Source organism: Scomber japonicus, chromosome 4 (assembly GCF_027409825.1).
Source record: "Scomber japonicus isolate fScoJap1 chromosome 4, fScoJap1.pri, whole genome shotgun sequence".
Taxonomy (NCBI): Eukaryota; Metazoa; Chordata; class Actinopteri; order Scombriformes; family Scombridae; genus Scomber; species Scomber japonicus.
The window spans coordinates 1,151,302-1,429,763 of NC_070581.1; the positions used below are offsets into that span (position 1 = coordinate 1,151,302).

Genomic DNA, 278,462 nt, shown 5'->3' on the forward strand with positions numbered 1-278,462 from the left:
TGCAGTTGTTCTGATAATCTTACATCTCTGTTTGTCCATGCAGCAACTCTGTACCGTGTCTTTTATTCTGAACACACAACATCTATAGCATATCTCTGTCCTCTGCTGCCCTTCCTGAGGTTATTTTAGGGAGTTTTTCCTTATTCCAATGACAGAAGAATCTGTATTGCAGAACATTGTAAAGCCCTCGAGGCAAATGTGTGTTTTGTGATATTGAGCTGTACAAATAAAACTGACTTGACTCAACACTTCACTGACAGATATATTAAGCTCCTCTAAATGTACTGACCGATTTCCTTTTGCTGTTTTCCCACAGAAGGACTCAAAGGATTTGTTTAATGTAACAAACGCACAAAGTATCTTCTAAAGCATGTTAGGGTTGTTGAAACTATGAATGATGAAGCAGCATTCAGCAAATTGAAAATAAGCAGTGAAAGTTAAGTTTGTGCAGTTAAAAGGATTTAGTTGAATAAACAAAACTCACAGGAAAGTAGTACGAGGTTTAAGAGAGGAAAATTAATATGTTTGTGTTTTGAGTCCATTAAGAATGCCATCTGTCAAGCTCTTGAGGGAAATAGAGAGTAATATTCTTTATTAAATGCTACCTAAAATCTGCTGTAGAGAAACTCACTCAGTCTCAGAAGATTATTCATTAAGATATTAATAAGAATAATATTTGTTGTTGATCACAAGCTTAGTTTTGTTTCTAATTTAGCCTCTTAAAAAAAAGCTGACTAAAACACAAGGCTCAGTCAGGTCAATCCTAACAGGTTTGACCTGCTATCTTCTTATACATTTACCAGACGAATAACTTCTGTTTTTGCTTCAACCATAAATGACTCTAAGATCCATCACTTACTGATGAGAATTATGAAATATGTCCTCAGGTGCAACTCTAAAACTGTAGCTGTAAATCCATTCATTTTAGGATGGATTAGAAGAAATAAACTGAAAGTATGATACTTGTCCTAGAAGGCCTTACCTGATCATTGTAGCCCATGAGGGCCCGTCGAGTGTTCTTGGGCCCCAGGAAGCGGTTGACCAGCATGGTCCAGCCAAGAGAGAAGTGAAAGCTGATGTCTTCCTGGAAGTCCATGCACAGCTTATCACAGGCCAGGTCATAACTGAGGCTGAAGCACTGACGAGGGACCAGCTTGTCTACCTGCTCTCTGACGGGGGTGGGCAGCAGAGGCTTCAGACCCTCTAAAAGGGGGACAAATGGTGAGAAAGAACTCAATGACACACACTGTCCCAACATACATGACATTACTTTAGATGCAAAATCCTAAATCAACAGTTACACACACACGCACACGCACGCGCACGCACGCGCACGCACACACACACACACACACACACACACACACACACACACACACACACACACACACACACACACACACACACACACACACACACACACACACACACACACACACACACACACACACACACACAAAACTGTAACATGCATGTATTCTGCTAGTAGCACAGTGACTATGGGAGCATGTGCAGTGACTATTGGTGATGAGCTGCCTCAGATGGAAATAAGAGGAGACTTACCGATCATGTCTGTCTGTGTGGCCTGCAGGGCGCTGGTGATGGTGGTGGAGCATCTCTCTGACATGTTCTTACCCAGACCTTCTTCTATGTGCCGATGGAGCTCCTGCAACAAAAAAAACACAACCATAAACAAACACTGTAAAGACACATCTGGTGCTATCTCATTTCACTGCTGACAACAGGTGTGACAGGAAATGAAAGAACAGGGTTGATGCAAACTTTTTAGAATGAAATACAATGTATTTTAAGAGCTTGACAGAAATAAATAAATACCTTTCTACAACAACATGAGTGCACATTCAGCTTATTAAATACTGACAGGCACGTTTTTGTAGCTCTATATAATGATGTATATTAAATCACATTAAGTAATCAAATTAATGGAAAGTGTGATTAACTGTGTCCCACTGTTCTGCTGTTAAAAAGGTATTCAATGAATTGTTTTATGTTTAATTACAATTTGATTGGTATTGTTAATTCTGACAACACTAAAATAAGTTGTCACACTCATTTTTCTCTCTGCAACCAGGCAACACCTCAACATTTAACATCTACCATCATTTAAAAAAAGACTTTTTAAGGATGTGCAGAAACCTTGAAAGAAGACAGAGCAGGAATGACTTGCAACAAAGAAGCCCAGCTGTGCTCCAACCAAGAATATTCTAGTCCTGGACTGTGTTCAAAATCACTTCCTGTTTACTATACAGTCCTCTTAATTTGCCCTACGCCTTTTTTATTTCAGTGTCTGAATGTATCGATGTATCCACTACATGGTGCCCTCAATAATTACACATGGGATGAAAAAGTGGCGTCCATGTGATGACACTAAATGACGATCAGTGAGTGTCTGAAATTATCTGCTTACTGCTGAGTAAAGTCTTTTCTTTTTTTTATTATTATTAGTGTCTGTTATATAGGGAGGAATACGTGCTGCTGAGTTCTCTCAACTGACTCCTTGATGAGTAAACATCTTATGGATGAACAAAGTTTGAAGACAAAGTAACCCCTTTCTCACCAACTTCTTCAATTCTCTCTGTGTAAAGATGAAGAGTAGTGTATAATCACAAGCTTGAATGTGTATTTAATGTATAAGTGGAGGCTTTAAAGGCTGCATTCACACTGCAAGCCAAAATCAGATTTTTAGCCAATCTAAATTGGAACCAGATGGCTCTTATGAAGTCTGAACAGTCATAAATCACATGAAATCTGATTTTTGCAAACCAGATTGAAACCACCTTTGGGAGTAAGTTTCAAATCTCATTTGGACAGATGTGTGTGAGTCTGAACAGCTCCAAACACTCATATCGGATTTGACTGTCCGTGACGTCTCTCTACGTCTCTACGCTATGTCACTCTATGCGACACCAGACCTGCGCTTATTCCAGTTGTTGTTGCTAGGTGATATCACTGGAGGCAACAGAGGACGTAAACATCAGTCCATGGACAGAGGACCATATTCTTAATCTTTGGGGAGATGCCTCGGTTCAAGCTAAGCTCGAGGGTTTGTTGTTGCTGTCGCAATTATATGACATCACACAATACACGCTAGATGACGTCTCCGCTTCAGATTGGTCATTAATGTGGCCCAGTCTGAACAGAGCCAAATCCCATTTGGACACTTGCTAAAAACAGTGTGGACAGTCAGGCCTAAAAATCAGATATGAGAAGGAATCAGATTTGAATCAGATTTGCCTGCAGTGTGAACACAGCCAAAGTGTAGCAGGGAATGCCAGTAATGTCCCTCAAGGTGGGGTACTGAGGTAAGTATGCTGATGGTAAGATGGTAAGTGCTCAGAAAGGTTAAGAGCTGCTGGATTAACATCTAACAAAAGGTTAGAGAATGACAACAATGACATGAAGCTCTGTGATGTAAAAGCTCAGAATACTGTGGTTCAGGTTGTTATGTAACACAGACACAGAGGCTGGGACTAGATTAGTGTGATCTGTCAGCACTTTCATTCCTACTAACAGCCACAAGAGGAAGGAGAAGTGAAGATGTCAGTGACAAACTAAGCAGACAGATGTGGAGCTTCAGTCAGCTGTTAGACTGTGTTGAAGTAACAAGAGAAATGTTTAGTCCAGCTCAGTCTAACCGCCGGTGGCTTAAAGCAGGACTGGCACTTTTGGCCTCTGTGCAAATCAAATGAGACCGGCAGATTTGAAGGAGAACATCACGACTCAATCTGACTGCTCTTACATAACACAGATTACACAAGCTTTATACTGGAGGAGAGAGAGCCAGCAGGGGGCCGGGGACGAGCCTTACACTGTGACTGTGATGTTACAGAGGGAAGCATGGATATTTGGAGTCATCATATTCACATTTAGGATTACAGTTTAATCCTGTTTTATCTCAAACAATCATATTTTACCCTGATATAAATGTGGCTTATTGGAGCAGCTCAGGAGGTGGTCAGAAGGACTGAGGATATTCTCAGAGCTAAACCTCAACAACTAGTGTCTGATCCACACACACAACAAAGAACTGACAGGAAGTGACAGGAGAGAAATGTAGAGTTAAAAGACAGAAAGTGAGAGCAGCAATGTGGTGAGAACAGCATGACTCTGTTATAGCACTGATGGAATTAACACTGTGGAAATGTATGCTGAATGTATCAAGACAACAGGTCAACATAGAGGGATTGATGATTTTGCATCAAAGAAAATAAAAGTGATTTTTGATGACTATTTGATGACTAAAGGGCTGTCTCTAATATAAGCCTGTTTTAAATCAAGGTCTGCTCCTCTGCTGTCACTGTTTCTGAACTGATGATGGCTATAATAAATGTTATACTTCTTAAAAGATGTGACACTCTTTTTTGACTCATTTTAATAAATACTGTACATTTTATTTTATTCACTGAAAGATGTTTAGATCTGGAGGAGTGGCCCCCACAATCACCCCCAGCCAATCAGAATAAAGCAGCATCTTTATATGTTGTAATGTGTATATAGACAGTATGTAGAGTGTGTGAAGCAGAGTGTGTGAAGCAGAGTGTGTGAAGCAGAGTGTGTGAAGCAGAGTGTATGAAGCAGAGTGTGTGAAGCAGAGTGTATGAAGCAGAGTGTGTGAAGCAGAGTGTATGATGCAGAGTGTGTGAAGCAGAGTGTGTGAAGCAGAGTGTGTGAAGCAGAGTGTGTGAAGCAGAGTGTGTGAAGCAGAGTGTGTGAAGCAGAGTGTGTGAAGCAGAGTGTGTGAAGCAGAGTGTGTGAAGCAGAGTGTGTGAAGCAGAGTGTATGATGCAGAGTGTGTGAAGCAGAGTGTATGATGCAGAGTGTGTGAAGCAGAGTGTGTGAAGCAGAGTGTATGAAGCAGAGTGTGTGAAGCAGAGTGTGTGAAGCAGAGTGTATGATGCAGAGTGTGTGAAGCAGAGTGTGTGAAGCAGAGTGTGTGAAGCAGAGTGTGTGAAGCAGAGTGTATGATGCAGAGTGTATGAAGCAGAGTGTGTGAAGCAGAGTGTGTGAAGCAGAGTGTGTGAAGCAGAGTGTGTGAAGCAGAGTGTGTGAAGCAGAGTGTGTGAAGCAGAGTGTGTGAAGCAGAGTGTGTGAAGCAGAGTGTGTGAAGCAGAGTGTGTGATGCAGAGTGTATGATGCAGAGTGTGTGAAGCAGAGTGTGTGAAGCAGAGTGTGTGAAGCAGAGTGTATGAAGCAGAGTGTATGAAGCAGAGTGTATGATGCAGAGTGTGTGAAGCAGAGTGTGTGAAGCAGAGTGTGTGAAGCAGAGTGTATGAAGCAGAGTGTGTGAAGCAGAGTGTGTGAAGCAGAGTGTATGAAGCAGAGTGTATGAAGCAGAGTGTATGATGCAGAGTGTGTGAAGCAGAGTGTGTGATGCAGAGTGTATGAAGCAGAGTGTGTGAAGCAGAGTGTGTGAAGCAGAGTGTGATCATGAATGAAGGAAAGAAGAAGCTGCTGTGTTACACAGTAGAGATTTCAACAGGATGTTTCAGAACACTGATGCTGAGTTTCATCACTAAGTAAAAGTTGTTAATTTAATGTAGTTGTAGTGTACAGATGAAGTTCCAGCAGTGGTTGACTCATGATGAAGCTTCCTGCATATCTGATTTGACTTTCTGGTGTGACATGGTAATGAGTTTTACTTCAACACTCCTCACTCAAACAAACTTAAAAAGACCAAGGAGAAAGAATTGAGTAATTTTACTGCACAGGAGGTCTCATCATCACTCTAATCCATCCCAAAGCTCATTATCAGGTTTTCCCACAATACCAGCACTTTAATAGCTTCATGACTTTTCAATATTTTAAAGACTTTAGGAGCTGCAGATTCTCAGGGAAGGACAGCATGCATGTGTGGACACTCACATTTTTGTAGACCTTTAGCACCACTGGTGATGGATGGAAGTCCATGTGGTAGTCATCCACCAGAACGTTGAGCTTCCTGATCTCCTCTGCCATGGCATTAGACACCTGTACATGAACAAAGAACACCAGTGAAAACTACTTCCTGTTGAAAGACTTCTCTTACACTCTATTACAACTTAACTGAACCAGGACAATCAGCATGTGCTAACTTGAAATGAAGGGCTTTTCTTTATGTGTTTGTTGATATTAATCCTGGAGCTCACCTGTTTCTCCACCTCATCTGTGATCTTCTTGATCTTGGCCTTACAGTCCATGGTCAACAGGTCCAACTGCTTGTCTATGAACTCCAGTCTGTCCTGACGGTCCTCTTTGGTCTCAAGGCAGTACACCCTACACACACACACACACACACACACACACACACACACACACACACACACACACACAAACACACAAACACACAAACACACAAACACAAACACACGTTTGTTTAGTTATCTTAGTGAGGACTTTCATTGACATAATGCATTCCCTAGCCCCAAACCATCACAACTAAATGCCTCCTTCCCCAGGTCGAAAACTCTAATTGGTTATCATAATCACACACACAGACACACATAATTGCAAGATGACATTTAACCCAGTATGGGTAGATGATTACGTTGGGGTTATCAGTCTCAGTCCACACACACGTACAATCAGCTGTTAACACCTGACTCACCTCTGCTCTTGTGCAGCAATATGGACTGAATCCATAATGAGGCGCAGGGCTTCAGAGATCTGCTTGGCCCTCACTGTGTGCTGCTCAAACTTGGTCTTCACTGCTGACTGTGAGATACACTCCTGCACACAACAAACATATCAGCACACAGGGGGCCAGGGGATGAACATGGAAACTAACTAACTAACTAACTAACTAACCAAGTACAGATGAAAGAAACTTTTGTTATCTAGATTATTTAATGACTTTACATAATGAATAGTATACATGAATGACTAAAGGTTACAACATTCAGGTCAACGTTTACACTAGTTAAACATTTACTGTCCAGTACAGAGAAAGGCCCAGAATGTGTATGTGAGTTGCTGGGTTGCTATTGGTAACAATCTTCCTACCCCAATCTGTGAGGTAATGTTTCTTAGAGATAATTACAGTTGTATGTGAGTGACGCAGCTCTAAACTATTGATGTCTTAGTGATAAATAAGATCATAGAAGTGAGCATCATTTATAAAATGACCTCACTCATAAATGTATATTGAAATCTGTAATCATGAACCTATTAAAGTCTCATTCCTTAGTTGTTGTACATGTGAGATTTTTACCTCAAATCTCCTCTCAAAATTCTGGAACTCAAACATTCTGGCTTGAAATCCTTCTGCTAGTGCTCCACCTGAAACAGGATAACAACATGTAAGACTGAAGAGACATGGGCTATGTCTTGTTTGAAACATCTGATACTTGACTGAGAAATAAACTGATTTTTCATTGAAAAAAAGTCAAAGTAGTCTAAGCACACAAAGCCTTAAAAACAATAGGTAAACAAGATAAAGTGCTGTCATCACTGTGCTTACTGCTGAAGTCTTATACAGTCTATTATTAACTATACTCCAGTGTGTCAGTGATCACAGAGGGAATATTAACCTGCTTCAGGCATTCCCTGAGCCTTCTGCACTCGAGCCTGCAGGACTTCCTTGGCAGAGACGAAGAAGATGCGGTCGCTGGCCTGGGCTCGGTCCACCACGCCCAATTCATCCACCAGGAAATTGGTGCAGCGGTCCATGTGCTGCCTGCGGACCTGAAACAGCAATGGCACGAAACCTGTAAGTTCAGCTGATCACTATCATTCAGCACCGAAGCTGAGAACAGCAGAGTGAGCTGAGAGGAAGGAGGAGTGTTGCCTCCACTTTCTACAGAAACTCATTCTTTTTTCTCCACATTTCAAATCATAAGTGACAGGTACCAAGTGATAGGTATGTGCTTCTGAGACAAGAGCAGAAACAATAGTAACCACTGAAACGCCAACCTGCCAGCATAAGTGTTATCTGTGGGAGAAATGTGGGGAAAAGGATACAATCATTGCATAAACTCCTGTAGTCTATACAGTATTGCTTTCAGCCTGTTCACTCCTGTCCAATCCCACTGGACTGGATGTGGCGTCACATTTCTCAGCAGCAGATATTTCCAAACCTCAGCAAATATTAGAAGCTAACTATATTATCAACTTGGTTAGATAATACTGAGTGGAACTGAGGAGCCTTTAAACTTCTATACAGGATATTTGAGGCTGATGAAACAGGAGGTCTTCCTCGGGTCATTTTCCAACTAGACCATATGGTAACCCTGATTCACACTAGTGCAACACAGCTTCATCCCTATTGGCTGGATCACCTTTATCATCGGGACTAAAACCAAAATGCTCCCAAACAGGGGCAGAGGCCTGTAATATTATCCTCACCACCACTGAGCTCAGCTGTCTGTTCCCCCAGCAGAGACCACTGACCTCTGGCAGGGCTTACTGTTTACTACAATATATCACATTAATATTAAATCTCTGTATGAGCCTAAAAGAAAGAGGAGTGAAAGAGGAGTGTCTGTAGGGTTGGGCAATATGGACAAAATCAAATATCACAATATTTTAGACCAAATACTTCGATATTGATATTACAACAATATTATAGAGATGACTGTCGATGCTTTCACGAATTTACACAATGAAATCTTTGGTAAATAACAGAACAGTCTGGTAAGTTCAGAAAATTACATATTTTACTGTAATGCAGCTTTAAAACCAGGAAAAGACAACACTGATCGCGATACTACGATATCCTAAATCTAAGACGATATTTAGTCTCATATCACAATATCGATATCATTTCAATATATTGCCCTACCCTAAGTGTCTGTATTTTTGATGCTGTTGAAAACGATTTGTAAATACCCTGCTACACCCTAAGCCAAGCCTACTGTGTATCTATTAACTCTTACAAATGATACTCACAGGAGTGCTTTACACATACATCATATGCATTTCAATTTTCCATTCTACCCAACATTGGTTTTTCAGGCATGTCATGCGTTTCCAGGTGATGATGAGTGAACTTGACTGACCTCCTCCATGTACTCAGGTTCAGAGGCGGAGGCGTCCCAGCGGTTGTTGAGGATGAAGATGTTTGGACTGGAGAGGCGCTCGTTAACCTTGTGAAAGAATGACTTCTCCTGCAGGGACATCATTGACAGTTGTTTTTTTAAAAAGGCACCAGTGGAACATCATTAAAACATCAGCACTATAATGATATTTGTTAAAGTGTTGCATCTTAAAAAGTATTTCATCTTTACACACAGCTGTGGTGTCTCACCGTCTGCATCAGAGTAGACTCAGAGTTTGCCACCAGCACAAACACATCAGCATCCAGGCAGAACTTGTCGATCCAGCTGTCCAGTTCTGTGGTCACGTCGATACCTGGGCTGGAGGAGAAAACAACAAGCAGAATAAACCAACAGGTGAGCATCACACATCTTAAGACTGGTGTAATTGGAATTCTTTTTATTCATCTTCTCTGTATCAAATGAGTAACTATGTCATATGATTATTGTGTGTGTGTCATAATCTGATGACCATGACACCATTTATGTTACATGAACTGTTTTATGTGTATGTCATAACCTGCTGATTGAGTGTACATCATGTATGTTATAATCTACTGATTAACCATTGTCCTGATTGTACAACACATTATGACGTGACTATTGTGTTTACATTGTTCTGATGATAGAACAAGTTCACCCTTTTGACAAGATAATGTATTGTATATAATGTGACAACTTCTCCTGCTCTGGGCTCACTCATGCCATCTCACACATGAGACAGCAAGGAGTCCGTCTGCACACGACCGAATAAACTCTCAGAAAGACAACCAATGACTTTGTGCTTCTTAATACAAAATACTGCCAGAATGCAGGAGAAAACTGGAATTGAGTATTTGTCTTTTACAAATGTACATGTATCTGTCACTTCTAAAAGCCTAAATACATGTACATCCTCTTTCCTAATGTATTACTGTACTTGTAAAGTGGTGAATAATGACTACAGAACAGCTGTGTTGAGCCAACTTAAAATACACTGGCTATTTCCTCTCATGTTAAGTGTGAAGACAAAAATGTCCATATCCCTGTGTTCATACTATTATATATTAATAATATCATATATTATTGTTGTCAGTAATAACTCCTGATGATAAGAGAAAACAATACCAGCTTCAGAGGAGGCAGACATTTCTTCGACAACATTTTGTCTTTTGTTATGAATTAAAAACTCATACATAAGACATACTGTACATTAGTGGATAAAACAGTGTTAACTTGTGTCTGACCTGTCCACTAACACCAGATCATCTCTGAGCAGAGCACACTTGGCTTTAGGCCACATGACACAGACCAGGCTGCCGGCATCCAGGTCCTCATCCTGGTGGAGAGCATGGGCCAGCTGGTTCACTGTCTGTAAAACACAAACATCATCATTAATCTTTACATACACAGCAAACACACTGGAGCTGTAGAGGTAGGGTTAGGTTTTGGAATGGAGACTATATGCATGTTAAAAGCACTCCTGCTGACCTTTATGCTCTTCCTCTCCTCAGAGCCTTCAGTGAGGAGGAAGGCCTCGTTGCCGTCTGTGCCCTCCACCCTCAGGAAGCAGTTGGTGGTGTGTCCAATTCCAGACGGCAGCACCTTGTCACACAGCATGGCGTTGATCACTGAGCTCTTCCCGTTACTGGTCCTATAGAACAAACAACAAACCTGTTAGCAATGCATTGAACCTACAGACTCTCCAGACTTTATGTTGATGTTAAATCCTCTAGTTTCAAGTCAAATTTAACATTTATACATCTGCAGATAGGGTAGGGTAAGAAATATATACACATACCTCCCAAAGAAGACCACCTTCATATGTCTGCGAGCAAGCACTTCTCCAATCCCTGCCACCTTGGTTAGGTAACCCCGAACCTCCTGGACTTGCTCTTCTGTGGTGACCGGGTCCAGCTCTTCATTTTTGTGAGTGTCTAACATACGCAGGCAAGCAGACAAAGGTCAGTCAGTCCTTTCATACTTTCACTTTCCATAGACAGCTGAGCAGAGCTGATTCTTTGAACTGACTCCAGAGCTGCATTTATTTTTCATTGTTTGACATTAGGTTTCATGTGCACCATTTAGTTTGTGACTGTGACACAGTGTATGCTTAAAAGCTAAGGAGTGGTGACAGTTTTGCTGCTATGGTAACAGCTGATCAGTGTAATAATGTAAAACCACCAGAGAGAATGTGGCATCAGCAAACTGGCATCGAGTGACAAGTTCAATTCTCTATAATTTGATTGAATGAGAAACTGAAGCACACAGAGCTGATAAATGGAACTGAACAGCAGACAGCAGACTGGTGCTGAGCCACAGTGTTGATCCTGTGTGGACAAAAACATTTTCCACTACAAAAAACTAAGCTTTTCTGTGTATTCAGCTCAAGTAAAACACTTTAAGTGATTCTGGAGAGCAGGTGAGGTGAGGATGTAGTGTGAAAGAGAGAGGAACTAGCAGGTGGGATGGTACCTTCCAGAAAGGAAGCGCTCTCCTTGATGTAAGCCCCCAACTGCTCAAAGATGCCATTGATCTTCTTCTTTGCCGTGACAAAATGTTTAAGCGGCGATGCGTTCACCTCAGCCATCAGTCTCTTATCCTTCTTGCTGTGGACTGCGTTGGTGTTGTGACGTGGGAAAACCAGAGACATGGCACTAGACCGAGGACAAACATTAAAAACACACTTATAAACATGTCTGGCAAAGGTAACGCTGAAATACATTAGTGGTTAAAGACAATGAGACAACACCATGTAGAGCATATGTGAAACCTTCACCATGTCACTGAGGACTGGACTAACTGTTTAAAGCTTCCAGAAAAGCAAGGCAGTGTAGATAATGAGAACCTTAAGCACACATAAAGCTGATAAATGGGACTGAACAGGACAGCAGACTAGTGCTGAGCCACAGCGATAAACTACATGGCAGGAAATCACCTGGAAATCTGGGACAGTCTGACCCACATCAGCAGACAGGACTTAGTTTTAGTTTCAGTTTAGAGCTGCAACCATTAGTTAACCAACAAAAAAGAATCTTTAACTGTATTGACATTCAAATTATCTATTTGAGTTATTTTTAAAAAAAAAATAACAATTAGAGATGATCAGTCTACAGCTTCTTGAGTAGTTTCAGCTATGATAATAAAGTGAGTATCTTTGAGTTGTGGACTGTTGGTTGGGATAGATCAGTTTAAAAAATACACTGCCAACGTTACTCATGTGTAATTCAATTGCATGTCTGATATAGTAGTATGGGTAGTTTCCATATTCACTTCCTCTAGGGGGAATCAGCATGATCTGATTGATCCACGTTCTTTAGTCTTATACATTTATGAACACAGTTTGACAATATAACGTTAGTTTAACGCATGTAACTTCAACACTGCAGCTGAAGCTTGTTGGCTGCTGTCTGATCGGCAGGTTTAACATTACCAGAGGCCTCGCTGACTCAGCCGCGACCTTTCACACACTTTGAAGGGTAACAATGCACGCATGGGAATAATGTCTTAGTCTACACAAACCAGCTGATTTACTCAATATAATACTAATATGAAGCCAAGATGAGAAGCCACACTGAAAAATCCATCTGAAATCTATTTATGATAGCTATAACATTGCCGCAAGCTAGCCTTTATTAAGTTAAATGTCATGAGGCTGTCTGTACCGTTGAGCCCCTACATAGATACTTTAACTACAGCCTGTGCTGTCAGTGAATGTCCATCACTCTAAAGGACTGTCCTTGTGTAGTTTGTCAGACATATCTGACATGACGACGTGCAGAGTAACTTAAGGGATAAAGCCCATGCTAAGCTAGCTAACTGTCATTCCTGTCAGTTGACTGAGGTTAACGTAATGTTAAGTAGCTAGCGTGTAGGTTGACACACTGTCTCAGTTAGGTGACTTACCGTGGATGGGGGTCGCTCTTCACATATAACCCTCTGTCATCCTGGCCCCTCGGCTTTTCAAATCTCTTTTCCAGCTAGCTAACGTTAGCTACTACTGCGCGACTGGGCGTTAGTAAGTGAATAGGCGTCAATGCTACCTGCGCTGTGTGGAGGGGTCGCTGGAGGAGTCAGGCGGGCTCACAAGCTGTTAGTTTCCGTTTCATTTGCTGCACTCACAGTCATTCAGGCAATGTGGGTTTGGTGGAAATCCCAGTAGATGTTAGTAAATTCATCCCAAACTGCTTGTTTTTCGTATTTTACCAGACAGTATGTAGTTCCAGTCCGCTCCGTCTTCTGCGTCTTCTTCTGTGAGCTTTAACTGCAGCTGGCAGCCACAGCGTTACAATACTGCCACCTACTGGAAGTAGGTAACTCCTACACCTGTCGGATTCTCACATTTCCCACGTTGTGATTTACCCTCTGCAGCTGATAAAAACAAGTTGCACAGTTTGTGGTACCTGACAATGAGCACATAAACGAGTTGAACGCTTCCCTATGCTGTGTCCCAGAGGCGAGTCTAGGATCAGACCTTTAGGGGGGCTCAGCTCCTAATGACAACGTGACATACAATGCCCTGCAAGTGTTCAAACCCCTGCTAAATTACTCATTTCACTGGATAACTTAAATTACAACAAGACATATTAATACATAGTAGAGTGGTCTACTATAATGTATAATAATAATGGTTCAGAATAAACAATCACAATGAACCCTGAGGGAAAGACAATATTAATGATAGAACTATCCAAAGTACATTAAAGCTGTCAATAAAACCTTTTGAATTTTTTCGGAAAAAAAATACAATGATCATTTATTTAATTTTAGGGGTGCTGAGATCAAATTAAGGGGTACTTGAGCACCCATAAAAAAGGGTCTAAAATCGCCCCTGCTGTGTCCTATCCTTAATTTAGCCATTATTACCTCCTCTGTTGGAGGTTCTTATGCTACCTACTATTTTGAATTGGATGTAAATGTCTTCCCCTTATGTCCTGATCCTAGTGCTGCTGCCACATAATGCCCTTTCCCTCTGATTTTGATATTATTATATTTAATATGGATGTCTGTTTCCTTTTCTAACTGCTCGTTTGGCTAGTTTGTCCACTCTTTTGTCAGTTCACTTTAAAGCCATAAAAAGGTGAACATGTCAACTGCATAAACAGTTAAGAAATCTTGAAATGCGTTTGCATGTTTCAGCCTTGTGACACACACATGAGGTATTGGCCATGTCCCAGTTGGACTAAATTTAATCAGTAGTTGAAGTTGGTTTGCAATCTGCCAATAATGATGAGGAAGAAGATGATGATTCTGTTAGGCCTGTTAGTTGAGTAACATCTTGTTATGTTAGCCTTAGTTTCAGTAGAGCTATGTTTTGTTAACCTCTTTTTAAAGGCCTTAGATATGAGTTAATTCCAATTACTTCATCCCATAATTTATTATACAATTTTAGACATTTATTCAACCCTTCTGCACTTTCTGCAATTTTTTTGAACATAATATAATATATTTCGTTTTTTCCGGGCACAGTCATTGTTCTCCTTCTTCCTTACAACCTCCATGTTGTCAGATTTCGTTTTCATGTCTGTTCTTCCCTCCTCAGACAAATTATTAAAACACATAACTGTCACCTCCCACACTCTTACTGGAGTTGTGCTGCCAATTGAGTCAGAAAACCTTCTCCAACATGTCCTTTTTCCCTGTCTTATGGTCTTTCTTAATACTGCTTGAGCTTTTTTGAACTGTCTGTATCATATGTTGGAAATTGTTGTTGGAATTGTTCTTTTCATTCATTTAAATGCCACCATGGTACCGCTTTCCTTTTTGTATTTCCATGACTTTTAGTAATAGATCTCAGAGCTATTTTATTATCAAAAGTTTCTATGGACATATTACCATTAATCTGCCTCTCCCAGTTAACTTCCACCTTGTGCAATTCAGTCACTGATGCATGAATTTTTATTTTACAAAAGGTTTGATAGTGGTCACAGCCTTTGGTTCCTTATTAATATGTGTCCCAGTCTCATATTGGAGTAATAGTAGAAATGTTATCATACATCCATGAATTGACCCACATATGTATTATACATTTGCGTCATTGTCACGCCACCTTTTGTGGTGTAACAGTCCATCTAGCAGGAAGTCTATGCCAATTTAATAGCAAAAATTACGAAAACCATATTTCTTTTTTGCTATTAGGAACCCAAATCCTAAAGACAGCCAGGCTAACAATATTGTTATGTCATTGCAGATCAACAAATGATGTCATTATATAGAGAAATTATAAGAAAAGTTTAAAAAAAAAAATAGTAAGGTTGATGAGTGTCAATGTTAACTGCTTAGCTAAAGTAACTAGTAGATCTGAATATCATGTAAATAACTGCAGGATTAGTGAGAAAGTGACTTAAAGAAGGACAGAGCTATAAGTGTTTGAGTAGACTTAGTGTAAGTTTAAATTTGCAGCAGGTAATTAGGTCTTTGTATCATTCGTTCATTTGATATTCATTTGAGAATCCAAAATAAAAAAATAAAAAAATGGCTAATATATGTATATACACATACACATATATTAATATACATATAAACATATACTACATATCTATACATGCATATACACAAATATGAGATAAAATAAAGAAAATCTATAATAAAACATACTGAGAGGCGTTACAGCAGCAATGACATGTAGCTCAGTGTGTATGCGGTGTTATAACAAGGCAGTGTGGTGCACAGTTCATCAGTCTAACATCATCTGGGAAGAAGCTGTTCTTCAGCCTTGTGGTTCTTGCCCGGATGCTACGCAGCCTCCTGCCTGAGGGAAGGGGGCAAACAGTTCATGTGCAGGGTGGGTGGAGTCTCTCATGATACAGGAGACCCTGTCCCTGCATCTGTCAGTAGATGTCTGCGATGGTGGGCAGGCTACAGCCGATGGTTCCCTGTGCCAACTTAACGGAGGTGTGCGGAAGTCCACAATCATCTCCTTTGTTTTGTTAACATTGACGATGAGGTTGTTAACTTCACACCACTTCTCCAGTTCATTCACTTCCTGCCTGTACACTGACTCATTGTTGTCAGTAATCCCACTACTGCTGTGTCCACTATGTGGTTGGTTAGATAGTGAGCAGTGTGTACAGCAGAGGGCTCAGGAGGCATCCTTGGGGGGAACCAGTGTTAAGGATGATGGAGGATGATGATATGTTGTGGACTCTGACAGTCTGGGGCCGTTTTGTTAAGAAGACCAGAACCCATTTGCATGGTGTTGATCTTACTCTAAATACTCACAGCTTGTTCATCATGATATATTTTCAAATCATACACTTATGAAGCAATATGAAGCAAAGAAGTCATCACCACAAGCATTACAGGTGAATTGTACAGCTTCTAATGGCCCCACAAGCCCTCCACCAATGTACTTTTACACCCAAAGATTTTTTAAATCAAGCAAAATCATAAAAAAAACTCTTCTTTAAACAACTTCTTCCACTTATCCCTCTAAATTATGGTTTATTCCATCTCAAATGCAAAAAGCTGAGAAAGGCTCCACTTCACAACAGTTCTTCGAGTCGGCAGGTGGTGGGCATCCCATCATTGCTGAAGCAGCCTACCCAAAAAGCAACAATTTACTCATACATAAATAACTACTTCTAATCTTATTGACATATAAATCTATGTAAACACCTGGTGATTGTCAAAACCCTTCACAATCCCTGTACTTCTTGAAAAATTGAATAAGAATAATGTTTGAGCATTACTTGAGTTGTGACTTTAAAGACAGTGTAAAATGAATTCAGACATTTTCTTCTTAACACATTAAATAGGTCATATATAAAAAAGGTGTAAAAAGCATTTCAACCATTTAGATTTGAATTGTGGAGCTAGGCTTCACAAACTGTGTTTCAACATTTCTGTGTTCAGGATTTAGTGGGCGGGTCTGAAAATCACTGCTGCGTTACATAACCCGGCAGTGATTAGCAGAGGTAGAGGTATAAATACATTCAGCGCACTACTGCTACTACAGTCTACAGTTAGCCAGTTAGCTGAGTTAGCCGCCAAGTTCACAGCAGAAAGCTCTTAAACCTAGCGTCCATGTTTTGGGTAGAGGTGGTGACTTTGATTGACAGATGACACTTGGCAGGGGGCGGGGTTTCCCAGTGGGCACTCCCACAGCGTTTGGTAGCAGAGAAAGAGGCAGAATTTTACACAACTTTGAAGCCTAAATTCATATATTTTTTTAATCATTCAAATTTGGCAGGGTGATTAACAACACACTTTTCTGTGGTGTGTCAAACTCAGAACACATATTTATTCTTACTTTACACGGACTTTAAAAATATGATGTTAGTGTGTTCTTGATAGCCTACATTATTAATTATCCTTATGGCTCTTCTGAAGTGTACATGGTGGTTGTAGGGAGCTTTTGTAGGTGTTACTCCACACCTCCATACTGTAGTTCAGATATGGTATAGTGAAGATATTTCAACCAGGAAGTGCTAATCACAAGTGCAAAGTTAAACAAGGCACACAACACAAAATACAAACTAAGCAAAATCAAACTGTAAGTGGAAGATGTAAACTTAAATATTTATCTTTTATTTTTATTACAGGGTAAGGATTATTTGAGAGGTTTTAATAACTTTTTGTTCATTGTTATCTGGGAAACACAGTGTTTTAGTTCAATACAGAATAGACTGATGTTAAGTGTGATCTGAAGCTTGTGATTCTGATTCTGATTCTGATTCTTCATTACAGTTCAGATAAAAGGCCATTTGTAAAAGAGGAGTAGGTTTGCTGAATCTCAAACATGTGACCTCAGGAGGGTTAACTGAATGAACCCTTAATCGCTGGTTCTACATATTATTGCACTTTCCACAAGTTGTCCGGTAATACGTCAAATAATCCAGCTAATGACACACACACACACACACACACACACACACACACACACACACACACACACACACACACACACACACACACACACACACACACACACACACACACACACACACACACTGACTGCCACTCATTTATTGCTGGTCATTTGGATGCTCCTTTGTAGATGTGGTTACTACATAAAAGGGAATCAATGTAAACATATGCAGCAATTAGGCATACAGTATGCAATAGCACTAAGCATAACAATGTGACATGAAATACACAATGTAAATAATATCATTCAATGATAAATAGTAAATGGGAAAAAATATAATACTCATGCTCTTTATTGCAAGGGTAGCATCTGTGTAATACTATAAGGTGAGTTTCTCTTATTTTGAATGAATTATTATTATTTTTAATTTCTCTATTGAGATTTCTGAAAAGTCCAATTGGGAAATAACTCAATGTTTTTCTTATATGATGATTAAACATAGGATGTGATAGGTCTGTCCCAACAACTAAGAGCTTGGACATTTCTCCATTTAAAGGGTCATATGACAATTCACCTGATGAAGAACAGCAACTTTGGTGATATACATTTTATAACATTGTTATATTCTTTCTTTTGGAGACATATTCATATATTTATTTTGAACAAATTCTTCATATGTGTACAGGTTGCCTCTATCAGTCAAAACGTCTTAAACAAAGATTACAGCCTTATCAATCCATTCTTTTATTTCATGGGCTCACCCAGCACATTTCCGGTCATGAGACTGTCTGTGTCGGTGCATGCTGGGAAGTGTAGTTCTGAGTTGCCAGTTTTCCATTGGCTCTCTCCAGCATCTAGCCGAGAAGACTCCACCTCCCAGCAACACCGCAGCTGTGTGCTATCATTAACTAGACACACCATTTTTCGTTTGTAGTGGGCAGCCCGGTTAACTTCAGTTTGAAGCTAATGTAACACACTCCTTCATAACAGCTACAGCTTACTAGCGGCGGGGACTCTTCAGCTGCACCGGTAAACACTATGGACTCTGTCAGCCAGTGAGGAGTGGCAGCCCTGCTAATCAACTAGTAGCTAGTTCCCAGCTAACAGAAGATGGAAGCTGCTTCCCTCGCCTGCCATCAGCTGTGGGTAACCCTATGATACATCCATGGGGTAACACACACTAAGGTGGGCTAACCTGAAGTCAATTCAACAGCCGCTAGCATCAGATGTCCTCCTATTATCCTGTTAGCTAATATCTCTGCAGAGAAATTTCAGCGATGGAGGAAGTGGACAAAATTTTGATTCACACCCTCAAACAAGTCGGCACGTAAGTATTAGCAGTGTGTGTGTGTGTGTGTGTGTGTGTGTGTGTGTGTGTGTGTGTGTGTGTGTTTATGCGTGCGTGTATTTTCTAGTTAACAGTCAACAGTAACTTGTTGAAATGACATGTTAGCTGGCGGTGGCTAACTTGAGGTTTGATGTTAGCAACATTAATTTAGCTTGAATCTAACCAGCTACACAGCGTCTTTATGACAGCAGTGAGCTCGTCATATGACCAGAGTTCATGTGGTTTGTGAGTGTAACAAGCTGTGTTGCAGTCCTGTTAATATGTGTGTGTTTGTGTGTCACTCGCAGAGAGGTGAGTGAGGAGGTTAACAGTGTCAAAGAGTTCACCAGTGAGCTGATAGTGGAGGCCGTGGTCAGATGTATCCGGGTAATCGATCCGGGCCTGGGCAGCGCGCTGCCAACCTCTCTCCCCCCCGGCATGTCAGCCCGCTTCAGAGTGGGCATGAGCCTGGCACAGGCCTGTCAGGTGAGACTCCAACTGCATCACTGTCATGTACCCACTGAGGTGCCGGTGCTCTGAACCAGCTGTGTCATGTGACTAGATGGTAAATGGTGAATGGACTGTAATTATAGCACTTTTATGGTATTTGTGACCACTCAAAGTGCTTTTACACAACATGTCACATTCACCCATTCACACACATTCATACACTGATGACAGGAGCTACCACGCAGCGTGCCAACCTGCTCATCAGGAGGAAACTAACCATTCATACACAGTCATACATTGTTGGAGCAGCCATCTAGAGCAATTTGGGATTAAGTATCTTGCCCAAGGACACTTCGACATGTGGACTGGAGGAGCCGGTAATGGACCGCTCTACCTCCTGAGCCACAGCCGACTAGATGACACAGAATAACATAATACCTCACATCTAGGACTGAAATCTGTAATACATTTTTTTCAACCACAAATCATGGTCTTTCTCATTGATCAGGATCAATTCAAGCACTTCTTAACATTTCTTAACATTCTTAACATTAACGTTCTTAACATGTCAAACTGTTGCTTTGCAGGACATTGGTTATAAAGGCGAGATAGGCTACCAGACCTTTCTGTACAGCAATGAGCCAGAGATCCGCTCCCTGCTCATGTTCCTGGTGGAGAGGCTGCCCAGAGAAAGTGCTGAGACCTCAGACCAGCCAACAGGTACAGAGAATAGTCTGTATGTCACTCAAACAGCTTGTCATGCCTCTCCTTGTGTGTATTTGTTACTTGTGTCATAACAGAAGTTGCTACAACCCTGGTTTGTGGCTATCACATAATCATCATTTTACATGTCAGACTTTAGCATCAGTCATATCACATTTGAGGGTTGGCAATATGATCCAAAAACATTATGTGAGTATTGCAAGGCATATTTGCAATAATGATATTTTTGATGATATATAGTTTTTGGGCCTGCAGTCATCAACTAGCAGCACATACAGGATATATAAATTTGATATAAAATAATCAAATGACATCAGGACAGAAAACTTCAGTACTTCCAGGTACAACAGTGTGCTTTTTTGCACACTTTTCAGAATGATTTCATACCTATTATGGTCTGTTAAGCACAATACTACTTGTCTAATTATATGGCAGTCACACATTTAATCAGTAATCAAAATTGATCCCAGACAGCTGTTACAGTTGTGAGTTTAGAGAAAGAAAACGCTGCACTTATATGACCACGACAGGAACAGACTCTAATGAGGAAACGCTATACTTTCTTCAGATAACGTTAGCATGACAAAGCATTCTGTTATAACGTCCATCATTTTTGATGAGTCATCCAAAGCTGTCCTCTCTTCCTGTAGGTAAATCGGTGGTCCTCCAGAGAGCCATCGCTGCTGCCATTAAAGCCCAGCTGTCTGTGCCCTGGCTGCCTCCAAACTGCAGACTGCCACTGCACGGTGAAACACAAGTAAACTCTTTAAAGTTGAACTTTGGTGTCTGGGAAAAAACATGAAAAAACTTTGGTAAATGTGGTTGTGTCAAGCTGATCAGCTGATGAGCGGCATGAAAGGACATGAATTGAGGTCTGAATGATTGTGAACTTCATCTCAGTCTTATAGATGCATGATGTTAGCATGTTTGTCATGATATGACTTCCTTAGAGCAAATCAACTGACACCAGCCCCTATTACCAAAGAACAACTTCTGCAAAAAGGATTGGAAGAAGTCACATGTAAAAATATTTTATGAAACTTGATTTCTGACATTGTCATCATTTCTGCCACCCCCACCACCTTTTTTTTTTTTTTTTTTTTTTTTGTTAAGAGTCCAGGAGGACTGCACAGCTTCCACGTCCAGCCCCTCAGTTTACCACACTGCACTAAAGGTCCTACGAAGAAAGAGCTCATCGGTAAGCCTTCTACTGCACACACACTACACATACACACATATTCACCACTGTCACTCTTCTGTTGCAATTTTCTTTGACCAACATTGCGATGCAAGTTGTGAGTAATGCTTCATAATTAATTGTCTGAAGTCACCTAAAAGCATTGTATGTAGTTAGAGCTAAAACAATTGATCTGCAACTATTTTGATTCTTTAGGCTAAAAGTGACTCAAATTTCCTGGTTGCGGCTTCTCAAATGTGTAGACTATCAGTCATGAAGATAAACTGAGTTTTGGATTTTGGACTGTTGGTTGGACAAAACAAAACATTTGAAGTTGTCACCATAAGCTTTTAGAAATGATATTAGTCAAAATAGAGAAAATAATCTGCTGATTAATTGATAATGAGAATGATTGTTGGTTCCAGCCACATTAGTTATATTAGTTTCACTTGGTGGGGAATAATCTTAAAGCTTTTAAAAGTCTAAATGCAGAATGTGCTCTTACATGTGAGCTGATAATCTGTGCAGATGGTTAGAGGAGAAGTGACAAGCTGCCTGTTTGTTTTGTTTTTGTGTTTTGTTTTTTTTTTTAAACTTTATTACCATTCATTAATATTAATAGGCAATTTAACTGTACAGAACAAAACAAAATCACCTTGAGATTGGGCTTTGTTCAACACATACGGTATGTAAGGTACATACAAATGAAAATAGTGCTGCATAGGGTCAGAATGACACCATAGGTCCATATATCTATCAATCAATCTTTATTTGTATAGCGCCAAATCACAACAAAGGTTGCAGGTTCTAAACTGAACTCTTCAGGTTTTCATTTTAAAGAGACCCAACATTCCCACATGAGCAACAGTGGCAAGAAAAAAACTCCCTTTTAACAGGAAGAAACCTTAGACAGTACCAGACTAAGTGGGCGGCCATCTGCCGCGACCGACATTGAGAATGAAAATCACAACCAAGGTATAGAATAATAGGTGTCCAACCCTCTTATAAATAGGTGCAGGTATAGGGTAACTTTAAAAAACTTTTTAAATTAAAATTAAATTAACAATAAAACCATCTGAAAGTACTATATACAAGAATAAAAATAAATCATTGTCCATGATAGCTTCCAGCTTTCCTCTCATCCTCCTCTCTGTCACTGTCTCCACACTGTCCACTTCCATCCTCATTACAGAGCTGGCCTTCCTCACCAGCTTATTTAGTTAATTTGCATCACAGCTCTTGATGCCCCCTCCCCAGCACACTGCGGCAAAGAAGATGAAACTGGCCACCACAGACTGGTAGAAAATATATAACAGCTTGGTGCACACATTAAAGGACCTGAGTCTCCTCAGAAAGAACAGCCTGCTCTGTCCTTTCCTGTAGAGGGCCTCAGTGTTGTCTGACCAGTCCAGCTTGTTGTTCAGTTTCAGCCAGAGGAACTTGTCAGTGTCCACTATCTCCATCCCCTCCCCATTTATGAAAACAGGTGTCAAGGGGGGACTTCCTGTGCTGGAAGTCCACCACCAGCTCCTTGGTTTCCTGAATGTTGAGCTGTAGGTGGTTCCTGTCGCACCATCCTACAAAGTCTAGGTCTCTGTACTCATCCTCAGCCAACAATGGAGGAGTCATCTGAGAACTTCTGCAGGTGGCACATCCTGGAGTTGAAGCAGAAGTCAGAGGTGTATATAGTGAACAAAAACTGTGACAATGCAGTACCTTGGGGTGTGCTAATGTTGCTTAAAACCACACCTGACAAGCAGCTTTGCAGCCTGACATACTGTGGACTGTCTGTGAGGTAGTCCATTATCCATACCATGAAGTCCTGGTCCACCTGCATCACTGAGAGCTTCTCAGCCAGCCTGACTGACTGGAGAAGTTGAAGAACATGATCCTCACAGTGCTTTGTGACCTCTCCAGGTGTGTTTATGCTCTGTGAAGCAGGTAGATGACGGCATCCTCCACACCAATGTCAGCCTGATACGCAAACAGCAGCTTCCCCTCAATCCTGTTTTTGTAACAGTCTTAACTGATCCATGGTTTGTTGTCAAGGAAGCAGCCAACCTTCTTGGTTGGGACAACACTCTCCTCACAGAACCTGATGTAGTCTGTGACGCACTGAGTGAGACCCTCACTGAACATATCACCATAGTTCTCCTGAAACATCTCCCAGTCTGTTATCCTGTAACAGTAGATGTGTACTATTTTTGTATCCATTGCACTTTTTCAGGTAGGGTTAGGCTTCATCCAATTAATAGTAATCATTTTTCTTGCTGTCTATCAATCATCTAATCATATATGTATTAGACAGCACTGATCAGTGGATCCAGGGGGATGTCAGTTCTTAACAATTTCTCCATTTCTTCCTTTTTAAATCTTTCCAAAATGTCTATTGTGTGGCAGTCCCAGAAAATATGAGTATGATTCCTGACCAAAGTTGCCTGTTTCTGAGGGATTTTTGAAGGTAGGGAGCAAAGTGCTGAAAATGACATGGTTACATCTCATACAGTGTATGTTACTCTGTTCAGGTGAAACCATTGTGTTCATTTCTTTACAGGAGACAGTAGAGACCAAAAGTCTGAGACCACTAGTCAAGACACTTGCGTTTGTTTATAATTTAATACTTTTTTAAAATTACAAATGAGAATCAGCTTAAACATTTGAGTGAAAAGTTGAATTTTAAATGTACGTGTATTTTAGAATACCTTTTTTTTTATTCTTTTAATTTCTTTTGATGTGGTACATTCTCCTTTTGCTTTAATGACAGCAGGCACTGGAGGTGGTATGGACAAGTTTGTGCAGAATCTGCTGACTCATGTCATCCCAGCATGATTCAAATGTTCCATAGAGACTCTTGTGATGTTTAGTTTACATTAGCTAACATCATGGTGTTAGTTCGTCTTCCTGAGGTTCAACATAGACATCACATGTTTTAAGATACAGCTATACAGATTATATACCGAACATTCAGACGTCACATTACTTAGAAATATCCATTATAAAATGAGACACTACAAATAAAAAATAAGCAAGATGAAAAGTCTACTGTTCATTCTTACAGTTAATTGTATTAAGTTGTCTTTTCTTGTTTTCGTAAAAGGTATTATTATAGTAGATTTGAGGAGATGTGTCCTATGTGTGGATGTTAAGATATATTATAAACTGCTCTGTCAGATCCGATAGTTATGTTTGCTTCTGATGAACTCTACTTGGATAGAAACTGCTGTGCTGTGGTTTCTTGTCATTTAGAACATTACTGAAGAGTGTCCAAAGCAAGTCATGAGAGATTTCTGTGCATTTGAAAAACATTTGTGTGCAGTAGATGTGAACAATAGAGAGCTAATGTGGTAGCTTTGTTTTGAGTGAGCTGGAGCTTTTTTTTTTTTTTTTTTTTTTTTTTTTTGTCTTTTAGCTCTTTCTTAGTTGTGGATGACCAAATGACTGGACAACTCAAGGTTTGACAAAACTAAAGCTTGGTTGTGGTGCTTTGTCACCTAACGTATCAAACTTTCTGATCATTTCCTGGCTTGTGTGAAAATATTAGAAGTTTTCAGTGTAGTCTCAGAGATTTGGACCTCACTGTATGCTGAAGGAATTGTAATCAAATGTGTGTGTGTGTGCTGTGATTTCAGACTACCAGCGGGACATTCTTCCCCCCGTGACCGCCCAGCCCTCCAATCATGCCTCTGTGGTGGCATCCATATTGGAGCAGCACACGGCCGAGCTGAGCGCCGCTCAGGAGTGGGACAGCGAGTGGAACAGTCAGGGACTCGTTTCTCGTCTCACGCCTCAGGTACACTAAAACACTCACTTCATACACATTGTGCTTTACGTTCTGAACATCTATCTTCTCTATATGACTGCCAGCCAATTATGTGGCTGCCTGGCAACAGCAAAACATCAAACATTGATTGTGTCAATTCTCAAATTAAAGCTAGTATTCAAGTAGAAGTACAGCTGCTCCTTTTAAGTCAATGAGTTGGCCTCTACTTATTGGTGATTTACTGACATTACAGACTGTAAACATGTATATAATAAAATATTCCATGCTGATTGATTGTGTCTGTGTTGAATAGGAGTACCGGTCCAGGAAACTGACCCGACTGCGTAAACGTGCCGAGGAGCAGCTGCGTTCTGCCTCACTGCCCTCTGCTGAAAGTGCCTTCGGTGGTCCTCGCTCCACCTCTGACCTGTCTGAGCTACTGCAGGCCTTCAGAGGCTCCGCCCCCGCCAACCAAGTCCTCACAAAGGGTTCTCACTTCACCCACACACAGAAGTTCACCTTCACACAGGTCGGCACCACTCCAGGAATAAATCACTGTGTCCACAGTTTACAGTTCAGTACAGTGTCCTCTAACGTGTCTGTGTGTCTGTGTGTGTGTCAGGAGGCAGCAGCAGTAACCAGCCCCATCCCCACCGGGCGTCAGTCAGAGGGTGATGTCCAGCTCCGTCAGGAGGAGGAGCTGGCTTCACTGCAGCAGCAGTTCCAACAACTCTGCACTGATGTTGACCAGCTAACAGCAGATATGAAGCACATGGGTGTCACTAATACACAGGTAACACACATACAGTACCAGTCAAAAGTTTGGACACACCTTCTCATTGACTTGAATGAGAGAGAGTGTCCAAACTTTTGACTGGTACTGTACATCTCAGCTGAATGAAGGAATGCTGTAGCATAGACATGGTTTGGGCTATGTTGTAAACTGCATGGAAGCTGGTGTGATGTAAGCCTTTGTTATGAACCAGAACACAGACATCACTGTAAGGATAGACTCACAAACAAGAGAATGTCTCTCTGGATCTTTAATACACTTGCAAGTGGATAATCAGTCTCATAGGGAGTCTATGGCTGAGAGCAAATTCTCTGTTTGGCTTTTTCTTATATAGTCTAGTATCACACATCAGTCACACGTCAAGACAATGAACAGATCAATCATTCAATTCAAAACACAGATTAAAACTTCCCAGACGCAGAGGATGTCACCAGTTTTCTTGTCTTAACACAATTGCAACAGAAAGGAGTCTTTATATAAGAATCACATAACAGTTATCCCTAGTTACAACACCAACCTTCTGCCTCAACAGTCACACACACATTGTAAAACTCAGCAGAATCTTTACAAAGATGTGATCAGTTAAGGATAAACATCAGTATATCCACTCTGAATCATTTGGCAGTATCAAAACATGTTTTTGACATTATTAAAGGCTCAGAATGTATCATCAACATGGTTCCTATATCCCTGAAACCCTGACAACATTCATATAATAAGAATAAGAATCTTTATATAATAATGATAATAATAATAATTTTATTTTTAAAGCACAAGATGCAGCTCAAATTAAAATGATGCGAAAGGAACAAAAAACAATGTTACAAAAAATATTAATGTAATAAAAGATGGAAAATAAAACTTGTAAATAGAAATATTAAAGTAGCTAAAACACTGATTTTAAATGGCATGCCTGGGTGACTCATACTAACTCTGCAGCTGGTAAATAAAGGAAATTAAAAATGAGGAAAAACACCCAGAGGTTCAAAGAGTTAAATGAAATGGAAAAAGCACTGTGGGTTATGTATTTGGAGTGATGTGGAGTAGATGTGGGAGCAACATGAACAGAAATGAACAGTCCTTCTACATATGTGATGTGTTTGTGTAGGTGTTGGATGAGTTGAAGCAGAGAGAGCTGGGAAACACTGAAGAGGAGGAGAGGATGCAGGTGAAGAAGAAAACTATCGACCTGCTGCCAGACGCTGACAACAACCTGGTGAAGTTTCAGGTAGGAGAGACGAGTGTGATCTGTCATTTAATCCATCCATCCACCCGGACGTGGTGCTAGACATCTGTGTTCCTCCCTGCAGGCTCAGGTGGAGGCCAGCGCCAAGCGGGTGCTGCACCTGGCATCTCAGTGGGAGAAACACCGCGCTCCACTCATTGAAGAGCACCGCACACTTAAAGAAATCTGCAGCAATCAGGATGTAAGTAGTACATCTGACACCACAGATCATCACTACATTTAATGAAATAAAACAATTTGATTCTCATAATGTTCTTTTCTCTGGCAGCTGGAATCATCCAGAAAGCTGTCTGAAATCAAGTCTCTGCATGATAAAATCCGTGTGTCAACAGAGGAGGCCAAGAAGAAGGAAGAAATATACAAACAGCTGGTACGACTTCATTCATATTTCTTTTGAGAGTGAAGACAGAACTCTAAACATGATCTTTAGTAGCACATGTACTCAGGCAAGGATTGTTTTAAACTTGACATCTTGCTGTAAAATGACTTTTCCGATGTATGCTGATGATACTGTCATATATGTGACCATGTAGAACTGTTTTGTCAGTTTCTACCCAGCTGCTTTAACACTATCACTGCAAGCAGCAATAAATTCAAGCAGAAAGTGCAATCTTTAATATGACCTTCCTAAGAATGTGAAAACATGCCACATGCATAATTGACCATATGTTTGGCCACCTGGGGATGTGAATGCTGGATCTTTGTGTCCAGAGAAGGTGACTTACTGACTGCACCACTTTCTTACAGTATGAGGCAATGACATCATATGTGTCACACTGGAGTATCTGTTGCTAAAGCCAGTACTGATTTATGAGTGTTTATGTAGAATTTATGTATTTTAAAGACCCATCTAGTGACACGCTTTGCTAACTAGCTTAGGCTATTAGTTCATGCTATATAATTACCTCTATCGAATTAAACATTTAAATAAATGTTTACCTGACAGTTAATATTGTGTCTGTTCTCCACCCACATAGGTAACAGAGTTAGAAAATCTTCCCCAGGATGCGTCTCGGTCAGCATACACACAGAGGATTCTAGAGATTGTCAGCAACATCAAGAAACAGAAGGAGGAAATTACAAAGGTAGGTTGAAAAGTTAGACTTAAAAAAACAAAAAAACTACATAACTTTTACATTCAAACACCAGAGCTTGAAACTACTTCATCTGAAATTTCCAAAAAAGTACATCTGAAGGACAGCCAGCTTGAATAGATCCAGCTCTGGAGTAGACACAGCAGGACTTGTGACAGATCTCATGATATGTTGTCAAAGCTTTCATTTCTATACACCCTATTCATTTCTTACACTGATAAAATCACACAGGTCTCTGCTAAGCAGTGTTAACAGGCTCCTCACAACAGCCTTTTAAAACATACTATCAGTGGATTAGAGCTTTAAATGGCAACTCCACTGATATTTCATATCAGTGTGTGTTTCTAGGTGTTACAGATGAAAAATGTACCTTTTGTGGCTCCAGAGAGGTCTGTGTGAAATCTGACAAATTGACTCAAGTGATGTTGGAGCTGAAGGAAAAAAGAAAGAAAGAAAGTGTGGAGTTAGAAAGAAGTGAAGTTATTAAACCTCTGCAGTTCCTCATCTCTGTTGGGGGCAGCAGCTCTAAACCACATTAGCCATTATTAGCTTTATTTTATTATAATGGGTTTTGTGTGAGTAACAAATACAAACTGTGCAATTCAAAAAGACTTAGTCTTGAAACTGACACTGAGTGCGTCCAGGAGTATGATGCTAAATCAGTAGAGCACTCCTTCATCCATCCCTCATCAACACTGTGCTGGCTTTCCTTACAGATTCTGTCTGACACTAAGGAGCTACAGAAAGAGATCAACAACCTGACGGGGAAACTGGACAGAACCTTTGCTGTGACTGATGAGCTGGTCTTTAAGGTCTTTAAAAGGAGTTTTTTTTAATTAGCTTTATTGGAATTTGATCAAAAAGTCGTAATCATTTTGGTATGCTAGATTAACTTTAATTCCAGGTGGTTTGCATAACCAACAACAAAGCACATGAATTCAATTATTCCTTCAGCTGTATAAACAAGTATCAGGTTAACTGTGTAGAAGAAAGGAAAAGTTTTTGAACAGAGATCAGTAGAAGCTGGATATTTATATCACACCTGATATACTGTTGTGTTTTTTTCATCATCATTTTCAGGATGCCAAAAAAGATGAGTCCGTCCGCAAGTCCTACAAGTACCTGGCCGCCCTGCATGAAGTACGTTCAAATGCAAACATCTTTGTGAATATCTGTTGTTTTCATCTGAATGTGTTATGTTGTAACTTGCCACCCTACATTTCTCTGTAGAACTGCAATCACCTGATCCAAACCATCGAGGACACTGGTACAATCCTGAGAGAAATTCGTGATCTGGAGGAACAGGTAAGATTGGTAGTTTCATTGATTCAGGGACATCACACATGTAGTAGAAACTCTCCAATGTATAGGAAATGCTCATGTACCCAAATTGATATGAGATGATCAGCGTCAGTTTAATTCCACTGTGTTTGGTACAGGGAATGTTGTCAGGATTGGAAGCAGGTTGATACTGCTAGCTGAACTCCCTTAAAAGTGCCTTGTTTACACTCAAACAATTGACCCAGTTAAGGTCAAGATATCAACACAACCCTGGGTTTATATTAACTAGTTCAAATGGGCTGTTTGGATTCAGTGTTAATGGATTTTAATAGATAACCCAAACGATAAAACGGGGTTATTTTGACCCAGTTGTACACACAAGCTCAGGTTTTACCTCAAAAAAACTCACATGTATTATCAGTTATCAAAACAAACAAAACACTAAGGTCAGCTAGCAGGCTAGTTAGCAAATTAGTACATTATACAACATGTAAACATACCTGGAAATGTCACTTTGTAGCCGTTACATACCTGTTAGCTTGATTTGTAGCAATAGCAGCTTGTTTACTTTGTCTCTGTTCTATACAGTGTAACACCAGTGAAACTATTAACAATACACTTAAAAAGGAGGAAAAATTATATCAGGCAGGTGCAATGTAACAAAACATAATTTACCCTGTTCAAGAAATGTCTCTTTTATTAAACTCAATACAAAGCATATAATGTTAAACATGGCACACTGGTGTATTTTTCATTATTCTGACCACCAGTGGAAGCATGAAATGAAATGCATTGCTTCTCAGCAGCACTCTAGTCATGGACTGAACAGAATTGAACTTGAAAATGTATTCATTTCTAAAATACAGCAGCTTGTTCAGAGGTTTACCACTGTATAGTTAAGAACATTGTAACTTTTTCCTTTTTCATTTAAATTGTCCACAGATTGAGACAGAACATGGTAACAAAACTGTGGCTAACCTGGAGAGGATTCTGGATGACTACAAGGCCATTCGACAGGAGAACTCTGCACTTGCTGCCAAAGTGCGAGAAGGCTGAAGGAGACAGCGGTGGACTCTGCGCTGCCTGCTCAGGCTGAAGCTGGAGTACAAGCCTCGAGCTGCCTGAACGGGACTCAAACAGCATTCCAGTTTTCAGACTGAAGCTAATGCTGTTGATTAACACCACCCTCTGTTGCCATTGGATACCTGCTTTTCTTCAGAAAGGCTAGCTGATTGTTGTACCATGGAAACTAACTTAGCATTTTAATGCAATATGGATGGAGATGGTATTTAGATTTTTTTTTTCTAATTTCAAAGTGATTTCTATGGCTGGACATGCTCGATGAGGGTCCATGCACTGCTGTGATCATTCTGCAGCCGAAACATAACACTGGACAGCAGCTGATGCTGTCAGAGCCTCTCTGTTCATGTGTACTCATTCATATCGATGTATGAAATGTTTTCATAAGATATCTGGATTAAAATCTAATCTGTGACTTGGAATTTTTAATACAGAAAATATTTCCAAAATTTTCAGACTTCACTTATTTCATTGTCATGGATCTATTCAAACTAAGTATGCTGAGTGAATGGCATTTGAATGTAGTCCATTAATAATGTTGTCCAGCCCCATCAGCAAAGTATTGTATATATGGTACCAGTTTAAATAAAGATGCCTTACAAACTTGAAGAGCTGCTCTTATTGTAACCAAAAGAGGCTGGTCATGAAGTGTGGACCCACTGTCCAAATCTAAGTCACTTAACACCCTGACATCTTTGCTCACTTACACCTTTTAATGTGCTGCAGAGTTCTTCAGTGTGCCTCCTACTCATGTAGTGCTCAGGTTCAGCAGGGTTGCTGTTTTGGGGCGAGACACCTGTATTCAGGCTTTGTCTCTTGAACCTCATACCAAGACACAAAGCTCCTCCTTGATGAAAACACAGGCTCCAAGCCTTACCCAATTAAGTTTGGTTTTAACTGCAGTTTTGAAATTTTATACATCCCCTCCATGATACAGAGAATGTGTCAGTGGTCAACTCATCAGTGGAGAAAGTGCACAGGAGCTAAGGATGTCTTGTGTTGAAAATGTTTATTGAAGCTTGGCCAAGGAAAAGTATTATCAAAACACAGAGTGACTCCCGCTTTCCCCAAAACACCACAGACAGCCGCCCAGCATCTCAAAGCGAGATTTAAGATTAAATGCTGTTTCTATGATGACCTCAAGGCCCATGCCTGACCCTGTGTATCCCAATATGTGGCATATAAAACAGAAAATTCTCCAACACTCGAGGCATATTTTAAGACATTTGAAAATCCTCTGCCTTGAATAGTGTGTGTCTAATATTGTTTTTTCACAAAAAATACCATATTTAAATTCTTGTCAGCATCTCTTCTCTAATTGAAAAATCCAAAATCTCTATGAATGTGCAATTATTTTTTCATTTCATTAAGATGCCTTCTATATACTAAAAAGAGGTTAATTAGTGGACCTAGTTCATGAGGGAATTCATGAAATAAAAATGTATTTGTCCATATCTGTCGTAAACCCATCCTGTCCTGTTTGTCTCTCATTTCTTGAGGACAGACTGAAAATGTGTAAGCTTCGTAAGAGTAGACTTTATGGTAGAGCTGTTGTATTAAATATATTAGTTTGCACAGGTGTGGATAAAGAAGTGCTGAGTGAGTGTATGTGTGATTTTTACCAGTGTGGTCCATGTGGTGCTTTCAGGTGTTGGTGACTATATTACTTTGTCTAACTACTTATAGTTTATAGTGTGGTGAGCATGTGATGACCAGTAGATGGCGATAACGCAGTTTTAAACCTTTGTCAAATCAAAGCCGAGGAAGACGAAAAAACAGAGGAACTCGGTAGTGCTGCTATCTATGATGTTATTGATCACCATGTCGGTGTAGAAGGACAACAAAAACCCAGAAGAACCCGTCCTGTTCTAAAACGGAGTGTTTACGATGGCGGGAGAGGAGGAAAGGGGGGTGGTTCGAGTCAAAGTAAAGGTAGGAGGATCTTATGAGTAACAAACAGTCTGCCAACGTCAGCTCGTTAGCTAGCTGTCCTGCTGTCCTGTTTCCTCTACTGTGTATTTAATGTTTCCAGCTGTCTGTCACACACACTCTGGATTGTTTAACGTAGACACAGAATACACGGAACTCTGTCGGTAACCTAGAGCCGTGTGTTTGAGAGAGCGACTTCTACCTGCGCAATATCCATTGTGTTTACACCACCATTGTTTGTTTTCGCTGCAGTGTTTGACAGCAGCAGGTGCTAACGCTAACTGACCGTTAGACCTGTCATGTTATTAACACTTAAGAAAACAGTCGGCTACACCTGACACCTTGCTATTATCCATTAAGAATCATCATTAACTTTAACCCTTCATGTAGCAGCATCATACTGAACAGCCCAACATCCTCACAGCTGACGTCACCTGCCTGTTCAGCAAGCGCGTGTGTGTGTGTGTGTGTGTGTGTGCGTGCGTGCACAAGACACCGATGTTGGCTGGACATTCACACATTCGACGAGTTTCATTGTCAGTAGCGGTTGAGTGACATCGTGTAGTGAAATGACATCATTATAGAAAAAAAAGCTGTGCTGATGCTGCAGGTGACATGTTGACGTCACGGTAAGCGGTGCTGAAGCATAGCCAGAAAACATGACGAGATGTTAGGGACCGTCTGTAAAGGGGCCGCGTCTAGCCTTTTGGGGGCCCTATGAAAAATGTTGTCTCTCTCTGGTTCTTTCTCTCTTTCTCATTCTCTGTCTCTTTCTTTCTACACTTAAATCGGCATTATATTCCATATACATATAGATGAGACCAAAAGCTACTTTTTAACACATAAAAACATAATTTAAGGAACTTTACATCATTGTTAAAATAAAAACACATGCAAATTATAAATGCTTTTTTTTTTTTTTTTTTACTTAAACACAGTGTTTTGAATGAGAAATGTGTGGATATTATAAAATGATACTAATGATATTAAGATGACTTTCAAAGATAACTGAAGTAATATTTGTTGGGCCTAATTAAACTTAAAGGCCCAATCTGTTATCTAAATGTAAACTAAGGGACAATCCAACAAACAAAACTCAAAGCACAATATGGAAACCTGTTATAAAATGACCTACAGACTTTTGAATACAGGTAATACACAACAACTCAACTAACATGATGCTTCCTTAAGCTGTTGAGAGCTTGTTGACCATAGTAACTGTTGTAAACACAGCACTAAAACTGACAAAATGCTGATTCAACTACAAGTCGAACTTTTGTCTTGATTTGGCTTTAGGTTTAAGCAAATGTACTCCAAACAAATACACATAACACATAATTATCACTATGAAGATTAAAGCAGATCAGTTATCAGCATCATTATCCAAGGTTAAGTGCTTTTGACAGTACATAAAATATCTGTCAAAATGTTGATCTAGTGATGTCACTGTCAGACTTGCCTCAGCTGACGGCCTCTACCATCAAGTCAGTACATCAATATGTGAAAATCTGGGGTTGAGCATAGCTCAGCGGGTAGCGCACCCGCCCCATGTGTTGAGGCTATAGTCCTCGTTGCAGGCGACCCCGGTTCGAATCCCGAGCCGAGCGGTCTTATCCTGCGTGTCATTCCCCCTCTCTCTGCCTCCTGTTTCCTGTCTCTCTCCACTGTCCTGAACATTAAAGGCAAAAAAGCCCAAAAAATATACTTAAAAAAAAAAATATATGTGAAAATCTGCAGATGACTTTAAAATTGGTTTGTGAGCATGCATGAAGTGGTAAATAAAAGCTTAGGTAAACCCTAGTTTACCTCAGCCACACTGTCTACATGCTCCTTAATATAGATATATGTCATTTGCTTAAACTTAAAGCCACATCAAGACAACAGTTTGACTTATAGTTGAATCAGCATTTTGTCAGTTTTAGTGTTGTGTTTACAACAGTTACTGAGGTCAACAACCTCTTAACAGCTTAAGGAAGCATCATGTTAGTAGAATTGTTGTGTAGTGTTAGTACTTGTATTCAAATGTCTGTAAGTCCTTTTATAACAGGTGTTCATATTGTGCTTTGAGTTTTGTTTGTCAGATTGTCCTTAAGTTTACATGTGGATAACAGATTGTGCTATTTGCCAGATGAGTTTTTCATCTACATACAAGTTCCTTACACTTTACACTTACACACTCCTGCTTTTAGTGTGTTCATGTCTGTAATGATACAATGAAAGTTTGGGAGGAAGCCAGTCGGAGCCACAGTGATAGAAAGTTCACATGGTGACATTCATGTGACATGATGATCATTATGCTCTCCTGATGCCCCCTCTGGCATTTTGGGCCCTGTGCACAGTGTGTGATCATAGATGTATTATAAAAGCTAGACACTGGACTGAAAATGCGCCTTATTCAGTCCTGTAAGAATTGCTCGTCTAGCGCATATGCCAAAAAAAGTTTCTAGCCTTTCGGGGGTTTGCTTCCATGTTATGTGGCCCACTGAATATGCTCTCACTGGTCCTGCCCGCGAGTTCCCACTCGACACACAGACTTTACATTGTGATGATGTCACAGATTTTTAAATTGCTTTTCTTGGCTTGAGGAAACTTTTACAAATATAAAGCCTCCACATCTTACATTGGTGGTCTTTAGGGAAAATTATTTTTGGGCTGCAGGGTCTTCTTAGCTGCAATACTACAAGTGACCACTGGGAAAAACTGGCTACAAGTCTAAGCAGCAGCACTGTATCCAGCGCAGACATTTGTCCTTTTGGTCTATACATATTTAAAACCAACTGTATGTTCATCTCAGTCTACCTTTTGTATGCAAACATATAGTAGTACTATACAACTTTGTGGAGTTATATCATAGTATGTAAGTGAGACTCTGTTGTTGTCACCACCTCTCCATCATTTTTCGACACTCTGCAATTATGATATTTCATGATGTCATGTGTTTCAGAAATGTGACGGGGTGCTTCCTGTGGAGTTCCGTTCCTTTGCTGTTGATCCTCAGATAACATCGTTGGAGGTCCTGCAGCACATCCTCATCAGAGCCTTCGATTTGAACGGGTAAGAGTGATCAGCTGCTCTATACATGCGACGCTGGTTCTGATGGGAGTTGAAATATGGTCGTCTCAATATTCTGTGTTCATTTGTTCTCTCAAACCAGGAGGCGGAATTTTGGGATCAGTTACCTGTCTCGAGATCGGAGTGGTGCTGAAATATATTTGGGTCTGTTATCTGACTGGGATTTAGATGTTGCATTTGTCAGTGCAGCCAAGCCGTATCTACAGCTGAAGATGGACATAAAGCCGTCAGAAGACAGTAAGAACACAGTTTCCATATCCTTATCATGTCCATTGTGTATCTAAGTATAATTTATGTTCTGAGGGATATTTACAAAGTATGACAACAAAACCTTCAGATATATTAACTACAGAGTATAAAAGACAGGTTGTTTATGGCTTCTGGTACATTTACAAGTCTATTACTGTTTGTTCAACTGCAGGTCCTGTAATGGAGGACTGGGACATCATCAGCCCCAAAGATGTGATTGGCTCTGAGCAGCTTCTGTCAGACAAGACGAGGTCTTTGGCCTCTGCAGCTCTTCCCTTGACCCAGTCTTTTCTGTCCCAGGTGTCACTGCCTTCTTTAACTTCCTCACACTTTTTATTTTATTTTTTTAAATCTTTTCCTCTCTACAAGTCAGGGTCTTTAATAATCCTTGTGTTGTTTGACTTGTGTTCAGGTGGGCCGCACCCTGTCCAAAGTTCAACAGGTCTTCAGCTGGTCTTACGGGGAGGAGATCAAGCCTTTCAAGCCCCCCCTGACTGATGCTGAGTTTCACAGTTATCTCAATGGACAGGGTCAGCTGACACGACCTGAGGAGCTGAGACTGAGGATCTACCATGGTGGTGTAGAGCCTTCCCTGCGCAAGGTGCAGCACATGTATTTTTATAGCATTGCATACTAATGTCACATTCTGCAGACAGTAAACAGTGTTGGGAGTATGCTACATTTATTTGATAATGATTTGAGTTCTAGTTTTGATAACTAGCACAGTGTTTGAGCAAGTCAGTAGTCATTTGTCGTGAACAGCGATATAATTTGTGATTATTCAGAGTTTTCCCCAAGAAAATTAAACCCCTCCATCCCCACAGAAGAAAAAATTCTCTCTGTGTGCCAAATAATACCACATTCAGTCCGGATCACAAGTATTTGAACTTTTACACATGTTTTGTTCTTCAGGCTCGGAGCTTCAGCACATTTATTTTGAAATGAAACAATGGATACTAAATTAAAGTACTAAGTTTCAGCTTTAATTTGAACTGTGTGGGAACGCTTTTAACACATGGTGGGTTCAGGGGTTCAAAGGTAATTGGACAGATATACATAAAGTCGAACAGAATCATCATATGTAACATTTAATCTAAAATCCATTGCAATCAATGAGTGGCTGAAGTCTTGGACTCATAAGGGCCGTTTCCACTGCAGGAATTTCGGGGTAATTTTTATGGAGTCGTGACTGTTGGTGTGTCTCCAAAATGAGTCCCTTTCTTGGGGTATGTACTCCATTCGGCCCCGAAACATTCCTGGGTGGGGCTTGAGGTTGACTCGGTGCTGATTGGGTGTATTCAAAGTGGGATGTGACGTCAACAGAAAGCACCAAAATAAAACGATTAGCAACAGTTGAGACTGTTGCAGAATGATGACATCACCTCCAGAGTCTGGTGGGTCCTATCCATAGACATATATACGTAGACGCCGAATTGACTGCTGCTGCCGATTGGAGCGACGTGCTTACACGGTGGCAGAGCTGGTGACTCGGGCTTGCGACTCGTACTCGAGTCGCACTTAAGTCGCACTACACATTGACTTCAGACTCGACTCGGACTCGGCCTCAAAAGACTTCAGACTTGACTCGGACTCGAGGCTGGAGACTAGCAAATTACCATTATTTTCATGTTATCATTTATATTCTCATTATTTATTATCTGTCATTCGTCTTCTCTGTTTGCATTTGGGAAGTGATCTCTGGCTGTTAGGGATGGGCGTATCGATCCTGTGGTATCGATATAACGATACTCACACACTACTCATTTGGCATAGATTTCCTTAAACAAATATCGATATTTACTAACAAATAAGAATTGGGGGTGCATGCATCACTTTCAACTGTTTTAGATAGCTTACTTCAATTACTATGTGTCGAGACACCCCCGTACCTGGCAGCATATTGCGCTGGCCCCAGTGGCCCGTGTCACGTGACAAGGAAATTTGAGACATGAGCCACTCAGCCGACAGTGCACAGTGCACAGCCAACACGGATGCAAGTTATTTTTCACCAGTTGATGAAGTTACAGCAAGGTGCCAGGTGTGCACACAGCAGCAACACAACCAATTTAACCAAACACCTGAAGACCACACATCCCGAGAGCCACAGTGAGCTTGAGAAAAAACAAGCTGCTGAAAGACAAGTTCAGTCTCCTGCACCACCCACTGTCCACCAAAAGACCTTGCTGGAGAGTTTTCAAAAAGGCCAAGTGTATCCAGGTCCAGACAGCACTGTTACCTTTGCCAGTGTAGTGATAAAGACAACGCTTGTGTTGTGTCTGTTCCTGAATCTTTATGATCACAATCTAATTTTAACACAACATAGTTCAGGTGAAGAGGATATTTATATCCAGTATAGTCGAGTTGTTGATGACTTAAAACAGGCATTGGTTTTAGTAATGTTTACTGATATTTTGCCGAAGTAATTATGCAAAACGTATATGTGTGAATATACATTTATTTTCAGAAGTCTGAACACTTGATTAAGCCAGGTATGAAATCCTTATTTTATTATGTGAATAAGTAAGAGGCAAAAGCTTCTACAAAGAGGAATTAAGTCATCTTGATTTCCACACCATAAAAATACATTTACTGAAGTTGAACATTTCTGGCTCAGAGAAAATATGAGAAATACAATTTTTGGGGATTTTTCATCTTTGCATGACAGTTTTATTTTTCCATTGGAAAAAAACACTAAAATTGTGATGTTGTGATATTGGTTTTAATCTGTAACATGATTTTCATATTTGATTAATTATAATACTGTTTAACACAAACACAAAAAAATAACTGCAGCTTCTTGTGATTCAGATTCAGCCATATTGCAATTTGGATTATTTGACAGTTATTTGACAATATTTTGACTGGAAAAAATTGCCAAAAAGAAATTATCAGTATCGGTATCGATATCGATGAAATTGCAAGAAATCCTAAAAGTGTGGTATCGCCCGTCCCTACTGGCTTTGACTGAGGCTGACAGTAAACACCAACATCACGCATGCGCCGTGTGTACGTGCACATTTCGAGCAGAGCCCTACTACTGTATACTGTATTAGAAACTCTCTGACTTCAAGACAATGGCGAGTGAAAGAAGCCCAACAGGAGTCCCTTGGATTGTTACATTTGGCTACAATGCCTTCACACAGTCAGCCAACAAACGGACAGCAGTGTGCATAGTGTGCAACAAGAAGATTCAAGATTTTGGTTCAACCACTTCAAACTTTATCCGGCATCTGAAAACGCACCCAGACCGGTCAGTCACTTGCTAATGTGAAAGACATTAAAATTAGCAATTAGCTCTCAAACGAATATTAACGTTACATTCTTGCTGCTGGCCATATGATGTGACAGGCTGAGTCACCCAGTGGAGCGCCTACACATTTAATGCTTTATAAGAGTCATACCCAAGCAGCCTATTCTAGATATCAAGAAGGATATTTGTCACATATCGAGAGAGGGAGAGAGAAGAGAGAGAGAGAGAGAGAGAGAGAGAGAGAGAGAGAGAGAGAGAGAGAGAGAGAGAGAGAGAGAGAGAGAGAGAGAGAGAGAGAGAGAGAGAGAGAGAGAGAGAGAGAGAGAGAGAGAGAGAGAGAGAGAGAGAGAGAGAGAGAGAGAGAGAGAGAGAGAGAGAGAGAGAGAGAGAGAGAGAGAGAGAGAGAGAGAGAGAGAGAGATCATACTGTAATGACCATAACGGTCACAAGTCTACACTACGTCAACTCTCATGAACCAACAAAAATGAGCTGAGAACAAACCCACCGGCCCTTAAATCAACCTGAACCAACCAAGAAGATGCAAAATCTTAGTTAGCCTGACAAAATTATCCCACAGTTCATAATTTAAATAGGCTAGTTCAGTCCAGCACTTAAAACAACAGAAAACAAAACAGCACATCAGCCTTCTCTGACAGGCTTTAAGATACAATTTTGTTAAAGAAAATATTTATATTTTATTCAGGAATGTGAAAGAGGTTTTAAAGAACCAGTTTTTCATTTTTAAGTTAGTAAGTCAAATGAGTACAACTCATAATTTACTTGCACCATTGTGGGTGTGTTTTTTCATTTGTTGTTAAAATGCAAAATGCGTTCCTGTTATCAAAATACATTGTTGGTGCGATATATTTCTTTTATTGTATTTTACAGCATTGTTAAAAAAAACTCTTGTTAAAGAAAAATACAGTTATGAAATAGAAACAATCCTTTGTATTTTTTCCACATCACATTGCTGTAGATTCTAGTGAAACAATCATCAATACTGTCTTATATAGAGGATTTTACAGCTTATAGAATTTGAATTTGATTTAGTGTTTGCGAGAGACTTGAAACTTGACTTGGACTCTTAACCAGAGACTTGAGACTTGACTTGGACTTGACCCTCAAAGACTTGAGACTTGACTCAGACTCTCGCTCAAAGACTTGAGACTTGACTTGGACTTGCAAAAAATGACTTGTGAACACCTCTGCACGGTGGCCATCTTGGTACAGGGCCACTCACTCCTGTAGCGCGTTATGTCTATAGAGGAATGACGTGTTTGCACTATTAAAAAGTGATCATACATCGCTCAATTATAATAAAAAATAAATAAATAAATAAATAGAATTGCTCAATTGTCAACATATATTCACACAGGTTGTTTGTTACAAATGTCAGACAGATAGACAGACAGACAGATAGATAGATAGACACGTTTTTAACAAATCAAACCGTTTGGAAATCGGTCGAGATTTCAGTGAATAATTCTACTTTGAGATTGTGGAGCACCTCTTACCTCCATAGATATACATGCACTACTGCCTCTGCTAGCCCTGTACCAACATGGCGGCGCTTTAGGCATGCCTCTCCACAGTCAATGCGTGGTCTACGTATATATGTCTATGATCCTATCAAGGTCCTACTCTGTAGTGGAGACACAACAGCTGAGAGGACTGAGTGAGATGATGTTCCTGTAAAGTTCCCGCCTCCTAAATTTTACTCAGAACTTTTAATGGAAACAGGACTATAGACAGCAGCTGACACTTGGTATCTTATTTGGTGATGTTCCCTTAGACATTTACTGTTCACTGACTTGTCATGTTCTCTCTCTGTCTTTAGTCTGGTCTACAGCAAGTGGAATAGATAGACTCAGTCTGATAGCGATCAGGTGTTTGAGCTGTTCCTTTTTCTCCACACTTTCCTCTTTCCATCATTTTGATAGGGTAGATTTTACTTTCATCATTGCATAGATCTTTTGTTCCAGGACTGTACCGCTTTCTTTGTCTATGTGTTTAATTTTTTCCTACCAACTACCTTTTGATATCTCTCTGATAGATTTTTTGCTTTTTTCAGCTTTATTATTGCGTGGACACCTCTTTACTCCTCATATTAACAGACATTTGAACCCCTAAACGTTAGGCACTGTGCTAAATCATGCATTAATATGTTGAATTCTATATCATATCATATCATCTGTAGTTTATGAATTAATTAAGCTTAAATAATAATGGATTAACTTTAACATTGTCTGCTGTTGTTTCAGGTTGTTTGGCGGTATCTCCTTAATGTCTACCCTGATGGACTGAGTGGACAGGAAAGAATGGACTACATGAAGCGGAAGACCAGGGAGTATGACCAGCTGAAGAGTGAGTGGACGGCCCGTGCCAGCCAGGAAGACCTTGAATTCATCCGAGGGAACGTTCTCAAAGATGTCCTGAGGACGGATCGGGCCCACCCATACTACGCCGGCTCAGAGGACAGTCCACATCTGACTGCCCTCACAGATCTGCTCACCACATTCGCCATCACACATCCACAGGTGGGTTAGAGCTGTGGGCTCGTTCCTGTGTTGAGGGCTAAAAGCGTTCAAATCCAAATTAATTTACCAAATCTGTTAAAGAATATAATTAGGTTTTAATAAAAAAAAATAGGTTAAAATAGGCTAAAATAATTAGGTAACATTTACAACTAAAAAATAAAGATTCAGTTAAGATCTCATGTTCTCCATGCAGTAAAGAGCATACTGCAGCATGTGCGAAAGCTTCATCCTGCTTTTCTTTTCACACTGTACACTGTGTAACGTTGTTTGTTGTTTTTCAGATATCATACTGTCAAGGCATGAGTGACATTGCCTCCCCTATACTTGCAGTCATGGACAATGAAGCGCATGCCTTCATTTGCTTTTGTGGCATCATGAAACGCTTGGAGGGAAACTTCCGGCCCGACGGGCAGCTCATGTCTATTAAGTTCCAGCATCTAAAGCTGCTTCTGCAGTACTCAGATCCTGAATTTTACTCCTATCTGGTCTCCCGAGGAGCTGACGACCTCTTTTTCTGTTACCGCTGGCTACTTCTGGAGCTCAAGCGAGAGTTTGCGTTCGATGACGCTCTGAGGATGCTAGAGGTGACTTGGAGCTCCTTGCCTCCAGATCCTCCTGAAACCGAAGTGGAACTTCTGGGACCACCGCTAGAGTCGGATGAAACAATGGCACAATGCACAGACAATGACAAGACAGCTGAGAACTGCCTAGCAGACGATCAGGAACAAAAAGAGAAGCGGAGGCGACACATGCTGAGACCTTCAAGAGAAGAACCAGATGCCAGCAGGATCACTGTCACAGAAGAGAAAGAGGGGCAGAACATCAGCACTGGAAAGGAAAGCGAAGGCGCTGATTGTGATATCCCTCAAGTGACGGAAAAAGCTGATTTGCAGGCTCCTCCTTTTGAGAGACAAACTAGTTTTGGAGAGTTTAAATACTATACCGCCCGAAATGAAGATAGCTTTGACATGGAGCAACAACAGGGTGTGGTGGCTTCCAAATCAGTATCAAGCATCCCGTCGCGCCAGTCAACAATGGACAGTGAGGACGACCCAGAAGAAAGAACACCTCTCATAAAAAACTGTGAAAATGGTTTCTCTCCAATGTCATCACCTTCCCTGTTACCCAACGGCCTCCCAACGTGGAAAACTGGCTCCTCTACATCTTCAGCTTCACCTTCCAGCTGGCCAGGTGCTTCTCCAGACTCTCCTCCAAAATCCACAACCAATGGAAGAGAGGCCTTACCGAGAACTGTCCAAGAAGTCCTGTCCTCCTCTGCCCAAGTGCTCAGCAGTACCGGGATCAACTCGCCCATGACCCCCACTGTAAAAACATCTGTTGCATCTCCCTCCCCCACTCAGAACCGATCCCTACTCTCCTCACCCATTTTGTCTTTCGGAAGAGGCCCCTCGCTGCCGGGCAGCAGGGCGTCCTCCAACAACCTCTCTTCACCTGGCAACAAATCCCCCATCACCACAGCTAACACACCCAGTTCCACAAAAGCCGAGACCACCAGCATCAAACCGTGCTCCCTGCCACCTCCTCAAGAGTTCGGCAAAGGCAACCCCTTTATGCTGTTCCTGTGCCTGTCCATCCTGCTGGAGCACCGAGACCACATCATCAAGAACAGCCTGGATTACAATGAGTTAGCCATGCACTTTGATCGCCTTGTGCGGCGCCACAACCTGAGCAGGGTGCTACAAAGAGCCAAGGCCTTATTTGCAGACTACTTGCAAAGTGAAGTATGGGACTCAGAGGAAGGGGACGAGGTTAGCTCGGACTCCCCAACGACAGCCTCGGCTGCCCTTCACTCCCCTTCTTCAACCATCTCTGCCCGACCCATTTACAGCCCTTTAGTGTTGCCTCAGGCATCATCTCCGAACTCAACCTATAACCTCGCAACCACCATCTCCTCCCCGACAGCTGAAGTTTCCCTTTCTCCTATGTCCTGATTCCATCATATATCACCGGCTTCCCATCCTCAGTGAACTTGTCAGTAGACAGTTTGTGGCCCTTTGGAGGCGTGGATGTTTTTATTGACGGCTCCTACATCAAATCAGCTGTTAATTACCTTTTCATTCTGTGTATGCTTGAATACAAAAAATCTTTATGCCTGTAGTCAACATAATATTTAATTTTTTTCTTCAACTCTTTGAAAGTTACGCCTTTTACATTGTCTGTAATCGAAGAGATGAAAGAGCCGCCTGCATGTAATGCTGAACCCTGTGACGCAGGTGTTTGACAGTTTTTGCCGGAACCAACAAAAGTTTTGCCGCTTAGTGCATTAAACCTGTGTTGCCCTCCTCATTACCTTTGTTTACAAGCTTCAGTTATGTCCAGAAGTGTCTTAACTAAAAGCACTACAGCTGCATTAGTTACAAGAATAAAGGGAAAAATCCAGACTGTAGATTTGTTTGAAGTCAAGGCTTAAATTGATCCTGCTCATGAAGTACGACTGAAAGGACTTTAACACAAACAAGACATCTTAACCAAGAAGCAAATTAGGACAAAACGGACAAAAACTGTACCTACCCAACCTGCCTGACCTTTAAACTTAAAGGATAAGGCTGTCAATTTTCTATATTTGTCTTATTGTCATCGAATCTCATGTTTGGATCCATACTAACAATACACTGATCTACTAATAAGTACTGTGTGTGTATCCCAACCCTGATATATCTTATTACTTTCTGTCATATTGCTCCATTGTTGCCCAAAAACTACTAAAACCACGTTAATAGTCCACATCACTGCATCTTACATGGAACTACTCTCAAGAGACTGAAAACATAATGCTGCTCTGATCACACACAGGAATAAGATATGTCTGAGTTTGAATACACACACAATACTTGTTAGTAGATTAGTTCATAGTTGGTATGGATCCAGCCTTAGAAAAATATATAAAGTAGTCAGATTCATCCTATAAAGGGATTTATGTAGGCTAAATGTTTTGACACAAGACAGAAATCCACTAGGGTTTATGTCTGAGCACACCCTGAGGAAATAACCCTGATGATGTCATAGTGATGTCATCAGAAAGCCTTCATTACAAGCTGGTGGTGCTGTGTTTGTGAAAGGCTTGGAGGGTCCAACAAAGAGATCCCATTGAGTTACTTGATAATAAGTGTAGTCCAGTATTCTGAGCTACACCCAACATGTGGCCCATACATTCCACCACATAGATTCCCATTCATACCATGTATGTTATATTTGTGGATGAACCGAAATTAATTCACGTGTCCTTTTTTTTTGCTATCTTTTCTTGTTGCCATGTTATTTTTTGCCATTCTGCTGTCTGTTGAAAGCAATTTACTGCACGTTTAATTTTGTTTTAGTGTCTTACTGCTTCTGTAAAAAGGCTGTTATGTGATTCCCGTTTTTTTCAGTCATAGTCTGCAGTTGATAACGTATGACAAAAAGCTCGTTCGAGATGAGCCAGGCCTGTGCAGAATCAATCACTGGCCAGTTAGATTTCTGCCTGACTTGATCCTGAACTCACTCTGATGTCATGCACGCAGGCAACAATAACCTCACGTAATCAAAGCGGCTGTAGTGTGTAGAGGCAGGAGCCGCAGCTGCTCTCCGCCGACTGCAAGACCTCAGGGCATGATGGGAAAGGTCCGGCGGACACCTGATCAAAAAGCTGATTGGCTCACATTTTTTTTGTTAAATTGTAAACATCGGGCATACACGGCACAGCTCGTCTCAACCGAGCCTGTTGACACGGTGATGCAGGCATGTGTGACAGGTGTTCTAAGCAATATTCAAATTTGCAACATCAGAGATTTAGGGTCAGTGCAATGAGTGTGTATCAGTCATATGTTCACAGGGAGATTTAACATTAGATATATAATTCCTGTACAGTCACAGATGTGTTGTTTTTTTAACTGTGACTCAGCCAATCACAATTGAGGACTTCTAATACCAGTTTTCTGAAGTCTGATACCTTGAGGAACAAAGGACTCTACTTTTGGTTTCAGTTATTCATGATATAAAGTCTCACATCAGATCACTGTTACATAACAACAGCCTCCATTATTGAAACAGCTTATCATCCTTTTTTTCTTTATTTATATGAAACAGTGACATCACGATGCAGAACGGGGATGCAGCACCACTCTGCTGAACACTGTCTGCATTCATACATTGAAACTCTAATAGTGGTAAAATAAGTACTGTACATTATTCATTATTATTCATGCGTTGGTGTGAGATGTATTATTTGAGCACTTGGTTGGTGCTGTTTCCCAAAGACTCTCTTCTGTTTTCTGTGTTATAATTTTCAAAGGAATCATAGAAATGTGTCTAAATGAGGCTTATCTAATGACAGCGTTGATATTTTCTTTGTTTGGCTGTTGATAAGAAGGTGGTAGTATCTCAGTCTCAGTTTTAACCGTTGATTCTCCAGCGTGACGCTGCATGATACAGCACATATATACAAATATATATATGCCTATGTGCAACCTTATGGCGGAAAAGTGCCTCACACGTTTGAATTAGTAGCTTTGATTTATATTTTCTTTTTGCTCCAAACATTCTTTTTACATTGTGTTGTTACTTTACAGACTCGGACATGTTCATGTGCAGAACATCCTGATGTGATAGTGAGAAGTGTTTGGTTGTTGTTCAGTTGATGGATTTTAATATTTGTGTACATGCATGCTGTTCACTGCAGTGAAAAAAGGTATATTGAACCATTTAAGATACATCACAGCATCTGACCACATTTATAAGGAACATTTCTACTTATTCTGATTCCTCATTGATTGTTTTTGGAAGCCCATTTTTGCCAGGAAAATCTAAAAAAAACAAAAAATCTATAAGACTTGAGAATGCAAAATCAACATTATGATATACCAAGTCTAAATGTAAAAATCACTTCTTAGTTGAAATTTTGAGTCAAAATGATAAAACATGAAGTCAAAATGATCATAACCTGAGTTCAACAATTAAGTCACAATTAACACTCAATTTAAATTATGACTTATCATAATTAGTATTTTTATACTTGTCATTTCTACCTTTTTTTAATGTATTTTTCCTGGAAGTAATGGGCTTGCATACTGAGTATCTCAATGTTTGCAATGTTAATCATAAATACAAACTGCTGGAAAGATGCAGATATGTTCTGAGGAGCTTGGAAATATCTGTCAAATATTACAGATAAATAAAGCAGAGCTGTAAAAACATGTTTTAAGTTAAATGACATGTAAGGAGATATTCACTGAGATTCAGTTCAACTTTCCACTGTAGTGGACATCATGCATTCAAAGGTTGAAAAATTGATCAAATTGAACTAAAACAATGATCTCATTTTCTGTTAGCATAATAGAAAGGACTGAAAAGCTTCCAGAAATTGTATTCAAATTCATAGCATTTCAACTTTGTAACAGAAGAAAGCCAGCAGACAGTGACAACCATGATGTTTGTTGGTTTTGTTTTGAAGATATGAAAATGTTGGTGTTGCACTTTGATATGGATGAAATATAAATGAAGTGCTCTGCATGACCTGCAGCATTGCAGACAGAATGGGAAATGGTTCAAACACTAAAGGATAATCTACATAGATCTACACACAAAACTAAACCTGAGCAAAGTCAAGTGTGTCTTAAATAGGCTTTAATGATAAATAACACAGTCATGCTCATCATTATTATTATTTTCTTTTAGCCTTTTTAAAAACTTTTTGAGTGGCCTATGTTTTGTTCATCTCAGAGCGTTCTGTGTGAATAGCTTCTCGTCTGTCTGTGATGCAGAAAACTGCACATGAAGTGCAGAGAGGCCCCTATTTGACAAGAGCTTCTGTTTTCAGCAGAAACTATGAGAACTCTCATGTCTTTAGAAAGACCCTTATGATCATTGTGGTACTCTTTACTTTTGATTCCGCCTCCTTTTTGTATATCAGTATTTAATAGCATATTTAAAAAGAACTGAAATAAGTGGATGGATTATGAGCTAGCAATATGTGCATTTGTATAAAACAAACAAACAAACAAAAAACAAGACCAAAAAAAGATTTGTTTATCTAATTAAATTATATATGTGCACAAAGGTTAAGCTTTTTAATCATACAACACAACACAATGTTACTGATTGTATATTGAACACAAATAAATATTCAGTGTAACTCAATGGGTGAAGGATGAATGTGTTTTTGAAATTGTATAAAAAGCAGTGCTGGACCAAATCTGAGCTTCCACAAAAAGGATGAAAAACTGAGGTTTCCCTTTTTTTAAATAGATGACATCATATCTTTGACATAACTCTTCATAAATCTGTAGTCGAAAACAATGTGAGCACAAGACTCATTTAAACCTCAGTACCGGTAAATCTGAATCTGACTGAGACATTTGTGTCAGTAACAGTAGTGAATGAAGCAGGGCTCTTTTTATTATATGTGGATGAGCCATCAATTACATTTACAGTCTCACAGTGTAAGAGAAGAAGCTAAAGCTACCCTTACCGTTGTTACATTTTAACACTGTTTTTGTTTAGGTTAAAATGCTATTAATAAGGTAATGGCACTCTAACATGTTAGAGATCCACCAGGCACAGAAACAAAACATTATTCCATTCTCATAATATTCACTGAAAACTCCGACCAATCATATCATTGGGTCCATTGATATGATTGGCTGAGCGACCTGCCTGTTTACCCCTTCCGCATTATGTAATCGTGCATGCACCCCTACCCGGAAGAGAGTCTGTTGTGGATCCATGGCATTATATCCATGATACAAGGAGATAGCCGTAAACAGACAGTAACAACTGACAAAAGCAGCCATGGCTTCCACCTCCAGCTGCTCCCACGGGGAAAAAGAAAAGTATATTAGAAAAAGCCACAAAGAAAGAGCTTGATGCAACAAGAGCTAAAACAAGAATCAACATCGGCTCTGCTTTCGAGCGATGGAGGAGTCTGATGAAGCTTCATCCAGATTTAAAAAGGGATGGAATGGTCGCAGAGTTTCTGTTTGAAAGGTATTTTTATTTTGCATAATCTAATAACATCTGTAGCAGCTCTTCTGCACTTTCTACTTTCTACTGGTTGAACAGGAGACTTTCTACTTTCTACTGGTTGAACAGGAGACTTTCTACTTTCTACTGGTTGAACAGGAGACTTTCTACTTTCTACTGGTTGAACAGGAGACTCCCATTAAAGAGCCAGGGACTGGAGCTTTTCATTTAGTCAACATTTAATTATAATTCTTCATCAGCAGATGTTACAGGTGATGGTATAGATGATTGGAGGTGGATGATGTGAGGATATGATGATATTTGGGTGTGTATGTGGTCTGGAAACAATATAACAAACGTTAATCACCATGGCAACAATGGTTTACAATGTAATTGGAGGCTACCGTGTAAATCATAAACATTCAATAAACATAAGAATTGGAGAGGAAGGGAGTGCGGGGGTGGGACATAGGAGGGAGGAGGGGTTGTTGCTGTTCAAGTTTTTTCAATGTGCTGTGTGAAATGCAAGAAAGGTAAGAGTAGCCTTAATGTGTATGAGTACATTACTGAGTGTTAATGTAAGCTACTGTAACTGTTTACTCTCTGCCATAGACATTAAACTGTTCTAGAAATCAACTTTATTCTGGAATGAATGAAAAGAAATGAAACATATTTAGAAACACATCAGGCTGTATTTTCACCACCTGCAATGAACAGTGATGAGGAAGAGGGCCCATGATTGAACAGAATTGCTGACAATATGATGTTGCTAATAAAAACTATAATAAGCCTTGTCTGATTAGCAGCAGAGAAATACTACAAAGGTTCAATGTTCATTACATCCCATAACATGCAGATGTCAGGGTTAAACAAGTAGTGAAGCTGACACTGTACACTGTCTTGTGGGTGATGCTGGAGGAAAGGTCAAAGGTCATTGAAAGTAGTTCAGTAAATTTCATGACAAATGCTGGCCTGAGGGTGGCACTAGATGATAGTCCAAGGATAAGAACATATCTGGATTTGTTGTCTGGGCACCATGAATATGCACAGAAATATTAGTTGAAATACAGCCATAAGTTTTGTTTTTTCAAGATAGAAATACAAACAATTATATTTTGCTAAGTGTCTTGTATTTGTATTTCTGCTCTGTAGCACTTTGAGATTGCTGAAATGTAAAGTGCAATACAAATAAAATGTATTATTATTATTATTATTATTATTATTATTATTATGTTAGAGTTGAAGCAGAGAAAACAGTTTATCAAGAAAAATACATTAAAGGACAGGTTTACTATTTTTCAAGTGTGTCTTAAAACAACAGTCACGAACCCAAATTAACATTATGTGTGTTTTTCTTGCTGTAATGATTCCTCCTGTTCATACTGACCATTAGTAGATCTCTTCATAATGCAGTAACAATGGAAGTGATGGAGGACTAAATCCACAGTCCTCCTTCTGTGTGTAGCGCCCTCTAGACGGCCTGTCTATGTTTATGAGGTACGCTTCCCAAGTTCTTAATGTTATAGAAATCTCTTTCTTAAAGATTAACTAATACCAAATTAGAAGTATACTGTAATATAATGTTGATGAACTAATATCTATTTATTCTGTGACGCAAACCACTTTTATTTACTATTTGAATGTTTTAAAACTAATTTTTAAGGGTTTTAATCAAAACTATAGAGAAATGAAATAATTAAATTTTCCTTACCATCTGTAGGTACCCTTTTAACACTTTGTAAACAACAGTACTATTTCTAAAACACAAATAACCAGAAGGAAGGTAAGTTTTAAAGATTTACTGATGTAAATATAAACACAAATGTTCTCTCAACAATGAAAATACACACAAAATAAACACTCAAATTCAAAACCTTTCTGTACCTTTAACTGATCAATTTCTAAATATTCAAATAACCCCTTATTTTGAGTGCACTCATTAATAAAAAACAAATAATAAACACCTAAAGCCGGAAGTTATAACTAACTGGAAAAAAAGATGTTAACGATGCAGGCCCGAAGCGATGCTCGGGTGCGTTGTAGCCAGAAACAAAATGGCTGCTTCACGCTAAAGCGCTGAAATAAAACAGTTAGAGACTCACTGCAGTGGTACCAGCGGGTTGCTGATACATGGGCGGATGGTGGCGATTCTTCCTGTCTGGACCAGCGTGTTGCTGCCAAGACGGCTGCAGATGACTCCCACGCTCCCGGTAGAACCTCACCGCTGATCGTCTCAACAGGTCCGGCACACAGCAGGCTTACTTCTTCTCCTCGTCGAGTAGCTGGGTTAGCTGCACTTGGATGAAGAAGAAGCTAAGCTAATGCGAGCTGCATTAGCTGTTAGCTGCGCTCCTCATTGAATACTCTCTGCCAAAGTATTCGTCCTTTCACTCGAGCACGGTGTTGTGCTGAATATCAGTCACATACGAGATTCACTGTCCGCTTATCTCCTGATATTTTTTACAAACAATGTCCGTGTTCTGTATATTTGCTTACTCTACCACATTAACCGCCAGCAGTTCTCTCTTCTCCTCGTCCGTATCGCGCTCTCCCTCTCACCACAGTCAAGGTTCTCTTTCACACACAAAAATACATACACTTCCTGTTTAGCCAGATCTTAACCAATTAATTACCAGAATTACAATTTTCACAATCGGTACTTCCTTTTTAACCCTGTGGCTTTTCAAAATAACACAAAATATCTTAAAGTGCACATTTGTATCTTTTAAACTTTTTAAACTTATTTATTAAACTATTTTTAAACACTTTTTGTCAAACTTCATGAAATATTATTCTTAATACTTTTAATCACAATTTATCAAACATGAACATATTTAAACTATTTATTGTCCTTTTTTTAACAGGGTTACACCCTCCCCCCTTTAAACGTCTGATGTCCTCATCAGATTACAAAACTTAAGTTTTTACTCAAAGTATTAAGGGTGAGTTTATGTAGACCCAGCTTAGTGCTTACCAATTTTTATAGTAACCCCTCTATGTACAATAGTAATGGGTTGATCTTTAGCCTTTCCTGGCTCATCATAAGTAAGTCTTACAACTGGTTTCAATGATCTTTTTGGCCTACTTGGCTTTGGTGTCACATGTACATTAGAACAGCTCGAGGGTAGTTGTTCATCTTCACTGGAGAGTGGTCCTGACTCAGAGTCGGTTTCTTGAGGGACATCTGAAACATGCTCTACAGGGGTGTGGTCTCTCTCTGAGTGACTCTCTTCTGAAGGACTGAGGACTTCCAACTGCTCTGATCTTTCAGCACTATATCTTTCTCTCCTTCGGATGAGATTTCCCATTAACTCCCTGTAAGGTTTGGTCGGCCATTCACACTCCAGATCAGAAGAATCACTCAAGGTATTGCTTTCTCTTTGTACAGTGTGATCTTTGGAGTTTCTTTTGTGTCGGATTGGGACACGACTTCGAGTCACAGGTCTCTTTGGAACGTTCTCCATTTCCTCCTGCACTGGTATCCTCACTCTATCTCCTATGGGAAGGAGATTATCTCTGTGCAATGTTTTGACCTTCCCTTTGACGTTTAGTGGCTTTACTCTGTAAACAGGCAAGTTTGGCAACTTATCCACTACAACATAAGGGACACTGTACCAGCGATTTTCCAGTTTGTGTTTTCCCTTCAATCCAAGGTTTTTCAGCAATACTCTGTCGCCAGGTTCTAGTTTGTGGAACCTAAGTCTCTTGTCGTATGCCTTTTTATTTTGCTGGTGTCTCTTGTTAGAGACCTCTGTGGCCAAGTTATAGGCTGTCTGCAAATCTTCTTTCAGTTTGGCAACATATGCAGAATGTGGTTGGTCAGCTTTGCCATCTGGGCATGTCCCAAAACATACATCCAGTGGGAGTCGGGCCTCTCGGCCGAACATCAGCATATATGGGGAGTATCCCGTGGCGTCACACTTGGTGCTATTGTATGCGTGCACCAGGTGCACTACATGCTGACTCCATTGCCGCTTCTTTTCTTGGTTGAGTGTGGCCAGCATGGACAACAGAGTTCTGTTGAAGCGTTCAGGTTGGGGATCACCCTGGGGGTGGTAAGGGGTGGTCCTTGACTTCTGTATGCCCAGTATCTTTAGCAACTCTTTAATGAGTCGAGACTCAAAGTCTCTGCCTTGATCAGAGTGAATACGAGATGGCAAGCCATAATGTACAAAGTACTTTTCCACTAAGACTTTCGCCACTGTGAGAGCTTTTTGATTGAGAGTGGGGAAAGCTTGGGCGTATCTCGTAAAATGGTCAGTTATGACAAGTACATTACTCACTCCTCTTGAATCAGGTTCCATAGACAGGAAGTCAATACAGACGAGGTCCATAGGTCCAGAGCTCACTATCTGATGTAACGGTGCAGCTCTTTGACACGGAGTCTTCCTGAGCACACACTCTCCGCAGTTTTTCACATATTGCTCTACATCAACTGACATCTTTGGCCAGAAGAATCGGCTCCTGATCATGTCAGTGACTCTGTCCACTCCTAAATGACCAAGGTCATCGTGCATGGTTTTGAGTACTACTGCTTTGAACTTGGCAGGTAGCACTAGCTGCTGTGTCTTTTTTCCTGTGTGGCATGTGCTCACTCGATGTAGTAACCCATCAGTCATGACTAGCTTACCCATCTCTCTTTTCATAGGGAGTAACTCTGGATTGTCTTTCCACTTGCCACACTTTAAAGCTTGTATGGTGGGTGCTATCAAGCTGTCTTGGGCTTGGGCTGCCATTAAGTCTTGCTTGGACATTTGTTCGAGTGAGTTAAGCTGAAGACGTGTGGGGTAAGCATACACGTCAGGAATGCAGTCAGGTGGAGCTCCAAGCTGTTCAGCATACTTGGGGGAGTCTGTCGATGGGCCCAGAACACCGACTCGCTGGCAGATTGACTTGACTCCAGCTTGCGAGATGCTCTGCCATTCTGTCTCCTCATCTCTTGCCTCTATGCGTGACAACAGATCGGCATCAATGTTATTTCTACCTGGCCTGTAGATAATGTCAAAATCATACACTGACAAGTCCGACAGCCACCGATGTCCTGTGGCGTTGAGCTTTGCTGTTGTCAGGACGTAAGTTAGAGGGTTGTTGTCTGTACGCACAGTAAAGTGGGCTCCGTAGAGATAGTCGTGAAATTTCTCCACAACTGCCCATTTCAGCGACAGAAACTCTAACTGATGGATGGCGTAGTTTTTCTCTGACGAGCTCAGTTTTCTGCTTGCGAACGCCACTGGTCGCAACCCTTCTGGATATGCCTGATAAAGCACAGCTCCCAGCCCCGTAAGGCTAGCATCGACATGCAGTGTGTAGGGCTTGTCAGGATCTGCAAAGGCGAGCACAGGGGCATTTGTCAAATACTGTTTGATTTTCTCAAAGGCTTCAGTGCATGACTCGTCCCACCTGTCTCCAAACGGTTCCTTCTCATCCAAATAAACATCTCTCTTCCCTTTTACTGGCTTTTTGCTACGCTGAGGGGGGCCATAACCTTTAGTGAGGTCAGTTAAAGGGCGGACGATGGAGGAGTAGTTGTGGATAAATCGTCTATAATAACCACAAAAACCCAAAAAGGATCGTAGGGTCTTGAGATTGTAAGGTTGAGGCCAAGTGGTCACAGCTTCGATTTTTGCAGGGTCAGCAGCAACACCCTCAGCAGTCACAATATGACCCACATACTTGACCTTTGTTTGGCAAAACTGACATTTGTCAAGTGAAATCTTGAGCCCTACTTCTCTGAGTCTGTCCAGCACCTTTAATAGTCTCTCTTCATGTTCTGCCAGAGTCTTTCCGAATATGATCAGATCATCCAGATAGACGATTACTTGGAGCATGTTCATGTCTCCAACTGCTCTCTCCATGAGGCGCTGGAAGGTTGCAGGAGCTCCAGTTATGCCTTGAGGCATCCTCTCGAACTGGTAGAACCCGAGAGGGCAGATAAAGGCAGTCTTTTCTTTGTCCTCTTCTTTCATGGCTATTTGATAGTAACCACTTCTTAAGTCGATCACTGAGAACCATTTACTACCCGACAGGCAGTCAAGAGCCTCATCGATGCGTGGGGTAGTGTATTGGTCTGGGACAGTGCGGCTGTTGAGTGTGCGGTAGTCAATGCACATCCTTACATCCCCATTCTTTTTCCTCACCACCACTATGGGTGATGCATATGGACTTCTGGACTCTTTGATGATGCCTGCTGCTAGTAGCTTTTGGATATGACGCCTCACGTCGTCGATATCCGCTGGGGCGATGCGTCTGGAGCGTTCACGAAAGGGTCGTGAATCAGATAAGCGGATCGTGTGTTCCACTTCTTTGGCGAGTCCCACATCCAGTTCATGGAGAGAGAAGACATCTGTTCTTTCAGCCAGTTTTTGTCTGAGACTTGCTTTCCATGTTTCAGGGACAGGTGACTCACCAAAGTCGATCATGCTGACATCAAAAGCATCCTCAGTCTCTTGCTTTTTTTTTGGCATTGTGGTAACCACATCAGCTACACACAGGTGACCCAGGACAGCACCGGCAGGAATGGTCACTTCTTTCTGCGACTCATTATGAACCACAACTGTCAGCCGGTTAATGTCCACAGCATTACTAGGTATTGCCATAGGTTGGAGCATGACGCCTGATGGGAGAGTAGCTGTACTGGAGGACTCTACTATCAAGATGTCATCTGCCAGGGACTTCCCAAGCACCACTTTGCAGACTACCTTACTGCTGCCACCTGCAGGTAGGACAAGTGAGCTTCGACCCTCCAACTTTACACAACCTATTTCATCATCCTCTTCGTTTAACAAGTCTATGGCTTTATCTTTCACTGTTTCTGGGGAAGTGTTCTGTATGCCAAAGGTGTGGGCTACAGTACCTTGAACTTCATCTTCACGCAGCTGGGCTAGCCGCTTGGATAGGTTAGCCTTGGTATTTGTCCCGAGAATTACAGGTGTCTGATCAGGACCAGGTGGATCAGGGCAAATGAGAGCCAGGGCTGACAGGGCTGTTGGGGTACCCGCTACCTTTTTGGGAAACTCTAGGTCCACTGCCACGTAGCCAAGGTAAGGGTAATCAGAGTCACTTAAACCCCAAATGTTAAGGTCACTTACTGGGCGAATAGGAGTATCAGCAAGATGTCTCCTGTACCAGGATTCAAAGATGATGCTAACTCTTGAGCCACTGTCGAGTAAAGCATCACACCAATGTCCATTAACTTTCAGAGGCTCCAAAGATGGTGGCCCTATTAGACCCTCTGGTATGCCTGTTGGGGCAAGCTGATCTACTACACTTCTCCTCACAGTACAGTCAGTTGTGGGTGAGGGGACATCAGTAGTAGGTTGAGGGCTATGGGTCTTTGCCTTTTTAAGAGCTTGAATGAGTCTTTGGATCACTTTGCTTTGGTTCTCATGGTTTCTACACTTCCCTGCCATGTGTCCATTTTCACCACAGCGATAGCAGAAACGCTCTTCTGTCTCAGCCCCTTGTCTGTTTTGAGTGTTTACAGTCATCACTGTGGGAGAAGGTGTAGATGGTTGAGGTAATCTGGAGTTCACCTTTTGTTGTAACTGTTTCAGTTGTTTCCTCAGAGCTATCACTTCTGGATCAGCATTAGTCTCTGGGGCATTTCTCACTTTAGTCTGAAAGTTCTCATTTTGTGTCTCTTTGTCTTGTGTAGAGAGCGCAGCAAACATTGATTTCACTTCTTTAATTTCAGCTCTCAAAGTCTGTATCTCTGAATGTTTGTTTTCTTCTTGAAGCTTGGCATGAACTGTATACACTGAATGGTTCAGCTTTGCTCGAGAAGATTCATATTCTTCTTCTGTACGAATTTCTTTCAGGAGCTCAAGGAAAGTTGGTGGATTAGCTCTTCTTTCCCTCAGTCGCAGTTGAATTAACATCAGATCGGCATTAACTGCACCCCTCAGAAGCTGCTCAAGCCGTGCACCATCCATGGCTAGGGGAGTGAGACCACCTCGTTGTACCACTTTGGACAGGCAACGTTCTAATCTCCTGAGGAAATCAGATAGCTTCTCACCTGGTTGCTGCTGCTGCATTCTGAATGTGAAATACAAATCGTCTCCAGACTCTGCTAATCCAAAGGCGTTTTCCAGAGCCTCCAAGCACTGGTCAGGGGCAATTTCAGGATTGGAGAGACGCACTGCTTTTATCACTTCCAGAGCTGGTCCCTTTAAACTCTCCATTATCTTCCTCCTCTTGTCTTTTGCAGAGCCCTCACTCTCTTCAACCATCAGGTAAGCTTGTTCTAACCAGTGGTCGAATTGTTCCTCTCCTGCTGGTGTAGGCACAATACCGGAAAAGATCCGCAGGCGGCGGTATCCTCCACTTTCTGCTGAGGGCTTGACAGTCTTATCAAACAGATCACCCACAGCACGAAGGATGGCTTCTGTAGAGGAAGGTATGTGCGGGGTCAACAAGGCTTGCACATCCTCTGTAGACTTTCCTTCTGCTTGTAGAAGAGCATACAGTTTATGGTTAAAGTCCAAATCAGGGTCTGAGCTCTGAGTCGCAGTGAATATTTTCCATGCAGTCTGTCCATCTGAGCTCAAAACTTCACTTGGGACGTCTGCATCAGTCAATTCCTCTTTGCACTCGCAAAGCACCAGCACTTCATTTGTAGTTTCGTTTAACATTCTTCCTCTCACTCGTACCCGTCCCAGGCACTTGACAGTTTGCAATGTCTCTACTATGTGTGCTGTTTCTGTTTCCTCAGGAACGCTGGTCAGAAAGGCATGGCTCTCCTCCAGGTTTTCACCTCGACACCAGTTCTTCAGCTTGTTCCTGTACATTGTGACACTTAAGCTGCTATTAGTTAGATATCACTATATATTGTTTTGTTTGTCTCTTAGTTTTTCTTTTCAGTTAAATAGTTCACACACTATGAAATTTACAGTCACTAATCACCAATTTCAGCATTAATTAACCCACAATCCCAGCGGTGCCTCCATTTTATGTAGCGCCCTCTAGACGGCCTGTCTATGTTTATGAGGTACGCTTCCCAAGTTCTTAATGTTATAGAAATCTCTTTCTTAAAGATTAACTAATACCAAATTAGAAGTATACTGTAATATAATGTTGATGAACTAATATCTATTTATTCTGTGACGCAAACCACTTTTATTTACTATTTGAATGTTTTAAAACTAATTTTTAAGGGTTTTAATCAAAACTATAGAGAAATGAAATAATTAAATTTTCCTTACCATCTGTAGGTACCCTTTTAACACTTTGTAAACAACAGTACTATTTCTAAAACACAAATAACCAGAAGGAAGGTAAGTTTTAAAGATTTACTGATGTAAATATAAACACAAATGTTCTCTCAACAATGAAAATACACACAAAATAAACACTCAAATTCAAAACCTTTCTGTACCTTTAACTGATCAATTTCTAAATATTCAAATAACCCCTTATTTTGAGTGCACTCATTAATAAAAAACAAATAATAAACACCTAAAGCCGGAAGTTATAACTAACTGGAAAAAAAGATGTTAACGATGCAGGCCCGAAGCGATGCTCGGGTGCGTTGTAGCCAGAAACAAAATGGCTGCTTCACGCTAAAGCGCTGAAATAAAACAGTTAGAGACTCACTGCAGTGGTACCAGCGGGTTGCTGATACATGGGCGGATGGTGGCGATTCTTCCTGTCTGGACCAGCGTGTTGCTGCCAAGACGGCTGCAGATGACTCCCACGCTCCCGGTAGAACCTCACCGCTGATCGTCTCAACAGGTCCGGCACACAGCAGGCTTACTTCTTCTCCTCGTCGAGTAGCTGGGTTAGCTGCACTTGGATGAAGAAGAAGCTAAGCTAATGCGAGCTGCATTAGCTGTTAGCTGCGCTCCTCATTGAATACTCTCTGCCAAAGTATTCGTCCTTTCACTCGAGCACGGTGTTGTGCTGAATATCAGTCACATACGAGATTCACTGTCCGCTTATCTCCTGATATTTTTTACAAACAATGTCCGTGTTCTGTATATTTGCTTACTCTACCACATTAACCGCCAGCAGTTCTCTCTTCTCCTCGTCCGTATCGCGCTCTCCCTCTCACCACAGTCAAGGTTCTCTTTCACACACAAAAATACATACACTTCCTGTTTAGCCAGATCTTAACCAATTAATTACCAGAATTACAATTTTCACAATCGGTACTTCCTTTTTAACCCTGTGGCTTTTCAAAATAACACAAAATATCTTAAAGTGCACATTTGTATCTTTTAAACTTTTTAAACTTATTTATTAAACTATTTTTAAACACTTTTTGTCAAACTTCATGAAATATTATTCTTAATACTTTTAATCACAATTTATCAAACATGAACATATTTAAACTATTTATTGTCCTTTTTTTAACAGGGTTACATGTGTAAACATGGATTTAAAAGTTGATGTGAAGCTAATATGAAGCTTCAGCGTCCAAATGAGTCAAATCTTCATCTTCTATGTTTCAACGTTACAGTGGTTTTAGTAGCAAAGTCTTTTTGTTACTATACTTCCACCACAGAGAAACAGGAAACACTAAGAGGGAATTTGATGCCATTTGTACAATTTTGGACAAATTGGTTTGCATGTTTCTACACTAATAACAGGAAGCTTCATATCAAAGGCTAATCTATGTACTAGTGAAACAATGAAATGAAGTAGACAGGACACCAGAGTCTGATTTTCTTCATGTGCCAACTCATTTTTAGCCGACAGTTCAGCTCAGTGTATTGTAAGGATTGTCTGGTTAAGGATGGAAATTGGAAATTCAGTGAGAGTATTTACATTTCTATTGTTCAAAAATCCAAATAGCTGCATCACTAATGTATGTACCACAATGGGGCAGGGTGCCATCACCATAAACCAGACCTGGGCATTTTATGGCCAGCGGGCCGGAGCCGACTGTGCTGAGAAGCGTTGACTGAGAGGTCTCTCTCTCTCTCCCCTCTCTCTCCCTCTCTCTCCTCAGTCACTTCATGTCGTTTCCCTTTGAATTCAGGGCGAAAGTACATGATTAAACTGAGTGAGCACTGCGCAGTGTTTTGACTCGACTCGTGAACCGGTTATATGCCCACACAACGATCGGACGTAAAACATTCCACAATAAATGACATAAACCGATCGAACATTGAGAACTCCTTTATTTTAAATCGACTGAACCCTCAGCTCAACAATGTCCGAATCAGTCTGAATCACCTTCTCTTCCTACACATCCACAAAGACTTGACCGATGGCCTGGACCTCAGAAAAGTGCTCCGCAGCTTCTGCTTTGCGAGTGAGCGAAGGGAAGAGTAATAAACCTCATTAAGACCTGTTAATAGTTCAGTTTTGGTTGTAGGCGACGTCCCACATCAATTAATAGGCTACATGCTTACAAATGCCATAAGCTAATGTTATTTTTGTGTTTTAATATCTTGTTTTTGTGTTACAAGCCTTTGAATTACATATTTTCAGTTATTTTAAAAATGAGTATTCTTAATTGGCTCCTCAGCTGCTCGCTGCCTGTTGCTCAGCGTCTGCTGTCCACACACTGCATGCTGGAGTGATGTCAGTGACTCAGTGCACGTTAATGTGCTTGTTAAGATGTAGTGAATTTATTATTGAAACGAGCCAACGTTCTTTGTGTGTCCATTTCCTTATTTTTTCCCTCAAAGTAAAGTTTGTTGTTAACTACATTAGGCAAGGCAATTTTATTTATATAGTGCATTTCATACACAATGGCAACTCAATGTGCTTTACATAAAACAGAAAAACATGTAATTTGAGAAACATTAAAACATACAATTAACCCCCCCCCCCCACACACACACACACACACACACACACACTAATAATAAAAACAAAGTACATAAAAATAGAAAGAGAGAAATAAGATGCTAGAATAGAGCATTAAATATAATATTACAGCATAAAATAATAATTAGCTTTAAAATCATTAAAAGGACATAGAGTGCAAATGAAAGATTAAAATGTAAAGTGCTTTAAAAGAGCTCAATCATAAGCTCAGGAGAAGAGAAATGTTTTTAACCTGGATTTAAAAGTGTTCACAGTTGGGGCTGATTTCAGTTCTGCTGGTAGTTTGTTCCAGATGTGTAAAAGCTGATTCACCATGTTTAGTTTGAACTATGTCATTCATGTGATGTATTCTGGATCTAAACCATTCAGTGACATTACTTGAATTGTTTTCTTTACTCACCATCTCCTGTGTAAGAAGACTGGGTTACACTGCACCTTTATTTGATCCAGGTGATGTAAAGTCTTACCACTGTGCCAAACTGTGCCCCCGCACATGGTCTCGCGCCAGTGTGAACTATATCATGACTTTGGGTAATTCACTTTTTTTCACTTTTTCATGGTCAGAAACTGCAGCATTTATAAAACACTTGCTTTTACCAATGATCATCATTCCTATTAAATAACATGAATAACAAGAATAACAAGTCTGTGTGTTTTCAGCACCACAGATGTGTGAACAACGGCGATGAGAGAGCGAGATACGAGAAGCTATTTATTCCACTAATGTAATAACACACTTTAATTACCACTGATAGGCCTACCACTTTACAACTGCTAAACAACAGATACATATATCCACCCCTCTGTGGGAAAAGAGTTTGCAGCACTCTTGTTGCAAAGGCGATTTTTCCATTTGATCCGATGAAATACGCACCGACATTACAGTGAGACAAAATTGAGTAGGCTATGTGTGTGCCCCCCCCCCCCAATTTCTAAAATGAATCTGGCGCTGCTGATGTACCATAAAAACAACAGAGAACTAAATGTGAAACCACTTAAAAATGAAAAACACCCAAAACAAGATTCTTCAGTTGTTTAAGTCTACTGCAACAAGTAGAGCCATCTGAATATCCATCAGACCCCAAACCCCCCCACCCCCACTCCCTGCGTGTGTGTGTATGATTTAAACTACATTAGATCAAGAGAAGATTGGGATTTACTGCACACCAAACTATCAGATGATGTAGTGGTGTATGTATGTGTGGGAGCAGGGTGGGACTGTTTTTTTGTTTAGATTCCCATTAAGAGTGGGAGAGAGAGTGAGTGTTTCCAGTCCTGTTCTCTGCTCTGATGAGTTCCAGGTGATCTTTACAGAGAGGATGATGGAAAGTCAAAGTAGGAAAAGCTGCTTCACACGCTGCAGCTCCTGATGTTTGGCCAACCTCTGGACAAGATGAGAGGAAAGTAAAGGGAGGGGCAGACTGATGTTAGTGCCCAGGCAGGAGCCAATAATGAATCAGTCTGTGGATTCCAGTGCAGACTTCATTTTGTTGGATTTCTCTGGCAGCTGTTGTTTGGTTTCCTCATCAAAATCTGCATCAAGTTTTTTTTATCTCATTGCAAACATTTAAACAGGTCACCATAGGAATATAAATGATGAAACAGAACCTATATTGTTGAGTAGATTGTACATTATAACTACTGTGTACTGATCTCACCTATATTTGCTTTCCCCAGTCAGTGAATGAAGGATGGACTGTGACATGAACAGTTGTACAAGAAAGGGGAATGCATCCAACAACATTAACAAGAGTGTGTGCACTCTATCAGGTTGGTGTTCACTAAACACAGACCAAGTCATCTACAGAATGCTGCCAAAAAGCATTCTCTGCATACATGTACTTATATCATAGAGACTATCCCTTTGTGACATGACTTTTTTTTGACAGTCAGGTTTAGTACTGAGGGAGGAAGCTGACTTTAAACAAGTGAGTCAGTGACACTTAAAATGATAACTTTAAAATCCTAATTTCAACAATGAAAGATGGTTGTAACAACTTGTATTTAATCAAACACCAAACCAGACGTATGTTCACCTACAAAACACGATCAAGTGTGTAACAAGGTCCTTGTTCTGTGTAACAGAATGAATCTGAACACAGTTGGTGTTTCCCACGTGGCCCACAGACTTTACACTGTTGTGACGAGGAAAACTTAGAGAAAGAAGTGAGTTGGAAGGAAAGAGTTGAGTTGAAGTCTGTCTGACTTACTGTTACTTCTTTTGTTTTTTAATTAATGTGTAGAAGAAGACTTACAACTTATCTACATACTAACATGTATAAAATAGTTCAAACTTATCTGCTTACTAAAATGTATAAACGAAATAAACCTATCAACTTATCTATCTGATCTTAAGCAACTTATCTGAGGTCTTTTTGTCTTGTAGGACAAATAAAGAAAGGGGGAACAGCTAGCTGGACTTTCTCCAGGCTGGCTGGTGGAGCAGAGGTGGAGGGCTAGGGGCTGGGGGTTTGGGGCTGGGGCTCCTCTCTGACAGGACAGCAGCATCCTCTCAGAGTCTTCTCTCCGGAGTTTCCTCAGAGCTGCTGTCCTGCTGCCTCTGTCTGTTCCTGCTCGCACCAGCCTGTTAGTTACACACACAGACAGACAGACAGACAGACAGACAGACAGACAGACAGAGGTGACTCCAACTGTATGATTGCTACACTGTTAAAAGAAAAAAGACTATCACAATGTTTTTAATCTTGGTCCCTGCACTGCATGTTTTAGATGTTTGCTTGCTCCAACACACCTGAGTCAAATAAATAGATCAGTATCAGGCTTCTGCACAGCTTGATGACAGGCACTGAGACAACAGTGAGCATGTCTAATATTTCCCCCAAGACCTTTTTTTCATCGTAATGATAAAAATCTATTAATAGTGCATTAAATAAAAGGTTGACATTATTTTTGACTGCAAAATCAAATGTGATTTCAGTTCAGCTTGAAAATGATTCAGGAGGAATAACAGGATTTTTTGAGTATGTATGTTCATTTTCATTTTGACTTGCCATAGCAGTCAACACAGTTGTGACTCATAACATTACTGATGGCTCCATGTCATTAAGAAAAATCAAACAAACTCATCAATCAATGCTCTCAGCTCAACCTGCCACTTGGGAAACTACTGGCTCTGAATTCTCAGATCATATCTGTCTTCATGTACAGGAGTGGGTTACAGAGAGACCAGCTGTGTGACCTTTGTGTCTGATATGAACACTTTTGTCCAATTCTGATTTTCATTTTGTGACTGTTTCATAATGGTTTTAGCAAGAGCCTTGAACATGGTAAAGGTTAATCATTTTTCACATATTTTTGAATTCCAAACCCAATCCTGTATGACTCCTTCCAACTCTGAGAAAATCTACTTTCCAGCACATTTACCACATTGGACAAAAGTGTCCAACATGTTTGATGTCATAAAAAAGGGTTAGGGATTTTCTTCCAGTTTTTTCTGCATGCATCTTCTAATCAACTGCTCCTCTATTGATCCAAACCATTGATTTAATTCATTTCAGACTTTTAACTCCTTCAATGCCAGAAAATGGTAAAAAAAAAATTGTGAAAAAAAGCACATGAAAAGGTGATTGTTTTCATTATACTGAATGAAAATTGGATTTGGTTTGGAGGGATTATAACAGTCTTGGATATGTCATTGATGACTAACAAGATTGATTTCGAGGGGGTTTTAGTTTTTTTGTAGTGTCAGTGTCCCATAGACTTCCATTATTAAAAAAAAAAAAGAAGTCTATGGGGCAAGGCAATGCATGCACATGACACAGACTATCACACACACACACACACACACACACACACACACACACACACACACACACACACACACACACACACACCCACACACACACACACACACACACACACACACAGCACCTCTGGGGTTCAGACACGGACAGTGTTCTCCTGATAAGAGGTAAGATGTTACTGGTATTAGATGACGTATCCATCTGGTAAAGTTATGTAGGGCATGTACAGTATTTATTCTTGTAATATTATGAGGCTTTAACTAAGTTGTTGTACCTAAACAGAGAGGTAGGTTGTATCAATGCTTCCCAAAATAATGGTCAAAATAATTCCTCAAATGGTCACTATCTGAATTGCAAATTGAATTTCAACATGGGAAGGATGATGTTTTCAGTGTTAAAGATGTGGCAGTATGAATCATGATAGTATGGTAGATAGCAATAGAATGCAAATCTAATCATATTTATCTCCCAAACATTTTGATCCATACACAAATATCAACAAATACTTGTTAAATGAATAAATGTTGGTCCCCAGAGAATGAATCCTAATGACTTTGATGAACCCTTGACTTTTCATTCAGTGCCACCAACAGTTTTTGACCAAATGGCTGTAAAAGTGTGTGAAAGAACATACTGAGTGGATTGAAATATCAATTTTATTGAGCCCAAATAGTTTCTGGGTACCCAGCAGGTTCTGTGGATGATCAATTAGCTGGTGATGTTCCTATCTGTCTGTCAGGATCCATCTTGAGAAACCAGATTTCCCTGAATCCAGCTGTGTGTCTATGAAGAGTGACCAATCAAGGGAACCTCCTTTTACATTCAGAGATGGACACAATTTCCCTGAAATGACGTATGTAATACTACCATCAAAATTACACTGCATCCATTATTTTTAAAATGTATTATTTAATTAATATTCCAATCCTTTCAGCTAATCTAAGATGTTAAAGGAAGAATTCCAAAATCTGGAAGGCTGGAAGACATATTGCAGTATGTGCCAACTCCTCATGCTTTATTTCATGTGTACTTCACAGAGTCAACCAGAAGAGGGCAGATGATCCATTGCCTGAGCATCATCAAAGAGACTTGGACTACATATTCATGATGTGTAAATGTAAACCTTTTACTTCATCTAGAAGAAATGATATGAATTGACAGAGTCAGTTTTATAATAGTCTGAATGCAACATCCTTTAGATCAGTGAGATGTTACAGTATTAATGTATCAATAGACAATCCTTCCATTCATTTCTGAGTTATTTTATGGGTCAGTGTATTGGTAGCAAAAGTGTTTAAGTTCCATGTAACTACCTACAGCTAATCTTTGGGAATATTTCAGCTCTCCAAGATTATGTTTCTGTTTTATCTCCAAATGGCTTGGTAGAACTTTTTTGTTGGACCAGTCGCATGTTTCCTGAGTACCATGTTATCATAGCTGATAGAACCAATGGCCCGAGCTATGAAAATAAATCAAAGTTGTAGTTTAAGTTGCTAAGACATAAGAGAAATCCTCACCCTCAGAAAGTGATACTGGGTTACACTCCCGGAGCCATGAATGTCCATCATGCTTGTCGGGTTGGATGGCTAAGTAAAGTTAGCTGGTAAAAACATTTTGCTGTAGTGTTGTCACTGTGCTCTAACAAGCCTGTGAGCATATGCAGCCAAAGATTTTTTGTCAAAGAAAGAAAACCACTCTGTGATCACAAGCATTTCTTACTCTTTATAGTATTCAGGTCAAATTTGACCCGTTTTGATATTAGACAGCTGTGAAAACACCCCAAATGTCTTTTACCCTGAAATTTGATGACTTTTGCGAAAGGGGCCCAAAATTAAAAATCTTTTTAAATGTTATACTTATGTATAGGTGCTACAAAAATGTGTCCATTGACCATATTTGTCCATCAAATTTGACCTGTATCTATTGACATGTGTTTTAGTGAAATGAATAGTTAATAGTTTTAATAAGTAGTTAGTAGTAGTAGTAATAGTAGTTTTTATGATATAGCAGTGAAGACTGATGGCTCTAATACAATAAACCCCACACTTCCAAGTTCTGGTCATTTTCACTTTACATAAAATACATTTCAATTATTTTTGCTATGTTATATTTTAGTGTCTTAGGAAAAATAGGACATGATATTGTGTGATAGTAGATGTTCTTCCTCCAAAAATTAGTGGTGTAAAACCTGAGTCCAGATGATCCAAAATATTCGGAGAAGAAGAGGGAAGATGAGAATGTAATCGATGATCAGGAGAAAGAGCACATAAGGAGCAGCAGAGAGGCTTTTCTGAAAATCTCACTGAACTTCCTGAGGAGAATGAAACATGATCAGCTGGCTGACTCTCTACAGAGCAGTAAGATGCTTTGTGCATTTTTTACATTTGTCCAAAGAGAAAACTGTACTTTAAATGTTTCTGTATAATGGCATGCCATACCCAGGTAGGGTTGGCGTTATTTTTTTATAACCCTGTATCAAATCTAAACTAGTTATAACTAAAACTCAAAGGTTCAGTTTCACTTTGTTGTTGATTGAAAAGGCATAAATGCTTCAGTTTTAAGTGGTAACGTAATAATGTCCACATAGAGATAACATGGCATTCATAGGCAGAGCAGGCGGCCCTAATAATAATATCATGATGTATCAATATATGAAATAATATGAAACATTTTGTATATTGTAATGTTACATATGATATTTAATGTAACATGCATTCATTATCTTAATTGTTGTTCTAATTCAGAATGTCCTGCAGCATGCCAGCATAAACTCAAATCTAATCTGAAAGAGAGGTATGAGTGTTTGTTCGAGGGGATTGCCAAAGCAGGGAACACAACTCTCCTGAATGAGATCTTCACAGAGCTTTTCATCATAGAAGGAGGGTCTGGACGGCTCAGCAACAAACATGAGGCCATACAGATTAAAGAGCATTCAGGAAACCAGCAGGGGACATAGTGATTAGATCTGAAGAGATCTTCAAACCTGGAATAGATCCAGGCTTTTATGCTTTTATTTTGAAAGGTGTTTATCTTGCTAAGGAAGTTAAGGGTTCACAGTTCACTTCACGTTAGTTTGAGGGAGCCAGCTGAATCTGCACACCTGTGTTTCTGTGTTCATCATGTGTAATCCACACTGTAAACGCCACAGAGGCAATGTCGTAAGTAAATAATTTCATAGTTGGATGCATGAATTATTGTTAAAAAATATTTACATGAAAAGGCATTTGATTTGTTTGTATTAAAAATATTTCATTTATATCTATTTAAATTGAGGAAAAACATGTTGCATAGTAAAATGGTGATTTTTGTATCTTGTCTTGTTACAGTTTTCACTCTGTCCGTGTAACATGATGTAAAAGAGCCACAGTAAACAGCAACTAAAGCTCACTACGACTCAACTCACCATTTGCAAGGAAGAGTTTAGCTAGTTGTATAGCTGCAGTTTCTACACTGTAGTGAGGACAACATAGAGATCCTGACTGATGTGACAGAGTCCACTTCAGTGGATGTCCTGCTGACAAACCTCATCAGCAGGAGACTTCCTTCGGCTCGTCTCTGGATAACCACATGACCTGCAGCAGCACTCCTCCTGAGTGTGTTGACATGGTGACAGAAGTCAGAGGGTTCACTGACCCACAGAAGGAGGAGTACTTCAGGAAGAGTTTCAGAAACAAGCAGCAGGCCTTCAGGATCATCTCCCACATCAAGACAACACAAAGCCTCCACACCATGTGCCAAATCCCAGTCTTCTGCTGGATCACTGCCACAGTACTGGAAGATGTGATGAAAACCAATGAGGGTGCTGAGCTGCCTAAGACCTTGACTGAGATGTTCATCCACTTTCTGGTGATTCAAACCAAACTCAGCAATGTAAAGTATCATGGAGTAGCTGTGACAGATCAACACTGGAATCCAGAGAGCAGGAAGATGATTGAGTCTCTGGGAAAACTGGCTTCTGGGCAGCTGGACAAAGGCAACCTGATCTTCTATGAATCAGACCTGACAGAGTGTGGCATCTGTTCGCACAGATCTTCATAGAGGAGAGAGGACTGTACCAGGACAAGATGTTCTGCTTCGTCCACCTGAGTGTTCAAGAGTTCCTCGCTGCTCTTTATGTCCATCTGACATTCATCAACTCTGGTGTCAACCTCCTGGCAGAAGAACAGTCAAACTTCCAGAAATCTGATCTGTTGAGTAACAAATTCCAACTCTTCTATCAGAGTGCTTTGGACAAGGCTTTCCAGAGTCCAAATGGGCACCTTGACTTGTTCCTGTGATTCCTTCTGGGCCTTTCCCTTGACACCAACCAAATTATTCTACGTGGTAACTCACAGACCAACCTGGAAGCAGCTGAGTATGTCAAGAAGAAAATTAGGCAGAGTACATCTCCTGTGAAAAACATCAATCTGCTCCACTGTCTAAATGAGCTGAAGGACCACTCTAGTGGAGGAGATCCAAGACCAGCTGAATTCAGGAAGTCTCTCTACAGAAGTACTCTCTCCCACTCAGTGGTCAGCTCTGGTCTTTATCTTACCTGTACTGTTAGCCAGTAACATTGCTACAAGTAGAGGTACTAGTCTCCTCAGTAGTGTGGTAGTAGAATCCTCAGTCCTCAGCTCGAAGTCCTCCAGTCTGACAGAGCTGGACCTGAGTAACAATGACCTGCAGGATTCAGGGGTGAAGCTGCTCTCTGCTGGACTAGAGAGTCCAAACTGTAGACTGGAGACTCTCTCGTCAGGATTCAATCTGTTCATCAGATAACCCTTTAAATCTCTATTTACATTTAGAACATTATCACTGAACAAAGGACCAACCTTTATAGTATTTTCTGTGACTGGTTCTGTTGCCAGTCTTTGGCATAGCTTCTGGCAATCATGTATTATTGTGTCATCATAAGGATATTTAGTTATATTATCTAATCACTGCATCACTGCTGTTAAAGCCTAACAGAGTAAGATACGTTTTCGCATTAATTTGTTAATTAATTAATTCGTCTTGATTTCTGCACGCAGACTGTCAGGCTGTCAGATCACAGATGAAGGATGTGTATCTTTGGGCTCAGCTCTGAGGTCCAACCCTTCCCATCTAAGAGAATTGGACCTGAGCTACAATCACCTCGGAAACACGGGAGTAAAACTGCTCTCTGCTGGACTTGAGAATCCACACTGGAAACTTGACACTCTCAGGTATGGAGAGAACCTCCAGCATTTTTAGTCACTGTTTGATAGAGGTCTACCCTTTGGAAAGCCTTTTACCCATCATACATCATCACAAACAAGTCTGTTGTGATGTTAATGAAAGGAATCTCAATGTGTTGCTGAAATGTGGAGACTGTAGGGACCAGTGTGCGGGTGCACTTCTGCTGTTTACGGACGCTGTGGTCCTGCTGGCTTCTCCAGACCATGTAATACAGTGACAGGGAAAAGCTTAGACACATTTTAGACAATTTCTAAATCAAGGGAATGGGTAGGTCTGTCCAAACATTTGATTGGAACTGGTTAACAAGGTGACAACTGAAACTCAAACTACGCCCAGAGTAATAAAGGGAGGAGTTAGCTACAACTATGCCTGTTATGAAAGAGTCTTCCTGACTGAACTTTTGCTAAGTTTCATTTTGTGAAAATGACAAGCAACTTCTGTATCGTAATGATGATGATCATAAATTTCAGCAGAGCAGTGGTTACAACGTGTAGCCTATATATTTTTGGATGCAACTAGTTTCTGCCAGGCTTTTTCACTGTGTTTAATTACAAGTCCTTTTTTATATATGTTTCATCTCCTCATAAGTTTCCATTAGAAGCTGTTGCTCACTTGATGAGAGGTATGCAGCACGCGTCTTCTCCATTTCTGCGTCAGTAAGTCTGTGATGGATCTTGTGGTCTATTTTAGAAAGCCAAAAAACCTGGAGCGCCCTGGCAGCTGAGTGGTTACAGCTCATACCATATATACACAACGTCCCTGGTTCTACTATATAACTGTTGTACATTTAAACTCTCAATTTATTGTCACTCTGCAGCCTATTGCCCTTTTGAAAGATTGGACAATGCTAGCTAAGCAGCTGTTATGGACAGCAGGACAAGAGGAAGGGCAAGTGCTTGTAATGAGTGATAATCACATTTATAGGTTTCAATTTCAATACCCAAACCTCTTTTAAGAACTTGTGGACAATGCCACGTGTGTTTTTTCTACACAAGAGGACTGGTAATATTTGTTATAAGAGGTCATTTGACAGGAAAACATAACATTGATTGTTTTATGATTTAAAACAAACACCAAATGTTGTTTTTAGTTATACTACTATATTTTCTTTGAAAAATGTTTGGGAAATGTTACACTAGAAGTAAACTACTACTTGTTAATAGTAGTAGTAGTAGGGAGCAGCATGAACACTTCCTGTTTATGAAGGAAAAATCATGTAGTGCAAGTTTTTGTTCGATTTTCAAAGTGAACTCGCCTTTCAATTTATTTAGCACTGTTACATGCTGTGTGGTGTTTGCTGCCGTTTCCTTGTTTTTCTTTTCACTAGGTACCACCCTCCTCCCTCCACTGATTAACACAGCTGTGGCACATCAGGGCTGGCGCTTAAGAACCCCTGGAAAGCTGGTGCCAGGGCAGGGGGCCTTCCGGCAGCATGCCGATCGGAGCTGTATGTGGTGTGCGCGTGTCTAGTATTTCTGTCCAGCGGCGTGGTTCGACTGCCTCATCTTCATTCATAAATCGGCTTCCCTTATTTGGGAGCTTGTTTTGGGTTTGGTCGTTAATAAAGCACTGCTTTGCAGTTAATTGAGTTTGATCTCTGGTGCCTTATTAATATACTTTTTGTTTAGTTGTTTTGCTCGTTACTTCCCTCACTCCTAGGCCTTATCGAGGTCGTAACAAGCACACAATCTGCTGCTGCTTGGAGCGGTTGCTGCACCTCCGTGGCCGCCATACTGGTTGTAAACAGAGTCGCTCTACGATCGCATTGTCTTGAGTCCACCTCCCCGTTCTGTGATTGGTTCCCTATCCCAGGCAAAGATTTTGTCTTGGTGGCCATGCTAACTTTCTGAGCGAATGGAATGTCACCCGAATGAGAGCATACAGTACACTCTAGAAAATGGTCTTGCATTGATTTGATCTTGGTCTTGACTCAGTCTCCCCCCCCGGTCTTGGTCTTGGAATGCTCTGGTCTTGGTCTTGAATCGGTCTCGGGTTAGGTGGTCTTGATTACAACGCTAATTGTCACTAAACTGAGAGAGCTTTTAAAATAAGAGCCCCAACGAAATGAGGCAGGCTGAGTCAGTGGCTTCCTGGTTAGTTTTGTTTTTTCCATCTGGATCATTACATTATTCAAAAATGCTTTAAATGGTACAATGATTTACAGTAAATCTCCACTAATTGTTGAACTGGTGGTTGTTGTTAAAGCAGATACTATAAAACAAAGCCAGTTTTAGACGCTACCACAACTATGTTTTAATGTGTTTCCACCTACGTCATAGAGTGACCACAAAAACACCTCAATGCTCACAGCCAGAGACAAACAGACATGTTTTGTTCTCATGAAGACATAAACCTTCACAGCGTATAACTATGTGGTGAGCAGAGTGGTTTTTAAACAACAGAGCAGGTTGCAGAGTAGATCACACCTTACATGCACACCAACAGTCATGAGCACGTATACTTGAGCAGAAACAGAGATATGCACTGTATTAGTTCAGAATAAGGAAGTAGTTTGTTGTTAGTTGTTGTAAGTTATGAGCATGCAGACAATGTCCAAATACTGATTTCTGATCCATGTGGTTAAAAAGATACTGTGAAACCTAAACATTCTTCCTGAAGACTTTTAGCTTGATATTATCAATTTAATGCAGAAATGAGCAGGAAATAATGTTTTGCTTTCTCTAGTGCAGGCATGTCAAACTCAAGGCCTGCAGACTTTCTAAAGTGGTGTATGAGTAAAGTGTGCCATGTCATGTGTCCAGACAAAAAATGTTTTCTTTTTTTTTTTTAATTCAAGTTTTTATTGAACTTTCCACTTTTCATGACAGGCATTTCCTCCATACAAGAGACGGCAGTACATATATGTTATCAGGACAGACTTAGTACATCAAATAAAATAAACAAACAGAAAAGAAAATGGACATAAACACCTCTAGGCATTACAGGACCCCCCCCCCCCCCCCCCAAACAATGGAGGTCATTATTTATCTTTATAAGGTCCCAAAACCCATCCCACGGGGTTGCCCCCTTCCCCCCATCATCACTCAGTCTGTTAAGCATAGATTCATAGGATGCAGTTTCGGTCATTGCATAGACCGATTCTTTGACCTGAGGGGTTTCTAATGTCTTCCAATGTCTTAAAATGATACGGCATGCAGTTGCTACGCCCACTGAGATTACACAAAAATTACATTTGGAAATTTGTGGTAGTTGAGATCTATCCCCCAGCAAGCAGAGCTCTGGACAAGACGGGATCTTTGATCTGAGCCAGTCACTTAAAATAAGTAGAATCTGAGTCCAGAAGGGTTTGATCAACACACAGTCCCACATGCAGTGGAGAAGGGTTCCAGTTTCCTTTACATTTCCAACATAGGTCATCACCCTGTAGTTTCATCCTATGCAATCTGGATGGTGTGTAATAATATCTATGTAATACATTATATTGTGTAAGTTTACTCCTCAGCCACAATTCTTTCCCACCTATCACCATCGATCTCTCTCCCAAGATCCCCCTGCCAGATTATCCTTAAGGAGTTACAGTCGTTGTTAAGAGAAGAATTAATGATTTTGTAAAATTCTGAAGCTTTTCTTTTCCTAAGTGGGAGTTTCATATAATCTATCACCACGTTATCAGAAATATTATATGATTTGGAAGTAATACAACTCCTTATTTGCAAAAATTTCCAAAAATTATCATTTCCCACCAGATTAAATTTCCGTAACAGCATATCATATGACAAAAATACCCCCTCTTCAAATAAATCATCAATCATGCTTAAACCATTAGAATGCCACCGTTTCCAATATACAGGTTTCTTCCCAATACAGACATCAGAATTGTACCATAATGATGAGTACCTCTGTAAAGTGTATGTAAGTTTAAACATCCTGTGTACTCTAGTCCAAACATCCCTTGAGTGTTTAAGTATTGGATTTGTAATGTTAGATCTTTTTGTGAATACATCTGAAGGGGTTTGAAAGGCAAACATATCTCCTTTTCTATCTCCATCCAGGCCGCTTCACTGTCTGCAGTTTGCCAGTATCTTGCTATTTTGGCCATCTCAAAAGCTAAATAATACAACCTGAGATCTGGGAGGCGAAGCCCTCCCTCCTCCTTATGCGCACACAACTTTCTCAGTTTAATTCGTGGTCTTTTCCCACCCCACAAAAAATGCTTTATTACATCATCCAGTTGTCTAAAAGTGCTGGACGGTATACTTAGTGGTAGCATCATTGTCACATAATTAACCTGGGGTGTGACTATCATTTTTATGATACTGATTTTTCCCAATAATGTCAGTTTTAGTTTCCCCCACTTATCAAGATTTGTTTTTATCTTCTGGAGTAAGGGATTAAAGTTTAGTGCTATTATGTTTTCTATATCCTCAGAAAGTTTAATGCCAAGGTATTTCATCCCCTCCCGTACCCACCTAAAATTAAACTTTTCCACCATAGATGAAATGCATGACCTGGAGAGAGGCATTGCCTCTGACTTACTCCAGTTAATGGAGTAGCCCGAGAATCTTGAGAAGGATTGGATAGTGTCCATGAGATGTGGCAAAGAATAACCCGGAGTCATAACCCGGAGATTTCCCTTTTTTCATAGAAAACATTGCCTTCCTTATTTCAGCCTCGGTTATGGATAATTCCAAACTGGCTGCCTCCTGAGGTGAGAGCTTGGGCACATCTATATTCAGAAGAAACTGTTCTATATCTTCTTGTGAGGCATCAGGAGATATAGAGGATATGTATAACTTCTCATAATAATGTTGGAATATTTCGTTTGTATCTTTAGCAGCGAAATACTGTGTATCTCTCTGTTTTATAACCGGTATGGTATTAGCAGAGAGTCTTCGTTTTAACTGTCTTGCTAATAATTTACCCATCTTCTCCCCACCTTCATAATAATTAGTTTTCAATCTAAAAAGTGCATATTCTGCTTTTTTATTATAAATCTCATGCAGAGAATATTTAAGCTTACAAAGTTCTTGAAATTTCCCATCTGAAAAGCATTTTGATAAATCTAATTCCTTGTCTTTTATTTCCTTTTCTAAATCTTTAATCCTGGTAAGATTTTCTCTTTTATTTTTTGTAGCTTGTGCAATGAATTTTCCTCTGATAAATGCCTTTGAGGCTTCTCATACAGTAGTTATTTCTTCAGTGCTACCAATGTTGATCTCAAAAAAGGTTTTGAAGTCCTCTTCTATTGTCTTTCTGAAAGTTGAATCTGACAATAATCCAGTGTTTAGTCTCCATCTACCTCTCCTTTCAGTTTTTTGATTGGCCTTAATAAATAGCTCAACTGGTGCATGATCTGTAAAGGAGATTGTCTTTATATTACAGTCAGCCACATTGTCTGTTAGAGATGTACTTACTAGAAAAAGATCTATTCTAGAATACGTTTTATGACAATGGGAGAAAAAAGTAAATCCTTCACATCTGGGTTTGTCAGCCTCCATATATCTATTTGTCCCACATCCCTACACAAAAAATGTTTTCAAATATAAGCTTAAGCAGTAATACTGTTGCTGATTTACAAGAGCAGTTGGTGGAAAAAGGGAAAAGACTTCATTGCGTATTCTCTTGCGGATTAGTGGGGAGGGTGCGGGAGAAGATGCAGCAGGAGAAATATGCAGGTGAGCTGACAGTTTATCACTGCATCATACACCAGGAAACACTGTGTGGTAAAGCTCTCATAATGAAAACTGTAATAAGCACTGTAACATGTATGGTGAACTTTATTAGAGCTAAAGGCTTAAAACACCACCAATGCCAGGCTTTCCTTGGGGAGATGGATTGTGAATGTGACACTGTGCCCTAACACACAGAGGTGAGATGGATAAGTCGAGGGAAAGTGCTTCATAGATTTTTTGTTGCATGAGGAAATCTGCCAGTTTTTGGAAAGCAAAGGGAAAGTCACCACAGAGCTCCAGGATGAAAAGTGGCGATGTGAGCTGGGCCTTTTTGTGTGACATAACAAAGCATCTCATTGCACTAAATCTCCATCTTCAGGGATGGAGACCTGTGATCATAGACATGTATGATGCAGTGAAAGCTTTCCAAGCCAAGCTGTGTCTGTGGGAGACTCAGATCCAGCAAGAAAACTTTGGTCACTTTCCATGTTGCCAGACACTGACAAACCATGTCTCCACTTTGCTGATAAACTGGACTCACTTGGCACAGAATTCACTCAGCGATTTGCCAACTTTGCAGCTGAGAAATTTAAGTTTGAAATGTTCTGCAACCCATTTGCAGTTGACGTGGAAAGAGCACCTGTGAACCTCCAAATGGAGCTGATAGACCTACAAGTATGACTCTGTGGACACTGCACAGTTTCCAAGATTCATCACTGAAACGATGCTTCAACTCTGCCTTCATGCTGCTCAAGTAGCTGCATGTTTGGAAGCACGTACCTGTGTAAGCAACTTTTCTCTGTGATGTAGATGAACAAAATAGTCGTCTCACTGATGCACACCTTCACTCCACATTGAGGGTTTACCACAGCACAGAACCCTAAACACTGATGAACTGGCACTCAATAAAAGATCCCAAACATTTGGCTTTAGCACATGTTCATAAAAGAAGAATGTAGCCTACCTAAATGTTTTCCCTTTGCACTTCATCCAATATCCTGTTTAATAAATGTTGACTATGTTTGGCCCTTGACATAGTCCCAGTTTTTGGTTTGGGCCCTTTCTGTGATTGAGTTTCACCCTCCTGCTCTTGTGGATCACATCCCTGTTGGAGTAAAAGTGACAACAAACTGACACTTAGAGTCTAACAATACTGTAGAGTGCTCTATGTGTGTGTGTCCTCATGTTTTTATAACTTTGCCTTATTAGAAGGTATATTTGTAGTCTCTATACATCAGTATATTAATGAGCATAAAAATGCACTTCTGTATTGGCCCCTCAGTTGTTTTTATGAGGTACTTTTGTTCAAGTGTCTTCTGAAGAAATGTTTTCTATCTAACATCAATGCAAACACCAACACTTGCACCAATAGAAAACAACCACAGAAGAAAATGTTCCATTTGACCAGCCAATCATGACTTACATTTCCTTTAATGGAAAAGTGTGCGTTGCTCATGACATCCGTGAGTAAGAACAGTGTCGCTGCTTATTACTTACAGATCATCGTCACACATGGATGGGCTGCATGTTTTTCTGGTTGTTCTTTTAGGTAATTACTCTGATGTTACATTTTGAAGATTACATTATAATTGCTCACAGTTTGACAATGACTTCATGCAGTAACCTGCATCTTTTGTAACGTGGAATGCTGTACTGTAACATTTCAACATGCTTTAATTGTTGTGTTTGTTTTCCAGGAGTTGTTTCCTGCAGTCATGATGGGATCTCTGGATCAGTGTTGGAGGTTACAGTCACACCAGGAGACAACATCACTCTAGCTGTGTCCCAATTCCGAGGCTGCATCCTTCGAAGTACGCGGCCTTTGCGGCCTTCGAAGGATGCAACCTTCTGAGGAACCTCCGAAGGATGCATCAACCGTTGTTAAATGAGACGGTCTAGCCTTCGAGGCATTTCCTGGTTGCGTCACCAGCTGTTCCCTCCCATAAGACGAGACAGACGCCTCGACCGAAAGACGGTGAAAAAGCTGACAAAATTATAAGAGAGAAGAAAGGAGAAGAATAAAGGAAAGGAGAAGAAAGAAGGAAAACACACAAGAAAGAAAGAAAGAAAGAAAGAAGAAGAAAGAAGGAAAACACACAAGAGAATGAATAATAAAATAATAATAATCTGTAAATAGTTATTCCTGATGTAATTTTTGTAAATAGTTAAATGTTTCATCACTTGATAATAAAAGAAAATATTTAATCCCTTGTTCTTCCTGAACAGTAGCACTTTATACGTTTGCTAACCCTGTTATAAATTGTACTTCAGTTGTAAATACTAAATGGAATAGACAACGTGCAACAATTGACAATATTTTTTATTTTATAACATTAACATAAAATCACCACTTCTTTTTGGCCTGGTGGGGCTGGACCTTCCCCTCCATGCCCATCTTTTCCAGTATTGTTCTAAACACAGAGGGAAGCAAGAGAAAAGGTAAACACAGGGATGCTATGTTAACAGACAAAAGGGTTCTAATATAGCAAAACATTATCATAATAATGTAGTAGTATAAAGAAGTATAACATATAATAGTGACAATCCCAAACGTAGCTCTTTATTAAAATCTAAATTTGTTCATCTGAGTCTATATATATATATACATATGTATAAGTAAATATATATATATATATATAAATAAATAAGTCAAGTAATAAAATATAAAATATAAGTAATTAGTAAAAGTATAAGTAGTAATAAGTAAAAGTAATTAAATAAAAAAAAAAACAATACTTACACTTGAATGTAAATTCTTCCCCGCTTGGTTATTGTTGTGTTTTCGCGGCACTGAACAGCGCCGCGCAAAGGATCTTGGGATGTGGGAGCATCTGGGAGGCCGCGAAGGATAGTAGCGGTGCATCCTCCAAAAAGAGGGAAAAGAAGGCCGCATTTTAGGGCTGCATTTGAAGGAGTCTTCGAATTGGGACGTAATCGGCCACTAAATGCGTGCTTCGAAGGATGCAGCCTCGCAATTGGGACACAGCCTCTGTACTGTGATTGTCAACCATCATCAGGAGTATACATAGTGTGGTACAGGAACTGTTCACATGAGAACCACTGACAGAGATTTTACAGTCCTTCTAAATCCATTCCCTCGTTTTCATTTGGTGAAGAATAAATCCTCTGAATCCTATGACCTGATGATCAGGAACATCAGTGATTCAGATGCAGGTCTCTACTACTGTGGAACTGAGCAGCCAAGAGTGGAGGATAAAGAATGCATTCAAAAAACATATCTTTATGGATATGGCAATGTCACAACAAGGATCATAGTCGGTAAGTTTTTTTGTGGATTTAATATCTGTGACTATGAATGGCTTTAAGTAATGTTGTTCTTTGATTGAAATATCCATGCTCAACATATAAAAGTCTACATACAACATATATGTAAAAACTAGCTTCAACAAGAAGACACATTGATGTCCTTTTGGGACTTGAGAGATAGTTATCAAATATAGCATTTCAGTCCAAACAGGGGGGCTCTCCATTAGAATCTCTATTACTCAAGGCCAATCTGAGCAAACACATAGCACAAATGTATGATTTACAATCTGAATATTCCAAGAAAAGAAACAATAACAAAGAAATGTATTTTTGATTTTTCCTCACCAGAAAGTCCTGTGCAATTTACAGTTTATTAATCCTCAGAAACATCTGTATTTCTTGATAACTGTGATCATAGAACAATTACATAGTACAGTACATGAGTGTATCTATCAACAGATAAAAATATTGTCATTTTTGTTCAGAGAGTTGAATCAGATAAAACTAAGTTAACTTTGTGTCTGATCCAGACTCCAGTGAGCTTCCACCAGAATGCAGCTCATGCTGAACTCTGCTGTTCTCTCTGTGTCCAACATTTGCTGTTCTCTCCTCTCTTCTTTCATCTCTTCTGGTTTATTGCCTTTGTCAAAAATCAGGTAACTACTATATATGTCACTTTTTTTGTTTTTACATAGAAATAAAGTTTAATATTAATCCACAAAAGGAATCATAAAGAAACCTGGATTAATCTAAGCTCTTCTTTTGTAATGTATTATGTGAGCTTGCTGTAACATGGTGTGATGATCTTATATTTGTTTCTGCAGCTAAAAAAGCTCAAGTTGATGAGCAAACACCTGACAGAGGTCAAACAAGACTGAATCAGGTAATTTACAGTAGTTTATCAAAAGGGTTTTGTTCTTTCATAATACATTTACATATGTTACATTTACAGATGAGACACATCATATTAAAATAAAGGTTTAACAGTAGTTCATCATAAATCAAACACATAGTATTAAATGTGCACATTGTCATGATTCTGTCATGATTGTTGTTTGTGAGGTTTTGATATTTCATCTATACTCATTAAATGAGCTGCTACACTTACAGATCAAAATAATGGTTTTTAATAGTAGTTCATGATGAATCAAACAAGTACAATTAAACATTCATATGTTCATTAAATCATAGGGTGAAGATGTGTGTTATGCTGCACTGAAAATCTATCGGGCATCACAGAGAACACAGAAGAAGAAAACTCCTGACTTGGTTGTAACAGGACTAAAGATGAATCAATTAGTGGTGATGCATATAGACTATTCTATAATTTAGGTATGAGTTAAGCAACAGTCATTACCATCAATAACTGACTTGTAAGAAAATGTGTATGTATGCATGTATGCATGTATGTATGTGTTGGTTAAAACAATTGTTTGGAAAAGTTCATACTAAACTCTGCTTTTTTTGTATTGATTTGTCATGAGGATAAATATACAGTAAGTGTTGTTTTGCTGTATTATTCAGTAGTTCATGGGCCCATCAGTGCTAACACTGTGTACTTCTACTTCAGCTGTTTGATTGTTTCAAATTGTTCGGGACTATCCACTAGTGACTTTAACCACAATCTATATGAATTCATTCATGTGTTCACTTCATTCATTATTTCTAAGAATATACATGCTTTTATTGCATCATGCCTGGATTCATGTAACAGCCTTTTTACATGCCTAAATAGAAAAACGGTAGAGTGGCTATTGACAGGCTTTGAATCAGACTAAAACAGATCACATCAGCCTGGTTTCAGTCTCTTTACACTGGCCACCAGTATGGTTTAGAATTGATTTCAAGGTTCAAGATTCTCAGATTGTTTATCCCTGAAAGACTCTGGGCTGAAGACTACGTTTTTGAAATAAGAGTCCCGAGGCTCTGGAACATCGTGCCCAAGGAAACGAGGCAGGCTGAGTCAGTGGCTCCTCTTTTTTAATCTTAATGTACTTTTAACACACCCCCTTCCCTCATTTCACCTGATTCTATTTTTTATTGTATTTTATGTATTTATCTTACTTTTTGCGTTTCTCTTCTTGTACTTTTATGCATTTTTAGCAGCATCATTTATTCTGTTATTGCTGTGGTTGTTTGTATGTTAAGCACTATGTAATTGTGTTTTCATAAATGATATATTAAAATATTATGATACTGTACATCTGAGCTATGAAAATAAACAAATAAACCTCACTGACAAGAACTGAGTACCATAACCAAGGACTCAAATGCACCACTCAGAAACAAAACAGGTTTCGTAAATCTAAGTCTGTATTTGGGCAAATAGGGTCTGAACATGAGAAGGCAGTCAAACAGACAAACAAATCCACAGGAGTAGGCTGAGGAATGGTCAAAAACTGGTGAAAAGGAGCGCCCTGGTGGTTAGATGCCACGTAATCGCAGCGCCCCTAGTTTGAATCTGGCCAGGGACCTATGCTGCAGGTCATTCACCTCTTTATCTCCCTGTTTCCTGTCGACCTCTCTGCCAGTTACTATATAAATAAAAGGCAAAAAAAGCCCAAAATAAATCTTTAAAAAGAAAATTAAAGCTGCAAGCAGCGCTGGGCGGGACCTGGCGAGGCGGAAAGGTTTCTGTTAGGCGCATTTAGATGCCTTCAGACCCGGGCTTTTATCACTGCAATAAGTATACATTACACACACACACACACACACACACACACACACACACACACACACACACACACACACACACACACACACACACACACACTCTCTCCCTCTGTCTGTCTGTGTAGACATTTAGACTGAGCAACTGAAATGAACTGCCAACACTTTGATGAGTCAAACAGGAGAGGAACTTATTTCCAGTGAAACCTGTAGATATGTTTGGAGGTCATGCTCTTGTAATTCGTGTTTGATCTAGACTTTGACAGCAATGTCAGTGAAACAGCGGACAGACATCTAAAAACATAATAATACAGTCAATAAACTAGAACTAGAAACAGAAAACTGAGGCACCTTTTCCTCATCAGGTATCATGAATCATTACAAGTTTTCTCCACTAGGTGGCACACTAAGACCACAAATGAATCTGGATGACTGCTTGACTTCATTATCTGCTGTAATCCTCTGAAACTGTAACTTGTTAGAACAAACTAGTCAATAAGAATGGAGTCTGTAGCTGAAAGTATGCCTGAAAAATCGCAGAAAATCACACATTTATGGGCAAATTGTGCACTTCCTGTTTGATTTAGGTCAGGGGTGTCAGTGCGTGATTTGTAAGTCTCGATAAGACAAACAATTGAGTTTTGGTTTGATCTTTCTACGACATTCCTACGTCTACGTCTAAGCGTTTCAAGGTGGCGCTAGAGAGCACATTTTGGGGTTACTTATTCCATTTTATCAAATTTATGGCCGGACCTGATGTGGGTGGTAAATTTGGTCTGTTCTGGAGCATGTTTAGATGGTCAAATTTAGGGTCAAAGTGGCATTAGACTCTCCTCCCATTCATTGTCTATGGGAGCGTTTTGGCGAGGGTTTTTGGGCATTTGACCTTTGAGGACTTCTAAAACCCAAACCGGGCGAGTAATGAAAAAGTTGTTCAGAACATTTGTTCAGCAGGGTGTGCTAAGTCAGCTGTTTAATTTTGAAGCCACCACGATGAACGCCCTCGGACAAAATGTGGTTTGTAGGAGGCCAAAAATCGTCGAAAACAGAGCCGTTTCAAGGAATTTGGGGGCCCCAAGTAAAATGGACTCAATTTGTGTTGATGTTGAGGCCATAGTACCACTCAATGTAGTCTCTCCCATGTCTTCTTCTTCCTCATGAATGGTAGATGAAGTTGATGGTGCAGCTGGGAAAATAATTTAGTCTATGTATCATATTTTTTATGTACAGAGTGCATAACATAGACATTAGGGCCCCATATTTAAAAAAATCTGAAATGTCCAGTGAAATGTACAGAGAAAAATATGTTTGACCATTTTATGGAGTTCCATTTCCACAACATATTTTGGTGCCACTCAGGGATTAATGAACCGACATTTAAAAACAACATGTCATTTTGTGTGTGGCTAGATGTACTTTAATGGCAACACAAAAAGATCTAATTAAATTAAGACCTTATATGACTTTGAAGCCAAAATGTTTTAACCATAAAACTCAACATCGTCAAACATGGGGTTCTCAGAATATAACATTATAAAAACTCATATGGAAATGTTTTTATACTTGTTTTCTATCATATGACCGAAGATCGTATGTCCATGACATATTTTGAGGCATTTATGAGACATTTAATATGTCATGGAAACAGAGTTACAAATGTTTTCTATTAATGAAACAAGATTTAATTGCATGAATTGTTCCAAAAAAACTTTGACATCAATACATATTCATTCGAAATAGTATTTATTATCACAATGAAAGAAAGAAAAAAACTAGTGGTGGGCCGTTATCGGCGTTAACGTGCTGCGTTAACGTGGGACTCTTATCGGGCGATAAAAAAAATATTGCCGTTAATCTATTCTCAAAGTTGGGTTGGGAGCTGGGTCTATACTACGCAAGCTAAGATGACTTTCACCAGCGCGGATGTATACCTAGCCGAATTGCACTGTAGGGGGCGAGAACGAGTCTTCGAACCTGTGTGTATGCCTACTGTGAAATTACCACATCAAACGTGACATGCTAACATGGATGCAGCTATGAAGCCGCTGGCTAGATCAGTGTCCACTGAAGTGGTGGTCGGAGCACACTGCTGTCTATGGTAAGATGGCCCACATTGCCTGTAAATACTTGGGGACTCCTGCCACAACTGTCCCATGCGAGAGACTATTTCTTTAGCAGACCATATTGTGCAGAAGAGGAGATCTAGTTTGTCACCAGAAAATATGAACAAGCAGGTTTGCCTGAGTGACTGGTGGAAGAAAGGAGAAATAGAGCTTGGACTGATTGACACAAAGCTACTGACTGTAAACGGTTCATCACGACCTCTTATGCAGGCCCACAGTTCAAAATTTATGTTTAACTGAATAAACAGTTAGTAAACACAAGTACATCTTATTGAACATGATTTATCTTCATCACCAATTATCATAGAACAGCTTTCTCAAGCAGTTTGTGATGCATTTTGGAAACAGGAGATGAGCCCCTGGTCTAATGCACCACCTGGCTTGAGAAACCCGTTCTCAAAGACTTACTTTTAGTCATTATTTGGGTAGCACACATATTCTGAATGCCTTCGGCAGAATTCAAATGAGCCATTTTAATCTAGATTAATTCCAAGATTACAGTGAGATTAATCTAGATTAAAAAAATTAATCTATGCCCACCACTAAAAAAAACACAAATAATTTTTATTATTTATTTTACCCCATAGTTTTAATCATAGATTCATAGAGTAACAAAGGATACAGTTAAAGGTACTAACTGAACAACTGAGTGTTAACGGAGTTCCTACAAAGTTCCAAAGTTTGTAAACATCATTATGAATGTAATAATTTACTATGCTTATTTTGTTGTGCAGCCATAGTATTGTGGTGTTCTCAGCAGCACTCAGTGGCATTGTTAAAGATGCTTTAGTAACATGACATCAGAAACTACACTGGTGATTTCACTCACCTTCATCAGTGGAGGCATCCCTAGGAAGAGGGAAAATTTAAGCAAAGCACCTTGAGGGAGAAAGAAAAGATATGGTGAGAGTAGCATTACCATATTTTTTCTGATTTTATATTTACAAGGAATCCAGCTGCTTTCACAGCTACCAATGGTTAAAACCACCCCAAGCTAATGTTTATGTTTAGGACACGGACTTACTACTTCTTGTAGCTTAACATAGCAGATTTAAGCATTCTACTGTTTGTAATGTTTTCAATAAAACATGTGACAAAAGTCTCTGTTGGCAAGCTCAGCCATTTAATGTGTTTTTTATCAACAGGTCATCAAACATTCTTCTTCTACGCTACTTACTCATGTGGGTCTAAGCAATGTAGCTGTACCACACAAGGCTGCCACCTAGTGGATGGAAGAGCTAATGGCTCCTGTCACCACACTGTTGAGTGTGTGTGCACAGCCTAGGAAATAAATGTTCCATTAAATGTTTGAGAACAGCAGAATGCTGTCAGGCACCTCATGCTTTAAAGACAGTTAACAGCTGGCGCTAACTTGCACTAGCTGTTCAGTTCGTTACTAGCACTGACTGCCTGGCAGGTAGCTAACGTAAACATTACCCGTATATTTAGCCTACCTGCTGCTAAATTACACCATTTGAACAACACACATAGACCTAATTTATCCAATGTAAATTATCACTTGCCGCTGTTTTGTTTTTTCTTTTCCTCCTCTCCCCTTTTCTTCTTTCTTTTATGACTTCCTGAGGGGTAACTCAACTTCATGATAGCTGAAGGTTCAAATTTTGCTACATATATTTCAATTAATGTACAAATAAACATAAACATATTGCTGCTTCACTTTCTTACCTACCTGCTAGCATTACCATGCTAATAAAACATCTACCTATATAACTAATTCATCCCACAGCAACTCAATAACAATTCTCATTTACATACACCATCTCATTCACACATGTCCTTGGTTATGTGGATCTCATTTCAAACAATCTGACTGTAGTGGAGACCCTAGGTGTATGTAGCTGGTTCAGGAATATCACTGAGTTCACTGTGTTGTCCAGGACACCACTTTCAGCCGAATCTCCAGAGACTCAATAAAGAGGAGGCCCGTGAATGTGTCTGATCCTGTTTATTTCCTCCTTACAAGCGATTGTTCTGTGGTTCTAAACATAAAAACAACAAATGCATAAATTAATAAATAATCAATAAATCAAACCACTTAGCTCAGATTCAGTAACATAAAAAGCTCTGAAAATACCTTGGCTAACCAGCATCCTCAGAAAAACATATATGAACACAGTCATAAATCCCTCTTATAACTAATACAATACTCCACGCTATAGCACGCTGAATAACCGGCATGATAACGATCAATATAAACACGGGCATATCACGTGACACTTAATACACTCGGTTGGAAAGCTAGCTGACAAACCGGCTACAGCATGGTGAGCACTAAAGTTACACATCATACGGCCCAAACGTTCCCCAATGCACCAGCATACATCCAACACTCTCTCTACCCATCCAGACATACTTACATGCTTCATTCACGCACACTTCTCACTCCCGTCATTCACTGTGGCCAAAAACACTGCTGCGCGACCGAGTGCGGTCAATTACAATATAACGCCAGCAGGGGGCTCTGCTCACACATCAATCATCTAGTGCTATATCTAACACATCTAACAGCAACAAATATACAGTAACTTTGAGGCCTTTTCTACACTGACGAAACTACACTCAGGATTATAATCTGCTCAACAGCATAAAAAACACACTTTAATATTTACTTTTCAGCTGAGCGATGTGAGAACCATCGCCAGTGAAAGAGACAAAAGAGGTCATTGGAGCCACCTCAGGTTACAGGTACTCATACATTCTGCTTTACATACACAATCTTATTCACACATGGCCTAACCTTGGTTATGTGGTTCTCATTTCAAAGAACTATCTGACCTAACTACACTCATAAATTATCATTTAGTCAACTGCATAAAAGCCATATTTGAAATATTTACTTTTCAGCTGAGTGACGTGAGGACAGTCAGCAGCAAATGAGACTGAAGGGATCATTGCAATTACCCCTTTCAGACATTTTCCTGTAACCAACATGTGGCTCCTAGTTATAAATATATATGTTGCCAGGACACAAGTGTGTTTGGGACACATACTTAGTATGACCTTTATATACAAATATAGCCTACATTCTTCTCACTGCTTTAATCTATCAGCGTGTGTCTTTTGGCAAGTAAACATGCTGCTTTATAATGTATGATATTCTGATGATGATGCAGATGTATGACATGCTGCCTCCCACCATTTCTCCAGCAGAGGGTGCCTCATACTTGATGTTCATCTCATCCTCATTAACTTGAGGCACTGCTTGAAAAAAACTTTCTCCATTATCTCCACCGATTTCCACATTAAAACTTTATGTGAAACTCTTCAGGTAAAACTCTATTTAATGTATGATAACAAACTATCATGCTCGTGTTCTCTCATACTGAGTCCATGATGCAAACAATCCATTGTGATCCACAGCACATGTCCAGAGGATACAGAGGAAGAACATGACACACAATCTGAACTGTAAGGTGACACAAATAACCCCATAAAACTGAGTGATTGTTTTCTACTTATATATTCTATAACTTTTCACTGTTTTGGATTCTGTGATAGCAAACACTGTCTTCATCTTGGGACAAAATGTCCACATTTTCACTTTGTTGTTCAAGAAGTGTTACAAGTCAAATAGAGAGTCTCAGTGTGGTACATTTGGGTAAAACGTGAATAATTGATTATTACTGATGATTGTGATTGGTTTATTAATCAGATTTCTTGTTTCTGTCTTTTTTGTAACAGCAGTGTAAATGTTCAAATGATCCAATATTTCAGCAAAAATCAAAGATTAGAGAACAAACACATAATACTTACTTTACTTTTACTGTAATACTTTAACTACATCAAGCTCATAATACTTATGTACTTTTACTGCAGTAGGATTTTTCATGCAGGTTTTTTTTTACTTGTTATGGAGTATTTTTAAATTGATGTATTGGTACTTTTACTTGTAAATGTAAAGGATCTAGTACTACATCCACCACTAGCTGTCATGAGGCAGTTTCAGTGTCTACATCTGTTGGTTACCTCTGATAAGCTTGATGGTTTCACATTTTTCAGCATGTTGCACACTAAAATGTGTCATGTCATGCTAGTTCCAGCATTACTAACATGACATCTCATGTGACTATGAGTGTTCATTTTCCCTCAATACAACATTAACATTTTATAAATGCCTGCATACATTCACTAATGTTATGGACATTGTCACTGAAAATGATAAACGACTAAATACCACACTAATAATAATATTTCAAGTAAGCACAAGCTCTTCACAAATCTAACAGGATACATTCACTGTCTGGATCATAGACAGCACATGTCAAGTGTTTTACCTTTGTGGCACTCCTCTGGCTCCTGCTGGGCTCTCTCTTCCAGTATATGTGATCACAGAGGTGAGATGGTACTCAACTTAACACAACTTGACTGAACTGAACATTGAATAAATTAGTTCATCTCTTGAACCTGCTGAGCACAATGATGTTTCCCTTAAAAGTTAGAGGTTTACAACATTTTACATGTGACCTAAACCAGCAAGGTGTTTATATGAACAGTAAAGAGGTTTTCCTCTCTGTAATTATTCCTCCTGTTCACACTGACTATTAAAAAGATCTTCAAAAGTGCTTTCAGTGTTCAGTGATGGAGGACTGTATCCACAGTGTGTCCACACAGTCATTTAAAGTAGATGATCAGCTTCTATTGAGCTTCATCAGTGTGAGTTAGTCATATCAAGTGATATCTGACACATTTACAGTCTTTTTACCATCAGATTCCCTCTTAGTGTTTCCTGTTTCTCTGTGGTGGAAGTATAGTAACAAAAAGACTTTGCTACTAAAACCACTGTAATGTTGAAACATAGAAGATGAAGATTTGACTCATTTGGACGCTGAAGCTTCATATTAGCTTCACATCAACTTTTAAATCCATGTTTACACAGAAGGAGGACTGTGGATTTAGTCCTCCATCACTTACACAAAACAGGTTTACATGTTCACTGTTGTTTTAAGACAGAATTGAACATTTGTGAACCTGTCCTTTAAATAAACAAGCAACTTTCAGCTCTGCATGTATATAATGTCTTTGTTACATTTAAATTGACATTACTACAGAACATAGTGATCACATATGCATTATTTAATAAAGTGATGAATGAGGGTTTTATCTTGATTAAAATTAGGATGAAAGTAGAAACTTTGCCATCTTTAAACCAGCAGTTTACAGGTTAAAGCTGGTTAAATGCAATATTTTATTTTTCTTCTTTTCTGAACATTTACTCAGTTCAATTTTTTGTGCTTACTTAAGGTTTTACTTTACAATTACAACTTTAATATATCTTTTGATGTGTCAGTATCTCTAAATGACTTTAAACTCTCTACATTTTCACATTTTTCATGATGACTGACATGATGAGGTCACTGTGTGATGGTATTTCTTGCACAGTTTTTCAGAAATCGTTGAGTGAAGTTTCTCCTCCAATATTACACAGTGAACTGACGATTTTAGAACAAGTGTCTCCAATGTACATGCTCCATAGCAACCAGTGTCCTACGTCATCACTGACAGTCTAGCTGCTGAGACTGCACATAGTAGCAATAATATTTAACATGTTTATTTAATGAGCTGAGTGTGCTATATCACTGCCAACATTCCCTCAGTATTATTAGCATTTAGTATAGAACCACTATACTTTTCTGAAGGTGTTTGTTTTTTGATCCAGGTGAAAGATGTGAGCGGTAGTTTTCAACCCTGAGTGAAAGGTAGCATAAAATTGAGCTTTATTCTAATTTGCATTGTCATTTTGAAACATTTTGAGTAATTTTGAAAATTATTTCATTTCAAATTACCTGGAGTTTATTTTTTTTAACTTTTTAAAACTCCAATTAAATCATTAATACGTTGTGACTTAAAAAACCATCAAAGCAGAAAGAAAACAGGCTTTATTGCATCCTATGAACTTATTTAAATTAAATTTAAATGTATTTCTTCTTCTTCTTTATTTACCATTTTATGCTTAAAGAAACTTGTTTTCCACCAAATACATTAAATAGGTGTAATAGTTATAGCCTACTTAATCATTATCAAATGAATTGCTATTTATGATTCTAAGAATTATATTTGATTATACAGTAGCAATTGGACATATTTATTATACTTTCTATATAGGCCAGAGTGTGTATATTTTTATTGTCATCTTTTATTATAAATGATACATTCATAATACAACAATGCAACATTGTTTGGAATTAGTGACACACAGGAAATTTCCTCTCTTCATGCAATAAACTCAAGCAAAGGACATCAATGACGTTAATGGCGTTAGAACTGTAAATGATTGACCGGTGTCTTTGAAGGTGTCTACTCATCAACCAGCAGGTGGCGCTCAATATCTATATTATTAGTGGAAGCCTCATTTACTTTAAATCCAATTGTTTGTGCTATTTACTGTTTCAGCTTTTTGCAACAAATTGAATAATGCCTTAATTAAAAGTGCAAATAATGTATTAATAAGATAATTTAATTCTGATAAAAATAAAACAAATATAAAGAAGACATTTATACACATTCTTGTGGTCAGGATTAATTTCGGGGAATGGAAAGAGTCAAGAGTTTGCAATGTTGGAATATGACCAAGACATTACAACAGGGCAGTGTTCATACGTGGGTGAAACATAATGTGAAGATATTAAAAGAAAGACTTCATGTGGACAGTGATGTGAGTTCTATATGAACTCTCCGTCTATTTCCTGTCTGGACGTCTTTAAGACTGTTTGGGCTTTTGAACAAGCCCCGTTAAAACAACGGCACAGGTGAATTTGGACTGCGGTAACCATAGTGAACCATAAGAAACTGTGTCAAGCTCCCTAGAGACAGTCTGAACACCACCACGGATCAAGAGTTTCTACTTCCAAAATAAAAGCATTGCTAGGAATTCTAAAGGCCAGCGCTGAATATCCCTATTGACATATTTTATTTTGACACGTCAAATCGGAAACTATTAAGCCATTCATGCTAACTTGATAGATTTGGGAGCTTCTTCTGCTGTCCAAACGAAAGAAAGTAGAAAGTAGCTGAAGTAGTTCTTGTCAGCAGAGGTGAGGAACAAACAAACGTTACCTGTACCGGCTTCACTCAGCCGTTACTCTGCGACGTCACACAGCTAACGTTAGCCTGGGCCTGTCCCGTTAACGTCGGGCTAAGTCGGAACATAAACCAAACTCTACCATGCATATGCCAGCGTCAAACGGAGCCATAATGGACTTACAGTCGCAGACGGTGAAAATTAAAGCACACTACAGCGGGTAAGTGTTGAACTTAGTGTGGGAAACAAATAGAGAGGAGGTGACGATGACGAGGGGAAACACCTGTGGAATGGAGACTTGTAGCTTACTGTGTGTGGTGGTAGGAGACACTGCACTCCTCTGGCATATTAATAATAACAGTAATGATAAAAACTGTTTTTTGGTATGCTTTAGTGTGAGTCATTGTCAAGTGTATGAAATGCAGATGTTTAGTTGTGTTGATAAATTAAGCCTTTCTGTAGGATTGAAGTTTTCTTATGACTTGTGAACTTCCACACACTGACGAACATGAGCTGCTGCTGCTGCTGAAAGTTGTTCAAAAGTTATTGAAGGTCCTTGATAATATTTAATATCCCTGTCCTCCTTCCAGTGTCCTTCCGTTCCTCAGCTACATTATGTGAGGTTTAAAGGACAGGTTCACCATTTTTAAGTGTGCCTTCTTAGCCCAAATGTACATTATGTGTGTTTTTCTTGCTGTAATGATTCCTCCTGTTCATACTGACCATTAGTAGATCTCTTCATAATGTACTTGGGTCAATGACGTATAAGGATTTTCAACAGGTCAATTTTAAAATAATAAAAATGGGAATATATAGCCTATTGCAGTAGTTCAAACATTAAGAATGTAAAGTACACATAAATTCATATTTAAATAGTAAATTAAGTGTTTTATGTGTTTTTTCATCTCAATGAATTAGAACTGACCTTTAAAAAAATCATGTGGTGCGACCGTGATCTATCTTAAAATAAATGAATTTCCTTAACATGCATTAACACTATTTGCATGTCTTTTGAGTTTTTGTAAATAATAATCTCATATTTATGTTCTATAATGTCACAGTTGCCTTCTTAAATGAATGGAAGACTTATTTTTTCTGTAAATTGCTTAAAAATGATTTAAAACATTTAAAAATACAATTCAGTTAAACATACTGTATCAGTGATTAATATTACTGCCACAGAGAATTGATATTTTACTCTGAATTTAATACAGTTATTGGTATTATTGGTCGCACCACATGATGAATGGTCGCACCACATGACAGAAAGACCTCATATCATTAAAAATCTATTGAAAGAAATAGAAAAATAATTACTTCAATGCAGAATAGAACTAAACCAGTGGTTTTATTACAATTTCACAGAATTTTTATAAACTCAAACATTTCATAAACATTTTTTAAAACAGAAGTGCAGCACGCCATCATTGCTTTGTCATGAACAAACTTTTCATTTAACTTGACAATGGAATAAGTCTATTTCGATTATTGAATCATTTAGAACAGAAATATGTATTATCTAGTCATCATCAAGCTGACTTGATTTTATATATTGAATCTTTCTCTACTGTTTTCTTCATTAGTAGCTGAGACAGAAATGCAAAGCCATGCCATTAATCTATGGTGTATCACTTTGGACCATTGATATATTTTATCGACAAAAATATTGAGATACACCTCTTAATCATTGAATTCAGGTGTTTTATTCAGGTGTATGAAATCAAGCATCTAGCCATGTAGTCTGCATTTACACACATTTGTGAAAGAATGAATTGCTCTGAAGAGTTCAATGAATTCAAGCTTGGTATGTCAGTTTGTGAAATGTGTTCCCTGCTATACATTTCACTGTCAACTGTAAATGGTATTATTAACAAGTGGATATTTAAGAACAACAGACACTCAGCCACGAAGTGGCAGACCACATCTAGTTCATCACAAAGATGGGGTTGAGATTATGAGCCAGGCCTTCTCATCCAACATCACTGTCTGATTTCAGCAATGCTCTTCTGAATGAATGGACAAAAATTCCCACAGCCACTCTCCATAATCTTGTGGAAAGCCTTCCAGAAGAGTAGAAGCTGTAATAGTTACAGATCTCTATATTAATTCCCGTGGATTTAAAAAGGGATATCATGAATGCTCATGTAGGTGTCATGGACACATGGCCCAATACTTACTCTCTCTCTACAGTGTAGATGAACCTGCATACAAAAACTGCAATCCATCCAGGTAATGAAAAACATACCAGAGTGATATGTACTTCATGGTGCTTTATTTTTAGCTTTCATTTTTACAATTTTTACCTTTCTCTTCTCCTAGCAGGGTACACCACTCTTACTGCAGGGTCAGAATTAACACACTGCCAATGGCAAGCAGTTTTTACCTTGCATGGGAGTGTGATCTGGCAAAATAGATTATAACAGTTAGAAATAAATAATGCTTTACAAACAAATGCATAATTGCCAAAGTGACATTGCATTTTTCTGATATTATACAAAAATTATACGTAAACTGTTGCTTCTGAAATCTTAGAAAAAATGACTCAAATTGCATACAAATATATTCCAAATAATACTAAAATAAAGGAATTAATGTAAGTAAATCATTCACTGAATATAAAAGTTTCTAATATTGGACATATCTGTCATTAAAAAGACTCTGCAATGGTCGCACCACATGATATTTGGTCGCAAATGATATTTTCAAGTTCAATCAAAATTTACAGGCACAGAATTGACCACCTAAACAAAACAAGCTAGCTTGCCACAAAAAGGTCATTATGAAATTTAAAATCAAAACATATATTTGTAGAAATAACGTCATATTTATTGTTTTCTTGAGGTCATACCACATGATATCAAAATATGGCAACTACATACCAGCCATTAAAAAGCTTCATTTTTTCCATATTTTAGAAAGGGGTACAAACCTGCTTGTTATGTCCATGGGTCCTTGGCAAACTAGTGTATGATGCAGCATCCTGCCTTTGAATGATTTTCATCATAAAAGTCCCAGACTGGTTGTTTCTTGATGGTCGCACCACATGATATTTCATCAAATCATCATCGTCAGACAAAGTTTGTTTATATGCCATGACGGAAAAATAAATACAAATGGTTTGTAATTTTGTACAGTAGTATAAAACACTCTGGAAAACATGCCAAAAAGGGCAGAACATACATTTGAATAGATTTGGAGTAATTTCAAATAAGTTTTCATAACAGCAGTCATGGCCAGACAGTCGCACCACATGATATTTTATCACTTTAAATAAAAGAAAAAATACTAATAACTTGTGTTTTTGAAAACTTAAAGTGAATACATATGTAGGAAAGCCATTACATATATATGGTATTTATTTATTCATTTAAACCTTTTTCTAAATGTATAAAATGCAGTCGGACTGCAAATGTAGGCGTCACGTCATTGACCCACTTACAATGGAAGTGATGGAGGACTAAATCCACAGTCCTCCTTCTGTGTAAACATGGATTTAAAAGTTGATGTGAAGCTAATATGAAGCTTCAGAGTCCAAATGAGTCAAATCTTCATCTTCTATGTTTCAACATTACAGTGGTTTTAGTAGCAAAGTCTTTTTGTTACTATACTTCCACCACAGAGAAACAGGAAACACTAAGAGGGAATCTGATGGTAAAAAGACTGTAAATGTGTCAGATATCACTTGATATGACTAACTCACACTGATGAAGCTCAATAGAAGCTGATCATCTACTTTAAATGACTGTGTGGACACACTGTGGATACAGTCCTCCATCACTGAACACTGAAAGCACTTTTGAAGATCTTTTAATTGTCAGTGTGAACTGGAGGAATAATTACAGAGAGGAAACATTCTTAACTGTTCATATGGTCACATGACTGCTGTTTTAGGACACACTTTAAAATTGTGAACATATCCTTTAACATATGATACATGTTTCTGTCAAATGTCAATGAATGAACGCAACTGACAAGTTTGGGGTCGGCATGTATGATAATATGTGACAGCTTGGGGGAGGGGAGCATGAGGACCGTCTGACTTACACTTTGACATTTGGCCTCTTTAATATTGACTGAGTTATGGATGTGGTGGAACTTTGATCAACTTTGATATTGATTGATTGGCTTAGCTTTTGATTTCCTAAGTGGTTATCTTGAGCTCAGCTTTAAGACGGACTTGAACATTTGGAAACATATCCTTTTAACTGACTGTAAAGCTGTCACTCATCATTGGATCATTTTCATCCTGTGTTTGTAGTGTTGAATGATTTCTCCCCTCTATACGTTTAGTAGGTGGTGTATTTATACATTTGTTATGTTGTCTTTGATAATGAGCCTTACTTGGACAAATATGATTCTATTGCTCTTCAACTTTAATTACTCCTCAGATTTAGACTTTTTTTTTCTTTTTTAAATCTTGCAACAATTTGTAATTTCTGTGTAATTTCTTTCACAGTTCACAGCTAACTCACAACACTGTGCCAACAGCTCTGTGTGAAATTCTATGTGTTCATCTTATAACATATGTTCTAGTGTACAGTAGATGATTTGTAGTGTTTTTACCTTCAGTCTGCTGATAGGCTCCATCAGTCATTCCACAGTTAGTGATCCAGCTGATCTATTCTTCTGTCACAACCTTTTAACCTTTAGTCTTTTTGTAATGTTGCGTTTGTCTGCTTCCCTCCCCATCCTATATTATAATGATTTACCTATTTTGTATGACTTTAATTCTCTTAAGTGTTTTAATTGTATTGCTTTTTATATCTGTTGACATTGATGCAGTTAATATCCATATCCTAGAAGTCAGAGGTGATTTACATGAGATCACAAACAAGCAAAGATAAACAACCAGAGCAGCTCATAGTCTGTACAAATATACATATCATATAATGGACATGAAGCCCCCTTACAAGACATGGTTTAGTGTGATATGCAGGGCTGAAAGGAATAACTGCTCCGACACTGAAGTGAATGTAGACATTTCTTCAGTCAGAACCCAAGATCCCAAATGTATTGAGTTTATAATAAAATGTGGATGCAGGGATGGTGATGTTTGGTTCTCCAGTCCCCTTTTCTGTCCAAAATCTAAATCCACACTAAACCATCTTAACAACTAACATGCTTTACTTCTCATCATCATCCATATTATGCTAATCTTCAGGTTTGATGGGTACATTTGGTTGTGTCTGTCATGAAGACACACTACATTCTTATTCAGCTGTGTTTTTATTGTTATATTTGGAATTGTAGCTGCAAGGATTTTTTTTGATAGTCAAAAAATTAATCGGCAACAATCATGAGAATCGATTAATCATTTCAGTAATTTATCAATGAAAAAAAAGCCAAATATTTGATGGTTCCAGTTTCTTAAAGGAAAATGTTTCTTCTTTCTTTTTCATTTGTGACAATTTATTTAATATCGTGACATTTTAGATTTTAATCAGTCAAAACAAGCAGTTTGAAGTAATTACGGTGTCCTCTGAGAAACTGTGAATGACATCTTTTAAACAGTTCCTTAAACAACTAATGGTGGAAATAATTATCAGATTAATCTACAATTAAAATAGTAGCCGCAGCCCTGGTTGGCATGGCAAAGTTAAATATAAAGTAGAGTTTAACGGCTAGAGTTTAGCATGCTAGCCTTGCTATAGTTAGCACATAAATATGTCAGAGTTGTCCTCTATGCATCATTCTAAATGTTAGCAGCATTAGCACAGTGTGCACACAGACAGTATAGTGTGAGCAGCAGCTGCAGTGTCTGCTCTGGCTGTGTTCAGGTACAGTGCAGACAGCTGTATTGATGAACACAGAAGTGACTGTTCTGTCAGGTGTGTGTGACATGGACGAGTAGTGAGTGGAACATTTCACAGTGTAAAAATAAACATGTCAGAGCTGTCTGGTGGACATACTGATGATCTCACACATACATTACCTGCTGTACAACGTCTGTACAGCACTTACCTCATTTCTTACTGCCAACATTCACAGCCATACTAAACTGATACACATACAATAAGCTAACATCAGCCAATTACAATGGCCTGCCAATTGATTTAACTATACTCAAAATCATGTTACTTTAAGACATGAATTAAAAGATGATTATTTCTTGTTGATCAACTAATGGCCCTTTTCCACTGCAGAATCGGTACGGTACGGTACGCTTTAGCGCGGCACGACTCTACCCACTTTTAGAACCGGCCCTGTTCCTTTTCCACTGCCAAGAGGTACTAGTCGGACTACTTGGAATGGGCGGAGTTGGCGGGGTCGACACTGCTGTGACGTAATTTGCAGGCGACCACGCACAGAAAGGTCTGCACTTCTGTCACCGACCACGATGTTGATCTCCTTGTTGTTCCTTCCATCTTCTAAAAATCGTTCTCGCTGTGTTTGTGTTTGTGCTTTAACGCGGGTGATTATTTAAAGACCCCGAGCTTCGTCGCATGTATGACGACATCTCCTTCGACCAATCAGTGGACAGCGCCGTTCACGTGACAATTTAGTATCAGTTCGGCTCGGTTAGTACCACCTCTGAAACAGGTACGAAAAATCGTAACGGTTCCCAGGTCCGGCCCCCAGTGGAAAAGGGCACAAAGTGGGTAGAGTCGTACCGTACCGTACCGTACCGTTACTAAATCGTGCAGTGGAAAAGGGCCATAATGGACTAATGATCTCAGAAAGACTTTGCTGATGTCATGCCACTGAGTGCATGAATGGAATAACTTCCTGCTCAGTGTAGTAACAGGGTCCACAGCATATACCAGCTCATGATTAACAGATCAGAACATCTTAAACAGACTCAAATATTAGAAGGAAAAGCCCCCCCGCCTCTTTCAGTAGCTTATAAATCCACTCGGCATGCTTACAGGACCACATGCCTGAAAATACCACAGAGTGAGTTGTACAGTTCATCTAAGGACAGCACACTGACATGTAGATGTGAATGTCAGAGAGGTGGAGGTGCTGCTTCTCATGTAGAAGACACTCCAAACTCTGAACTGGGTCGGCAGTGCTTCACAGCTCCAAGCTTGGTCACAGCCTCACAATCATTTTGAGAGGTGACTGTGTGTACAGAGAGGGGAGAGGAACTGAGCCCTGTTAAACTTAATGATGTGATATGCTGAACATGCTTTTAACCCATCAGTATCTATCTGAGGGGTCAAGGCCATGCATACATCACGGTGTAGCCGTTATATGCAAGCTCAGCAAATCAGGAATACAGAAATGGTGAAAAACAGTTTAACTCTCTATCTCCACAATTCAGTATTACAGTGTTATCAGTCTTAACACGTAGTAACCGTTTTCTAACATGTGGAACGCGTTTAGAAATAAATCAATGAATTCACTTTACACTGACTATTACATCAGCTTATATGAACAGAGCATTCATGAGCAGCTTAAAAGCATTTATCAAACATGAATATTGATTAGAATAAGTAGGCAGTCTTCATGCCCCTCCCCCCCATCTGTCAGATGTTATTATACACTAACCCCCAACTCCATATGACTAAGTGGATAAAGGCAGATAATAGAACAGTGTGTTAAGCTCAGAAAATTACATTTTTACTGTAATGCAGCCTTTAAAAGCAGGAAAAGACACTTATTCTATATCACTATATTACCATATTCAAAATCTAAGATGATATCTACAAAATATCAATATAATATTGATTTATTGGTACAAAAGAAACACAAGCACATTATGTGTTAGCAAGTAACCAAGACACACTGACCATTGTACAGTCTTCAAGCTGGAGGTGAAAGAAATGTTTTGATTGGAGGGATCAAAGATCAACATGTTGATAGGTAGCGTCATGCTTTCGAACATGACAAATCCCTCAGTGTGCTGAGCACTCCTCACTATATACACTCAGCAAATAGTGCAAGGGTCAGATTCTTGAAACCATAGAGCTTTTCCTTACTGTATGCTTGAGTTTTAACAACCAACAGAGCAGAATGCATTCTTATTAGTATGGCTGCTAATAGCACAGAGAGAGGACTAGAAGCAGAAGACCACATGTTTAATTATATTAAAATGTTGCATACGAATGGTCAAGATCTACTAAAGGCCTAATGCCTTAGTAAAGTATTAGAAGTCCAAAAAGATACTGATAAAATATCAAGTAAATATGAGATATCAGCAGCCATTGTCACACAGTTCATACAGTACTTCATATTCATTTCATCAGAGTTAACTCACCCATATGTTATCTGATTACAGGAAAAAAACTGAATCAATGTAAAGCAGCTTTGACAAGCTTAGCGTATGTGTGTGTGCGTGTGCGTGTGCGTGTGCGTGTGCATGTGCGTGTGCGTGTGGGTGTCTGACATCATCCCTCTTTGACTTGTTGGTGTTGATTGCGTGGGGTAGTACCTGCTGAGAAACAAGCTGTCTGTACTCCACCCCGTCAGAGTCCAACAAATGCGACACCATAAAAACACACACACACACACACACACACACACACACACACCCACCCTAGGTTACTTTTGGGGACATTACATAGACTAACATGAATGTCTGGTAGACTTATCTCAACCCTTAAAGACAGTGTAAAGTGAATTCAGACATTTTCTTCTAAACACATTAAATAGGTCATAAATGTATTTCTAAAAAAGGTGTAAAAGGCATTTCAACCATTTAGATTTGAATTGTGGAGCTAGGCTTCACAAACTGTGTTTCAACATTTCTGTGTTCAGGATTTAGTGGGTGGGTCTGAAAATAATAAACCTGCCCCTGCTGCTGTAGAGGTATAAATACATTCAGCACACACTACTACTACTACAGTATACAGTTAGCCAGTTAGCTGAGTTAGCTACCGAGCTAGCAGCTGAGTTAGCAGCAGAAAACTCTCAGACGTAGCTTCCATGTTTCTGGTAGAGGTGGTGACTTTGATTGACAAGTGATACTTGGTAGGGGGCGGGGTTTCAGCAGACTTGGCGGGCACTCCCACAGTGTTTGGTAGCAGAGAAAGAGACTAAGGGCGCTTTCACACCACCAGCAGTTGGTGCGCACTAAACAGTCCATTTGGACCAAAAGCTCTTAGTTGGGTTCGTTTTCGTTGGTGTGAAAGCATCAATCGCACTCGGGTGCGCACTAAATCATGCGGACCGAGACCTCCAAAAAGAGGTGGTCTCGGTCCGCTTGACTCAGCACCGAGACCAGATGAGGGAAAGTCAATCGGACCAATCTTGATTGGTTTGCTGGTGTTAACAGGAACCACACCGCAGCCTGTATGCTACATACTAATAATTTTACTGCCTGGTGAGGACCAAATAATCCAACTAGTGGTGTGAAAGCACCCTAAATTTTACAAAACTTTGAAGCCTAATTTCTTTTTTTTGTTGATTTTTTTTTAATCATTCAAATTTGGCAAGGTGGTTAACAACACACTTTTCTGTGGTATGTCAAACTGAGAACACATATTTATTCTTACTTTACACGGACTTCAACTACTAACCTGACCCAAAAATCAGTGTTTTACCAATTGGAGAGAGACATGCCTCCTTTTTCCCAGCTGGACAAGCTGTCCCCAGATAACTGGTCTTAGGTCTGAAATTTGTCCCTGAAAGTAACCTGAAAGCCTATAACACACACACACACACACACACACACACACACACACACACACACACACACACACACACACACACACACACACACACACACACACACAGACAGAGAAAAACCTGCTAGACACACTCACATAGACACTGAAGTGGATAGTAGGTAAAATATGTTTCCAGTATAAAACATGCTCATGTTTGGCCCTGGCTAATTCTAAACAGCTGCACTGTTGAATGTGAATACATTCTTATTCAACCAGCAGCAGAACATGAGGGTGCCTGTTTAAACTGACCATGCACACCCTTATTTAAAATAGTCATCAACTGATAAGGGTAATTGAAGTCAATACCAAAATGACATTCAGTGTGTTTGTGCTTCCTGTTTCAGGTTACCAATGTGTGTCCTGCTTCCAGCTTCAGTATTTCAATTAGCGCAACGTCTGTCTTCATGATATTAACTAGCAAAGTCTTCTGACTTGTTTGGGGAAAAAGTTTCCAGTGTTTTCCTACAGTTTGTGATTCCTTTGATAAACAGACCACAGTCAGTACATCTCAACTCCTCCCTTCATCAGCCCAGCCATGCCTGAACAGATTTTGTGTCTATCTTGATTACTTCTTGGTACCAAACTTGAATACTTATGTCTGGTCAGATTCATACTCCTGTTTACTCATTCTCTGATCCCACAGCTTCAGATCCATCTATCTATTCTTGTTCATCTGCTTATATTCAGACTACATTAAACATTGCAGAACTTTGGATTCCTTTGTTTTCCTCAAAGTATTTAAGAAAATGAAAAGAAAGTGAATCTGTTGAGAGATAACTTCAGTACTGCAGATACTTCTTTTTAAGTGTGTTATAATCTGTACTGCTGCCATGGTTTCCATTATAGCCTCAGTTTGTGCCCTCGTTACATCTATTTGTCTACTTGAATTATAAAAAGAGTTTCAGTTTGGGAAACTAGCTGTAGATTGTTTTCATCATGCTATGTACAGAATAGTTTTTTCATCCAGATTGTTAGAAAAGTCTTTGCTGTAAAAGTATCAGATACATAGTTTTTAAAGAGGTTTTCAAACAGCCTATGGGAATTTCCAAAGATTTCAAAGTATTTGTTTTAAAGAAACTGAACTGATGCTATTAGCACAACAATTACAAAAGCTGGCTAAGACTGGATTCTATAATAGTATAGTATGGTATGGTTAAGTAGTAGAGAATGGTATGCTATTGTATAGTATAGTATGGTGTAGTATAGTATAATATGGTACAGTACAGTACAGTATAGTATAGTGTGGTTTAGAATAGTATGATATAGTATAGTTTAGTATTATATGGTTTAGTATAGATAAAATAGTATGATATGGTGTAGTATAATACAGCACAGCAAAGTATAGTATAGAATAGTATGATATGGTGTAGTATAGGGCTGAACGATTTTAGGAAAAGATCTAATTGCGATTTTTCTGGCAGATATTGCGATTTCGATTTGATTCACGATTTCCTTCAAATCAAGCTTCAGTGCAATATTCACAATGTACAGTAACATTAAAACATTAAATGCTATTACTCTAATGCAAGGATAAAAACTAAAGACCAATGGCAGTTATTACAAATGAAGAACTAAAAGAGTACTTGAAAAAGTATGGCAAAAAATCCTTAATTGTGTTAATTTAAAAAAAAAAAGTTAAATAGAATACAAAACAATTCCAAAAAACTAAACAATGTTAAATAAGTAATAAGAAAAACAAAATTCAACCATTCCAATAAAGGAAAAAAGGATCTTGCCCAACAGTCAAGTAGGTAGGTCAAGGTCAGTCTTTTATGGCTCAAGAGAGCTAGCTTATCAACATCTATAGCAGCAGTTAAGGTACTTTATTCAACCCTACTGTATATTAAGAAACCTGGACTATCTTTTTAAGTGAATTTGACAAGTAATGGTAATAAAATAAAACTCAAATATCTTTTTTTAAACAAAGGCTGACACCACAAGTCAGGGTGAAGTGCAGAACAAATAAAATCCCAAAAGTACTTAATCAACAATAATACTCTCTTCCCTGACATCTTTACATCACTCAGCATTTACACTCTGCGTACAGCTGTGGGATGGCAACCTGGTTGAAGTAGGTGCGGGAGGGAATCATATATCTTCTGTCCAGCGTGCGGAGGAGGTTTTTAAATCTCCCGGTGTCTCTGCTGCTCTTATCATACAGAGTTACACTGGCAAAACATGCTGTAATTGTAGTCTGTTTGCTACAGTGGGCCTGAGTATCATTTTCACCGGACTTTTTCGTCATGCACTCGTCATGCAAATGCTTGTGTTGATTTTTCAAGTGCCGGTACACATTGGTTGTGTTTCCGCTGGATGTTGCAACTTTAGCGCGACAGGTTTTGCACAGTACCTGTTTCTGGTGCACGTCTGCAGCCTCAAACCCGAAACACTCCCAAATGACCGACGTGCTGGTTTTCTTAGGGATTAAATCCCTTAACTCCGCTTCTGATCCAGCTGAAGCTATTTCTGAATAATTATAATTAAGGAGCCGGTTAATACTGATTGGTTAACGTGACCTATCCACGAGTAGCATGCCGCCTCTGATTGGTGAGCTTGGCAGGATGGTAGGGAGACGGGATGTATGTGTAAAATAGTTGACACAACAGATCCTGGGTCAGTCAGGAGCGCTTCAAAAACCGCAACTTTGGCGATCTCATGATCGCGCTGTCTGAAATCGCAATTTCGATCAGAAAACGATAAATCGTTCAGCCCTAGTGTAGTATAGTATGGTTTAGTATGATATGGTATGGTATAGCATAGTATAGTATGGTTTAGTATGATATGGTATGGTATAGTATAGTATAGTATGGTTTAGTATCGTATGATTTTTTGTAGTAAGAATGGTATAGAGTATGATATGGTATAGTATAGTATAGAATAGTATGATATAGTAATAGTAAAGAATAATATAGTATAGTATAGTATAGTATAGTTTTCCATACTTGACACTGTCATTTCTAGCAGTAGATAAAAAAATGTAGTGTGAAGACATTTCAGTATACAATAACTCTAGTAGTGATTTCCCCCAAAGTTTTGGAACTTGACAGTGACATTAAGATTAAAATGAAGAATGGTCAAGCTGCATAGATACAACTTGACAGCATCTCTCTTAGGCTACATTCATATTACATGCTGACGTGGCACAAATCTAGATTTTTTTCAAGTTACTCAGATCTTATTTTTTCTCAGAAATGTGAACAAACCAAATCAGATTTGTGCATATATGATCCTGCCTTTGATTCATATCTGATCTCTGGCTATGTCACAGCTATGAGAATGGTCTGATTAGATTTTATTTGTTTCTTTTAATGTCTCACTTCTCTGTTCATATCACCTGTCATCATCATTCAGTGACTGCACCTCACAGTCTAGTATAATACAATGGTAGTCAACACAGAACATGATCTGACTAAACAATCAGTACTGAGCATTAAAGCCTGTAACGTAAACACAGTCTTAAACAAAACGTGTTGTCTCGAAGCACAAGCAGATATTATATAAACTAATCTTAAGATGGTATGTGGACCTTGTGTTACTTAGCGCAGTCTTCATCATTGGCATGTGTTTCCTCAGTTTGCTCAGCAAACACCATCTGTGCTAAGATTATTTTGTCAAACTGTTTCCCAGGTTAAGAATAAATGCTCTCGCTTCACTGTACCACTGTTTACACTGTTCTTTCCATGACTAGTAAACTGATCCACATATCTAAAAGTCACGGAGTGCCTTTTTAATTGTATTCATTGGTCCAAATGGATGGCACCATGTAACATCTGCAAAAGTCCCTCTGAATGTGCCAATAAAGTTTGAGTCAACCTGGTAAACAGCTGAGGCCGTCCAGACACACACACACACACACACACACACACACACACACACACACACACACACACACACACACACACGCACAGTCAATCACATCTCCATAACAGGCAGATACCAGCTGACCTAACCTACCAATCATTTCAAAATGAGCCTCCCTGTTTGTAACCTACAGTATGAATAATTCAACCATGTGGGAAGTTTACTGTCACTTTGCTGTTGACTCTCTCTCTAACCCCCCTGTGGGCTCTCTTGATCTCTGCTCCACTTCCAACCAAGTGATTCAATCTTGACATTTTCTATGTGTGTGTGTGTGTGTTTGTCTCTACATTCAGGGACATGTTGATCACAGACTTGGCTGCAACAGTAACCTTTGTGGAGTTGTGTGAGGAGGTGAGAACCATGTGCAGCGTTGCCAAGCAGCAGCCCATCACGCTCAAGTGGATCGATGATGAAGGTGGGTGTGCCGTCCATCAGTCTGCAGTCTGCAGTCTGTCCTGACACCACCTGCTGTGTCCTTTTTACTCTACTGTGAAACTCTGGCTCATAAATACAGCATGTTGGCCAGAGAGCCCCTTTACTGATAGCAGCCTCATCATGCTGCACACTGGAATGACTTGAAGTGATCATATGCAGCTATCCTCATTCTAAATGCTCTTTCATATCCAACTGTGAATAGCAGTAGTCACAGAGGGAGCTTTGTTTTAATCTAATATATTTACTGATTTTGTAGTGGCCACTGGAATTTAACAAGATGAACAGTAACGTCAAGCTCAATAAACAGCAAGGCTACAGCTATGTGACACTCCCCTGAAGACACACACACACTCACACACACACACACACACACAAACACACACTGGGAGAGCCTCTCATAGCAGCACTGCTAGCTCAGCTACAACACAGCAACCACACAGTATGTCTCTGACAGTGCTTCCAGGGACTGTCAGAGTTGAGACTCTCTGTCCTTCCAGCACAGACACACACAGTGTGATAGCAGCTGGCTGTTTAACTCTGACTACCAGCTGCTCTGTGAGATGGTGAGTCAGTGTGCGCCTCCTACAGTTGTTTCCCCCTCGACGGTGTAGTTACCTTTTAAAATTAAAATGAGGTATTTGATGTCTGAATTAGGGTTGCAAAATTCCGGGAATTTTCAAACTTGGAAACTTTCCATGGGAATTAACGGGAATTAACGGGAATTAACGGGAATTAATGGGAATTAACGGGAATTAACAGGAATTAACGGGAATAAACCGGGAATTTACTAAACTGAAGGTATGTTCTTATTAGGGAACTTAAATATAGTTGTGTAAAATAATATTTTACCATAATCCTGACTAAAACAACCAGATATCATGCAGTACAGTTGAATATCTATGCTATCTGAGACCATGCCCCCTACATGCACTGTGCATTCCTCCATCACATGCACAGATCCCGTCAGGTACAGTATGTGTAGCTTCACTGACACATTGTTGTATTTTTTCAGAGTTGTGTGTGAAACCATTAAGAATAATAACATTTAGTTGTTTTTTTAATATTAAATTATAAATAATTGTATAATTTAATATAACTTCAACAGCTCAGGGACATCAAGCGACATTGTTTGTGCACCTTTTTTCATTGTCATTGTTCTTTTTATATCCAATTAATCAATCAAATGATGATACCTTTCCACTAAATTACCCTCAGTTGCCATAAATTCCCATTTAATTCCCATAAATTCCCATAATTCCCTTAATTCCCATGGAAAGTTTCCAATTTAGAATATTTCCAAAATTCCCCTGCTTAACTTCCCATGGAAATCTACCAGAAACTTTCCGGAAATATACCGGAAATTTTCCACCCCTTTGCAACCTTAGTCTGAATTAACATTTTTTGAAGACAGCACATCTAAATAGATGGCCTTAAACTTAAAAAGGATTAATGGCTTGCATTCATTGCATTAATGAGACCTAACTATTTTAATATTACTGTTTCACAAGTTATATGACTTTTTTTGTAGTTTGAGCCATAAATATCTACTAAATATTCAAGATCACTACAATATGCCATAATGACCTGAATATAGGACAACCCCCCCCCCCCCCCCCCTTTATCAAGACTCATTTTTGGAAAAAAGACTTTAATTGATTAACTAATTCTTCTTTTTTTCAACGTGCAAAACTTCTGTTGCACTTATAGTAACGTAATGAGTAACATACTGACAACTGGAGTCTTCACCCGGTTCACGGTTTCCTCGCAAACAGTCCTCAGCGCTGCCTATGGCCAAACACAGCAGAGGAGAGAGACTCAGGGGACCATAAATGACACTAAAATGCAGTAGAGACTACATTTATTTGTCATTTACCTCCTTTATGTGCACTTCTTATCTCAGCTCAGTGTGAGGCTCTACTGTGTTTTGAGTCTCTCTGCTCTCTCCTCTGTTTCACTGCGGGCGGAGCTGCACCTCCACATCTGGAGCTCAGTGGAGCAGAGGACAGACAGTGAAGTCTAGGGTCGAGGTGACGAAAACACCTTACTGTTACTAAGTTGTTGTTTAACTTGGCCTACTTTTGATCCAGGCAATCACTGTGTCTCTGTGATATTTTGCACCATCTGTCGTCGTGAATGTACTGTATATTGGCATATAAAAGTCTAGACCCTGAATATAACAAGAACCCACTTTATTCACATGTTTTTCCATGTGACCCTCTCCTATATTCAGACCCATACAGTATTTTGTATTTCTAACTCAGTGTTTCCCCTAGAAATTTTTGTAGCAGCGGTGCTGTGTCGATAACCTAGCAACACTAGAAAAAAATTGAAAAATAATAGGGCTTCAACTAACGATTATTTTGATAATCAATTAATCAGACAATTATTTCGTCGATGAATCGGATAAAAAACTTCTTTTTTTTTTTTTTAATTTCCACCCATTTATTCAAAAATAAGAACATTATTTCAAATTGACAATGCAAAAAGGTGCTCAAACATGTTACTGCTTGGATGTCCCTGAGTTGTTAAAGTAATATTAAATTATAAATAATAATGTAAACAAAACAACTACTGTAAATGTTAATGTCTGATAGCTTTAACAAAATAACATACACATGTATGCTACACAAAATTAGGTATTTTCTGTAAATAAGAGATAAATAATAATAATGGTTCATTTTTGTAGTCAGTTTTACTTTTTCCATCATTAGGCTTCCATACAAACTATGTGTGCTAGATTCCCAGGCTGCTCTCATCCTCTCCTGCTGCTGACTGTGAGATCTGAGCAGATAGAAGCTGATAGTTCACTAACTATAACCAGGGAGCACAAGGTTAATGATCCACACAGTGACATTATATCATTGATATGATGCGCAAAAGCCATAGAAAACCCATCGTTTTTTGTGCATGCGCGCAGGCACTCTCTAGTGCGCGCTGTTGCTTGCTCGCTCCAGATTCTGGGAGTGTTAAGGAGCCGCTATCAATATGCGGGACAGTGGGGTTGTCTGCTTTTGTCCTCCCCCGACTTCAGTAGCTTATGAAGGGAGGGGCAGGTTGTGTTATGGAGCCTACACCGAAGCCAAAAGCAAAGTTATATGGTTAACTAGCTGCTAGCAACTTCTCGAGCAAGTGATCAACATAGTTAACGTCACGTTACTTCAAGCAGTCACTTTTGCAGCTGCACTGAGAATTCAACATATTCAACGCTGCTGAATGTACATAGGGGAAACACTGCTATCTTAATGATCACATCTTACTAAGTTGTCCTGCACTCATAGGAGACATCAGGAGGACAGTCCAGGCACAGTCTGAAATAAAGCAAATCTGCTGCTAGCTAGATGCAGATTGTGGATGGAAAATTCAATGGAAAACACATCACCATGTATATTATATGAGTATTGTGTTATTCACATGTGTTGTACCACATAAGGTCCCAGAGGTCTGAACCTCCCTAACTTTTACCACAGACTTTTCTTTTTGAGCAGTTTTGTGAATGACAGCATGATTCAGACATTATTTTAAGTACTCTGTGCAGATATGGAGAGATAATATCAATATGATTAACATCACGTAGTCGTGTTCTCTTAAAGTCAGTATAAAGTCAATTCATTGATTTACTTCTAAGCTGATTTTTTGAGCCTGCAAAAAACGTCTACACTGTGACGTAGTGGTATGCCCAGTGTGACCATGGCCCCTCCCCTACTATATAAGGCCGAGAGGCTGTTCTCCTCAGTGGTTAACCTGCCTAGTGGCCAGTTATTGTTACTACATCTAACACTACTACTACTACAGTCTACAGTTTGCCAGTTAGCTGAGCTAGTAGCTGAGTTAGCAGCAGAAAGCTCTCAGACGTAGCATCCATGTTGCAAATAGTGGTGGTGACTTTGATTGACAGGTGACACTTGGTAGGGGGCGGGGTTTCAGCGACCTCGGCGGACACGCCCACAGTGTTTTGGAGCAGAGACAGAGACTGATTTTTACACAACTTTGAAGCCTAATTTCATATATTTTGCGATTTTTTTAATCATTCAAATTTGGCAGGGTGATTAACAACACACTTTTCTGTGGTATGTCAAACTCAGAACACATATTTATTCTTACTTTACACAGACTTTAAATGTTATAAATACTGTATTATTCAACAGTATTATTCTTCTGGGTTAATTCTGCTCACATTAATTAGTAGCCACAGTAACCAATTTATTCAACATATACAGTACAGACCAAAAGTTTGGACACACCTTCTCATTCAATGAATTTCCTTTCTTTTCATGACTATTGAAATTGTAGATTCACACTGAAGGCATCAAAACTATGAATTAACACATGTGGAAATATGTACTTAACAAAAAAGTGTAAAACAACTGAAAATACGCTGTATATTCTAGTTTCTTCAAAGTAGCCACCTTTTGCTCTGATTACTGCTTTGCACACACTCTGCATTCTCTTGATGAGCTTCAAGAGGTAGTCACCTGAAATGGTTTTCACTTCACATGTGTGCCATGTCAGGTTTAATAAGTGGGATTTCTTGCCTTATAAATGGGTTTGGGACCATCAGTTGTGTTGTGCAGAAGTCAGGTGGATACACAGCTGATAGTCCTACTGAATAGACTGTTAGAATTTGTATTATCATTACTTTAAGAAATGAAGGTCAGTCAGTCCGAAAAATTGGGAAAACTTTGAAAGTGTCCCCAAGTGCAGTCGCAAAAACCATCAAGCGCTACAAAGAAACTGGCTCACATGAGGACCGCCCCAGGAAAGGAAGACCAAGAGTCACCTCTGCTGCGGAGGATAAGTTCATCCGAGTCACCAGCCTCAGAAATCGCAGGTTAACAGCAGCTCAGATTAGAGACCAGGTCAATGTCACACAGAGTTCTAGCAGCAGACACATCTCTAGAACAACTGTTAGAGGAGACTGTAGCTGTGTCTCAAATGGCGCACTTGCACACTTCAAGCACTATGTTTTAGGGCATAGTGCGTTCACACTGAAGAACAAGCGAAAACTCAGTGCTCTGAAAGTACCCGGATGGTGCACTAAAAACGGACAAAAAATCCAGTGTGAGATGATGGACACTACTCACACTAAATGGACGCCATTTTGCCTACGTAGCGGAAGGGGAGGGACTTTTTGCCCAGTTTTCTGATTTCAATTGGCGGCCAGCAGCGACATGCAAGCCCGTCACTTCCGCTAAGTGCAAAACGCCAGTGCTCCATTTCAGACAATACTTACCCACGACAGTGTGCACCACAGAGGTAAGTGCTCAGTGCGCACTACGCACTACAGTCTGGTGCACTCACGTAAGTGCTCCATTTGAGACACAGCCTTAGAATCAGGCCTTCATGGTAGAATAGCTGCTAGGAAACCACTGCTAAGGACAGGCAACAAGCAGAAGAGACTTGTTTGGGCTAAAGAACACAAGGAATGGACATTAGACCAGTGGAAATCTGTGCTTTGGTCTGATGAGTCCAAATTTGAGATCTTTGGTTCCAACCACCGTGTCTTTGTGCGACACAGAAAAGGTGAACGGATGGACTCTACATGCTTGGTTCCCACCGTGAAGCATGGAGGAGGTGGTGTGATGGTGTGGGGGTGCTTTGCTGGTGACGCTGTTGGGGATTTATTCAAAATTGAAGGCATACTGAATCAGCATGGCTACCACAGCATCTTGCAGCGGCATGCTATTCCATCCGGTTTGCGTTTAGTTGGACTGTCATTTATTTTTCAACAGGACAATGACCCCAAACACACCTCCAGGCTGTGTAAGGGCTATTTGACCAAGAAGGAGAGTGATGGGGTGCTGCGCCTGATTACCTGGCCTCCACAGTCACCGGACCTGAACCCAATTGAGATGGTTTGGGGTGAGCTGGACCGCAGAGTGAAGGCAAAAGGGCCAACAAGTGCTAAGCATCTCTGGGAACTCCTTCAAGACTGTTGGAAGACCATTTCAGGTGACTACCTCTTGAAGCTCATCAAGAGAATGCCAAGAGTGTGCGAAGCAGTAATCAAAGCAAAAGGTGGCTACTTTGAAGAACCTAGAATATAAGACATATTTTCAGTTGTTTCACACTTTTTTGTTAAGTATATAATTCCACATGTGTTAATTCATAGTTTTGATGCCTTCAGTGTGAATCTACAATTTTCATAGTCATGAAAATAAAGAAAACTCTTTGAATGAGAAGGTGTGTCCAAACTTTTGGTCTGTACTGTACATGTAAGGTGTTGGGAGACAAATTTGCTGCAGTGTTGACTGTTAAAGATGGTTTTCACTGTTAAAGTCAATCAGACTTTTCATTTAGTTGAGCTGCAGTCTGTGGCAACGATGGCTTGATTTCCATAGCAACTAGCACGCCAGAGTCTACTAAATGAGCCATGGTTTAACACTGTTTTTATAAGATCAGATGCGTTTGCTCATAGAAGTATTTGTTTTTAGACTGAACAAGGTGAGATCACACTAGCTTCCCTGTTTTTACATATTTTCTTAAAGGCTGACTATGACTGATCTCTGCTTCGTCACACAGCTGTGATTAAACATTTGTCTCATATATTGGCTGTGAGTTATTGAAAGACAATGAGAGACTAATGTAATGTCAATAGCACTGAACAGTGAGAACATTCTGGGCTTTTGGGGTCTTGTTAATATCATAACACTGTCTAAAATCAGAAAGAGCTTTTTAAAGGGTCTTCAACACAGAAACATAATATGATCTGTCATTACTGTCACATAACACAGCAAACAAATCAAAGCAGTCAAACGGATTAAATGTGCATATAGATGGAAGCTTGTGCTCTGTGCTTCAGGAGATTCTAACAGTTTCTCTCCACCCCCCACCCCCCTCTCTCAATTCATTCACACAATAAAATCCACTATACAGTATGCATTAAAGGTGCAGTGTGTAGAATTTAAAGGCATCTCGTGGAAATTGAATGTAAGATAATATTCATTATGGCTGTGCGATATTATGATATTGTCACAATAGAAAAATATCCATTGTTTCATATTTTTGTTTCATATTCTCGTTTGGAGTTTGTCCATCTTTTGCATGAATTACATAGATAAATATTCTTGCCTTTTAACTGGCAAAGCTTAGTTTAGTTGTCCACCACTATCTGTCTCTGTGCTGCTGCAAACACATGGATGGACTCAGTCCCGCCCCCACTGAGAAAGAGCAGAGAAGAGGAGAGAAGCAGCAAGACGGTGACTATAAATGACAGCAGAACACAGTAGAGACTTTTATTTATGTTACTCACCAAATGTATGTGCACTCTTTTTTTCAGCTCAATGTGTGAGTCTCTGCGGTGTTTTGCTGTTATTTATGGTCATGATGCTCTCCTCTGCTCTCTGTGGTTCACTGCAGGCGAGGCTGAGACCTCAGTGTGTGCACACAAAGGAAAGACAGTGAACCAGGTGAAGATCTCTAGGTGACGACAATTACACCCGTTATGTTACTGTAAGTGCAATAAAAACTTCCGAAATAAAAACCCAAGTAGAATAATTTCTTTAAATGAAAATGTGCTGTATTGGGATAGTTATCATTATCAGGATATAAAGTGATCTATATTGGGATGTGAGATTTTAGTCATATCGTCCAGCCCTAATATTGATACATATGTTTTAATTAGTGTATAATCACCAGAGAATAAGAATAGTTGCTTTTTTTGACCTTAGAATGAGCCTTTATATCTACATAGAGAATGGGTCCTCTTCCACAGAGCCCGCCAAGTTGCACCGACATATTTCTACAGTAGCCCAGAACGGACAAACTAAACACTGGATATAAAAAGGGACTTTTGGGTTTTTCATGAGTTGTGCAGCCACCAGGCTTTGCCTACACGCTTGGAAGCTTGGTGGGTCATTCAGTTGGTTGCAATCTACAACCTTACCAGTAGATGCCACTAAATCCAACACGCTGGTCCTTTAAGTACATATATACATATATATATATATATATATAGTTTGGTATTGTGCAGTTTGAAGTTGTTTTTCACCACAGACAAAACTGAGTAATGAGACATATTACAGAGCAGTGTATCCTCTAATGCTACTGTATATGTTCTATACTATATAGTTATATACAACATATACTATATACATATATACAATGAACTCTTACTGCTAGCTGGATTAGATTAGTGTGTAAAGCACTGAACAGGCAACATTATGAATAATATTCTAGTTTAACTGCTACATCAATTTAGCTAGACATCAATGCTCATGCAACATGAATGATGTGAGTGCAAGGATAGAATAAGATTAATGATACTAACTGTAAAATATGTATGTGTGTGTAGGAGACCCTTGTACCATCTCATCTCAGATGGAGCTGGAGGAAGCATTTCGTATTTACAATCGAACCAAAAAGTCTGGACTCCTGCTGCATGGTGAGTTTACTCCTACTTTAATTTTACATTCACTTATTCACGGTATTGTGGTCATTAAGGAATAATATCTCTATAAGTGTTGTTTTATACATCTCAGTCAAGTCTTCAGACATCAAACAACATGGAAAACATCTTTTAAAAAACTATGCATGCACGTTAACATTTGATGAAATGACATTTAAAAGGCTTTACCTGATTTAACCCTTTATCTATGTCATATCTGTAGTCTGTACCTGATGCTCATCTTCCCTGCATTAGGACACTGTTTTTATGGCAAGTTACTAGGGTGTTGTTCAGTTCAGTTTGTTTTTTGGTGTGTGATGCTTTAAATGGCCTTTAGAGTTTTTGACCTTCATGACATTTTATTTCTGACTCCTCTGCTTGGTTACAGTCATCTCTAAGTCATTCTGTCTTTTTACAGTGTTCCCGAGTATACCGGAGCGACCTGGCATGCCCTGCCCTGGAGAGGACAGTGAGTAAATCAGCTCTGCTTTCACCCTTTAATTCTCTCTAGGATTCTTAATTACAGCAGGTCTGCAGCGTAGTCACAGGTACACAGGCCCATGCTGTGGAACTGTTACTTTAGCTCAATCACCTCACTTGTTAGGAAAAGTACAAGTGGGTGAATGCAGCTCACAGTCAGCACTGATATACTGAGTTACAGGGAGATCACACAGTTTTGCAGTTTACTCTGTAAATTGTTACACTCGTTTTTTTTCTCGGATTTGTTAGATGCATGCTCTGTAGTGTGGTTTAGAATCCATAGACTGTACAGTCCACTGGGTTGCATTGGAGCTGGTTTGAAGCCCAGAGTTGTTGCTTATGGTTGGCACCATCTTTTCCATTTGGAGCCAGCATCCTCCAAGAAAGGATTGCAGGTGTTGCTTTTCACAGTCTGGAAACATGCTCGTCTCCCTCAGACAACTGAGCACACTCAGGCTAATGTTAACTATTTTAGCTAAATTGTGCTAACACAGTAGATATCATAATGAAGTAAAATTTGACATGTCGTGATAAGAGTACTGGAGCCATGGAGTACAGAATATTTTACACATGCACACGCGCGCACACACGCACACACACGCGCACACACACACACACACACACACACACACACACACACACACACACACACACACACACACACACACACACACACACACACAATACATATATTGGAAAGGATGTCCCTGCAAAAAATGCTGTTCTGTGTATGTAGACTGGAAGGCATATATTTAAGGGAAGATATGTGGGTTTAAGTGAGAGCTGAAATTAGAGGATGACAGTGTAGCTGTGAGCATGTGATCATGCCCTAGTTTGAGTCATCCTGAGTTAAACCAGCTAAATGTGATTTGCCTGGGTTCATGTATTTTTTAAACACTAGTTTTGTTACACTGAACTCTTGTTTTACTCATTCAACATGTCTTAGCCTAACCACTCTGGTCAGACATCCTCACCATGTTTTGACTAGTGTGCTATATACATTTTGAGCATCCATACAATAACTGAAAAAGGTTATTAGGTACTATATAAACTATAAAAGTTAATTACAAAGTGTATTAAGATTTAAATGTCACAAATTAGTGACAAAATTAGGAGATTGCAATAATTAAATATGAAAATTTCGCTTTAGGAAATGAAACAGCTATTGTACTTGTAGCAGAGTGATAAATAATGGAAACAGTTGAGTGGTGTGACTGATTTATGATGAGTCTAAGAACAGCAGGAACGAAATAACTCCTAAAACTCCTTCAAACTCAGCAGGTGGAGCAGTCTGTCACTGAAGGTGCAGATGTTGTTGTTGGTGATGGCCAGGAGTTTGGCTATCACCGTGGTAGTGTAAAACTGTAGTGAGTCATTTATCACTTGTGGCTTCAAAACATATTGTTTGAAAAGAGCATGTGATTTCGTGAATTCTTGTCAGAACCATTTCTTATCATTAATGGTATGATAGAATTCTGACATTATGAACTGTATGGTGCATGTACTGGAGGGTTGCATGGTTGGAGTGGCACAGTTCTTACATTTTTGATGGCAATTCAACAGCAAACTACAGCTGCTAAAATTAGCATAACATTGAATTGACATCACCTTATTATAAAACAGTTTATACCTATTTTCTGAAATCCAACATAAACCCTGACTTTTGTTTTGATAACTGAACATAACAAGTTACTGCAGAAGTTAAACTGCTGCTGATTACATGACATGAATTTCCCCTTAACACTGCACATTGAATGACGTGTCAGAGGAAAGGAAGTGTGCTCATTAAAATCAAAAAGGTTTATGCTCTTGGGAGCATGACTGTGCTCAGCCAATTTCATGGCAGTCCTGCTAACAGAGTCTAAGATATCATGTCTGCAAATTGGACAGTTTGTTCCCTCTCACACCAGCAAAGGAAATGCTGCATCAAGTAAATTCATTCATGGAGGCTTTGACTTTGGTGAACTTTGACGTTGATGATGAACCGTTGCCAACCGTCTTGACAGACTGACCTTTGCAATTATGGAGAGCGAGAGAGTTCAAAATTGAGGAATCCTATTAGCTGAGTTGCATCATCCAATTAATACAACCCTGCTATGTCAGAATATTTTTCACTAAAGAGACATGGTGTGTAGTCAGTTGAGAGACAGGAGTTAATGGTACAAATACATCTCTTCAATAAACTGTGTTAACTTTTTTGTTCAGTTAGTAGCCAAGTGATAGCTAGCTTGCTAACCAGTTAGTTCAACCAGAGACATTATAATAAGAGGAGACATATCACTGAAAAAATCTCCCATTGAAATGCATAGGGAAACTACGTAACGCCAAGATGGCCGGTGTTTGCACATGTCCCGCCTCTTCTGGTGCCGTTGCTCCAATCATTTTGCTGGTCCTACGCGGTCACGTTTTTTGCGACACTTGGAAGTCATTTTCAACAGAGACATTTTAAAACACATGATCAGCAGTTTATACTACTTTGTGTACATATATTTTGTAATGCTTTATCCAAAATTGTGGCATGATCTGGGAAAGTTGACTGTGAGCAAACTCCTGTCTCTGCTGTGAGCGTAAGATGACGTCTTGCTGTCAGTGCCTGCCGTAAATGAAGACTGTCGTGAAGTATTGCGCATGCGCAGTCCAAGATGCCTGTAAGGAAAAAGGCTTTTAAAACGTTAATTTGATACCAAACCATCAAACCCTTTCAGCAATTATAGTTTGATTTTCATCTTGATTTCAAAACATATGTTTTTTATGTCCCTTAGACCTCGGAAAATGGAGATACAGCTCTCTCCCTATTCATTTAGATAGCCGGTTGGTCTTCCTATGGCCAAATAGCTGCCGCCGAGTGAGACGACTTGCCTTAGAAGGACTTTGGTTCAACAGCCAGAATAGACTGCCAACTAGCCCTGCACAATTCACCTAGCCTACACGGGAGCAACTTTGTAACGATTGGCAAATTAATTTTGGTGTGCCACTTTCTGAAGTGACGCGAAACAAATGCTGTGTCTCAAATTTCTTACTTATGTACTTACACTTAATATTTATTGTGTATAAGTGCATTCACACTGAGAAATATGGAAAAATGCAGTGCACTATGAGTACCCAGATGGTGCACTCAAAACAGTCAAAGAGTGTGGAACTATGGATACTTATTGCCGTCTTGGCTACATAGCGGAAAGGGTGGAACTACTTTTCTGGAAATAGCGGCCGAGGACGTTGTACAAATGCATCGTTATACAAATGCAAATGTTTTTTGTACTAAGCATCACAATATTGTTGTCAGATATATTTCTTGGGTTAATATAGCAGTCTGTAATGATTTGGTACAGCGAACAATAATCTGAATGCTAACACTAGCTTCCCAACTAGCTAATCGTCATTTCCAGTAAGTACACAATAGCCTTGTTTGATTAGAGACAACACTAACCTGTTGACATTTTTGCACTACACAAGTAAGTAGACTACATATTGTACAAGTGTACTAAAAGAAGTGTACTAACAGAAGTATGTGAGTTGAGACACAGCATATGGCTCATAGCTAGTTTATTAAAATAGTATTCCACCAGCATTGCAGTTCTGTAACATTGTTGGATTCACGATGGACAGTAAAACAATTTATGAAAAGTTGACACAGCTGAACCACATAAGGAAGCATCGAACTGCCAGCCACAATATCTTGCTTTGGACCTGTTGGACAAACAGTTTTATCCTTATGTTCCTGCTGCTGTTTCACTGGATTTAAACATGATAAATCTATATACTAGAAATAAAATAAAGGTTAAACTTAAAAAAACAACAAAAAAACACTTAATTTGTATTACAGTATCATTGTTTTGTGTTAGTGGCCACTTTAGTGCCCCCCCATCCTCCTCATGTACTCTCATGTTGTTGCTGCACTCCCTCGTTGTCTATGTGCTGTGACAGCATGTTTCAGTAGCTTGTGGACTGCGCTCCTGAGTGTGTGTGTGTGTATATGTTTGTGTGTGTGTGCGTGGGAGGGGAGCCCTGTGTAATTGGCCTGAGGCAGACTACTGGTTTACTGTGTGAAGAGCAGAGTGTGACTGTCATTTTGTAGGTAGGTAATGAAGGATACTCTCTCTCTCTCTCTCTCTCTCTCTGTCTCTGTCTCTGTCTCTGTCTCTGTCTCGGTCTCTCGGTCTTTCTCTCAATTCTGCATGTGACATAATAATTGTGGCTTCTTGCTTCGTTTTCAAAATTTTAAAACCTAATGAAGCCAATCTTTTTAGAGGAGGATGTGGGAAATGAATGAGACATTGTTACTCTTTAATATTTAGAAATAGTCTGTGCTTTTCAAGGCTAACTCTGGTCTCATAACTCCTGATAAAATATGCAGTAGCTAAAGTTTGCAAAGAGATTGAAACATTAAAGGGTCAGCTCACTAAAATCATGAAATAGCAAAATATATTCAGGTGACTTTCCTTTGTATTCTCATGTTATATTAACATGATTTTCCAAACCATATGCTGTTCACCTGAATTATAGCAGTGTGGTACACTGCTATAATTCAGGTGAACAGCATATGGTTTGTTATAGTTCTAGAGCAATATACCAGAGTAACAGGGACAGTGGTTGAGTTTGTTGAGTATTTCAAATGTTAGGTCAGTGCAAAGACTGTTACTGACATTCATTAACCACCATGATAAGACAACAAAACCATATTTCATTGCAGCAGAGAACCATGATTACACAGTATGTACCATTGACTGTATATAAAGATGGATACAGCTTGGTGTGTTGTGTCTGGAGTTACAGCTTATGGCCAGGACCTTCCAAAAAAGGAGTGCAGGGTGCTACCTCAGAAACACTGTGAGTGCACGAGTGCTGCACACTTTGACACATTGAGTACTGTGGCTAAATTATGCTGATGATGCAGGTATCCTCATCAAGTAACATTAAACTTACTGAAATATTGAGACAAAGACTGATTTAGTGCGAGTCAAATTTTATTAGCAATAATTTATTAGTCAATAATTTCCGAAATGACCACCAGCACACTTATTAAAGGGCTCAGATTTAGAGATTGACATTATAATAACTCACTGAAAACAACAATTGACTCACTATTTTGAACCGGACTACCAAACGGCCATCAGTGTCTTTGCACTTGAAGGGACTCCCACTTTGGTTTCAGCCTGTAGTTGTGGTAGTTGCTGCTTGGCATATTTAGTAAAAAGGGTTTTGACATTCAATAAACCTTTAAAAAGTCATTGATCTGTTGCCCAAACTGGACTTCCTGGATATTCACGTGTCACCGGTATCTGAACAACACGCTTCCAGCAACGCAGCCTCTTGGGTTGTTTTAATGCTGAGCTGTTTTCAGTCTCAATGCCCTCTGATGGTGTAGCCACATACTTATATACCCACCCTGGTAATGTTAACCTGGCCCGTACACAGTATATAAGGCCTGACATTACCACCGTGAAAATATTAGTATTAGACAAATGAATAGCGGCCCATTCAATATTTGTTGCAATGTTTCCCTCCTAACCAAAAAAGTGGTAATTTGATGAAATGTCAGGAAATCAGCAACATCAGTAGGATTCGTCCTCTGGTCGCCATGGATATCTGCACCAGATTTCATGGCCAAAGTGGTTGACCAACAGTGCCATCCCTAAAAACAAGGTGGCAGTCACCTTTCCACCAACCTGTCACTTCCTCTGTCACCAGCAGTGACACTCTGAAACCCTCAGCTCTGTTTCTCTTTGTTCTGTTCTGCAATCCACTTCAAGTCCTGCCAAATCCAACCTGGTGACACAGTTAAAACTGCAGTATAGACGTCTGTCACCCTTTCTGCTGATAGTCCTATCAGTCTATGATACATTTTTGTTAGCAAAATCTAACTAAAATGGAAAGAGTCTCTGTATGTATGTATATGTATGCCTGTCCTTCACTTTTCTTTCTTTTCTTGACAACTGTTCATCCGGTCGACTTCACTCTTGGTGGGTGTATTGCCGACAACCCAGGGAAGTGCAGTGTGGAGTGTGAAGTTGTTTTGGTTGAGCAGGCCAAGCCCATTTTGCTCAGGCACTTTACAAGTAAATATAAAATGTTTTATTGATGTAAAAATCTGTCCTTTCAACTGCTAGAGGTTCTTAAAGGCCTGATCAAAAGGTGGAGCTTACAACAATAGACAAGCCCCCCCCTCCCTTGTAGCAGCTTGCTCTCAATTTTGTGTGTGTGTGTGTGTGTGTGTGTGTGTGTATGTGAAGACTGAACAGACCCCCCTCTGTGTGCACAGAGAGTGATGGAGGGTGGGAGACGGTGGAAGTGATGAAATCCTGGATGATGCGCTCAGTCGACGGAGGCTGCCCTGCCTTGCACCGGATTCTCCAGCAGAATCCCCCCACACCCCCCCACTGCCACCACCACCACCACCAAGCCCCCCCCCCCCCCCCCCCCCCACACACACACACACACACCGCCCACCTCCCTCTCCCGCTGCCACCACATTTTCCCAGCAACCCCCGTCTCGCCACCCGCCCCCTCCCTCCCTCGCTCCCCTCCCTCTCTCTCTCTCTCCCTCCCTCCCTCCCTCCCTCCTCTTTCTCTCTCAGCTGTGTGGCACCGCTGTCTCTCCAGGGAGGAGCCTACATCGCTGCTGCTGCTGCTGCATCACACAAGACAGAGGCGGGTGAGGGACACAGTGTGAACTGAAAGACAGGGAGAGAGAGAGATAGAGAGAGGGAGCATTGTACTGTGCAGATAACAGCTCTTCATCCTCCAGTTTTTTTTTTGGATTTTTCTATTTTTGACTGTGCATGTCACGCCAAAAAAGCAGTGAGACGCTACTTAATGGAGGATAAGTTCTAGAAGCAGACAGAGAGAGAGGGAATTAAACAGCCACAAGAAAAGCAAGGCTCTATCAGCTGTGAGAAGAGAGAAAGAGAGAGAAATACAGAGAGGAAGAAAAGGGGAGGGAGAGAGGGAGGGAGGAAATAATTAAATAAATCCCAGGGACGAGAGAGAAAGAGGGAGGGATCGTCAGAGAGAGGGAGAGGAGGGGATGTAGCAGTGTGTATCCTCACCGGCTCACCGCACATACACACATACACATACACACACACACATGTACACACACACACACGCTCACTTAGCCTGGATAATGTGCTGAAAGAGGTGGAGAGAAAGGAAGAAGGGCGAACCGGTGAGCTATCTATTTCTGCATCCTTCCATCCATCCATCAATCCATCCATCCTTGCATCAAATCCGTCTGCGTTTTCCACGCCGAACCCCCGAGACAATGGATTAGGACGAACGTGTGTGTTTGCCTGGACTCTTGTTTGTGTGTGTGTGTATGTGTTGGAGGGAGGGGGGGCATCTATTTTCCTCCATCATTAGCATGTGTGATAGATTCACGCCTTATCTCTCGTCATGTCACGCATTGCAGGCAGGGATTGTGTGCATGCAGCCATGCTAGCTCTGCAGCTAGCATGGCTGGTGCCTGTTCCTGGCATGCCTTTCTTCACTGTATTGTAGCCCTCCGGAAGGCTGCTTGTTTGGCAGTCCGCTCTGAGGCAACACCTGCCAGCGAGTGCGACATGGTGTTGGTGTGCATATGTGTGTGTGTAAAGGTTGCATTGTTATGGCGGAGTAGTGTTTAAGCAATGTATCAGGGTAGTACAGGTCTGAAATGCTCCGACATGATGGCTGTGATGCAGGTTGATACACATCAGAACACTGCTACACTGAATTGACTGTAATACTGTTTCAGAGGCTTATTCCTCCTGAAAAGAGTACATTTTTGGCAATGAGCTTTTTATTTTTTTAGAAATGTTTGTAGCATAATGATTTCAAGAATGTGACAAAAATGTCTGATTTGATTCAAAAATGACCTTCAAAAACATATTTGATAAACCCTAAATTAAACCAAAATACCTCTCCACCTCTGTCAGTTAGAGGTCTATATGTGTCTGTGTGTGTGAAGTATTGCTTACCTGATTGCAGTGCTCATTGCTACAGAGGAGAGGCTCAAAGCACGAAAGAGTACAAAAAAACCCCTCTTCCTTCCTTATCTCATGTGCATATGTTATCAATCAATACAATCTGTCACATGTAATAATAGAAGGTGCAATCACAGTGAAATGTAATGTGCCGGTTAATTTATGCATTAAAATGAGTTGAAATAGAACTGGAGTAGTTATAAATATATGTGTGTGTGATATGGGGGTGTGTGGGTCTTAGGCAGTGACCTCTTTTAGGACCCTAGTGGTCTGAGGGTGTCTTTCAGTACTGGCCTGGTGTAATTTGGTATCTTCTCAATTGTAGCAGGAAGAAAAGGCCGTTATCCCTGTGGTTGGGATTCTCCTAGCCTTCTTCTTGCAGTGCCTGCTGTAAATATCATTTAGGCAGGCTAGAGCACCATCTATTGTATGTTGAGCCAAACAAACCACTCTCTGCAGGTTCTTGCAGTCCTGCTTGCTGCTGTTTCCGACCAGGCAATGCAGTTCCCTCGTCAGGATGCTATGTTGCAGGACTAGAACTTGAATTGAAACAGTCTGTGAGCTCAGGTGTAGGCTGTTGTCCTGACTGGCAGGTCAGGTACCTATACCTTCTTCAGGTAGGCCTTCTTATTGTTATTTGTGATCAGGCCCACCACAGTTGTCTCGTCAGCGAACTTGGTGATGGTGTTGGAGTCAAAAGTGACTACACAGTGTGTGTTTGTGTGTACAGAGAGGAAAGCTCAGAATGCAGCCCTGGGGTGTCCTGGTTAATGATAGGGCCTGGGATATCAGAAGGTAGAAATATTCTGATATTGATATATTGGCCGGTAATATATACATAAACACACATCTTTAGCAATGAGCCCTCAAACATTGGCACAAATGTTTGATAACCAGACATCGGTTATGTAACTAATCTTGGACAACAATAGTTTTCCCCAAAGCCTATAGTGCAGCAGAAAGGGTGCTCTCTACTGACACAATGTTTATAACAACACTGTAAGATGCTTCTTAATTGATTACATTAATGCAGTTTTTTAAGATGAAAAGACTGGATCTTAATTGCCAGATTTGTTGCATATTGTATTTCAGTGGACCAAGGACACCAGTGAATGGTTTGGTACATAGTATGCTGGAGCAATACACTTAAAATAGCGCCCCCTTTTTTCTATTAATTCAATCAAGAGTTCTGAATCAGGAGAATTGATTCTCAATCGAGTCACGAGACACCCAAAGATTCACACCCCTGATGCACAGTGAGGTGTTTAATCCCAGGTCCTTACATTTTGTGATGAGCCTGGAGGCATCTATAGTGTTAGACACTCAACTGAACAGTAATCTCACATAGCTCGCTGTCTTCTCCAGGTGAGATAGGGCCGTGTAGAGGATGAGTGGTATGTCATCTTCATAGATTGGACCGTAGTGTGTGCAGTGTGCTGGGTTGTGAGGAGCAGATGTAATGACCAGCTGATCAAAGGACTTCATCACTGCAGAGATGAATGCCACTGGACAGTAGTCATTTGTTTCCATACTGTAGTGCGTGTGTTGATGGTATTCAGGATGGTTCTGGTTGTGAAATGATTTAACTGTACAGTTGTACAGTTGCTTTTGTTGTTTCACTTATTAGATCCAACAAAAGTGCGGTGAATCCATTGATGTCATCAGTGGTGTTGATGGTGGTGTCCTGGAACCTGACCTCTCACATGCGTTGTGAGCCTTTGTAGCCATTTTTAATTGGCATGTAGCAGTAATCCAGAGTGTTTATTCTCCTGGTGGTGCAGTCAGTATGTTGATGGAAGTCAGACATTACCTTCATGAGGTTAGCCTGGTGGAAATCTCCAGCAACAATGAGCACAGCATCATGATTACCGGTCTGTGAAGTTTTGCTAATGATGTCACAGGTCAGCCTAAGGACTAAGGACATTACAGTTCCTGATATCCTTAACATCATTAGCAAAACTTCAGTTTCCAAACTGATGCAGGCACAGAGGTCATCCAGTTTATTATCCAATGCCTGTGCATTGGCTAGAAGGATGCTTGGCAGAGCATAGTTGGTGTTTATCCGCCCCACCTTTTCCTTGTATTGATGTTTACATCTGAAAACCTTGACTAGCCAAGTAGCAGAGTCGGCAGGAGAGTTTACAAAGTGGTGACTTGACCGGTTCTCTACCCTTTGTCCAATATTAGAAAATGTCAAATGAATAGTGGAAAAATAAACGTAAAGAGCAGGAATATGAATATGTCTGTGCCTTCTAGAATAACATTACTTGATGGAGGGTATTATGTTTGTTTGATAATGACAACAACTCTAAGATAGCCGAAGTTCACTTAAACAATAATAGAAAGCAATTAAATGACCTGCTTTAGGCCCACTGCGAACTATTGCTGCACCAATCAGTATTTTTATGTTACCCATCAGCTGACTATTTGAAAGGAGTCACACTTAGTGACAAACCCCCCAACAATTATCACTTAACTCCAGTCAGTGAGTCCTCCCAGTTCTACTCAGTTTTTTAGTTGAACTCCTTGTTTTGGTTTACTCACCACTCCCTCCAACCTTGTTTCCAGCCCCAAAATGCAGCTATTATTCAACAACAAAGTCCTAATAAACCCACTACCAGCCCTAGCACCCATTGCCAGACATGAACATGGTGGAGCGTTTCGCAGCTAAAGACCTAGATATGTTTCCCAGATGCTGGTGGAGACCAAAACAGAGCATTCATAAGGTCCAAATGAATCCATGTCTGCTAACATGGTACTTCATTATTATTACATCATAATATGATAACATGTCATGGTTGTGTTTCATGCACTCCTCGCAGTTTTCAGCAAAAATAGACAGTGAAAATGATTGATAGTCATATTGACATCATAGCTGCAACCTCACACTTTTCACTATAGTTTCAATGTCTGTATGTGTAGAATATGTCACCATATCGAGGCAGGAAGCCTTTTGGCCAGGAAACTCCAGCACGGAGAGTCTTTTTTGTTTTTTTGTTGTGTCCTTTTTCTTACCCTAACCACTCAGTGAGGAATGATGCATCCATCCCATTTCTGTCATTTATAGCTGCTATAGAATATGCATTAGGGATTGCAGTAAGCTAAAATATGGCTATTTATTATTATTATTATTATTATCATTGTTGTTGTTGTTGTTGTTATCGTTTATTGTTATATTATTATTGTAAATTGATTTATTAATGACTTTTTTATGGATTTAGCAAGGTAGCTCTACACATTTCTATTTTTTTTTAAATATAAATTATAATCTGGCCTTTTAAAGGTCTTATTGGTTGAGTGTTTCTTCCCCAAGCAGGAGAAATAGCTGTTAATGGACACAACACCACAGCACCATGGGCACGCACAGACAGACAGACAGACAGACAGACAGACAGACAGACAGACAATATTGTACCAAACAGATGGAAAATAATTGATACTGAGTAGTATAGACTTACGCTAAAAGAACATGTCTCTATGTATATCGTAGTTCTTATACTGTAATATATCATATCTTACTTGATACATACAAGAAACATTGAAGATAAGAGTGAAAGAAAAGTTAGAAAGGGGAATTTACAGTCTGGAAAAATGCATTGGCCGTCTAGTTAGTAATGCCAATGCGAGTTCATGTGATGTGATTTGTACTTGTTCAAGCAAAGAAGGCCGGTGTCCATCTGGACGCTGTTTTGTCCCAACAGTAGACCGAGTGGTCATCCTTCAAGGCCGTTACCATGATTCATTGTCTCCCTGACACAGTGTGTTAATTGCTACAGGGCATTCTTCTGAAGCTGAGGCGGTGGTAATTGCTCAGCCCTTTTTACATTGAATGTTTCTTTGCCTGAAGTGACAAGGCACTTTAGCATTGAGCCTCTTTGTCCTTGGCTCGCTCTCTGCAGCGCTGGGAGGTGAATACAGAGCTGGAGTATTGCATCTCAGTGGCTATATCTGGTTTGAGGGTATTTGATGCTGTTTTGAGCTGTAGTGGCCCGCGCTCTGTGCAACCTGAGTCATCCTGTGTATTGATTCCTACGCTGTTTCCAACTATTTATGAGCCTGTGTAGGACTGCGGCTGTGTGTGTGTGTGTCTGGTTGGAAGTTACTTTCCTGCGTGTCAGTTTTGCTGACAGGACACTGACCTATTAATAGCACTTTATGGATAATGCTGGGTTGAATTGCTCAGCCTGCAATGCAGTCGCTGATATGTAATGCTACCTAATAATACATCTGCTCCCATTTCCTCTTGTTAGTGGATGTGACTGTGTGTCAGCAGCTGTAGTTCGCTTCACAGTTTTCTGCTGTATGGGTTAGAGTGCACCTTTGGGACTGAAGCATTGTGGAACTCCAGCCAGCCTGTAAGTGGTTAAACATGCTAACTGGAGACCACCAGACCTGATGGACTGGTGCCTTCACTGTCTGTCTGACTGTAGCAGAAGAAACAACTGCTGTTGCACGTGCCAGCATGAGTCACTAAACTAAAGCGGGAGCTGCATCTGTTTTCTTTATGTTTGATTATTATATTGCCACACTGCCATTAGTACCTGCCTGATATCATTACACACCGCATACATCAGCTCCCATCATTACAGCATGTGCACACACTCCTCTCTCCTCTCAAAAAATAGTGTAAAGCTTAACTAACACTGTGACAGTCAGTCATTTGTTTCTTGTTACTTCACCTTGGTGTTAAGAATAATTTAGACATACATCATTTATTGCTGCTGAATCCTTGCCAATAAGCCAGACAAGTAAAAAGTTTTCCATCCTAGAACCACAGATCACATCAGATAACAATCAAATAATAAATGGCTTTTTGTACATGTGAGTGCCAGCCTGGGGTGGGGGTTTGTCTTAGCTAGTGATGAGGGACGTTACTTGTTTTTGGTGGCTTGTGTGAACCCTAAACTGTTAAGCATGAGTTTTGTATGCAACTGAGGTACCAAAAATGCAAAGATTGCTGAAAACAGCATTATTAAATGTGGACCCTAGTTTGTCACATTATCATTTCATGCTTTATTGTCATGGTGCACTTTTTTGCATTGTAACACTGGCCCACTCAATACTGGCAAACTGTGGGATTACATAAACTCATCAAGCCCTGATTTGCAAACCAGAGAGGGGGGGGGGGGGCTATGTTCAAAATCCATTTTCAGTGTACTCATTACTTCCTTTAAGTTCTATTCGCTGATGTACTCCTCTGGGATGCCTCAACTCAGAAATAGAGTCAGATTGCTTCTGTCAGTTGTGGATTCAGTGACCTCCATAACACCACTAAATAAAATGTGCACTGAAACCACTGATTGTAATACAGGATGTATTTTTGGTAATGCCAGTCTTAAACATTTACATTATTATGCCTCTAAGCTGTATTATCATTATCAATCTCTCAAGTGAAATATTTGTGTGATTAGTCAAATACTCAAGTAGTTTGCTTTGGCGTTGCTTTGTCCATCCAGTAATTTTCCAGTCACACTTGGCAGGTTTCAAGTGGTGACCCACTTATAGCTTTAACTACATGTGTAGAATCACAGTCAAGAAGCCTCTTTCATAGGTTTTATCTTTTGTAACAGCGATTTGATGGGTTTGAATAATAAATCTTTAACATTCTTGTTTGAACCAAGTCAGACATTACAAACCTTTGACGTTCTCTGTCTTTTAGTTCCAAAAGACAGAATGTACAATGATTGTCATGAAAATGTGCACACACGTCAAACTAGGTGACAGATGTGATATATTGTAGTTTGCGGAAATGGTGCTCGCAAAAATGGCACAAAAGTGCCCTCTACAAAATTAAGAAAATAGAGCCCCTCACTCCAGATTGAGGTACATGACCAGACAAAATTCGGTATGTGTATGTAAAGATATCATGTAAAGATGCATTTTACGTCTTTGTCATAGCAGCGAGATGATAAATGAGGGAAAGGAAGATGCAGCACAGATTCTTGAACAGATTTGAACTAGAGACATTCCAGTTCATGGTTGGTGTTTTCACTCCTATAAGCCATGGATGCACCCCTACAGTATTGATTTTGACATTACCCATTTTTATTTGTCTCTAGCTACTTTATTACAGTGCAGTAACAATTCACTATAGTACCCCCCTTTCCCAGAGTCAAAAACTAATAAATGCCTTAGGATAGAGTTTCTGATTGTGCTCTGTTGTAGTGATGTTGCAGTGGTTTGAGCAATTATATTACTTTGGTGATTGCAGTGTAATCATTATTGATGGTGGAAATATAAAAAGATGTAATTAAGCCTGGGTGACCTCACTCACAAGGCTTCAGGTGAGTGTACAGCTTCAGAAGAAAGACACATCATTCTAGCAGTGGAATTTCACATCACACAATCCCTCCTTTTGTCAGTTGTATCAGTAAAGCAGTAAACACAGACGAGTCAGAAGAGCCTTGAAATATAAACACCAATGACCCCTCTGACAATGACTACCCTTCTTCACAGCCTCAGCACTCATCAGCTCGTCCTCTCTGCTTAAGGAAACAGGTGGCTTTTAGATGTTGATTTGGCCGTGTTTTCTTTTAGTTGTCCAACACCCCCACAGATCCAGCATGACATCTATGGGTCAGCAGCCAACAGTGTACAACAGTTTCTTAGAAATCAGGCGTGACGGCCAGAGAGGGTGCTTATTTATGAGCTCCCACTCGCCATCGGTGACGCACTTACTGGGTGAATATAATCCTCATTTGGGCAGCTTGCCTCTGCTAAATTTGGCGTGTATACTAGACAATGACCAAAACACAAAAACAGAACAAAACAGTACCTGTAATCTGAAAAAAACCAAACAAGATGGTCCAAGCTGCCATGAATTAGCCTTGTGGACACAGCAGATGATTCATGTCACATGCAACTTGTTCATAAAGTATCATTTTACCTTTGGGCCACATCCTTGTCTGACTTTGTTTACTCAGTCTTAGTCATTCTGTTGATGCTTTTTACTTTGATTTATGACTAAACCAGTGAGATTATTACAGTGAAAGGCTTATCAATTTTAGTCAAATAATCACCATCCTCTTTTTCAGTGCTAGACTTCATTAGCTGTTACATATACCATATGAACTTGAGATGAGTTGATATTTCTTGCCTGATTAGGGCTGGGCAATAAATCCAATATCAATATTGTGATATTTTGTAGATTTTGAATATGGTAATATAGTGATATGGAATAAGTTTCTTTTCCTGCTTTTAAAGGCTGCATTACAGTAAAAATGAATTCATCTGCCTTTATCCACTTAATCATTATATCCAAATTACTGATGCTTATTTATATATTATCAAAGATCTCATTGCGTAAATATTTTGTGAAGGCACCGATAGTCATCCTTACAACAACGTCAAAATATTCATATCGAGGCATTTGGTAAAAAATGTTATGATATTTGATTCTGCCAATATCGTCCTGCCCTACTCCTCATATTCTTTACATTTGAACTATTTTTCAATATTTCTTGGCCAAAACTGTTAGCACAATGGAAACGCCTCTGACAGCCTGTGGAGACAACATGAACAGTTTCCACCTAACAAACTACTTCATATCATAGCAGAAGTGCAATGTTAATCTACTGTTGCATGCAGTACTAAAACAGAGACCTGTGCCACAGCTGCATCTGTAACAATGGTGTTATGTAATGCACTAGCAGGAATTAATCACTAGACTGAAACTGAGGCCAAACCCCTGACAATGAAAATACAACAGGCCTCCAGCAAAAGCACAGTGCAAACTACAGCAGCTACCCAACAAGACCGGTTGTCTTGTTTAGGGGCATAATGACACACAGCTCCCTAGTTTACCACCTCTAGTCTCTATCATGTTGCTGCTTCATTATTCAGCAGCTACAGGGTGAAATGTGGGGCCACAGGCAGTGCAGAGCCAGACACTCAGTCATTTCCTCCTAGATATTAAAGTAGAAGTCTATTATTTGATGTTTATGGGATACTATCCATCACAGCTGTCAGCAAAATGAGACATAAGTAACAAGTGTGACAACTGAGAGGAATTCATCATTAAACACTTGATCACTGTTAAGAGCTTTTGCCCGAGTACCTCGCACTTGTGGGACCATTTTGTTTGTGTTGGAGTATTTGTGGTGCTATTAGCATTTGGACCTCAGAGTGACATTGATGGTCTGGCTTACAGCTGTCTTAACTGTCTGTCCTATAGATACTAGAGGAAGCATTTCGTTTGTATATTTCTGATGTCCTCTGATCCCACTTTCTCCTTGATTTACAACTGAAATCTTGAAAGATGATGGCGGAATTTCCATGAAATTGCTATGTATGTATGATCCCCACAAGAGAAATCTAAAGGGTTCAGTATGCTTCAAACAAAGTGCTTGTCAGAACACCAAACAGTGGCTGAAACACACTCATGCAACATGTAGTCTATGTTGAAAGTGGAGAGACAACAAAAACTAACCATCTGATTCTGATTCTGTCAGGGACTGTCCAGGTGTGTGAGGTAAGAATATAAGCAGGCTCTTCACTTCTCTCTCAAACTCTCATTTTCATTCCTTGCAGAACAACTTTTTACAGCTGTTTACAGTTGATCACATCCTTCTCTTGAAAAGTATGTGCAGATATCCCCACTTGTACAGAACAGGTATAAACACTTTTGCCTTTCCCAGAGTCAAAAACTAATGGATACCTTAGGATAGAGTTTGTGATGTGTTTATTCTGGTCTGAACTGCAGCTTTTAAAGCCCTAGTTAAGATAATCTGGCTAAATCGTCTGATTGTGCTCTGTTGTAGTGATGTTGCAGTGGTTTGAGCAATTATATTACTTTGGTGATTGCAGTGTAATCATTACTGATGGTGGAAATATAAAAAGATGTAATTAAGCCTGGGTGACCTCACTCACAAGGCTTCAGGTGAGTGTACAGCTTCAGAAGAAAGACACATCATTCTAGCAGTGGAAATTCACATCACACAATCCCTCCTTTTGTCAGTTGTATCAGTAAAGCAGTAAACACAGACGAGTCAGAAGAGCCTTGAAATATAAACACCAATGACCCCTCTGACAATGACTTCTTCTTGGAAACTCTGGAAACTTTTTTATTAAGCCTGTAGGTCAGGGATGTCCAAACTGTGCCATAAAGGTTCATGTAGCTGCAGGTTTTCATTCTAACCAAGCAGCAGCACACCAGACTTGACTCATTTAATCAGCTGATCTCAGTCTTCAGATAGTAGATTGGTCGAATCATGTGCTTTTGATTGGTTGGAACAAAAACCTGCAGGCACACAGCGCTTTATGGAATAGTTTGGACCTGCGGTAGGTTGTATGAATGTGTATTCTACAGTATCTACATTCTCCAAAAAACATACTGAATCTGCCCAACATTCCTTATAGAGATGAAATACCATCTCATAGAAGAACTGCCAGTGAATTCATTGGTGTTTCCTGCAGGTGCATAGTGGGACAAGTATTTACTCTAACCACGAACAATATCTGAACTTTTATCACTGAAAAAAAAGTATATCAAGAGAAGATTAAAAATAAACCCAGCTTTAAATTACAGGTATGAACAACACAAGTGTGTAGTTAAGTAATTATCAGGGTGTAATAGCACATTATTGTTCACCCTTCCACATCCCTTTCTAAATGAGTCCATTCTTCATGTTCTCCTTCTGTATATGGTAAATAATTGAATCGGTATCACCATGAAGAGTTTTTTGGAAAGTATGTTACACATGAAAATGGGCATCACCAACACTTTGAACTGATTATTGATCCTTTAAAACCCAACATAGGCTGAGCCCTGTGTTGTGTCAGACGTTTACCTGTGTTTAGTGTAGCAGATAGTATCTAGGTAGCAGTGCATTAAGCCATTGAGAGGGATGGTCTTAGTTGAGACTATGTTGTGTTTACCCAGCAGGCAAAGGGTTAGAGTATAGGTTTTGTACACAATAGGATTGCTCCAGTTATTTGAGCATAGCAGCAGCAGCTCTTGTTTACCCAATTCCATTTAATGACTGTTTCAGACCAAAGCCCCTCTCCCTTTACATCCCACAGCAGCCCCTTCAAAGTCTGTGTAATGACTTGCTGATGTTGTGCCTGAATGGTTAACTAGCTGTGAATGCTCAGAACTCAGGACTTCTGCTCTTCATTGTGCTATTAAGTATCTATACTCTGCTCTCATAGTGAAATGGAACCATCCCTAACAAGCAGAGAAATACAGTGCATTAAGTACAGTCTGTGTATGAGGCTTAGTGAGATACAAGAGTACATTCACATCCAGACTGTCTAAAATACTACCAGGTCACAGGACTGGTTAAGTTTGTTGTTTGTTGGTTTCTATTAGCTATTTAGAAGAAATGATTTAGAACAAACAGACATCATCAGTCTGAGATGTTTTCTATTGGAACGTCCTAACAGGCTGCGAGCAATGCAGTGTATCATTTTGAGTTGAACCTTTGATGCACACTATGTTTGTATTTACATCCTGTTGTTCGTGTTGAAAGTGCATCATGGACAAATAACAGCTGATTCATTTATTGAACATGAGGAGTTATCTCTATGATACCTCCTCATTTCACTACACAAACCTAAATAAGGCAGCAGTTGGCTGGATGAAGATCACCAAGAGATGGAAGTTTCTGATCAAGTTGCTGTTGGATATATTGGTGTCACTTCCTGTAAAGAAACATCTAAATATCACATTATGAAACCAGTTTCTGTTTAAAAAGTACAAACATATGATAGCAAGTATTCTCTCACTGTTTACTTGAGTGGTCACGTCTCCAGTCTGATCTTTAGTGCACAGCTGATACAGTAGCTACGTAGTTTGTTTACATGATGTAACAGAAGTATATATTTATCAGATTCGGTGTGGACAGAGAGCATCTAATGTTACGTGATGTGACTGGATAGTCAGATGCTCTCTTGTTGTTAGGAAAAGGTGTGAGACATGATAAGTCATCCTGATGCTCTTATAGAAAACTGTGAAAGAGCACATGTCTTGACTTGTAGTTGACTTAGCTCTAGCAGAGTGTGACTCAAAGTGTGATATTTCAGAGTCATTTTTGGATGTTATTTGTGGCAGCTGTGTCTCAGGAGGTAGAGTGGCCGTCCACCAATCAGAAGGTCGGTGGTTGATTCCCAACTCCTCCAGTCCACATGTTGATGTGTCTTTTGGCAAAATACTGAACCCCCAATTGCTCCCGATGGTTGCATGACATGTAGCGTAAAAGCACTTTGAGTCAAAAAGAAAAGTGCTATATAAGTACAGTCCATTTACCAATTACTTGGCCGTAACAGTGTACACAAGCAGTACTTAGCTGACTCAAAGTGTGACAATTGTGATCATTTAAAGAGTCATTTATGGATGTTGTTGAAACAGTGACCACTATGCCAAACAATGTCACAGCCAGTGAGCGCGCTTTATACCTCCACTGCTGGCTGCCTTGTAGCAAGTCAGTGTATGACGTCTCACTGGCTTCTGGTCTGACTCCAGCTGTCAGAGCTTAGCTCTTATAACAAAGAGGGGTCATAACATGTCATAGTATCAGAAAGGATGAGAGACTTAATGCTCAGCTCTGTCCCTGTGACAGACTCTCAATACAGCATCTATATGACATCAGTACAGTGGAAATGTATCTCACTGACTGACACTACTACATTAAACCTGATCAGTATCACTAAAATGTCAATACATTACAAATTATCTCCATTTAATACAGTTGTATTTGTTTTTAGACAGTATCCAAGAAGAATTCAATTCATTTGGAAAACAGAATGCTTGAGTTAACTACAATGAAAGATCCATATTTAAGAACAAACTGCACGGCCTTCATTAGACTCAATTCTTTTATTTTTTAATATCTTGTACTGTATGCCAGCCTTTATTTTTGATACTAGATTGGATCTTCCTGGCATGGATGATAACAGTCTAGAACAAATGTGTGAACAGATGTTCTGTCATTTTTACAGGTGACTATTTTCAGCTCTCTTGATGGAAAGATTGTGTTGCTCTACCTTCATTTTTAACTTGCTCTGTCTTGATTCTTGGTGGCATAGATTCAACAAGGTGCAGCAAACATTCCACAGAGATTTTGGTCTGTTGACATGACAGCATCACACAGTTGCTGCAGATTTGTCAGCTGCACATCCATGATGCGAATCTCCCATTCCACCACATCTCAAAGGCGCTCTGCTGATGTGAGATCTGTTGACTTTGGAAACCATTTGATTACAGTGAACTGATTGTCAAGTTTAAGGGGCCCAAAGTGTGCAAAGAAAATCTCCCCCACACCATTACACCACCAGCATCCATGCTTTCAGGAACACCAATTTCTATCCCGACCATCTGAATGTGGCAGCATAAAATTGAGGCAACGTTTTCCAATCTTCTGTTGTCCAATTTTGGTGAGTCTGTGTGAATTGTAGCCCCAGTGGCACCCGGTGCTTATATGATAGCCCCAGTCATTGTAAAGTCTTTGCAGTATGTGTTGGTCAGTGTGTGTGTGTGTGTGTGTGTGTGTGTGTGTGTGTGTGTGTGTGTGTGTGTGTGTGTGTGTGTGTGTGTGTGTGTGTGTGTGTGTGTGTGTGTGTGTGTGTGTGTGTGTGTGTGTGTGTTTCGCATAGCTGGGTAAGTAGGGATTGGTGTTGTTGAGTGCATGGTGCACTGTTAAGCCCTGGCGAGAGAATGAAAGAAAGTAGTCTGTGTACTGTATGTGTGTGATAGAGTGAGAGGGATGAGTGTGTGTGCGTGCGTGTGTGATAGAGTGAGAGAGAGTGAGTTAGAGAGAGAGGGAGAGAGACGAGTCAGCACGCAGGTCCTTCACGCATCACAGGACTCGACTGTCAAAGCGTGGAAGCCAGTGTGCAAGTGATGACTTACTTTAGTCAGGGACACGCTGGGCACAACTGAAAAAGAGAGAGAGAGAGAGTGTGTGTGTGTGTGTGTGTGTGTGGGGGGGGGGGGGGGTGTCACAGAGGGAGGGAGAGTGTTAATAGACTGGATCAAACCAGTCAAGTATTTATCCCTCCAGGCTTGCTAACAATGTCTAATGAGATTCCTCAAAAAGTTAGAAAAAGTTTAAAGCTGTGGTATTACAGAGAACAAGAATAGACTGATTTTATATTATAGTTACTTGCAGGTTGAATGTTACAGTGTCTGCCTGCAAACTCCATTCTTTAAGAGTGTGCATTCATTTACAAGCCTGTATTCACAACCTGTAAGGCAAAAACACTCAGGTGGGAGTGTGTGCACACATACACTGACTCATGACATGTTTACTGTATGTTGCATTGCATGTATTACAGTTCTGTACACTGAGCTTTGTAAGAGGAGGGGTGTGTCCCTCAACATTTGACCAATCAGCCAATTGGTTAGGCTACATGCCACAATTCACACATACATTAATACACTTATGGCAGGGCAGCAGTTATTTTAATCCAAAACACGTTTACAATATGTTTAATGCTCAATCACATGTTTACACACACTCTTACAATTTACTGAACTGAATTTGGAGTTCAATATCTTTCCCAAGGACACTTCAGTATGTGGACTGGATGAGCTGGGGATTGAACCACTGACCTCCTGATTAGTGGACAACACACTCTGCCTCCAGAGTCACAGCTGGCCCTTATCATACCATCCTTATAGTGTTATACATTAGGGCTCGATCCATACTGGAGTGTTGGGGCCAATGCTGATATTAGGGAGCAAAATCTTCTGATATGGATATGTGTTATATGTACAGGATATATACATTAACACACGTTTTTTGGAATCTTCCCTCAAATCTGCTTATCAAACACTGGGAATATTATCATTATAAAGTAAACAAAAAAAAACATATATTAAACTTGAATTAAGAACAATTATTAAACATATACAAATTGCTGCTTAAAGACTGTAAAGTGAAACCTTTTCTTCTAAACACATTAAATAGGTCATAAATGTATTTCTAAAAAAGGTGTAAAAAGCATTTCAACCATTTAGATTTGAATTGTAGAGCTAGGCTTCACAAACTGTGTTTCAACATTTCTGTGTTCAGGATTTAGTGGGTGGGTCTGAAAATCACTTCACTCATAGAGCAGGTCTAGACCGTATTCTTTAGTTTAATTTGCAGAAACCCAACATTCCCACATGAGTGGCACTTCGTGACAGCTGTGAGGAAAAGCTCCTCTTTAACAGGAAGAAACTTGAAGCAGAACTGGACCCGAGGTGGGCGACCATCTGCCTCGACTGGTTGGGTTGAGCGAAAAAGAGGGAGAGAGAAAAAGACAGAGGGAATCATCTTCATGTTATGAGTTCTACCTGTTCTTTTCCTGCTATGACATCTAAACTGTCTGCTGTGTAATGCTTCTATTGACCTGGGGTAGATACTGCCATTATATGTTAGTGCTGGTGGTTATCTCCAGTTGCTGAAAACTTATTCAGTCATTACCAGGGAATATACCTCCAGATTTAACTTTTTGAATTTTTTTATTTAAAGTATTCAAATGCATAATTAATATACATGCATTGCCACTTGCTTCTTAGCTTTTTCACACCATCAGCTATCAGACTGCACAACAGCACAGCTCCCAGTACCTCCCAATTGGACTGCTGCTGTCCTTACTGTTTAATCCCAGGAACATTGCACACTTGTATATTGTATCAGGAATTTATGTATATTGCAGATTTATATAACTGCAGATTATTAAGTGCAGCTTCTGTTGTGCCAGCTTTTGAATTTCCCCCTGGGGGGATGAATAAAGATACCTTACCTTACCTTACACTGTGTAATACAAATTAACTTAAGGTTGAAAATAAAATACAATTCCTAATATTTAGCAACAGTGTCATTAAAGGGAAATTACCAAAAAACGTTATTCTTATTTATTTGCACTTTAGTCAGTTGCAACAAGTTTGAGTGCCATGTTTTTTCCCTCCTCTTCCAGGTAAATACAGTCTGACAGGAGCTTTTGTGTTTACTGTTGAATGTCAGCAGAAGAAAATCTCTTTCAGAACTTAGCAGATGTGTCACACACCATTTCCTTCACCTAGCCCTAATCAGCTGCTCATTTGGACTGAATGAGAATGTCATATGTCAGGTGTCATTTGTATTTACTTCTAATGAGAGCAGCTGGACATGCATCCAGGCTCCACACCCGTAATACTCAACACACCTCTTAACTTCTAAGCATCTCTGTCTCCAGAAATAGCAATAGTGGTTTTGTATTGTGGCAGGCCTCCCTGCTGCACTGCAGCACACCCACATGTTCTCACTGCTGCTGATGATAACTGAGCAGCTGGGAAGCATTCTAGCATTGATCTGAATGCGGAAGCTAGTTGGCTCTGTTAAGATGATGATATATTAGAAGGAGGCTGCTTTAGCTGTCTGGTAGTCATGTCTGGAGTGAATACGAAATTCAGTCTGGCATACATACAGTGCATCCGGAAAGTATTCACACCCCTTCACTTTCTCCACATTTTGTTATGTTACAGCTTTATTCCAAAATTGATTACATTCCTTTTTTCTCATCAATCTACACACAATACCCCATAATAACAAAGCAAAAAAGGTTTTTTAGATTTTTTTTCAAATGTAGTAAAAATAAAAAGCTGAAATCTACATAAGTATCAACACTCTTTACTCAGTACTTTGTTGAGGCACCTTGGCAGCGATTACAGCCTCAAGTCTTCTTGAGTATGAAGCTACAAGCTTGGCACACCTGTATTTGGGGTATTTCTCCCATTCTTCTCTGCAGATCCTCTCAGGCTCTGTCAGGTTAGATGGGGAGCGTCGCTGCACAGCTATTTTCAGCTCTTTCCAGAGATGTTCAAACAGGTTCAGGTCAGGGCTCTGGCTAGAACACCCAAGGACATTCACAGACTTGTCCCGAAGCCACTCTTTCATTGTCTTGGCTGTGTGCTTAGGATCGTTGTTCTGTTGGAGGGTAAACCTTTGCCCCAGTCTGAGGTCCTGAGTGCTCTGGAGCAGGTTTTCATCAAGGATCTCTCTGTACTTTGCTTCGTTCATTTTTCCCTCCATCCTGACTAGTCTCCCAGTTCCTGCCCCACAGCATGATGCTGCCACCACCATGCTTCATCGTAGGGATGCTATTAGCCAGCTGATTAGAGGTGCCTGGTTTCCTACTTATGTGATGCTTGGCATTCAGGCCAAAGAGTTCAATCTTGATTTCATCAGACCAGAGAGTATTGTTTATCATGGTCTGATGAGAGTCCTTTAGGTGTCTTCTGGCAAACTCCAAGCGGGCTGTCATGAGCCTTTTATTGAGTAGAGGCTTCAGTCTGGCCACTCTACCATAAAGGCCTGATTGGTGGAGAGCTGCAGAGATGGTTGTCCTCCTGGAAGGTTCTCTCATCTCTACAGAGGAACGCTGGAGCTCTGTCAGAGTGACCATCAGGTTCTCGGTCACCTCCCTGACCAAGGCCCTTCTCCCCCGATCACTCAGTTTGGCTGGGCAGTCAGCTCTAGGAAGTGTCTCTAGGAAGAGTCCTGGTGCTTGCAAACTTCTTCTATTTACGAATGATGGAGACCACTGTGCTCTTCGGGACCTTCAATGCTGCACAACATTTTTTGTACCCTTTCCCAGATCTGTGCATCAATACAATCCTGTCTCTGAAGTCTACAGACAATTCCTTTGACTTCATGGTTTCTGCTCTGACATGAACTGTGGGACCTTATATAGACAGGTGTGTGCTTTTCCAAATCATGTCCAATCAATTAAATTTACTACAGGTGGACAATCAAGTTGTAAAAACATTTCAAGGACGATCAGTGGAAACAGGATTTACTTGAGCTCAATTTTGAGCATCATAGCAAAGGGAGGGAATACTTATGTACATGCAATATTTCATTTTTTTATTTTGAATAAATTTGAAAAAAAATACAAAAAACTTTTTTGGCTTTGTGATTATGGGATATTGTGTGTAGATTGATGAGAAAAAAAGGAATTTAATCCATTTTAGATTAAGGCTGTAAAGTGAAGGGGTGTGAATACTTATGCACTGTATATTTAGGCTTTTGTTTAAAGTCCAACTGAAATGTAATTGCATTTTTAACAACATACCTGTACAGCACTGTGTCCTCCTTTTGAGGAAAAGAAAGAGGAATTGATATTAAATATTAATAATAATTATTAATAATATTAAATTAATTGGTTTCATGATGGTGCCCCGTAGTTTACATGATTTCAATGAAATAAAGTTCTGTTATCTGTCTACGTAGCTTATGTAAATACAGCAAATCAGATCTTGTATAAAGTAGTAATGAGGCGTTCTATCATAGGCTGAGCACACAGTCACAATGAGCCACAGATTCTGAACAACAACCCACTTTCATGTTTCAAGTCTCCTTCCTATCTGACATGTAAAGACTTCCTGTCCTGCAGCTTAGCTTGTTGAACAAGCCACAAAACAAACATTCACCAGGGAAAAGTGCACTGCTAATGTCAGTTAGCAGGTATAGCTAATTAGTTGCTCAGCTGGAGCACAAGAAACAGCATGGAACATACCTGCAAATCTCACTTTAGACCCGTAACATGCTAGTTTGGTCATTGCTCTTTAAAATCCCTAGACACATCATGTCACAGGCAACACAGGCACTGTCACATGCCTCCAGCTACTATCAATCTAACACAGACACCAACACGCCCCAGTGGGCTCAGACAAAAAGGAGCATTACTGACATTTCCCCAAAGAACTTTTTTCCAGCTCTGGTTTTTTACTTTTGGATGCCACTAGAATAGCTTTGCATGAGTTACAGTTAAAAAAAGTCCTTCTTTATCATATAGTGGCACTTATGCAGTCCCTCAGATCAACTTAGCTCCAATCTCCTGATAAATGGTAAATGGACTGTACTTATATAGCGCCTTTCTAGTCTTTGCGACCACTCAAAGCGCTTTACATTACATGTCATATTACCCTTTCACACACATTCATACACTGATGGCAGGAGCTACCACGCAGGGTAGCCCCTGCCATCAGTGTATGCTCACCTGCTCATCAGGGAAATCTAACCATTCATTCACAATTTGGGGTTAAGTGTCTTGCCCAAGGACACATCGACATGTGGACTGGAGGAGCCGGGAATCGAACCACCAATCTTCCAATTGGAGGACGACCGCTCTACCTCCTAGCCGCCTAAGCTCTCCCTGTTCTGATTGGTCAGCTTGCCAGAACCTGTTGAGGCAGCCTTATCAGAATTATGTTAAGTTACTGCCGAGTTACTGCAAACCCAACATTTCCTGCTTTATTGCTTCAAATTAAAAGCTTTTATATGAATAAATAACTGTTGAATTTAAAGGAAATTAAACATGTTCCTCACTGAATCAGCAGAGCTTCAGTGGAGATCCTGAAAACCCGCCAAAATAACAAGATGTGGAGATATTTGGAAGTCTTGAGTCATGGCTTGGTGTGACTACCACAACAACAATGGAAAAATGTTAATCAGAGCAGTGAACTCACATGCTATGCATGGAGCAGGTGACCATATGAAGAAATCCATCATGAGCTGAAAGTGGAAACCATGTGCTCAGAGCAGTATGAAGCTGGTGCTTTTTGCTCACAGGTATTAATTGTACATATGTTTACCTCATAATTTGACACTTTGGTTCCCTTTAATAATATAACAATATAAGTAGTATGTTAAAAATAAAAAAATAAAAATCCCCAAAAACCCACCGTAACATAATTTATTGATTGCAACAAGGGATAATTAAATGCAAATTCAAACCAGTTTTGTAGCATATCTGAAATTGAACAATTCAACTGTGGCTCAACTGTCTGCAAAATAACTAGTGTAGAAGATGTGACAGCCTTGTTGGAGGTGTGTGGTCACTGAGCACATTCTAGCCTTGCCATCTACCCCATGATCATGTCTTGTAAGTCATTTGGACTATTTCTGCAGCAGAATGTCTTCCAGCACAGAGCTAACATAGCTGTCAAGCTGTGAATAGCAGCCTTGTTAATGGAGCTTTGACTATGGCGCAGCAGAGCGCCATTGTTCAGCCCTTAACACACTGTGGTTTCTATACTGAGCAGAATTATCTATTGTGGATGACACTCTCCTGAGACAGCAGCAGGTTTGTTTTAAGACTATATGTCTGACTAAAAGCTGTCTTTTAATGGGCCATCTTACTGAAATGCACAACAAGCATAATCTTCTTACAGTCATTCCCGGATCTACTCAGGCCTGGCTATAACAATAATACACATTTGATGCTATCTCCAAAATCTGAATTACAGTTCTACCTTTAGGGAACAGGATATTGAGTAGTAGGAAAATACTGATGTTTTGACTGGACTGTTGGTGCCTGTTAGTTTCTACATTAACCCTAACTGACTTGTACTTAGCATGTTCTTCATACAAACCACATGGACATATGCAGTCAATGCACAGACAACAGATTGGTGAGTTTTATAATGTAAACATGACTAAAGATCAGATTTTTACAATAAATGTCATTTAGGTATCGAGACCTGGATCAGCAGTTTACCCCACATTATTATAGGTGGTTGCGTTTGCCAGTGGAAATTTTGACGTGGTTTAAAACAGCTGACAAGGAATATATTTGTCTGTGTAAATGCATATAAATGCACTGATCTGGCTGACAATTCAGTCAATCCTCACTTTAAACGCATTGGACTTAATCTATTTAGATGAGGTTAATCTATTTTGTGAGATGCTCAAATTCTACAAGAAATGAGTGGGAGGTCTATGTGGAAAACACTTGCTTTTGTTAGCAAAGACCAAAATGCTTTTGTACAATTTTGCCCTACAAGTCACATATTTTCATTTATTACTGACAGACTTTTGTCAAAGTAGGGCTACAACGAGATTAAAAGGTTCCATTATAATTTAGCAGTTAAGGGTGATATTATTATCTGATCCAAAGACAATCAGTTTCCTGTCATGTATTACAAAGAAAACACATTTGCATAAAAATGACTAAAACAACTATTTGATTATTAAAACAGTCAATTTATTTATCAATTCATCAACTTATTGCATTTGTATTCCAAAGCACACCATCATGTTGTAGATGTAGATGTGTGTTATGGATTACTGTTGCATCATTTTAAATGTTGCTTTTGTGTCTGTTGTTGCATACGAATGCAGTTAAAGTCTATCAGTAACTTCTTTGTTCATGTTGTGATTGAATCACTTATTTCCTACCTACTACACTACTACTCTACTTACTATACTTCATTATTTTATTTGAGCATTACCATTTTGAGTTATATACGATACAGTTTGTCACAGATTCCCATATACCCTACTTTTTGCAAAAATGTTTGCTTAATATAGACTCAAAAAGATGAAAGGATTTATACATTTCCAAAATCTCAATGTACTGCTCAGTGTTGAGCAAACTATTGGGTGGGACAAATGATCTCAACTCAACCCAAACCATGATCTTTACATAGTTCTAATCAAGTAAACTAGACATTAACCACAGCATCACATCTTAAAACATCTTTATTTTCACTCCCTAAAGATACTCATGTGTGATGGCAGCAGTGGAAAATACCAAACTAAAGAAACTGTGAATATACATCATTGTTCATCAAGGGTGGAGATAATCGTTCATTAATCGTAATCGAGGTTAAAAGTTCAATTAATCGTGATTTAGATTTTTGCCATAATCGCCCAGCCCTACTCAAAGGTATCAAGTACTGACACGCCCAGCCTTCATAGAAAGTTTTTTTTTTCTTGTCAAAGCACTGTTTTACAATTCAAAAATGATTTTACATGAGTGGGAATTATTAGTATCTTGTAGGACCTGCAAGACCAACCTGTGCATCAGTGAGAGTAGTAATAAGAAGAGCTGAGACATGGTCACACCTCTGTGCTGTGCTGTTTCCATTGAGTTAGCCTAGTTTGCTACGTGAGGATTTGCAGGTCCTCACTGGGATAGAGATGGAGTGCTCTGCAGCAAACTATCTTCACATTGTTGAATATAAGGCATTACAGTCAGCAGCATTAGAATGCAACCCACTTATTGTCAATTGTCACTGTTTTAGTTATTGACAGCCACTGAGTGTGTCCCCACCTCCCCTACACATACTGTTCATCCCTTCTGTGATGCCATGCCACTCAATTGACGGCCCACTCAGGCTGTAATGGCTTGGATGATCCAGTTGCCATGCAGATGAATGTGATTGTTAGCAGACTGCAGTGTGTGCATGTGTGCAGAGAGGGAGAGAGAGAGAGAGAGCACAGAGAGGGAGAGCACAGAGAGGAAGAAGAGCTTAAAGCAGCAGCGTCTGATGTTTAAACTGCTGACTCGCCTCAGTGATAAATCAGATGAAGCCACAGCAGAGTCAATATGAAAGGAAGCAGATGAGGCGTGTACACACAGTGAGGTAATCTAGCTTTGATTATGATGCACAAGCCCTGACACCTGCTCTCTGGTCCCAAATACTACAGTGAGCATTCAGCCCCATATGGCAAGACTGTAGTGTCTAGACATGAACACTCAAGTAACATAGTAGCTAGGTAATTAAACAAAAGCATGGCATGATACAAGATGTAATGATGATTAACATTGTTTGATTCTCAAGGGATTTAGGTAATACAGATCATTAATTATATTGTTGCCCTTGTTTTCTATTACTGGTGAGCAGATGGACAGACTAAATACAGGTTTGTTTGTTTGTTACACTTTGTTGTTACATTTATAGAAAAAAATACACATTCATAATAAGTACAGAGGAATATGAGGGAGAATTGCTGAAAAACCCTCCAGGAGCTTGCAGAGTGACATTATCCAGACTGAGTACAACGTTTTTTAATACAATAAAGTTAAACACAAACAGTAAAATAGCCAAAAAATTGCAGTCATTTAGCTGTTATATGATCATGAAGAAATATTTATTGGACTCAGATTCAGTAGGACAGTACTGGTGAGTTAAAAGAAGTGATTTCAGGGCTCTTATAAATTGCTGTGGGGACACATTCCACATTTTGGACCCTCTGTATAAAATACTGAACTGAGACAGAGAAGTAAGGAAATGAGGAAGTCTCAAAGTCCTGAAAGAAAGATTTAAGGATCCTTTTTAAAGAAAAGTGGAGGGGTTAGTGGTAATAACCAAACTGTGTGGATTGTCGACTGTTAAAGTAATCCAATCATCTGTCATTCCTCCTAAATGTGAAGCAGAATCCTAAAAAAGGAATAAGGAAAGTGCTCATCAGTAGTCTTGTATTTATAAATACACAAAATAGTCTAAATATTTGAATGGAGACTGACCTCAGGCTAACTCTGCATTCCTCACTGTCCTAGCTAATATTAGTATACCTGTGTTTGTCTGGATTATTGTCAACAAAACAAGATGTTGGAGATGAGCATGCTCAAAAGACAGCATTCTGACATCATAACAGAATCACAGTGTAAATGTTTGAAACTTTGTAAAAGCGTCATATTATCTTATAACATGTTTTTAACACTGTTTCATTAGCACTCAATGCATTGTTTGACTTGGAGACAAACAGAATGAGTATATAAATCAGAGCATACATGTGCTGTGATGTAATTAAGACTCTGACTATAAGAAGTGAAACCCTCTACGGTACATCTCATTCATAACTCTCATTTGGCATCTCTTCCTGTTTGTACGCCGATTGCATCACATCACAGACCTTGTGAGCCATCAGCACCAAGACATCATCATCCTCGGTCCTTCATCTACCCAGGAATCCCTGATTTCCCAGGAGTGATTGCTCTGAACTGTCGGCTTCAAGAGCAACCGGATTGATTTCTCATTATACAGCCCAAGTGAGGTGTACCGACTGTGTGGGTCTGTGAGTCGATGTGAGACAGGTTCCTGTTCACACTGATGAAAAAGAATTCAATTTCTGGCACGTCCACTTTTTTGTTACACAGCGTCAACTTGGCCTTTTCATATTCTCACCTCTCTTCGCTAATGTGATGTGCTCATCTCTAAGCGTGCCAAATCTATCTCCAGGGAGGGCTGCGTTGAAAGGCACCTGAGTCCAAATTGATTTCAGTCTGTTGAAATGTAAAAGAAAAAAAAAGGAAATTGACCTTTCAGTGTAATCTTCAGTGGAGGTAGTTTGTTCTCTGTGGATTCGATTTAAAAGCCCATAAACAAACCGCCTTGTTGTGAATAACTCACTACTTGGCAGATTACATCACAACATTATTGCCCCCCAACACCACACCCACGTACCCCTTCTATCCTAGATGCCTTCTTTTATTTGGAGGAATGCTCAAGACTGGAGGCAGATAGATTAGTTTTCCTTGACATGCAGGCCTGTAGAGGATGAGACATTTTCTGGGTTTGGGTTTTATTTGACTGATACTGAAATCAATTAAGCCCAACAGTCAAGGCAGGTGGTTGATTTGCAGTGTGTTTCCTGATATGCCTGCTGGAAGTGGAAGTGGTTTGATAACAGATAGAAGAAATGACATTGATCAAGAGACACGGCAGCATCTGATTCATCTGAGGAGACAATGTCTGGTAGATCAAACGGTTTGTAGGATGGTCACTAATCAGGTCAGCAAAAATGGAATGTGAGGAAAGACTCAACACAAGCAGTCAAACTGGATAGATTGATAGATTGATTATTACTAGTAGGAGACCCTGTACCCAATTCAATCTACATCAAGTTGAAGTTAGTTCAGAGTTCGATGTTGATCACCTGGACTCAGGGAACTAATGTTTATACTACTACTGTAGATCTCATAGAAATAACTAGCAATATATATTATGTTTAGGCTGTATCTAATTCCTGGGTATCTCAATATGTCCACACTTTACATACCTTTTAATATTTATTGCCCCCAGGGGATGAACACTAGTCTTTTGGTGACCTCCTGTCAGACTACAGCAGAAAACAATGTAGGACTTGGTGGAGGAAGTCAAAGCCCTGAGGCTGCAAAACACAGAGAAGGAGAAAAGGTTTGTCCTTTTTAGAGAGTTGGAGAACATGTGGATGAGTCATCATAGTCACCGAGCTGGAGACTAAACTCCAGTCATACATCTGCGTGGTGGGGAATTCAGCAAGCTGGTGTTATAAATCAACGGGTTTTCCTGTTAACTACTTACCCTTGTAAATGTTGGTTACTTCTAATTGCACAAATGTTCCAACCACATAGAGGTAATGTAGCTGACCTCGCAAATACCTGATTGTAGACCAAGCTGATTCATTTAGCTCACTTGGAAACTTTGGCCTATATGCCAACTTCCAAAACATCAAAGATTAATATTATAAGTCAATTCAAGACACTGTTCAATATACTATCAATATCAGAGATTTGGATCAGCCCTGTTTGGACTTTGAGTTGAATGGATATAATGTGACTTATATAAACAGAAAGGATAAGAATGGAAGGCGTGTGGCTTTGTATGTAGATAAAAGGTTAAATTATAAGGTGGTGTAAAACAGCTGTTGAACACCTGCCAGAATGTATTACTATAGAAATCTGTGTGTGGATGTTGAGGGTTATAATTTGAGAGAAAATGTTAATTAAAAAAAAAATCTGTGTTTGTACCACTATGAAGAGAATGTAGTCTAGACGTGGAGCTTAAACCAAAATATTTGTATAATATTTTTAAGAGGTATATGAATTAGTTTTGTAACCCTGACAAAGCTATCCTTCTCTTTTGCTGCTACATTCTTCACTATACTTGCCAACCACTGATTAACTTTGTCTGCTGTTCAATACAGGGCAGGTAGCACATCTGAAGTATTTTATTTTAGACCTTTTAGTTGGAAATGGATTTCTAGGGTCTATGGATTGGTTAAGGACCTTCCTGTTGGCACAGTCAGAAATACTCAAATTCTACATCAGAACTTCTGTTTAGCTTGAATGGCTTTGATGGCTGGTATCTGATATAAGTGATTAACATTTCATTTTCAACACAGGAAAGAACAGGCCAGCTTATTGGAACAGGGACTCAGCACACATTGCACACATGCTGAAAAAAGTGTGTTGATTGTAGTGCTTGGAGAGTTTCATTACAGGCCTCTGAGTGATTTGTGAAAGCCTGAAATGTTAACCCTTGCGCAAGTAATGATGTGTATTCATAAGAAACCCTATCAGCTCCCTCTAGCTACTGTTAGCATTGTAGCAGTTTTCTGTAGGAAGTGAAAACATTACCTAGTGCCCAGAGATGTGTTAGACAGTCACTGCACTAATGCCAGACTGTGTTCTGTGTTCATTTCCACCATTTATAACACTGTAGAGCCTTCCAAGTCATTTGTAAAGGTGGAACAGAATACAAACCTTCATTGCACCTGATTTTGTTCAGTACACAGTGTACTATTGATTTTTAGATCAATAGAATATCATGATTAATCATATGTTCTCTTGATGATCAAACATCATTAGATATCAGCAAAAGATAAAGTGAAGAAGGCAGGCCTCAGCTAGTAGCTCACCACTGGGTCATTATAACATCTCTGCATGCTGCTGTCTTACTCCTAATGAGTCGTGCTCCCTGGGCACACCAACAGAAATGAGCTCCTCTTCATGTACGCTTGATTGATTTCTCTTAAAGAACAGCTAAAGAACAGCATGATTGGGTATTCAATTCCCCAGGTGGCAAATGTTTCAGCTAATGTAAAAACCAAATGTTTGAAAGTCGAGATTCATTCTTGAGCTTCTCCAGCTTACGATTGATTATATTTAGCAACTTCCATGAATGAGTGGATTGTTGAAATATGGTGGCAGCTGTTTTAAATTCTTCACACATGAAATGATTTCACATTACATTAGATTTTGACCTCAACTCGTCTCATTCTTCTTTTTATGAGAATGGCTTGATTCCTGGAAAAGCCCGGCCTCAACAAAGTCTTTCTGGAGCATTGCTTTTTCCCTTCTTGCCTATTTTTACTAACTGGGTTGGAACTAAACCTTTAAGTAACACGGCAGTTGTCTTATCCGACTTGAATTTGGGTCATATCACCCGTCAGATGAAGAAATGTTTGACTTAAGAACTGATGGTTAAAACTCTCTTTAACCTGTGCCTCTTTGACCAGTCCCTTTCTCCCAAATGCATAGGAAAGAAGAAAGGAATGATTAGAGCTTTGAGAACTGGAGCATTTTATATAAAGACAACCTCTGTGCTGCAGCTCTCAGTTGTGCTTGACTTTATGGATTGCAGTTCATTTCTATCATAAGCTTTTTTCCCCCCTTCTCTCTTTTTGATCCATCTGACGGGGTTGCCTATGCTACTGAGGCCTCTCAGGAATAAGCTTATGAGCTTACAGTGTGTCGAATGGTTCATGCAAAATTGAAAGAGAGATGTTTTTCTCCTCATAACAAGGACGGTGACTCAGATAAAGAGGGTGTGAGGCAGAAATGTTACCTACTAAAATAGGCCTGCCTCCCTGCAAGCTGTGAGGAAGACAGTCATGTTTGTGCACCACAGGGGCAAGACTGGGACAAAGCGCTAATTTACATGAGACTTGGTTCAATTCAATACCAAACTTAATACAAAAAACAAGCCAGTGAAAGACTGATAAAACACTAGAGAAATATTATCCATTGACTGTTGAGCTTTAAAATGGTTGCGTAGCATTACCATTGACATAACAAATGATTCATCTTTATGCAAACTAGCAGCTTTTTGCTAGCAAGTTAGCTATTTACAATCTTGAAGCAGGTTACCCAAAACAGCTTTTCTGTAGATATTGTGATAGTTATATATGCTATAGATATTAATGATAAACATCATATGTGTTGATTATTTAGCTGGCAGTTAGTTTGATGATGTTGTTGCTTTATGTAACCAGAACAGAACGGTAACGTAGCTTTAGGATGTGTTACCAGAGTAGCAGCCATTATTTAACTCCATACACCATAACACACACTAGCAAAAGTAAAGTGTAACTATTGGGACCCTAATATTTTGTGAAAAGAATTATTTTGATTTTGTTAGTTTTTTTTAGTGTTCAGTCAAAGTGCGGCTTATGACACTTTTATGATGGCTTCACCAACTGATACTGGTGCTGATACCTGAGTTTTGGTACAAGTCCAAAATGACTTTATTCAGTACCTCTGTTTGTGGACTTTTCTTGACACTTTACTTTTTTCATATTACAAAAGAAGTCAAACTTCTCAAGTAATGGTCAGCTTGTTGCTTAGGAGGTAGAGCGGGTCGTCCACTAATTGGAAGATCAGCAGTTTGATTCCTGTCTCCTCCAGTCCACATGTCAAATTGTCCTTGGACAAGATACTGAACCCTAATTTTTCACCCCTTTGTGAATATGTGTGTGAATAACCAGATGTGTGCAAAGGGGTGAACATAGCTTGTAGTGTAAAAGAGCTTTGAGTGGCTGACAAACTTGAGGGCACTATACAAATTTCATTTTTTATTTTTTATTTTTTTTTAAATTTACCACTTGAATATTTTAGCCCAAGCAGCTATATAATCACTTTGATTGCATCTCAATTACAGTACGTTGTACAATGACAATAAAGATGTATTCTATTCTAGCTCAGATACATGGTTATGCAGACACTTGAGTCTGGATCAAGTTTGTGTTTTGGTATCCAGCATTGGTTGTTGTAGACATGTATCAGACTGCATGAGCACCCTGACACTCAAGCATCCTCACAACTGGCAGCAGGATTGCAACAAGAAGAACTATAGCTTCTTAAGTCCTTTTTAAGTATGGCTTAAAATGTTCCAGCATAACCTTAAAGCCACTCGTCCCTTCTCTACCTCTGCTGCTGACCTCATTCTGTTGTGCGGCTGGATTTGGAGTGGTTGGCATGTCCTACTATTGAACCTCTGGAGTGAATAGCGTTAGCCTGAAGCACATCTGTTCAGAAGGCTAATCCACAAAAGGCTGGTCCCTTGCATAATGCTCCCACTGGGCAACCACTTCAGCTGGCACAAACAAGCCTCACAACAATGGTGTTGCTGCAGCTAACCTTGCTAAGGCTACATGTTTAGCAGAAAGAGAGGTCTGCTAAGCTGCTAAACTGAGCTGACTCCTGTTTGAGCTGCTGTAACTATCAGTGTTGGAACGCTTGAAGTGAAGATGGCCTCATTTCAGAAGCCCCCCCCCCCATCTCATTCTCCACTCTTTCTTACAGCTGTCAGTCTCTTTCTTTGCAATCACACTTTGCATTTTCCCTCTCGTCACGGTTTTCTCTGCTGTTTGTCTGTCTTTCATTCCTTTGTACAGTGCTCTACATGCCTGACCAGGTCACCTTATTATTCTTTGTGTTTTCTTTTTTTTATATATATATTTTGAAGTCAAAGCATTTTGCACCAAGTTCTGCGATACATACATAATATCAGCACATAGACTGACAGTACAACAGGCCTTCAAGGTTACGACCATCATAGACAAAAGGGCTGATTGGCTATTTATGAGCAGGAAAGCTGGGATTTAGTCAGGTGAATGGGATTCAGCCAAACATTAATATTGTGTGTGTGTGTGTGTGTGTGTGTGTGTGTGTGTGTGTGTGTGTGTGTGTGCAGTCTTATTCTGGCTCAGTTGGCTGAGCGTGAAGCAGTATTATTACATTTCAATACAAGCTACACAGTGAACATTTGATATCCAAGGACGGTGTATGCTTTCAGTAATTCTCGGTATTTATACGCTACATGGTTTATGTGTACAGTTGGTTAACTTCCTGCATAAATAATAACAACTCCCTAATGGAAAGTGCGTTTTTGTGTGGTTACTACAAGCAGCTCATGTTAGCTATAGCAGCTGTAGATGTGTAATTTTAGTTTCATAGTTGGATAGACACTGATTAAGGTTGGTGTTACTTTGACATAAATTGTCAGTATTGACCAATATTGACTGCCATATTTCCATATTTCTCAAGGAGGCTAAGATGAACTTCAGTGTTTGACTTTGTGATCAGATCAGGGCTCCACAGTCATTTCAACTTGTTATGCTGCTATACCTTCACTTGCAGGTGAAACAGATGTAAATTAGTTACAATGTTTAAAAGTAGTTACAATAGCACTATGCATTCAAATGTTAAGGTAGTGTGTGAAAAATAAACCCTTGCCAGAATGATTTGGCAGCTGATTATAACAAAATAACTAAACAAAAAATGTATGTCTGAAGCAGTACTGAGTCAAAATTGAATAAAAGTTGTTTGGGGTAAAATGTAAATGTCAGCAACTCTTTAAAGGCAGATATAGGCGGGACTGCTTATGATTATCTTTGCTGGGATAAAGTTGTGTTGGAGTGAATGTGTTATTATGAAGGAATGGATTTTGATCCAGAGGATTCAGGGTAAAAAATAAGGATTCAGACATTAGGAAGAAGCATAGTGCCTATAAGCACATGGTGGTGGTAGTGATACTGGTGTTGAGAGCTGGATACAGATTGCTGTTATAAAAGTAAGAGAAGCCTGTGCATGAAGTTTGTGGTTGAAAGTATTCTAAGTGCCAGAAATTGCAGTTGAGTAAAGGGAGTGTATCTTCATTTCCAGTCTGTCAGTTCCTCCCAGTGGACAAGTCCTTTCAGATAAGTCCACACTTGTTTTGTAACAGTACACTGCTTTCAGCCACACTGTTGATTCACGGTGAAGGAGTGTCGGATACTTCTGCCTTTAGCAGCTCTACACGGCCTGCTCCTGGCAGTGCTGATAAAGTAAAAATGTCTTGAAGGTTGCTGCGATAAAGCTAGGGTCTAACCTAGAGAATAGCCTTACACCCTCACTGTGAAGGAATGTAGAAAATGCTTGCACAACCTCCCTGGTGTTGCAACACTGGCAAGCAAGGATAGATGTAAATGTGTCCAAGTCTGTGTTTGGCTAGGAGAGTCAGAGCTCTGGCTACGCCTGTCCTAAAATAATCAAAACTTTTATGTTGGAAGATTTATGGGTTTTAATCATCTCGTCATCTAAGTCATGAACTTTGCAAGTTTAAAAGATTCAATGATCTTTCAATATAATTAATGTATTCATTTGAGGCTTTATAAAAAAAAAGTTGGATTGTACTAAACAGGATTTTTGTCTGCTTTTACATACATCCTGTAAAAGCAGACAAAATGGTTTGTTAAGGTGGAGATATTTGGTAGTGTGCTAGTAATCTTCTTCTGTTGTCATGCCCTTACACTAAACTGTGTTGAAGAAGAAGAAGATGATGTCTTTCTGCCTCACAACTGCTTCCAAACTGCCCTTGGTTTGTATAGGGTAGTGGTCCACGGTGTCACACAGACATCTCAGCATTCCCATGAATAGAGTCTTAAAAAATACGTCTACAGACAGGTTTCTAGAAAAGTGTAACTGTCACCCAGGATGTGCTCCAATAGGCACAGCACAGCCACTAAAAATAGTCCACAAGGTTTAAATTTAGGTTGAATGTTTTGTGTGCTGAGGATGCTGTTGTCAGATGCAGAGCTAGGTCTGCCATCTTGTGGCCAAAATGGTGCAACTGCAGTGTTGGAGCAGGCAGGAGGTTTCTCTGAAAAGCCAAAGTCATTTGGTGTGATCCATGTAGAGTGGGAAACATTTTAAATAAAAAGATAATACCTGCTTTAGATTGTGTGTATGTTTGCATATGCCTCCTCTGATTTGTACTCTGATTTGTACTCTGATTTGTACTCTGATTTGTGTGTGTGTGTGTGTGTGTGTGTGTGTGTGTGTGTGTGTGTGTGTGTGTGTGTGTGTGTGTGTGTGTGTGTGTGTGTGTGTGTGTGTGAGGAAGAGAAGCAGCCTAGAGGGGAGTGAAAGCAAATAAGGAGGGAGGGGAGGGAAGAGAGAGCGACACAGAGACATGAGCCAAGCTGTTCGGTAGGAGCACGAGGAGGTAGAGGAGTACGAAGGCAAGGATGAGGAGAGGAGTATAGCAGAGGAGGTACACAAGACCATCATGAGATGCAGGGTGTGAAGGAAGGATAACGTTCCGCAGGAGGGATGCTACTAACGCTGCTTTTCTACCTTCGAGTCAAAGGTAATTTTAGTGACAAGGATCGTTCCAAGTGACAGGGATTGTTCCGATTTGTGGTCATCTGAGGTCTGCACGGAGATAGACAGTCAGCCGGAGAACATGTCAGGCTTAATAGAAAGGTTGTATGGGAGTGCAATTGAGATGAGGTAAGTCGGTATGCCTTTTTCTGCCAGCGATGACATCATTAAGCACTCAGCCAGTGAAGGAAAGAGGTTACTTTGATAAGGTATTCAGTTTTTTTAATACTAATCATGGAATATAGAGCAAAATACATCTCATTACATACTGTAGGTCAAATGCAACAGTGCATGAAGTAGATCAGTTTTCCATGTCTACACAAGGTTAGTTAGACTCCACAGTAACTGTTGAACAGAGAGTCTTTCATCCTCGCATCACCAGCTGCATCTAAATTGAATATCCCCCATTTTTTCACTTTGCTGGGAGCTCTGTCAGCTGCACATTGTCAGCCTTGACAACTTGTGCCTCTCGGTTGTTCTCAGTACCATGAGAGCTGCTGATTGGGATCTATGTAACCTATTTAAAACCTTCATTCTGCTTTTCTCCTTAGGGAAATGGCTGCTAATAATGTTAGAGTGTGTCTGTATATGTCAGTGTAATGTTGTGTTTTTTGTTTACCATTTCCTGCAGTCTGAAACCATAGTGCACATATATACACAGCTGTTTCCTACAGCAGCAGTCAGGCAATGAACGTTAAAGTGGAAACAGACAACTTTTCAACCCCCCTCCTCCTAGATTTTCCAAATGGTAATATTGTTTGTGCCACTGTTGCAAAGACAACTGGATCACTCTCAGCTTTAATCAGCAGCTAGCTCCATGAACAAATGATCAACACCACTTTGAGAATAAGAGAGAATAAAGAAGCATGTTCACTGAAGAGGTGCATTGAAATGGTCACAATTTAATATTGAATTTGGGTGCTGTCAAAAGGTATTGTAATAATGTGCATTGCCTAACTTTATTGCTTTGTACAGACAAGTAACTACAGCAGGGGTTGTGATATTGTGTATGTTGAGTAAGCGAAGTGGGTTGATGTAATGTTTGGGTCAGTGACAAATAAGGGTCAGCAAGATGAGCAATTCAAATATATGTTAAAAACTAGTTTTAAAAGCAGCATCAGGTTTGTTAAAATGTACATTTAGTATTTTTGTTGGTTTTATATCATTTGAAATGACATTTGCACCATTTTTTACCAAAGGTAAGACTGAATGCTCCTGAAAATGTCAAATGGTGTAACCACAAAAGAATGATAATTTTTTAAATATTTGATCCACCTACAGTGTTTTAAAGTGGATTTATACTAATAATGACTCTCCACGATTCTCCAGATTAAATGTAATATTTAGAACAATAGTGTTCCATTAGCTTTATTTAATATAAAAGTTATAATGTAAGATCAGGCCAAACTAGTTGATATGGTGTTTTATTGAGAATTTACTGTTTTATTGGATTATTTGGTACAAAGTTTTTATGGTTACACCACTTAGACATTTTTGCCATAATCCTCTAATATATTCTCTCAAAATGGATTAAAAGCAGAAATTTGATGCTGGGTCCACAAAAAAAGAATGTGCAAGTTATTCATATGTTTATTTTATCAAATTTTAAACCCTTTAAATTTGACTAAACCGCACGGACATGTGATTTAGTCGAACTGATACTGATCCAGTATTGTATGACTATAGGGCTGCTAGTGTAGCTAACTGATTTCTAGAGAGATTTCCTCCTATTAGCTGCAGTAGCTTCTAGGAAGAAAGCCTTCTAGAGTTTGTTCAGGTAGTATACTCAATGCAATTAAAACCTAGTGTACGCACATATAAGTAATCAGAATTGCCTGTCCATTATTCCACAATTTATCATATAACAATAAGACAATAAAAGGAGGTTTTGAGATGTACCCTGACAAGGGAAAAGGAAAGTGCTCCCCTTTTCCTATTTTGGTCGCGAAACAGTTGACGCACTTGATTTGTGCCATAAATCGAGTCTTCATGTTCCCAGTAGATCCTACTTTGTGGCAGATAGAACTGCATAGTGAGGCTTATAGGGAGCCAGTCTGAACACTGATCTTGTCATTACTCTGTAGCCATTATTCTATGCAATTATTATTTTCTTCATAATGATAAGTTAAAGCAAAAAAGTTGTCTATTTCCACTTTAACATTAAAACCATTGACAGTGACACAGAAGTTCAGAAGACGTAGGATGCTCTATACTTAATCTATACTTACTGTACTTTATACATGATAGTACCTACCATCTTTAGATGAATGACATACAGTCTATATAATGTTAGAAAATATTTAATATTGGCCATGATAATTACCCAGAGCTCAAGGTAACGTTTTAAATGCTTTCTATTGTCTGGTCAGCAGTCCAAAACCCCAAAACTCCTCACATCAGAGAGGCTGAGTGAGGGCAGCTTATCTTTGCTTAAAAATTACTGATAATTATACATTCATCAAGACAGTACATTTTCTACTGATTCAGTCATCATTTCATATATAATAAAGAACCTGGGTGATGGATGTTAGGAGCCTGGATTTTAAAAACACAGCTGTCCATTCATTTAGAAAATTTGATGAGACAGCAAAAGGAAAGTCTCAAAAATGCTTCACTATTTTGAATTTTCATAATTTATTTATTCACTGAGCAGATCAGTAGCGTTTTCTTCCCAACATGAAGGTCTAACTGCTGTAGGAAACACTGTTAGAATAAATCAAATCCTGCTGGGGAAGTACTGAATTCTTTCCTTCTTTTTTGTGCTGTGAAAGTTGTCAGATTTATATAAACTGGGTATAAAATATTAAAATCAACCCATACAGCACCCAGCACAGGTGTGTATGTATTACCATTATGTAAACTTCCTTCAGGTTGCTAAATCTAAACTTCTGTGAGAAAGGACTGAGGACATGTCTTCATTGTCCTCCTGGTTTGTGGCTATGGACCTGCTTAGAAACGTTTTTTAAATATGTATTTTGGGGCATTTTTTGTCTTTATTTGTAAGTACAGTAGAGGCAGAGAGGCTGATAGGAAACTGGCAGAGAGGGAGTTGAATGACCTGCAGCAAAGGTCCCTTGCTGGATTCGAACCAGGGACGCCGCAGCCATGTGACAAACTCTTTTAACCACTTGCCTAACCAAGTGCTCCGTCCAGAAAAATTATTGCTGAGAAATGTAGCCAATATTACGGAGGATTAACAGAAAATGTGTTGACAGCAAACAGAAATTCCAAATATCAAGTAGATGTGGCCCATCATATTTCTCTGTTTCATTTCCCAAATAAGCATATAAACACTCCATGATATATGTGTTCTTCATCTGACTGGGCTGATCCCAGTGTCAATTAATGATTTTATGAGATGTAATGTGGTTGTTTAAGGCTGGTAAAACTTCAGTGTTCCAGTCTTTTTCATGTCAGCAGATGTATAACTTTAAATGTGTGTGAGCGTATGTGCACATTCCAGCCATACTATCCTGAGAGGAAGGATACTTTCCTGAGAGGAAGCACATATCCATGTTGCATAGATCCTCCAACTGATTATATATCAACTTCCTCAAATGAATGGCCTCTTTCCCCCTTTCTTTACATTATAATGTGTTGTGAGTGATTGGGATAGTGCTTGACCGCATGGTGGTACAGTTGTGAATGCACCCAAGTCACATTGAGGATGGATTTTGATCTGAACAGCTGTTTCCAATCCAGTGATGTAGCAGCCATTAAACAGTTAGCAAGCTAATCGACTAACAAGAAAGCAGCAATAAATCTATGGATATTTAAGACATAATAAAACAGCATTCTTCTCTCATGTCGTCTTGGCATTCCGAAAGGGCTTATTTTCTTAAAAAAGCAAGTAGAAGTTTTTTTGTTTTTGGTTATTGTGGACAAACAAGAAGATGATGTGACAGTCCAATCTTTGAGCTGGACAGAGTGATTGGATCTCAATCAGCACACATTTTAATACCAGGTGTAAATATAATAAAGTTAAATCCTATCAAGATACACTGATTATGAGACTCATTTTAATGCAAGATATAAAGTAGCACAGCTTTTATTTAGTGTGTGTGTGTATGTGTTTACGAGAAGAAGATGAGTTAAAATGGAAACAGCTGCTTCCTGCCTGTGGCAACTGTAGCTGGGTCAGGCTGTTAAACTAAAATGCAAGGTCATTAAGGACATGATCAATCAGTGACCCTTAACCAGGTCTGTCAGTACACACACAGACACACACACACACACACACACACACACACACACACACACACACACACACACACACACATCGTTACTGTGTAGAACATCAGTCAAGTAGGAACTATTATGTCCAAGTCCAGCGTTAAATTTGAATTTGTGGCTCTTTATGTAGTCCCTCAGTTTAGCCTCTGTCTCTCAACAGGCTGTTTTAGCTCCTGTCTCTTTAAGGCCCCCCTCCTGATGAGCCCATTCTGTTCTGATTGGCCAGCTTCCAAAAGCGTTTCAGAGCCATGTTAATTCAGCACAGAACACACCACTTTCTGCTTTACTGCTTCAAATTAAAAGATCTTAAGTGACTAAATAACAGGAGACTTTTATTATGAAAAATTTACAGGAAGTGAAACATATTCCTAACTGAATTAGTGGAACTTCATCATCAGCGTTGCTAAAACCGGTCCAGTCAAAACATCAACATATGGAGATATAGAAGCTTCTTGTTGATTGGAACAGTTAGAAATAATGCAGGGGGGTAGAACAAGAATAAACAGTGAGATGTGTGAGTGGAATCAGGCCAACCCTGTGCATCAGCTAGCCACTCAAACATTGAGAAAAAAGTATGTTTAGCCTCAGCAAATATCCACAGTCCAAAGACAACTCACTTCAACCACACAACAAACTTACCATACACGTCTATGTATGTAACAATCACCAGGGGGAATCCCTCATGTCATGTAAATTTTGCACAAGAGCCTAATTTCCTTATCTAATGCTTTACCCATGCACATGCACACCCAATCAAACTGGAGCGAAACATGCTCTCATGTAAACAACACACTCAACCGGACTAACAAAGACTTCTCACTTACAGAAAAGCCCACAATAACTTCCTGGCTTTCTATTCAAAACAGAAGAGCCCTCAAGTTGTTATGACTGGCTCATGAGCCACAACATAAGAGGGAGATACAGCACACAGCAAGCTCAGCAGGAACAAACGGAGTAAATTAGTATGATAGTTACTATGGGATGTGAAAGTCAGGATCTCAGTGGCTGATGTGAAGTGCATGCTGTCAGTGTAAAGCAAAAGGCAATGCAAAAGAAAGATCCTGAGCTTTGGCGAAGGCATCTGTTGCCATGGTGTCACCTGGCAGCTGACTCATTAACACGTGACACTGACACGTTTGCAGTCCGGAGGATGCCACACACTGTCGCCGTCATACATCCGTGTCTACTGTACCACCTACCGAAAACGCCTACCTACCACCTTGTGAGGCTTTACATGCCTTCCAAATCTAGATCAACTTTCAAACATGCACACTTTAAATCAGACGTCATTTGTAATTTCATGCACTGTCCGACATCCGTCCTTTTCTCTTCCTCTTCATCTGGAACTGGGATGATTTAAAGGACAATTGAATAACTGCTTTAATTAACAGAGTTAGTCATGGCACTATTGAGCATCCCTTATCATAAAGGTCTAACTGTGTCTAAAAATGCCTCAAGGCTGTTCCATTGATCCCTCTTAGCTTCTTTGCTATAACCTTGCTTTATGTAATAGCCCTTAAAACGTGGCAGCAGGAACAATGTGTCCAAAAAATAAAGTTAACAAGTGCTATATATATTTGGATACATCCCTCAAAAATGCTGCTGATTTCTCAAGAACACATTGAAAGCATATGGTAGAGTCAGTGTATTTCTATTCTTGGGTGTTTTTTTTTGAAGGGATATTTTAAGTAGGGGGGTGGGTGTTGTTGGTAGCGACTTGTATGCTGTTACTTTCCTGCGAGTGTGAGGAACAATGTCTGGAAATGAGTCAAGCCCTCGTAAATGTCCTGTCCTGGACACATTGGGTAGTACCACCCTGTTCTGTTGCTGCACAGCTCCACACATAAACTACACTCTATCACCAGCGGGCCGTCTGCTCTTCTTTATCCCCTCACAGGACAAAAATGGCAGGACTGTGCGCGTTGGCCTTTGCATCCGGAGGTAGTATTGTGTTTTGATCTATCATCACGAGAAACCGTTTGACAAGCCTTGCTTTTGTTCCTTTTTCTCTCCCTGCGTCTCTTTTCTTACTCTCGTTCTGGCATCTCGGCAGAAAAATGGGGCAATGCAACACTCTGGTCGCTCTCCTGAGGGGGATGTTGTAATAGGTCAGCTCTTTGAAGGTCTGCTAGTCATGTGCGAGCAGTGTGTGTGTGTGTGTGTGTGTGTGGGTGGGTGTGTGGGTGTGTGTGTGTGTGTGTGTCGCGAGCTCACGTCTGAGGCAGCAGCTTTTCTTGTCGGTGTCTCCTTCAGGCTGCAAGTACTAGATCTCACCTCCCTCGTCCCCTCCCCATTCTAAAATTGCTTTTTAATTGGATGCAGCAAACGTAACATCTGCTATATAACCAGAGGGGATTATATATGATGTCATTATCTGTGTTGAGATTGATAATCTGATTATTGCTGGTAAAACATCAAGGAATTGATGAGGCTGGGAAATCCCAATGGGGTGTTTTTCTTTAGTTGTGGTTGACACTGACTAATATGTGGATCAATACTGTGGTAGATTTACAGCATCATGATGACTCAAAGTAGAAATGACTTTTACTTCTACTAACTGTTCACTTGCATCTCTCACTCCCCTACAGCAACACTCTTCCTCACTTGAATCTCATTTGGTGGGTAAATTTACACTTGGAACATAGCGGCCCCATCTAAAGCCGTACTCCTGGTACACCCGAGGCCACCAGTTAAGTCAGGCTGTTGTTCTTATTTCAAACTCAGGGCATTTCTTTGAAGCTCCAGTTCTGTGGGGGTGAATCTGAAGTCTGCTTTAACTCTGGCTTCAAAGAAAGCACAAGTCGTCCTCAGAAATTCATTGGCACCAGTCAAAAATGTGAATATTTAATCATTCTGAATGCATTACTTTCAATCTCCAAACCCCAACTGTTAGCGTGAAGGCCAAAGTGAACGCAGATCTGAGGTTAGCATTTTTATTCATAATCAAAACATTGAATTTCACAGCGTGTAATCAGTGCTGAACATTTTTACATTCATATTTGAATAATTCCCTCAGCAGTGTGTAAGATTTAGATTACATCACATTCTGCTTTTAGTTTTCAAACACTTGTTTATATCCTGTCAAAATAAAAAACCTACTAGAACTCCAGAGGCATCAGTTCATTTAAAAAATAAAGACCTGATCTGAATGAGACGTGAGGAGTGAAGACCTGAAGCCAATTTAAAATGTAGCGAACCCAAACAGTCCTGAATAAAAAGTGAGCAACAACATGAGCAGCTTGATGCTCCACCAGTTAACACACAGCCACAGTGTTTCCTGTACTTCACACTTCACCAAAACAAAAACCAAAATAAGGTTTTAGTAGACATGAAACTCTGGCTTGTTATAAGTTAATCAATTCATAAAAGTCATGTTAAATAACCAAAACTGTTCTTACTTTGGCCAACTGAGAAAATAAAGTGTCATTTAATATGTATGAAATCAGTAATATAATATAACATGATATGATATAATATGGTAGTAATTATAAAATGGAGAGTTAAAATCTCACAGTTTGATTGATTGATAATGGTGGTAAAGGCTTGTCATGATAACTGCTTTTATTGGACGATATATAGTCTCAGAAATAATCATGATAAACGATATTATTATCATTTGAAGATCATTTTATACCACTGATACAATAATAATGTAATAGCATAATAATGTAAGGGGTGGGGGTGGGATTGGAGAGTGTGTGCTCCACTTGTGTAAAAACACAGAGTGTCATGATGGTTGAGGAGTTATTTATCTTGAATTCTTCTACAGTCTCCACTCAGGACCTACACAGTGAGGAATGGAGGACACTACTTGTTTAGACAATGTGACATAAATTGTGTGGTAATACTGAGGTCAAAATATAATGATCAAAGTCATGTCTATGTATCATATGATATGATAAGGCCATATATAGACATGATGATGATGATAATGAGCTTATTGTATGAAAAGGCAGCCATGCAGTTATTGTGACAGGCCTACTCTGATATCATGGGTGTATACTACAACCATTATGTTAATGTCCTTTTACAGTTTCCTATTTTTAATGATCACTCCACAGCTACTATTAAAATGTTGTGTGATGAAGAATAGTTCCACTAATCACTCAGTGTCTCTGCTGCACCATGGTGCCAAAGCTTTGGGACACAAAGCTCTGTGCAGAACATCATCCTCACTTCACCAAGCAATGTATCTCCTAACAAAATGAGTCAGACAGTATTATACACACTTTTTCAGGTGTGTACAATTAATAAGAATGTTAAAATGAATGTGAATCATTTATATATAATGATAATGTACCATGGCCAGTCGTGAAATACAGTACTACTTAAGTGTACAATTACTAATTTAACCCTTACATTCTGTTTATATTTTCACTCATAATTAGTCTCTACACAAATTCACATTCATAAATTCCCCATCATGTTTGATGAATTCTTAATGAAGCTGTGAGATTGTATTCTAAGTGCTTTTTAAGTTATTTAAATTGTGTACATTTGCATATATAAAAATGTGTATATGATGCCTTTTATTTTCTTCTTTATATACTGCGGGTCACATTAGGAAATGTCCAGCTAAAAGAAATGTGTATATGGTGTTTTGAAATGTTAGTAAAAATGGGTGAATGACCCTGAACAGTATGTAAGGGTTAAGAAAGTAGTTGAGGTCATTTAAGAGAGTGGGAAAGTGAATATTACTTAAAAATACTATCCAATGTGAATTCAATTCATCTCTAAATGATCTATTAATTAAATAAATATATTCATTAGTTTCTGCATGATAACAAACATTAACTGATCCCTGAACTAATCTTCAATAATATTTTCTATTGAATGGTTTTCTATATAATACTATTGAACGGTGATTGTATTAGACAGTAATAAATGTGATTTGCATGGCTGCCAAATCATTTCCCCACATATATAAACTTGTTCTGAGCACCTCCTCATCTTTTCATTAATACTCCAATTAAATACATTAAGCTAAGAGCTGCAATTAAGCACTTTGTCAATACATGTTTCTATTAATAAGGTAATCACATGCGCTGTATTCAGCTTTACTGTGCTCAACCATGTGTAGGTTTCCTTCCATTCCACACACACACCATGAATCAGTAGCACATTGTACATGTGCTACATTGTACATGTGCTACCCACCCCCCCCCCCCCCCCCCCCCCCCCCAATCCCCATCGCCCTCACTCACCCACTAGTACAGGCTCAGGAGAAAGAAATACTGGGTAACTATGGAAACACGCCGTAGTGACTCTCCAAGGCAGACGGCGCTTTCCTTTAGAGGCCTTGAGTTAACAGGATTAGAGGGAATTCACAGATGAGACCCCTAAAGAGCAGAGCCTCTTTTTTCTCTCTCTCTCTCTCTCTCTCTCTCTCTCTCTCTCTCTCTCTCTCTCTCTCCTCTCTCTCTCCTCTCTCTCTCTCTCTCTCTCTCTCTCTCTCTCTCTCTCTCTCTCTCTCTCTCTCTCTCTCCTCTTCTCTCTCTCTCTCTCTCTCTCTCTCCTCTCTCTCTCTCTCTCTCTCTCTCTCTCTCTCTCTCTCTCTCTCTCTCTCTCTCTCTCTCTCTCTCTCTCTCTGATCTCCACAACCCCAAAAGATCCAAAGATACTGGAATCACTCTCATTCATCACGGTGCAAAAAAGGCAGAACGTATAGGTGTTGAGTTGACATTCAAAAGTGTTATAAACTTCCGTGACAATGCTGACATTTTAACCAGAGTCTGACGTAGGTTTTGCTTTAATTCTGCCCTTTAATCCTCAGTCAGTACATCATGTGCAAGTGTCTCTCTTTCTCTCTATAGGTACTGCTTTCTTTCTACTTCTTAAAAAGCAGTAAAAACTCATGTTCAGAAGGCATTTAGGTAGTTACTTTTTGTTTTAACTTGACAGCGAAGCACTTTGTGAAAGGCCTACTCACTTGTTTGCATACAGAGATGAGCACAACTGTTGGCAGTCTCAATCTTCTTTATCATTATTGTTTGTCAAACAAAAAGGCTCAGATAACATCAGGTTTGGCCATGTGACATAGTGAAGGCTGGTGATAGACAAACATTAAACATGAGCATGAGTCCTCTATCCGGAACAAGAGTTCAGCCTGATCCATGAAAATTAAAAAACCCAGCTCTGCAGCCATCGCTCAAGAGATAAACAGAACATCATATACAGTGCTGTGTGTTCAGCCTCATTCCACACAATGATCAGCTCTTTTTTTTTTTTTTTTCAGAGAAGAATTTGTTGTCAAGATTCACTTTTATTTGCAGACAATGTCATTCTGACATCCTCATAGCTAACTAATAATAGCTGGTATATGGTGGGCTGTGGCTACCATAGCAACAGAGGCAAAAAAAAAGAAGAAAAAAGTGAGTGGAGGAGGATACAGCAACCGCACCCATTACCAGAGCAACTAACCAGACTGGAAAACCAGTACAGACAGATGAGGTGAGGCACTGGGGGAACTGGTGAATAATTTGTGGGAGTCAGGAAGGGATCGCCAACCAGTTCACATGGACAAGTGAAGTGAACAAAGACAACATACTGTATGTAAACTGGCTGGTTATGTATAGATTTGAATGGCAGCATGTGTGTCAGACAGTGAGTGTAGATGCAGATATCTTCTCAAGATCCAGATGTTTACAATACTTTAACTAAAATGTCTTTGTCACAATGTATGAGCTATATAGGGAGAGACAGTGTATCATGTTCAGCTAGTCAGGAGTACTGGTGTTACATACAGTCCTTACAAAGATCTGAGACTCAGACTTAGAAAAACTTAAATATCCTCCATAAATCATGCAGAGAGGTCCAGTTAAAAACGCAAATATGAGTAAATAAATAATATATTCCCTTGTATCCCCTGTCTATGTATATATAAATAAAATCATAATTATAAATAAACAACATACCTATGTATTCCCAATAGTCCACATAGTACTCTACCTGGCTACCTCAACTTATTTAATTGGGTTGTAGCCATGGGAACAGATCAGAGCTGATGCTGCACTCTTTGTGTTTACATTGCAACAAAGGGACAATCAGCCCAATGTCCAGCCCAGTCTACTACGTCTTTGCTTTTACATGGGCACATACGTCTAAACCAAAAAACAAAAAGATTCTGCACTTGGAAAGGGAAAATCATTTTAAATGACCTTACTCTTGATAAACCAGTTATACAAAATCAGTCCAAAGCCTTGTGATAGAAATGTGTGCTCAGAGGCTATTTTAATATATATATTTTTTGGGATTTTTGCCTTTAATGGACAGACAAGTAGAGCGAGACAGGAAACTGGACACAGAGAGGGGGAGTGACACGCAGGTCAGGACCACTCGGTGCGGGATTTGAACCGGGGTCGCCTGCAAGGAGGACTGTAGCCTCAGCACAGGGTCGGGTGCTCTAACCACTGAGCCAAACATATATATAGCCACCTCAGAGGCTATTTAAAAGAAGAATGTAATCTGTGGTTGTGCAGAATTGCCCAATACTGTTGTTACTGTCTGATGGGGAGAAGCTTCACCTATTTGCCACATTCACTGTGGCTAAGTCTGTTCTCTCACAAACCAAATGAGCCTGTTGAAAAACCAAACTGCTTTCTTTAACTCCAGTTGCTAAAATGTAGACATTAGATAAGATAAGATTAGATTAAATGTATTGTCCTGGAGGAACAGGAAGTTCAGAATACAGCTGCACATAAACAACACACATGACACAGTGACAGGACCAAAAATGTAAACAGTGAGCACAATAATATAATAGGGTTGACATGTATTTTTTTATGTTTCACAGTATTCAACTGCATATTGCACATAGTTGAATATTGCACTTATCCCTAGGTTACCATGGACATAGTTGAATATTGCACTTATCCCTAGGTTACCATGGACATAGTTGAATATTGCACGTATCCCTAGGTTACCATGGACATAGTTGAGTTTTGCACGTATCCCTAGGTTACCATGGACATGGTTGAATATTGCATGTCTCCCTAGGTTACCATGGACATAGTTGAATATTGCACGTATCCCTAGGTTACCATGGACATGGTTGAATATTGCATGTCTCCCTAGGTTACCATGGACATAGTTGAATATTGCACGTATCCCTAGGTTACCATGGACATAGTTGAGTTTTGCACGTATCCCTAGGTTACCATGGACATGGTTGAATATTGCATGTCTCCCTAGGTTACCATGGACATAGTTGAATATTGCACGTATCCCTAGGTTACCATGGACATAGTTGAGTTTTGCACGTATCCCTAGGTTATCATGGACATAGTTGAATATTGCATGTCTCCCTAGGTTACCATGGACATAGTTGAATATTGCACGTATCCCTAGGTTACCATGGACATGGTTGAATATTGCATGTCTCCCTAGGTTACCATGGACATAGTTGAATATTGCACGTATCCCTAGGTTACCATGGACATAGTTGAATATTGCACTTATCCCTAGGTTACCATGGACATAGTTGAGTTTTGCACGTATCCCTAGATTACCATGGACATAGTTGACTTTTGCACGTATCCCTAGGTTACCATGGACATAGTTGACTTTTGCACGTATCCCTAGGTTACCATGGACATAGTTGAATATTGCACGTATCCCTAGGTTACCATGGACATAGTAGATTTTTGCACGTATCCCTAGGTTACCATGGATAGAGTTGAATATTGCACATATTCCTAAGTAAGCATGGACATGTTAGGGCAAAAGGTAAACAAGAAGAAATAAGCTACATAAAAAGGTAAAACCTGTACAAAATCCAAACAAATCCTAGAACATGAGCAATAATAAATAGTAAGTCAAAAGCATCAATGCTAACATCTATCCTTGTTCTTGTTTATCAGGCTTTGGTCAAATATGATCAAATGTATTTTGTCCATTCATTGTTTCAAAACTACCTCTGTACAAAATGTACAATCTAGTTTTATATAGTTCTATATGTTGAATAAAATCATGTAATCATCAACAGTTGAGGTTTCACAGTAAACACCCTTCTCATTGTAGTGCATATTATACAGGACCTGCAGGAAGTGATGATTAGTATCAGCCCAGTGTCAAATGACTGGAGCAGAACAGATAAACTATATGACTGGTCACATCTGGCCATCACCCAGTTCATGTAATAAGATCAGTATCTGAGCTCATACTGATGCAACTTGATCCAACTTTAAGGTTTGCTTATTTGATCAGTGTTAAAGGATTTGTGTGGAGGTCTCTATAATAATGTGGATCAAGCTGGTGGAAGCACGTCTGTGGACACAGCTGATCTGGTGACGCTGTGTGTGTAATGTCCATTTGGTCATACTTGAACAAATCCATTCATGTGTCTAACCCTTTTGGTCACAGACAGAAACACAGCTCCTCTTCATGTCCAGCACTGTTTGTTCTGCCGTAGCAAATCAAATTCAATTGTTTTCTTTTTAAAGCTCTATCTAATGTAACACCAAGAAATCCAAATTTCCTGCCACTAATAGAAATATAATGAAAGCCTGTAATCATTTCCCATAGTCATCACTTGTTACCCTGTCACGTCTTGTTGAGTCATCATTTTATATGCTGAATTTAGATCTCTGTGCTTGAAGGTTTGAAGTAACATAAGACTGAAGCTCAAAGAAGCAACTCATCACTAAAGTGAATCATGCTGATATATTGCTAAATAATGCATTAATTAGACTCAACAACACATCTTAAGCAGAAGATATTCTCTTTGCTGATTATGGCAGCAGTTATAATGTAAGACTGTTGCAAAAAAACTGAATCATACACAGAGCACATGGAGAGAAAGGTTACTGGTTCAGATTACACCAAACTCAATAGAGCTTTCATAAAGAAGGATGTGCACAATGACATGTTTAGACTGTGTAACCTCCCCAAAACAAGATGGGAACCAAAAAACCCAATGACACAGACCACTAATTCCTCACTATGTGCTGGGAATTCACAAACATTCTGTCAATCCTCTCAAAATGAATATTAACAATACTAAAATAAAAGCTTTTACAACATGAATACAGTCAGCTTTCTCCTTGACATGTATACATGATATAGGTTTCTAATCAGGTTTTTTATAAATGTGTGGATAAAGTGTGTAAATAATGCTAACTGATACAGATGACACATATAAGAGAAGGGACACGGCTGTAAGAAACATGGTTCAGTCTGTTTAACAGGAGATATGTTGAGAGGATGTTAGTGTAGCTGTGACCATTCCTACATTTGTTGAGTTTGTTAAGTTAAACCAGTTAGGCCTGGGCAATTAATCGAAACAAAATGGAAACCGACATTTAGAAACTCTAATGGACTTAATCTTGCTCATGTCAATTAATGGTGGTGTTCACTGTTGCCATGACAGCAAAGGTTGCATATCTTTAAGGAATTTGAAAACTTGTCTCCAGTGATCATTTGAACCCAAACCATGATCTTTACAGTACATAGTTCTAATCAAGTAAACTAGACATTAACCACAGCGTCACATCTTAAAACATCTTTATTTTCACTCCCTAAAGATACTCATGTGTGAGGGCAGCAGTGGAAAATACTAAACTAAAGAAACTGTGAATATACATCATTGTTCATCAAGGGTGGAGATAATCGTTCATTAAAGGATAACTACCGTTTTTTACAACCTGGACCTTATTTCTAGCATAAAATATGACCATTTACTCACCCAGACAACTTTGGTGTCATTTGGAGTCGTTCGGACGAAATTAGCTCCAGTGTTGCTGCGTATATCTGTAAAATGCGAGTACACAGGGCACCGAAGCACAGCCTCTATATAAAGCATTATCTGCCACCAAACTAGTTCATTTCACCAATATTTAGTTATGATACGTTAGTGCTATTCCCCTCCGAGCCCGGGTCCGGGGTCTGTAGGTTGACTTACTAACCTAAATACGTCTGTATCACAACACTGGAGGATTTCCTCTCAATGATAAACATCATCCAGATCAGAGGTTAGTAGGACAACCTACAGACCCCGGATGTTGATAACATGCCACCATGGGCTCGGAGGGGAATAGCACTAACGTATCATAACTAAATATTGGTGAAATGAACTAGTTTGGCAGCAGATAATGCTTTATATAGAGGCTGTGCTTCGGTGCCCTGTGTACTCGCATTTTACAGATATACGCGGCGCTCCACTGGAGCTAATTTCGTCCGAACGACTCCAAATGACACCAAAGTTGTCAGGGTGAGTAAATGATCGTATTTTATGCTAGAAATAAGGTCCAGGTTGTAAAAAACGGTAGTTATCCTTTAATCGTAATCAAGGTTTAAAGTCCAATTAATCATGATTTTAATTTTTGCCATAATCGCCCAGCCCTAAAACCAGTTTGCTTTCTTTGTTTTTCTCTTCTATTTTCGAGACACTGCGCTAAATGAATCACTTTGTATCTGTCTGCTATTACCTTCTGTGACACTCTGACTATGCTTCCTCACAAAGTCAGTTTAACATTTGACTAGGGCTGGGTTTCAGTAATAGATACCTTTTTAAGATATTGACTGAAAGAAATCAATACCAAGTATTATCAAAACATTTCCCATCAAACGATCCCTGCAATCTATCCTTTTTGCACCCAGAGATAGAAAATATGAGTATTTGTATGAACTTGCTCACAGCCAATCAACACAAACGTTCTTTGATTTAATGCGACATGTAATTGCCCCACTGCCACAGCAGATACAATGCAATGTAATGCTTCTATTCACATGATGGGTATGGAATGAAGTATCAGTTGGTATCAGTATCACTTTGTTTGGATTGGTATCATTGTTTAAATGATAGCCAGCCCCATATTTGATTATTTGTTGAATTCAGACACTTTTGGGCTGTGAGGAGTAGCTCTGTCTGTCATTACTACTCCAACACACACACACACACTGAAATGTTGTAACACTAATAGGCTACAGTTAAATCAGTGAGGTTCCATAATAAGGCCAGGTCAGTGGTAGAAGAGGACTCTAGCTACTGATGTGCTGCATGCATTTAGAGTATCCAGGTCACTTAAGGTGAAGTGTGTAAACACAGCCCTTACCTTGAAAAACAACCATATGATCCTTTTCTGATAGGATTTGTCCTCAGAATGACATTGTTTGTCTGTGGCATCCAAAATCACTGTCACAAAAAATATGTGTATGACTAATTTTGTGTGGTTAGGGTTAACACAGCTCTTCATTAATGTTATGGTAGTCATCATGGTGAAACTTCTTTGTTAGGGTTAGAAAAAGATGGCATGTCTAAAACAAACCAACACTGACTGCTTGTAAGAACAGCAGTCTCCACACTTTGCTGACATACATCATTATTATACTGTAATACTGTAGCTTTGTAATGTTTGAAGATGTCAGAGTGTTTTGTCTTTCAAACAGTGTAAAACAGTTGAATATGAGGACAGAAGAACCCAGTTCCAGCACAGACTAGAGCACATGTTTATGCCCAGTGCTCCAGTTATAAATAGCTACACCTTCATGCTCTCGTCTGAATAAAAGGCTTTATGGAGCACTAATAAGTCCATTCATCACAAGGGATAAAGGAAAGGATGGGATGGAGGTCTGTAAGAAGGGTGGAGGCAGAGAGAGGAGGAAATAGATAAAGGGAGGGGGTGAGAGACTGGTGAGGGAGGGAGGGAGTGGTGCATGTGTAGATCTTATAGAGAAACCTGATGGTTGTCTTTGCCTCACTTGAACTCACACTTCACACGGAGGAAGAGCCATATCCTGCCTTTTGGACGTTTCCCTTGGCTTGCACTCTTTCCTCTCACTCCATCTCTCCCTCCTCTGCATTAGCCTGTCACCATGCTGCTACTCTACAACTGTTTCCTCTCTCTTTTAGAATCGATCTATCGCCGCGGGGCCAGAAGATGGAGGAAACTCTACCGAGTCAACGGGCACCTCTTCCAGGCCAAGCGCTTTAACAGGGTGAGTGTCCTCAAACCTCACTAATACACAGTCTCCAGAGGGATGCGCATGCTGTAATGCCAGAACAATGCTTCAGTCAGCTCAGTTAATTGAGCTTGTCTTCACAGGGGAATACTGGAATCATCATTAACTCAGTTTTAGATATGATGTAAGATGTTTATTTTAAGGTAAAGTTAAGTCTAAGATATTACAATGTGACCTGGAGACATTAGCCTTAGTGTTTATAGCCTTGTAACCAGTTAGCATAGGTTATGATGATTAAAGACTGGCCCACAACAGCATGTACACAAAGCTCTGAGTGGCTCAGTTGTTTTTCCTATTACAGTAGGTAAAGAGCCAATGAGCACCACGCCAAATGTATTTGAATGGCTGAAAAAATAAGAGATGTGGGTAATGCTTTGATACATGAATGTAGCTTCTGACTTTAGTAAAGCAGCTGTCATGAAAAGAAAAGGTTATTTTTTGACATTAGAAAAAGTAGAAAAAAAATCTTTTACAGTCTTACTTTTTCTGGATTGTTCAACCTTTTAAATGAAGTTCTAGGAAACCTCTGACATGTGGTTATAAGCTATACAGTGCTTCAGTTAAGGTTTTATCATATTATAAAAATGGGTTTTATTTTAAAGTATGGTAAAAGCAGTACTATCCTGTGAATATGTCCATATTGGGTGTTTCCACCCATGTGGTGGTGCATCCACTGCCAGCTGGGAAGTAGTGTAGAGCTGCAAGGATTAGTTCATTAGTTGCCAACTATTACATTGATTGCCAACTATTTTTCCAATTCATTAATTGCTCTTTTTCTTTCTATTTTTTTTAAGAAAAAAAATGGACAGATTTCCTGATTCCAGCTTGTCAAATGTGAATATTTTTCTGTTGTGAAGACGTCACCTCAGGCTCTGAGAAAAAGGTTTTTCACCATTTTCTGAACTGTTATGGACCAAGCAGCTAATCTATTTATCTATCTAATCCTAAAAGTAACTGACAGATTCATCAGTAATGAAAACTATTTTTAGTTGCAGCCCTAAAGTAGTGTGATCTTTATGTATGTTCCCTTTTCTATGAACCATAACCACAGTCCCTTAAACAAACCAACGTTTTACTTCTATTAACATGACCTATATTATTGTATGACTCATGAAAAAAGGAACAAAATCAATGCAAATATCATCTATTTGAATCCATCCTTCGCTCTTCCTTATCCAGACCACAATGCAACTCGACCACCAACAATTTCCTGGAAACACTTATATATGTATGTATGTATAAAATGTTTGTGTTCCCCTTTAATTATAATCATGATCTTTAGCTACTGGAGAATGATAATAATTTCACGTTCAGCAAACAATCTGTTGCTTCTATCCAATAGACTGTTCATCACCAACATTAGTTTGAGCTTCTCATGTGTTTGTGTGCAGGCTCTGAGCGTGCAGTGCAGTCTGTCATAAACATAGTGCAGTTGAATTATATATGACAGGTAATCAAGTGACTGCTCCAGCTAAGCTATCTGGATATTGATGCATAATTCATGGCGTCCTAGTTATGGCTTGTTTAGCAGTTCTCTCATCTCAGCTCACACCTCCACGCTCTGTTCAGGTACCTTTTTTAAAACACATGTGGGCTTCAGACATACCCCTGCACCACCTGCAACATCTGCACCCACCACCTGCTCACAGGACTCCAGCACGTAAAGTGGTCTTCTGTAATGCACGGCTGCCACTGTGGAACAAAAGATATTAATCCACGTTTCTTCTTCATGTGTCTCGACTGAAGAGGAAGAAAGCAGAATGTTTTTGTTGTTTTAAACGTGTCATTTGATACATGTAATCCAATTATTAGTATTATTGAATCACGTTGTTGTTCTGGGATCAAACGTTCAATCAGGATGTTTAAAACTTCCTGTCAGAAATAGAGTTTTTAAGGTTTCATCCTCTCTGTCTCCCTGGTGAGTCAAAGCAGGTCCTGAAATGAATCGTCCCCCCCCCCCGCGGGTGTTATGGGTCGTCATGTCTAGACCAGAAAGTGGATGAGTAGAGTGCACTGACACGCTGACTCAGCACTCGGGTCCAAGATCTCTTCCTCAGAGTCATTACTACCGCTGCACTGTGGAGCCTGGATTATTCAATTAAGACGTATCCTGAAGGTAGACAGTTATACAGAAGTACTTATGTGCTGTAGAGAGATGAAATCCACACACAAACTGATCATAATGACTGTGGACTGCTGCTCTCTCTTACTGCCCAGCCTCCAAATAAAATACATGCACATACTACTCATTTACTCATTATTATACAATCTAGACATTTATTATCTCCATTTCAGTTTTTCCAACTCCACTTCCTTTCAGGGAGTTTATACATATACATATACACAACTTGAATAAATAAACTATATTGGTGCACTGTGGACAACATGTACACTGAAACCATTATATACAATGTATCAGGGATAGGCCAATAATAAGGTAGGGAAATACACTTATTAGCTTTCTATGAGTGAGATGAGAAGATCAATGTCAATCTCATGTTTGGGATTTAAGTGCATAGCTGGGCTCAGGATGTGGTTAGCCTAGCTTAGCATAACGACTGTACTGTGGTTGCCAGATATGGTCAGTGATAACAGCTTTTGGTTTCTGTACAGACACAACACAGTCACTGCTGCTGGATTGTTTGTCATTCAGATAGCTTTTCATTTGCTGTGTTTCTATTAGAAAGTCAAAACTAACAATGAATGGATCCATTTCAAATATTGTAGGGCTGCAACTAAATATTATTTTCATAATCTGTTAATTATTTCTTGTTTTTGTTTTTTTGGTCCATAAAATGTCAGAAAAAAATATTCATTTTACTGTCATAGGGGACTAAAGAAACCAGAAAGTATTCACATTTCAGTAGCTGGAATCAGAGAATTTGGAAATGTCCTTCTTAAAAATGGACTCAAAACAATAAATTGATTATCAAAATAGTTTGTGATTAATGTAATGGTTCACAACGTATCAATCAGTTGACTAACGGTTGCAGCTTTATCTGTGTGTATCCAAAGCCTGAGCTCTGTGATTGTCCATGGTTATCATAGTGAATTAAAACCAAGACTAAAAGGAAAACATTAACTGAAATAAAAATAAAAAAGATTATGAAATAAACAATGTAATGTGAGCAGTATTACATTTCCTACAACACAAATCACTGTGCATTATATTGCTGTATAGAAATGTGCAGTGTAGGAGGCAGGGTTGGAATTGTTCATGTGTCCTCAGATGTTGCCTGAACACAAATGTACAACTGAGCAGCAGGTGTTTGTCTTGTTAACCAGTTGTTTTTCACACTGGGATTTCTCTGACAGTTGTTGCTATGCCAGCTTCCAGGCGTCTGGTTGGTTCACTATGATGTCCTCAGCATATAAATAAGCCAGGAAGAAGTAGGTCAGGTTTCTCCTCCCTTCTCTCACTTCATCCCTCTCTTTCTTTACTCTCACTCTCTAGACGTTTCCCTCCATCCCCCTCCACCGCCTCCCTCCTCCATCCTGCACCCCTCCACCCCCTCCCCTTACGCTGCAGTGGAGAAAGCTGCTTTGTGGATCCCTCTCATTAGACATAATGGGGTCTCTTTAGCTTCTGTCTCCCATGTGATGAAGTAGAATTCAGTCGTCCCTGCTGGCTGTTGAGGCGCTCCATTAGGGAGATGACTGACACTCAGCCTCCTGTGGCACAAAATAAAAGAAAATAATCCAAACAGAGAGTCTGGTTCATGCACATTTCCACCAGTTTTGCTGACTAGAGATGTGTTATCAGGGTTAGAGTTGAATAAATGAACTCACATTCAACATCTATATCCAGTGATACTCACAACATCCAGATGTTTACCTCCAGAGGTTCACTTATCAGGTCCATTGATCTTTTCATCTGTTTCTAGTTATTTGTCTTTTAGTTGAAGGAATATCTCCAAAACATGTTAGATACAGTACTGAATGACTTTTTCACTTTTTTTCTTACTTACAATTTGAAGATAGATAGATAGATAGATAGATAGATAGATAGATAGATAGATAGATAGATAGATAGATAGATATTTTGTTTAGCATTTCCATCCCAGCAGCATACAAATAAACAGATAAATAAAGATATAGGTATATAAATATTAAAATGCTACAGTAGTGTCCTATATCATTTCTTCCATTAACATAATACACTCTACTTTAAGTATGCCTGCTCAGATTGCTCTCTAGTCCTGTTTATGACACCCGTGAACTACATTTGCCTTTAATGATGTGGCTGAGTGGGAGAGCAAGTTGTTCCTTTTGTTCCTCTCTGTGCAGCGTAGGTTCAAGGCTTTAACACAGGGGTCAGCCGTTGTGTTATGATTAATTTGATAAAGGAATAGGTTGATACAACATGACACATGGCTCCATTATAACTCCTGTAATATAGCTGAAATGACTGAAATGACTTAGCACATGGAGCAGAAGAAGTGTCATTTAGCTCTCTGAGTGGATTATTGATCAGTTCAACTTATGACATTTTCAACAATGACTTTTTCCGTTATTATCTGTAGTAGATTTCTGATACATCCCTAACAGTTTTGAAGTATCCCAGGTCACATTTGACCTTCAGGCTTCTGCTCGCTGACATCATTAGAGCAGGGGTTCCCAAGCCCCTGGCCATAGTCTAGTACTGGGCCCCTGGCCATAGTCTAGTACTGGGCCCCTGGCCATAGTCTAGTACTGGGCCCCTGGCCATAGTCTAGTACTGGGCCCCTGGCCATAGTCTAGTACTGGGCCCCTGGCCATAGTCTAGTACTGGGCCCCTGAAGATTTGCAAAAAAGCAGAATATTAATAATATAACTTCATAAACTGTCAGACTGTCAATACCAGAACCAGCATTAATAATGGAGTGTGGAGAACAAAACCCCAAAAATGTGAGTGGGATATTTTACTGGTCAGTGTGATGGATGTGCTTTATGAAATACTTGAAAACCTACTGTACATTGACTTTTCTGTAGAGCTATACGTTACTAAACCAAAACTTATGATTGGTGGATATAACTGGCCATGGTCTGTAGTGTAGAACTGGGATGCAGCTTAAATCATTGTACACACTGTTCTAACCTGATCATTCTGGGATCATATACAGCACAGCTCATACTGATGGAGTTGGACTAGGCTCAACTTGATTTCCTGAGTTGGAGCTACAGTAGTATGCTGTGATAACAACCTGTGCTCATACGACCATGAACAGGGTTAGGGAGGTTAGTTTGGAAATGTAATAGGTTACAGATTACTACTTACTGTAATGTAAGTTGACCAAAGTGCTGTACAGAAGAATAAATGAGACATCATAAATAAAAGACATAACAGCTCACATGAGGCCCAAAATTACATATAAAATACAAAAATAAATTAAAAGACATAAAACATCATCAAAGTCATCTAACGTATTATATTTGATGACTTTTCTGTATGTTTCTAGCTGTTAGGGTAAGTGTTCCCATTAAGCACCAAAATCTAAGTTCAGCTGTTTTTCATGGATACTGACATGATTTATAAGAGAGATCATTTCTTATAAAGAAGATGTATCTCTCATTTAAAATGTATTCATTAGTTCATGTAGATTTTGGAATATAAAATAAAGATATTTGATGAGAAAAGTCAAAAGTGTGACATGAGCTTAATTGGTACTGTGACTCCATTTAAGCTCCAAATAAACCCACGTCATGATTTATTTACTAAATATAAAAATATATTGATTTCAAAAAATTAAAAACAGCAATATATGTATTCAGTAACATGATAAATATAAAAAATGAAGAAAATCTTAAAGGTTTGACTTCAGATGGAACCTCCTTTTATAATCATCAACATTTTCATCACTAATTGTCATTTCATTTTTCTCATCAACTGGAACACATTACACTTACATGTATTTAGTAATTAAATGACTGTAACGCCATCACATAGAAGTAGTTAGTCCTCAACACTGACCATGAACCACGTCCTTTGTTTTATGTGGAGTTACACCTCATCTAGCTTTAGTATGTTGTGGAGCTTTTGATCATATCACATGATCATCATTAGCAGATAAAGTAACATTGTTGCAAAGTTGATTATGCCGACTTCAGCATGCTGTAGTTCTTCTTTTTAAGAAATACTAATCATTAAAATCATTATAAATAAACTTATGTCCTCTTATCATTTGTTATTATAATGACCTGATTTCACTGATGTCATTGGTCATTTTGCTCTGACGAGTTTTCTTGCTCAGATGTGAGTCAGACAGCACATCATCTCTCAGCATATTAGTGTGCTCAGTTTCCAGGCACTCGTATGATCTGTGATGGTGTCTGCTGAGCTGACGGGAGGACTGTCGATCGATAAAAGCCTTTTTCATCCTCCCATTCTTTTATCCTCCAGTTGCACCCGGCTGCTGGACCTCCACATGACAAACAGCTAGAGAAATGATGCAATCTTGCTGTTGTGTTTCTCCCTTTTTATAGAAGTCTTTTATTCCTAATTATGCTGGCTGTTTGTTGTTTGTCCTTTTTAAAATCAGATGAGGCCTCTCTGCTGCAAAATCTGGGCTCAGTCATGTCAAGTGGACGACTCTTAATATGACAGTGAGATAAATCCTGGAATTAATGAAATCTCAGTGTGAGCACATTCTGGGATTACATCAGTACTCATCTCTACCAAAACTAAGCAGTAGGGAGGAGTCAACCAGGTCAAAGACATCACTGTCCTCAACTAAGGTCCAGACACTGTATTAACGCCACTCATTTTACACGTCAGCGTCAGCGGCAGTTTTTGTTGACGCTGATGTGTAAAATGAGTGAGTTAAAACTGTGCACACTTTAAAAACATGACGGCAGACATGATACTTACAGTACCAAACACAGCTGATAATGTGAATTAATATAGAATATTAATAAAATGTGTAGCTTCCTAATTCGCATCGGTGTTATGAGTCCCACTGAATATGCCGAGTAATGTTTCCCCTGCTGGCCACAACTTCCTGCTCGGCCCACAGACTTTACATTGTGATGATGTCACCGATTTTTAAATCACTTCTCTCTGCTCCAGTAAAGTTTTACACATATAAAACCATCATGGATCAAAAATGAATAGTAGAAAGAGTCATACGGTAATTGACCATGTCTGTTTCAAGCTGTCATCAGTTTTACAGATGTCTATTTTACAATTGTGGTCGAGCCCTAATCAGCTCTTTTAATAATGATAATGAGCATCACACATCTGTAAAGTCAAGTGAATCTATTTGAATTGCACATTTTCATTGTAAGCATGTTAGCACGCTATCATTAGCACGTAGCTCCAAGCAACCCTGTGGCAAAGTACAAGCTTACAGAGCAGCTAGCATTAAGAAGAACATTAAACATGTATAGACATTTGCAAGGCTTCTACTATGCTCATAGATCTCTGAGAGTCTTAAAAAGAAAGCATCAACATGTCTGTGTGACTTTACTCTATTTCTTATTCATCATGTCTTTTGAAGAATAAAAGGCATCAATAAAAGCACTCCCTGATGTTTTGTAGCCTGTCCAAAGTCTGACAGGGTCACAGACATTCACAGCAGTTCATCCAGCCTTAATACTGTGGATTACTCTCAGGTTGTGAACTCTGTGTATGAAATGCATGAGAGTTCAAATAAAAGAGCCAAAAAAGTGTGTGATTAATTTATAAATGTACGCTCTTAACCTCTGTGTAGAGTTAGATTAGACTCTGAAGGAAGCCTTTTGAAGTCTCGCTGAAGTATTTCCATAGCAACCGAGCACTGACTGGGACTCTTTGTTCTCTTCACTGTCAGCATACACACAAACTCTGTGAATGAATGTTGTCCATACACCGAAGCACACACACTGCATCTTAAGTGTTTGGTCTCCAGTGAGACATTTTGGTGAGGGATTTATTGATGTGCAGGGATGCTGAGCTGCAAACTTAACGTCCTCTGGTGCTAATATACAATATAAGAGACAAGCAAAGAACTAATACTTCAGAGACTGTGTTACCTTACAGAGAATAAACTTCAGTGAGTGTCAGCTTTACAGTAGATGTATGTGTTGTATACAGGGACGTGCACATGATTATAGAGGGGCAGGGGCTCAAACCTAGAAAAGGGCAGCATGTGCGCGCGCTAAGCGCCCCTGAATTTGTTTTCCGGTCCATTACACAATATGGAAATTAATGTAAAATTAAAAAGTAAAGTGCTAAAAGAAAGCTAACTACTTAGCTGTGTGTCCTGTGTAGGTGAAAGTGATATGTAATTGCCATTTCTTTTGTGTCAACAAATTATTGTCAACATGAGTTCATTCACATTATCAAAGTCACAATAAACTTTATATCTAAACCTCGGACCTGTACTTCAGACCTGTAGTGAGGGAAATATGATCCGCCGTAAACACAGTGCATTTTATTTTGAAAATTAACCCGGTGTTTTATTTTGTACAAGATTTCCTGTCCCGCACGATCTGCTCTGTGCTAAATTGACGTCCGGCAAAAATAGAAGCTGACACATTGATTAAAATAGAGCGTTTTTCTGAAATATTACCCATATTTAAGCACGTTGAATAAGTGGACGGCGACTAGTTAGACCATAACTCACAGGTTCAAGTTGCCCCACTGTCACGTCTTCTCAGTTATCCATGGGGCAGCTCTCTCTCTCTCTCTCTCTCTCTCTCTCTCTCTCTGGCGGCTCTGTGACCGAGCCGCAACAGAGAAGCAGCAGGCTCAACACACAACAACAACCCCGTATTACAAGAAAATGGGTACGGTAGAATACCGTGGAGTTTTTGTACCGCCGTTTTTTTAAACATTTTTAACATGTTATTAAAAAAAACAATACACACACACACAGAGGGCACATTTTAATACGAGGCAAAAAGGGCAGGGGCTCAAGCACCCCTAGGGCCCTATGTGTGCACGTGCCTGGTTGTATACTGCCACCATGATGGCAGTATACAACAATATAAATGACTTCTTCAAGGAATGAATAGAAACAATCTAAGTGCCATAAAACCTGAGTATTAATAGGAAATGAGTGTGGTCTGTACAGTTGACTACATAATGACATCCTTGCTGAACACATTAATATTGATTGTGTGAGTTAAAGTGTGTCCTGTCGTGTGTGTGTGTGTGTGTGTGTGTGTGTGTGTGTGTGTGTGTGTGTGTGTGTGTGTGTGTGTGTGTGTGTGTGTGTGTGTGTGTGTGTGTGTGTGTGTGTGTGTGTGTGTGTGTGTGTGTGTGTGTGTCTTACAGAAAGCCTACTGTGGCCACTGTAGTGAAAGGATATGGGGGCTGGGCAGGCAGGGCTACAAGTGTATCAACTGCAAACTGCTGGTCCATAAGCGCTGTCACAGACTCATCCCTCAGACCTGCCAAAGGCTTATGGTGAGTATTTCATCATGTCCCGAGCAACACACACACACATACACACATATAGCAGCACCAGCCTGTCCTGTCCAACGCCAACACAGTCTCACAGCATTCTGGCAAACTCTGAAATGAAAGCTTACAAGTTGTGGACACAAATGATAAGAAGAATGCGTTCTATTCTGTGAAGCTTCTATGAGTCTTCAGCAGTGTGAGTTAGTCATATAAAGTGATATCTGACACATTTACAGTCTTTTTACCATCAGATTCCCTCTTAGTGTTTCCTGTTTTTCTGTGGTGGAAGTATAGTAACAAAAAGACTTTGCTACTAAAACCACTGTAACGTTGAAACATAGAAGATGAAGATTTGACTCATTTGGACGCTGAAGCTTCATATTAGCTTCACATCAACTTTTAAATCCATGTTTACACAGAAGGAGGACTGTGGATTTAGTCCTCCATCACTTCCATTGTAAGTACATTATGAAGAGATCTACTAATGGTCAGTATGAACAGGAGGAATCATTACAGCAAGAAAAACACACATAATGTACATTTGGGTTCGTGACTGTTGTTTTAAGATTGCATTTTGGAACAAAATGAATTCATTCAGTTGCTGAATTCATCCAAAATGAACCCAGAATCTGAGAATAAATGTATTTATTTCTACAGACTATGAAGATTCTTTCTGCCATTAGTGTTGCAGGTGGGTCAGTGACAAATAAGGGTTTCTAAGATGAGTAAATCAAAAATCGTTAACATGTACATTTAGTATTTTTGTTTTTTGTTCATTTGAAATGACATTTGCACCATTTTTAACCAAAAGTAAGACTGAATGCTCCTGAAAATGGTGTAACCACAAAACAATGATAAATATTAAATATTTTATCCACCCACAGTCTATTTAGTGGACTTTTAGAAATTATTACTTCATTTAAAAACATCAAATGAAAACAAAAATAAAAATCTTTTGGAGAGTTTATAAATTTAGCTTTTAAAGCATTTTGTCAATACTGAGCAGGACATATCCTAAAAAACCCATTATTTTTAAATACGTTTTGACAAATGATGTAAAATTTGTTAAAAAAAACAGAAGTATTGCTTTGCAAAAGTGGATTGTATTTATTCCACATTTTATTTCACATTTATTTTCCTGTATATAATCAGATTTTATGGAAAACTACTGGTTACACCAATTGACACTGTGTTGCACCACATCACTGACCCATGTAACATCATTTAAAGGTTTGGGATTGAATTTGTTGCTAAAATGCACAAACTGAGTGTTTTTATGTCCACAGGCTTGTTCCTTCAACTCACTCACATATTTTCTAATGCAGTTGTTCATCTTTTGGATGATGATTTCAACTGTGAGAGTTTCATGGTGATTCAAACTGTAGAGCTGCTTACATAAACTTCTAAACAAGCCAATGTTTGATGGAGATGATCTGAAGCAGCCTATCCAGAGGTCAAATGCTAAGTGAGTGTACCTGAAAAGTTAGTAATAATCCCTGATTGGACAGCTAGAGTAAATACAGTAGGTCTGAGCTGAAGCAGGAAGTCACTCTGTAAACTGTGATGGCTTTGGGTAATCATGTAACTTCTCACATTAGTTCTCTCTTCCACTCTCTTCCCCCAGAGTTTATTTACAGCCTCTCTGCTCATTTGACTGCACATGTTTACATGTTTACCATGTGGAGCTTCTTTGCAGCAGTGTCGCTTTGTTCCTGCATAGCTCTTAACTCACTGAATCAGTGTAGAAGTCTAAAGCCAGTACTGCTTTTGGTAGAGGTGTGTTGTTCCCCCTGTGTTGTCTGCTTCACAAGATCATCAGTATCAAGTCATGATAATAAAGTCAGATTCTTGTTGCTCATACATCTATTGAAACAGCTTCTGTATAGATTAATAGTCCAGTTTGGGAGCAATCCTACATTTAGCAGCTTAGATGATGAGAGAAGAATATTATACAGAACAATATGATCATATAATCGTAATGCAACTGTAAGGAAAGTATTGCATAGTTATTGCACTTGTATGATGAGCTCACTAAGGGAATGCTAGAGCTGCAGTTTAGAGACAGCTAGAAACAGTCTGTATAAAGCTTCAGAACTGCTGCTGATAGACGAGAGAAGCAAACCTCTGATGAAGTGACGTAGAAAAGCAAAGAGGCAATTAAACAGCAGAGAAATTAGCAAACAGGAAGCTGTTGGCATCATTACAGGAGAACCTTTGTTGCCTAAACAAGCCCCAGTAGTCTCAGTAAAATGCCTTGATGGCTGAAACAATGTTATTAACACTGATAGAAATGATCATCAAAACATAAATAGAAGACCTGAGTTGTATAAAAAAATAAAAAAGAGAGAAAGAAACCTAGAAATAGAATCTAGGTTCTGTTCTTACTTTTTAAATGTCAGGCTGATGATTTGAAGACATCTTGAGGTTAGGCTTCAATGAAGAGAAATGCATTCATTGATCTCACTCTCTGCACACAATAAATATTATGTTATATACTCATATTCATAAATGATCTAAAGGATATTTGCATTCAAGCACAACTCATCATCATCATCATCATCATCATCATCATCATCATCATCAACATCAATCTTTATTTGTATAGCGCCAAATCAAGGCACTTTACACATAGAGCAGGTTCTAAACCAAACTCTTCAGGTTTTAACTTTAAAGAGACCCAACATTCCCACATGAGCAACAGTGGCAAGAAAAAACTCCCTTTTAACAGGAAGAACCCTCAGAACCAGACTCAGAGTGGGAGAACATCTGCCTTGACTGGTTGGGGTTGAGAGGAGAGAAAGGAAGGATAGAGGAGAGAAGCACAATGAACTGTGGAACTCTTAACCCTTACACACTGTTCATATTCAGGCATTTCACAGTATCCTCTTATTAGTCAAAACACCATTTTGGGACCACAAATCATCATCAGTCTTTAATAAATGAATGATTAATCCTTAGTTAAGCTTTCAGAGAGCAGAGAGAGTTTATTCTTTTATATAAGTTTTGGTGAAGAAAAAAACCCATTTACAATCACATTATATATAAATATATTATATATATTGGTCCAATTGGTCCTTTTTTTCTTCTTCTCTTAAATGTAACAATGGGTCATATTAGACCCTGAACATCATGTAAGGGTTAAGTCTTTGTCTTCCTGCATCTCTTCTTCCTTTTTTTTCTTTACATTCTATGGAAATGCTACATCAGGTTACATGACGGTGACAGCGAACCAGTGGGCTTCTAATACATTGTTCCCAAAATTCAGCCTCAGAAGCCCCAAAATCCTGACTAAAAGATCAATGTAGTCTGCAGAGTATTTGTTCTGGTCTGGTCTAACTGTCCAGCAGCAGCAGCAGGAATTCCCTTCTTTATCACAGCTTCAGCTCTGTATCTTCAGAGTGAGATAAATGACTTTGAGGTCTGACAAGATGAAATGATTAAATGCCTTTTTGTATCAGAGTAGCATACTTCCTGTGCTTTGCTGAGAACACCTCTTTAAACACTGACATGTTGCTCTCAGTCCTTGACAACATGATTCATCACACACTCTTCCAGCAGTGTAGAACCATGAGTGGATATTATGGTGGATATTTAGGGGAACGTGTGGGTGGATATTTAGGTGGATTTTTGAATTTGCTTTTTCAGGATCCAGTCATGCCATCACAGGAGCCCCCTTCAGATGCCAAGAGCGAAGAGGTGGATCTTCCACCAGATGACACAGAGGACACAGATGGGAGTAAGTAACATGGAAACTTTTTTAATAAACTAACACATCTCTATATGGAAGTTTACCCTTTAAATTGTGATCTTTGAGAGTAACTGTGAATCAGTTCACTGTAAATGTTAATGTAACCGATGAGCAATTTAATAAAGAATAGGCCACTCAGAACAATGCTATTATCACCATACACTTAGTGTATGGTGATAATGACTACATGAACATAATTCATGCATAATTTTATGGTTGTCTAGGTAGATCAGATTGAAAAATAGTTTTATACCCTTTTGTTTTATACATCATTTTATATCCATTAGAAACACTCCTTTGTGGTTCTGCTGTGTGCATTTGAAGGATGGATGCAGGGCTGAAGACACTTTAGAGTGCTTATAGACTCATTGAAAAGGGGTGTCACACACACACAGCCCATTGGCCAGAATCAATCAATCAATCAATCTTTATTTGTATAGCGCCAAATCAGAACAAAGTTATCTCAATGCCCAACATTCCCACGAGCAAGCACTTGGCAACAGTGGCAAGAAAAAACTCCCTTTTGATCAGCCCACCATGAGGTGGGATCTGTCCGACTAGAGAACTCTGCACATTTTCTGAAAAGTAATACACATTTTTCTGCTGCTTCAGAGATTTTTTTCCACCCTGACCATGAATGCAAAAACAATGAATACATATTGTGGTCACATTTAAAATATTCATATTTTGAACATTGTGCAAAATAATCTGAAAAATCCCAAACATGATATTGTTCAAATGATCATTTTTCTAAGATATCTCAGACTGTTGTGTAAATAAATGGTTATAAGTTATTATGCAATGGTTTTACTGGTATTGCCCACCTCAGATCAAATTGGGCTGTATGTGGCCTCTGAACTAAAGTCAGTTGAACACCCCTGAACATTTTGAATTTTAGACAAAAAAACTGCAACACAATTATCATTGTTCACATCATTCCCTTGTGTTGTATGTACCAGAAAAACCATGAAAAATGCAAATTCAGTTCATTCCTTCAGAATCGCAGTGATCTTTGGGGGTGAAGTAAATCTGAGGTTTGATGGTAACAGTCAGTTGGCAAGTAGTTTTATTTCCCCTCTTCAGTACCTTTTTAATTGAAATAAACAGTGTGTAACAGTGAATGAAATACCAGGTGGAAGTAAACAACAGTAGAAAGAAAAAGGAGGATCTGGAGCTATTGTGTAGCTTAGCTACAGCAGTTCATCTCTACATGTACATTCATCAAACATCTGACCCTTTCTACTCTGCAAGGATCACTTTGTGGTGTGACTGCAGCTTTAAAGAGAGGACACTGAGGCTCAAGCTGCAATCCTTCAAATTTAAAATATATAGCACAAAGGGGGCAAATATAAACCATTATCATAATATCTGATCACTTGAGTATGTCTCTTGAGAACTTTTAACTTTGCACATTGTAAGGTTACCATGCTGCAAAATTCATACTACGCCATAATTCTATGTAGATTCTAAATATGTTGTCAGTATTCCTAGTAAAAAACACTAGAGTTTGACTGTGATGTGGATGGACAGCACAAAGGAAACTCACAGCTGGAAAAATTGTGGAAACAAATTGCAGATGGTGTTAAACAAACTCCAGAAACACCTCAGGGAGCAAAACAATCTGTTACATTTTGCTGTGGCTTTGTGGACTTTAATTCTCAGTAGCATTGTAAAGTTGCAGTTTGATTGATATGAAGTATCTCCTGTTCTTGCATTTTCTCTTAGTATAAAACAAATAAGTGTGTTGTTTCTGCATATTTGTGTACAATAAGGATTGGTATACTCTAAACTACATACTGCTTTCAGGTTATATATAGAAGTGGGACACAGCTAGCTTAATGTTGTACTGTTGAGTTCAGATTCTGCCCCTGACCTTACTTCACTGCCCCCACTGCTAATATATTTAGCTAACCTAACCCTGAATTGCCTTGAATCAGTAAGGATGTGCACAACCAACAGGAATGCATAGTTTTAAAGCAAGAATATAAATCACAACTTTAACTTATAAACAGACTTGTTGGTCAAGTATTTATAAAGTTGTACTTCATTACTGTTCCTAACCCATTTTTTCAAGCAGCGTAGCAGTGAAACTCACCTGACATCATACAACATACATCATTTAACACAGCTCCATCTTTAAACTTATATGAGCAGCATTTTATGTACACTTTGGGTTAGGGTTAGGCTCATTTTTCTTAATTCATTTAATATAATTATGCATGTTTTGTTCATGTTTTTTCATTCATAGTTAATTATAATTATTAAATTCCCAGCTATGTTTACAGTTTTAGTGCACTGATGTCATTTTTTACAATCAAGTTTATTATTAAATTGTAAAATATCACAGCCTCCATCACATATCTTTGTCACAAGTGTTTGATAAGCACATCTGAGGGATCATTGCATATCTGTATTGGGATCAGCCCCTAAAACCCAGTATCAGTCAGGCCCTAATGATACTACAGGCTGTGAATAGCTCTACAGAGAGGTATTATGTAAAGTTTGTCTTAGTTGTACACTGAGGAAGTTGTCTGTACTGTATATTACATGAGCTGTACAATACACTGTATAAACACGTGCACATTTTACAAGAGGGTGTTAAAGGAACCCACAGCCCTTGACTTGACTCTAGGAGTGCCCACATAAATGAATTCTAATGATATAAGATAATGACTACTTTGTTCATTGTAGATCCTGGTAGCTTCACATCACACTCACTATCATCAGTTACTGTATGCAAGCTCTCAGATGGGATTCTACAGAACAAAGTGTTAAATCCTGTTAAAAAGAGGCAGTGGACTTATGTGGGGCTCTGTTTGGGGGATCCTGATAAGAGATGCTCTGAGACCCCCCTGTGGAATGACCTAGTTTGGGTACAATATATCCTGTGGACCAGCTGGACTTGATTTTCTGTACTCTATCTCCATCTACTGGCCGAAAAAAAGAAGAGCATGTTAAAGTGTTGATTCAGTTCTGTCACTGACTGTTCATTTTTCTGCAGTACCTTTTTTACCACACAACTGTACAGTGGACAAAACAGAAGATGCAGATACAGAGGTGAGATGGAGAATTTACTCATTCACTATATTCTCTTCTTTTTAAAAAATATTTCACAAGCCTCATTATTTGATCATGCTTCTACATTAAGGTATTTTGACTGTATCGATACAACATCACATCATTCTAACCTTTATCTCACTTCAGGACATCAAGGCAGTAGTGGACGGCCTGGATGGCATTAAGCTGTCTCAGGGCATCGCTCTGGGGCTGGGCGACTTTGACCTGATCCGAGTAATCGGGCGTGGCAGCTACGCCAAGGTCCTGCTGGTTCGGCTTAAGAAGAACGAGCAGGTTTACGCCATGAAGGTGGTGAAGAAGGAGCTGGTTCATGATGATGAGGTGAGAATCTGAATCCGAGTACAACAGAATTGCAGGTGCACAGTTAATGCAAGGTTCTTGCTGAAGGGTTTATGCATCCTTTGTAGAACCTCTTTACACCCTCATTGGTCTCGATCAGTGGTCTCCAACCCTGCTCCTGGAGAGCTACTGTCCTGCATGTTTTAGGTATCTCCCCACTCTAACACACCTGATTCTAATTGTTTATTTCTTATCAAACCCCTAGACAAGCTTCAGCTGCTTGATAATGAGTTAATAATTAGAATCAGGTGTGTTAGAGTGTGGAGATACCTAAAACATGAAGGAGCAGGGCTGCAGAACACTGATCTAGATATCTGACTAGAGCTGAAATGAAAGCAGCTACATGAATGAGTCATCTTCTCTGCTGTTGTCTCAGTATGCTGGTTACCTCGATTCTAATAACCAATAATAACAAGGTATCTATTGCTGTATGAGATGAATCCCTAAAAGTTAAAAGGGAAAGTGGTGACACAGAAAGTGTTGAATGGCATTCAACTCAGTTCATATAATCAAAACTAAATAATGTAAGCTCTTTTCTCTGGAGGCAACAGTAGCCTTCATGGCAAGGTTATGACATAATCATCAGTAATGCAGGGGTTTACTAAATGCCTTTAGGTCATTATGTATTACCAAATGCTTCTACTGCATGTTTGAATCCCAGAATTACCAGATGTATGATCAGGACAAATTCAAGGTCACATATAACACAGATGTAAGGCCCTTTTTTAATATGGACAAGTATGGTGTGTGTTGGCCCTATAGACACGTATGTGCAACATTTCCAACATGGTATATACAATTCATGGTAATTCCATTTTATTACAATTTGGGTCTCACTTCCATAGTTTTTGGATGTAATTTCTATTGATTTTGATAACATAGTATTCACTGAGCTGAACACAGCGAGACAGTTTGACAGGTCTTCCTTTGGAGGTTGAAACAGCAGGTTCATGTACTCATGGTTGGTTACAGTTTGTGGATGAAGACAGTGTTTACAGCTGAGAGTTTGGTAGTAATTTTGTCTCTTCTGAATACGTTTGCATAATCTGTGGGCTTGTTTCCAACCTAACTGATTGTCTGACTGCTCGTGTTTGGGACTTCTTTTTAATGATTACTCTGTTCCCAAATCTCAGCTGAATTCAATAATATTATTACCAAAACCTACAAAAACAAGGCTGGAAGTAATCTTTTCATGTCTAGAAATGGATTTCTAAGGAAGGGATTTGAAAATGTTATGTTTGGCCTCAGCTATTTCTGCACCTGTTTATTTCTGCACATCTAACAAAGTCTCTTTGTGAGCAAGGGGCTCCCACTTTTTAATTTTGGTTTGCCTAAAAACACAGAGGATAAAGTGATACTAAAATGGTCTTGTCAGTTTTCCCATACATAGCCCATACATAGTGACATCAGCATACACAGTACCACTGTCCTGTTTCTGTGGGTCAACATGTGTCACCGCTCCAGAAAAACAACAGTTTAATCAGACCTGCTGCCTGTAAGTGGCCTATCCCACTTACTGTACCATGATTACATCTTTGGCACCTCCATTGAGTGCTATGTATGGATGTCAAATGATGAGATGCTATGGGCCACATCCAGTGTGAGTTACACTTCAGGGTGGAATTCATAGAGTGCACAAAAGAAGCTGGTATGTAAATCCTGTTTACAGATCCAGGATAGATGAAAGTGAATGCAGTCTGTCAGCAAGTCAAATGTGTTTCATAGCTGAGGAGATGAATTTTAAACACATGAGTCCTTGTTCTGAGACTTATGACTGCTGGTTTTGGATCCTACATCTATTTAATTGCTCTGAGCTTGCGTTCCAAGTGTGAATCAGTCCCTGATTAATTGGCAGCAAGGCTTTAGTGCTGGGGGCAGGGACTGGGAAGTGTTGCTGGACTATGTAACAGGTCTAAGAGCAGTAATCAGTGTGGAAAGGAGGGACAGAATGATAACGTATGGGATAAAAGTTCCAGATATAAGGATGATTTCAAAGCATGGGATGAGTGAGAGGGAGTGCAGTAGAGTTAGAGTCAGAGACTGGTGGTGGAGCTTCTGAAAAGAATGAAGGAAAAAAAGGAATTGGACAAATGAGGAAGAAGATGGAGTGGGGGTGGAAACGGCACCAAAGTGGCAGAGAGCATATGAATAGGAAAAACCGTCTGAGGAGGAAGCAGGAACAAGTGAGTGGGTGACTCACAGGAAGAGGAGAGAAGATGAAACATTTTTCGCAGTGATGAATCGCCAGATTGGAATGACGTGAAATTCATTTGAAACAGGAAAAAGTCTGCAAAATGCTCCTAATGCAAGAAATATGCAGACATGCCCATCATTGACATTTTTTCTATTATTAAAGAGAATGTAGCAGGCGGGGGATGATGTTTCCTGATTTCTCTGGATTATGACATTTTTTTTAGGATTGTGCATGAAAAAGAACAATTACAATACTTCTATATTCAGCTTCTTAAAGGCAACATTCATGCATATTACAAAAAAATGACATTTTTGTAACTTACAGTATATCTGGTGGTGTCTAGACATGCATTATTTGAATATATCTGTCTGTGTGTGTCTACTTTCTTCCAAAGAAATAGCCCCATGAAACCTATTGACAGTGTGCTCCATGGATTAAGGGATGTTGCTGTTCAATGTTTAACATGTTATTTTTGCAGTGTGTGTGAATAGTGAACACCAGCACTGCGTCCTGCTGATGTTAGTTTTTTTTCCTGTTGTTTAAAACCACAAGATGGAGCTATTGCTTAACTGACAGCTCCTTCAACACAAACCCCACTGGGCTCATGTAGAGACATCAAGGATCACTGTCCAGAGTTACTGCATCATCTAACATCTGCACAACTCATTCAGGACAACATAAATCATGTTGCAGGCCTCATACACTCCATTTCCATCCTCAATTTTTAACGTTTTTTTTTCTTTTCCACACATAAACACATCACACTTACATCAACTGTTTAAATCCACATTTTCTTGAAGATCTAAAGAACAAAACCAATTTGACTCAGTGACAAAGAGGCAATTTTGCCCTAATGAAGCGAACATAAAGAAATGATCAAGTCCTCCCAATGTTTTGATTGGACAACCCTTTTTCATTTATTCATGATCCTATTGATGCACATTAGTTGAATAATTCATCTCTTCAGTAGTGTAATGCCTGACATCAAAGGAGGCTAGTAAGCCTTTACACAGACAGACTGCTACTAGTAGTTGAAATGACCAATAGGAGATGTGTTGGGATGGCATACTCTGCATAATTAGACATTCTTCAACTAATAATGAGTTGACCAGAAGGAATTTAGTATCTTATTATTATGTGCACATTCAGGGGGTCTCTATTGTTATGTTATAAATTACTTATATGAATTTAGGCACACTCTATTGTAACTCACATAAAACATTAACTATCAACTTAATCACACTTTAAATCAGCATAAAACATCCTCGCCTCAGGCTAAACACTCATAGTTTTCTCAACTGAAGTATGTACAATTAAAAGCACAGATAACAGATAACAACACAGTGTGAGTACTCCAGAGATTACATTTGTTATTAAATAGTTGGAAGGGGTTGTCTCTGGTTTAAAGTAACAGGGCGTATTTAATTAGTTGCCATTATAATTATGAAATTGTTGTACTGTACTTGATTATTCCCATTTTGTACTACCACTAGTAGGAAAATCTATCATTTTAATCATCTCTGAATGGGGCTACAGTTAAACATCACTCAAACATAAGGCAATAAAACAGTATTTCTAATGCTTTTGTTAGTCTGCTTTTATTATGGTAAGCAAGATGACCAATTTCATCATAATGTAATGCTGTGTTTTTTGCATTATGTATGTTACTTAATTGTCCATAAATATATCATTTTCTTACCTTACCGTTCACATTCAGATTTGAATGACCTATCATGAGCATATAAAATATGACTCATTGTAACGCAGTCGCTCAAATTCTGCCTACATGTTGCCTCAGTAATAATTATCAAATAACATAATATATGATAATATAACAGACAAGAGCCATTCTGCATAATGAGTACCCTTACTTTCATACATTTAGTATAGTTTTACTTATAATAACATCTAATCCTTTCAGAATCTATGAATATCTAAATATTTTAATGTTCCAGAGTTTCCTTGTGAATACAAGATATCCTCCTTCACTGTAAAGGGTCGCACTTCACTGGAGGCTTCATATTCATAATTCATATTTTCTCAACTTGATAACCACAATTTATGGAACCGTATACATTTAAAACCATCAAGACCTTGGTTGTGACTGATGCTTTTCACCTTCAGTACTAGTAATGCACAATAATATCAGCATATCATCAGTATCAGCTGATAAAGACTGGTCCAGTATCAGATATCATCAAAAACATCTAGTATTGTAAATGTCTAAACACCTAGTGATGCCATGTTTGACATTTTAAACAGTTCCAGCCACACCGCAAAAATCAAGTGAAAAATGATCCTGCTTTGACATTTGAAAGGTGTGATCACTGTCTACAGGAAGTATGCCACATAGCTGTCTGTCCCTATACCTGGATGTTTCAAAGTTAAGTTGAAGTTTCTGTATTTTTACATGGTGTGCAGAATTATGACATTTAACAAGAATGAAGTGTTAACTATCTTTTAGTTAACACTAAGATGAAGGTATCTGATTAGCCTTTTAGACTATATCTAATACCTGTTTAGAGCTGTTCTTGGTGAATACCATCATAGCCTTTTCCTGGATGACTCCTACTCCCTCCCTGATCTCTCTCCCAGACTTCTGTGTTTTGGGCGTCTTTGTAGACAAAATGACATGAATCATACAGATGTGGATAAGGGCGCATACTTTTGAACACGTTCTGTGTTGCACTTGATTGCATGAACGATAAAGAAAGGAAAGCTTGAGAGACAATTCCAAACTGTTTTAGAAAGATACAAAACTTGTTTGACCCAGCAACTGATATAGTCCTACCAGGACAGAGGTTTAAATCTCTGTTAGAAGAACCCATTTCATTTGAAGCATGTTGTTTAAACTTCCCTTTATAAATGTGTCTTTGTCTTTTAAGTGTTTGGGAAATAAAATTAATAAAATAATTTGTTAAGTCGTGGCTGTATTTTGCTGAGCCTTCTACTTCTCTGACAGTCTAACTCACATGGTAATATGACATCTCTCAAAATATTATGTTTAGCCTTCATTTGGGTCAATGACTAATTGGTGAATAGTTTTCAAGATGAGCTTGGCTTGCTGCCTGATTGTCTATTATGCACACCATCCAAGGTCCTTTTCTTTAACCAGGTCAGTCCAACAAACAGGACAGAATGAACATGATGTATCTCCATCTGTCTGATCAAAGCATTATCTTTCCTTCATGCCATCTCTGTCTCTGTCTGTCTCTCCTCACCTCTCCAGGATATTGACTGGGTGCAGACGGAGAAGCATGTGTTCGAGCAGGCGTCCACCAATCCGTTCTTAGTAGGCCTCCACTCCTGTTTCCAGACAGAAAGTCGGTAAGAGCACGATAAGGCTGACACCTTCATGCTGTATTTGTAGCATGTCAGTTATACAGCTCACAGTACCTGACAGTACTTCACTGTGTAGTGAAATGTATTTGTATTGTTAGGATAAGGCTGCTGTTCATTATCTTCTCATAATTATCAACAAATCTCAAGAAAAGACCAAATCATATAGTTACCCTATGAAGTAAGTCAGTATTGTACCTGAAATATTATCTTCGGCCAAAAACATCAAATCACTGAGCTTAAAATTGCATTAGCCACACAGCTGACAGTAGACAGAAGCTATAGATCATTTTGTGGAGAAAAGTGATGTTACAATCAGCAGCTGGAATCACTTCACTTTTCATTTCTGGGTCACTTTAGAGTGAATTCAGCAACTACAGCATTACATTTCGTGTACAATTATATCAAACAAATGTTCTGCTCTGATTCTCCATAGCAACAGCAGCTGAGGCTCATGGGTACTGTAGTATCATATCAACCTTTAGGACATCCAGGAAAGTCCCCCAAAAGTAGTCGAGGATATTGTTTAAAGAAACATTTAGAATGGGAATACAGAATGGAACCAGAGGCTCATCCACTTAGAAAGAAAAAACAGTTTAGTCCATTAGTAGTCCTTCATTACAATTAACATAACAAGTGTAGTTTCTTCCTCTCTGCCTGTAAAATGTCACCAAGAGATTAGAAATGCAATTATGGAGTTTCAGAAAAACAACTGCACTGTTCATTTAAATGAAACAAAAGATATGTGTCAGTCCAACAGAATGGCTCTTTCATGTCTTTTTAACATCTTGTCTGTGGACTTCTTTGTCTGTATCAGCTACAAACACCATACTTGTTTGTATCAATTCATTGTTGGTTTTGCTCTCTGGTCTTTTATGATGTCAGCTTTTGTTTTCCCAGAAATACTAATTCAGTAGCATTTAATGTGGATGTATGAGTCAACAAGTCTTTAAAGACATAGAATTCACCTTCTCAACAAACAGATTGATTTAAATTCAAATGTGTACATAAGCAGATATAAGTGCCGATAATGACATCACATAATAATCTGAAGTCTTGTTCACCTGCATGACATGTCATTACCTTTTTCTTTTTTTTTTAGCATTTATAAGCAGTACACACAGAAGAAATAGTTAACACACTATAATGCAGTTATAAGCAGATGTTTATTGATGTATAGTATTTGTCAGTGATTATAGTTTCTCATTGAAGACTTATTACTGTAACTGGTGGAGTTATAGTTAACTAATACATGAATAAACTTGTATATTGAATGTAAAATAAAATTGTATATTGAATGTTTTTTATGCAGCTTATACATGGTAAATAAGCCTCTTTTATACTATACTGTATACATATACTGATGGATTTTCCCATCATGCTCTGGTTTCCAGGTTATTTCTTGTGATTGAATATGTGAATGGCGGGGACTTGATGTTTCATATGCAGCGACAACGGAAGCTCCCTGAAGAACATGCAAGGTAAACATCCAGATGTTACAACAGCTGTTCACACACATGACTTTTTTTAAAAGCTCAATTCCCAGTCCAGGATTTAAACATCTGTATTTTCATATAGTAACTAGTCCCAAAGAGTGTTACTTCTACATGAAAAATTCAAGTTTTATTAGGATCTGAGCTTATGTCAAATGAACTATATGTGCAGGAAACACTTTTATCTTGCACCGTGATTCTTCCATTGACCTAAACAGACTGCACACCATATTAATAAATGTCAGGGCCAAGGCGAGGCACTGCAGAGAGGCCTCCATGAATAGGCTGCATGATGAGTGGATGACACAGAAGTGGGTGAATTTGATTGGATTTTTGGTTAAGCTGACATGGCACAGTCAGTTAGCTACACAGGGAACACTCTTATGCAACTGGCAACTATTTTTGGGGTGGACTGATTGAACCTCCTCCAGATGAGTTCTTTTGTATTCCTCATGATGGTATTATGTGAAGTACAGGCTGAGTGTAGTTTCTGTCTTTTACTAAGAACAAAAAACACGAGTTTGATCCAGCGTCTTGTTTCGTGGTTCAGGATAGATGGAGTGTGTGTGCGTTCGGTTGAAGATGCTTTTATTTGCACCTTCTTTGCACTCAGGCTCAATCTAAAATGTTCTTCAATAGCATACTTCTTCTAAGCACTTCTTCCAAACATATGCTTAATAGCAGCTTTAACAGGGCTTCATGGACATGGCAACGCTGCCAAAATCCAACTTAACACTTTTTTTCCCCCTTCTGAAAAATATAATGAGCACCCATAATTCATTTTGCCTGTCTACTTGCGGGGCACTCCAACTGCGGCTCTGATAAATGCTGGATCAAAGGCTGGGTAATTTAGAGAGGCACCGTTGGGCCCCTATCGGCCCCTGCAATCTGTATTCTGGAGACAGTGGCTGTACATATGCAAAGCAGCATGTTAATCACTCATAATGATTGTACATATTCATGAGCAGCGCTCTTAGAGAGCCCCGCTGCATTCCCCCGCGCCGTGGGGGAGGCGGGCCGGTGGGCGATGGATGCTGCTGCCGATAGGACGCAGTTTCTATCAGTCTGGATGCCAGCGATGAAACAACGGTGTACAATCGAGGTTGTCACTGTGAAAGCGTGGGGGAGCGTGGGGGATTTGTGATTTCTCTGTCAAACAGTCTTTCCCTCAGTGTTGACAATCAGGGATTTCTAGCAGGCAGACAGAGAAAGGCTCGTCAGTCTTAATGAAGGCTTATCTCTCAGATACAGAGAACACACTACCTACACATAGAGAGGAAACATGCCACTGACTCACCAAAGAGCAGTCAAGAAAAAGCTGTTGGCTATAAATATGTCAATATGCTCATCATGATGAGTATGATCTCATTTCTATACATGGACACAGTATAGTAGTAGTCTAGTATAGTAGTAGTGTAGTATAGTCTCATCTCTTATACTACAGTGATCAGTGAGATATAATGAGACTGTGCTGCATGTGTATTCTGCATTTTTCTATTTCACCAGTGTGATCACTTGGATTAGCCCTCCTGTTGTCCTCGAGTTAAGGAAGGAAGGAAGGAAAGGAGGGAGGGAGGAAGGAAGGAAGGATGGAAGGGAGGAAGAAGGAAGGAAGGGAGGAGGAAGGAAAGAAGGAAAGAGGGAGGAAGTAATGAGTGAAAGGAGGAAGGAAGGATGGAGGAAAGAAGGAACGTAGGAGGGAAGAGGAAAGAAGGAAGGAGGAAGAGAGGGAGGTAGGGGGGAGGAAAGAAAGAGAGAAGGAGGGAGGAAGGAAAGGAAGGAAGGAAGGACAGAAGCAAGGAAAAAAGGGGGGTGGAGGGAGGAAAGAGAGAGGAAGGAAAGAAAGAGAGAAGGACGGAGGGAGGGAGGACAGACGGAAGGAAGGAAGGATGGAGGGAGGGAGGAAGGTAGGAGGGAGGGAGGAAAGAAGGAAGGGAGGAAGGTAGGGAGGAAGGTAGGGGGAGGAAAGAAAGAGGGAGGGAGGACAGAAGCAAGGAAAAAAGGGGGATGGAGGAACGAAAGAAGGAAGGGAGGAAGGGAGGAAAGAAGGATTTGACCCAGGAGGAAGGACAGGAAGGTTAAACACATACATGGTTCAGGCTTGGAACAATAATCTGGAAACACAGTGATACTGATATTTCAGGTTTTTTAAAAAAAAAAGGAAAATAAAAATCTGTTTTTTTAGTTTACGTGCACACATTTACATCTGAAACACCACAAACTGCAAATCAAAGTGTCAGCTACAATTGACTTCCAGGGAGGCTCTAACAAAGGAATCACTGTTGGTTGTGCAAGATGTAGCTTTTTAGGAGTTTGACCCAAGTTCTCCCTGCTCTATCAATCCTTTGACCATGTTGTTTTTGTTACATTTAATATCTTGCACAATTGGAGGCAAAAAGTATTGTTTGTTCTGATGCTAGTGCTTGATTAAAGACCATGGGGTCAGATTTAAAAGGATTATATTGGGTGCATAAATGTGCTCAGTAATGTCTTAGTGCACTGTTAGATCATAAGACATGTTGTTTTTGTAGTGAGGGCAACATTAGCGGAAAGCTCATGGAACATTCAAAATAGAATATGAACTATAATTTCATGATTATGTCTTTGGCAGACACGTCCGACACAGCAATCTCTAGATTCCTCTTCTTTTTCTCTTCAGATTTTATGCTGCTGAAATTTGTATCGCTCTGAACTTCCTGCACGAAAAAGGAATCATCTACCGTGACCTGAAGCTGGACAACGTTCTCTTGGACCACGAGGGACACATCAAGCTCACAGACTATGGCATGTGCAAGGTAAACAGACATATTGATTTTTTTTCAGTAGACCTTATGGACATCTGGAGGAGGATTATCAATAATGCAGCAGATCAGTATGGACTAGAGCTACTAACAGCGCCTCTTTTTTTATTTTTTTTTCTTCCATCATTCATGTTCTTACCCTTCATTTATTCCACACCACCTCTTTTATTTCTCCATCCACTGCTCTCACTTTTGCACTTGTTCTTTCTGTACTCAGGAGGGGATCAGACCAGGTGACACCACCAGTACTTTCTGTGGAACGCCCAACTACATAGCACCAGAGATCCTGAGAGGAGAGGACTACGGTCAGTACAAGACTCACTGTGGCTTTCATTAAGCTGAGGAGTCACTCTTTATTTTATTGTGTAAGAGGCATAAACAGTGAATGACTTCAAATCTAGCACTTTTACATGGAGAAGATTTTCCACCAATGATCCAATCAGCCTTCATTTGTGATTTACACTGATGAGATCAGACTATCAGTTTGGCAATGTCAGAGGTAGACACATGCATATTTTATTATTTTTGTTTTGATGTTTTACATTTTTATCTTTTTATTTTTTCTACTTTTTTACATTATTCTATTATTATCATTCTATAGTTTTATCTTCTTATCTTATTTTATTTTACTTTTATTTTGTCGTTTAAATCTATTTTAACCTAGTTTTTACTCTAACTTTTAATAAACCCGTTCTCTTTTCTCTCTTATTTTACTTATTGAATTCTTTTATTTATTTACTCATTTTTCACTTATTTTTTAAACATTTCTAAAGATTTTTATCATTCTTATTTTCTCTTGCATGAATTGGTTTAAATTTTTGTCATTTTATTTGTTTTTTTTTGTATTCCTTGTCTTTATGTTGTCACTTGTACTGCACTCTGAACTACACTAACCTGTATGGAAGCTGCTATATAAATAAAGTTTGATTGATTGATGCAGGGTCCACTCTGCCGACTACTTTCAGTTTAACTTACTTTCAAAAATCTAGGAGCAAGTCTTTGAACAGTTACATCATTTCTATAACCTTAATATACACATTAAGAGAGCCTCTAACTCTGATTTAGAGCTCTGTTCATACTCTTAGTGTTACTGTATCATTTCAACCTGTGAAACAGCCCAGACTGACCTTGTTCTTCTTGTTGCTGAAGATATTTGGGATGCCTGCATGATAATAATGTGTGATGGATACCAATCTAAAGTGCTAATGTTCTAAAGCAATGTTCATCTTTTCCTTCCTTCCTTCTTTCCTTCCTTCCTTTCCTTTCCTTCCTTCCTTCCTTCCTTCCTTCCTTCCTTCCTTCCTGTCTTCTTTTCCTTTCCTTCCTTCCTTCCTTCCTTCCTTCCTTCCTTCCTTCCTTCCTGTCATCTTTTCCTTCTTTCCTTCCTTCCTGCCTTCCTTCCTTCCTGTCTTCTTTTCCTTTCCTTCCTTCCTTCCTTCCTTCCTTCCTGTCTTCTTTTCCTTTCCTTCCTTCCTTCCTTCCTTCCTTCCTTATGGAGCTTATGGTCCGGCCCACATGAGATCAAATTGGACTGTATGTGGCCCTTGAATGAAAATGAGTTTGAACCCCCTGTTCTAAAGTCATGTAATGAGCTTTTAATATAGTGTTCCTTTTCATTTCACACACATATCTAAAGTACCATCTTCTGTGCCCCACTCCTCCAGGCTTCAGTGTGGACTGGTGGGCTTTGGGTGTGCTGATGTTTGAGATGATGGCTGGGAGGTCTCCGTTTGACATCATCACCGACAATCCTGACATGAACACAGAGGAGTACCTCTTTCAAGGTGAGGACTGTATGATCACACAATGCTGCCCAGGAATAATCCTCTACACTGTACATTGGTTGGGGTTAGGGTTAGGGTTTATGTGAGGAGATGACATGTTGATGGTTGTAGTGTAGTGTCCATATAGAAGGGATTCATCTTCTGGGAAGCATGAATGATGAAAATATATTTCATGTTTTTTGTCAGCTTATTGAACAACAGATATTTTTGCCAGTCCACCAAACAAGGCCGTCTTTCCAGACTACTTTTTATCCTGCCTACCTACCATCATCCAAACTTTCTTATCCTGCCTACCTACCATCATCCAAACTTTCTTATCCTGCCTACCTACCATCATCCAAACTTTCTTATCCTGCCTACCTACTATCATCCAAACTTTCTTATCCTGCCTACCTACTATCATAAAATAGTATTTAATAGAAAATAAAGGAAAGTAACCTTCAGTAACCACAGCCTTGATTATTATTATATTAACATTATTTAGTTTTTTATAAACTTGAATGATTGAATGAATTTTGTCCATAAATGACTGATATGCATCTATGAACAGGTAACTTTAGCTAACATTACTGGAAGAAACATAATGTTACTGATGTGCAAGATGTTGCCTATTAGTGCAAAAGGTCAAGCATCTAAATCTGAAGAAGAGAAGGTAATACTACTACCAATCAATAGCATATAATATATCATTCTTTTTTCTGTCATTAGCCATTTACTGCTCAGTTCCCCAATTAACTTCATACAGTATTTGTTCAATACTTTTGTCCTTGCTCTTTTCCCCCTTAATTCTTAAGACACATTAAACAGTAATTTATTTTTATTATCAGTTTTTATCCATTTATGATAATAGCACATTTTATTATAGTTTTGATATTTAAGGTACTTTTTATTTTTATTTTGTCAATCAATCAATCAATCAATCAATCTTTATTTATATAGCGCCAAATCACAACAAAAGTCATCTCAAGGCACTTTACACATAGAGGAGGTTTGGACATTAATTTAATTTAAAGTACTTGTGTCTAGTTTGTCTTTGTCTAGTTTTCGTTGTGGCAGAAAGGCTGTAAACAAACATTTCTCATCATAGATTTTGCTGATGAAATGTAAGGTAATTTCTGTCACGTTACATGGAAATGTGAAGATTAGCCCTCAGAATGTCTAGTCATGAAGTGTCTGTAGTCTGTAGTACATTTCATCACAGTCTATGTACAAGCAGAAGCTTCTAACAATGTCCTCTGTGGTTCAGAGGAATACTGGCTGAATACATCAAGTACATGACAGGCTGTTAATTTAACCCTTTGTTACGCATAACTTCTAATCTGAGTGCAGAAGAAAAAGATTCCATGTAATAGCATAACAATGAGCTCTGAGCCGTGAAGGATTTCTGTGCAAATCTGGACGTACATGGTTCTGACATACTTCATTACCATGGAACAATCTCAAATGGGGATAGTTTTATTTTCCTCAAATTTTAATGAGTTTTAGTTGACTGCAGTGTCTGAGTCCTCTGATGTTTTGTTCCTAGTCTGACATATCTTGATATTTCTCACATCTACATGACTGATATTGTTTTCTTCAGCTGGAAACTACACATTTCTGTTGTCTTTTGTCTTATCTTCTGTTGATGAAAATCATTGAAATTAATTTACCTGTGTTTTTTCCCCTTTTGTGCTTGGAAAATCACCAATTTCCACTTTTTCCACTTTGAAAATCCAATTGAGTAATTTTTGGGCTTTATAGGTGTAGAAAATTCTACCCTTGGGTAGCTGAAACTCTTTAAATCCCATTTGAAGAGCTCAGAAATGGCAAAAAGCTTAAAAAAAGGAAAACAAAAGCAACTAAACAAGTAGGCTTAATGATTAAAACAATTGTGTTTTATTTGTGTCTATTAAATTAACAACATAAAGTTGATCTTAAGCTGTTACAGTAGGTTTAATGTTTTAAAGTTCATGTAATTGATGTGTTGCTTAGTGCTGTAACGCCTGCTCCCCTCCCCTCAGGAACTGTGCAAAATCTGGCAGAACATCATGGCCTCTATTACAGATGAGATTTAGGGTGCATGTGTGGAACAGTTTTCTCCATGAGCTTGCTTCATTTGGCAAGTGATGGCATTTTCATTTGAATTGAGATGGTGCCAAATAACCACAGTAAGACACCTGAAAACAGAGCAAAACGCTGATGAAAAAAGTGAGAACATTATCCCATCAACCACAGGAAACAGCCCCAAACCATAGTTTTATGGCAATGTTTTTTAATGTAGGATCATTATTCCATAATTATAGTTTTAAAGGTATGAAGAGACGGATGTAGTAACCTGATGGCCAAGAGTTTACTTGGCAAAATGAGCTAAGAGGAGAATTAACACTCTGGACTGATGCTCATATTTGAGTATAACAGTTTGAAGCAAAGTGTAAACTATAATAAAGCATGCATCTATGTGTGGAGGGATCTGGTTGTAGAGGACAATGGTTGAAAAAAGAATGGGAAAACACACAACTATGGCCAATCACACTGGAATCATTTTTCCTGGCGCTTGTCTAGATGATGGATGAAATGTTTGTTGCTGTGAGTTGTAAAATCTTGTCTCCTAGTGTTAAAAAGCACTGTGATAAGCCTTCACATGTATGGATCTGTAACTCAAACTGGACTACTGGATTATATTTCATCAGTACCTGCAGCAACATGCTAACACCAGTGTAGCTCTGTGTGTCTTTTCCTGCTAACAGTGACACATATCAACCTTCCTTCTTTTGTCTTTATGGTCCAACCTGTATGTTGATTGGTTTATTGGTTTATTTGCACATTTGTAAAATAAAAGTCAGAGAAAAATAGTAAATTAATAATAAAACACATGTGTAGGTGAGGTAGAAATCCACTATGGGCTTATTTTAAAACCTCGCCTATAAGAGATAAAGAACAATAACAATGTGAAGTAAAATATCAAAAATAAACACAAATATAATTTACCTAAATAATATTACATACAGTTGAAATAAAACAATGCTAAACAGCAAATCATGATTTAAATAAAAAGCCAAAGAAAGAAATTCACAAAACATTACAAAACATTTGCATTATGTGCCAGAATAATTTGTCATCAGAGCATTTTTGAGTTTCATTTTGTATCAGGACAAACACAGAGAATCAGTAAGTAAGTGCAAATATCTATTCCATAATTGGGCTCCATGATATCTTATTCAATATTGTCCTCGAGATGTATCTTATGTATTGTATTGTCTGTGCTACGAGTGTCAAATGATGAGGATTTATCATTTCACCATGATAGGCCTATACAGTATGTAAACATCTGTATGGATTTCCACATAAACCTGTGTTATGAGAAACCAGAACCATCACCATCAGCCTTACATGCAGACGTAGAAGCATGTTCCAGCCTTGATGTGATGCTCTGTGATACAATTGACATGTGATGCCCTCAAGGCATTCATGCAATAGCGTCAACATTATGATAACTGAAAAATGACAGTCCTAAAGGAAAATCTTACTGTTGTTACACTGCCAAAAGTCAGGCCCTTAAGGAAGGTAACTGTGGATAGTTGTGATTTTCAGTGTGATGGTACTGCTCTATAATATCTGTCCTTCTATTTACATTTGTATTTCCTTGAGGCCATATGGTACCCTTACATAGCCCACCCCCTTACCTCCTCCTCCCTCTCTCACACCCACCCACACAGCTTTCCTTAACAGAAATTCCTCCATACTACAGTGGCCTTGTGTGACGCATTATGTCTCTGCTGTGACTGTCAGTAGCATAGCGTGGCACCACGGCTAGCATCTGCCACCAGTACCATCCTCCTGGCGGTCTTACCGGTTAGAGCAGCAGGTTTCCTGGATCGACGCCTGCTAACAGAAACCAACCCTTTCCACTGCAAGAGCCACCCAGCCATATGCCACCAATAAGCTAGACACTGTGCCAGGTCCTTGCTTTGGGTATCCACACGCCAACCCCAGAGCTTTAGACAGACAGAATCCCAGACTGGCAAACATTTGATTCAGTGAGAGAACCAGCAACAAGATGGTATTCACGTTAAAAAAAACAATCTTTATAGGATATATAGGATGTCTTCATAAGTGTTGTTCCACCCTGAGCCTCCAGAACAGCTTCATAGTGACTCTGCTGGAGGCATGAACACCACTTCTCTAAAAGATATTCCCTCTGTAGGTGTTTTGATGTTGGTGGTACAGTATAGAGCTATGTCTAACATGTCGATCCAAAATCTCCCATAGGTGTTAAGCTAGGCTGTAGTCTGGTGACTGTGAAGGCCATAGCATATGATTCACATCACATTCAGTGCTTGTAAAATTGTAAAAGCGCTTTGAGTGGTCAAAACTACTAGAAAAGTGCTATATAAGTACAGTCCATTTCCCATTTATACACAGTGTGAAGTCAGCTGATTGTTCTTAAGTTACAACTGTCAAACCTTCTAAGTGCTTTGAGTGGTCAAAAAGACTAGAAAAGTGCTATACAGTCCATTTACTCCAGGTTCTCGTATTCCTGATTGGCCAACATTTACATGCCGATACCTGCAGTATATATCTGTGATAAGCTAAAAGAGCCTCTAATTATACAATCCCATCATGCATGAGTCATCAGAAGGTTGGTATGAGGAGCTCTTAAAGCCAACCTGCTCTGTGACCTTGTGTCATTGTTATCAGTTCAACTAAAGATGATAAAGAATTTGGAAAGTTAGCTAGCAAGGCCTTATAAATGGAGACACAGGTATGCTGGTTCCTTTTGTTGTCAGTGACAACCATCCAACATCCATTATTTGTGATGACGCAGATCCTCTTTAATCTGGATTTAGACAGAGAAATTCAGTTCATAGAATTTTAGAGAGTTAATCAAACTGAATCTACGTAGGAAGCAAATTAAACACAGTGAAAAGTGAGGTGACATGTACCTTCCTCTTCAGTTCACCATCGTGTCCTTTCCCACATTGTTTGTGAAGAGGTTTTAATGGAAGACAATGTGCACTAATGTCTTGAATCGCATTTGTTTTGCATTTTGATTAGTTTTTGAAGTGGGATATCCTGGGTTCTAATCCCAAACGGGTCAATTTAGCATCATATAACAAATAATGTGTGCGTTGATACGAGAAAATATCCAGAGATCACACAAAGAGTAACTCACCTTGTAGCTTTATAGAATGTAACTAACATTACCTTGAACAGCACTTTGGTGAAAAAAAGCTCTGGCTCCCACCTTTAGCAATAAACACTAATGTATGAAGAAGTACCACATCCTTGGATTTAGGTTTTTGAGGGAAAAAAACTATTTTTCAGTGTGTTTTAGTTCTCGTTAGTATGACATTGTTGAGCAGTGGGAGTCTCAAGGCTGTGTGTAGACCATCAAAAGTGAGAGAAAGAACAGAATAGTGTCCTCTGTATCTCCTCCCTTCCTTTGACTCCCACGCAGCAGACATGGTCACCCACAGGCAGGTTGGACTGTGAATCATCCTCCTCCCCACTCACGATTGTCCTTTTCTTTCTCTCTCTCTCTCTCTCTCTCTCGCCCTCCCTCCCTGTCCTCCTTCTCTTTTTTGCCAACAGTTATTCTTGAGAAGCCCATTCGCATCCCAAGGTCTCTCTCGGTGAAAGCTGCCAGCGTGCTCAAGGGCTTTCTAAACAAGGTGAGAGCAGTTTACTCCCAAACAGACCCTTCTTTTTCTCTCTCTCTCTCTCTCTCTCTCTCTCTCTATCTCTCTCTCTCTTCATGTACATTGGCACTCTGTCAAATCACCATGTGTGATCTTGCCAGCTACAGACCTATCTCCAACCTCGTCTTTCTGTCCAAGGACCACACAGCAAACTATTTGACAAATTTCTGTCAGATTTTCATTCTGCACACTGTTCTGAAACAGTTCTGCTCATAGTTGTAAATCATGTGCTGATGGCAGTTGATGCAGGGCCCCATTTTCTCCTGACTCTCCTTAATCTCAGTATTGCATTTGACACTATGGATCACACTATCCTCTTAAAGCGCCTACACACCACATATCATAGTGTTTTCCATCCTACCTAACTGATGGGACTGAGTATGTCTCACTGGGAGGATTGCTCCCTGTCAGCTATGGTGTTCCACAAATATTTAGTGTCAGCTCCTGTACATGTTTCCCTCTGGATGTGTCGTCAGCAGATATGGAACGGCTTGTGATTACTATGCTGATGATACCCAGCTGTACATCGAAACTGCCTCAAGCCCGTCTGCAGCCATGTCAGGCTTCAGTACCTGTTGGAAGGAGATAAAGGATTATTTATTATTGGCACTTCAGTCATCCCCTTATCTCAGCTTTGATGACCAAGACATCCCCCTTTCTTCCTCACTCACTTATCTTGGTGTTAGGTTTGACCCTCAGCTGACTTTTTACCTTCTCAAAAACATCACTAAACTCCGGCCCCACTCTAACCCTGTCAGATGCAGAGAAACTTGTCCATGCCTTGATCTCCTCAAGACTGGACTACTGCAGTGGAACATTTAACAGCAGTTGTTTTCACTGTACAGGCTCCCTGTCTCCTTTAGGATTGACTAAAAAGTCCCGCAATCCGCAAACAAATCCATCAATGGACCATGCCTCTCCCTACCTACAGGATCTGATCATACCACAAACCTCCACCCACACCCTCAGATCTGCCAGCAGCTTGGTCCTCTGCAGTCTCAGTATTAAGCTCCGCTCCATGGGGGACGGAGCCTTCTGCTATGCTCATGCTTGTGGAACAGCCTTGCTAACCATCTGAGGGCAGCGCAGAGTCCCATGTGAGGACACTTGATATGCAGATTTAGAAAATGTAATAGCTTTAAGATATATCACTATTATACGTTCATGTTCCAGAATATATAATAATTTCTGAATATAATATGCTATACTCAATCTGACAGGTCAGCGTCCCAGCTTTAATTGCTTCAATTATGGAATTTGCACTTATTTGCTTTCTTTCTGAGAGTGAGGTTAAAAGATCTTCGGAAACCAAGAACAGTCATGTTTTTTGGTGCCATTATCTCAAGATCAAAAGTTAGTTTCTTCTTATTAGTTTACTAATGTTTATTAAAGATCAGGATTGCCATGCATGCATATTGTAATCTGCTTCATTGGCTATTATGATGGTTCAGTTGACACCACTTACAATTCAGATGTTGTTATAATATTGATAACAATTAGCTTAATGAAATTATAACACTGCTTATTATTTTGCCATGGAGACTCACAGTAGTATTAAGTATTTTGTTAGTATGAGAGATTCTGTCATGTAGTCTGACTTCCAAACAGCTGTGCCACCGCTCAGTGCATATTCCTTCACACTTCTTCCATTAGTGCTCTTTTTTGATAGCAATTTTGTATTATTCAAAGTGTACTATTATAGATTCAGCATTGGTTCAACATTATGGACAATGCATAAAGGCATGACATGCAACGTGCCAGTTATGATTCATTTTTATACTGAGCAAAATGAGACAGCAGTAAGGAAAAAGTCATTTTTCTTGTGATAAATTATCTTGATATCCTAAGAAATCAACCTTTGTTTGCTCAAGATAATGAGATGAACCTGATATATAAGATAACAAGCTTTTTTATCTTGAGATAACGAAATAATTAACTCCACACCTATACATTACACCTATATGGTGCGCAGGTGGTCGAGTGGTTAGAGCGCATACCATATACGCAGCCGACCCCGGTTTGAATCCCGATCGGAGGTCCTTTGCTGCATGTCACACCCCCCTCTCTCTCCCATGTTTCCTGTCTATCTACTGATAAATATAGGCGTCTATGCCAACAAAATCTTTAAAAACAAAACAAAACAAACATTACACCTATATTACACTACTAAAGTTCACTGATTAACATGCTCCGTCACACAAACATAAATGCAATACAGAACATTTATGGCTTTAGAAAAATATTGAACGTGCTATATAAATAAATTCTGATTGATTGATTGATAGGTAGTGGTGTTATTATTATTATTATTATTATTATTATCATTCGTATTATTATTATTATTATTATTGTTATTATTAGTATAGCTATTTCAGGATTAATCGTTTAAATATTCACCGAGCAATTCTGTGCAGCCTTTGCTTGTTGCCTGGCAACATTACAGTGATGGCAAGAAGTCATAACAATGCATCTGCGTCTGTGCATTAAGATATTCAGTATGACAGTAAATAGTGAACTTGCCATAATGTGAAACTATTCCTTTAAAAATGGGGTTTCAGAGCCTATTCTTCCTAAAAGTTTAAATATTGATCCAGTTTCCACATATATTTTAGTGAGAGTTTTATCCAGCTTGTATATTTGACAGAATTTCTTCTTTTTTTTTTAAAAACTCAGCTTCCAGGCAGCTTTAACTTCCATACATTTCACTACATTATGAAAATATGCAGGGTAGAAAAACTCCTTTTATTGTTATCAGAATAATCTTACTGTGGCATTTAGATGAAGCACAAAAAGTTCCCATTTGTATTGCCAAGCACTCTTAACGAAAACAGGAGTATATTCACTGGAATTGTGAAAAGACCCAAACCAACAATAGATCAGTTGTGTGTGTATCAATACCTTATATCTTATTCCTCTGTGTGATAGAGCTGCTTTCCAAAAACGATTTAAAACACATCAGTGAGCCACACATGTTCCTTCATTACCATCAACACAAATTGTGATTTATTTTGACTCAATCCCACACCGTCCTGCTGCCAGAAATACTCACTACAACACTATTAATCCACCGCTGAAAATAGTCCCCAACTAATGCACTGTTTGAGTAACATTTGTTAAAACTACAGTGCCCAGCTGTTTTAGGAAATTATTTCACTTTTTAAAGAAATTATACTATCTTTCTGAATAGTTTTTTTTAGGATATATTTCTTTAATATAACCAAATGGCTTGATGCTGAGAGCCACAGACAGGGAATAGATGTCACAAATGATTAAGAGATGGACTAACGCAGTGTTGGTTTTGGTCTTTTCATGAGATTTGTTGAAAGTAAAAAAAATATCATCTCAACCAAGTTACATTTTTATAGCTTAGTAAAATGAATAGAGAACAGTTGCCTGGAAGGTTGGTTAAAAAACGCTCTTTAAGTGATGTAAAATATGTATTGATTTGTAGAAAATAGCCTACAAAATGCTCAAATAGTGGTATGAAATATATCCACCTTATTCCATTCTCAGATCTGTTAAAGGAGTACAAATACTTCTTTTTATGTTTATTTCAGTCCCTGGTTTAATGTATTTTTCACAAGGTTTCGTGTGCATGTGCGTGCGTGTGTGTGTATGATGTGTCAGTGTGGCTCTAATGCATGAGGGTTCTTGTGCTCATGTAAACAGCCTTTCAGCTTTTCAAGTAGGCTTTGCCACAGTCACTCATCACTATAACTGTTGTGATGAAAAGAGTCCAGTCCAAGTGAAGAAGTAAGTGTGGGCTCTATGATGACATATGTACATACAGCACATGATGAAAAGATGTGGGGCCAACATCATTACTAATTATCCACATGGCAGTTGCTTCATTCTCTTTGGAGCTGCAACATCTGGAATATAATAAGAGAGAGATGTTATCTGTTGACACATGACCCGCTCCTCATAAAAGTAGAGTCAGTCTGACAGTTAGGCAAATTAGCATCTGAATGTGCATTCATAAATTAAATAAAATTCTTTCACATTGCTGTCACATTGCACTTGTTCCTGTTTACATTCCTGACACACTGTCTTGGTCCCAACAGGATCCCAAGGAGCGTATGGGATGCCAGGTCCAGACAGGCTTCACAGATATCAAGTCACACACATTTTTCCGCAATATAGACTGGGAACAGGTAAGAGCTCACTGCTGCTGTTCAGTGGATCTTTATGAAAACTGTAAAATATCATATTGCATTACTGCAACTACTGTACACTTACATCACATTTTCAACATTCTGCACATTCCATGATGAAAACGAGCAAGGAGGGAGCGCTTTGACAGCCACGCAGTTACTGCGCATGCATAATCACAACCTCCCTGGTTCAACTCAAGGGACCTTTGCTGTGTGTCATTCCCCCCTCCCTCCCTCTCTCTCTCTCTCTCTCTCTCTCTCTCCCTCTCTCTCTCTCTCTCTTTCTCTCTCTCTCTCTCTCTCTCTCTCTCTCTCTCTCTCTCTCTCTCCATCTACTTTCTAATTTAAAAAAAGGGAAAAATGCCCAAAAAACAGAAAACAAGAAGAAGGAAAAACTATCATGTTATCTATCTACTTTTCTAAATGTATGAATGACATAGAAGAGATGACACGTCCTTCACTGCCAACACAACCAATGACTGTCCACCAGTCTGTTTTTCCACAAATGAGACAAACTACATAAATATTCGAAAACAAAAACAAAAATGTATCAAATTTTTGCCAACAAATAAAACCTCAAAAATATTATTATATCTGAATGTCTCATACTTAGTACTCTCCTTCTTCATAAGATTGAGCTGCTTGAACTGTAGCACTGAATCAAATGCAGCATCTTCCATTATAGTAACATTATGTGTCTGTGGGTAAGGGGGAAAAAGTTAGAAAAGCAACATTTTTTAAATGCAAATATCACTGACAAAAACTATAACAAGGGCTCTATTTTAATCTCACAGCAAGTGCAAGACATAGTGCTCAGTGGTGTATTTTGGCTGTGTGGACTGTGTGGACTGTGTGGGCGATTACAAGCACACCTGCTATTTTGGTTTATGTCTGTGCAGTAACACAAAGTGAAAAAGGGTTGAGTGAAGAAGAGTATGTAGAACCAGCAAACAAATGATTAGTGTAACTGTGTAAACTGTTGGTTTTTACTTAGGTTTTCTATGCAGTTCTGATACAAACCTCTCAGATGAGCAGGTTTTTTCAAGGGTCAGTCTCCATTGGCTAATGAGTCATTCAGTCAACAAGCACACATTGGCGGATACAGACATTTTAAAGAGCAGCACTGTGTGTTCATTACACATTAAACTGTACTGAATTCCCTCATTCATTAAGTGTAAGTATTGATTATATATGTTGTCTGTGTTGTACTAGACCAGAGCAGTCACACTCATTTTCATTCAAGGGTCATATACAGACCAGTATGATGTAGGCCGGATCATTAGAAAGATGGAGGGAAGGAAGGACCGACAGAAGGAAGGACAGACAGACAGATGGAAGGAAGGAGGGAAGAAAGGTAGGAAGGACAGACAGACACACGGAAGAAGAAAGGGAGGAATGACAGAAGGAAGAAAGGGAGGAAAGACAGATGGAAGGAAGGAAGGAACGAAGAAAGGAAAATAGGAAGGTAGGGAGGAAGGACAGAAGGAAGTATGGACAGACGGAAGGAAGGAAAGAAGGAAGGAGGGAACAAAGAAAAGAAAAAGAATGTAGGGAGGAAGGACGGACAGACAGACGGAAGGAAGGAAAGAAGGAAGGAGGGACAAAGAAAGGAAAAAAGGAAGGTAGGGAGGAAGGACAGATGGAAGGAAGGAAAAAAGGAAGGTAGGAAGACAGGTGCAAGAAAGGGAGGAAGGACAGATGGAAAGAACGAACAAACAAACGAAGAAAGGAAAAAAGGAAGGTAGAAAGGACAGATGGAAGGAAGGAAAAGAACACAGGAAGGAAAGTGGGCCAGATTGCACCCCCGCTGCGGTCCGGTTCTGGCCCGTGGGCCTCATGTTTGACACCCCTGTACTAGACAGTTTATTTAGTAGTTTTAAGTGAGAGGTAAAGCTTGTGTACATGAACACACACACACACACAGAACAAACATTTGTGCCTGTTTGTATTTCTGTATAGATAAGTGCATGCAGTGATAGCTTTAGTTAATAAGAATATTCATTTGTGAAAGTAATTCATACAGTTTCTTCAGTCTCTTCTCATTTTGAGTGCTGAAAGTGTTTCTTGTCTTTGAAGATGGTGCAGCAAGGTATCCTAAAAAAATGTTTTGTTTTATTCCATCATCTCTCCAGAGATGATTGCTGGCATACAGACTGAGCTGTTTGAGGAAGAGAACAGCAAGGGAAACATGCCAAAATACTCATAAGTGACCTTGACAATAGCTTGTTTTGGTGCGTTTCTGACATTAACCGTATTTTTCAGTTGCATCATTCTGCATACACACACACACACACACACACACACACACACACACACACACACACACACACACACACACACACACACACACACACACACGTACTACTGTAGTAATAAAGTCAGTCATAAAGATGCATCATCGAAATGATGCTCTAAGGCATATTATGGATTGGCTGTAGATCCTGGCTGTGAATGCAGTCACATGAATACCATCTATTTGAATCTATTCAGAGTTAGTGAGCACACTGATGATGCAGAGACTTTAACATGACTTTAACTCATAACCTTCACTCATCACCACCAAGAAGCCAAAGTCTTTTCACTTTAGGGACTTACCCTGCTGTTAATACAATAATAAAATGCACTTCTATTACTATTATGCTTTGCAAGGAACTCAGAGACACTTCACATTCATGAGAAATTCCATAAATGAAACAAAATAAAATCAAATATGGAAACAATAACTGCAACAAAAACAACAGTAAGAAAATAGAGGAAAAAGGCTCAAGGCTGCTCTTATTCATTGACAGCATCTATAGTTGTGATATAAGATTGATTGTAATGTGGTGGGACTTGATCTTTCATTTTCTTCTTAACGGTGCTTAATTGTACAGTGATGCAGTGTTTAGCATGACTTCTAAAGCAGTTATCAGCTTGAATATGTTTTTAGCTGCTAGCCAGTCTTTCTGTCTAATACTTAGCTTGAAGGAAACATCACATCTATTGCTGTGAAATATAGTGAGAACATTGATTGTCATTGTGAACCCTGTTAGTATGGTGATCTCATGACTTCTCTTGCAGCGCCATCCTCACATCCAAATGTCAGCTTTGCACACAAGATATCATGAAGTGGATTTGATTGGCCTTGAAAATGAAATCTGAAAAGGCTTTCCAGACCTGAATGTTTTGGGATAAAAAAAAATGTTGTACTTCATCAACATCATCACCAATGATATCAAATGGCTATATAATGTATTGATCAGAATCTAATGAAGTGAATGGCAGGCTTCTGTCCTACTTCCTAAATATTGTTGTTGAAATCATTACTTAAAAGTGTTATAATTTGGAGGACACCACCGTGGGTCCACGTACCACTTATCAGTTTAATTTTATGTATTAAAAATAAAGTTCAAGCAATCATCTCACCATTCTCACACAGGCTTTATATAACAAGATCCCACCCTGAGCTTCATATTAGAGGAGAATGGCTACAGTATGAATATGGACCCAGTTTACACCAAGATCCCAAAAACTGGCAACAATCAACGCAAATCAAAGAATAAATAGTCAATTTGACTATTTTACATTATGAAAAGGATAAAACCAAAATGAACATTGCAGACCAAACAGAGATATAACTAGTACTGTTTTCTACACATAGACTAACTTGAGCAACATTTGAAATCATTCCTTATATCATCCTCAACTTTATTAAATCAAGGTTGTTTTGGTCTAACTAAAAAAGAAATGAAGAGAGAAGACAAGCACATTTCAAGCAGATAAAGTGTGATGGAAGTTGGTAAAATACTCCACCTAGCACACAGTTCATGCTTTCTGAAAAACAACTGCTGACAACTGATCTGAGGTTTGACTACAACCTGTCAGCTCACTTAGTAGTAATGTAAGAACAACAAACACATAATACATTCTTCACACCCACATTTAATATCAGTTAGCTGTGAGATCAGAGTACAGCTGTCATCATACATTCAGATTTTCCTTTGTCAAACTGGATGGCATGTGTCTACAGGAACTTAAACAACATCCAGAACACACCATCATGATCTTAACAGTCACACGAGTGAGGTGGAGCTCTTTGTGTTCAAAAATACATGATAGTTATAGACATTGTGTGCAGTGTAGTGCCTTCCCCCTCTGTGGAGCAACAAGGCAAATAAAAGTGAATTTCTAATCACACACACACACACACACACACACACACACACACACACACACACACACACACACACACAAATGAAACATTAGCACTGTATATGTGCATTTGCAGGATGGAAGGGAAGGTGAGGTTCTGACGCACAACACTATTTGAAACAGACATGAAAGCAGAATAAAGGCCATTCACTATGAAAGATCCTTCCAGTGCCAAAGTAATAAAGTCTGGGTTTGTGAGTGTCCAGTGATACAGCAGCCAGCACAGACCAGCTGCTGCCAGTTACTCATATTATAAGCCATTGAAACACTGGAAGATACTCACTAGCCAATATAATGAAAAACAACAGCACCGGAATTAGTGTTGAAGTAGGGTGACATTCAGCTTTTGATGATGTAATATCATGATTTAACCAACACCATTTCAGCCATAACTCACATGTAGCTTCTCACCTCAGAAATGGTCACATAGTTGAATTACTAATGTTAGAAATGTCAAAAATAAAACATTAGATGCTACTTTTGCTGAAAATAAAGTTGGAAAAGAGTCAGATGAGACCTGCAATCCCAACATGTCATTCATAGAACGGTAGAATATTGAGTTATAACCAACCAGTTTGATTTGTGTAGATGTAGGAGTTATTCTGCTGATGCCTGGTTTGGTTTTTAGCCAATGTGATGAAGGTAAACGCAGTGAACGACCATCAACATATCAGTCCTGCTGCCTTCAGATGCCACAGACACTTAATGAACTGAAGCAAAACTTTTCATACATGAGTGCAGATGCTTTAACCACATTAAACGTTCATTTCTGTGCCACTTTTGTTTGGAGAGTGTTTACTTGAAATCAATTATGTATATTTATTATATTATATATCTGTTATTGCAGCACATTTACAGCAGGTATTTAGTATGCTCATGTTGATAATTCACTAAGTGGCACTAGAGTGACTTTGCTCCAGAAACAGACTTGGTTCTTCTTTAAAAGCATCAGCAACTCGCTTTGCACCTTACGTATCTCGTCCCAGTAGTTCACTGTGCTTTTACACATTTAGTATCGGCTCAGCTCGCTTGGAACCTCAGCAGAGCAGGTACTATAAAAGTGCCAGGTACCAGGTACTATCCCTAGTGGAAACGCAAAAAAAAAACGAGTCGAGTAGTGCTGGAAGTGTATAATGGAAAAGCGTCATTAGAGTAGGTTTAGACATTATCACTGTGACCTTAATACCTGGCTTACATGGTTACACACTATGTTACCACAACACCTGATACTGGCACCTGTGGTGAAACATAGTGGAGGGCGTGAGGATGGCGCCAGTTTGGTTTGTGTTGGTGGTTTAGCTGATGAGGGGTCATGTCACTGCAGTAAGGACTACTACTTGTTGGTCAGACAGGATATAAGCCTTCCGAGAGAAGCTCTTTGCCATTTGGTTAAAAGAAGCAGTTGGTGACTACATGTGTAAACTCTGCTTGTAGCCTATAATGTTATCATTTAACTAACAGACAACTGAATGTATTTTATGCTTTTTAATATCTCTGTGAGAATACTAAAACACACTAAATAAATGTGTTTTCTAAAATGCATTTGCTAGCATCACTTTTGTGACATTTCAGCCTTGAATAGAAGAAATAAGAATACAGCTAATACATACACACATGTTAAGCCATGCAAATCTGAATTTGTTTTGAACATTTGCCCATATGTTCAATAACACAAGACATAAACGGTTACCACTAGCTTTATTCATCGAAACATAATCAATATCAATCAATCAATCTTTATTTATATAGCGCCAAATCACAACAAAAGTCATCTCAAGGCACTAACACATAGAGCAGGTCTAGACTGTACTCTTTCATTTAATTTAAAGAGACTCAACATTCCCACATGAGCAGCACTATGTGACAGTAGCAAGGAAGAACTCCCTTTTCAACAGGAAGAAACCTCAGACAGAACCAGACTCAAAGAGGACAGCCATCTGCCTCCACCATAACAAGACAAAACAAACAGATACAAAAAACAAGAGCAAAACAGACTAAACCAGTAAAGTAAATCACTCCATTTCCCATTTGGAACTTAAATCAGCTGCTTAAAAACATAAAAACATACACATAAACAATGTATATAATGTTCTCATCCTGTTCATAGTTCACCACAATAGTCCTTGATCCTAACCGCTATCCTCTCAGAAGTCATTTTAAACATTATGTTATTATTATTATTAGAAACTGATTCAGTGCAGAGCACAGTTTTTCCCAGTAATACTGAGTAATGTTACCTTGTGAGGCACAAAATAATGCAAGAATCCATCTTGTCAGGGTTCAAGTTATGTGCTTGTGGTTCAGACAAATCAGCGTTGTAAATCCAGCTGCCTCACAGATAAGAGGGTGATACATAAATGGTTCATCCAATCACCTTCCAAGTACCTGTCCTTTTCCAAACAGTTTCCGTGGACGACTTCTCAGATGGCTTTCTATAACAAACCCTCTGGCTCATCAGGTTATGAACAATGTGTGTGACGTTTGAATGTGATAAAGTGGTAATGGTTAGTGAGTTATGAGTAGTGTTTGTTGAAATGTAAGACTACAGCTGGATTCTATCACTGGACCTCATGCATCATGCTTCACTAGTACACACACATTTGTTCTTGAATTTAACATATAAGTGATTTAAGATCTTGAGGATTCCTTGGTGGCCTGGGGAAAGTTCCAGAGGACCTTTTGTTGTTTGTCATTACCATATGCAGTGATCTCTATATACTTTTAGCTATTTAATAAAAGACATAAAATGCCCCCAAATTATGTCGAATATATATTTAGTTTAAAAGAAAAGAATTTCCTCTTTTTCAATTTAGTCTCTTTACAAATAAAACTCAGGAGTGTAGAAGTCATGTACAGACAGTCTGCCTTTCTTCACAATAATGTTTTCATCTGATTGAATTTGGAGTTCAAATATGTAACAGAAATCACAGTGCAGTATGATTGCTGCCAATTTAGCTTCTGTAGAGGTTCAGTACTTATTTTTCTCATAATTTGGCATGACAACTTCTAAAAAAAGCTTGCTATCCAGGTGAACGTCCTTTGTTCCACCTGACAGTTTAACATCACCTACTGTATAATATTCTCTTTTGACTGTCACATCCCCCTTAAACACCTCCCATCATGTCATGGAATGCTTTGTTTGTTGAAGATGTTTTTTCACATCTGATTTTATGACAAACTATAGTAATACAGCTGCTTAATGTCACAGTGTTGACACTTCCCTTTCACATCTCTCCTACTAATTCCACTACTGACACTCCTAAATTGATAGGTTTTCATTTGTTGATTCCTGACAAGAGGACTTCAGTCCATTGGATGTAGAATTGTTCCTTTTCCACAATTTACAAATGTTAGTTTATTTATTTTAATCCATAAAAACACTGTCTTTATGTGCATCCAAAACAGAACCCTGATTTAGACTAGCTTAGTTTTAGAATAGCCTTCCCAAATGCAATGGCCTTGCAACTGTAATTGTTTCCAGTTTGTAATTAGTCTGTTCCAGCACTGTTAATATGCTACTTTATCAGATATTAGAGCAAATGCTAATTTAAAATGAATTAAGGCCATTTCAGTGTCATTGTTGCTGTGTTCCTCATGGGACAATTAGGTAGTATAGTAGGTAGTATAGTGGCATAAAAGAGGAAGAAAACAATTGTCAATGTGTTAATGAGTGCTGCCACAATGCCTGTGAAGTACACACCAAAGGCAAACTGGGGAAAGATATCAAAGCGAAGAGAAATCCTGAGCCCAGTGACAAAGCTCCCATGTAGCGCAGAGGGAAAACAAGTTGACAAAGCTGTGAGAGGTGGGGAAGCGACGCTCTCTGCCCTCAAACTAGAAACCTGTCTCCAGACCTGACAGGCCTGGCACGTCGCTACTGTTGTTACCACATATTAATATTCATCAGACAGTTCCTGAGGGAGCGCAGAGTTTTCTCTCTGAAGAGATGACATATTTGAATATCATTTACCTGTAGTCCTCTTTTATTCCCACTCCAAATGCACAGTTCTTTACTGCCAGAAAAGTGTCAGGTTGATGAGAGCTGAGAAGAAACTGATAATTTGGAAGCGGGTAGAACTGGAATTCACTGTTGTGAGTAATTATTTATCGACACTGAGATCAAATTGAGGCAAGAGAGCAGGTATTCCTCTGCTGCTCTGTGTGTTGTGGATGTGTTTTGTCTTTGCCATGAAACAGAACTTGCCACGTGGTTCAATGTTAACAACCAAGCCTACCATTTTTTTGTTTTGTTTTTTTTACAAATATTTTATTACTCATACAAAAAATAATCAAAAAATGTGAAGGAAAACAAAAGTTTGTTGTTAAATACACTACACTTAAGAAGAGCAATCCTGGCCTGGAGAAGTCCAACTCTATCAGTATTGACTGCTTAAAATATTATTATCCACCATCCGGAACATGTTCTGTGTAATACTTTCCTAAAATGACTGCACCCCTGAGCCCTCCTAAACACAGTGGAACAATGTTTCCTCTTCCTCCAAACATTTACAAAAACTATCTGGAATGTCAAGTATTTTCACACCTGTGGTTGCCCAAAGCTTCAAACCTCCATCATCTCTTCCTGGCTTAACATGATTGTTGTCCAATTTGGGAGAGAAACAATATGTTGCACACAATACCAGATGTTAAGAAAAGGGTTTTTTCATCAAATTCCTAAATCTGCTGAATATAGATAGAACTTGAGAGGGAGGTCTCATGTAGTCATTTACTCAATGATTACCCAATCAGGAGGGATACCAGAGTGAAAGTATAATGAGTATGAATGGGCAGATTTGGAAGACATAGACCACCCAGCTTTTTTATTGTTCCAAATGAATTTGGTGAAAATGTTTAGGAGAATGGGGGACTGAAGATGGTACAGAAAGTTTGGCAGTATATCACTTTTAATTATAATTTGTGAGAGCAATCACTGATATTGTCTCTGTTACCCTGTCTATTAGTGGCTCATAGTTTGAAGGTATGATTGTTTTGACTTTAGCTGTAATTTTAACCCCAAAGTAGGTAAAACCATTTTTTGTATTTATAAATGTTGTCTTTATGGCTGGTGTCACATATTCATCCTGATTGTTTGATTAGGTTTAGGATACTGTCTTTAAGATGATCACATCATCAGCATATAGAGATGACATACGATATCTATGTCCTTGTTCGCCCAGGTGGCTGCCAGAGAGACCAGTATGCAGTATACTGGTCATGACCAGAGGTTCTATAGCTAGGTCAACCCTGCTAGATAGAGTACTGTAAATTCAATGGTTTTGAAACATTATTTGTTAATAACCCTGCCATTGGGTTCCATCTATGAGATTCCTCTCCAAATCCAAATTGTGGTAATAGTTTGAAAGGTAGTGACATTCTTTTCTGTCAAATGCCTGATGCCAGTGACAGTATTGCTGTATATTTCAGTTTTTGCATTTAATATATTGAAAACTCATCATTATGTATAAGATTAGGGAGGTGTGGATCCAATCCAATCCAACGCTTTCCAAAGTTAGTTTAGTGTCACTACACCAGACTGATTGGTCTGAATGAGAAGCACTCTGTGGGTGCTTTGTTTGGTTTCTGAATGAAGGTTATTATAGCCAGCCTCAGAGTGGGCGGAAGAGTTCCTTCTTGGAAGCATTCTTCAAACATATTTAGTAGTGGACCCCTAATTCATTTTGAAATGAAATAGAATGTAATTCTATAGACAATCCATTAGGTCTTATTGCCTTACCACTGTTCATATTTTGGATTTCCACTCTTTGTGAAACTGAAGCTGGTCAAGAATTTTTTCCTGTGTCTGAGTCTTGATGCTTTATAGGGATCCTTAATAGGGGAAGAATTTGTAAAAATCTATGAAGAATTTATTTATTTCTAATGGGTTGATCGTTAAAATTCCCTGCGATGTTCTAATGATATTTATTACCCATTTAGTCTGTTGTTTTCTGATTCTCCAGGCTAAACGTTTCCAAGCCTTTTCTTCTTGATTGTGGCATATGTTTCAATCACCTTTAACATTTGGTACCGTCACCTGTCAATAATACATTATATTTATCAATCTTTAGTAGGAGCTTGCTGGACTCAATGAAATAATCTGTATGAGAATGTTATATGTATGTACTTTAATAACAAGAGTAATGATTCTCATCAGCAGTGTGTTCTCTACAGACATCTATTCAATTAAAGTCCTCATTGAACTGTTTTAGTAGGTTTATAGTTTGTACTAGTGTCACAGCAAGTTGACTGATCCATTGTTGTGTCCAAAGCACAATTGAAATCCCCTCCTAAAACAAGAAGATGGATCACACATATTAAATAAATTCAATAAAGGGTACTAAATTACTTGCACAGTGCAATATATTCCACATTTAGTTTGCGTCATTTTGCGGGTGATCTACTAAGAATAACTGCGTAAATAAAAACAGGAGCAACCGGTGCAGACAGCAGTATTTAAATGAGGGTTTTGTGTCTTAATGGAGAGTTTAGACGAGCAGAAAGTGAAATGTGATCAGATTCTAGTGGAAGAGGTTAACAAATATATTGAGTTATAACAAAAACTAATATTACCAGAAAAACCCACATATGAGAGAGTATTTGTGACAAAGTCAACCAAACCAAAAATATTCCACTTCAAAAATATTAACATGGAAAAAATCTATCCTGTGTGTATTCTGTCATTGCACCTCAATGTAGCCGGTTAATATACCTGTCTTTCAAAGGACACTGACATTGTCAAGATCAACAAACATTTTGCTTCCCCTTTGCACACCTGCTGCTCATCACCTGGAGCTTAGTTAAATGCATTACCTGGGTTATGCACCACCCACTGTTTGAACACAAAACTGGCATATACAGTCACCTGTATGATATAAATAATAATAATTATTATAATACTAAGAAACAAACACATTAAACTGGCTAACATGTTCAAGCAACAGTCTCAACAGTTTTCATTCTGAAAATACTTGCATCCACAGATGAACAGGTCAATGACATTCCTGATTACAACACTTTCAGTAAGAGAAAGGTACTGTAGAACGTAGCTACATTTCATCTCTTATCAAAGTATCAAATAAGGCAATAAAGAGAAGAACATTCACATGAAGCTGTCTGCCATTGTTGTCATTGTCATTGTCTTTCTTCTTCTGCCACTTGCAATGAAACAGTAATGGAAAACAATAAAAGAAATGGAAAGGCTAATATTTCCTGCTTTCTCTCTCTCAGCCCGCTGAGTACATAAACATTAGCACATTTCTTTGTGGGATGTTCACTGTCTGACAACAGATCTATACAGAAAGCAGCAGGATATTTTGAAAGATATTTCAATTCTAAAATTCAAACCAACAGTGAAGTGAAAGCATTGGGCCTCTCTGGTGTTAATCTCTTCGTCTTATGGCCGCGAGCTGAAGCCTCATTTAGAGTGCGTGTTTAAGTGATACAGTATTAGTGTGCGTGTGTGTGTGAGTGTGTGATGTTTGGCTTCACATCTGTTGAGTGTAGTTTGTCTCCAATCATATTAATGGCTACCTTAGATCAGGCTGATTGTCACATCGTCCAATCCTGTCCCATACACGCCACTGGAATACACACACACACACACACACACACACACTGACAGGTTCTGTGATGTGAGAACCCATGGATCCACTGTATAGACCTGGCGCCCACTTACCTCTTTGATGTACCCCTTGCCTCAGGGGCACTTCCTGTGTGTGTGTGTGTGTGTGTGTGAGTGAGAGAGAGAGAGAGAGAGAGAGAGAGAGAGAGAGAGAGAGAGAGAGAGAGAGAGAGAGAGAGAGAGAGAGAGAGAGAGAGAGAGAGAGAGAGAGAGAGAGAGAGAGAGAGAGAGAGAGAGAGAGAGAGAGAGAGAGAGAGAGAGAGAGAGAGAGAGAGAGAGAGAGAGAGAGAGAGAGAGAGAGAGAGAGAGAGAGACTCTCATTCCTGGCCTTCAGCGTGCTTCATTACCACCACACAGAGCTTCAGCCTGCCCAACAACACATCAGAGAGAATGGGGAAAGTAGGAGGAGAGGGATGTGAGAAGATAAAAGAATTGACAATGAGTAAGACAGAGACAAACGGAGAAGAGAAAGATGGAGAGACAGGATGTGAGGGGGTGAAACTGATGGAGGAGTGTAGGTAGGCACTAAAAAAGCTGAAAAAGAAATTAGCAAATAGAGAGAGGTTGGGGGAAGGTAGGCCAATCTGATGGAGATGGAGAGGGAGTGACAGAAAAGGATACAAAGAGAGAAACTGAGAGTTGTGTTGTGTTGTTTGTTTGTTTGAAGCTGTTCTCACAAAGCGCTTTGAACCAATAACACTAATGAAGCATAGAAGCTGCTGCAAAAATCAGCAGGAGAACCAGGAGCTAAACACACACACGTACAGGAAACTACTAACAAACAAGCAAGTTGTGAGTGTTCTCTAAGGAGGACAAAAACATGTTACACTAGTAGTTACACTACCAGAGCTGTGAAGTCACATTTTACACTGATTCCTCAACATTCCGAATACCTCGGTGACAACATGGCTGGTTTGTCAGTGTCCTCCAAAAACGATTGATATGATTGTTACAAAAGCATCTGACCTGCCAGCTTTATGGTTACAGTTTGGTTAAAGAGCAACTAAACAGCAGCTGACCTCCAGTAGTTTAACTTCAGTGATATAGAAGATGTACAAGTGTACTTCAGGGTGTGTCATCACTGTTGGGTATTTGTGATGGGCATTTGAAAATATAGTCATTTACACATTACATATTACTCATTTAAAAAGTTCCTATATTATTAATTACTCACCAGCTAAAAGTTATTAGTTGCATCACTTTTATTACTTTACTGAGTCTTGATTTGTCAATGCTGCACACCTACACACTTAAAGTCCAGTGTTTCCCACAGATCTGAAGGCAATGTGTGGTGGTAGTCCGGCGACCGACGGGGGGGGGGGGTTGGTTTCGGTAAACCGGCCGACGGGGGGGGGGGTGGCTGTGTGTGTGAGCTATGTGAGAGAGACGCGTGAGTGACAGAGAGACGCAGGGAGAGCAGAGAAAGGAAAAAGGAAATGCAGCTTAACGAATACGATGCGTATTTTTTAATTAGCGTAAAAAAAAAAAAATTAATAACGAAACGCAATATGTGGCGGCCGGTGTTGAATCTGTGGCGCACCGCCACGAATTAGTCTATGTGTGGGAAACACTGAAGTCCGTGTAAAGTAAGAATAAATACATGTTCTGAGTTTGACATACCATAGAAAAGTGTGTTGTTAACCACCCTGCCAAATTTGAATGATTAAAAAAATCACCAAATATATGAAATTAGGCTTCAAAGTTTTGTAAAACTCAGTCTCTTTCTCTGCTCCCAAACGCTGTGGGAGTACCCACCGAGTTCGCTGAAACCCCGCCCCCTACCAAGTTTCACCTGTCAATCAAAGTCACCACCTCTACCAGAAACATGGACGCTACGTCTGAGAGCTTTCTGCTGCTAACTCAACTGCTAGCTCGGCTGCAGACTTGGCGGCTAACTCAGCTAACTGGCTAACTGTAGACTGTAGTAGTAGTAGTGTGTGCTGAATGTATGTATACCTCTACAGCAGCAGGGGCGGGTTTATGCCATAGGCCACACATTTTTTAGAAATACATTTATGACCTATTTAATGTGTTTAGAAGAAAATGGCACTTTACACAAGCTTTAAGAGCGGCTGTGATTCAGGGGGTAGAACGGTTGTCCACTAATCGGAAGATTGGAAGTTCAATTCCCAACTCCTCCAGTCCACATGTGGATGTGTCCTTCGGCAAAATACTTAACCCTAAATTGCTGGGCCGACAGAATGTATTACTGTTAGTTTCCTCCTGATGAGCAGGTTGGTACTCTGTGTGGAAGCTGCTGTCATCAGTGTATGAATGTGTGTCAATGTGACATTTAGTGTAATAGTGCTTTGAGTGGTCAAAAAGACTAGAAAAGTGCTCTATAAGTACAGTCCATTAACATTTGTTCTATATTCTGTGTTGAACAAATGTAGAAGAAGGAAAAGGAGACAGTGGTTTAACAAGCTGCCAATCTACAGTCTGGTGGTATTTAATCATAAATAGCTACCTCAACATTAGCCACAGTGACTTTCAGTGATGCTGCATTGTTCTCACTGCCTTACTACCAGTAGTGAATGGTTGCAAGTCAGCTGAGAGCTTAATTTCTTTTAAATACTTTATTGCAAGAGTAAATTTTACATATATTTACATTTGCTTACATATGATGGTGTTTATACTTTATAACATACAGAGCTCAAACTAACACAAACCCTCTCTTTCATTGAAAAAGGCTTACAGTTGATGATATTCACAGAGAAGCTTCCTTGTTTTGGGATATACTCCCATTTTCTATTTGCTGTTAATGCAAACCCAACACTTTGTCTATGTCTAGGCTGTGTTGATAAATTTAGGGAAATGAACATATCTGCAACCCTAATCAGTACAACAACAGAGTGATGTCATACTTACCACTCTGCTCCAACCTTTTCTTTTCTAAAGGGAGTAAAGTTAAAGTCACTAATCATTTCTAGTGGCTTCCTTTTTTCCATCTTTCACTCACTAATTAGATACAATGAGACCACACTAAGGGCACAGACATTCACATTATTTTTAGTTCTGGTGGGGTTTTCATTTGAAGCACCTGCATAGCTGAATTTCTTTGAATGTGTCTTAACTGTGATTATTACTATTACTAGTATGGTGCTGTACTGTTATCCTATTGTTAAAATATTACCCTAATCATCACACCTAAATTACAATGTGTGATATCTATTTTCATTAACAAATATATAATACAGACAGATGCCATTTATTTTATTTTAAAATGAACCCAAATTCATTCCAGGATTTATTTATTTTTAAATATAAAAACTCATTAAAACCCCACAGTTCAGAAAAAGGTCTGGAGGGCATAGAGGAAGAAAAAGAACTTGTTCTGAATTCAGAGGGTACAGGTGAGCTGTTTTTACACATAATCAATTATTTGTGTGTGAAGATTCACACCTTCCACATCACTGACTGGACTGAAATGTCTGGGGCCATTAAAAAAAAAAAAAAACCCTCACCTCTTACTCTCTCCTAAATGGTGGCAGCTATTTCCTGAATTCTCTCTGATGTAACATAAGATGAATGTATTTATTATTATATTGTTGAAACTATAAATTCAATAGAGAATTTCTATGTTTATACAGGAAACATAGAAAGATTTTATTGTATTATATTTTATGACATTAAAATGATCCTACTGAATTCAGACAAAGGACTCAGCCTTCAAAAAGTGGTTGAACCGTATTTTAAGTCTACTTCCTACCAGGTTTTATAAAATACAGTATCTCACAAAAGTGAGTACACCCCTCACTTTTTTGCAAATATTTTATTATATCTTTTCATGGGACAACACTATAGAAATGAAACTTTGATATGCATGTACAGCTTGTATAACTTATGGATTTACTGTTAAATTGTATCAAAGTTTCATTTCTATAGTGTTGCCCCATGAAAAGATATAATGAAATATTTGCAAAAATGTGAGGGGTGTACTCACTTCTGTGAGATACTGTAGTACTCTTATTTTGAGGAAATGACCAAAAACAACATGGAGAGCAAACCTCTTTCTGCACCCATCTGACTTCATTGTGTTCTCAGAAAATGTCCTCAGTGCACATTTTAACAGGATGAGGGACTGATGTGAAACCATGGAAACAAACCAGACAAAAACTCTGGCTGAATCACTCGAGCACAATTACTCTGCAGCCTCAACCTTCATTCTGTTGTTTTTCTCTCCTTGGTTCAGTCCTGTCTTCATTGCCACTGAGAAATGTAGCAATAAGGTGACATTTTTTCTAGTAACAGATCTGACATTTTGGAAAACAGGGTTTGAATCAGAGAGAGAGAGATAAGAGTTTAATCCTCTCACATACACAATATACATTTTTTTTCATTGTATTTATTAGACAGAATTATAGTGTAAACACAATGTTAACTAAGACACTCAATATTGTCTGTTCAGTGGAATATAGGCAAGTCAGTTTTATACTGGCTCATACAGAAGACATACATCTTTAAAAATGACTTACAAATACATAATGTAATTTTTAAAAGATTCTTAAAACATCTGGTTACTGTAGTTTTTAACAAACATTACTCAAACAGAAGGAAATAGTGTATTGGTTGGGGGCTATTTTCTGTGGCGGATTAATACACATTTGGTTGTGTAGTGAGCAGCATGATGGTGTGTGGGACTCAGTCAAAATAAACTTTCATTGTGATGAAGGAACATGTCAGCCAGTGCAACAGTGTGGTTCACTGATGTGATTTTAATAGTTTTGGAAAACAATGAACAAAAAATATATCAGGCTTTGACACATTTACACAATACTTGTTCACAGACCAGCTCATTGTTGGTTTGGCTCTGCACATAAGATTTGTCCACAAGAAGAAAAATATCTCCAGCTGTAAATACAAACATGAAATATTTAGTCAATTTTAAGTGTAATGAGTTTTAATGTTTGGTGTAGTGTTGAGTGTAAAAGGGAGATACTGTCCTACGCTGCAATGTTCTTTAAAGGTGCAGTGTGTTAGTAGCATCTAGTGAACCAGACGTAGCAGAAATGGAATATAATATTCATAAGTATGTTTAAATGAGTTTAAAATCACCGGAAAATTAGAATCATTGTGTTTTCATGACATTAGAATTCAGTTCAGTTCAGGTTGTAATGTGCAACCTCTCCACTAGATGTCACTAAATGCTACACAGTGGTCCTTTAAGATGTTAATTGTATTTGAGCACTGTTGAAGTTAAGAGTTTAATTCGAGGTGCATCAATCCTGACTCATTCAGTCAATTATTTGATCAAACTATAATCTGATCATTTTCTTTGAATCATCAGAAAAATACTGAGATAAAAGAAAATAATTTCATTAGGCTTCTCGGTCAAAGTTTTAATATTTCCCTGGAATTGTCATCATTGGTCCTTAACATAATTTCTACTTTGAGTAAATGATCACAGCACAATTAAATGAGGAAAACAACTCGTTGCTGACTTCAAAGCTTTCAAATGTGAGCTTAAAAAGGTGATTAATTTCACACCTTACAGAAAGAGAGAATAACCAGCTGAATACTACTCCATCTCCTTTAGGTGATTACTGATGCTTCTGTTTCGTGCTATGTTGATCAAAGCAGAGGGTGTGCAGTGTTCCAGACAGCAAATCGATGCTCTGTAATTGTAAAAAGTTTCCAGGATTTGGAGCACTCAGTGTGCTTACAAATCTATTTTTTTTCTCTACTGTCTCCACTCCATCACTGAGTAAAAACAGTTGTTATACATAATACATTTTTATGTGTTTGTTTTTCCCCAGCTGGAAAAGAAAGAGGTGACGCCGCCCTTCAAACCTCAAATCTCCGATGACTACGGCCTCGAAAACTTTGACACGCAGTTTACTAATGAACCAGTGCAGCTAACACCAGATGATGAGTAAGTACTGCTTCTTAAACTCACATCACTGCCATCATTAAAGTCAACCTTTAGTCAATCATTTATAGCACTCTTTTAGTGTGAAGATCATTTTGCAGAGACTTGAAATGTATTCACTGCAGTGAACATCATATCTGCTTTTTTACACTAATATATGACTTCATGTCATTACATAAGAACTTTGACAACAATAAATTATTACCTAAGTCAACTAGGTTTCAAGTTGCTAGTTTATGTTGATGGCATGGTGCAATACATGGAAGTCAATGGCTGCCTGGAAAATGTGAAACACACTGAAAGAGTTTTTTAGAGTCACACTGAAGTTTGGATTCTCCACTTTCTGTGTAATGAAATCTAAAAATAATAATAATGCTGCAACTAATGTGCATAGGTTTCTTTTTTTCTTTAAAAAAAAAGAATATTCAACTGTTTTGGACATTTTTGTTGAAACAGCGTGAATCTCAACCTCTGAGTTGGTGTTTGTACTGATTGACCACTGAGAATCTCATACCGTGTATCTTACCAACATTATAAGAAGCCGCTTTTATGCTTTTTCATCAAGTTCACATACTTGTTGGTAGCTATCAAGCACTGCTGTAGCATATGCTGTACATCTATGTGCAACATTCAACAACACAAAGACCATCATGCTGTTTGGTTCCACTCAGACAGTTGCAGTTAGTTAGCCCAGCACACTAACAAAGGACTGAGATCCTAATTTGTTGGCTAAGAAAGTCAGCTCCCAGCTGTATCACCCCTATAAGGCAGTGTAAATACAATTATGTGGACTATTGAAATTCAAGTGAAATAAACTAGTTTTAATGTCCTCCCATACAAATTTTGCACCAATACTGTTGGTACCAAAAATGTAAAACCACTGGACAAAAGCATTACTGAGAGCTGCTCTATCACTGCACAAAGAGGAGAAATGACATATTGATTCCTGCTTTCTTTACCATTCTCTACATTGCTTCTACCCAGCAAATTACATTTGATCACTTGCAATAAAGTTGTGTCGAAATCAATTAACAATTGCATCATACTGCAGCCAGGTTATTGGTCAGTGGCACCAAATGGAGCTGCACAGTGACCATCAGGACAAAACTAATTACAGCTGACACGTCTGAATGTATCCAGCAGTCCAAAACCAGCAGAACCTGTCACGGTCAAACAAGAACTCTTCTTCCATATGTTTTTTCATACAAACAGTGGGTGCGGTGCCATCTTTCCAGAAGACTCCTGCATCCAATAAAGAACCCACCCCCACTCCCCCTCCCTCGCAGCCAGTCCCCAACATTGATGTCTTTATCCATGTATTTATTGTTTTGATTAATGCTAACATGTAGCCTTCAGGATCTGTCAGGAGTCCTTGTTTAAAATTTAAGTTTGGAGAGAAGAGGCTGAAGAGATCTGGCACAACAACAGACACGATGCAGACTCCACTGCTGCTGACTGTCTGCAGCTGCAGCGTGGAAACACAAGCATGGCCTGTTTTCCTGTGCGCCATCACAAAATGGATTCCATAAGGCTTTGACAGGCCCTGCCAATAGACATTACCAGGCTTATGTTAGACAACATTTTCATTTAAATCCATGCCGGATTAATTTTTCAGGCTCCAACATTTATATTTTTCCTGCAAAGCTTTTATTGGACTGATTTTAGCCAACCATTTCTCCAAGCTTCAACCAAGCTGCTCAGAAGCAGAAGCTTAACAGGAAATTTAATACACCATGCACATCACCCTTTTTTCAGCATTTTCATCAATAATAGCACTTTCAGTAAACCAGATTGTCATCTCACATAGCCAATCATCCTCTATAATGTCCTATCTATGGGTGTTTATCCATGTATGGGATGGGAACGTACTGGGGTTTTAATATGATACGCATCTTATGGATTGAAGGGTTGGGTTGAGATGTGTTTACTGTCTCTGCACCTGGCAAAGCATAGCATAAGTTACCAATGTGCACCAGGAAAGCACCAGAAACACATCTAGTATTGTTTCAGAAGAAGGTCACAATCAACCTCCAGAGAAAACAGTGCTTAAAGTCCATGTAAAGTAAGAATAAATATGTGTTCTGAGTTTGACATACCATAGAAAAGTGTGTTGTTAACCACCTTGCCAAATTTGAATGATTAAAAAAATCCCCAAATATATGAAATTAGGCTTCAAAGTTGTGTAAAACTCAGCCTCTTTCTCTGCTACCAAACACTGTGGGTGTGTCCGCTGAGTCCGCTGAAACCCCGCCCCCTACCAAGTGTCACCTGTCAATCAAAGTCACCATCTCTACCAGAAACATGGACGCTACGTCTGAGAGCTATCTGCTGCTAACTCAGCTGCTAATTAGGCGGCTAGCTCGGCGGCTAACTCAGCAGCTAACTGGCTAACTGTAGACTGTAGTAGTAGTAGTGTGTGCTGAATGTATTTATACCTCTACAGCAGAAGGGGTGCGTTTATGCTAATCACCGCCCGCCCACTAAATCCTGAACACAGAAATCTTGAAACACAGTTTGTGAAGTCTAGCTCCACAATTCAAATCTAAATGGTTGAAAAATGTTTTACACCTTTTTTAGAAATACATTTATGACCTATTTAATGTGTTTAGAAGAAAATGTCTGAATTCACTTTACACGGTCTTCAAGAACCTGGTTATTAAGGGTTCGGGTGCATGACACATGTTTTATTCTTTCTATTAGTGAAAGATCATAGACTGGGTCAAAGGTGCAACTGATTCAACTATGAGCATGTGTTTGACACATGCTAGGTCATATGCCATGTTGTCCGATCACATCTAAAGGCAGAAGTGTGTATACCTGTTTTGAATGGCAGGGTGGAAGTTCTGTCATCATAACCGTCCCTTACCTTCAAAAGACCGCCTCCCTCATCTCTCTCCAGGAACTTTGTGTCATCATGGTCTTGATGCAATCGTACAACCTGGGTTAAGGCGGACGCTATTGGACAGTCTCTTCCTGAACACTTGATTCGAGAAAGAAAGATTCAAGAAAAGTGACGAAAATAAAATCAATGAATGAAAACAAAGAGCATGAGCGAGAAGTCCAAACCTTGCATCACTTTGGAACCTGGTCAACCACTGATTGGTCAATCATTGAGTGTTTTGTTAACGTGCAAAAATTGGTGGCTTATAATTAGGATTAATTAAGATCCAAGTAGCACACAACACACAAGGTAGTGCTGCTGCGAGGTTTGGCACCTTCGTTCTTCATGCAGGGGCAAAGCAATACTGGTGCTCAGAGCCTTATTTTTACACATCATGTCTCTTGACTTGATTCTGTCATTCTGTCATCATCAACACCAGTTTTGCAAAGTTGTTGATGCACCATACTTCTGGACTGGATGGAGTGGAGAATGACATAGGTACCATCATGACATTTCCATGCTTATGCAGACCTTTGAACATGTACAGTAATAACTACAGCATTGTGAAATGGCAGGGCACTGAGCAACAGGAACTTCCAGTGTTAATTGGAGCCTTATTAAATGCCCATCATGCTTTGCACCCATGACAGATGTCTTTGGGTAGCTACCATGGCTGTCCCTCAGTTTGAAGATGCTGTACATCTCTGCTGTTCGCTACACGCTGATCTTCAAACCAATCTCGGAGCGGGTGAGCCTCACAGCTCATTAAGGGGCTGCGGCGAGGCAGCTCTGATGCTCATCCCAGCTCATTTGTGACAGGGTTTGACGACTGCAGTCCATGATAGACTTTTGGGGAGGCAATTGTGGTAGAGATTGGGGTGCTGAGGGGAGGGGAGGAGGGGGGAACAGGGTGGAGAACACTCTACCAGTTCAGTAGTGGAGATATCAACCTGGCATCAAACCACGGCACATCAAAAGAAGACGCACGCCTCCTCCCTGCGTCTCGCACTTTATCTCCCCATCCTTTTCTCTTCCCTCTGTTACCAAGGAGAGGGGCTGACATCGCCCACTCCCGCTAGGAGGGGGTGATGCAAAAAGCTCTCCAGTCTCCCCTCTCCCACTCGTGATGGGCTTGGCACGAGAAGAAAGAGAAGCGAGAGCCGTGTAGGGAGAGGGAAGGGTACAAACCCTCCATGTTTGAGATTTACATTGTGACATTAAAAGCCAGGATTGCTGGGGGCCCCTTGCCAGAATGAAGAGGGGAGGGGTAGAGAGGCTTTCAGTTTTCTATGCCAGCTCTCTGTCTTAGAAAATGGCAGCCTCAGCCAATGCCCAGGGAAGCATACTTTCTTCTTCTGTAGCCTTTGTCCTGGCTGCTTGTTTTCAGGGACCATACTGCTCCGGTCTGTCTAGTGAACCTGTTGCTTATTCTGCACTGTAGATGCTGACTTATGGGCAATTCATTCAATCAGTTACTAATTTATTCTTTCTTTCTTTCCAACAATTACCAGTCTGTTGGACAGAAACTGTCAAACATTGGCTATTTGTCCGCCCTTTAGTGTTGACTCTAGCACGAGGTCCTATGTTGACTAGGTACTAAACTCTGTCTGACTAAACTATGTGTCACATTATGTTATTTGTTCAGATTACATGTTAATAAGCAACATATTTCTATCCTTTTTCTCCTCAAATCTCACCACTCACCACAAACACAGCCAGTTGTTGTTTTAGGACTAAGCTGGAGGTCATTGTACCAGGGTTGGAACCGCAGGTATCCACAGTGGTAGACAAGAACTTGACCCTAGTGATTTCTACTCCTTCACTAATAAGAAACTCAGTAGTAAAATCCAGCAGTTTATGTTGTCCACCAGTTTTCTGTCCTGTTGTAACTGAATTACAGACAAAGGTTTTTGTGATGTATGACGGTGCATTCAGCTCGCCTTGCTTTATTGATGCCAGACTTTTTTGCGTCAGATATATTCTCTACAAGCGTTGTTCCCTCCTCCAGATCACTCTCCCTTTTCCTTGTTTCTGCAATTTCATAAATTGGCATCACAACACCTCTTTGTATTGAATGTTCTATGCAGCTGCAAACTGATCAAAAACTCCATAGTTGTATGAACATTGCATTTACTGAAGACTTAAGATCTAATGGTTCTAACAGGCTTTAGAACTGTCACTATTTCAAATAAATCAAGTTTGAATGAAAGAGAACTAACATATAATTCATATGAATTATTTTTAACCCCTTATTGGGTGAACAACTATATTTGGGAATGTCTCTAAACATCCAAAAAAGCCTCTCCATGCCTCTCTGTGAGGTTGTAGAACCATGTGGATTTTTTATATAAAGACTTTTTCAGAAATGCTTTACCCTAAACCGGTGAGGAACCATATATGGTAACTTCACTGAGCTTGATTTGCAACATAAAAATGAAAAATTGTCTCTATAGGATTGAAATTTTGAATTTCCAAGTATTTCAATGAGTGTCCCATAAGGGAACTACATAGCCTAATCATAAACTACTTTATGGAGTTAATGTAGTTACATTCAGTGCTACATTCAGATAATGTAAGACAAGTAGCCTCACCTTTTATCCACCATGAAATAATCCTTCAATGCTGTAATCCTCAATGCTTTTAACAGGGCATGCAGTGGGTCAGAAGATTCAAGGCAATTATGAATTATGAATTCAAACAGATCATTTCAGATGGAACACATCATTCAAACAGTAGTTCAAGTTTGGAATGAAGCCTAACCTTAGCCAGACTGAAAGGACCGGTGTGTGATTTGTACCACTGATGGTTTAGGTTATTAAATCGTTTCTTAGCCTGTCAGGTGTTGAAGGATGGAAGGTGGATCTCTTAGTTGGATATTGATATAAAAGGCAAGTATTAGTTGAAATGTTCTCTTTTGTTATATTCATGTTTCTCTCTGCTGTGTCTCTCCCTCTTCCTCACTCTCTCTGCTTCATTCAGCATCTGGTCATTGGTCATCAGTCATCCAAGCCTGAAAAAAAGGCTACATTTACATTGGTGAACACACTGTTTGTTTTGGTCAATTCCCAAACCTTCTCCCCTCTCTTTTATGTGTCCCTCTCTGCGGTCGTTCTTTATTTCTGCCTCTGTGTTCTCTACTAAACTCCAAAATAGAAAAACAGCATTTTCTAAATGTAATGGTTGTACTGGTGGTTGACCTCCTCCTACAGCCAGAGTACTTCACATGAGATCACATGGAAGAAAAATATTTGCTTCATCAGTATTCTAGTGCGCAAACTGAAAGAAAGACTCAGTAGCATTTCATTCACTTGTCCTGGCCCTCTATGTGGGTGGGATCTGCAACCTGTTCGACACTGCCGGTGGCCCCTAAAGTGAGACCCCCACCCACCTGGTACGCCAGGGGAAAGTCCAGTGAACGCACCTATTGTTTTAACTTCAAAGCTCTCTGCTCAGCGTCTGTGGAGAGAAAGCCTCCTGGCCTTTCCCAGCAAGAGGCCTCCCTTTTTTGGGCTTCAGTTGCTTGTCTCACCATTACCACACACACACACACACACACATACACATACACACGCACGCATGCACGCACGCACGCACGCACGCACGCACGCACACACACACACACACTCTCTCTCTCTCTCTCTCACACACACACACACACACACACACACACACACACACACACACACACACACACAGGCACACTGATGAGTAAACAGCCTGTTGCAAGAGAAGAAGCAGCAGCGTTGCTAAGAGAGTGCATTTATTTTTACCCAGCCACTCTGAGCCCACTAGTTATGGGGTTCTGCTCCATTTACCTTCAATTATGCTTTTGTTGATGGAAGCAGCACACTCAGGAAACAAAACGCAGGTCGAGTTCCTCTACTGATTAGACTACACCATGTTCTTTTTGTCTCACTTGACATCATGTACTAAGAGATGGCATTCAACAGCATTCTGCTTTTTTTTTGTTGTTGTTGTTTTTTTCTGAGACAAACAAGCTAAGCGGTGTCAGTCCATCAGGTGTTTTTTTAGCTGATTTGCATCGCCTAAAGGTGTTAGCATCCTGCACATGTTCCACAGTGTAACGAGGAGCAACTGTGTCAGTTTTAGTGAAAAGCACAGAGTAGAATCTTTCTGTCAGAGCTCCGAAAGAGTGCGATCAAGGTTGGTTGAGGATGACATTAGAGCTTCAATGATTAGTGGATTTATACCCATAACACATTTAGGTCTCTGTCTTTTATCAGATGTAGCAGGTGTGTAATGTAGACACACTTTAGAGCGTTATGGTGGCATCTTGGCTGCTGAACTGCTAAGTGTGCTAACTCAAATGGATTGTTACTTCACCACCACAGACAGGTTGTAGCTGCTGTGGCACTGGACCAATCACACATCGTTGATTGGCTGTGAGCAAGTCCATACAAATTATCATATTTTCTAGGATGGATTGCAGGTATGGTTTGACAGCAGATGTTTCTATACTACTTAGTAATCGATTAATTTTGGTCGACACCTTAAAAGTATCAAGTACCGATACCCAGCCCTAATCGCCAACTAATAAATGAGTTGCCAACTATTTATAAAGATAAATAGTTAGTTGATTAATTGTTTTGAATCACTTTTTAATTCTCTGATTCCAGCTTGTCAAATGTCAATATTTTCTGGTTTGTCTTCTATGACAGTAATCTGAGGAGCACGTTGTCATCTTGGGTCAACACATTTCATCATTTTCTGACTAAACAAGGAGTCGATTAATTGAGAAAAGTATCAACAGATTATTTGACCATGAAAATAATTGTTAGTTGCAGCTCTAGGTGGAATTGTATTCAGGCTTTATGATGAAACAGCAGCTCTAATTCCTCTTCCTGTCTCCTTCTCCTTTAGGGACATCATCAAGAGAATAGACCAGTCTGAGTTTGAGGGATTTGAATACATCAACCCCCTGCTGCTATCCACAGAAGAGTCTGTATGAAGGGGAGACCAGCTTCCTCCTTCGCCCACCTACTGTCTGTCCAAGCTGCCGTCTCAGCCAAAAACCACTCGCGAGCCAACTCTGACAGGAGGAGCAGGAAGAGTAAAGGACAACAGGGACGAACTCACCCCTCTGGACCCTGTCAGCAAAGCAAAGCAAACATGAGAATGGGAGAGTTTCCTTCCTTGGACGATTCCTGATTGTTTTGTTGGGATACCAAACTCTTCTTTCTTGATATCTACAAGAAAAACAAAGACACTGGACTACAAGAACATTCCCCCCGTCTTGCGTTGTCTTCCCCTTTTTATTTCATTTCCTTCTTCGGCTTCATTCCTTTTCTCTCCTCAGAATGTCCATCCTCGTGTTGAAGCACGACCAGCTTTGTCATTTGAACAGAGAGCTGTTTTCATTCGGTGCCTGCCGTCATGAACACATTTCAACCCGTCTCACATCCCTGGATGAATATGACAGTTCTGCTGAAGAACTTGAAATTTTACGCGCACTTTTATTTATTTTTCGGTTAATTCCTTTTTTCTATCTTGTGGGGGGGAGGGGGAGGGGGGGTGGGGTGATGCTTCACACAAAATGAGAATGTACAATGACAAAGGAAAAAAATAAGTTATTATTGTGTATTATAATGTAGGTAGTGAATCCAAAATTGACGATGCCTTTTTATTGATGCAAGTGGCCCACTTTCATCCGTACCTGCAAACGTTTCTTTTTGTTATTCTATGACTTTCATCAACAGTGGGGGGAAAACACTGACTGGGAGATGAGTTTTTATTTAAGAAGTGCCTCAAAGATCAAATTAACTACTATGTCTCTGATTGCACTTAACTCTTATTGAACATTTCTTCACCCACCATGAATTCAGTAGGCCAAGACCAGCTGAAACCAGATCTAGACTCTGCCAGGGTTGGTCCAAATCTCTGAGGGGAATCAATATTTTTGGAGCACAGCAGCCTGCCTCAGTCATGACATGACTGAATTTTTTTAAATTTTAACAAATCAAATCAAATAATCAGTGTAGAACAGTGTTTAATGAGTTAAATAGTTTAATGACTGGTCTTCTAGATATACAGGAGCAGCATTCACAAACCCGACCCACCAGAAATGACCCCAACTGAGAAAAAGTACTCGAAGGGAAAGTACATATCGATTAGAGAAGAATGTCCTGCTTGCCAAGAAGTGTCCCAGAGTCACATTATCATTGAGAAATGACACTGATACAGTATCCATACAGTCCTGAATTCATGCTACACAGTATAAAGACATGTAAAGGCCACAGTGTACTTACTGCCAGTCAGTCTGGCAGATTTAGAAACACATTGTATCAGGACTTCAGCTAAAAAGCAAAGCACTGTTTTGGCTCCAGCCACCACAGTGTGTACAGGCTTGCTGGCCGAGCTCGAATTCTTCCACCCTAGCAGCCACTGAGTGACCATCTGCAACCGGTCAAAAGTATCATGTGACTGCTTGGTTGTGCTGCCTTGTGGAAACCTTTGCCATTCTGGGCTCATTGTATGTTTCTTTCTGCAGACTAAGACTGGCTTTACATAGTACAACTTGAATGCAACTCCACCTCAAAGCAACGTATCATCATCATTAGACGGTTTGTACGGTTGTGAAATCACAAAAGGCTTCTGTTTGCAGTCCAAAATCACAGCAAAATGATAGTCACATGTATTGTTAGTAAGAAAGGTCTTTGGCCAGTGGATGTGTTTGACTGACAGCTGAGCTGACACTGACACACAGTCTAAACAGATCAGTGCTGGTAACTGTAGCTTACAGGCTGAGGACAGACATAATAACACAACCATTTAAAACCAATAAACCAAATATTAAGAAATATACATTTCTCCCTTGTGGGTACAGATTTCTTTCTTGAGGGCACAGAACATGTCATTAACAGAGCAGATCTGTAGCAGGAAAAAAATCAAACCATGCAGTGTATTTCAGGATGTTGATTTCTTTCTGCACAGAGGGGAATCCTTCTTTTAGTCCCATTAGTAAGTATTTATATTTTCTTCCCTTCAAATAGTAAGTTGGCATTTGATGTAGTGCTCAGATGATAAGTTAATGAATGACCACAACAAACAACATGCAAGTTATTCATTAACCACTTCAATCAGTTGATCTAAAAACACTCTGTAGAATGTCAGTAATGATAATTGGTAATTCAATCAATCATCATATATAATATAATATAGCGCCAAATCACTACAAAAGTCACCAGAATTGCAGCTGTTGATCCACAATGTCCCAGCACTGCCTGCCATGTTTTGTACTATAAATGAAGCAATGTAACCTATTTGACTAAACAGTAATAATAATTTAAAAAAAGTGTAGCTGCAGTAATTCATTTTGGCCACTTGGGTGCAGCACAACAAGCTGTAAACACAATGATGATATATTACTTAGAAAGTTGTGGCTAACATTTTAGCAAACCGTTGGCTATTTACACATCCAGCACATACAGAACAACTTAGTATTTACTTGGGGTCGGGTTTGTGTCCAAACGAAGAGCTGAAAGACACTTGAAGTGATGGTTCGGCCTAATTTCGACCTAGCGCCGTATGCATCATGAGGTCTATCTAATCAGCGCCTCAGCCCTTTTTTTTCATTTGGTCGCAAATTAGTGGAGTTAGAGCTATCAGCCGAATGTCTTAGTACAGGCTGATAGCTCTAACTAGCTGTAAAGCTGTAAACATTGTCGAAATCTCACGCCATCTAGAGATCTGTGCGTGATCACGCAATATTTCAACAATGTTTACAGCTTTAGCAGTAGCAGCAGAGTAAAAGTCATCAGGTAAGTGTTTATTTTAATAAACTCCTGGTGTACTTACAAACGTTCCAATGCATGGATTTATGAGTAAAGACCCTATTTGTACTACTGTAGAAGTTTTATAACAATCCAGGCATTATTAGTGGGGTCATTTAAGAGATATACTGGTGGTCCCGTTAGTGCCTGTACTAAAACATTCGGCTGATAGCTCTAACTCCACTCATTTATATTAGATAGACCTCATGGTGCATATGATGCTAGGTCGAAATTACGCCGAACCATCGCTTTAAAGCTGAGGGGAAGTGCAGAGTTTCAAATTGACGTCGGTTGATTCATTGTTTATATGGAAAAAAAACTCACTGCTCCTTTTAAGTTTGTTAGTGGACAGTTTTTACATGTATTGCTGATGCCAGGTCTCATGCTGGAAATGTTGAAAATCCCAACCCACTGTTTGGATGTGGACCTGGTTAGGGTTCAACGTAACTATCACAGCTGGCTTAATACTTTTTGAATACTGACATCGAACTAAAAACTCAGTAAATATACAGTGAAAAGTGTCAAGTATGGGAAATAGGCATCAAACCCTTGGTCACACTCTTAGTCGTGTTTATTCTTTGGTGGTCATATATTAATTTAAGTCTGTTTTTAACTAAATGATTTTAGATAACACTTATGCATTAAGCATTTTTGGCATTTTTACTTCATTAAAAAATAGGTTTAAAACATATTTATGTTCCCCAAGAAAATGTATCAGTTCTGAAACTCTAGTGTTTTATTAGCAGCAACATTGAATATTGAAACATCATCTAGTTCTTGTCAAAAAGATTGGGTTTGTGTTTTCACAACATTTTGGATGAGTTTGTAACAGTGAGCCAGTGTAAAGCCCCACATGTGCTGATCAACTCTAATATCAGTGATTCAGAGCCTCAGAACCAAGATATGAATACATTTCTGCACCTTCTTGATCCATCGAAGGGTTCTAACTCCTAATTTTCCTCCTTTTTACCGCCTTCACTCTTCTATAAATGAATAACATGAAGCCATGAGTGTGTTTGTATACACTGGGGTCGGAGGTTTCTTATTCAGGTTAGCCACCTTCACACACAGCCAACAGCGTTTTTGTAACCAAATTTCGGAGCCTCACACTGTAGAAACGCTGAGATCAAATCAAACATGCACAACACATCTGTGAATATCAACTAAGAGCACAGATAAAAGTCACAGAGAGGAGGAAGTACTTGCCTCTGAAATGAGCTTTCTGTGCGCTTCTGAGGAAAAGAAGAGCTCTCTATTGGCTGAGAGTTATTTGATGAAATCTGACCCGTGCTAATTTGATAACCACATAATAGGATTAATTAGCTGATCCTGAGTCAAAGGGTCTCAATTAGCTTGAGGGCCTTTACAAGCAGGGAAGAAACTGATAGAGAGAGGAGAGATAATGAAGCAGTTACACAGTCACAGATTAGTCCACCAGAATGAATACACACACACACACACACACACACACACACACACTTGAAGAAGCTAGAAATCACTTCGACATTCAAGGAAGCTTCCTCTTCCAACCCCCTTAAACACCATCTGATTGGATACATTTTTGTATTAATGTCATGGTTTGTTGCACACCAGGTCATGTATTAGTGGCATTCTTTTTTTTTCTTGAGGGACCAATGAATGAACTGAGAGTCTTTGAAAACCACATGACAGAGCAGTGAAGGCCGTTCAGACACCTAAAAGAAAGAATCTTTATTTCAAAACAAATGAACTTATCCCATGACTTTTTGTTTCTAACATAATGCTGGCTGGATATGCTTAATTTGGCTTCATCGCATCTCTGTAAATATGTGTAATTATTAAAAATGATACTGGTTTTCCGTGAACTGGCTCCTTCCTTTTTGCAGCTTGGGCAGAAAAATCTTTGCAGATGCTAGTTTTTCGTGTGTGTGTGTGTGTGTGTGTGTGTGTGTGTGTGTGTGTGTGTGTGTGTGTGTGTGTGTGTGTGTGTGTGTGTGTGTGTTTTGCCTGGGAGTTGGCCTCACACACTAGCACATCCTCCGCTCTCTGATCACCACTTAATCTTCTCATACTGGGAGACTGAGAAAAGATAATGAAGCAATATTTATCATGGAACAGCACTTTCTGTTTTTATTGGATATGGAGAGAACATGTTTGAACTGTTTACTACAAGTGAATATTTAAAAAAATGATCATCAATGGATTGCATCAGCTCAGTCACACACTGACTGTATGTAGTGTATGGACTCATTTACTGCCCTCTGTGTGGGATAATTATCTGCAATATGCAGGAGGAAGTCAGTTAGACCAAGTGGGAAACATCATTTTGAATATAGTAGCATAGTGTTTACGTTCTGTATTCATGCTTTTTTCCAGGATGGTGCAATAATTGAATGTTTTTACCCAGTGGAAACCACAAGGAGCCAGACCTGATCTGATGCTGCTTCCACAGAGCAGAGCACAAGTTAAATAGATGATTGGTTGAGCAGAGCTGTATTGTTTTTGTTTAACTGCCCCCCCCCCCTTTAGTGTAAGTATGATTAATCTGCTGTATAATGAAGGTACATCAGGCCTCCTTCCTAAATTCAAAACAAGGCCGACTGCGCTGCAGACAAACAGCCTCATGGAAGAGACAAACAGTTACCAGGACATCTGACCAGGAAAACAGATGTATAATATATAGATGTCATTTCACACACATGAACTGATACTTCTAAAAACAGAAAGTGCACTTCAGACCAGACGTACATGTTTTCCAGCCAGCTGCAGGTTGTGTGATTAGGTGCAGATGTTAAAATAAGGTGAGTGTTTGTTTAGGTTGATAACAAATAGGATTTTTTTTATCCACACAGTGATTTGTATAATTCCACCTATAAATGAATCTGGTCTGAACAGGCACATGAGCACTGTCACAGTAACTGGAAATACACTTGACTACCTTAATTTCAGGACCTAAATATAAGCCGCACCCACTGAATTTAAAAAAAATATTTATTTTGAACATAAATACGCTGCACGTCTATAAGCTGCAGGTGCCTACATTGAAACAAAGGAACTTTACACAGGCTTTAAAGCGATGGTTCGGCGTAATTTCGACCTAGCATCATATGCACCATGAGGTCTATCTAATATAAATGAGTGGAGTTAGAGCTATCAGCCGAATGTTTTAGTACAGGCACTAACGGGACCACCAGTGTATCTCTTAAATGACCCCACTAATAATGCCTGGATTGTTATAAAACTTCTACAGTAGTACAAATAGGGTCTTTACTCATAAATCCATGCATTGGAACGTTTGTAAGTACACCAGGAGTTTTAAAAAAACAACAACTTTATTTTAACTTTATTCATCACCAAATAATGAACAATTGAAAAAGGAACAAACAAACAAAAAAACCCAGTGCGACAGACATTCCAAAACATGACATAGGCACACATCGAAATGATAAGGACACATTATCAAAACATTTAAATAAATAATATATAGTAGATAAATAATATAAGAAACATAGAAATGACAAAATAAATAAGTGAATAAATAAAATAAATAGGTCTAATAAAAGAAATAAATAATAAAAAGGAAATTTAAATATATATATAGCCTATATATATATATATATATATATAGGGCAAGGTAAAATGGCGGACAAGTTCACTGAAAGTAATCTAAATAAAATTCAATAACTGACAAACATTTTTTATTGGATTCAACATATAACAGAGACTCAAAGTATATTTTTAATTCAATTAAAAATAATGGGAATGAAGGGGTTGTCTTGGACATTTTACCAGGAGTTTATTAAAATAAACACCTGATGGCTTTTACTCTGACTACTACTGCTAAAGCTCGCGCGATCACTCAAATACCGTGTGGTCGCGCGATATTTCGACGATGTTTACAACTTTAGCAGCAAGCATGAAGCTTGTGAAACCAGGAAAAATAGCCGTCGTTGTTTAAACTGCGAGGTTCAAAGCGTGGGAACATAGTAGAGGTTTATAGTCTGGAAATTACGGTACTTGCAAATACCACAGGTATGGGTGTTGGCACAGACCCTCATTCATTGGACAGTGTTAGTGATGTCATCCTGCGTCATCAGTGTTACATGTGACTGACAGCTAGTGAAGCTACACTTGTTTCTTATGAGCATATGCTGTTTTCAAATGAATAAGTGGATATGAGCATCATTATTTTTATTTCACTAATGCTCTTATTATTCATTATGCCAGAGGACTAGAAAGGTGCTACACAAATGCAAAAGTTACCATTTAATAAACTATCACTACTAACCAATCACAACAGAGTCCACTTTTCTTTTCAAAGTGCAGTCCAGTAAGAGCTGAACTGACGATGATCATTCATGGAAAATCAGACAGACGTCCAGTGCCAACAACTGTTACTACTGCTGAAAAAATCATTTCACATGAAGAACAAACACTCATGTTAGCTGGAAATCATTGATTTTAATCAGTAATACAACATAATGAAATCATCATAATGCACTTCCACTGAGTATTGATCATCAGGCCTCACTGGAGGTTTTGGCAACTGTTTAGGAGTGAAAGTAGTTTGTCATTATTTCTGTGAAACTGAAATTTCAAAAAGAGAAAATAAGTGGTGTGATGGGTTTTAGTGAGAGCATTAGTGAGAGCAGTTGCTGTTTGTGAGGAGGACGCTGCTCATCTCACAGAGGACGAGGCAGGTTGGAGCTTTTCGTGTCAGTGTCGAGATCCTCTTGACCAGCTGGAATCAAAGGCATCACAGACCCAGAGGACCGGCTTCAGTCACAGCCACATTAGGTCTGGTTGATGTGGTGAAATAAACTCCTTCATTTACTGCCTGGAACACACCTCTCATCATCACCATCACCATCATCATCATGTCCTGACTGTGTGGGAGTCCCTCACCCAGTGGACAGCCTGTGTAAGGTGTCACAACCTCAGTGAATAGTGAATGTTCTCTGTGTGTGTGTGTGTGTGTGTGTGTGTGTGTGTGCGTGCGTGCGTGCGTCTTGCACTACAGCAGATCCTCCTGGAGTGTGTGTGTGGGCATCTGGAGTGTGTGTAGCTCCTGGACAGCAGCCAGCACTCTGCTACCTCACCAGGTCATGTCCACATTCATCTCAGACAGACACTGAGCCAGGTGGCCGTCACAGTCCATCTGTGTGAACCTGGACAGACAGGAACAAGCAGACAGAGAATCAGGGTTATTAGAACTAAAACGAAAAAATAAAACTAAAAGTAGCAATGAAAAAAATCATTTAGTTAACTGAATTTTTTTGTTTTGTAAAACTACAATGAAGAAATACAAAACTAACTAACAAACAAACAGTGGAACACACTAATACACACAGTCAGTGTTTGCCTTCATACACACACAACTCATCTAAATCACATGAAAATGAAATAAATACACAGTAATAACTGTTTGGTCATTGGCTGAGCTGAGAGCAGCCAAATTCCAAACTAAGAATTTCCACTTGTGCCGGACAAAACTCAACATCACATTGAGCTCTTTTCAGATATGAAATATGGAACATAGCTGGCTACGTCATGCTGTTAAAATGATGGCTTCCTGTCATTCACACAGTGGTGATTTCTATGTTAATGTTCCTTACAGCTTCATAAAGAGACAACACTCACACAGTCATTATAAAGTCTCTGATCAGCTTCTATTGAGCTTCAGCAGTGTGAGTTAGTCATATCAGTGATATCTGACACATTTACAGTGTGTGTGTTTGCTTACACTTCTAATGGTCAGTATGAATGAACAGCAAGAAAATCACCTGACTGTTGATTTTAAACACACTTGAAATATTCCTTCTAGCTCATATGCTGTTTCTCTCTGAACATATAGTTCAACAGATTTTATGCAGGAAATGGAAAATGTGTAAGATTTATTCAGAACTAGTGAGTGTATTTGGGTCAGACATTACATTTAACTGGGATGAACTCCTTTTTGGGCTTGTACACTCAACAACTGGAAGTGTTAAAACTAAATATTGATTTGGAATATTGAGTGTAGCTGCTTGAACAGCAATCACAAAGAAATGGCTTAACCCATCCCATCTATAGACGACTGGTACAATATAACTTCTGAGATATTCATAATGGGAAAGAATCATTTCCTCATTTATTTTCATATTAAGGGTTTTTCTTTTATTACAATGGAAAAGACGCTATGTTCATGTTATTCTAGTTCTATGTGTGTTATTCTATAAATGCTAAATTCTATAAAATTGAGAAAATGGATCAGTGCATAAAAATAAGTAATTACATAATTAAGATGTCTATGTAATATTGTTGGCACGTGATTCCAAATAAAGGATTAAATTAAAACACACACACACACACACACACACACACACACACACACACACACAGGTATGTGGACAGCAGATAACAGACTTCCTCCCTTCCTCTGCACACCTGAGTAGTGACAGGTGCGTGGGAGGGCAAAACAGTGTGCAGGACATATTTATTTTTTCCATTTTTAGACATATTAAAAGAAAAAGCTAAATCCATCAGATGATAGCAGATTGGCTGCATTCCATCCACTGCTACTGTTCACCTGCATGAAACTAAAGCCCACTCAATGTGATTAGTCAATACTGCTACGACTACTAACAGACTACAACCTAAATAACCCGTGTATTTTCATTCTAGTCAACAAATCTCATATATATGGAATGATCTCCTTACAAGTACTGTGCTTGTATCCAGAGCCACATATATAGTATTATTCCTCTGCTGTTGTTCAAAAGCTCCACACTGCTGCTTGTAGCTGACATGTTCCTTCACCCCATCAACAATAACTACCACACTTCATTGTTGCTTTGGCTCTGCACAAGACATTTGTTAACAATAAGAAATATATAGAAAAAAAAGTCAAGGCTTATCCTTTTATGACCTTTTCCAAAACTTTTTAATCCTTACATACTGTTCATAGTCTACACCCTCACAGTATGATCTGGGTCAAGTTTAGTAAAGGTAAAATGAGCTCAACTTTATGGAAGTGTGGGGTTTATTGTAGAACCATTAGAGCCATCAGTCTTATTAAAACTATGAACTATTCATTTCACTAAAACACATGTCAATAGATACAGAGATAATTTGACCCACAACAGACTCAATGGACAAACATTTGTAGCATCTATACAAAAGAATATTTTCATTTTTGTGCATTTTGGCCCACTTTAGGAAAAGTCATAACATTTAAGAGTAAAAGACATTTAGGGTGTTTTTACAATCTCATCTTGTTTTCATACTTAAATGAGTTTGCTTGCATTGGGCATCATGCAAATGAGGATTTGAAAACTTTATGGATGGATTTGATTATAATCTAATCATTCTTCTGACTTTCATTTTGTCACATATTTGCACAAGCCGTCTATCTCTACTAACTAAATAATGGCTCCATATTTGGCAACTGGTACAAGTTCCTAATGGTGGAGAGTTCTGAAACTGTTTGACAGACTTGACACTGTGTAGAAATAGTACATGGACTGTACTTATAACACTTTTCTAGTATTTTTAACCAGCAGCTCTTTTACACTACATATCACATTCACTCATTCACACACATTCATACACTGATGACAGGAGCGACCACACAGGGTGTTAACCTGCTCATCAGGAGGAAACTAACCATTCATACACATTCATACACTGTTGTTGCAGCCATCAGAAACAATTTGGGGACACATCGACATGTGGACTGGAGGAGCCGGGAATCAAACTGCCAATTTTCTGATTGGTCGCTCCACATCCTGAGCCACAGCCGCTGTCAGGTCAGCTGTTTGGTTGATCAAACTTCTAATGTGGAAGTGAGTTTTGAAAAGAAACCAAAAGACATAAACTACACTCTGGCTTAAGAATACTTAAACAGTAAATTATTGTGTTTTATATTCATATTTCAATTTAGATTCATTTATAGAGATTTGATTTCATTTTCTGTTGATAGCCAATGTTGAACTGTATGTGATTGAACCCTATGCACTGTAGCAGCTCGGAGGCAAAGCTATTTCCATATAGCCAATCAGATTGCTTCTTTTAGACCACTTCCAAGATGCTAATAGACTTTAGGTCAGTAAACCAAGTGAGTACATATGAAATAAAAAAGGGAGAAACTAAACTTGTATTAAAAATGGAAGATCTCATCTGGAGCACATCTCTCCAGGCTGAGCATGGCCTAAGTGTCTTTTAAACAAATGTGTTGTCAATGTTTATGTCTTTGTTTTTCTTTTCAAAACTAACTTCCAGACAAGAACTTGGATCATCCACTCAGCTTACACACTGTTCAGCAAAACGTGCTGTTGAAATTTGGAAGATAAACTGGCTTTTGGCTCTGCAGACTTTAGTATTTGTAGAATTCCACCCTTAAAGAGAAGCATTAGATACCATACATGTTAGACACTTATTCCAAACTCTGGCTCTGATTCCAGTGGGGGCACAGAGTGAATGTAAAAAAGTGTAAATAAAAGGCTGTGGAACAATGACAAAAACCCACACTAAAGCCCCATTGTGATTGTGATCATTGTGACTGGATATGTGTCTCTGTGGTCATTTTAATATGATCTGGTCAGTGATCGTTAATTTGGTTCAGAGCACACATGTAGGTCAGCCCCCCCCCCCCCCAGAAATAATTACAGCAGCAATGACCTACTGTTTTCCAGTCAACTCCCTGCTCCTGCTGTCATTTAAATCCTGTCAGGAGTGACGTCTCTGTATTTCACAGAGGATCTCTGACTTCTGCTTTTCCTTTTATTTTCGTTTGTTTTTTTTTTTTTATCATCACAATGATTCAGTTGAATGTGTCTTATATGGAAACACAAGCAGCCTATTTGGTAACTAATCTGATATTAAATGACAGTTTTAAGCTTTTAGTATAAAAATCCTGCAGCTCTCACCTATAGATGTATATCAACAACAAAAGATTTAAAGACCTTTGAGAGAGTTCAGGATGTGTAAGAAGACAATGACAGGACAGAATCATGAGTGTAACAGATGCTTTGAGTGTGTAAGAGGAATTATGCAACTGTGTTTGAGCCAGCCACAGAGATTTTCATGCTCATAATTATCAAAGCTGCTTGCGTTGACAGCCTGAGGGAAAAACTCTGAGAACAGAACATCACCTGTTCAATTTGACCTGGATATGAAGGGTCATACAGTCAGACCCCTCCTCCTACCTTCTAAAACTAAACTGGGGGCATTGCTGTTGTTTTAAACCAGCAGATGAAGACAGAGAGCAGGATTTGGTGAACTAATCACCAAATATTCAAAAGCTGACTTTTAATTTTTTTTTTAAAACATAGATGTGGGCGTGTCCCATTGCAGCCTGCTAGTCAAAGCTGGTTTGGCACAAGCTTCCAGAACAGCTGGAGAGAATTGAGCAAGCAGACTGGAGACACAAGCGTGTTCAAATGTGACTGAGCTCTCACAGATCTGAGCCAGTGAACGCTCCCTGCTTTCAATGGGTTTTATGCTCTCTGAATCTTTTAGCATTAATATACTTCCACACTTACCCAGCAGGGAATACCAGCAGACACATGGGGCAGGTCTGGAGCCGCTCTCCTGCTGCTGCTCCTCCTCCATCTCTTCTGCCACACCTCTGCACTTCCTCCTCCTCCTCCATCACCTTCTTCTTATTTTCACCTTCCTTCTGTTGATGAGCTCTGCTGTCAGTTTCCCTCCTCTCCTTCTCTTTTTCACATTGTCCAACTTTCCTCTCCTCTTCTTCTCTGACACTTGAGGGTCCAGCAGAGGATGACTCACCCTGCCGGTTCTTGAGGGATCTCTTTGTGAGTAGTCTTTGTCCAGTGTGAGAGGACAGGTCTGTCTCAGTGGAGTGGAGACAGAGCGGCTCCAGCATGGGTGGAGACTTTGGAGAAGGTGGAGTTGGTTCAGGAAAGGGAGCGACTTCTTCGTTGAGATCACACCACTGCTGGTCATCTAACTGTTGTGGTGAGGGTCTCTAAAGAAAAAGAGGCTATCAGCATGTAGCAGAACTCTCAGTGCCAGCACAGTTTGAATTTCAGACCTTTTTAGCCACCAAAAACAGACAAAACATGGCAACACTTCTTTCTTTTCCTACTGGGTACAACTGATGGAAGCTGGCATACAACTTAAATTGTGTTTCATTAATAAAATAGAAAGTCTGTTTCACAATGAATCCTGGCTTGGGTAGAGCACAAATGAGCCATGTGCACTGATGCTGAAAAATAACATTTCCATTAAGTTTCAGGTCTCTGCACATTTATTTTTAAAAGCTCCTCAATATGAATACAAACCAGTATCTGTCTGGAAGGAATGAAATCAATCACACAAGTAAAATGGTCAGCAGCTGCAATATATAAACTACCAAATTTGAAGTTAGATTCAGGCTTTATAGTCATATACAGCTATATAGGTCATTTTAGATTACAACAGTGGATTTTTTTATGGCTTTGAAAAAGATGAATGATGGTTGAAGTTTATAGTGTAATCTTTCAAATGAAAGCTGGTATATTAATAATAACAGGGACAGTGTTGCTAGCATGAACACATGAGGGCTGCTAGCTGATAAGGGTTGAAAGTAAAAATCAGTGAGGATGGATTGAATAGTCTGTGCTGTAATTCTGCTGCCTTCATTCCATCAGAACAGCACAGTGTTGTCACACTCACCACTAACTGACTCTTTTCACAGCAGACATTTTGACTTTGAAATGAAGAAAAATGTCTCTTTTCTATTCAAGACAGTGATTCAGATTTCTCTGAATCATTCCTAGGAACTGTGCTAACCAAGAACTAAAAATAATCCCATCTCAGAGTAGGAATAAACCCTCCTGTTTGACTGTTTATACAGTGGGAGGTAGAAATGATCACCAAATTGAGTGTTAGACCATTTTAGCCAAATTCATTCCTAATTATGACTAGAGCCTGACCGATATATCAGTCAGCTGATATTATTCATTCAAGTTTAATATATACATACATATTTTTTGTTACTTAGTTAGTTTGGTTATTTACAATTACTAAATTCCCAGTGAACTTTACTATTTCAGTGCACTGATGTCACTTTATACATTTTTTTGTCAAATGATAAAACATCATGTCTTCATTACATGTCTTTAAAGTGTTTTTTAAGGGATCATTGCAAACAAAAAAAGTTTATGTATATATTCTTTATATATAAAATGATCCACTGATTCATCGATATACTCCTTAATATTGGCATCAGCATCGGCCCCAAAAGTCCAGTATTAGTCGGGCCCTACTTATTACCTCAGGTTTACAGTGAGGAGGACAGTGTTACGTCTCTGGAACTATGCTAAATATTATCATTATTATTATTATTATTATTATTATTATTATTATTATTATTGAACTCTAACCTTTTCTTGTTATTAAATTATTATACTATTAGTGTTATTATTGTTATTATTAACTGTATTAATCATCACAAAAAAAAAAATCTACCAGACCTAATCTACCAGATGCCTAAAACCTTCATTAAAGTGGTGGTGCAGGGCTCAGACTGATGCATGCAGACTGTACAAACACACAGCAGGAATATTGTGAACATGACAGCTTTGAACACTGGGAACTGTCTATGTTGATGTGAGTCTCTCTGATGTCAGTCTTGTCACCAGTTTCATCATATTCACAACAGGAACAATGTCATGAGGAAGACTCAGTGGTAACGTACTGCTGTAGATACATGGGGAAGATCAGGAAGCAGGTCCCAGTGCTGCTCCTCCAGGTGCTGCAGAGCAGACTTGAGCGTCAGCGCGTACACAGTCTCTACAGCAGGCAGCTGCTCTCTGTTCCACCACACTGCTGCAGGAAGCACTGACCTGTAAACACATATTAAATACAGTCTGATTCACACAACACTCATGTTCAGTCTGTCTTTCCTTCACTCATCACTGCATTAGTTTTCCTTCTGAATATGACACATCACAAGAGATGTGCTCAATTTGAACTGATTTTTAGAAAGTTTATCAAGAGTTTCCAAAAAACACATTTAATCTTCCAATACACATTAAGGGAGAACAGGATGTGCTGTTTGTTAGTTTCCTTTTATTTTCATTATTTTGTATACATTTTTAATCTGCTAATCTAATTATTTATGAAGCTGCTCTTTGATCTGGTGCACAGTGTCTGCTTGTGTAAGTAACAAAGAGAGAAAAAAGAGAAGTAGTTCCTTCCATCTTGATTCTATTAGAAGAGTAAAGGCTGTAATGTAATTGCATTTTAGATTTGGTTTTTTTGGTGAATCTTAATATATATAAAAGGCACAGAACATGTTAAGTCTTTTAGATGTGAAATGATTCAGTAATTAACTGTGTGGCTGCTCATCTGACCTGCTTCTAATCTGTAATTCACCTGAAAGCTCTCAAACTAACTTTATTATTCATTCACTTTATATTCAGTCTCTGATTGTTTGACAGATGGGCAACACTCTTCAGCTTGGATTAGGAAGAATATCATTTGCTTAAAACTGTTAATATAAAACGACATGTTAAAATAGATTTGAAGTGTACAGTGTTTGATTTTCAGCTGGCATTTGCTTTTCTCTCTATTTTTGTCTTTCTCACACTCTACTGCCAGAACTATCATGTGAGTTTTCCTTGTCAGAAAGAATGGCTTAAATCATTTCTTCTTTAACTCACTCCCAATAATCCTCAGCCTCACCAACCCGGGAACCCCATTCTAATATATCACAATTTAATCTTCCCAAACATGTACACTTGCTTTGACATTTCTAAAGGACTAGAATGTGCAGTAACATCATTCATGTGTCAGGTTTGTAGGTTTATATTAGGGCCTGACCAATACTGGATTTTTGGAGCCGATGCTGATACAGATATTGGGGAGTAAAAAAAAATCCAATAGATACATTTGTTGATAATCTTCACTGAATACATATACACATTTCTTTTGTAATGATCCCTCAAAACATGGGTGACAAAGATATGTGATAGAGGCTGTGATATTTTACTGATCAACAATAAACATTACTGTATAAAATAATAAATAAACCTCACTGGGAATTTAATCATTATAAATAACTATGTATAAAAAACAATCAAAAAAACATCTGAATGTATGTGTATTTATATTAGTACTGTATATAACTTGAGTTAAGAAAAATGATCAAATACACAGAAACTGCTGCCTACATAACCTCAAATAAATAAATATCAGACAACATATGTAGTAGTGATATATCTGTGATAGGCCAATATCAACCAACACTTTCTTTCCCTGGGCCATAAGAACTATAAACAAACAATGATCTTGTGCAATACTCTTCACCGCTGCTTGCTTCTACTTATTCTTTTTTTTTTTTTTTTTTTTTTTTAAATTGTAGGCCTATTTAATTCTATTGATCTTATTAAGTGGAATACCTTCCTACTAAGTCATCTTTTTTAGCTGTGTGTATGTCTTGTTTTTATTGTCTTTAAAGTACAAATGGAGTGGTACCTGTAATCTCATTATGTGTTTAATATAATGACAATAAAGCTTTGTATTCTATTGAATACTGAATACCAGTGGCTGACTGTTCTATGGGTCTGGCTCTGGTTTCTAGTTTGAACACTATCAGTTCTATTTCTCAGTTAAAGCAGAAGTTTAATGATATCAATGCTAATGTGGAGCTATGCTACAAATTGAGCTTATCTTACAAATATGCAGACTTTTCTACCTGCTCCATCCCGGTGTAAAAGGTCTTCAGTGTGTGTGTGTGTGTGTGTGTGTGTGTGTGTGTGTGTATTTCAGCAGATTAACAAGAGCACGGTCAGACGTGAACATTGGTTTGGTTTAGTTGTGTCGCCAGTAATCTCTGTATCAAATTCACGAGCTACAGAAGTGTTCACCACGCGCACACAAAGTAACAATATCATGTCATTGAGACATGAATGTATTATAAGAACATGTAATATATACACACAGTCAGACATAACGACACTCACCTCTCAGTGTCAGCGGGTAACGGCAGTGTTAGTCGGCTCTTCTCGGTTTCTGGCTGCTTCTCTGTAACACAACATTTCTTTCTCTTCAGTTTAGATTTCGGGTAATTTTCAGCCATGTTTACATCGCGTCTCAAAAAAAGCATCGAAATTTCGCGCCTCGACTTCCTTGTTCCTGAAACATGACGTCACTTGACTTTGTCCAATCCGATAGTGTCCTCTCCTTGTGTGAGACAAACTACCCAGCAACTATCAGCATCTAGTTGTTGTGATGAAACAATGATTTTAATAAAGGCTAGATTCTTTCACCACTATTAATTCCTTCACTTTACTACTCATCACCTGGTTCAAACACATTGAATGGAATTGATGAGCACTATTATAGAAGTGGTGTTGATTTCAAACAATTTTATTAGGTGTTAAGTTTATCACATCAACCCCATTGGTAATTATAAGGACAAGCAAACCCATAGCTTAACAGTGATGGGGTTAGTTGTCACTGTGTCAGAGTGTCTTTGATGGTTAATAGCTTCTTGTTACAATAAGTTATAAAAGTGAACATGATACCCATTTCAAGCCAAGACCTTAAGATCTCATTTAATATATGACTGTGCAGTGAGACACCTTAATTTCTTGGTTAAAGAAAACCCTTTTAAATACCCAAGATGACAAAGTGATGGTCAATGATGGACAGAGACAAGCGTTTCCCCCAGGATAACCATATTTATTATTTATTAAGTCATACAGCCCCCAACTTCCCCTGCCCCTGAACCAGCCCCAGTGCCCCCACATGAGGAAGGAGGTGAGCAGCTGTGTGTTGAAATAAAAATGTTTTACTACAGTTTCAAAACAATACAAAGGTGAATCTGTTATGGGAAAGATTAATTAAAATGAAATAAGTCATTTTGAACAATTTTAATTGTTTAAAAAGCATAAACCCTTTTTAAAAATTAAATAGAAGACGTGCAGTAAGAACAGCGGAGAACATCTGTGGTGTGTGCAGCAGACTGGACTGAGAGCAGTCACCCCAATCAGAGAAGTTAACATGTTGGTGACTATGCTATTACAAATAGTTATATTATAGGAAATACTATATAATTAATGTATGTCATGTACACTCTACAGAGCCAGGTCCAGGACCCTCTTCTGGTAATGATAGTCAGAAATACCATTAAAATGCATAATTGTATGTAAAATAGCATCAAAAAATTTTGCCGCTGTGTTGGGGGGGTCCTGAAAAGATTTTTTTCATGGGGCCCAAAATCCCTAGCGGCGCCCCTGCCTGCACAGGACTAGCGACCACTGACCCAGCCACTCCTATAACACTCATACACAAAAAAACAAAAGACGACAGTTCAATTTCTAGACCTCAGTGATAAATACTTTCTTCCCTGGGGAAAATAATGTCTTAAATAGTCAAAAATATACAAAGGTCAAAGAACAAAATTAAAACTAGAGCAACCACAGTCCAACCAAAAAGAGACTTATCTAAACAAATAGCTAGATCAAATAACAGGAAAATAAGAAACTGCTAAAGTAACAGAACTAAACACAACAGAACCAAATTAAAACAAACTAAACTAAACTAAACAAACACATTAAATGAGTGACCCACTGCCAGTAATCAATTAATTACATTAAATAATACCATTACCTCCAATTACAGTTGACTAGGAGTCTCAAACAGACTTGAGGCACTGGCTAAAATCCAGAAAGCAGGACCTGAAATTAAAATCACACATTATGCCTGAGCACTGATAAAACATTAAATACAAAGAAACCCTACCCGAATAGCAAGCATGACATGTGCATGCAAAGAGAGAGGCATGCTCTGAAACATACAGCCTTATATATAGGCCAAACAAAATGAAGGACCAGGAAGTGTAAAGTGATTGCACCTGTGTGGCTATGGTAGCCCAGAAGGACATACTACTGGCTATATATAGGAATCTTTACTGAAAGATGTTTTGAAGGCCAACAACCAACCCTTACATCTTGAGTTTATAAACACAGAGATTGTTTACTGTATATAGTAGTTTATTTTATCTTATTTATTTTTTTCACTTTCACTCTTAGGCTGCTACTATTTTCCCACTACACTGCCAAGGAGGATCAATAATCTTGTTATGTCTTGTTGTGTTATCTTGTCTTGTAAAGCTTACATGAGTTTTAACAGTTTTCTTGTTCATACATTCAGATACAGAATACATGTATTGTTTCTTTAAAAAACATTTTTAATACAATTTAATAATTTAATAATAAACAAATTACAACTGAGAGCAGAAATTCTTGTCATTCATCACAGAACCTAATCAACACATTTTTCTAAAGTAATGTAAAATAAGAATAGAAAGATCATTTTCTCCACAGTTGTTCTTCCCTCAGTGATAATCCTCTGATAGCTATAAGATCCATGTGTGCACTTTTACATATTTGATGGGTTTGCTCAAAATCACATTTGATTGGAGACATTTTTGTAAACGCTTCTGAATTTAAAAGGTGTCATCAAACAATAAAAATGCTTTGCAGGAAGATAAAAGACAAGGACTATGATATTAAAATACTAAAATGATTTTACATATATATTACATATATTTGGTGTATAACAAAGAGATATGTGAAGAATTAGAAACTGTGGAAATGTTTGAATAACTAATTGCAGGGTGTGTGGTGTCAAGCAGTAACAGCCATATGTGTAACATTGTGTTGATTTGGACTGGACGTGAGATCATCATTGATTGACACTGACTGTGCAGGTGTTCTCATAGCTGTTCTGTGAGGCATGGCTGAATCTGTCAGTGTTCATCATCACAGCAGCTGGCTTGGCTTGGCTCAGTTGGCTTGTTGTAAGGTCAATCCAGTCGAGCAGCACCATGACAGTAATCAACCAATCATGTAAAAAATGTGGCATTTCGAGGAAGTCAAAGGTTTAGCTTTATACATGTCTTGTAGAAAGTGTGCTAACTTTCTCTATCACTGTTTGGTTCAAACTAATGCATTATAGAAAATAGTTCAGACTGCATTTACTGTACATTTGTGGTCAAACCCTCCATCTCTCTATTCACTTTATTGGGTTATTATCTGTAATACTTACAGACCTAAAGACATACATAGTGTGAGATGATATCAGCAGTACATTCCCTGAGTGCATTTGACTGTTGAATGGTAAATCTTTGTATATTCAGAATTTTGTTATGTGGGCTTTCTTTGTAATGATTTATGGTATTTTGCACATACGTTATATTGTTTTCAGTTTATCTTTAATCTAGCATATGATACATGTGTTATTCATATGCTGTGTTGAATGTTTTGTAATGATAAAGTTAACTCAAATAGGTATGGAAATATGTAAGGAAATAAATGAACATATACATTTTTCTTCTGTAGTGTGATGATTACATACATATTATGCAATACTGTATGTTATTACATTGCTATTATAGCTAAAATATAGTCCCATGGGATTAAAAGGGGATTTGAAAAATACAAATCATATCAAGGAGTTTAATAAGATTTGATTTAGAACAGAATAGAATGGAAAGCCTTTATTGTCATTATAGAAGAACATAGAACAAGATAAGGAGTGCTACATCTGAAACAGAGCTGATTAGTCAATAAAAATAATGAACCAATAAGACAGACAACATAAACAAGCATACAATGGGGAAATAAATAGTGTAAGTAAATGGTTTATTGCACTTAAGAGACTGTATATTGCACTAAGACTGTATATAAGAATTTTAGTATAGAAGTTTTAAAGCACTTACACCATTTTTAAAAGCCACACACACCAAAACTATGTGTTTTTACTGCTTTTCACTTAGTAGGCCTCTGCTTAAGTTAAAAGTGGTCACCTAACTCACGGTAGTCAGAAGAATAAAGGTGTAAAAGCTCATAGGAGAGTTAGGGGTCAACTTGAGTTTTCCAAAGGTGTGCAAAAATGCATTCTTAAGTTCAACCGAAGACGATGAGGCTTTGGCAATCTGTGTTTGACAAATCAAGTGGGTATTTTCCCAAGTTACAGAGTTTCTAGTACCAAACTTCCTCTTTAAGTTAGTCACTCTCTACTGCTGCTCAGCAAAGATCCATCAATACACATAGAATGAACTTTGACCTAAAAACACTGTGACTTGGGAAGATACCCTGTTGATTTGTCTAACAGACGTTTGAACCTATACAAATAATTTTGTTCAACTTTAGGATGCACTTTTGCGTAAACACTAGTGGACTGTGGATTTTGTCTCCCATCTCTTACACTGAAATCTTGAGAATAAGCTGTCTCTTTGAGGAACAGTGTAAACAGACTCTTTTAAATGTACAAATGATCATGTGAGTATGTGCTATGAATAAGTATGAGTAAGTACTATACTTTTAATCAGTGTAGGATTCATCCACTCTATAAGTAATGACAACATTTGCTAATGAAAGCTCTAAAAAGTCAGTCAGTGGACTTCAGAGTTGAAATGACTATTGTTAGCTAATGTTTTTAAGGGTCTTTGCTCCAAAAATAAAGGATACTTTTAAAATGACACAAAAAGATGGTAGGAATGTTTTTCACCATTTCACATCGATATGCACAACAATCCAAAAATGTAAATCTAATGTGAACTAAACTAAATGAAAGAAAATAAATTAACGAAAATAATGTGTGCTCAGCTAGTTCCAAAAGTAACAACAGGACGTTCATCAAAGTGCAATATTCTCTCAAAATGCAATAGGCCTTTGACTTTAAAGCTGAGAAAACATGATCAAGAGCCTTTTAATGGCCCATTTTTGGTCATGGTAAATAGCTGCTGATATAGCACTTTTATCCAAAGTGCTTTACAGTGTTTTTCCTGCTCTGCACTCACACAGTCACACACCAATGGCTGCAAGCTAACATGAAGTGTGCTGGCGCAACCATCAGGAACAATTTTGGGGTTCAAAAGCTTAACCTAAGGCCCTCGACCTTTTGATTAGACCCTCTGATTAGCTCTACCTCCTCAGCCACAGCCGCCCCTTAAGTCATCCAATCACCACCTCTCACTTTAAATCTACTAATACACAAGTTCTCATACCACTCTTTCATAAGGATTTCTTCTCAGTGCACACTAAAGAAGGTTACATCATACAAGGATGCGAACTGTAATGATAATACTTTGTTCCCTCTGCTAGGACACACATTAAGTGGAAAGTTGAAGTCATAATAATGGTGGGACTTTCTGAGCCCTCTAAGCTTTTGGACAGAAGAGAGGGACCAACGGAGAGTGGCTACAATTATGCAATGGAAAAAGACAAGGGAAAGCTGGACTGAACGGAAGGAACAGAAAAGAAAGGAAAGGGGAGAGAATTATTTTTTTCAAAAAAAAGGAAGACTGCACTATGGGAAAACCCTGCCACTTTGAAATAAGGTGAGAGCATTTTTTTGGAAACAGTGCCCTATAAGATGAGTATTCCAGAAGGACTGCCGCTGAATTGCTGACATTAGCCAATCTGTTTTTTCTACCTCAACCACAGAAGGGGAAAACACAAAAGCAGAGCAGTGGGCCAGTCCTGTGGTACATAGTGCTACTCTGGGAAAAAGCAACCCGGCGCCTGGAAAGAAACGTTATGTCATTCATCCCACGTGATGCTGTGTTGTGTTCTGCTGTCATGGTGACGGGAAGGATGATGAGGAGAATAAAATTGAGGTGGTAGCAGCCATAAGGATCTAAGTTAAAGAAATGTAGGTCAAACCACTACTCAACTTCTCCATGAAGTGATTAGAACATAGACACAAATCTTCAGGTGTTCCTGGTATATTGTTCCGGTACTTCATGACAACATTTAGTCCAGTCTTGAGGAGATAAAGTCATGGACAAGTTTCTCTATATGTTAGATCTTAGGGTTAGAGAAGGGCAGAGTTTAGAGATGTTTTTGAGATAAAAAAAGGTTTTGCAAAAGTCAGCGACACCCAGATTAGTGACTGAGGAGGAAGGGGGATTGTCCTGGCCGTCAAAGTTGAGATGAGGTATGGGAACCTCATGTGGAGAGCCAATGAGGACACCTTCAGTTTTGCTGCCATTGAGCTGGAGGAAACTTGTACTCATCCAGTCCTTTATCTCCTTCCAACACATACTGAAGCCTGACATGGCTGCAGAAGGTCTTGGGGCAGTTTTGATGTACAGCTGGGTATCATCAGCATAGTAATGACAAGACATCCCATGTCTGCTGATGACACATCCAAAGAGCCAAATATTTCCCTAAAAGAGGACAGAGACCAAGACCGAGTGGCAAGAAACCAATGAAAAATAGTCAATACTGGGCAGGAACACATACTATGCTTACAAATAAGGTGAGGAGCAACAATTTGAGATTTAATGATTACTGATACTGATCCAAGTAACTCTCTGTTCCTACAACAGTACATGGACTTGCCAGTAGTTTGATGGAGGGTTGATATTAGTTTGGTCTAGCCTGGTGTGGGGTCTGTAGGAATAAGGACACAATTAATCGCCACCAAAGAGGTATAATGTAACTTGAAGAAGTTTTATTTACATGTGTCTTCTTAGTTGGCTTGCCAATGTTAACCACTAGTAAAGCTACATTCAGGAATGACTTGGTGTGACAATAGTTCACTGGAAGGATGGAACTTCATGTAGTCACTAGGGTTCATGTTAGACTGGCTAATTATCAGGAAATACCTCCAAACTGTAGTCAGCGTCTCCTTGTTTTTCTACATGTTAAACACAGGAAATGGAACAGCGCCATGACAGAGCTGAGTAATTCAAGTAAAGTAATCATGGCTTTGAATGTAATGAATTGCTTTTGCTGTTGAGTAATTAGTGAAGTAATGTAATACATGTTTAATATACTCATATGTAGAATTTAGTGGTATCTAGCAGAATGGACGTGGCAGAAATGGAATATAATATTCATAAGTATGTTTTAATTAGTGAGTAATCACCTGAAAATAAGAATCATGTTTCCGTTACCTTAAAATGAGCCTTTATATCTAGAAAGGGAGTAGGTCCTCTTCTTCATGTTGCACTGCCATATTTCTACAGTAGCCCAGAACTGACAAACTAAGCACTGGCTGTAGAGACAACCTATGTTTTTCACTCACTTCTTGCAGGGGGGGAGGGGTTAGGTGGGAGCGGCACAATGTACAAGCAAGAGCCCACTGAATCCTACACACCACACCTTTCAATAACAATAAACACACAACATATATAATTTTTTGCTATTGTTTTAGCCATACCAGTTACTTACTTAAGCTGTCAGTATGCTAAATAACTATGGAAACTGGTAGTTCTCTGTAACACACACACTATGAATGCCTTCCATGAGAGCCTGTCTAAAAATGTAGACTATTATTATATTTAACAATTATTGCCCCCCCCCTCTCTCCCCTCCATGACAGCTGGCTTTTCACTCCTTTAACTGTGGCTGTTCAGAACAGCTAGATAAACACTTTCCAACATGGTTGGACAACAGATCATACAAACTACTTCTTATATAGCATAACTCACCCTTAATTCTCCTTTTCCTCTTTATGACATAAAGCCACAATAAGCTCCTGCCATCATTTGTAATTCTTGGCAACATGTTGAGCCTCCACCCAAGCTAGGTTCACTTTAGCTTGATCGTCCATTAATTCTGTCCCTGGTCATGTTGGGTCCCCCAGGTTTTCTTTTGCCTGGAGGAGTCCATCTCATTGCAGCCTTTGTGATACGATCTACCTCCATTTAAAGTGCACAGCTAATGCAGTTGCAGCTACAATTTGATGTTTTTGCTTTTAATTTTTTCAGCATTTAAATGGTGATGCTTTCATATCAGCTTTAGCCTTCCACCAGCATTCACCATACATCAGGATGGACTTAATGTTGCCATGTATGAAGATGACCTTTGGTTTTTAGGCTGTATTGATTGGAGCATACTTATAGTTGGAGCTAAAATATGTAACCTTCTGACAACTACATTCTTCACATCTGGTTGGGTAAAGCTTTGATCAAGGACAATTTGCTTCTTTTGAAATTTTATTTATTAAAGCAATAGTTGAACATTTGCTCATTCCCTTTTTTTCTGAGATAAAAAAGACTGATATTGACATGTGTGTGCATCAACCCTTACATACTGTTCAGGGTCAAAATCACATTTATTTAAACTAGACTATTCCTAATGTGACCCACAGTATACAAAAATGGAAGTAAAATGCAACTTTTTTATTGATACACATTGTTATATGTAAATGTACAAATCTGACCTGTGTTTGTTAAACAAATTCAAAACTCAGCATTCAAACATACTGTTGTATTCATCATATTCTATAAAATGTTCTCCTTGATAATAAAATTGTGTTTTAATCTCCAACGCTCTCTAATGAACACACTGTCTCTTGTCTACTGCTATATATGATGTAGCCAGATGAAGTTTTGGAACTGTTCCAAGGGAGAAACCACTTTCTCTCCAAGTGAAAGTTTGGAAATTCCCACCTGGTATGTTATAATTATGATGATGCATCCCCAGAATGTCTTCAGCCCCACATTGTAGCAGCTCTAAGCAAGGATTCAGACCCAATATTATTTATTTATACATTCTCAAAGTTTTGGCCAGGTTTAGAGAAGGTCTGAAAGTAGGCACGATGTACTACTCATGTTTGCTTTTTTATTCTTAACACAATTCATCACTTTGTATGTGTACATTTGACAGTGAACATATTTAACACTGCTTTAATGTTAAATGGCATTTAACTCCTCTATGTGACTGCAGATTTTTCTAACCAAACTGAAGTGTAAATCTTTTGCCTAAAGACAATCGGCCCACATTGTTCAACCTTTAAGTAGACTGAAGCTTTCAGCTTAGTGTCCTTCGAGATGCATACAAGGTTGATCCATCATCCAAGATTTGAGAGTCAAATAACATTGTGTTCATGAGCTTTGTTGTCACAAAACTGTGTAATAAACTCGAAGCTAACATTAGCATTGTAGGAAGGATCATGTGATTTTGGTAGTTTCTAAAGATGCCTTCTTTTCTTGTTCTGAGTCTGAATTCCTTAATGTCAGACAGTCCTTGAACATAGCAACAGGGGAAGGTTTCTCAAAACGCAGTGATTAAGTATCTTTATAAAAAAGAAAAGAAAAAAGAAAAATACAATTATAGAGAGGGAGGAGAAGACCTGGAGTCATGACCATCATCATCCAGAAAGATCTTCATGTTCACTGTGAGTGGCAGATAGTGTGCATCCTGCAGCAGATGCTTACAGCTCTCCAAAAACACATCAGACTCTAATGCAAGGTCATCACTGGGCACAAGAGAAAACAACTGAAGGCTCAAAGAGAGGGAGGGAAAGGTCATAATTGACAAATTCAAGTAAATGATGAGCGGAGATGAGCTCAAGGCAAGAAAGAAGAAAAGAAAACAAAAAAAACATTGCATGCTGGCAAATCTGAATATGAATCACTGAGGCTTGGCATACACTCTGTACTGTCTAGCAGCTCTGGCCTTGATAGGATGAAAGGCCTGAAGGAAACACCAGCTTTGTACCTCACTTGTATCCATTACCACTTAATGTACACACACAGACAGTGATACAGTATGTCAGTGGAGTACTGTAGGCCCACATCCAGCCTGCAGCTGCCAGAGCTGGCTGGCAGGATGGCCTCATGCCATGATAAGACCACCCATAGTGTTATAGCAGGCTTCATACACTGGGTAAATATCAGAAAACAGATGAAAAAACAGGCCTGATCCATTTGATGTAGTTCATATTTATTGTTGAATTAAAGAAGTGGCTTATAATGTTTTTTATGTATGATGTGGAGAACACACCCTGTAAATTTCATATAAATCAGATAATGTTTGTCATCTGATATACAAACTATATTGGAATTAAATATAGGCTATTTACCAGGAATTATGCAGCCAGATGCTGTCTTTGACTTTGCTTCTTATAATATTACAACGTAGCATAAATATGTTCTACTCTTGGTTATAAAGGTTATGTTCCAATAAATGGATACAATGTTTTATGTTTGGAGCTGAGTAAAATGAACACTGAATGCTATTGCTCATTTAGTCATCATGTGCACATGACTGATCTCTTCTCAAGAATGTACTGTGCTAAAAATAAATCTTATAATTTACTCAAAAATATTGTGATAAATGATATTTGATATCAGTGCTAGCAAGAGCTGAAAAGTATTGGTCCAAAAACTCAGGGCCCTAACATTTTTTTGAACATTAGTTAATTTTTTAATTAACATATCATCATTAATAGACATGAATAGAATATTTCATTTACTATTAAACTATGTTGAATGTTGCATGCATGTCTACACAGTAAATATTATACAGTTAGTATTGGACTATAAGAGAGTTACAAGTCTTCACAGGTAGAGGTGTAGTGTTTGGTGTGACCTGTGTGTGGTGGTGGGGCCCTGTGTGATCTCTTTTCATGGGGCCCAAAAACCCTAGCCGCTCCCCTGCACGCACGCACGCACACACACACACACACACACACACACACACACACACACACACACACACACACACACACACACACACACACACACACACACACACACACACACACACACAGTGTCTGCACTGGGCTGCAGTAGAGGTTCCTCCAGGTCTTGGCCCCTGCCATCATGTTGCAGTTACAGCAGTGTTTGGCTAGGGGACGCCACAGGAACAGAAAAGCTCTTGTTCTTCAGGGCTGGAGTTGAACTTGCTCTGGACACATGACCTCCTGAGGTTCACTCACTTGGTTTTGATTATAACCCAATAATATATGACTTCCCTTTCACTGTTCCCATACTATTCAGAGAGAAAAATGTGTCAAAGGAGACTTTTTTTGTTTTGTTTGCAACTTCTACAAACCCTGAGAGGACTTTTCTGTTTGTACACTGTGTGTCCTAAAATAATTTATCCTTCAACAGAAACATAAAAAGTAAAGCATTATACGTCTGATCTGATAGTAACAGTACAATTCAAAGCTTTGAAACATCAGTTGTGTTTGTGCATACAGTCTGGGTACATATTTTGTTCAAATTGGTCTTTATGAGTAACAGATGACGATCTCTATGGGTAACAGTCAAAATAAACAGAATGGAAAGAATACACAAAGAATTGAAAGTATCGGCCCACAAAGAATCAGTGCTTTGCTTATTGTTGCAGGTTGTATTGGTGCGTTGAGCTCCCAAAAGTCTTCTATCATCATTTCTTTACAAAGAGTGTCTCTCAAGGTCGCCAACACATGAAACTTGTTTATTCGCCGCTACTTGCCAAACAATTTTAACACATTCAGGCAGAAGGAAAAATAAATAAACCGCAGTCAGTCGTGCAATTTGCGTTTCCCCTTCCAAAGCTAAATTTGTCGACTCGCAAAACACCAGCCATCCTTTTTCTAAGCTTTTTTTTCTTCGTCTTCCCCTCCACACATAGCTGCTATATTCTTCTGATACATTCAGGTACCATGGGAAAGATGGAAGCGTTTAACTTTCTCCTTGGGATTATCGTTTATTTGAGGTTTTAGCTGATAAATGATCAGATCTCAGATGTAGAGAACGTGGAACAATGCATGTCACTTTCATAAGGTAAAAAGGAAATATAGGCTATACATCAAATACTAATACCCGCTATCTATCTATCTATCTATCTATCTATAGAATCTGCGTGATTTAAGAAATACTAAGCTCATTTAATCAAATGCCACAATTTAAACATACTCAGCTAGTATAGGTAAGAGTCCCGTATTCAAATGAGTAAAGTAAAAAGTACATTAGCCAAACATTAAATAAATCAAAGTACACATCTACACGCATAATATCCTGTTAAAAAACAAAACAAACTCAATTACATGCAAAAAGTCTTGCATTCATTCAACATTTTGTTCAAGTAAAAATACAGAAAGCTACTACAGATTAGCCCTTATTTATACTTTTATATATATACCTGTACATATAATGTGTTATTAGGCTTTTAAGTATTTAAGCGTAGCAGCAAGGCGGCTGATTTGATTTAAAAAATATACTTTTCTTTATATGATGGTTCATCATATTGTATATGTTGTCCATGTTTTGTATTAAATCTAAATTTAAATCTGAAATGTACGTATAAAGCCTTCAATAAAGCATAGCGGATTTAGTACAACATTTCCTTAGAAACGTTACTGTAATAGAAATGATTAGTTAACACAGAAATACTCGAGTTAAGTACAAGTACTTACTTTCCACCGCGGCAGAAAGTACTCACATAAAGTTTATACTTTTTCCCATATGACTTTAACGCAGCATCCGTCTTCTCTCCTCACATCGCTGCTTTTTCTTCTTCTCTGCTCTCTGCAGGGCAGTGAGGGGGGGTGACGGCTTGTTCCTGGAAGAGCCCTGCCTGCCTGCAGAGTCACTCACATTCCTGGCTGGGATTCAATGACTGAGCCAGACACACAAACACAGAGGGAGGGGGAGAGAGAGAGAGAGAGAGCGAGAGAGAAACAGAGAGAGAGAGGGGGGAAAGGGAGAGGGAGAGAGAGAGAGAGCGAGAGAGAGAGCGCAGGCTGGCTCTCAGACTTCTCATCTCCATACAGTCAGAGTGAACTGCGGGGGCAGACGGAGTGGATTGCGGCAGTCCTCGACAGCGGAAAGAGCCGCAAATAAGGATTTTTTAAATCGAGCTGTATCGACTCACAACTGCCGCTTTTTGTTTGTTTCTCCTCCTTCTTTCTGGAATTCGATAAACGGAACTTTTTTGGTTTTCCTGGAGTTTTGGAGAGTCGTCTTTCAGATATGGACAGTCTGCGACCCGCTGCAGGGAGCGACTGGCCGGTGATCAGTCAGTAGACACAGACTGCCTCTACACTGGAAACTCACCGTCTGGGACTTAATTCTGGATATTTCATGAAGCGCTTCGCATTTTTGTTCAGTTCTGGGACACAGTGGATTTACCAGCTCCAGGAACGGATTGATACTCGTGATTCCCGGTCGACGACAAGAGAGCTTTTCGCTTCTAAAGTTGCAGGAAAAACATGGAGACTGTAAGTCGGCAGAGCTTCCAGCCTCATCCGGGACTGCAACAAACTCTCAAGCAGTTTCACCTCAGCTCTATGAGCTCTCTGGGCGGACCGGCGGCTTTCTCTGCCCGGTGGCAACATGAGCTCCTCTTTAAGAAGGACGGAAAGGAGCCAGAGCCGGTTCTGCAGCATCTCCCGCCGCCTGTGATGCCGGGCCCGCTCTTCATCCCGTCCGATCGCTCCACGGAGAGGTGTGAGACGGTCCTGGAGAGTGAGACCATCTCATGCTTCGTGGTCGGCGGGGAGAAGCGACTGTGTCTCCCGCAGATTCTGAACACGGTGCTGCGGGACTTCACCCTGCAGCAGATCAACTCGGTGTGCGACGAGCTGCACATCTACTGCTCCCGGTGCACGGCGGACCAGCTGGAGATCCTTAAAGTCATGGGGATCCTGCCCTTCTCCGCGCCGTCCTGCGGCCTCATCACCAAGACGGACGCCGAGCGGCTGTGCAACGCCCTCATCTACGGAGGCGCCTACCCGCCCCGCTGCAAGAAGGAGCTGAGCGGAGGATCGCTGGAGCTGGAGCTCACCGAGAGGAGCTTCAAAATCTACCACGAGTGTTTCGGCAAGTGTAAGGGCTTGTTCGTGCCGGAGTTGTACACCAACCCCAACGCAGCGTGCATCCAGTGCATGGACTGCAGACTCATGTATCCGACTCATAAGTTCGTGGTGCACAGTCACAAGGCGCAGGAGAACAGGACTTGCCACTGGGGCTTCGACTCGGCTAACTGGAGGGCATACATCCTCCTGGGCCAGGATTACACGGGGAAAGAGGAGAAGAGCCGTCTGGAGCTGCTGCTGGACGAGATCAAGGAGAAATTTGACTTCGCCAACAAGTACAAGAGGAAAGCATCATCCAGGGTGAGTCGGTGCTCCATGGAGCTGTGTGTATGCATGGCTGCTCATGCACTTTTTGCTCTGTTTTTATTATTTTTTGCCATCATCATCGTCCTGATCATCATCATCAAATTGCTCAGTTATTTCCTTATGTATGTATTTCCCTGCTTCGTTTATGAACGCTCTGCAGCTCCTGCACACTCTGCTTTAATGCAAACTACAAGGAGCTTGTTCTGAAGTTGCTTATTCAAATACTCATTTGTGAAAAAAAGCTTGAATGTATCCACTGAAATGCATTTAAAGCATCCAGCCAGCATCCTGCTTCTCTGCAGTGATCTGGTAGAGTTTATGGCTCTCAGTGTGAGGTTTTGGGGGGTTCCCAGCAAAATGAGGACTGTTAAACATCTTGTGCAAGTCCACTTGTTCCAACTCCAGGCTGTACTGTAAATGTTGCTGCTATAGTTGTGGTTGCCAACCTGTGGTCCTGGAAATCCCAGCTGTCCTTGAAGAGCTTCCTGGTGGAAATTGTCCCAGTTAGAGAATGCATGAAAGCGCTCACATGCAGTAAATGTTACCAAACTTCAGCTGCAGCCAAATCCCAACTCATGCCTGTTGCATTCATATATGTAGATTAAGTGACTTTCTAGGCGGTCAGTGTCTCTTTAGTATTGGCTCATCATTGCCATATTGTTACTAATTAGGCCTCTTACACCAGTGACAATAAAACACCTCCAGAGGCAATAAAGCCATTATTTGCCTGTGAAACACCCCTGAGGTTCACTTTTATTGGCCCGTACTGTAAATACAATCTCATTTACCAACAAATGGCTCGCTGGGAAATAGTAAACAACAGTTAAGGAGGACTGTGTGTACATTCTACATGAATTTAGGAGGGAAAAGAAGGAAATCATTCTTCTTGTTCTCTTCCTCGGATGAAATGGCATTTCCTCCCTCGCACATGTAGTGTTTAGTGGGATACATGTCTCAGCCTACATGTCTGGTTGTACTCTGTGTGTGTGTTTGTGTGTGCGCGCCTTTGGAGCCAACTGTGTCTCATTAAATGTATGTAATGCTGGTCTGGCTGTCATGTGTCTGGCTTCCTGTGGGTTTAATCAGCGTTACTATCAACGCTGAAGGGTTTTTATTTTTTGTCTCTGATTGTATCCACATCCTCTCATTCTCTCTTTTTTTATAGACGAGATAATTGTTAAAAAAAAACCAAAGTTCCTATCAGAACAGGAGTCGGCAGGTTGTGGCTCGATGTGTTTCAGGTGGTTTCTGTCATCAGATATGGGATGCAGTATTTATAGTGTTCAATCTGGTTTCTGCTGCTAACAGTGTGATGCCTCTCTGTGAGGGGATTATAATCTGAGGTCTGCTGTAGGGGTGGGAGACATAAAAAAGAATCCCACCCACCCCCCTCCACCTCTACACAGAGAGAGAGAGAGAGAGAGAGAGAGAGAGAGAGAGAGAGAGAGAGAGAGAGAGAGAGAGAGAGAGAGAGAGAGAGAGAGAGAGAGAGAGAGAGAGAGAGAGAGAGAGAGAGAGAGAGAGAGAGAGAGAGAGAGAGAGAGAGAGAGAGAGAGAGAGAGAGAGAGAGAGCATTTGCATGAACTGTTACACATGAATGGAGTTGATGAAGCAGGGTTTAGAAGTATTGTGGTGGAAACATAATATGATCCCAACAAAGGAGAGCATTCAGCAAACATCGGACCCACTCACCCCCCCACCCCCCACCCCTCCAAACATCCACCTACCCTAGCCCAGCGACCCACCTCTGACACACACACACACACACATACACACATCCCCCTCCTCCTCCTCCTCCTCTCTTACCTACTTTTTTTACTCCAATCTGATTGAAAGCAGAGTGGACTTCTGTGTGTGTGTGTGTGTGTGTGTGTGTGTGTGTGGGGTGGTATGGGGGTGGGGGGCAGCAGACATGTTGATGAGGCACAGAAAGGCAACCGCTAAAGTATTTACAAGCAGCTCTCCTCCACTCCTCTACTCCTCCGCCGGAGCCTCCTCCTTTCACAGGAATGGGCCAAAAGAAAGAAAAAGGAATCAGGGGAGACCCTCGAAAGCACTAAAAGAGTGCCAAAGTCCTGCCATGCATGGTGAATACCCACTCTTGGCACACACTTTCATTCAGACTGGAGTGGGCACACCTCAGAGGACCCCCACTTTTCAGGGGGGGCCTCTTCTATTTTTATAAGTGCCGACGGGGCACCCCAAGTGTTAAGACCCAGCCTCATTTAAGCCTTTGCCCTGCTTTGTAATTCGACTCCTCCATTTTTTTTCCTTTTTTTTTCCTCAAGTACCCTGTTTCAAGAAACGCTAATGAGGGGAATGCATGCTGGGATAGCAGAGTTGAAGAATATTGCTAAACTTATGGTAACAGAGCTGCTCTTTGTCAGCATATTTGAGCTGAGCTGAGGCGATGTGAGGATGAGGAGGATGAGGAGGAGAGAGAGCCACGCTGCCTCTAAGCAACAGGAGGAGAAAAAAAAAACAACAAAAAAAACACCATCGTCCTGGTCCTGCGCACGACCCGGGGGGCGTCTCTGTCAATATTAATGAGGGGAGTTACACAAGTGTTAGCAGCAGTCTCGCATGCAGACAGACACAGGAAGTGATATTGCGGCACTTCCCTCTTTGCAGACACTCTCTTGCGCGAGCTTCCTTCTGAGACGCGCAACATGTGTGCGTCTGATCAGACGGCCGTGAGTAAAAGCAGCTTCTCACTTCTTTGCAAGCACGCCTGCATTTGTGGAAGAAGTGTGAATTTTATAGTACACACACACACACACACACACAAAAATAACCCCTCCTTTCTTATCTGGGAGGATGTGAGCCGCAGCGCAGACTGTAAACAGCAGCGAGCCAACGCGCTGAACTATTGAATTGTTTAAATTAGTTTATGTGCTTGGGTGTGTGGAGTTTGCTCACGCCAAAGCTCTGTAGCTGCAAGAGTCTTTCTGGTTTTCTGGCTGGTACACACTCACACATGTGGGTGGCACAACATAATCAGTGGCTTTCCGCATCAGGATGTTTAGATAAGGATTGTGGCTGCAGATTTAGTATGTTGCTAACTTTATAATTCAGCCCTCAAGATGATGTGATTTCTACACAATCCGTCTCTGTGAGGAGGAGATAGGAGAGTAGAAGAGGGGGAAGAGGAGGGGGGGGGGTTACAGTCGAGCCAGCCCAACCTTCACTTTTTGGTAAAAAAAACAGCAACTTTTATTTATTTTTTTTTACAGACTAATGCACAGCTCTCAGTTCCTCCCACTCCCATTATAATAAGACTGGCTGTTTAATCCTAGGAACATTACACACTTATATAGATTTATAGAATTACAGATTATTTTAGAGATTGTTTATTGTAATGGTTTTCAGCAACAAGGGGAATCATTGATTTTCTCTATAGTAACATTATGACAGAATGTATGACTGCTTTGCTCATGAGTGTCATACATACATATATATAATAACACATCTGAAAGCAGAAGTCTTATCAGGTGGGGGTCCGTGGTGTCATTTGTGTCAATTTAAGGCTCCTTGATGTGAAAACATTTGAGAAGCACTGGTTTATTGTATATAGTATTTTAATTTTTTTGCCCTGCCCCTCCCTCAGAGAGGTGAAGACATCTTTTTAAACAAGTGAAAAGCCTTTTTGAATGAGCTCACATGAAACACTTCTCTACTCATGCGTGTCATCACAGTCAACCATGACCTCTGCTGTTCTGCTCACTGTCAAAAAAAAACCCCAACAAGCAAGAGCCAGACTTCCTCTTCCATCCAATGATCCATTTTCATTCTGAAGTGGTGGGAAACGATTGGACGTGTAGAAAGACTCAAAGGAGAACAATAAAGCTGAGTAGGAACTATGTGCTGACACCCAGCGTGTTAAAGCTCAGATCAGTCTTACAACATGGAACTTTTTTTTTTGCAGAGGGTTTTAATATTTAGCTCCAAAATAGCTGCCATTCAAACTCAAACTTCCCTTCTTTTTTTTTTAAACATCCACCCCTCGCCCCCTCTACTGCTCCTCAGGATATCTGGCCTCCAGCTGAAGGGGTTGCTTGTTTCAGGAGGGGAGGTGGGGCAGTGGTGGTGGTGGTGGTGGTGGTAGTGGGGGGCGCTCAGAGGAAGTGAACTCCCCAAGGGGATATAGGCCCATGTCCTGTTTCATATGCAAGGCGCAGTGTTGGCTAAGCCTGCTGACAGCCAGCCATGTCCACGCGGTGGACAGGACAACAGCTGGTAGCTGTGCATTTCAATAGCTGCTGAGGGAATATATCCATTCTCTTTATACGGCTGTTTGGCACAATGTGACAGTTGCAAAAAAAAAAAAAAAAGTCTGTTGCGGAGCTTAATTTTGACCTAATTGCAGGAGCATGAGGGGAAGTTAAAGATTTGCTGTTGCTTCTGTTTTCATGCTGTTTTTTTTTTTTTGGTGTGTCTGTCAAATAGTAGAATTTAGATTTTGTTCTCTGTGCTCTGGAAAAAAAAAGGAGGAAGCCACCAATTGAATTAGAGCTGTGTAATGAGTTCTGTTGGCTGGCCAGGCTGCCAGTCTGGGTTTCTAATAGAAGACAGTGAGTCCACACTGTGAGGCATGACTGAGGGTCACACAGATCAATGCCTGTATTGACATTCAAGTATCTTCATGTCAAGTGTGATTGAAAAGTCCATCACTTCTCAAGCTCAGTTAAACACATCTGAGGCTGAGCGGATGGATCGCATTCTGAGAGGAGAAATGTCTTCTTCTTCACAAAGAAAAAAACACCTTTTTTAATGATTCAGGCTTCTCGTCTGAATGCTATGCAAATGAGAGTCAATTAAAAAGAGGCTGTTTAATTAGTAGTTAAATTTGTGTGCTGAAAGTTTAGCTAATTATTCTCCACATATGCCGCTGCTTTTTTTTTTTCATTTTTCTCCCTCTCTGCAGGAAATGAACTGCAGTAATGACTTTTATTTTGCTCTTTTTTTCTTTCCCGTCCTGGAAAAAAAAAGGCGACTCTGCTCCGAGGCTGTTAGCCGAAAAACTTTGAGGAACAATTGTACCGCGAGATGAAAAAGTCTGTGCGGCGGTTTTGATCTGCCGTTTAAGCGTCTTTCTTTCCACCACAAACCCTGTACAGAGGAAAACACTAACACACACACTCACACACACATACACATGATGAAGAGGGAGAGAGAGTGGCGGAGCATCACAGGTGATACAGCTTCAGTTGTCTGGAATTTTTTTTTTTTTTTCATTCAAAAGGCTACCGTTGAAGCGGGAGTGGAAAATGAATTAAGCGCAGTGTTTCTTTTCATACTGCGTGTCTTCCTGCCAGTAGCTGTTTATTTCAAAGCCTTTTTTAAAGTTCTGCAAACAAAAGGGGATTTTCCAAGTCGCTGCTGGATTGTGCTCACAGGATGAAAGTTTGTAGAAAGCTGCATGTGGTACACTTCTGACTTAATGGTCACTTGACTGGCCGAACCATTTCACCCTTATATACTGTTCAGGTCAAGTTTAACAGCTGTAAAAACACCTCAAATGTCTTATTCTGAAATTTGATGACTTTTCCTAAAGTGGCCCAAAAGGCTGTTGTGGGTCAAATTATCTCTGTATCTATTGACATGTGTTTTAGTGAAATGAATAGTTCATAGTTTTAATAAGGCTGATGGCTCTAATGGTTCTACAATAAACCCCACACTTCATTTTCACTTGACATAAAATACATTTCCATCATTATGTCTATGTTATATTTTCATGTCTTAGGTCAAATAGGACATGATATAGTGTGATAGTAGATGTTTAGTGGTGTAAAAGCTAAAAAATACACTCTCTCTGCTCTCTGAAACATGAATCAAGGTTTAATCACATTTATTGATCAGTCAGATCGACTATATAAATAGATTGGTGGTTCAAACTTTGATGTAGACTCTTTTTATGAGGGGATTCTTAGACAGGGTCAAACCTGACCCAGAACATATTGTGATGGTGTAGAATATGAACAGTATGTAAGGGTTAAATGTAATCATAAACCAACCTAAATGAAAATCTTTAATTTAGGTAGAATTCTACACACCTTTCTTCAAGCAGTACTCTATGTACCTCAACATTATTGGTAAATGGAATGTATAATATAGCACTTTACTAGTCTTCCAACCACACTTTTTAATGCAAGTCATATTCACACATTCACACACCATTGGCACAGCCATCTGGAGCAATTTGGGGTTAAGCATCTTGCCCAAGGACACTTCAACATGTGGACCAGAGGAACCGGGAATCAAACAGCCGATCTTGCGATTAGCAGACAGCTGGTTGTACCTCCTGAGCTACAGCAGCACCCCTGTCACAAATAACAGAAGTCTGATTCAGGAGAAAAGAATGACTGAGGAAAACAAGAAAAGAGAAGTTTGTGCCCTTTTTCGCCAAGCCGTTGTCTTGTCCTCCACCTATCGACTGCAGCGTTTTTTTCATGTGATGAATGGATCTCCACCCCCATCCATTCAAACATGATGGAGGAAGGGAAAAAAAGCAGCACTGGTCTCTTAACAGACAAGCGTGCATGCAAGTCGTCTGAGAAAAAGCAGCGCACACGCAAAGCTCCGAGCAAATGTCTTTAAGTAGCTGAGAGCATGCGTGAAAGTCAAGTACTTCCTCCCACTAGGTGAAAACGCCCGTCAGAATATTCATAACTCTCTGACAAAGCATGAAAGTAACAAGCACACTCAGCTCACTGTGTGGCTATTCTTAAGTCTTTAGAAGAACCTTGAGCGTGTCTCATCAGGATTATTGCGAGAGCAGCACGGAAAGGAAGAACCCGCCGACCCCTTCCAGTTGTTGCAGCTTTTCCTCAAGTCAGATGGTGCGATGTGATGACCGGGGTTGGCTGCCGACTCGTGAACGACACTGTCCTTTTTTTTTGTGCATTCAATATTGATGGTAGGTTACCGTAGGCGGCGAGGTCCAGCGTGTTTATTTAATGAGAGGCTCTTTGAAATATTCATCGACACACATGGCGCTGTAAACCTAACTATTGCCTTAACTACACCATACATCCACTAACCTTTACCCCCCCCCCCCCCACACACACACACTCTCAAACCCAGCCTGCGGCACCTTTACCAAGAATGCAGCAGCGATGCTCAAGATGTAAAGCCAGCATCGCACTCTCCATTTGCATTCTCACGTCTGCCAGCTGGCAAGAAACCTACACACAGACTTTCATGAAATTCTGGCACATTTTTACCATTGAGCCATTTTTTTCTTGCAGGTATTAAGGAGTCCAAGATGAAAGATTTGATAGATTTTAAAGAATTTCAAAGTATATAGACGTTGTTCATTACATTGTCTGAATCATCATGGTTGACAGTGCTGGGTAGGAAGGGACACCACTGTGTATGGATTGCACGCAAGATAAAACATCCAAGTGGTAAGTGACAGCAGTTAGGTTATCAGTTTGTTTTGACGTGGTTACTATCACAGGGCTCACAGTGAGATGCCATCTGCACCAAGTGTTGAGAAACATACAGTGCACAGAGGACATTCAGAAAGTACCAGTAAACCATTTAGTCTCAGTCTCTTTCCTTTTTCTGTTATCAGCACTATTAACCCTAACCCCACCCCCCACCCCAAAAAAATGTTTTTATAATTTCATTCAAAATAGACATTGCTTTTTGAAGAGATCTCCTCATGCTGTAACTGCCTGCACAGGTCCATGGAAAACACACAGAGTCAGGGCAGCTCTCATTGTGAGATGGAATTGGGGAGGGGGGGGTTGGTTACTTTGTGCTGCGTCAGCCCAGGAACATTCATTTGACAGCAGTGTTGCACCCCCCCCCCCACCACCACCAGCACCACCCCCACCCCACCAGCACCACACGACCTTTCTCTCCCCAAATAAAGAGGTGACCCACCTCACCCCTCACCTCTCTTTAAGTGCAATTGGCCAATCGCGTGCTACTGAGCAGCTCCCACGGGGCAGATGGCTGTCTGACACACACACGCACACACACGCATAAACACACACTACTATCAATCAAATGAACATTCACTGGACTGGAGCTGTACTATAATGAAATAAATGTATGCTGTAGATTTCATAGAAAGATTTTGGGCATATCTCTAAAAAATATGCATGAGAGGCACATGGGAACGTTTGAGTACAGTAGCAGAGGCATCCTCTGCCTCATTTGGTGTGTGATAGTGCATGGGGCTTGTCTAGTGTATGATTTGCAGTCGTGTGTGCGTGTCTGCATGTGTGTGTGTGTTTTGTGCCTGGATCAGTTGTAGGAGCTGTAGGAGGAGATTAGCATGAGCTCACTGCCTACTCATTTCCATCCCCATCTGCCTGTCTCCCACAGTGATGCTCCCCCACCCCCAACCACACACGCGTACACACACACACACACACACACACACACACACACACACACACATATACACATTACAAACCATACACATTCACGAGCATAGACATCCACACAAACCCAGATCCCACCCCCGCAATGCCTTCCCAGTCTTATAATGAATACAGAAGCAGACAGAATCGGGTGCAAACATGCACACACACGCACACACACACACACACACACACACACACACACACACACACACACAGACTGTCAGCTACACTGGCAGTGTGTAACACAACATCCACCAGGCATGGCCTAGAATATCCTCCCACAGTGTCATGTCAGAAGCCCGTGCTCCACCTAGGACTGTTTGGACAACAATCTGTGGTTGGACACTTTTCTCCAAACAGCGTCTCATCGATCGTCTTAAAGTTTGGGAAGGACAGGTAGCTACAGAGAGGACAGATACAGATACAGGGAGATTTTCAAGCTAATAATAAACTGCGCTAATCTTATTTCTGATTGAACTGGCACAATTCCCTCGATGAGGAAGCTGCCAAGTCAACTCAGTTTTGCAACATCTCTGTCAAAGTGAAAGAAATGAGAGATATTGTTTTCTATTTTAAAGAAGCACAGCAGCAGAGCTCAGTTTTTAAAAGTTTTTTTGGACAAAGCAGAATATATCAGCTTTCTTTTCAGTCAGGATCCTAATTCTTTTGAAGAGGTAAATTAGAGCAGGAGTGTAAAGCTGCGTTAAAAGCAGTGACAGTCTACAGACTTGTTAAACATGATATTTGTAGTGTCAAACCTCATGTCAATGCTGAAAAGCAAACATTTGATGTGTAGAAGTGTAATTGTCTTGTTTCCGTTAGCTAGCAGGATGTGCACTGTTTAATAAAGGCACCAACAACATACATCTGAGCTAAAGTCATGCTAGCTTGAGGCGTGACAGAAGTCACTGCTAACTAGCAGGACATTAAAGATGCTATCAAGCGTCAAATCTGTGAGCTAGCTGGTGAGCTAGCAATGTTCAGACAGATGGCAGGCTAACAAACGAGCACCGCCGCTCACTGTGCTCCTTTTGTATAATTTACCGTTAAGAACGAACAGTTAGCGCTCACAGTACAAACCGTGTAGATAGTTTGTTTTGCTGTGAGTTAATTTTTACTAAGAATCATTTTATCACCACGTTGGAGCTGTTAGCTGTTAGCCTCCTCCTCATCATCACAGAGCTGAACTTAGCACACTTTAGCATGATACTAACAACTTCTGTGTAAAACAAAACATGGAGGCATTTGAATTGTTCATTATTTATTATTTTCATATCTCACACCCTACAACAAAGCTTCACATGTCCTTTACTGTCCTTTCCATGTCTGTTGCTTCTAAAAATCCCATTGAACTCAGTGTTCTCGTCTCTTGAAATGATTCAATCTAATTCCCATTATATATATAATTCACCCGTCACAGCATTGTGTTGCTTAATCTACCGGGCTAAAAAAAAAGGTGTTGGCTTGTAAAAGAGGATTAACCTCAGCCTAAGTCAGCCAACAGTGTTTATACTATCTGGCCTCTCATCACCAGCACGGTACACAGTGATGAATGCTGACCATGTTTACACTGTACATCTACTTTTATTTCTGCTGCGTCCCAACACAATATGCAGTGCATCACTTGGGAGTGGCGGGTTTGTTGCTCGCTCTGTGTGAATCAACATTGGACTTCCTTGAGCATAAAAAAAAGTTCAAACAGCTTTCGCAATTTTTCTTCAGAGTACAAATGTTGTGTGCGATGGGGCATTAGATACATTTAAAATAATGGTGTGTCAGCTCTCAATACAAGCATTTGGCGGCCATTGAAAAGAATGTGAAAAGGGCTGGAGGTGCATTTACTGTTCTCCGGTTGTGATGGCAGTCTGGGTCCAGGGAAACCTCCTTTTTATCCTTTTTTTTTTTCATCGACTCCTCACCGGTGGGTGGGTGGGGGGGTCACACTGGCTCTTCCTCAGCCATGTGGAAGGAGAGAAGACAGGGTATTGGTGGCGGTTGTAGGCTAGCAATTGTCACCTCCATTGTAATGAGTATCAGCTGCGGATCTGTGATTGTAAGACAGATAGTAATACCCCCGCCCCTCCCCCCACATTGGGTGATCAGCGCTTCCAAAGAAACCGAGTCATGGACCAGGGCTCATTGTTTATCTCCCCTCCTCCGCCATCCATCCTCTCTCTCTTGTGTCTGTGCTCATCTGTCCTGGATGCGTCATGGCTGCTGTTGTCCCACACAAACAAACACAAAGAGGTCAGAGCTCTGAAGCATCACATCTGATTATTATTACCTTTTATTAACAAGGATCCAGGATGTTTATCACACAAATGCTACAAAGACTGAATTTTAACATTTCAGCCAAATGATGGGAGGAAAACTCACCAACTAACAAGGTCACTTTCAGAAAAAAACACTTTGAGTATAAATAGGTCAAACATGTAGAGAGCATTGAAACCTCAGAATGCTTCAAAGTGCTTTTTAGATTGTCTGACAGCATCTGAAACCAACAATCTCACACATACTAACAACGCCTTTGTTGAGTCATACTATGAAAATAAGTCCACTTTCATCCAAAAATAAAAAAAATCTGAATCTTAATCCACCTTCTTTCACTGCACACCTGGAGAAATACGTAATACCAGCCTGATGCAAGAGTCTTTGAGGATTAGTGACATGCCTTTTTTAAAAAGTTTTAATTTCCAAACTGAATCCTATTGAGAGGAATACACCAGAAGCTGCAAGCAAAGCATTATTTTCTGCAGGAGCCTTTTAATGAAAAAAAAAAGTTATGAATGAGCTGTTGCACTCTGTTGCTCTCTTTTGTGCAAGTCTCTTCTCGGAATAGGTGCATCTTCCTGGCAGCGGAGTCAACAACACCTCAGATCTAAACTTTTGTTTAGTCTGCTGTGTGACTCACACTTTTCGTCAAGCTCCTCTGAGTTACGTTAAGGCTCCATAAATTAATCTTAAACTGGATTAATCAGGAGCTGGTCTGACCTGCCCTATTGAGCCAACAAAGCAACTCCTGTCCTGAGCTTTGACTCATAACCCTCATCACCTTTCTAACTTTTATCATCTTGTGGCAGAAGTGCGGCGAAGGCCCACGAGTGAAAAATACATCTGAAAGAGGATTTGGTGTTTTAGAGTCTTGTCGTGGAGTCATACGGGAAGTTTGGAGGGTGAGATCATCGGGGTGGGGGGTGGTTTTGAAGTGAAACCGGTCGGTGAAGGGGAGGGGGGCAGGTTTAGGCTGGTTCCAGTTGGTGAGTGCAGCTGCTTTAACTGGAGAGCAGGGGGTCCAACCCAGCTGGGGGAGAGCAAAGTTTAGACTGGCAGAGCAGAAGTAGACGGCTTTCATTTAGGGCTGCCTGGTTAGAAACAGAAACAAAGTCGGTGAACTGTGGCCACACCTCGGCTGCAGCTTGTCAGGAAGTCAGGGTGGAAGGTGTGTGTGTGTGTGTGTGTGTGTGTGTGTGTGTGTGTGTGTGTGTGTGTGTGTGTGTGTGTGTGTGTGTTTTTTAGCAAACCGGGGCCTCTTGGTAGAGGGAGTAAAGGGGTAGGGCCCCCGTAGGCTCAGTTTACTCCTCAGGAATGAAGTGTTGGAAACAAAGGCTTATAATGTGGTTAACATCCTTCCTCCAGCCTGGCCCGAGCCATTCCTCCCCTCCAAGTCACCAATCTCCCCGAATTAATCTGTCCCAGCCGCACTCTGACAAATGAAGCGGCCGTGCACACGTTAAATAAAACAATATGCTAGAAAGGGGATCCCTCCTCCTGGCACACACGCCTGCTGCTTCTCAGGTTAAGGAAGCCTCCACCAGCTCCCAGGCCCAGACTTGCTCCTCTGCTCCATTCTACCCAACACCACCCCTCCCCCACCCCAACCTTCAAGTCAACCCATTGATTTCACAACCCACACCCCCCCCCATTACCTATGCTGTTCATCTCTTATTGTAAAGCATACACACGTGCAGACGCAGAGAAGATCTAAACACACATCTGCACATACACACGTGCACATACGCTCATTCTACTCCTACAGAGCAGACAATAGACCTCTTGAAGCCCTTGGCTTATAATTAATGTAATTGTAGATCTCTGAGACAAGGTAATGTGTGGAGTGTGTAACCGCCTCCGACCCACAGCGAGCACAAAGACGTTATTCTCAGCGTTCTTCCTTCAAAGAAACACTGCCATGGCTATCTTGAGCAGTAGGACATCTGTTTATATAAAGCCTACTGCCATTTATATACGTCTGCTGTTAGTGTGAGTGTGTGTGTGTGTGTGTGTGGGGGGGGGGGGGTCGGACAAACTGATTTATCCCATATGACCTCTAGCCTTCTCACTGGGCTCATCTGTCTGCCCTGTTTAATTATTTCACACACACACATGCACACACACACACACACACACACACACACACACACACACACACACACACAAACACACACAGAGGTCAGGGCTGCAGCTGAACCTTGCCACACCACCTCTACCCCCCCCCCCCCCCCCCCCCCTCCCTTCCTCCCCCACTCCTCCTCCTCAATTCCATCTCTCCAGGCATGACTACTGGTTGTCTGCACGGCTCTGCAAAGGATTAAGTCAGACAGACGTGTGTGTGTGTGTGTGTGTGTGTGCTTGTGGTTTGCATATAGCTGTCACACTTTTCCCACCAGCGTTATCGCAAAGACGAAGCATGTCTGCCACATAGGACTACTTTCTAGGACTGAGGCTGCCACCAGCACTTTTTATCTCAACATGATTCATACTCAGACATTTGTGTTTTATGAAGATATTGCACCTACTTGATGTGGCATCTCTTTGTTTGGTTGCTTTTTAAAACAATGTTTGACCAAGTGTGAAACTGTGTTAATTTGCTGATATACCAGCTTAATGAATTCAGTGATTTTATTGATTTATTTTTCTGATTTATTTTTCAAGTTTAGAGACAATTTAATGATTTTAATCTATCATATCAATGTTTTTCAAGTCCACATGTTGAACAAAGATGATAAAAGTATTGCACCACTTTTTCTTTATCATTCATTCATACTTCTATAGAATACAGGTCATAGCACTATGAACTACTAGATGTTTCAGTTGAGTCGTGTTCACACGCTTAAACAAGTGTCAGTCAGAAACTGAGAACGTGTTCACTAATTCATTTCATTCAAATCACAGTTTATGAGAGAGCCATGACTCAGACTGCTAATGTACTCAGTTGTGGCCTGAAAATAACCTCTGTGCTCATCATAACACTGTTTCTACTCTCTGGACATTAGAACCACTGCACTGAAACAAATATTCCAAATCAGTATGATAGTAATGGAGGTGTGGTGAAAAAATATCTACCACATTCTCCTCTATAGCAGCATGAGCAGGTTTCTCCTGTAGCGGTTACATTTCTGTAAGATATAATCAGAAGTGAGCAGAGAGGTTAGATGGCCTAGATGTACTTGAAATGTATTTGAAAGCCAGGTTGAGGCATTGGCTGTGGTCCTCTTATCCAGATTTAGACAGTGTCTGAACATATCGCGGTGTGAAACACAAGGTTTGAGGTAGAGGAGAGTGATGATGAGGGGAGAAGGGGGGGGGCAGTTGATTTTCCACAGAGTGGGGTCAGTGTTTGTTCTGAGAGGAAGCTGAGACGGCAGCCAGTGTTTAGTCTCGGCCCAAGGACAGAGCCGGAGGTGTTATGTCTCTGTCTTTTTGCTGTTTCTCTTTCTCTTTCTCTCTCTTTCTCTCGACCTTTCGTGTTTTCTCCAACCGGTTTACTTCCCCTATGTCAAACCTCACTGCCCCTCCTCCTCCTCCTCCTCCACCTCACCACCAGACCCCCGCCTCTCTCTCTCTGTGCTGCTTTCACTGTTGGCGGCGAAGCCATCCAGCTCAGGAAGCGCTGTGAAACATCAGATTCCACTTCCTGCAGCAATCAATACATCTCAGGTCCAGCAGACGCACACACACACCCACAGCTGAGAATGCACGGACACATGTTCTTTCTCCTCCTCACACACACACACACCACATACACATATACACACATACCGGGCGTGATTTCACACTTTATGCATGTAAGAAGGATTTTTATTCAGCGAGATCAGATTTTTATTTTAAAGCTTTATAAAAGTTTTTTTTTTAAAAAGGAGAAAGCTCTGTCTGTCCTTGGAATGAACCAATGAGAAACAGTAAAATAAATGGTGTTGAATCTTACACTGTGGAACCATCACCAGAGCCACTTGGCCTCTTGAGGAGGTAAGGAGTCACCCATAGCAACAGTTTTCAGTTGGAAGGCAGGGGCTCCTAAGAGTCCTTGAGCCCCTCTGTGGGGTCCTGAGAGGGTTTAGAGGGGCATTCGAGCCACTTTGTAGGTGGATGTTCTACACCACTATACATCTGAAATGACTGATGCAGGAAGAACTGGTACACTATATCACTCATTTGGACCCCTTAAGGAGACACTAAGGGGCTTCTAAGGGAGTCTAGAGTCTTTATGGGAGTTTCCTGGTAAAACAAACAGTTATTTAATTTCCCTTCATTGAAATGAAGTTGTAATGATACCCAGTTTAGAGGATGTAAAAGAATGACTATTAGCAGTGATTGGTGTGAGCGTGGCCCCTGTTATCTCCTCTCTGCACTCACTTAATATAATATCATCCTAAATCATCCAGTAAAATCTCTGCACCAGTTTTCCCGACATTCGTTCATTTCTCCTCTGTAGTTGATTTCGACACGTATAAGAAGCCGTAGTGAAAACGTTAGACGGATTAATGGACGGATAGACCCAAGCTTCGGCCAACCCCCCCCCCCCCCCTTCTCCCCACGGTAGTAATGAAATGATAGATCCCTGATGTGGATGGAAGCCGAAGTGAAGGGATGACCTCACAGCCACCTAATCACCGCAGAGGGGACAGGCTGGCAGCTAATGTGTCCAT

At 39.5% G+C, this 278,462-nt stretch overlaps 5 protein-coding genes across 8 annotated transcripts in view; 4 read left to right on the forward strand and 1 right to left on the reverse strand.

The window, feature by feature from the left end:
- mfn2 (mitofusin 2) overlaps positions 1 to 13,252 on the reverse strand; it is a 20,260-nt gene extending 7,008 nt beyond the window's left edge. Inside the window, exons 1-14 of one of the 2 annotated variants that reach the window (XM_053317044.1) lie at positions 13,052 to 13,252; positions 11,484 to 11,665; positions 10,810 to 10,945; positions 10,500 to 10,662; positions 10,256 to 10,380; positions 9,242 to 9,350; positions 8,994 to 9,101; positions 7,527 to 7,680; positions 7,208 to 7,275; positions 6,605 to 6,726; positions 6,147 to 6,273; positions 5,884 to 5,988; positions 1,564 to 1,666; positions 983 to 1,203 (exon numbers count right to left, since the gene is read on the reverse strand). In XM_053317044.1, coding sequence (XP_053173019.1) covers positions 983 to 1,203; positions 1,564 to 1,666; positions 5,884 to 5,988; positions 6,147 to 6,273; positions 6,605 to 6,726; positions 7,208 to 7,275; positions 7,527 to 7,680; positions 8,994 to 9,101; positions 9,242 to 9,350; positions 10,256 to 10,380; positions 10,500 to 10,662; positions 10,810 to 10,945; positions 11,484 to 11,661 — 1,719 coding nt within the window. In that variant the 5' untranslated portion in view covers positions 11,662 to 11,665; positions 13,052 to 13,252. Of the gene's footprint in view, positions 1 to 982; positions 1,204 to 1,563; positions 1,667 to 5,883; positions 5,989 to 6,146; positions 6,274 to 6,604; positions 6,727 to 7,207; positions 7,276 to 7,526; positions 7,681 to 8,993; positions 9,102 to 9,241; positions 9,351 to 10,255; positions 10,381 to 10,499; positions 10,663 to 10,809; positions 10,946 to 11,483; positions 11,666 to 12,914 lie in introns of both variants that reach the window. The other variant, XM_053317043.1, reaches the window with a different exon arrangement.
- A 5,514-nt stretch (positions 13,253 to 18,766) lies between these two features.
- Positions 18,767 to 31,338, forward strand: ccdc22 (coiled-coil domain containing 22). 2 transcript variants are annotated; one of them, XM_053317046.1, is made up of 16 exons: positions 18,767 to 19,144; positions 19,453 to 19,630; positions 20,182 to 20,314; positions 20,968 to 21,074; positions 21,431 to 21,515; positions 25,124 to 25,284; positions 25,568 to 25,783; positions 25,877 to 26,047; positions 27,156 to 27,275; positions 27,358 to 27,474; positions 27,562 to 27,663; positions 28,271 to 28,378; positions 29,104 to 29,199; positions 29,468 to 29,527; positions 29,618 to 29,692; positions 30,611 to 31,338. In XM_053317046.1, the coding sequence occupies exons 1-16, from the start codon at positions 19,095 to 19,097 to the stop codon at positions 30,722 to 30,724; spliced, it is 1,893 nt and encodes a 630-aa protein (XP_053173021.1). In that variant the 5' UTR covers positions 18,767 to 19,094; the 3' UTR covers positions 30,725 to 31,338. The 2 variants fall into 2 exon arrangements, with proteins under 2 accessions (XP_053173021.1, XP_053173020.1); XM_053317045.1 differs by having other exon boundaries at positions 25,568 to 26,047.
- A 1,210-nt stretch (positions 31,339 to 32,548) lies between these two features.
- On the forward strand, positions 32,549 to 44,624 carry tbc1d25 (TBC1 domain family, member 25). The gene is made up of 7 exons (XM_053317042.1): positions 32,549 to 32,680; positions 35,622 to 35,731; positions 35,832 to 35,986; positions 36,171 to 36,298; positions 36,411 to 36,599; positions 41,510 to 41,785; positions 42,067 to 44,624. Exons 1-7 carry the CDS (start codon positions 32,636 to 32,638, stop codon positions 43,735 to 43,737), a joined length of 2,574 nt encoding a protein of 857 aa, XP_053173017.1. The 5' UTR covers positions 32,549 to 32,635; the 3' UTR covers positions 43,738 to 44,624.
- Positions 44,625 to 90,245: 45,621 nt separating this feature from the next.
- Positions 90,246 to 232,566, forward strand: prkcz (protein kinase C, zeta). Of its 2 annotated transcripts, XM_053317434.1 has the most exons (19): positions 90,246 to 90,432; positions 103,978 to 104,099; positions 112,410 to 112,499; positions 112,921 to 112,971; positions 168,903 to 168,988; positions 178,248 to 178,379; positions 182,022 to 182,112; positions 184,816 to 184,821; positions 185,126 to 185,181; positions 185,329 to 185,523; positions 190,965 to 191,062; positions 192,469 to 192,555; positions 195,227 to 195,362; positions 195,586 to 195,673; positions 197,033 to 197,152; positions 202,724 to 202,803; positions 206,895 to 206,984; positions 224,550 to 224,665; positions 232,425 to 232,566. In XM_053317434.1, exons 1-19 carry the CDS (start codon positions 90,356 to 90,358, stop codon positions 232,510 to 232,512), a joined length of 1,809 nt encoding a protein of 602 aa, XP_053173409.1. In that variant the 5' UTR covers positions 90,246 to 90,355; the 3' UTR covers positions 232,513 to 232,566. The 2 variants fall into 2 exon arrangements, with proteins under 2 accessions (XP_053173409.1, XP_053173408.1); XM_053317433.1 differs by lacking the exon at positions 184,816 to 184,821 and having other exon boundaries at positions 185,126 to 185,186; positions 185,313 to 185,523.
- A 29,263-nt stretch (positions 232,567 to 261,829) lies between these two features.
- The window catches only part of skia (v-ski avian sarcoma viral oncogene homolog a), a 77,975-nt gene continuing 61,342 nt past the window's right edge, over positions 261,830 to 278,462 (forward strand). The window contains exon 1 of the mRNA XM_053318129.1: positions 261,830 to 263,152. Coding sequence (XP_053174104.1) covers positions 262,247 to 263,152 — 906 coding nt within the window. The 5' untranslated portion in view covers positions 261,830 to 262,246. The remainder of the gene's footprint in view (positions 263,153 to 278,462) is intronic.

Coding starts and splice junctions, on each gene's coding strand:
- ccdc22 (XM_053317045.1), top strand. CDS start 19,095: ATGGAGGAAGTGGACAAAATTTTGATTCACACCCTCAAACAAGTCGGC. Junction 21,516..25,123: donor TACGAAGAAAGAGCTCATCG/GTAAGCCTTCTA, acceptor CTGTGATTTCAG/ACTACCAGCGGGACATTCTT. Junction 27,475..27,561: donor AAATCTGCAGCAATCAGGAT/GTAAGTAGTACA, acceptor TTTCTCTGGCAG/CTGGAATCATCCAGAAAGCT.
- prkcz (XM_053317433.1), top strand. CDS start 90,356: ATGCATATGCCAGCGTCAAACGGAGCCATAATGGACTTACAGTCGCAG. Junction 104,100..112,409: donor CAAGTGGATCGATGATGAAG/GTGGGTGTGCCG, acceptor ATGTGTGTGTAG/GAGACCCTTGTACCATCTCA. Junction 112,972..168,902: donor GCCCTGCCCTGGAGAGGACA/GTGAGTAAATCA, acceptor TCTCTCTTTTAG/AATCGATCTATCGCCGCGGG.
- tbc1d25 (XM_053317042.1), top strand. CDS start 32,636: ATGGCGGGAGAGGAGGAAAGGGGGGTGGTTCGAGTCAAAGTAAAG. Junction 32,681..35,621: donor TGGTTCGAGTCAAAGTAAAG/GTAGGAGGATCT, acceptor CATGTGTTTCAG/AAATGTGACGGGGTGCTTCC. Junction 36,299..36,410: donor CCCAGTCTTTTCTGTCCCAG/GTGTCACTGCCT, acceptor ACTTGTGTTCAG/GTGGGCCGCACCCTGTCCAA.